Source organism: Nomascus leucogenys, chromosome 20 (genome assembly GCF_006542625.1).
Source record: "Nomascus leucogenys isolate Asia chromosome 20, Asia_NLE_v1, whole genome shotgun sequence".
Taxonomy (NCBI): Eukaryota; Metazoa; Chordata; class Mammalia; order Primates; family Hylobatidae; genus Nomascus; species Nomascus leucogenys.
In genome coordinates this window covers 25,770,560-26,058,917 of record NC_044400.1, presented here as the reverse complement: position 1 = coordinate 26,058,917, position 288,358 = coordinate 25,770,560, and the positions used below count along the sequence as shown (strand labels likewise).

The window sequence follows — 288,358 nt, the reverse complement described above, 5'->3', positions numbered from 1 at the left end:
ACAGTTTTAAAGGTATAGCAGTCACCAAGAAAGGAATTAAAACTGAAATTACTGCTGACGGTCATAACTGGGGGTGAGGGGAACAGGTGAGCTAAATCCTTGTCTGTTATGTCAAATCCTTACTGGAAAGGTCTGAGGTTGAAAAGAAATAATGGCATAAGATGATTATTTAGAAATACAGGAGTACCCAATGAATGAGCTTAGAGTAGGAAGGGTTAGATGTGAGCTCTGAAGCTGGAGCAGGGAAGAGTGAAACTGAAGACCTTCTATCACAACAACTTCCAGGCCACTGGACTTTAAAGCGCATGCAGTTAGAATTTTGATAAAATAATTTTAGGCCAGGCGTGGTGGCTCATGCCTGTAATCCCCGCACTTTGGGAGGCCAAGGTAGGCGGATCACCTGAGGTCAGGAGTTCGAGACCAGCCTGACCAACATGGTGAAACCTTGCCTCTACTAAAAATACAAAATTAGCCAGGTGTGGTGGCACATGCCTGTAATTCCGGCTACTTGGGAGGCTGTGGCAGGAGAAATCGCTTGAACCCGGGAGGCAGAGGTTGCAGTGAGCCGAGATCACGCCATTGCACTCCAGCCTGGGCAACAAGAGCGAAACTCCATCTCAAACAAACATAAAATAATAATTTTGGCCAGGCGCGGTGGCTCATGCCTATAATCCCAGCACTTTTGGAGGCCAAGGCAGGCGGATCATGAGGTCAGGATATCGAGACCATCTTGGCTAACACAGTGAAACCCCGTCTCTACTTAAAAAAAAATACAGAAACAAAATTAGCCAGGTGTGGTGGTAGGCACCTGTACTCCCAGCTACTTGGGAGGCTGAGGCAGGAGAATGGCATGAACCCAGGAGGCGGAGCTTACAGTGAGCCGAGATCATGCCACTGCACTCCAGCCTGGGCAACAGAGTGAGACTCCATCTCAAAAAATAGTAATAATAATAAACTTTTAAAATGAAATATCAAGGTCAAGTTTACTGCTATAACATTAACATATTAGTACTTTTCAAACACTGTTAAGCTTCTATGGTGCTTTATTAGAAAGTAGCTCATAGACCAACAGAGGTGAGTTTTGTATTTCAGTTGTCATTTAAATTATATGCCACAATTGACCTAATCTAAAAGACACATTTTCTCCTACATTTTTATGTCATTGGAATCAAGATGAATTCATTTCATTGGTAGGGTTCCTAGTGGTACATAAATTGTTTATATTATCTTGTAATCAGGGTGCCTTAGATTTAATAGGGCACTTGTAAAAAATTATGTCAACATACTTTTCCCCACATTACTTGATGAAATGAGATTGTTACATCTATTTCTAATACTCTGCTCCGGCTCCCTTGTACTCCAGCCATATCCTGGTTGTTGGTTTCTTCCTGAACACTCCAGGACCCTGGGACTAGCTGTCTCCTAGTCTGGAAAGCTCCTGCACCCAGCTCACCCATTCCTCACAGCGCTGGCTGCTTCTGGTCACCAAGTCTCAGTTTACCCATCACTCTCTCGGAGAAGCCTGTTGGCCACCCAGTCTAAATTAGCTCTATGCCTTAGAGACATTTTCTGTCATATTACCCAATTTTCATCAAAGCAGTTACACTGATGTTTTCATTTCTCTTTCTTTACTAAAACTTAAGCTCCAGGAGAGTGGAGATCTTGCCTGTCTTGTTCAACACCACATCCCCAGCACCTCGAACAGAGCTCGACACCAAGTAGGTGCTCAAATAGTTCTAAAATAAATACTTTTTAAAATAGCTCTAAGCTATGGACATAATATCTAAACATTTAGTGAGTGTGTTTCAAATTTATAAGCAGCATGGCTTCATTATTTTTCAATAGCTAAGAATCTCATATGTATAAGTTATTTTGTTAGAAGATCCATTTCTAATGGCTATCCAATTAAATTTTAGAAATATACTAATAGAATATATCAAGTATAATTTCTATAGCATGAAACAAGTCTTTTTTTTTTTTTTTTGAGACAGAGTCTTATTGCCCAGGCTGGAGTGCAATGGCGTGACCTCGGCTCACTGCAACCTCCGTCTCTGGGGTTGAAGTGATTCTCCTGCCTCAGCCTCCCAAGTAGGTGGGATTACAGGCAATTGCCACCATGCCCGGCTAATTTTTGTATATTTTTAGTAGAGATGGGGTTTCCCTCAGGCTGGTCACGAACTCCTGCCCTCAGGTGATCTGCCCACCTCAGCCTCTCAAAGTGCTGGGATTACAGGCGTGAGCCACTGTGATCGGCTCAAACTTACCCACTCTTGACTAGAACTGATATCAAATGGATGGCAAACTAGGATGAAAACAAAAAGCTTGTTTCAAAAATTCAAGAGTGTCATTACCCTCAACTTTTTAAATTTTAAGAAGAGATAGAGGAAAGATGAAGTTTAAATGACTGTTGATACTTACCATTTTATTTCCCTCAAGTCAAGTATTAATTGAAATAGTTTGTCAGATATTGAAGAACGCCTGACAAGAATAATGAATAACTGGCCATTCCTTCAGTACTTGCATTTCACATGTATGACAAAAGGATAAAATAAAAAGGCTGAAATCCCGAGAAAGTCTATTTGTCTGCTTTTTTATTCAAAAAAAAGCCCATGATTCTTTGGGAGGGGATACAGGATTGTTTTCCAGTCAGATCATAATTTCTACAATCTCTGTGATAATCATAAATTCAAAAAGTTCCCGCTCTCCGCACCCCGATTCACTTTTGGCACCTATATATGAAATGTCACTTCTGAAAAATAGGAAAAAATGTGAATACTGGGATTTTACCACAGTGCTCCTTTCCTGATGAAAATCTTTCAGTTTGCTCAGTTTAGAATACTGATGCAAGAAAGTTTAAAAATATCTCATCAATGAAAATCTTTTTCTATCTGGCTATCTTAGAAAATAATTATATTAGAAACAGCAGCCAATTCTCAGAGGCAAAGGGGCAATGGCTTATCTCTCTCCACTTCTAATTTTAAATTTAGAATTACAGAGCAATTCTATGAGAGGTAGCAGAAGGTCTGGCACAGGCTCTGGCTTCATGATTTCAGAATACAACTTTAATTCATCACGTCTTTGGGAAGAGTGTGTGTGACACTTAGCAAGAGGCTCACTAGACCTCCGTGTGCAGTGATGCTGATCAGAGAGACACATGCATTCACCACTAGTGGATAGGAAGGGCCCTAACCAGAGGACGGGCATTTAGGAGAGGACTCAGCCAAAGAACTTAAAAATATGTACATGAGTGGAAACATGTGTCATTTATAATGCACACCATTCCTGAGTCTTCACTTGGTCTGCCAAAGAAAAGTTCCTACATAAAAATCAGGATGCTTAAAGGAGAAAAATAACCAACACAGATTATAATAGGCCAATATTTAAATAAGAGGAAAACAACTCACAACTTTCACTTTTCATATGCGAGGAGGATTCAGAAGCTTGGTATTGACCTATTTGGCGCAATTCAAATTCATTTTTTTAGCTGTTTCAGATCCACAGGGTATTGCCAAGAAACTTACCCAAAAAATCGGTGGATTTTTCAGTGTTTTTAGAGCTGAAGGGATTTTTCTCAGTACTATTATTAAACTGATAAAAGTGGGAGGGCATCTTACTCCACTCCCTCCTCCAAAACCCACTACAACATTTGTAGTTCAAAACAAAGGATGGTAATGTTGTAAAACTAGGAACAAAATAAGATGCTATGACAATTCTTTCTCTTTGTAATTAACAGCTGTTTCCTATCTGTGGCATTTTATACATAGCTAAGCTTTTGGGAGGGAAGAAGGGGAGAAGAAAGAAACTCCACAACCTCCTGACAAAGCAGCCCTTCCACTTGCATGGGGTTATTTCTTCTGCAGCCACTGAGTCACAAATATTTTTCCCCATTTAAAGAAGTTTGAGTGAATGAAGTTGGGGAGAGCGGGAAGCACAAGCAAGAAGTCAACCATAGCCTTCTCTTTACCAACGCGGCCCTGTGTCCTTAGGAGCAGCTGGCTTCATCCGTCACCTTGACACTCATAGTAAGCAACATCTTTCTTTAAAACTTTTCTTGTTCTTGCTGCTTTTCTTGCCATTCTTGTCTTTGTTTTCTGACATCTTCTTTGTTCTGATTTCTCTCATTAGGTCAAAGAACACCTGGGGGTGAGGAGGAACGAGTAAAAAGAATAGTGAAGAAAGAGCCATTTAATGATTTTTTTCTTTTGTTAACCTGACACTGTGAACACAGCATTTAAGGATTCAATGAAATAATTTGACTAAGCAGGATATGTAGTTATATTTTAAAGCATAAAGTCAAACTGATTTTTATAAACCATATGTCAACAGAAACAATAGCTCTGGGGCAAATAAGAAAAATTAACCTTAAGAAATTCTAATTATACAAAGCAAACATCTCTCATACAACTGCTCATATCACACAACTGCTCAAGCCAAGGACAGAATCATCGTACTGTCACTGCCATGCAACGGCAGCTTTTTTTTTTTTTTTTTTTAATTCAGACAGGGTCTCCCCATGTTGCCCAGGCCGGTCTTGAACTCCTGAGCTCAAGCAATCGGCCCACCTCAGCCTTCCAAGTGCTGGGATTACAGGCATCAGCCACTGCACCTGGCCTAACAGCTGCTTTCAAAATGATAAAATCTTACAATAAGTGTGATGAACGGTAAGACGTATTTTTGCATATAACATATCTATACATTTATAAAATTTACAAATATTGAGAGTAATAACAGCAAGCAGACTTTCTAGCATTTCCAACCACCAGGGAAGGGAAGAATGCCATAATGAGTCCCTGCTCCCAGGTGCTCTTGACACCCCTGCATCTGATTTAATCCTTACAAGGACCCCACAGAGGTTGGAACATCATTATGCACGACAGCTTTCCCAGCTAACTCCACAACAGCCGCCCTCGGGAGGCAGTAGGATGGGAGGAGGAGGGCGTAAAGCATCAACAACTAAAGCTCCTGCACTAGGGGACTGAGAAGACGGAGGATGAGAGATGTCCTTCTGGCCACTCTATCCCTCCCCACGCACACTCCCCCACCCTCAATCTCAGGAACAACCACTCCTCCGACCCTCGTGATGTCAGCTGAGAGGAACTTTATCAAGAACTGATGAGACTTGTCCTTTGAAGGTCAGTGTGTTATTTAGATATGGATTATCCTTTTGTCATTGTAGTTTGGGTTTTGCCCTCTGCTACCAGCAATCATGCCAGAGGACTGATTATACCCAAGCAGACAAAATATGAATCCCTACGAAGAGACATTTGAGATTTCTCATAGAGAGTGACGGAGACTGCAAGTGTGGGACTGACCACAGCCCTTCAGACATTCACACAAAACCACAAGCTCCTTCATGGTCACACCTTCGTCTTGGTGGAAAGCAAGATCAAGCCTCTGGAGTGTGGGGCTCCACATGCATTTACCACTAGCTCCAGGCACAGAAAGGCACCCCCAACCCCAGCCCCCAGCTAGATCAGGCCAACCCAAACACCCCTTCTTGCCAGCCTCCCAGGAAAGCACTGCCCGAGACAGCAACAGTGAACAGCTTCAAACGCTACAGGTTTGTCTTTTTGTCCTAACAGCAAAAGACAAGAGGAGGGGAATGGAGTGCGTCCAACTTAAAATGATGACAAAGTTGTTCATGGGCTGATCTTATCACACCTTTCATATAAATTCTTTACAAGTGAATACAATGCTGCCAGTCATAAGTCTCTGCTGATTCCTGTTTGGCAGGTCAAGCTGGTCCAGCAGATGAGGGGAGATGAAAACACAGACCCCCCACACGGCAACCCATCCAGGAAATACACATCCACAGTTCCAAGCTGACAGAGTCTCCCTGATTTTTTTAAAATGAGCCATATTTCTGGATTTCCTGTGTGGTTTCCAGAGCTGGAAAATAATTTAATAAAAATATTTTAAGTAGCACAATAATATAAGAGTGTAAGAGTTGAGAGATGACAATATAAAGAAAAGCTGATGACGGAACACGTGCTTCCCATTGCAGATTACAACTAAACGGACTTAGGTTGTAGAATATATGTATTCTATATGTATATCTATCCTACATGTGTATGTCTCCTAAGATACATGTTTTTATGTATGATACATACAAATAGATGTATCTTGCCAAAGTGCGCCTAAAGCAAACCCCTTCTAATACCAACATTCTAAATACCAATGTTCTTCTAGCATCATTTCAAGTGAAAATAAAGCTTGGATAAAAATCTCTCCCTTGTCAGGTAATGAAGCAAAGGGGAATGTTTCTGCACAAGAAAGAGAAACAGATTCAGATGCTGATGCCGCAGAACAAAAGGCAGATGTGCCCACTGTGTGGCAGCCAAAGTGCTATGTGCTTAGATTCTACAAGCACATGGATATGCAGTGAGAGCTAGCGAACGAGGTCAAGGCAGAAGGAAAGCCTCATCTTTAAGGTACAGCGTTAAGATTTTAGCTGTGTGGCAACCACCTTGAACCTTAATTTTAAAAAGAAAAAGGCCTAACAATAGCAATCCCTGATAGGTGGATTTTCAAATTGTCAGCATTCATCATTGTCAACTCAAGGTCACCCTTTTATTAGCTTCAGAGATTTGAATGAGAAAGTATGCTGGGATAGGATAAGAGATAAAAAAAAAAAAAAAGAGATCCCAGAGAGCTGATTTCTGAGAGCAAATACTATTTAGAGACCACACTACAAAGACGGAACACCATGGCTCTGTCAGTGAACAGTAAGGTGAAAAGAACAAATCTGACCAATAACTCAATGAGCAAAATCAAGAAGCTCCACGTATCTTTCAAGGGCACCTCCAGCGGAACCTCCTAGAAGCAGCCAGGCCCACCCACCCTGCTCCTGAAGAGCAAGGCTGTGGAAGGTGACAGCACACACAGAAGTTAATGACGTCCATCCCTCCAGCCCAGCCTTCACAAACCAATGGCCTCATCCCACCATTCTTCCCAGGACCACACCAACAGGAAGCATAGTCGGCTGGGTGTGGTGGCTCACACCTGTAATCCCAGCACTTTGAGAGGCTGAGGGAGGCAGATCACTTGAGCCCAGGAATTTGAGACCACCCTGGGCAACCCATCTCCACAAAAAACAGCCAGTGTGGTGGTGCACACCTGTAGTCTCAGCTACTTGGGAGGCTGAGGTAGGAGGACTGCTTGAGCCCAGGAGGCAGAGGTTGCAGTGAACTGAGATCACACCACTCCAGCCTGGTGTCACAGTGAGACTTTGTCTCAAAAAAGAAAAACCCAAAAGAACACATTAAGCATACTCTAATGAAGCCTCATGACAAAGTGAAAGGTTCTGTGAGTTGTCTGAAATACAGGGTGACATCCTCTCAATGTTTCTCATTATAATCATGATAATGGCTTAGACATTCATAGGAATCAGAATCTTCACGTAGTTTTCATGAATGGTTCCCTAAAACCCAGCAGATAAGATGGCTCCATTCTGCTGTTTCTCAGGTCTGTTTCTGAGAAACACACAGAGTGCACGCCTACCTTGTCCACGTTGGCCCGCGTCTTCGCCGACGTCTCCACGTACTGCACGCCCCACTCTTCGGCTTTACTCCTGGCCTCCTCCACAGGCACCTGCCTCCGCTCCTCTAAGTCAGACTTGTTTCCCACGACGAGCAATGGAATTTTATCTTCTTCAGCCTTCACACGGAGAATCTGTTCCCTAAGGTGTTACACCAAAAATACAGCAGCTAAAAAAACTAAAGAACGAACCCCAGTTTTGTGAACCCATCTAAAATAAAAGGCTTTCCTAAGGCAGAAGGAAAAAAAATCACTAGATTTAGGGCATGTTCTGAGAAAGCACTCCCTAGAGGCAGTCATGAGCGAGACAAGTATTTTCCAAGTCTGCTTCTCAGTTTGCCCGCATCAGAATCCCCTGGGATGCTCATCACAAATGCAGATTTCTGGGCTCAGTCTTACAGAAGTAGGTGTCTGGATAGGAGCCCAGGATTTTGCATCACAACAGGGCCCCCAACTTACGCACAAAAAAAAGAAGAAAAATGGTCAATCTCTGCAATAAAAACAAGTTAAGGGAACTATCTCCACAAAATGCTTAATTCCCCTGAAAATATTTCTTTGTGACATAAAAGCTATGAAATCCAGTGTTTTCTATACGGAAGGCAGCAGCCTATTAGTGGATCACAAAACCAATCTAGTGGGTCACAACCAGCAGTTTCCCCCCCTCAATGAAATAGATTATAGAATAGAACTGAACAGATCAGAAATATCCAAGGGAATCTCGAGTAGGAAAGGTGAATATTGTTTTGTTTTGAAACTTTGGCTTTGATTAGATCTGCATGTGCACACGACAAGTATGTCATCCCACCCCCAGTTTCTATGCAGACACAGTAATGTTACAAGCCACAGAACTGAGACAGATACGTTAGGCAGTAATCACATTCCAATACGTATCATTTTTCTACTACAAAGTGAAAAAAATGAAAGGAAATACTACAAGCCCTACGGAAAAGTACTTCCAAAGTGTCTTCTATAAAAATACCATTACTCATAGCACATTAAATTTTACATCTACTGAAAATTATCAGCTATCTGAAAGTACTAATCAAAACCAAATATTTAAAAAAATTAAATACCCCATTTCCATTATTTTGGTCCAATGAGAGTATTTCTACTTTTATATTCCAATACATTCTAAAAAGAGTCCCCTTCAAAAATGTAGTAGAGATCTGCATTGATTTTTATATGGTATAGGGTAACATTTCACAATAATAAAAATATTTTCTAGGCCAGGCATGATGGCTCACATCTGTAATGCCAGCACTTTGGGAGCCTGAGGAGGGAGGATCACTTGAGCCCAGGAGTTCAAGACCAGCCTGGGCAACATAGGGAGACCTTGTATCTACAAAAAAAAAAAAAACAAAAAAAAACTAAAATTTCCATGTAGTCAATTTAAGTGCCAGATATCAAATATTTTAAGACAAACTAAAAAAGATGAAAAGATGCTTGAAACTGACTTTGTGTAGCCTTGTTATACCCTACATTTGAACTGGGGTCAAAGAACATGACACATTTAAAGTCACGTGATCATGTGATCAATATAAACTATGAACAATAAAAACTGATAGCTTTCTGGCTCATTAGTCTTGCAGGGGCACATAAAATTACCTCATTGATAAACGTATTGATCCAAAAATGGGAGTACCAAGTTCTGGTCTCTTATGACAAGCCTATTTATCTTAGTTCATAAAATATTTTCCAGGAAAAGTTTCAAGGAAGACAGCATATTCACAAGTTATTTTATATTGGGGCCTTTCTATTTGGAAGATAATACAGAAATGCTGTTTTAAAACTGCTAACAGGCATGAAGTAAAGTGATTGAGTTTAGCCACAGGGCTCAGATAATCAACCTGCATTCTTCTGTTACTAACAACGTGAGAAACCTAAGCAGAGGTCAAGTAAGAAGAACTTCCCCTTCTTTCTGGTTTTAGGTATTCATCTGTCCTTTTTCTTCTAAGGATCTCTGTTTCCACCTAACAACCAAAACCCTTTTCCACGATGAGGGAAGCCCTGCTCCAACTCTGTGAGAACGCCCGAGTGCTATCTGTGCATGTGTGGTGACTGAGGAGAGGACAAGGGGCACTTGAAATACCTGTATTTCTCCATATCCTCTGCAGAGGACTCTCCTGCCCACTTCCCTTCTAAGTAAGTCACAGAACAACAGGAAATCAAAAGGCTCGGGACAGGGAAGAAAAGAAGAGAGTGTGTGCATCTGTCCTGTTTTACCTTCTATGAGGCATTAAAATCAGGACTACGCAGATGCAAACAATTATAAATACATGGGCTACATTCAAACACAGCAGCCCTTAGGAAGGTCTAAAATGTCTAAAAATTAATACAACTTCTCATAATGAGTCATAGTCATTTAACTGGTCACTGCACCACACGCACTCTGCTTCCAGAAAAGTAGGTCTTCTTCGACTCTGAAGCCTGGAGCTATGAAGCATCACTGAGGCACCTCCCTATTATCTTTCACTCGCCCTGCTGGGTGACCTGCGCTCACCCGAGGCCTCCCTGGCTCAGTGATGCTTCCATCCAAGTCCTGGAAGGATAGTTAGCTTTCTCCTTTTCACCTCTGGTTGACCACCTTACTGTCAGACCAGAACTTGCTAAAGAATGAAAAAAACTGATTGGATTTTTAGGTTTTTTCTCTTCAGTTCCCTACTAAACTCTAGATCTGCTTCTTAAAAAGTCATCTAAATAGATATGTTTATAAGAAGAACAGATTTTTTAAAACACAATTATGTAGGAGAAATGGGAAGGGCATGGGGTAAAGAGACATTTATAGAGCATAAGAATTATGCCCAAAAGGCTATTTCTTTATAACAAAATGAACTTAAGGTATTTTTCACTGCTATATTTTCTTTTTCTTTCTTCTCTAACACCTTCGTGGAGAATAGCTGCCATATTTTAAAATAAGTAGCAATGGATATTCTACTCACTATGGAAGCACCATGTGTCTACACTGTGACAGGGGACAATGGAGGGTAGCCAGGTTCTTGCCCACATGAAATTCACAGTCTAATGCATCCTTTCATTTCATTTCTCAACTCACAAGTGCATTTCCAGAGAAAGAAACAAAATCCCGACACTAAGTAAACTTGCCCATGGTCAGTGAGCGGCAAGGCAGGGATTCAAACCAGGTCTCCCGACTCTAAAGCTGCGTTCTCGCCCCTCCACTGTGCTAAAAGTCCTTAAGTAGCAGCAAATGGTCATTTTGACTCACATCTTTCACTCTCCAGTCATTGTTTCATAACCTTCAAAACAGACTAAACCTGCTACTATTTTTAGTAAAATTATTTAAAGGATAGATGGTTAATTTATCAATGAAAATCTCTGAGTATTTATAGGAACAAAATTATATGTTCTTGAGTATATGGAATAGCTTCATTGTTTTCAGGGACAATAAGACTCTTAAAATTATTTTATTCAGAAATCACAGATCAGGAAAGCCCAAAGAGATTATAATCATCATGGTCTATAATGTGCCAAGATTCAGAAAGCCCCAGAAGATTCTTTAGACAGAATTATTCTTGAGAACAAGCTCAGCCCTCTCCTAGTATGCTCAGTCCCGAATTCCTTATAAGCCTAAGACATATGAGAAAAGGCAAAAAGCTTCCTGGGGGCTTCTGCTATTTCATTTCAGACATACCTGAATTCGGCAGTTGCTGTAAAGGATTCATGTTCTGTGATTGAGAACACAAGAAGAAACCCTTCCCCACTCCGAAAGTAGTTATCTCGAATGGCTGCGTAGTCCTCTTGCCCAGCGGTGTCCAGAATATCTATTTGAACTTCTTCCCCATCAAGAACCACTTTCTTTCTATAACTGTCAGCTTTGGTAGGTTCATAGTCTTCTACAAACTGAGGAAATAAACATTATCTGTAATTAACAAGGGTCTTAAGGGGAATAAAATCTGCCAAAAAACAAAATTCCACATATGGGCACGTCACACTATGAACAGGACACTATAGAAGTAACATTTTACATAACATTTCTGTTCTTTATAGCTTCATTTTGCCATTTTTTGTTTTTAAACAATAGGGGCAGATATCCCAGTTTACAGATGAGGAAACCAGGCACAGAGCAGAACACTTGGCAATATTATTGTCAGTATAAAATTATAATGCAAACACCTGCAAGGGTGAGAAACTGGAGTTCTTTTTTTTTATTATTATACTTCAAGTTTTAGGGTACATGCACACAATGTGCAGGTTTGTTACATATGTATACATGTGCCATGTTGGTGTGCTGCACCCATTAACTCGTCATTGAACATTAGGTATATCAAGAAACTGGAGTTCTTGTTCATAACAGAAGTATAAAACTCATCTGAAAAGTAATTTGGCAAGATGTATGATATGGTCTGGTTCTGTATCCCCACCCAAATCTCATCGTGTAGGTTGTAATCTGAATTATAATCCCAATGTGTTGGGGGAGTGACCTTATGGGAGACAATGAGATCAAGGGGGCGGTACCCCTATGCTGTTCTTGTGATAGTGAGTTCGTTCTCACAGGACCTGATGGTTTCATACGGGGCTTTTCCCCACTTCGCTCTGCGCTTCTTCCTGGCGCCTTGTGAAGAAGGACATGTTTGCTCCTCCTTCTGCCATGATTGTAAGTTTCCTGAGGCCTCCCCAGCCCTGTGGAAGAAAAGAGGCTATAAACCTCTTTTCTTTATAAACTACCCAGTCTTGGGTACTTCTTCACAGCAGCAAGAGAACGAACTAACACAGTGTACCAAGAGGCTTTCAGTGGTGTGGGTTTTTGAGAAAGGAATGAAGTACCAACGCACGCTGCAACATGGAAGAACTTTCAAAACATGATGCTGAGTGAAAGAAGTTAGACATAAAGGCCACATATTGTATGATTCCATCTATATGAAATGTCCAGAATAGGCAAATCCATAGAAACAGAAAGCAGTTGCCAGAGGCCAGGAGTGGGACGGGGAAGCAGTAATGGGGAATGACTACTAATATGTAGGTTGGGTTTTTTTGGAGTGATGAAAGTGATCTAAAATTAGATAATGGTGATGGTTGCACATCTGTATGAATATACAAAAAAAACTATTAAATTGTACACTTTAGGCCAGGGTGGGCAGATCACCTGAGGTCAGGAGTTCGAGACCAGCCTGGCTAACATGGTGAAACCTCATCTCTATTAAAAATACAAAAGATTAGCCAGGTATGGTGGCGCACGCCTGTAATTCCAGCTACTCAGGAGGCTGAGGCAGGAGAATCACTTGAACCTGGGAAGCGGAGGTTGCAGTGAACCAAGATTGTGCCATTGCACTCCAGCCCAGGCAACAAGAGAAAAACTACATCTCAAAAAAATAAAATTGTACACTTTAAAAAGAGCGAATTTCATATGTGCATTACATCTTAATAAGGCTGTGATTTAAAAATTTTTTAACTTAAAAATGGAATTGAAAATGTCCAAGTGAATTAAAGGTTATTTGAGGCAGACTGTTAAAAAGAGCCTTGTATTGTCAGTTAACAGCTACCCAAAAATAAAAATATTGAGACATGTTTAGTATTAGGTTCTCTTCAATGTGTACTAATAAATTATCTGGAAATAGAGATGTGAAAACTTGCCTGTGCTTTCAAGTGTACTTCTTTTAACTCCTTTCCAAAAAGAAAAATGCATGCCAAAAAAATCCAAAACACAACTGCCCCCTGAAAATCTCTGAATTCTACCATAAATTATCTCAACTGTATATTTCTGAGCTTCCAAGGATAAAGCCAGCCAGAGTTCCACTGGCTCCTTTGACACAGAAGTCAGAATGTCCTGCTGTACCTACATACCTCTGTACTCAATGAAAAGTATGCTGATTACCCCAACATTCCACTACAACCCTGATGTTTACATTGCTCTGCTGGAAACGGAAAATCACAAAGTCTTTGTATCCATTAGCATGATCCGTAGGTATCCCCTACTGGCTTGCAGAGCTCTGTATGGCTCATTTCAGAAGCCCAAGACACAAGAGTCTAAGACAAACTTCACGCAGACCCCTTCTTTCTAAGCTGACATTCCTCTAAGCTGACTTTGCCAGAGACTGAAAGTCTGAAACGGTTGCTGCCAAAGCCTCTCTATCCCCAAACTCACTCTCCCAAAAAAGGCAAAAACGAGTGTGTTAGGCCGAGCATAAAGAGCTTACGATCAAAGTCAGAACTTAGACAAGAATAAAGACTCTGGGACTACGGCTCCTTCCATAATCTAATCTTCATGAAAATTCCATCATATAAGCTAAAAAATTTTAAATAAGGGTTAAGCATGCACTATGAACAAAGAGTCTGAATGGTGCAGGAGACTTTAGACCAGGGGCATCCAATCTTTCGGTTTCCCAGGGCCAAACTGGAAGAAGAATTGCCTTGGGCCACACATAAAGTACGCTAACACTAACAATAGCTGATAAGCTAAAAAAAAAAAATTGCAAAAAGAATCTCCGAATGTTTTAAGAAAGTTTACAAATTTGTGTTGGGCCGCACTCAAAGTCATCCTGAGCCACAGGTTGGACAAGCTTGATTTAGACAGCTGGCCTCCCGGAACATAGAGCTCGATTTCCTTTACGGTGAAATCAGGCTTGACTAGATGATCTCTCAGGCAGGAGTTGCCACGCCTGGCCATGCGGCAGAACCTCCAGGAGAGTACCATTGAAAAAGTCCCAGTTCTCCAACTCCGCCAATATTATTCAGGAGGTTTTTCTCTTGGTTTTTTTTTTAAGTCTCCAGGAAATTCTATAATCAGGTAGGTTTGACAATTACTGCTAAGGTCTCTTGGAGCTACAAAAATTATGATTCTAGAACCATTCTGTCCAATATAGTAGCCACCAGCCACATTTCAAATGCACAATAGCCACATGTATTGGACAGTATAGATACAGAACATTTTCATCACAAGGAAGTTTCTATTAGCACCGTTTTAGAAAATCAATTAGAACTCCTCCCCCAAACATACATCACTTCATTTTTTTCCTTCCTTGCCCCAATTTTATTTTACAATTTCTTCAGTAACTGCCACTTTCCAGTTCTCAAATATGTTAGCCCATGAGAAAAACAGACTAAGGCCAGGCACAGCTTTCCCTGGTCTCTGTGAAGAGAGCAGAAAGAAGAGAAAAAACTCTCGAATCTTCTGCATGCATCTGCCCCCTCCTCTAACCCCCCCTCCCCCGCCAACACACACACCCCCAGAAACCTCCAGACCAGGCTCTCCTAGTCTCCTCAGCAGTGCTAGCTCTGTATCTTTTTTTTTTTTTTTTTTTTTGAGATGGAGTTTTGCTCTTGTTCCCCAGGCTGGAGTGCAATGGTGCGATCTCGGCTCACTGCAACCTCCATCTCCCAGGTTCAAGCGATTCTCCTGCCTCAGCCTCCCAAGTAGCTGGGATTACAGGCATGCGCCACCACACCCAGCTAATTTTGTATTTTTAGTAGAGATGGGTTTTCTCCATGTTGGTCAGGCTGTTCTCAAACTCCTGACCTCAGGTGATCTGCCCGCCTCGGCCTCCCAAAGTGCTGGGATTACAGGCATGAGCCACCGCGCCCGACCCCAGCTCTGTATCTGAACTTTGCTCTTGGAACTGGCAACCCAGGGCCTCTCAATCACTAACACTGCAGGGGAATCTTCTCTCCTCGGATCTGCCATGGCTCTGCCTCTAATGCAGGTTTCTCAATAGTGGCATTGTGGATATTCTGTGCTGGTTAATTCTTTGTTGGGGGCTGTCCTGTGTGATGTAGGATGTTGAGCGCAACCTTGGCCTCCACGCACTAGATGCTGGCAGCATCTTCCCCCAAGCTGTGACGGCCAAAAATGTCTCCGGGTACTTATGAATATTCCCTGGGGAAGCAAAATCCCCCTTCTCGCCTCTGTTAACAACTACTTCTCTAATCCTATCTCCCTAATCCTAATTCCCCTACTCACCCCCTCTTCCCCAACCTCTGTTTTAGTGGGGAAAAAAAGCTTTAGTAAGCAAATTAGAAGTTTTTGAGCAAAAACAAACAAAAGACCTCCAAAGCAGATGCAGATCTCCCAACCTGCTTCTCTTATGCAAAAATGTTTTGGGGAAATTCAGCAGATTACATTAGATTTATCAGAATAAGATAAAGAAAAGCAGCTATCAAACACAAAAGTGTCTTATTATAAGACATGGGGAGCATGACCCAGGAGGATATCCAGGTTTGGGTTTGAAGCTTATTCATTATGGGGGCCCTTCCTTAAGATACAAAATTACACACATAATACTGGACATTAAAGTAAATGTTGACATAGAATGAGAAATCGTAATCCATTATAAAGTTTTAAAGATGAGTACTCCAGCGATCTCACCCCCCAGTGACTCTCAATGAGGCGAAGGGAATACCCTCATGATTCCATTTCATTTTATAAGACCGTCTTGGCTGGCTGGAGACTGGAGACTGTCCTGCTGGCCTTGGAGAAGCAAGCCACCATGGTATGAGCTGCCTGTGGAAAGGGCATGTGGCAGGGGCCTGCAGGCGACTTGTAGAATCTGAGCACCTGTGTCCTACACCCACAAGGAACTAAATTCTACCAACAATTAGGGAGCCTGGAAGAGGACCCCCAAGCCTCAGAAGAGGTCAGAGCCCCAGCTGACACCTTGACTGGAGCCTTGTGGAATTCTGAGCAGAGGACCCAGCTGAGGCTCCAATTCTGGACCCATGGAAACTATGGAATGATAAATGTATGTTGTTTTAACCTGCTAACTTTGTGATTATTATACAGTAATAAAAAACTAATACAAATAGCACTGACATCACAAAATCCAGCAAAATAACAATATTTTTATTAATTAATCAAACTGCCTGACATACCTCTAGAATACCTTCTACTTTTTTGTTTGCTGTATACTCTTTTTCTTGTCATATGCCAATGATTTTGAAATATTCCTATAGAAAATAAAAAATAACTTAGTCTTTCCTTTAGCATGGCTAATGAAAATGTCTTTTGTACTGACAGTTTAGAAGAGGTTCTTTCAACTTCACAACTATATGACTTTTTTTTTTTTTTTACTTTAAGTTCTGGGATACATGTGCAGAACATGCAGGTTACGTAGGCATACATGTGCCATGGTGGTTTGCTGCACCTATCGACCCATCATCTAGGTTTTAAGCCCTGCATGCATTAGGTATTTGTCCTAATGCTCTCCCTCCCCTTGCCCTCCGCCCCCCAAAAGGCCCTGGTGTGTGATGTTCCCCTCCCTGTGTCCATGTGTTCTCACTGTTCAACTCCCACTTATAAGTGAGAACATGTGGTATTTGGTTTTCTGTTCCTGTGTTTGCTGAGAGTGATGGTTTCCAGCTTCAGCCATGTCCCTGCAAAAGACACGAACTCATTCTTTTTCATGGCCGCATAGTATTCCATGGTGTGTATGTGCCATATTTTCTTTATCCAGTCTATCTTTGATGGGCATTTGGGTTGGTTCCATGTCTTTGCTATTGTAAACAGTGCTGCAATAAACATAAATGTGCATGTGACTACATGGCATTTCTAGTAATGAAAGTTTTGGGATTATTGCCAAATTTAGGAAACCTCTATTGAGCTTCACTGTACGAGTTGTAAGATCTGAAAGACTTTTCTGGCCCAGTTTCTAGCTTCTAGCTCTCACACAGTTGTGTGAGGTGCCACAGCACAGGTTCACATCGGCATCCACCTCTGGCCCTGCACCTCACATCACGATGCTCTCGCGTCAGCACAGTCGGCGGTTGGAGTACTCCTACAACCACGGATAATCGCAACATGCTGTGTGACTCCAAACCACACCAACACATACCACTATTCCCACCTAACCCAGCCCAACACAACTTCCCTCAGCTAGAGGCCGAAAATGCCCATGGCCACTCCAGCTGCACCCAGCATAAGAGGAAGCAGGACAATGGGAAAGTCTAGTGAAAACAGATAGTGATTTTAACTGACGTAGTTGCGATAGCTTTCTTTCGCAAATCTCATAAAGCCATGTGGCCGCAATGCAAGTGAGAGGCCCTGAGGTTTAAGCTCTGCTCCGAACACTCTCCTTGCCTGTACTACAGTCGTCCCTCGGTATCCTTAGAGAAATGGCTCCAGGACCCCCACCAGATATCGAAATCTGCAGATGCTCAAGTCCCTTACTTAAAATGGCACAGCATTTACATATAACATCCTCCCATACACTTTAAATCATCTCAAGATTACTTATAATACATAATACAATGTAAAGGCTAAGCAAATAGTTGTTACACTGCATGTTTTAATTTGTATTGTTTTTATCATTGCATTATTTTTCATTTTTTTTCCCAAATATTTTCATTCCGCAATGTTTCATTCTACATTGCTTGAATCTGCAGATGTAGAGCCCACAGTAGGCCGAATATCCTAAGCAAACCACTCAAGCAAGGACTTTTGTGGCTCCGGGGATCAAGGCTGTGTTGTCACACTGAACTCAACGCCAGTGATGTTATCCACATTAAGTAGGTGACGTACATTTTGGGCAAGGATAGTGCAAGCTTTACCTTGCCACACGGGAGAGCTGGATCTGATGTCTATCACTTGGGAAAGGATTAAGTTGTATGACACCTCAGCTCCCCTTTCACTCTCTCCCATGCTGACAATCGCAAGGCTAAATGCTTGTGTTGTTTGGAAAACCTGTACAAAGGCTCCTCTCTCCTCCCCTGGGCTTTTGTCAGAAAGAAAGCTCTCAGTGTAACAATGGAAACGATGCAAGCAGAGATCTCTCACATCCCTGCCGGAGTTGAAATTATTTACCTAGAATCAGCAATCCAGATCTTATTCTGATTAGACCTTCCTAGGAAGCTATTCAGAAGCCACCTCAACACAGACTTGCTCCGTGAACCCCTGTGCACGGGAGGAGTGGCACAGAAACAGCGGGAGCAGGGACACTGCTACGGCCAATGCCATCGGAAGGTGGTCTGTGCCTAGCAGGGCTTACCTCGTCATACATGAACTGAAGCGTCAGGGCTGACTTGCCAACGCCTCCGCTGCCAACCATGATCACCTTGTGGAGGGCCAAGGAGCTCTGGCCCTTACTCTTGTTGGCAGCCATCTCGCTGGTCTTCTGAGGCTGTGACACACAGACAGATGACCCAGTGAAGAGCTGCTGATGACAAAGACAAAGACTTAGAGGCGATCTGCTTTCAACCTAGCTAAAACCAAATGTCATTCACATCCTCCATTAAAGCCTAACTAACCCAGACATTCCAACAGGAAAGTAATCCTTCCAGGCTCAGGGCAGAGATGCGAGCCCTCCAACAACTCTGGAAGTCACTTACCCCAGCAGAGCTGGGGCAAAGCCAAGGCTAGAGGGGAGAAACGGGAGCACACACCCCACACCCGCCTGACTGAGCAGGGTGGAGAGGACACCTACTCACCAAAAACCATCAGACCCTCAGCAGGGCCTCACTGAGGCAGAGACCAAACCGCTCTTAGCTCTAGTTTCCTACCTCTCTGCTCGGTTCTCAGCTGCCGCGGAGAACAGCTCGGGACCTCAATCCCCAGCTCTTTAGCTTCATTCCTCGCTTTGCCCTCGTACCCTCTACCCAACACGCACACACTCACAACACGCTCACACACCCTCTCACATTCACACTCACACACACTCACACCCTCACATTCACACTCACACGGTCACTAACACTCGCACATGCCCACAATCACACACGCTCATGCGCACACATACGCTCACATTCACACACGCTCACGCTCTCACATTCACATTCACACATGCTCACTCACGCTCGCACACTCATTCACTCATGCTCTCATTCACACATTCACTCACATTCACACACGCTCACACTCGCTCACACTCACGCACATTAACACATGCACATACACGCTCACACACGTTTTCACACACTGTCACTCATTCTCACGCTCACACGTTCTCACATCCACACATGCTCTCATGTTCTCACATTCACATTCACACACTTGCTCTCACACACACTCTCACACTATCACACGCTCGCACACATGCTGTCATACATGCTCACATTCACACACAAGCTCTCACACTATCACACACGTACTATCACACACATATACACACACTTTCACGCTCATAACATTCACAATGCTCTCACAACAAACTTGTGCTCTCATATGTATGCTCACAAGCTCACACGCTCTCACACACACTCTCCATACACTATCACACTCACGCATCCTCTCACAGGTGCACTCACGCTCACACAACACACACACACTACACACTCACATACGCTCTAACACACATACATGTTCACATGCTCATACCACCCATACATACATGTTCGTGGTCACACCACACTCTCACATGCTCTAACACGTTCACATGCTCATACCACTCACATGCTCTAACATGCACATACGTGTTCACATGCTATAACACATACATGTTCACGTGCTCATACCACACATGCTCTCATGCTCTAACACATACATGTTCACACAACACACACGCTCTCATGCACGCTCCCATGCACTCTCATGCTCTCATACACATTCTCACACACACACATGCTCTCACACTCTTACACAGCCTCACACAACCCTCTGGTTGATTAAAGAAGTGAGTTCAAGAACAAATACCCCTTCATGACACTTGAGAGTTAAAAGGAGAAATCTCAAAATCAGTTTGCCCTCATCAGAAGGAAGATAAAATTGAGTAGAGCAACTCCAGTATTGTGGGACGACAAAGCATCCCAAGTAAGTATATTTAACAGGGACCTGGAATCTACTGTAACCCAAGTGCCAATCTTTATTTTAACCAATTTGTATGGAAAAATCTATTTCACTACACCAAAACACAAGAACAAAGGGCAGGGCTTGGGAATCTGGCAGGCCTGAGTTTGGTTCCACCATTTGTGAGCTGTGTGACCCTAGAACTAGTTCAATTTCTCCAAGCCAGTTTTCTTATGTGCATAAAACCAACCACCACCTACCTTGCAGGAATGTTCTGAGGACTAAATGGGACATACATGGAAAAGACCAAGGCACAGACCCAGCACACAATAGGAATGAACCAATGTTGTTTTCCATCCCATCTAATTGTAAGAGTGATACAGGAGGTAGAAAGAGACCATTTAGGCAGATAGTGAGGGCAAAGAGTCCTCGGCAGAACTTCCTCCTTTTTTTTTTTTTTGAGACAGAGTCTTATTCTGTCACCCAGGCTGGAGTGCAATGGAACGATCCTGGCTCACTGCAACCTCTGCCTCCCGGATTCAAGTGATTCTCCTGCCTCAGCCTCCTGAGTAGCTGGGATTACAGGCACGCACCACCCTGCCTGGTTAATTTTTGTATTTTTAGTAGAGATGGGGTTTCACCATGTTGGCCAGGCTGGTCTCAAACTCCTGACCCCAAGTGATCCACCCCCTGCTCAGCCTCCCAAAATGCTGGGACTACAGGTGTGAGCCACTGCACCTGGCCAGAACTTCCCTTCTAACAAAAAGCAGCCCAAGAAATCACTTCTTTTCTAAAAAAGAGTAGCCTGGAAGATTAGGCTACGAACATAGATAAGAAAGCTGGAAGCTTGCACAGCTGCATGCCAGCAGCTGCACCAATAGAAGGGCTACCTGGGGCCAGGCATGTCCACCATGGGGGTTCCACCTCCCCCATTTTTAGCACATGCTCAATAGGAAAGAAGCAACATGGAGTAGCTCAGGCTGAGGACTTGCCTGCATAATAAAAGACTGTGGTTGGTGCTGCCAGAGATTCATGCCTTAAGCAGATGGCACACTTGGTCCTAACCGGTTTTCCACACCCTATGTAGATCAGATACTGCCTCCCCACTAGCACATCTGTAAAAACCCCTGCATTTCACTGCAGGATGGCAACCCTTTTTCTGGGACCCCTCTCTAGCAGAGAACCGTTCTCTCTCTTCTATTCAATTTCTGCTCTAAATCTCATCCTTGGTGTGTCTGCATCCCTGACTTCCTTGGCCATGAGACCAAGAACTCTGGGTGTCACCCCAGACAACAAGGCCGCTTTAAGAGGGTGTTCATTCTAACTACAACATGGTGGACTCCTATTTCCATTACTGCTGACAAGATAGCCTGAAAATATCCCCACTAGAAAAATAAACACACACAACACACACACACACACATCATTGGGTGAAATAAAACAACATCATTTTAAATCAGTGGTTCCCATTCTTAGCTACACAACAGAATCACGTAGGGAGCTTCAGAAACATCCTTACGCCTGCATCCCACCCTAGATTCTAAAAGAATTGGTCTGAGATGAAACCTGGGCACGGGAAAGTCTAAAAGATTCCCAGGTGATCCTCATGAGCAGCCAAGGCTTAGAATTGCTCTTAAATGCACAGCTGAGCTCAAAAGAAAGTAAGGATCCCCAAATAGGAGAGAATCAGAGCAGTAAGAACGGCACTTCCTGCAGTTCTGGATGGTTGCTGTTCTTGGTAATTTAGGATTTAACATACGTGTGTGTGTGCACATGCACACACACATATTCACATGGCTGAGAGACCAGACACACACACAAGGTAGGAGTTAGAATTGAGACACCTTTTCAATTGAGAACTGAGAAGTCAAGACCCTTGAAGGAGCACACCATCTGTGCGCCAACAGAGGAAAATGACAAGGATGCTTGTCTGCCTGGGCTCTGGCTGTAGGGAATTCCCCCCTGAAAACCTATACCCACAACACTCCTCCAAAGCCAATAAAGTAACAGGAACAGTGGTCCCAGGCTGCTCATAGTGCTGGAGCCCCAGGCAATGCTAAACGAAACCTCTCTGGGGGAACAAGAGGCAATGAAGAGTGTTTGGGAGTCTCACAGCTAAAGCCTACAATTCCAACTCACAAAACACAAGCAAAACGCAATTCATGAGAGTCAACAGCAGTAACAAGCAGGACTCTTCAGGCAAGTATTATAAAAGGTATTAGTTGATCAATTTTAACAAAGACAAAAGCAAAATGTGAAAAAAATGACATCATTGAAAAACCAGATGGAGTTGAAAAAGAACCATTCTGAATGCTTAAAATACTTTTTAAGTATTTTAAATGAAAAGTAACAATGCTCATAGCAAATTTACAGAATACACATAAAAAGCACCTATGATCCTACCACCCAGAGATACTCACTATTAACTGTGTATACGAGAATTGTATCTATACCTTCCTATATTTAAAACCTGTTTGAGGCCATATTTATGTAGCGTTGCAAGTTACTTTTCATGTATTAGATTTCTCTGTCTTCTGAAACAGCACAGACTGAACATAATCAAGCTTTCTCTTGACGACCTCAGGGCACTCATCAGTTAGTGAAAGGCCTTGGCTGCCAGGGGTCCAGATCACATTTGCTCTTCTCCCCCCTACTCTTGACCGCCTGCCTACACCAGGCGTTCTTTCCACTCCCCCTTTGCGAATTACGTGCTTTTTTAAAAAAATAAGTGAGCTAAGCAATTAACTAGATAAGTAAGCACATCTGAAATGTGGCTAAAATAGAATAAATGGGATAAGAGGCAGACCTCCCCAAAAGGCTTGAGTTTAGGAAAGTGAAACTACTTCTGGCCTCATTTCTGGTCCACACTGTTTCCTACAGAGCTGAGGTTTGTGAATGAGGTTGGAACCTCCAGACCATCAACCTGTCACACAATTTCTCTGAAGCAATCCTGGTTCTATGAATTATTATGGCTGTCTGAAAAGGATATTTTTCCAGGCTGGGGGCGATCCTTTCAAACACGTGTAGTTATCTAATTCTGAACTGCTATTTTCAAAAACAAAGTCAATTTTTCTAGAAGAAATAATAAATGAATTGAAAACTATTCAACACACCCAGATACTTCCCAAAATATCTGTGCTTAAAGTTCAAAAGCTGAAATAACCGTGGTGGATATTTCCAGCCTATATCACTGCTTCAGTCAGCTTGGCATGATTAAGGGAAAGAACAGGGAAGGTAGAGGTGCTGACCACTTGCCCCTCGCTGAACCAATCCTGGAAACAGCAACCTCCAGACTTTGGGTGAAACTGCCTTTGCAAAGATTCTGACAGTGAGAGAAGCTCAAAATGCTGACTCCATCTTGCCTCTGGTCTCACAGGTTGGCGTCTTCTCTTATTCCTGGGCACAGGCCACACCAACCCTGAGAGGAATTTCTAGTTTAACAAGGATAATAATAGTCCCTCCCTAAAATTGATCCTTTCCTTGTTCAGGGACTGAAACTGCCTTTATAAAACTAGTAAAAGGCCATGAGATTAGGATTATGGGAGGGGCCTGAGTTCTGCTAAAATATAGGCCTCCTTTCTATAATCCCTTACTGCTCAGGAGTCATGTGGTCAGAGGTCACAAGATTTGGACTACCCCAGTTGCTCCTATAGATAACATCAGTATTGTAGAACCTAAGATTGGTCTTTTGAGATGTTTTTCAGACTGACCCCACCTGGACTTATGACTCAACCAGTCCTGTGGTTCCTCGCCACCATCCAGAAGTGGACTCAGTGCACAAGCACCATTTTCCACACCCCTATAATTGCATCCCCAACCAACCAGCAGCACCCCTTCCCTAACCCCCTGCTTACCAAAACATCCTTGAAAAACTCTAAACTCTGAGTCTTTAGGGAGACTGATTTGACTGACAATTCCAGTTCTCCCATACAGCCAGCCTCGAGTCCACTGAACTCTCTTTACTGCAATACCATGGTCTCAGTGAATTGGTTTTGTCTGTGCAGTGGACAGGAAGACCCAGTGGGCGATGACACAGGGTATTAGAGATAAGAAACTTCTAACTGTTTAAGCCACAGAGAGTCCACTGTTGTGTTTGCTTTTTCTTGTACCAAAAACATTCCAGAACATAGTCTTTGCCCTCAAAAAACTCGAAGACTAGTGGTTCAGACAGATTAGTAAGTAAATGATTACAGTACAAGATAATAAATTCTATGGCAGAAGTATGCAAGTGGTGCCCTGGGAACATGGAAAGACATATCTATATCAGGCTGGAAGGTCAGGGGAAATTTCCTGGAGGGACATCGTATGAACTAAGATCTGAAGGAACTGACTAGATAAAGACAGGAGGAGAAGAAGCAGGAAGGAAAAAAAAAAATCGGTTAAGTTTAGGAAGCTCACATTAATGATTTAATAGCTATAATGGGAATGCCTAGCCAATAAATGTGTTCTTAAAAAAATACAGGTATCTTCCCCAACATTTTATCCCAAAAAGTTTCAAACACTAAGAAAAGTTGAAAGAATTGTCCTGTGAATCCATACACTCACCACCTGGACTTTACAATCAACATTTTGCTCCATTTGCTTTATCACAAATCCATTCATCTGTTGTCCCTCTCTCTACCCATCAATGCATCTCATTTTCTGATGTATTTCAGTGTAAATTGCAGGTATCCGTATACTTTGTCCCTAACATGAAGCACAGACATTCATTTTCCCCAAAGCAATTAGACTTCCCCCACTGAATTCACTAACAATTTCAGAACTACATCTGTGGGGCGGGGACCACTTGCAAACCATAAGGTCATAAGGGTAGGGCCCTGATCCTATTCGATGGGTACACTTACAAGAGGAGGAAGAGATACCTGGGCTCTTTCCACCATGTGAGGACACACTGAGAAGGCAGCTCAGGTATCTCTTCCTCTTCTTATAAGGCAGGAAGACAGCCCTCACCAGAACCCAACCATGCTGGTGCCCTGTCTCAGACTTCCAGCCTCAGAACTGTGGAAAAATAAATTCCTGTTGTTTAAGCCACCCAGTCTATGGTATTTTGTTATGGCAGCCTGAGTTAAGACGGCACCCTTCAACATGTTTCTATCTACTCGCCCAAAAGCTCTGTTGTCTGACTCAAGTTTGTTCAAAAAACATTTGGGCTCTACTTTGTGCCAAGTTTTGGGTTTCTCCCCTTAGAAAATTCAGTCTTCCCAATGAAAGACTTCTATAAATAAAGCATTTTAATGTAATTTCTCACATGCAATGATAAAGATGGTACAAGATATAATGGAAAGCATAATGAACTCCAGGAAAAGGGAATCAGGAAGGCTCCAAAGGTTAATTTAACAGTCCATTCAGCAGATGGGAGTGAGAACATATTCCAGCTTAACACACAGCACGTGCAAAGCAACAAAGGCATGAAACATCACAGTGGGTTCAGTAGTCACATAATATTGAAGCAAAAGGTATGGGATGGGGAAGTGCCTGGGTAATGAGTCTCCAAAGATAGCTCTGTCTGTCTACAAATGGGCCTAAAGTGCCATCTTAAGAAACTTTGATTCTAGAGAAAACAGGGAGTCATTGCTAGGCGGGTCCTCCAGCCCATCTTAGCTTGTAAGGCACTGAATCAACAAGGATATGGAATAACAAGACACTCCAAACTAAGGATGCCCACTTAGATGACTTGTCGGGAAAGCAGGGCAAGAGCACTGGGAAATGGTTTTTCTATGTAATGTTATATGAAACACTAATATTAGATAGGGCTCTCTACCACTTAGCAAAAAACCAAATACTAGAACATATATTCACTTGAGAAGCAAAATGTATTTTGAAAGCAAATCACAGTATATAAAACCATACATGTTAGGAGGAAGAGGTGGTTTCTACTAGCCTTAGTCCCATAGGCTAACATAGTCAGTCTTCTGTTAAGCTTGAGCAAAGAGGAAATGCGTTGGTAAGTCGTGTCCAAATGCCACCTTGCAGTATCATACGGTTGTCATGAAGATCACAAATGAGAATCTGAAAACCTAGGGGAAACCTAATCTCTCAGTCCCCCTCCTAAAATTCTGTGTCCTGAGTATTATGGCAACAGAAGCACACAGCAAACAGTCAAACATTACACACCTGCAAATAACTGCATTCAGCACTCCTCCAGACAGTATGAACTGAAGGTCACCTAGTACGCCATAATCATAATATTTGAGTCTGGCAATCCTAAAGCTGGGACAATGTAGGGACAAAAACAAGAACAGTATTGAAAACAGACCCCTGAAAAATTAGGAATCCAGAAATCCATAACTATAATAAATATTAAATAAACAAGGGAGAAGGGAGGGCTCTGCTTCAGGAGAACACCAAGGGAAGACTGGTCAAGAGGGAGGGCACACCTGAGTCAGAAAATTCACATTTTCCTACAATCACAGAAACGACTTTTCCTTTGTTTTAATCCTTACAACAAAAACCCGATTTTAACCAGTTATTTTCCATTGTTCAGTCACCCTGTTCCAGCCTTACAAAGAAAGTAACTTTGAAACGACCTATTTTGGGTTCTATGTTTCTGCATTTTTCAGCCCTTTTCTTTCCACAAAGCCAGCCTCCTCTCCTCAGCTCACTCGAACACAATCTTATGGAATCACGTGCTGCCCAATACCAGAACTGCAAATAAAGCCAGCTAAGATTTTTTTTTTTTTTTTTTTTTTTTTGAGACGAAGTCTCGCTCTGTCACCCAGGCTGGAGTGCAGTGGCGCGATCTCGGCTCACTGCAAGCTCCGCCTCCCGGGTTCACGCCATTCTCCTGCCTCAGCCTCTCCGAGTAGCTGGGACTACAGGCGCCCGCCACCACGCCCAGCTAATTTTTTGTATTTTTAGTAGAGACGGGGTTTCACCGTGGTCTCGATCTCCTGACTTCGTGATCCGCCCGCCTCGGCCTCCCAAAGTGCTGGGATTACAAGCGTGAGCCACCGCACCTGGCCTCAGCTAAGATCTTTAAACTACATTTGTGATAATTTTGTCTTTTGACTTTACAAAAGCTCATACTCAACAGCAGAGTTAAAATTCAACTTCCTGTTATTTTTTTCAAACAAGCGTTCCCAACAGGAAGCAGTAATGGAAAAATGCAGGGAATCAAAATATAGTAAGAAATGTTTAATTCAACAGCTAAAAAACAGGAAAAGAATTTGAAAAGCAAGGGAGAATTATAAGAAGAACTGAAAGACAAACAGATTAGGAGAAAATATTTGCAACACAAAACAAAGTAATATCCCTAATATATAAAAAGCCCTTGCAAAGCAGTAAGTCAAACAATCTAATTTTTTAAATGGGCAAAAAATGAAGAAGTACTTCACAGAAAAGTGGGCACAGATAACAAACATATGAAGCTAAACCCAATTTCTCTAGTAGTCAAGGAAATGTAAATAAAACATTAGATTGGTTCATCAAGAGTTTGGGGAAATGAATACTACTACTAATAATATTAACTGCCACAACCTTTTGGGAAAAAATAAGCAACTAGTAAAAGAATTATTTGAATGTAAAACTCTTCTAGGAATTTATTCGACAAAAGTATAAGGATATAATCACAAGAATGATTTTTTGTCACTACAAAGAATGCTATAATAATCTTCAAAATTTCCATCAATGGGGAATTCTTGCATAAATTGTGATAGTGAGAGATGAAGCCAGCTAGACTTCCTGGGTCGAGTGGAGACTTGGAGAACTTTTCTGTCTTACAAGAGGATTGTAAAATGCACCAATCAGCACTCTGTAGCTAGGATTGTAAAACGCACCAATCAGTGCTCTGTGGCTAGCTACAGGTTTGTAAAATGCGCCAATCAGCACACTGTAAAATGGACCAATCAGCGCTCTCTAAAATGGACCAATCAGCAGGACATGAGTGTGGCCAAATAAGGGAATAAAAGCTGGCCACCCCAGCCAGCAGCGGTAACCTGCTCAGGTCCCCTTCCACACTGTGGAAGCTTTGTTCTCTCGCTCTTCACAATAAATCTTGCTGCTGTTCACTCTTTGGGTCTGTGCCAACTTTGAGAGCTGTAACACTCACTGCGAAGGTCCACGGCTTCATTCTTGAAGTCAGCAAGACCACAAACCAACAGAAGGAACAAACTCCAGATACATCTTGGGAACAAACTCCAGACACACCAGCTTTAAGAGCTGTAACACTCACCACAAAGGTCCGAAGCTTCATTCTTGAAGTCAGTGAGACCATGAACCCATGGAAGGAACAACCCAAATGAGAACCAAATTTTAGATTATCCAGCTATTAAAAAGAATGGGGAAGTGCTATATGTACTGACTGGGAACAATGTCCAGATGTATCCATTTAGGAGGAGGTACAAAATGGCAATGATCCAAATTCTATCAGAAATGTGCAGAAAACATATAATACAATGTCATTTGTTTAAAAAAATTGTTTGTTTACATATAAACAAAGAATTATTACAGGATACACAGTTAATACTGTTAACAATGAAGTTGGACTTTCCTTTTCTTTCCTTTCCTTCCTATTCTAAAGCTTTTTGATAAACTTTCACTCCTGCTCTGAAACTTGCCTTGGTCTCTTCTTCTGCTTTAAAAAAAAAAATTAAAAAACACATACTCCTTATTTTGCCTAATTTGAACAAAGTACATTGAGGAAATCTGAACACTGATTGGATTTTAATTATTTATTTTAGGACAGGTTCTTGCTCTGTCACCCAGGCTGCAGTTCAGTGGTGCGATCATGGCTCACTACAGTCTTGACCTCTTGGGCTCAAGCAACACCCCCCACACACACTCCCATCCTGGGCCCTCTGCCCCCAACTCCAGAGTAGCTGGGATTACAGGCGTAAGCCATGGCATCTGGTCGGATTAGCCATTCATTGACTGATGGTGACAAGGTAGTGCATTATGTACTATTCCCTGTACTTGCGTATATGTTTGAAAAATTCCACTAAAAAGAAACATAAGGTAAATTAACTTATACCACAAAGGGGGATTTACTAGCAGACTACTAGTGTATGTCACTGACTCAAAACGAAAAACTATGCTACAGGAAGGAGGCCAAGGATAGGGCTGGGACTCAGGAGCAACTGGACACAGGGCCCTGAGAGCTGCCAGACCATCCCTGTGATTCTCGCCATGTGCTGGCTGTGTCTCTCTTCCTTGCTGTGGATCAGCTTTCACCACTTGGCAAAAGCAGAGATGCCAATTTGTAAAATTTGGTGGCCTGCAGACATGCTTTGTTTGCTCATATAGTGCTTTTAAAAATTCATTTAGGCCAGGCACGGTGGCTGATGCCTGTAATCCCAGCACTTTGGGAGGCTAAGGCGGGTGGATCACGAGGTCAGGAGAGCAAGACCATCCTGGCCCACATGGTGAAACCCCGTCTCTACTAAAAATACAAAAATTAGCTGGGCATGGTGGCTTGTGCCTGTAATCCCAGCTACTCGGGAGGCTGAGGCAGGAGAATCGCTTGAACCCAGGAGGTGGAAGTTGCAGTGACCCCAGATCGTGCCGCTGCACTCCAACCTGGCAAACTGAGCGAGACTCCATCTGGAAAAAAAAAAAAAAAATTCATTTAGTTACTTACCTTTTTTAAAGAACGATTTCACATAAAAGTCCAAATTTTTGGCATCTCTTAAAAAAATCAAGAAGTCTAACATTCCTAAGTCCCACTCAGCTGGTGCTGTGGAGCAGCTGCTGCTTTTGGAAGGGACATACACTATCTGAAAGCCAGTGTAAGCCTGCTACACTCTTACTTCCACCTGCCTCACTCGTTTGCCTGGCTCCCTGACCCTGCTTCAGACATGATGGACCCAGCCCTCTGGATTTCATACCCAGACCCTGGCCTGAGTCAAGTGACCTCCTTGGTCAAGTTCCCCTTCCCCTGTGTAGCTGCTATTCTAATTAGCACCAGGGAATGGAAAATGTTTATATGCTCAAACACGTTATGACTCACTTTCCATGTCTATAAAAATCAGAAAGTTGAATTAAGTGACCTAAATTATCTTTTAATTTTTGACTGTTTTTTTCTGAAATTAGATATGCAAAACAACTCTAATTAGCCCTTCTGTATGCCTAAGGAAATTTGTTTGAGGTATTTCTAGTCCCTAATGGTTACCTCTTTACCTGTCCCTTCCCACACCCCCCCTCCAAAAAAAGAAAAACTAAATTAACAAACACAAATGAAATTAACTAAAACAAAAACTAGAAGGCTTTGGAGTCCCTTCTTGTAAGCAGGAGGCTGCTTCTGGTCTGTACCTCTGTGCACATGCTATTCCTTCTGCCAGGACTGCCCTTCCTCCTGATGGAGGAGGATCGCCTATAATTTAAGACTCAGCTGCAATATTTCCTCTTCACCTTCCTAGATATCCCCCGGCCAGCTCATCCTCCCAGTCTCAGGGGGCCCCCATGCCTGTCAATACTGTCTACCATTTCACTTAGGGAAAGTGGTGATTTCCCCCAAGATGAGGTCTGTTTCTCCCACCACACTTCAAGCCCATTCATCTTTGTGTGCCCAGCGTGCCTGGTACTTAGGGGATGCTCAACATTTCGTAGATAAAACACCAGAGCTGGTGTTCTCCACCCGGGTTGTGAGGCCTCAAAAGGATAAACGGTAACTGGTAAGCTTTTTATTTATTTATTTTCTTTTTTGAGACAAGGTCTCATTCTGTCACCCAGACTGGAGTACAGTGGCGTGATCATGACTCACTACAGCCTCAACCTTTGGGACTCGAGCAACCTTCCCACCTCAGCTTCCCAAGTAACTGGGACTACAGGCACACACCACCACACCCAGTTAATTTAAAAAAATTTTTGGCAGGGCACAGTGGCTCACGCCTGTAATCCCAGCACTTTGGGAGGCCGAGGTGGGCGGATCACGAGGTCAAGAGATTGAGACCATCCTGGCCAGCCAATATGGTAAAACTCCGTCTCTACTAAAAATATAAAAATTAGCTGGGCATAGTGGCACACACCTGTAGTCCCAGCTACTTGGGAGGCTGAGGCAGGATAATCGCTTGAACCCGGGAGGTGGAGGTTGCAGTGAGCCGAGATCGCGCCACTGCACTCCAGCCCAGGCGACAGTGCAAGACTCCATCTCAAAAAATAAAATAAAATAAAAATTTCGTAGAGACTACGTTGTCCAGGCTTGTCTCAAACTCCTAGCCTCAAGTGACTCTCCTGCCTCAGCCTCCCAAAGTGTTGGGATTACGGGCATGAGCCACTGTGCAGATTAGTAAGCTCTGAAACATTAATTCATTTTTCTGATAACTTTCCTGAACTACAAAGCAACAATAAATGGTGGGAGTAATTTGGAAGCTTATTTTAATATAATTATTTCTGAAATAAAGTCCCCCTCCACCCACCCATGGAATCTGGGTTTCTGCTAGCCTTAGAGACGGTTACCAATTTACACAGATTCACTCTGAAGTTCCTGCTACCTGAAGAGGCAGCCATGGAGACATTAGAGCTACTGGACTCCTAAAAGCTGAAGGCAAATTTGGAATTAGCATACATGTCCCTATCCTGAATTACTTATTCAAATAAAATCCTATTTAGAGACTTAAACAGATTCTACTACTACTTCTACTTCTATAGCATCTCTAGTATATTGCATATTCTCAGACAGAGTCTGCATGATTTGTCCAGGGTCACTTAACTAGTGGATGGCAGGGCTGGGACTGGAGCCCTAGCAGTCCACACTCTGAGCCACTACATGGTCTGTGCTCTATGAGTGGATTAGAGTGGGGTGGGGAAGAGCTTCAAGTATGATGTGAAATGTTGAAACTTATTTCAAGGACACAGATCTATGGGTCAGAAAGCTCACTAAAGAGGGAGAAAAATGCATAGGCAGGCAACACAGAGCACAAGCTCTAAAACAAAGACCTGAGAGAAAATATACAACAAAAATAGTTGTTATACAGTCATGCACCAAATAAAGACGTTTCAGTCAATGACAGACCACATAATACAACGGTGGTCCCATAAGGTTATAGTACTGTACTGTTACTGGGCCTTTCCACGTTTAGATATGTTTACACAAATACTTCCCCATTGTGTTACAACTGCCCACGGTATTCGGTACAGTAACATGACGTGCAGATTTGCAGCCCATGAGCAAACGGCTGTACCATACGGGCTAGGTGAGTAGTAAGCTACACCATCTAGGCTTGTGTAAGTATACCCTGACGTTTGCAAAACAATGACATTGCTTAACAGCATTTCTCAGAACGTATGTGTCATTAAGTGATGCATGGCTGTATATACAAAAGAACTGAAAGCAAGGACTTGAACAGATATTTATACACCCATGTTCACATCAGCATTATTCACAATAACCAAGAGGTGGAAACAACCCAAATGTCCATCAGTAGATAAACAGATAAATCAGATGTGGTGTAAATGTAGAATATTCAGCCTTAAAAAGGAAGGAAACTGACACATGCTACAACATGGATCACCCTTGAAGATGTTATACTAAGTGAAATAAGCAAGACACAAAAGGACAAATACTATGATTCCACTGATATGAGGTACCCAAAACAATCACATTGGGAGACAGAAAGCAGGATAGAATGGTGGCTGCCAGGGGGTGGGGGAAGAGGGGAGTGGGGAGTCAGTGTTTAATGGGTGCAGAGGTTCAGTTTGGGATGAAGAAGTTCTGGAGATGGATGGTGGTAATGGCTGCACAACAAAGTAAACATGCTTAATGTCACTGACCTGTACCCCCAAAATAGGTAAAATGTTGAATTTTATCTTATGTACATTTTACCAGAATTTTTAAAAAGTAGTTATATACCAACCACAGTGTGGGACAGGAAAACAAACGCTTGACTTGAATTTTGCCATTAAGAAGCTAATGGCTTTAGTTAACATTTCTCGTCCTCAGTCTGATCTACAAAATATGGGACAAGGCCAGAAGCAGTGGCTCAAGCCTGTGATCCCAGCACTTTGGGGGGCGGAGGTGGATGGATCACTTGAGGTCAGGAGTTCGAGACCAGCCTGGCCAACATGGTGAAACCCCGTCTCTACTAAAAACTCAAAAATTAGCTGGGTGTGATGGTGGGTGCATGTAATCCAAGCCATTTGAGAGGCTGAGGCAGGGAGAATTGCTTGAACCCAGAAGGCGGAGCTTGTAGTGAGCCAAGATCACGCCACTGCACTCCAGCCTGAGCAACAGAGTGAGACTCCATCTCAAACAAATAAATAAATAAATAGGCTAGCCGCAGTGGCTCACGCCTGTAATCCCAGCACTTTGGGAGGCTGAGGCAGGTGGATCACCTGAGGTCAGGAGTTCGAGCCCAACCTGGCCAACATGGTAAAACCCCATCTCTACTAAAAATACAAAAATTAGCCGGGCGTGGTGGCGTGCACCTGTAATCCCAGCTCCTAGGGAGGCTTAGGCAGGGAGAATCACTAGAACCCAGGAGGCAGAGGTTGCAGCGAACCTGAGATCGCACCATTGCACTCCAGCCTGGGTGACACAGCAAGACTCTGTGTCAAAAAAATAAATAAATAATAAAATAAAATAAAATATAGGACAGGCCAGGTGCAGTGGCTCATGCCTATAATCCCAGCACTTTAGGAGGCTGAGGCGGGCGGACTGCTTGAGCTCAGGAGTTTGAGACCATCCTGGGCAACATGGTGAAACCCCATCTCTACCAAAAATACAAAAAATTAGCTGGGTTTGGAGGCTGAGGTGGGAGGACTGCTTGAGCCTGGGAGGCAGAGGCTGCAGTGAGCCAAGATCACGCCACTGCACTCCAGCCTGGGTGACAGAGCGAGACTCCGTCTCAAAAATAAAATGAAATATAGGAGGGCTATATCCTTAGGACTGTTATGAAGATTAAACAAAGGAATACCTATTAAAAGAAGTTCTCAGTAAGCACTTAGCTGCTTTTTAAATAGCATTCTAGCCTGGGCACAGTGGCTTATGCCTGTAATCCCAACATTTCGGGAGGCCAAAGAAGCAGAACGCTTGAGCCCAGGAGTTTAACACCAGCCTGGGCCACGTGGCGAAACCCATCTCTACAAAAATTAGCTGGGTGTAGTGGCGTGTGTCTGTAGTCCCAGCTACTCAGGAGGCTGAGGTGGGAGGATCACTGAGCCCAGGGAGGTCAAGGCTCCAGTGAGCTGTGATCTCACCACTGCACTCCAGCCTGGGCAACAGTGAGAACTTACCTCAAAATAAATAAATAAATATCACTCTAATATTCTAGAAAGTCTTGAGAAAGAAACGCGCCTCAGAGACAAATACATGCTAAGGCAGAGACAAGCTGCCAGTCCATAAGAAACAGATAAGGCGAGAGACTTTTTGCTCAGACGCAGTCCCCCTTGTCCTGAGGAATGAAGGGGCCTGGCTTCGAGTCCTCCTTCAGGCACTGACTCACTAGAGGATTAGGCAAGTCACTCCCGCTCACTGACAATATCTGCTCTGCCTACGTCTCAGGGCAGTGGCGAGGGACACATGGAAAACGTGTACCAAAGGCATACTCCACCCGGAAACAAGCACAGGCATATTCTCATCAACAGAAGCCCTTCACACCCTTCTTTCTTCATCACCCAAAACACAAGGTAATTTGCCTTAGAGGCATAACCAATGGGCATTTCAGGATGTCCCTGTCCTAAATCTCCCCAGCAACTCCCGAAACGGCTCTAACAGAAACAGTCTTGCCTTCTCTTCCCTGCTATGTCAGTGTGTGAAGCCTAAGAGGATCACACAAGGAAGCTGCCACCTCCCCAGCCACGTTTGGGAACTATGGTGCTAGAACAGGACCACCCTCCTCTTAAGGGGAGCACACTGCTGAACATCTGTCCTGAACAGTCACCACCAGAAGTGCAGGCGTCCCCACTCTTCCCTATGACTAGGGCTCTCAACCCAACAGAACTGCATCCATCTCCTGAAATGGCTAACCCACCTGGTCCCTGCAACCTCAGGCACCCCAGCAAACCCTTCGAGAGCCTCCACCTCTTCTAAGAATGTTCCTCTACCTTCTAGCTCTGAGACCTGGGTGTGCCCTGGGGACACCACATCAAGCAGATGCTATTTCTCCTCCCATGCCATGTGCTTCAGGGCCAGACAGACCAGATATGTGTCCTTCCTCCCTCCCCAATGTCACCTGCACTTCAGTACCTCTGTTAGCCCCCTCCGTCTTACAAAAGCCCCCACACCTTTGAGGCCTGGGCTTTCCAGACATAATAGCCGGTCCCTCACCTTGTTACTATCAGCTACGGACCTCCTGGTCACTTCCCTCATTTATTGAGGACATCTGCTTCTGGTCTGGAGACTTCCATTCTACCCAACTCCTGTCGCCCTCCCCAGTGACATCTGTGCATATGGATGTCCCAGCTAAGCTTGGCCCCTCTCAAGTCCTTGATCCTCTCTTCTCCGAAAACCCTTTCCTTCCTTCTATCTAACATTATCATGGTCATAACCTGAACTTCACCGTCACCAGAAACAGTTATCTCCTCTAACCCTCTAGCCTCAGCCTCCATCCTTCTTGCTCACTTGTTCAAATACCACCCCCACACACAATTCTCTGCCCTCTTGACACCTGCAAGCACTGGCCTCCAGCACACTCTCTCTGCATAACAAGACCCTCTGGGCTGCACTGCCTCCCTTCACCAGCTTAGATCCCAAAGCCTGACATGAGAAAAGCCCTCTTGCAGATACCTCATCTCCCTGCTCCCTTCCCCTCCATCTCACTCGCTGTTTTCAGCACCTGCACCCGGCATGCAAATGCTATTGTCGAGGGAAAGAAACTCAAGAAAGCAGCCTCCCAGCACTCCACTCTCAATGCACTTATGATCACAAACCACGAATGGGCATTCCCCCACACTTCCTAGTAATCTCGCTGTGACTCTCCCCTGTGCCCCTCCTCTGCTCACTCTTGACAGATAACCTAACCTCATTTGTCCCACAGAACACCAAGCCATTAAGCCCAAACTCCCTCAGAGCTCCTTCACCAAATCTACAAACCTTCCATGCCCTTCTTCTCCTTGTCTCCAGCCTCATGGAGTGCACATTCCTGCTCTTAGCAAAGACCAAGCCCTCCACCACCACCACGCCCAAGAACTTAATTCCTACCACTACGCTTTTTCCTGCAGCATCAATCAGTCTTTACTTTGCTACAGGATCATCCCCAACAGCGTGTAGACACGTTCTACTGAATCTTCACCCTAAAGATTCGCACATGCGTGCGCGCCTTTGACCCCCATATATCCTTCTAGCTAATGACACAATTCCTCTATAGGAATTACCTATGCTAATGCTTCTCAAACTTTAACACATAGTTTACCTGGGAATCGTGTGAAAACGCATATTCTGATTCAGTAGGTCTGGAGTGGAGCCCAAGATTCGGCACCACTAACCTAGTCTCTAATCATGCTCCTGACCCACAGACCCCACACTGGGTAGCAAAAGCCTTTGTTTCCTTCCTTCACTATTTACGGAAACCATTCCAATCCAACTTCCTCCCAACATAAGCTCACAGAAATTTGTGAGATCAAGATCACCCACAAACTCCACGTAGCTAGCTCCAATAAAAACTCTTCTTTCTTCCTTCCCATGCCCTCCTCCTCTTTAAAATGAGCAGGTAGAAAGAGTGATAAAACACTGCCTGGAAAGGGAAGGCCCGCAGCAGGCCAGTATAGGGCCCCTCCCAGCATCCCCCCCGCCCCAGGCCATCTCTCCTGGCTTCCACAGCCCACATTCTCCTACAGGCTGAGCGCTTCCCGGGTGGCTCTCTGGGCCCTTTCTCGGCGCCACTTGCCAGGCATTCCTCCTCCCCCTCTAGATGTCAGCACTTCTCAGAGCTCAGTCTTGCTCCCTCCTCATCTGCACTCTCTTCCCAGGTGACAGCACACAGCCCAGTGGCTGTACAGACAACTTATGAACCTGAGGAAGCAGCCCTGACCGCTCTCCTGGCCCCAGGCTCACAGCCTTGCTGCCGCCCCTGCCCACTGGGCTGCCACAAGATTCTCAACTTATTCCCAAAATAGAACTCTTGATGCTTCCCCCTTAAAATCTGCTCCTTCACTATCCCCCATTTATTAGCTACTGAAGTCACTACTAGTATCCATATCATTACCAAAGCCAGGGACTTGGAAGTCATTTTTGACTCCCACTGTCTCTCCCCAGCTCCATTCATGACCATTTCTAGCAATTCCATTTCCAACATACATTTCAAATCCAGGCACTTCTTCCATCTTCTCTGCCACCATTCATTCAACAGCCCCAGCTTCCTAAGTGATCCCTCACTGCCACTCCAGCCCCTCTTCAATCTGTTCTCCACACAGCCCTTCCAATGGGGCTTCTAACACGGCACATGAAACTGTGCTTAACGCTCCTTAAAGGCTAACCACGAGCAGCAGCTAAACCCTCCACTGGCCATGGCCTCCGTGGCCTTTTCCTTGCCTTCTTCCAGCCCTGTGAATGTGCCAAGCGCTTTCCTACTTAGGACTCCTCCACACCCCCCGACCCCCACGCATGCGTGCCTGCACACACACACACACACACACACACTACATTCAGGAAGGCCTGAAGCAAGAGGAAGCAAAGTCCAGTCAAGAAACTCGAGAAAGACCTTCACAGCTATCTGCAGCAGAGAGAAAGAGGCGGAGCCCAAGTACAAGATGCCACTGAGGAGGTAAGGAAGGGCGGGATCATTGAAGACCCCAGTGTAAGCCAAGTTGAGGGATTTGGGACATTTGACTGAAAGCACTGGAAAGCCATTGAAGTGCTTCAAGTAAATGGGTAACATAATTAGGCTTGAATGTTGAAAAGGTAATTCTGGCTACAGAGTAGAAAAACAGAGGGGTCAAGACCAGATGTGGGTATGCACCAGGCCACACCTGCAACACGATGGGGACTAAGGAGACAACAATGCACATGAGGAAAGTGACTAAATTTTAGACCTACTTAGGATGTTAAAAAATGGCAGTGTTTACTACGTGAACAGATATAATTTGAGATTTTTAAAAGGCCTGCCATGTAAGTATTACTAGAGGTATCACATTGGCTAAAATTCATTCCTAACAATAGGATCAGCTATCAGCAGTAAAGGACTGGCCACCAATCCTTCCTGTGGGAGGAAGGAGGGGGATTACAAGGAAAGTAGAATGAAAGAAAAGAAAGATACTAGCTCATAAATTAGGGCAGAGGATGGGCAAGGGGCCAAAAATAGGAAGCAGAGGAAGTGCAAATAGTGCTGACTTTTCAACTCTGCCTAACAGTGACTCTAACAACCTTCAACTGGATTGGGAAGAACAAAAGCTATTCTCAGAAAAGCCTGTCTTCTGAGGTTGCAATTTAACACGATTAATGAAATATTTTGTTATAAATATGCACTACTCAAAGGATATTCGTTATAAAAAAAAATTAGGATCATAGAATTTTTAGAGATGGAAGGGACTTAGAGGTCATTTAGCCAGGCTCAGGCTCAGGATTCAGAAACTCTTCTCTCCACCAATAGGCACTTCAGGAAGATTTCATCTGGAGCTAAAAGAATAGCGCCCTTCTATCCAGGTGAATAATTAAAATGTATGAGGGTCTCAAAAGTGAACTGAAGAATTGCTAGGCAAACAAGCAGTATCCAAAGCTTTAAAATAATGGGGAGGAGTAAGAGGGTTTAGGTTCCCCAAAATTTTTCAGCTACGTTGCCAATGAGTTTTATTTTTAAGAACACACAGATAATGAATGACTAATTTTAAGCCATTCATCAAAGGAGATCACTTTGGCAATATTTTTTTTATCAACTTGTTTTGGGGTTAAAGAAAAAAATTCAGATGTTCCTTTTGGTTTAGGGACCAGCAAGATCTGAATTTCTAATTTCCAAAGCTACTGCATACTTGGCTAATTCCAGCATCTAACAAAGAACCAGAAGAAAGAACATAAAAGTTTCACATATAGTATTAAAGCTTCTACAATAGTAAAGACCTCAGCTGTGTTTCCATCTCCTACAGTATACTTCAGTAAACATCTGAAAGAAAGATTTTCTCAATGATGTCTGGACTAAACCTTAAAAAAGTTGAGGTGGCTAGCCTCCAAGAATACTGATGTGTCCTGACCTCCCCTCTTGTAGTCCTTTCCCATATTGTACCAGGCCTGGTCTGAATGCTGGTAGAAAGGATGGTATGCCATCTCCAAGATTAGACACTGGATTAGTCTGTTCTCATGCTGCTGTGAAGAAATATCCGAGACTGGGTAATTTATAAGGGAAAAGGGTTTAATTGACTCACAGTTCCGCAGGGCTGGGGAGGCCTCAGGAAACTTACAATCATGGCAGAAGGCACCACTTCACGGGGCAGCAGGAGAGAGAATGGGTGCCAGCAGGGGAAATGCCAGACGCTTGTAAAACCATCAGATCATGTGAGAACTCACTATCAGGAGAACAGTATGGGGGAAACTGCCCCCATGATTCAATTACCTCCCACCGAGTCCCTCCCACAATGTGTGGGGATTATGGGGATTACAATTCAAGGTGAGATTTGGGTGGGGACACAGCCAAACCATATCAGACACCAATATACTGCTGCTTCCATCTTGATCATTATCATATTCATTCTCTCCCTCTCTCCCCACCCCCCTCAGATCACTTGCTCTGGGGAGAAAAGCCATGTTGTGAAAAGCCCTGTGGAGAGGCCCACATGGTGTAGAACTGAGGCCTCCAGCCAACAGCCATGTGAGTGTGCCATTTTGGAAACAGATCCTCTGGTCCCAGTCGAGCTTCAGATGACTGCAACCTCAGGAGAGACCATGTGCCAGAAGCACCCAGCCAAGCTGTCCCCAGATTCCAGAACTTCAGAAACTGTGTGAGATCATAAATGTCTGTTGTTTTAAGCTGCTAAGTTTGGGGAAATTTGTTATGCAGCAACAGAAAACTCATTCAAAAGGTGGGCAAACTTTACAGGCAGCCAGGCACGCAGGACCAAACTACTATATTTCCTTCAACTCATGCCGTATACTCAGTAAAATCACATAGCTTGGAACAATGCTATATATAAAATGCCCACAAAGCACTGACCAAAGCAACAATGAAAACAATGTATTGGCAATTATCAATTAATGGCACCTTTTTCTGCATTTAGATTTCAACTAAAAAACAACTAGCCACCACCACCACCACCAACAACAACAAAAACAAAAACAGCCAAGAGAACACTAAGGAAAACTATAAGCAGCTACTTTTTTTAAAGTGACAAACTTGAAATTGAGACCTGGTTAGAATTTTGCAATTGCTGTAGTAAGCACGTATACCTTCCCTCTTTGACACTCATTTCCACATCCTTTTCATGTTTCTTTCCACTGTCACCTATCCAAGGCTCATTAACCCTCTTGCCTACTGGCCCCTCTGCTTTTTGGAATATCTAAGAATATGTGTACACATACAACAATATTTATATTCCTAGGTACCAAAAGAACTGAGGAGCTAAAGGAGACAGCCCATGGTCAAATCTCCAAGGCCACATATTTAACTGGTATGGCGTGAATCAGTGATCTGTGCCAAGCAGACAGCTGATGCTCAGTAACTGTTAGTTTCTCTCCTTCTCCTTAACTACTCCGTCATGTGATGAAGGAAGAGTTCCTTTTCCTCTGTGCTCGGCTCTCTTTGCGATTAACATTCAGAACAACATGCATTCATTTAAAAAAAAAACAAAACGAAAAAAAAACCAAGCGTCTTGCATGTCTAGAGCAGGGGCTGTTTAGCAGTAACTGGAGCCAAGGAAAAGTGGGACTCCTGTATACCATCTGGAGACAAGTTACACTGGAAAACTACAGAGTTCACCTAGATCTCTTCGCACTCTAGTCTTACATTGTCTCCAAATTTAGCTTTCAAGAAAGGTCTCTAATGATGTTTCTAACTTCCATAAATTACATGAGGGGGGTAAGAATTTAGCAACTAAATGCAAAGAGGCATAATAGGATTACGTGATTTGGAACAAAGGATTATCCCTGCCAGACGGGGTGGCTCACACCTGTGATCCCCAGCACTTTGGGAGGCCAAGGTGGGACGATGGCTTGAGCCCAGGAGTTCGAGGCCAGCCTAGTCAACATGGTGAAACCCCATCTCGACAAAAAATACAAAAATTAGCTTGGCATGGTGGCGCAAGCCTGTAGTCCCAGCTACTCGGGAGGCTGAGGTGGGAGAATCACCTGAGCCTGGGAGGTCGGGGCTGCAGTGAGCGGTGATCACACCACTCCACTCCAGCCTGTGAAATAGCGCAAGACCCTGCCCCAAAAACAAACAAAAAAAGGATCACCTCAATTCTCAGGCTTAAAATTTTTCATGGAATCTCAAGCCATCTTCAGTCAAGGCAAGAATTTAGAACTTTTCTACTCTCCTACCAAAATCTCTTTATATGCCGTGAAAGACTCTAAATCCTGTTTCTCTATCCTTATGGTCTAGGTCCCAAGTTCCCAAAAGATATCTAATAACTTACACTATTTTCCACACACAATCCTGGGAAAATGTTCTACTCCTCGGGCAGGGGAAATCTGGCTGAGATCTCCGATAAGAGTGCTGTTTCCAATGGGAAGCAATGTGAATGGGCAAGGAAGGAAAGCCCCAGATGTGGTCAGAATAAAGCAGACCGGCTGACAACTAAAGCCACGTACAAAGGATATGTCTCCCTGGCCTTCTTCTCCCCCGCTCCTGTTTCGTTTAATCCTAACAATTGGGATAACGATCATCACCCTGCTACAGTTGTTGACTCTGGAGCTCGGAGGGGGAAAGACCGTGCTCCACATCATAACACCGGTGAACTCTCAGAACCCGCATCAAACCTAGGTCTTCAAACTCACCCCTCCTGTTTTTCCCAATATGCAGTGCTACCTTTCATGGTTGCCCCATTTCTGGGAACTTCGATACTGTGCTTCTATTGCTCCAGGTTTAAGGAGCATTCTGAGCCTTGACCGGTTCTGAGCTTTGACATCCAACAATCTTATGGCTCTGCTTGGAACATCAGTCATTGACACCTCTAAAAGATTCAATATCCCCTCTGATACTCCATGCCCACCATCCATCCCCAAAACTTCATAAGAAATGAGGTTAGGAAACCAGGACACAGCAGAAAGTGCACTGTTCTACAAGGGCTGAAGACCAGCCACAGGGTAACCCAGATGAGCAATCAGCCAAGTCTCTTCCACGGCCAATTCACTCAGTCCGCCAGGCACAAGCACTTCTCTCCCGAACACTCAGCTGATAAGAACACCAAAGTGCCAACGCTTCTCGTTGGAAATGAGCAGAGAGAGGACACTGCTCACACAAGCAGTGTGGACGCAGCAAGCTCCGCGCCCCGCAACCCTGCACCGAGCACGGTTAACCTCACACCCCCACAGGCGGCGAGAACCGGGGCGGCGATGCCCAGTCCAGGCGCTTCCCCTTAGAAGCCCCTTCACCGCTGGCCCCTATCAGAAAGGAAAGAGGAGGAGGCTGGGGGAGAAACAACTTTATGCTCATCTGCAAGACATGACCAAAACAAAACCAAAAAACCCTTTAGGAACACCGCCCAGTTCACGGCGCGCCCAAGTTCCGAGGGCAGTAAGTTTTTGCAACACTTTCCAGCCCTGACCCTGCCCAAGCCGCGGCCGGAGGACTGAGGAAGTGGACGGTCCTGGGCTGGAGGCCCGCGGCAGGAAGTGGAAGCAGAGCCATCTGCGGGACAGGGAAGGAACCGCGGCGACAAGGAAGAGGCGGAGGCCGCCCCCACTTCCTCAGCCCCAGGCAGCCCAGGAGGCCGAGACTCCCCCAGGGAGTCCCCCGGAGCGGAGCGGGGCCGCTGCCGGGGCGTCGCCCTCCGTCGGCCTCGCGACGCGACGTGTCCTGCCGCCGCCCGGCCACAGCCCGGCACCGAGGGAGCAAGCGGCTGCGGGCGCGCGGCGTACCCCACTCCCCAGCCCGCGCCCCACCCCGTCGGGGGCCCGCGGGCGCCGCGCCCTTACCAGGGACCAGTCCCGCCGCCTCCGCCGTCCGCGCCCGGCCCGCCGCTCTTAAACGCGCCCCGCCCCCTCCCGGGGCCGGACCCCAGCCGTCCTCTGGCGATTTGTCATTGAGCAGCCGGGCTCGCTTTCCCACCCCCCGAGCGCGCCCCCGGCGTCGCCTAGGCAACCCCTCCTCTCGAGAGCGCGCCCTAGCTTCCGTTCTTGCCCTCTCCTCGGAAGCCACGCCCGTCGAGGGGCTGTCAGCCAATCCGAGGCGGATTTTCCAAGCAGAGGGCGGCCGGGGAGGAGGTTTCACCAATGAGAAGCTCCCCCAGGCAGGGGGGGGCGGGCCCGGCGCGCCTGCCCCGCCCCCCACTGTTTCCTTCTTTGCCCCCCGAACACGCAGCTGGTGACCCTGCGGCAGTGGAGGAGCTGCTCGCCGGTACTGAGGGCGGGTGCGGGCGCGCAAGGTGGGGCGCCAGCTGTGGGATTCAGGCCAGGGCCAGGACGAAGTAATGGAAAGCAAAAGCGAAGGACAGACCTGATCATACAGAAACAGAAGAAAATTACGAGGTGGCGAAGAGTGCTTGAGCGCGGCGATGGGGACGCCGCCAGGGGGTCCTGGGGCGGGACCCCACCTGCCGCCACCACTCGCTTCGCTGATGACATCCCATTAGCAGTAATGGAGTTAATGAGTGCATCGCGGTGACTGGACACAGGCCGCCTACAAGGGCCAGAATCCCACCCCAGCCATAGCCTCGAGGCAGGAAGTGCAGTGGGCAAGCTCCCGGCCAACAGGTTTTCTCCTGCCAAAGCCCAGGAACGTGTGATTTTGTATCTAATACAGCTTCATCTCGGTGGATTTTTCCCCCCTAACCACCTCCGCCTCCACAGGTTTTGTGACCGTGCTGACCCCTACGCAGACCTCATGAGAGTCACAAGGCATCGCAACAGTTTAAATGTCCGCCTCTCTTTATCTTTAAGGAAGGGAACTACCTCTTATGCAATGTGATATCCATGGCTGCTAGCACAGTCTAATTAATTCATTGTTGATCATTATAAGTTAGGATGCATGTGTACTATATTGGAGGCTTTGGGCCATGATTAGATTGCTATGTATCTACCAGATCCAGTCCCTCCATCAGCATCTATATCAAAAAGCACAGAAGCTTTACCTTAGTCTTAAGTGACCAACTTAACAAAAAAGGTGCAATCAGAAGAATATCCTAGTGTTAGCCTACTGTTTTAAGTATTCTGTTTTTACCATTCTCATTCACATTTAAAACTTTTATTGAGTGCTAATTGTATGACAGACACTTTGCTAGGTACAGTAAGGAGATGCGGTAGGAGGCTTCTCAAAGAGGAAGCTCCCTAGTATTTATAACCTAGAAGAGGAATCAGACCCAAACCTTTTCTTACCGAGTAACAATTAAGTGCACAGGTTTGGAGTCTCGAAGCATAGGATTAAAGGAGGGCTCTACCTTATGACTAGCAGTTACTTCATTAGGAAACTACTTCTGTGGGCTTTAGTTTCGCCAGCTGCCCAACAGCAGCACCTCCATGCTATAGGTATGAAGATGTACATGAAAGTCGACGTAGAGCTCTCAGTACAGTGCTAGGAACTTGTTGAGTGCCTCAGGAATGTGAGCCTACATAGTGATTGCCACCAGAGGCCACGATGTACAGTCAAGTGCGTGATCACCAACCTGGCACAGCCTTATCTCCCAAAGCCCATCTGTATCAAGTGTGACCGCGTGCATCCTGGTGGAAAGGGCCTGCTTTGGTGGTACGCTTTGTCAAATGCAAGTATAGAGAAGAGAGCAGCTGCAGCAGCCTACCCAAGTGAAAAGGGTATGGTAGTTGAAGGAACAGGATCAGAAATCAGGCCACAGGCCAGGATTCTCCTGTTCCCACCTGCCCCCCATCCCCTAGGACCCACAGCAGATGCAGGAGGTTTCCCCACCTTTTCTGGGGTGCTGAAGTGCCATTCCTTTGCACTGGTAACAGGATGCAAAGGAATGCTTTCTGAGAAATGCTGCATTCATTCTCTGCCTGCCTAGAACTCGGAGGGGTCCTACTGGGACTCCTCCAGCAGGATCATCTGTTCAGATCCTGGACATGCCAGACCCTGAGCTGTGTAGTATATTCAGAGAGGAGTGGCAGGACCCTTTTGGCGGGGCTGTCTCACACAGGACACCAATAGGGGAAACGTGTCCCAACAGGAGAAGGGCACCAAGAGACCACCAGCCTCGGCTGCCTCTAAGGTGGCTCATTCCAGGTCTTAGGGGACTTCTTGTCTGCTGAGTTTCCCTACCAGAACTCTGACTCCCGGCAGAGCCAGGGGCTTGAGCAGCAGGAATACAAGATCCCCAGCAGGACTCCTTAAGGATGCTATAAACGACTGCAGCCATGGAAAGAGCATTCTAGACACTCCATCCTTCTAAAGTATTTATTGATTACTGTGGGAGTCTTTAGTGCTGTCTGACAAATATTTCTACTCCTCTCTTCTGAGCACTGGGGACTTCCTAGCCCTGTAGTTGGGTGGAGCCATGTGACTAGCTCTAACCGATCACTTGTGAGCAGAAATGACACATAATCATTTCTAGGCTGGAAAAATTAATTGCCAATATAAGACCCTCCAGAGCTCTCTTGTCCTTGGTATGGCTACTGAGAATGTTAGGAAATGTGACTGCTCCATCAGCCAGGGTTTCTACAATGAGCACAGGCCCCCTACCAACCTGTGATGGACATTTAGAATGACTGAGAAATAAGCCCTTATGGTTTGAGGACACTACGATGTGGGAGTTGTTTGTTACTGCACATAGCTTAGCCTGCTCCGACTGATGCAAGGTGAACAACTCACACAAAAGGACAGAGAAGAGGCCAGTAAACAGACAAGCATCCCGATAATTACAAATTATGTCATTACAAATTATTTTAGACTGGGTGGTCAAAAAAATTCTGTCTTGGGAAGTGACATTTAAGCTAGGACCTCAAGGATGAGAAAAATCAATCTTAGCAAAAGTTGGGGGTGGGAGGAAGGACAGGAGAGTATTTCAGGCAGAGGCATAAGCCTATGCAAAGTCCTGAGGCAGAAGAAAGCTTGGTAGTGCTGAGAATGGCCAGGAGGCCTGGAATGGTGAGCAGGGGAAAGTGAGTCACATAGGGCTGGAAGGGGAGGCAAGAGCCAGGTGATGCAGGGGCTTCTCGGTTATACGGAAGAGTTTGAAATTTACTCCTAGTGTGGTAGAAACTGCTGAAGAGGTTTGATACGGTTTGGATATCAACCCCTCCAAATCTCATGTTGAAATGTAATCCCCACTGTTGGATGGCTGTTTTGATTGTGGAGACAGATCCCTCATGAATGGCTTAGTGCTGGCCCCTTGGCAATGAGTGAGTTCTTGCTCTGCGTTCACACGAGGTCTGGTTGTTTAAGAGTGCATGGCATCTCCCGCCTATTCTTATCCCTGCTCTCAGTATGTGATGCACCTGCTCCCACTATGCCTTCTGCCATGACTGGAAGCTTCCTAAAGCCTCCCCAGGAGCAGATGCCAGTGCTATGCCTCCTGTACAGCCTGTAGAAACATGAGCTAATTAATAATTAAGCCTCTTTTCTTTATCAATTACCCAGTCTCAGGTATTTCTTTATAGCAACACAAAATGGACTAACACGGATGGGCGCGGTGGCTCATGCCTGTAATCCCAGCACTTTGGGAGGCCAAGGTGGGTGGATCATGAGGTCAGGAGTTCGAGACCAGCCTGGCCAACATGGTGAAACCCCATCTCTACTAAAAATACAAAAAAATTAGCCAGGCGTGGCGGCAGATGCCTGTAATCCCAGCTACTCGGGAGGCTGAGACAGAGAATTGCTTGAACCCAGGAGGCAGAAGTTGCAGTGAGCCAAGATCATGCCACTGCACTCCACCCTGGGCAACAGAGCAAGACTCCGTCTAAAAAAAAAAAAAAATACTAACATAAGGTTCAAACCAGGAGGCTGACATGCTTTGATTTTGGTTTTAAAAAGATTACTCTGGGTCAGGCGTGGTAACTCATGCCTATAATCCCAGCACTTTGAGAGGCCAAGGAGGGTGAATCTCCTGAGGTCAGGAGTTCAAGAACAGCCTGGGCAACATGGAGAGACCCCACTTCTGTAAAAAATAAAAAAATTAGCCAGACAGTGGTGCACACCTGTGGTGCCAGCTACCAGGGAGGCTGAGGTAGGAGGTTGAGTGAGTCCAGGAGGCAGAGGCTGAGCCCAGGAGGCAGAGGTTGCAATGAGCTGAGATCGTGCCACTGCACCCTAGCCTGACGACACAGCAAGAAGCTGACAGAAAAAAGAAAAAAAAATACTCTGACTGTGGTGGGGAGATTGGGCTGTGAGGGGTGGATGTGGAACCCAGGTTAGGATGCTGTTCCAAGGGTCTACGCACAGTGGGGTCCAGAGGGCTAGAGAGGGTAATCAGCTCTCAGATCAGAGATTTGGAGAGATTGCAGGAGGAAGGGAGCAAGAGAGCTGAAGAGAGCTGAAGACCAAACAGAACAGTCTTCCTGCCATACCCCAGAGGAACCAGAGGCAAGATTTGAGGTTTAGATCCCTAGAGGTGCTTTGACACCAGGGACATGGGTACTCAAAAGCCAGGAAGGAAATGGGGGAGGGTATGGATTTCCCAGAACATCAGCCAGCGGTGGAGACTTGCTTCCATGAGCTGGCAGGAGTGTATACATAGACGGTATTATTAGAAAGAGGCCCAGCAAGCTTCTGTGGGCATCCCTGTGGGCATTTGATCTTTGGTGACCGCATCAATTAGAAAAGAAAAAAGGCTGCCAATCTACAGATGGGGGAACAGCCATTCTCACCTGCTGATGATTCTGGATAGACGCTATTCCAAGCAGCCATAGCAAGAGGGGCTTGCCCTCGGCCCTTCTCTCAGCTTTCCCCTCTACGTTTCGCCACCCCTCAGTGCCCAGATGTTCTCGCCTCACTTCCTGCTGTCTGGTCCTGTTCTCAGGCACGGGTTGCGCAGGCTCATTCACATGCAGGAATAAATGGCTAGTTACAGCTCCATTCCCCCTCCATCCTGGGCACTTGATGAAAACCTGAAGTTCTAGGCTGTGGGAGGTCTTTAGAGGAGGACCTAAGATCTTTAATTCACATCACTAGGATGGAGGGATCTACCCTTCACCCAAAAAAAGCTCAGACTCCTGAGTTCTCACTCAAAGCACCAGGTAAGGGCAATGCGTCACGGGAACCCTCATGGAAAGCCTGAGCAGTAGCCCTGAGCCTTCCTTTCCTTGCAGCCTTTTGCTGGCACCTACCAAAAAAGCTCTTGCCCTTTACTGATTCCCAAACATATTCAAACACTTGACTCTGTTTCTCAGTTTAGTCATTGCCACTATAACAGACTTACGAGGGACTTTAAAAACCACTTTTCCCTAAGTGTGGTATTGAGGGCTTCTCTTTCCCCATCACCATTTCTCAAGGTGGTCCCTACAGCCCAGCCAGCCAGCAGGCACTCACCAGATGTTCCTGGGAATTGCTCTCAGAAAGTCAGAGGCCCAAGTCATTCGCTAAAGGAGAAGCTTTCATCCTGCAACAGGAACAAAGCTACTTGGGAAACACATTAGGAAAAAAACTCATGCATTTCAATTTCAATTTTAAATTATTTAATTAGCTGGACTTATCTTTCTGCTGTCATAGTTTACAAAGAGTTGTCTCCCAGAAGTGAAGTCAAGTCTGTCTTGTAACTGAGACATACGCCTTCCTCACTATTGCTCATCCCCACTGCATGTCCTCTCGTGTCCTCCCCCTTCCCTCTTCCCGCAGACGCATGCTCTGCGCTTCCCACAACCTGCACAGGAACAACCGCTGCAGATCTGGTACCGACCTCCAGGTAACCAGATAAAAGCCACCATGGGGTGACAGCTGCGAAGTACTCCATTGCGAGATAAAATGAGATTCAAGTGTCTAGATTCCGCGCTGAGCTCTTTCCAAAGTGAAATATGATTTGCAGCCTACCAGGAAGCCAACCTCATCCAAGAGCATGCCAGGACCCTGCTCGGCCCCTCCCTCCCTCCCCAGCTAAGCTCTCCTCTTGACAGCACCACAAGAGCTTCCCTGGATGCTGCCTCGACACCGACACCGGACGCAGCGGGGACTGCACTCAGCCACAGGCTCTCCCTCACACTCCCCGTGACCTCTGCTGCCCTTTAAACGTCAGAGCACCTGAGGGTCCAGTCACAGACACCTGCCCTTCCCTGGGAACCACAGCCACACCTGCAGCCCACCTATCCTACATGCTGACTGCACCCAGGCGGATCCAGGTCCTCGGCCCAGGAGTGCTCCTGATCTGCAGATGCACATGACGCTAGCAGCCAGCCAGCTCTGGATGGCTGGACAGACAGACAAAGAGGACACAAAGACCTGAGTTAGGAAGGGGGAGGAGGAAGAAAAGAATGTTGGTGGTGGGCTTGGCACTGTTAGACATTCGGCTGTGCTCTCCTGGCCCCTCACAGCAATCCTCACTTCATAGAGGAGACCCCAGGTCTCAGAGAGTCAACAGGTCAGAGGCCTCAGGGCCCTTTAGTCACTGCTTACTGCTGGAGCTGATTCTAGGACGGGGGCGGTGGGGGGGTGCACTTAGATGCCCCTCTGTCTCCCAAGCCCATCCCCCTTCCTCCTGTAGCCCTCAGGAGGGGCAGTGCAATGGGCCACCCAAGGACTGGGACTGGCCCCTCAGCAAAGCCCCATGCAGCCTCTGTCACTCTGTCCCACCCACAAATGCCAAACCCCGCCCTGGTGAATTTTTATGAGCAGCATTTTTAAATTGTGGATTTTTTTTATAGACAGCCCCATTCCTTCCCTGCATCTGCTCGAGAGCAGGGCAAGGCCAAAGGGTCAGAGGCTCGAGGAATGCGGGGTGGTGTGGGGGGATAAAAGGACATACCTGAGAAGGCCCCAGACCCTAGCTCCACCGGGAGGTAAGACCACCAAATCATTAAAATGCACATCTCTGGGGTGGGGATCAAAGGGTGATTCCCTATTTTCTATCGGTTCTAATTTTTTACAATGGCTAAGGAGAACTCTGGCAGACAGGAACAAAAATAAACAGCAATGACATTGGGGTGGGCTCCACGGTGGGAAGGCAGCATCTCTGGCAGGTCCCCACCAAGGCCTGGTCCCCACTGGGAAAGCTCCAGATGCAGGGGCTCACGGCTCCCTCCCCTCCACGCCCTGCCCCGGGGGAGGGGCCTCCTTGCACAACCCGTGCAGGCGGTAAATCCAGCCTTGGCACTTGGGCCATAAATCACAGAAAGCTCTCCAGGCAGCTGTGCACACCCCGGAGCAAGGCCTCCTGGTTCCTGCAGGGCGCCAGGAAGGCCGACTAGCAGGAGGTCCGATTCCTGCTGGCTGCTGCTGGGGCCCACTGCTCCCTGCCTTGACCCCAGACAGGTAGGAGATAGAGGCCCAGGGCTCAGCAGGCCCTGAGGGACTTGTTTAGGGCAGGTGTGGCCATGGGGACCCTCTCAAGTGACACTGCAGAGCACTCCTCCCCTCCCCTCAGCAGTTCAGGATCTCACAGCCTGAGAGGGAGCCGTGATGTCCTCTTTACAGGTGAGGCCTATCAAGTTGAGAGTTCAATGTCTTTCCAAAATCACACAGCTGGTGGGAGGCAGACCAAGCCTGAAAGCAAGCATGCCTGACAACCATACCCGTGCTCCCTGCCCCAGTCCACCACCTTCCCACCCGTGCTGCAAAGCTGTGTGACTTCTAACAGGTCACCTCCACTCTCTGGACCTTTGTGTTCTCATCTATAAAGTGACAGTCAGTCAACGAGCCCATGCTGAGCCTCTGCTATCTGCAGGAGCTGTGCCAGGCACCAGCAGCCAGAAAAGTGTGCCTCGAAGGTCCCACGGCTCTCCCTCTTCCTGAGTGGGCGCTCGGCACCAGGGCACACGAAAAAGACAGAGACCACGGGGGGAGGCATCTCACACACCTCGGGCAGAACCAGCTCAGCTCCCTGACTGTTGGGACTCCTGGCCTCCCAGTGCTCTGCTCCCACCGAATCACAGCCTGAAGCCACCTCTGGGAACTTTCCTAGAGGAGTGGCTGGTGTCCAAAAGTTGCCTCTGGACAATCTGGCCCCAGGTCACCTGATGCCTGAGCATGGGAAATTGGGTCCTCTGGCTAAGCAGAGGTCATATCTATGAATTCTTTTCAACCCTCCTAGCAGCTGGGGTGTTATACATCAAAGTGGCTGCCACAGCATCTGGCCGACAGTCGGTCTTAACAAATATCTGTCCATGGATGGATGGACAGATAAATGGATGGATGGGTGGGTGGATGGATGGATGGATGGATGGGTGGATGGATGGATGGGTGGGTGGATGGATGAGGGAATGGCTAGAAGGGTGATTAGGAGACTCAAGGATGAAGGGATGCTATTCAGGAACTGGGGTGCCCTGGTGAGGTTGGCCTGAGGTGGTAGACATAGGGAAGGGTGCTTGCAGCCAGAGGGCTATCTGGAGGCCTTGGTGACACAGGCAGGAGATGGGGGAGGCCCACATAGAGCTCAGCTTACTGATCCCAGCTTACTGACAGTGCCAGTCTCCCACTGAGGCTCTGCGAGACACACAGCACACTGGCAGGAACAGAGGCTGTGAGCCATCATGGCAGGTAATGATGAACCCCTGCTACCTGCCTGGTCAGCTCCCACTGAGCAACGGCTCCCCCCAAGATCACCTCATGTGTCTCGGCAGAGCCAGGACAGGCTGGGCCTGGGCCTGGATGTCCAATGATATGGTTTGGCTCTGTGTCCCCACCCAAATCTCATGTGGAATTGTAATCTCCAATGTTTGGGTTGGGATCTGGTAGGAGGTGATTGAATCATGGGCACGGATTTCCCCCTTGCTGTTCTCATGATAGTGAGTGAGTTCTCACGAGATCTGGTTGTTTGCAAGTGTGTGGCTCTTCCCCCTTTTCTCTCTCTCTCCTGTTGCCATGTGAAGATGTGCCTGCTTCCCCTTCACCTCCTGCCATGATTGTAAGTTTCCCAAGGCCTCCCCAGCCATAGTTCCTGTGCAGCCTGTGGAACTGTGAGTCAATTACACCTCTTTTCGTCATAAATTACCCAGTCTCGGGTAGTTCTTTATAGCAGAGTGAGAACAGACTAATACAGTCAATGTCTGTGGCAGGCCCTGGAACACCCAGAGCATCATCCACTGCCCCTTCTCTAGCGGACACAGCCCTAAGACTAGAGTTGCCACATGAAATACCGATGCAATACAGGGGCCATACTTATATGAAGATTGAGGCATTTTTATATCTGAAATTCAAATTTAACTGGGCATGTTGTATTTTTATTTGCAAAATCTGACAACCCTACCCAAGCCCAGGAATCTCCAGGTGGGCAAATCTCAGGGGCCCACACCCACCAACAGCGTCAAATCCCCCAGCTGCTGAGAGGGGAGGCCAGAGTGGCAGGCCCAAGAAACAGCAGCTCTCAGGCAGAGAGACTCCCTCCCCAGGTGCGAAAAGATCCCCCAGTGAGGACAGCTGGGGACTCCAATGAGACAGTGTGTGGCATCTCTCCTGCACCAGGAGGATGGAGGGAGGTGCTCCCCAGGTCCTGCTCCTCCCCATGGCTCCAGTGGCATGTGCCCTTCTCCTGAGGAATCCCACACAGCCTGTTCCCACCCAGCAGAGTCCTGGTAAGGGCTGGGGTGAGAGTGGTGGCCCAGCCATAGCCTCTGGACTTCTCCCACTTCCTCCTCTAAGAAGCCTTCTTGATGACTCAGGCCTCCCTGATCTGTCCACACATTTTTACAACCAATTACATGGCCCTCGTCCTCTTCTCTTGTTTTGAGTGCATGAGAGCCCCCAGCTGAAATCAGAAGCCCTGGCAGACGGAGTGCCAATGCTACAGCCCAGCACAATGCACCGAATCAGCGCTCACCTGAGACATAAAGACCAGTGAAAGCCTTGGGCGAGAAAAGGCATACCTCTGAGCCTCAGTTTCTGCATCTGAACGAAGGGAGCTCTCTCTCACAGAGGTTGATGGGAAAATTACACAATACAATGCCAAGGGCACCATGCCAATTTGGCCCCTGGAAGCCAGTTAGTCCACGTCCATTTTGTTGTTTTTTTTATTTACTTTTTAAAAAAGCAGAGATGGAGGTCTTGCTGTGTTGCCCATGCTAGTCTTGAACTCATGGCCTCAAGTGATCCTCTCATCTCAGCCTCCCAAAGTGCTGGGATTACGGGCATGAGCCACTACACCAGGCCACTTTATTTTTTGTTTTGTTTTAATTTTAAAATTATTATTATTATTATTATTTGAGACAGAGTCTTGCTCTGTTGCCCAGGCTGGAGCGCAGTGGTGCGATCTCGGCTCACTGCAAGCTCCACCTCCCGGGTTCACGCCATTCTCCCAACTCAGCCTCCCAAGTCGCTGGGACAACAGGTGCCCACCACCACGCCCAGCTAATTTGGTTTTTGTATTTTTAGTAGAGACGGGGTTTCACTATGTCAACCAGGATGGTCTCGATCTCCTGACCTCGTGATCCACCCGCCTCAGCCTCCCAAAGTGCTGGGATTAAAGGCGTGAGCCACTGTGCCTGGTCTAAAATTATTTTTAATTGTGGTAAAATATACATGACATAAAAGTCACCATCTTAGCTGTTAAGTGTATAGTTCAGTGGTATGAAGTAAATTCCCAGTGTCGTGCAGCCATCGTCACCATCCATCTCTAGAACTCTAAACTCTACACCCATTGAACACTCACTCCCCTTCCCTCCTGTGCCCCCAGCCCCTGGCAACCACCAATCTACTTTCTGTCTCTGTGAATTTGACAACTCCAGGTACCAGGTTTCAGTGGAATCATACAGTATTTGTCTTTTCATGACTGGCTTATTCCATTTAGAATAATGTCCTCAAGGTTCACCTGTGTCATGGCCTGTCCTTCCTTCCTTGTTGAAGCTGAGGGATCATTCCATCGCGTGTGCCACACTCTGTTTATCCACTCACCTGCCCATGGACACTGGGGTTGCTTCCACCTCTGGCCTATCGTGAGAATGTTGCTGTGAATGTGGGTGTGCAAATATCTCTGAGACCCTGCTTTCAATTCTGTTGGGTATACACTCAGAAGTGGAACTGCCAGAACTTATGTTAATTCTGCTTCATTTTTTGAGGAATCATCATACTGTTTTCCATAGCAACTGCACCATTACACATTCCCACCCGCAGTGCACAAAGGTTCCAATTTCTCCATGTCCTCCAACACTTGTTCTTCTCTGGTTTTTTTGTTTGTTTGTTTTTGTTTTGAGATGGAGTTTCGCTCTTGTTGCCCAGGCCAGAGTACAATGGCATGATCTCAGCTCACTGCAACCTCCACTTCCTGGGTTTAAGCGATTCTCCTGCCTCAGCCTGCCAAGTAGCTGGGATTACAGGTGCACACCACCACGCCCAGCTAATTTTTATATTTTTAGTAGCGGCGGGGTTTTGCCATGTTGGCCAGGCCGGTCTCGAACTCCTGACCTCAGGTGATCTGCCCACCTTGGCCTCCCAAAGTGCTGGGATTATAGGCATGAGCCACCATGCCTGGCCCTCTCTGCTTTTAATAGCAGCCATCCTGAGGGTGTGAGGAAGCTGTTTCCTTCCTCTTTAGACCCACACACCTTCAAGCCCCGCTCATAGCAGGCACTCCATGGATCTTCACCCTGTGAACTAGATTCTCTCCTGAGCTTTCTCCCCTCTGGCTCTTAGGAGACAAACAGGCTGTTTCTCTCCCTGCAGGGGACCTTGGGCCTTGTGGCTCTTGGGGATTATTTACAGCCAGGGCCACCTCTGTTCTCCCCTTGGGCAGGCTCGAGGATGAGCCCTTCTGGGAGAGTGGGAGGCAGGGGCCCAGACACATGGTGCATGATTCTCGCCACCGGGCAGTCTCAGCCTTGTGGCTTTCTGCTGGTGCATCCAAGTTAACCAGCCCGTCAGCTCCCACAGGACTAAGAACAACCACCCACCCCGTGACAGTGGATCTGGAGTCCTTGTGACTGCTGCCTCCCTTCCAGCTGTGGGCATCAACTTTCTCCTGTTCCCAGTTCCTAGCAATAGGCTTCCTGTCCCCCCAAACCCAGCTCTCTCTGTCCACCCAAATGCTGAGTGTGTGGCAGCCTGAAATCCCACCAGATGCCGTCTCCCCAAGTCCCCACACACTCACCCAGGTGCCCAGAAGCCAACCTCACACTGACTCGGCAGCACATGCAGGAGAAGGCATGACAGGAAAGACACCCAGGAGGTCATGGAAACAGTAAGCTCTGATGGAGGGAAGGCCTGGAATGATCTAGAATAAAATTGGGGATAGCGGGCCTGTGTAGGCCTGCCATTCTTCCCATCCAGGGGGAAGCTTTAACATGACTTTGGCACCACACAGACCTGGGTTCAAATAGCAGCTCCTGCCAGGTGCGGTGGCTCACAACTGTGATCCCAGCACTTTGGGAGGCCAAGGCAGGCGGATCCTTGAGCCCAGGAGTTCGAGACCAGCCTGAGCAACATGATGAAACCCTGTCTCTACAAAATACAAAATAAAAAAAAAAAAATAGCCAGATGTGGTGGCATGCACCTGTAGTCCCAGCTACTCAGGAGACTGAGGTGGGAGGACCACTTGAATCTGGGAGGTGGAGGTTGCAGTGAACCAAGATCACGCCACTGCACTCCAGCCTGGGTGACAGAGGGAGACCCTGTCTCAAAAAAAAAAAACAAAGTAGCAGCTCCATGAGTACATGCTGTGTGACCCCAGGCAAGTCTGTTTACCTCTCTGAGCTTCCTTTGGCAAATGAGGATAACAAAAGGCAAGTCACAAGGTCACTGTGGGGCTTCGAAGTGCAATCCACACCGAAGGCAGGCACCCACCTGACTGCCGCTGCTTCATGCAGAGACCTCCTCCTGCCACCCCCTCTCCCGCTGCTGAAATCCCACACAGAGACCCGGAGTTGGAGGAAAAAAACATGAGATGAAAGGATAATGGCCTTCCTTTTTCCAACAGGAGGTGGCTTGTCTTAAGGGAAAAAACAGCCCCCTCTGCAGCACCACCCGGCTTGTCTTAAGGGAGAAAACAGCCCCCTCTGCAGCACCACCTCCACTCCATCCTCTCTTTGTGTTTGGGCTTCTGGGGAAACAACAGGTCCCACGGTGGTTTCCTTCCAGGATCCCCCCTCCCTCCAGAAATTCCCCAATGGCTGCCAAGCTCAGTGGTAAGAAAAATGAGCAATTTCCAGACAGAGGCCAGCACATTTCAGAGGCATGGAGTGGAGGCCACGCCCCTCCTGACTGCCCCATCCCCCGCGAACAGTCGTGGGTCACCTGGGCCCACACTCCCAGTCGCACTTACCTCTCGGAATGCACGGAGGAGGACAGAGTGAGACTCTGGCAGAGGGCCTCGCTGAGGGGAGGGCGGAGAGGGTCATCTCCCCCAACCTTGTCGCTCTGCCCCTGCCCCACATCCTGGGCAATTATACTACTGCGGTGGGGGAGGGGCATCCAAGGCGGAGGCAGGTAGGTTCTGTGCACCCGCGATACACCTAGGACTTGGAGACAGCGACCCTGGCGTTCAATAAGCATCCATTTAACGGTTCCCCAGGCATGGTGCTGGGGATCAGGGCACAACAGGGACCAACACAGACCCTCACGGGGCTCCAGGAGGAGGGGGGGCATCCAGAGGAACAGGTGGAGCATGTGGCTGCCTTTGCCACCCTTCTTCTCCTTGCCCTCCTCCCCAGCACCGCATGGCTGGTGTTCAAATCCCCTGTGTGCTCTGCTTACTTGAAACCAACTCAGCTGAGGGGCTGTGCAGAGGCTGAACAGAGGAGCGAAGTCCCTGAGGGACAAACCGCCCCCAGGAAAGGCAAGCCAGCTGTCAGGGTGGGGAGCTTGGTTACCACGTAGGTGCAAGGAAATGGGGACTGAGCAGGGCCTTGGGAGTGGTCGGCCCTCAGGAAGGGCCATCATCCTCCCTGCCTAGGCAAGTTGAACGGCAGCCCCAAACAGCAAACTCGCATTTTCCACCTTTTATTCCAGGAAGGGCGCTGTGAGGCTGTAGCGGGGAGCGGGCAGGGGACCTTGGACCAGGATCTCTGACTAAGCCTGAGTCAGGGCTGCCTTCCACTGGTCCCCACCCACCCTTGCAGGCCACTGAGCCGCCTCTCCTGGCCCAGCCTCTCCCACTTGTTGCCCCCACCCTCAACTCCTTCAGTGACTTCCTCACCTCTTCATAAAGTCCAGGCTCTCGTCTTCTCTCCCGCTGCCCCCGACAGTGCCCCGCACCCAGCCCCTCCCACCACCCGTCTCCCATCCTCCCAGCCTGTCCTCCTCCTGCCTCACTGCCTCACTGTACTCCTGCTCCTCAGGTGCTCCCAATGGCCTCTAACTGTCCTTCAAACCCAGCCCAGTAGCAGGTCCTCTCAAAGGCTTCCTGCCATCCCTTCCCTTCCCTGGGTAGGTATGGAACCCCTCGCCCAGGCGCCTCCTCCACCCCAGCCCTGCTCCCTCCCAAGAGGCCAGGGGCTGCATCTCACATCTGTATTTTTGTGCCTGGTGTAAAGCAGGAAAGGAATGAGGATTTCACTGAGCACCTACTGCGTGCTGGCCACTGTTATGAAGGTCATCACAGGGAATGTTCACAACAAACCATGACATGGTATTGTCTCATTTTTACAGGTAAGGAAACTGAAGTCTCAGGGGAAGAGATGATTTCAAAGAACTTCAGAGCTAAGAGTCTTCTTCGACTAAAGTAGGCCCCCATGTTTCCTGGGACAGGTGGAGCTTGAGTGGGCTTAAAAAACAAAGAGGATTCTGACAAACACAAAAGAGGGAGAGAAAGAGAGAGAACTAGAGCATTCCAGGCAGCGGGGGACCGAGATAAAGGAAGGCCAGGAGGCAGGAAAGACCAGGAGGTGACTGGAAAGACTAGATGGTTTAGTAGAGAATCCGAGATATGCTTACACAAATTACTGGGCACGGTGACTCACACCTGCAATCCCAGCACTTTGGGAGGCCAAGGTGGGAGGACTGCTTGAGCCCAGGAGTTTGAGACCAGTTTGGAAAACATAAGGAGACCCCATCTGTATTTAAAAAAAGGAAAGGAAAGGGAGGGGAGGGGAGGGGAGGGGCAGGGCAGCAGAAAGCCTGGAATGGCAGGAGGAACAGCAAGCCTGCCACAGACATGGGGCATTTCTGAGCAGGCTAGGCAGTGTTCCAGCAGGGGAAAGCCCTTGTGGACAACTTCCCTGTCAAAACCCTTCCCAGGAACTTGAAGGGCCAGCGCTAGACACCCTGTGACCTGAGGCTCCAGAGATGGCTCTGCAAAGCAAACCCACCATGACCGCTGGTCAATGACTCACTTCTCCTCCCAGGCGCCCTCCCAGGGCTAAGCGCTCCCTCACTCAGCCTCCCTCAGCCCTTGCTCCGGTCTCTCTGCAGCTGGGGTCAGTGTTCCCAGTGAAGTCAGTGTGTGGAGCACACATGCCTCGTACCCACGTTCATGCCCATGTGTGCGTGTGCACACACATGTGGGGCCTGTGTATCTTTCTCTGAGACTCACTCAAGATCTGCATGCACCTCGGGCCCCCTCCCAGACTGCTGCAGCCAGATGCACCTGGAGATCCACCTGTCAGCCCAGGGAGACATGCCCCTGCTGAACTCAGAGAATGATCCAGAAGGATTCGGGAAATGAGGACCATTCATGAACCCAGTGACTGATGAAGAGCACCTTCCTCACATCCGCTGCCAAACTAACCCGAAAAGAAGAGACAGAGGAAGACCCCAGATGATTACAATTTGGGGACACCTCCAACTCATGCTCACTGCACTTGGTCCAAAATGATCAGAGGGGAGATTTGGCTCATGCTCTGGCCTCACTGGCTCCCATCACCATTGCCTCTGCCCCTCAAGCCTCTGCTCTGACCCTTGCTAACACTTCAGGCCCCTCACCCTTAGAACTGACTGCCAAAGGGCTAGTTGCTTAGTCTTCAAGTAAAGGGGGTCTGGAGGACTATGGAGGAGGCAGAGTGCCTAGAGAGCCCCTTGACTCAAGACACCCCCACTGCACTTGGGAGGAAAGGCAGGGCTGGGGGATGGAGGCACTGCGGGGGCCTTTCCTATTTGGCAGCAGCTGCAGCCATGTACGCCGTAGCCACAGCACGCAGCACACATCTTCTGTCTCACGGTGATTGAAGACTTTGCCAAACCACTGGTCAGACAGATTTCACCCCAAGCCCCACATTAATTGATTTTTGGATTCTGCAACCCAAGCTCAAGCTCCGAGCTCACTGCTGAGCTCAAACCCCTGGGTGTCCCACAGGGGCTTAGATGTGGAGGCCATGACGCTGAAGCCAAAGTTGTCAAACACCTGGGCTGCACCTGCCTGTGCAACGAGCCTGGGAAAGCAGCTCTGGGGATTGCACCCTCGGTGCCAGGACTGGGGAGCCTCTGAGCTCAGGGAGGCCTTCGGGGACAGGCGCTCGGCCAGCTGCCTGGGTAGGCCACTAATGAGCAGATGTGTTCCAGGCTGTCTGCCTAAGGGGCAGCTGCACCTGGGCTGGAGAGCCGAGACTCTCTGGGGTTCTGCAGCCTCTGTCCTCCTCAGCCTGGCCCGACAGCCCCTCCTTCTGATAGAGGAGGGCACAGCTGCCTGCCGCCCCTCCTTCCCCATCTCTGCCTCTCTAATCTTCCTTGAGGAAGATTCCATCAGAGGCTTTAGTTACATATTCCTACATCATGCCTAGAACATAGTAGGTACTCAATAAATCCAACTTTTCCTGAGTGAGGAAAAGCTGGACTCAGGATCAGGCTGCCGGTGAAGCCTGGCCTGTAGCTTGCCAGCTGTCCCAGCCTCAGGGTCCTCACACCCAGACGTGTGCGCAGTAACAGAGCACTTCTTGGTTCACAGTGTATGCCAGTTAAGTGATCCGTATTATTATTTTATCTTAAGAGAGGAATCCAGCTGTGTCCAAATGACGGGTTGGGACAAAATAAAAGCTAGAATCCAGTCTTGCAGGTGGGCACATGGCACCTGGGTCTCCACCCTGACCCGTGCTGCCCACCCTCTCACATGCTATCTAGAGATGGCACTCCTTGTGGAACGCTGCAGGAGGTGATCCACTGGCATGAAGTGGGTGGGCTCTTAGCACAGACCCAAACAGTAAGTGACTTTTCACACTCCCATCGCATCTCCAAAGCTACATGCAAAACACTGATCTTGACAGGGGTTAGAACACAACTTCCGGAAGGCCTCTTTCTTTTTTTTTTTTTTTTTTTTATTTTTTCTCCCTTCTTTTTTTTTTATTATTATACTTTAAGTTCTGGGATACATGTGCAGAACATGCAGGTTTGTTACATAGGTATACAAGAGCCATGGTGGTTTGCTGCACCCATCAACCCGTCATCTACATTACTTATTTCTCCTAATGCTATCCCCCCCAACCCCCAACCCCCTGCCAGGCCCCAGTGTGTGATGTTCCCCTCCCTGTGTTCATGTGCTCTCACTGTTCAACTCCCACTTATGAGGGAGAACAAGCAGTGTTTGGTTTTCTGTTCCTGTGTTAGTTTGCTGAGAATGATGGTTTCCAGATTCATCCATGTCCCTGCAAAGGACATGAAGTCATCCTTTTTGATGGCTGCATAGTATTGCATGGTGTATTTGTGCCACGTTTTCTTTATCCAGTCTATCACTGATGGGCACTTGGGTTGGTTCCAAGTCTTTGCTATTGTGAACCGTACTGCAATAAACATACGTGTGCATGTGTCTTTATAGTAGAATAATTTATAATCCTTTTGGTATATACCCAGTAATGGGATGGCTGGGTCAAATGGTATTTCTTGTTCTAGATCCTTGAGGAATCGCCACACTGTCTTCCACAATGGTTGAACTAATTTACACTCCCACCAACAGTGTAAAAGCTTTCCTATTTTTCCACATCCTCTCCAGCATCTGTTGTTTCCTGACTTTTTAATGATCACCATTCTAACTAGCATGAGATGGTATCTCATTGTGGTTTTGATTCGCATTTCTCTAATGACCATTTCTCTAATGATGAGCTTTTTTTTTATATGTTTGTTGGCTGCATAAATGTCTTCTTTTGAGAAGTGTCCATTCATATCCTTTGCCTATTTTTTGAGTGGGGTTGCTTTTTTCTTATAAACTTGTTAAAGTTCCTTATAGATTCTGGATATTAGCCCTTCATCAGATGGATAGATTGCAAAAATTTTCTCCCATTCTGTAGGTTGCCTGTTCACTCTGATGATAGTTTCTTTCGCTGTGCAGAAGCTCTTTAATTAGATCCATTTGTCAATTTTGGCTTTTGTGGCCATTGCTTTTGGTGTTTTGGTCATGAAGTCTTTGCCCATGCCTATGTCCTGAATGGTATTATTGCCTAGGGCCTCTTTCTAATCCAAGAAAGAAAGGGGGCAGATAAGATGCCGAAGCATTGCCAGGGTTCACAGGGAGTCTGCAGAACCAGTGGGTAAAGATCAAAGACAGCCTGACTGCTGTAACAGCACCCCTCTCTAAACAGGAGGGCACCCCAGCCCAGGCATCAGCAATCCTGCACACGGCCAGTCCCAGAGCAGCCCGCCTCCACCACAGCGCAGGGATGGGACAGAATGAATGTCCACCCACGTCAGTGCTCTATCAAACGTCTGCTTAGAAGTTCTTTTTAGGCCGGGTGCAGTGGCTCACGCCTGTAATCCCAGCACTTTGGGAGGCCGAGGGGGGCGGATCACCAGGTCAGGAGATTGAGACCATTCTGGCTAACACAGTGAAACCCTGTCTCTACTAAAAATACAAAAACAAAATTAGCTGGGCAAGGTGGTGGACACCTGTAGTCCCAGCTACTCGGGAGGCTGAGGCAGGAGAATGGCGTGAGCCCAGGAGGCGGAGCTTGCAGTGAGCCGAGATTGAGCCACTGCACTCCAGCCTGGGCGACAGAGCGAGACTCCATCTCGAAAAAAAAAAAAAAAATGAGTTCTTTTTAAATAATTATTTTCTAAATATCCTGGTCTGTTCAAGCTGCCATAACAAAGTATCACACACTGGTAGCTTAAACAGCAAACATTTATTTATTAACAGTTCTGGAGGCTGGAAGTCCTCTTAAGATAAAATAATAATATGGATCACTTAACTGGCATACACTGTGAACCGGGCACTGTTGCAGGCAAGAAGTGCTCTGTTACTGCGCACACGTCTGGGTGTGAGGACCCTGAGGCTGGGACAGCTGGCAAGCTACAGGCCAGGCTTCACCGGCAGCCTGATCCTGAGTCCAGCTTTTCCTCACCACTAACTCAGGAAAAGTTGGATTTATTGAGTACCTACTATGTTCTCGGCATGGTGTAGGAATATGTAACTAAAGCCTCTGATGGAATCTTCCTCAAGGAAGATTAGAGAGGCAGAGATGGGGAAGGAGGGGCGGCAGGCAGCTGTGCCCTCCTCTAACAGGACGAAGTGCCTGGGCCAGGCACTTGACCCTTCTGAGCCTCAGTCTCCCCTGTCACGGGAGCAAATCTCTCCCCCAGTCCCCACGGGGACATCATGCTAAACAGATGGTAGCGCTTCTCACTATCTTCATTGCCATTGTTATTCTATTTAACACTGAAAACAATTTTTTGAAGCCCCTTTCAGATCAAAAAGAGAAAATTGGGCCCTCTATTTACTTCTAAATGTGTTCCTGTTTTTTTGTTAATTAAAAAAAAAAAAAACCTCCAACACCTCCATCCCGACCATATTGTTCCTGAAGTTCCCTTTTGCTGATGTATCTGTTGCTGTGGCACCAATAGTCGTAAACCACTTCCACTCTTACTGAGGTTTTTTTTGTTTTGTTTTGTTTTTTTAGATGGCGTCTCGCTCTTGTTGCTCATGCTGGAGTACAATGGCGCGATCTTGGCTCACTGCAACCTCTGCCTCCCAGGTTCAGCCTCCCGAGTAGCTGGCATTACAGGCATGCACCACCATGCCCGACTAATTTTTGTATTTTTAGTAGATACGGGGTTTCACCATGTTGGCCAGGCTGGTCTTAAACTCCTGACCTCAGGTGATCCGCCCACCTCGGCCTCCCACAGTGCTGGGATTACAGGCATGAGCCACTGTGCCAGGCTCTTACTGAGGTTTTTAAAGCACCCACTTAGAAACCATCAGGGAGAACCCCTTTCTTCAACCCCCCTGCTCTGTAAGAGCACTCAGAGTTCAAGAGATGACCTGTCTTCACGGGGGAAATCTAGTAACGCTGGATCTGCAATAGGAATTCACTATGTGAACAGCAATTCACCACCCTAAATATCCCCCAGATAAAGCTGGGAAAGTTATGGCTGTTTGGGGCAATCTGGAAAGAACCTCAGTGACGGTAAATAATTTTCGTGTTTTTACGAGAGAAAAATCTAAGACCAGCAGGAACTCCGAGGAGTTTCATTTTCTTTCTCAGGTGGAAAGCAGCCACATGAGAAGGGATTGCTCGTCAAGGTTTCAATCCTGTCACGGATCTCCAGCCTCGGAGGCATATTTTCAGTTTCGATTCAGCTGATAGATGGGGAGAAAGCACCCCAGTTCTTAGAAGTTAGCTGTTTCCCCTCCTCGCAGACAACCTCCAGAGCAGGGCAGCAGGCAGCTGCTAGAGATTTATTTCTCCACTTAGTTGTCTCCGCTTGCGGCTTCCTCCCGTGAGTGAGGACCAAGAGAACCCCCGTCTCCGATGAAAGTGGAGGATGAACACTGAACCAAACCCACACTGCTGAGCACATTTGATGGGGCCAGAAACAGACTGCAAAGGCTGAGAAAGCTTTTCAGGGGCCCTCTGGCTGTGTGGGTGCGAAGACCTGGCTGTACTTGGAATCACCTGGAAAGACTTAAAAAAATGGTTTCTGAACCTCACCCCCAAGGATTCTGACTTGGTGAGTCTGAATCACCAAGATTCTCGGGGTGAGGCCCCAGAATCTGCCTGTGTGTAGCCAGCAATGCTGCACTTGGACCTGCATCTGGGGACCTCTGGGGACCTCTGGGCCACCCTGGCCCCCTTAATTTATAAAGCAGAACCAGCCCCAGGGTGGAGAATAAATGAGGTGCCTGTCACCTGGTTACACAATTTAAGGTGTCCTTAGTTATGCCCAGCTGACTCGAGCACACATCTCCCTGGGCACTCTCCTCTACAGCAACACAGAGTGGGGCGTGGGAGAGGAGTACGTGCCCATGCGGGCATCTACTGAAAATGCCAGGTCTGTATCTCTATTATCTCACCTCTATCCTGTGAAGTAGATAATATCCCCATTGTACAGATGAGAAAACCTAGACTCAGAGAGGCTGAGCCATTTGGTCAAGGATACACAGCTGCTGAAATGACGAGGCCAAGTTTGAACCCAGGTGGTCCCTTCTTTGGCCCATGCTTAACTACACCGGGGCACCCTCTCGGCAGTGGTCTCCTCGGGGTTCTGTTGCAGCTGAGAGCACAAGCTTCTCCCCTGATCGCTGCCCTATAGCTTATTTCCAGTGTTTTTTTTTTTTTTCTGGTTTTTAGTTGACTTTTCATCATATTCGGCCCAGTGACCTCTGGTCCTCTCTTTGGCTCTTTCAGGGTTATTCGGTGTTTCGTGTTTGTGCACCTTAACTGCGTGGAAAAGTGCCCGGTCCTTGGGAACAAGGGCCACAAGGCATTGCTTCCTTCCCCAGGGCCTGGCACCTACCGGGCACTAGCAGGCAGTCTGGCCATAGCAGCTGAGTGATGAGTGAACTGCTTGGAGGCTAAGCATGTTGCCCAGACTCTTTTAGGTCTATCCCTGCTAAAGGCATCTGTGAAAACACACAAAGCAATACCCTGAGGCAGCAACAGCTCCAGTCTGGGAGTCTGAGGAGCAGAAAGAAGCTGAGGCGGCCACAGGAGCCCAGCGGGCAGTAAGGCGAGGCCACAGAGATGGGCCACGGCCGGTCAGCCAGGGCCCTGAAGGGCACGGTAAAGCGTATGGATTTTGTGCTGAGAAATGAGAAGTCAGCTTTGACAGGGGAGGGCCATGCTCCTGTGGCCCCTGAGTCACCAGGCTGTGCTGCCTCCTGTACTGCTAGATGCCCCTTCAAGTCAGGAGCCCCACATTGTTCACGGGGTAACTCCCAGGCCTGGCTCTCAGTGGCGTGCAGAGGCGTTTATTTTATTTTTTTGCTGCTTTGCACCAGGCAATGGAAGAATGAAAGGCAACCCAGAGTGAAATTAGGATTACAATTTTACAAACATCTGTTTCTGACGCAGGAAGCACATCATTTGTCCACATCACACTCTCTTGGAATTTATGACAAAGCCAGGTGAGAGCCGAGCTGGGAATGACCTTTGTCCAAGAAAAAAATGTTTTGCTGAGTAAATTAAGAGTGCAAATGAGACTGGGGAAAAAACTTAAATTGTACATGAAAACTTTTGAAAATATTTTAGTAATGTCAACTTAAGTACTAATTGATACCTGGATTGCCTAATTCCATAATTCAGGAAGCTTCCCACTCACCTCCACAAAACACTAGTTTGAATTAATTATATTTAATTATATGTGAATGCCTCAAATTAAATGATCCCAATGCTTACTGTGTTGTTCATAACATTTGAAGGCTGCGATCTGACCCGGAAAACCCCAACCTCTGCATGTGCACACTCACAAGCACATCAAAACTAGCCCTATTTTTAGTTGACTTTTAATATTACACAGCCCTATACTTGAGTCTACCTTTGATTTCAGCCTCTTTAATTCTTCAACCCTGTGGAGTTTTCTAAATAAGCTCTGCCAGCTGCTATCAATACAGGCAGATTCACACCCCAACTTGGGGTGGCACTGACTCCATTTCCTCAAAGATAACACAGAAAACAGAGTAAAAGGCCAGGCACAGTGGCTCACGCCTGGAATCCCAGCACTTTGGGAGGCCAAGGCCAACAGATCACCTGAGGTCAGGAGTTTGAGACCAACCTGGCTAAGATGGTGAAACCCCATCTCTACTAAAAATACAAAAATTAGCTAGGCATAGTGGTGCACCTGTACCACCCAGCTACTCAGGAGGCTGAGGCAGGAGAGTTGCTTGAACTCAGGAAGTGGAGGTTGCAGTGAGCCGAGATCAGGCCACTGCACTCCAGCCTGGGTGACAGAGGGACTCCATCTCAAAAAAAAAAAAAAAAGGAAAAAAAACATACACTAGGCTTTATGTGTCAAGGGTCTTTAGAATAAAGTTGTCCCCCCTTATCCATAGGGGATATGTTCCAAGACCCCCAGTAGATGCCTAAAGCCCCAGATAGTACCAAACCCCTATATACATTATGTATTTCCCTGTGCAAACACACCGACGATAGAGTTTAATTTGTAAATTAGGCACAGTACTCTTGTGCTTTGGAGCTATTATTAAGTCAAACAAGAGTGACCTGAACAGAAGGACAGTGATCTGGTGGCAGCTGATGTGATCGCCCAGGGAGCACGCCCGGTGTGAAGATGCTGGACAAAGAGAGGGGTCGCGTCCCAGGCTAGACAGAGCAAGATTTTGTCACGCTACTCAGAACAGAATGCCATTTAAAATTTAGGAGTTGTTTCTGGAATTTTCCATTTAATATTTTCAAACCTCGGTATACTGAAGGTAAATGAAAACTTGGAAAGATAAACCTCAGATAAGGGGAGACGACTGTATTCATTCCTTCACCATGGCGCGTCTATGTCTGAGAATCTACCCTTAAAAACAATCTGGATGCAAAGAAGCCGTGAGATAGAGCACAGTCCCTTCATGTCATAAAAGAACGAAACTAAAATATACAAGGCAATGGGTGAGTAAAGTATTGCACTACCCTTAATGTAATATTGTGGGGCCACTGAAAAGATGTTCACATGTTTATGGAAATCTGAGAAGTGTTTCTATCTATGGCATTTCATCACATTTAAGACACTGTTGATTAGAGAACACACCACCATTTCATGTACCTTTAAGGAAGAAAAAAAATACCCAGAATGGTTATCTAATAAGAGACGTTTAAGTAAAGCTGGGATCCTAAAGGGCTATTTCTTTGGTGTGAGGAGAATGATAAGCAGCCTCGTGAGGCAGAAAGAGCCAGTGTCCCAGCCATGGACCCGGATGCAGGGAGGGAACAAAACTGCCCCAGAGGACGTGCATAAGCCAGTATTCACGCTGGTTTGAGTCTGAATTTGCACAAACATATGGCCTGGAACACCTCAAGCAAATCCTGTAACTGAATTTAAGGTTATGTCAAATTGGCAGTGCCCCAGGTGACTGGCAGAAACGAATACAACCTCTAGAAAGAGATGAATGTTAACACCAGCTGACAGTGCCTGTAAAACATCGGCCGGGTGCCGTGGCTCACGTCTGTAATCCCAGCACTTTGGGAGGCCGAGGCGGGTGGATCACGAGGTCAGGAGATCGAGACCACGGTGAAACCCTGTCTCTACCAAAAATACAAAAAAAAAAATTAGCCGGGCGCAGTGGCGGGCGCCTGTAGTCCCAGCTACTCAGGAGGCTGAGGCAGGAGAATGGCGTGAACCCGGGAGGCGGAGCTTGCAGTGAGTCGAGATCGCGCCACTGCCCTCCAGCCTGGGCGACAGAGCGAGACTCCGTCTCAAAAAAAAAAAAAAAAAAAAAAATCAGCCACTGTATGGTGCAAGATCCAGAGACGTTAAAATGTGAAGTGAGTTTTAGAATTAACCCTAAGTAAAAAAGCAAAATCAAATGGGTATGTGGAGGATGACATCTCTTTGCCGAGTAGACCCACTGGAAGGAAAAACACAGTAAAATGTTCACAGTGATCTTCTGTAGGTGCTAAGACTACAGCATTTGCTTTCTTTAAACTAGTCTGCATTTTCCAGCTTTTTCTAAAGTGACCATATAAGAAAAGGAGAAATAAGGAGACGCAAGTGAGAGAATGACTTTGGGTGGGGTGGTCAGGGAGGTGACCCTGAAGGAGATGACACCTGAACTGAGAAGGGATCAGCACAGGAGAAGCCACCTGAAGCGTTCACTGCTATGTGTGTATCCAGGACAAGGGCCTGGGGCACAGGGAAGATGCTTGATATGTATGTGTTAAATTAATACATGGGTTAAGGAAGGAAAAAGCTGCTAAAACAGGAGCCTAAGTCTCAAGGGGTCCCAGCCAGAGGCTGGCTCTTCAGGGAGCCATTCTCACCAGACAGAGCTGATAAACAGGGCAGGGACGCCCGCCTGGCCAACATCAGGGCCCTGTGGAAAGTCTGCAGCTGCAGAGTTAGCAGAGAACCACAGCTGTGGGTCTTGGGACTGTTTCCCCATCTGTCAAATGAGGTTAGTGCTTTGCCACCTCTGTCTCTGAAGTGAGCTCCAGATGATATCGTGCTTTGAACTATTAAGCCACGTGCGAGCATGAGGGGCTGTCACGCTCCAGGAGGTTCTCATGTGAGCCCAGCAGCACCTCCTTGTAACACGGAACTGTCAGCACCTCCCTGTAACACTGGGACCTGTGAGCTTCAGACAAGCTGCTTTGTCTCAGGAAGGTTCCCGTGCTCTGCTGCTCAGCCCACAGGAGATGTCACATCAGCTCCCGCCTTTCTGCCCGCAGGCACTTTCCAGATTCACTTACCGGTACGAGCCTGTGCTGGAAACTGCTAACACAGAGATAAGAGATGGGTCCCTGTCCTTGAGAAAGTCACAGGGAGTCCAGAGAGTCAGGTGAGCAAACAGGACGATACCCTGTGGGAGCCGAGGGAGGGGACACACAATCTGCTGCTGAGAGGCAGTTAACAGCCACCACTGGGGGGAAATAATGGAGCCATTGTAGGTTTCCTACATTGTTTCCTTTCGCCATCACAGTTTTGGGAGGTTCTCTCCATTTCACAGATCAGGGCTGGAAACTAAGTCATCTGTCAAGGTCACAGAGCCTGGACTCGCACCTGGGCCGGGGTGACTCAAGTCCATGCCCGCAGGCACACTACCACACTGGTGTGTGTGTGCTGGCAGTAGGGGAGGCAGGGAGATGGGAGGAGGCTATTGTAGAGGTGACAGCATGCTCTTCATTTAGAGACTGGCGCCAAGGGGTAATGGTGAGCAATGAGGTTGGCACAAGGGCCAGGTGGGCTGTGGCTTCCTTGTGAAGAAGCTGATGTGAGTAAATTCACAAATCCGGCCAAAATGGAAAATTTCCCTGGGCTTTCTGTGCAGGTCATCCCCCTGTCCCAAGCCAGCCCCTCAGAGGACATTCAGCAACGGCATTCCATGTCCTGCAGCCAGAGGGCTACAGGGGAAACCTAACTCCCACCAGCTTCCAGCTGCTGTGACTGGGACCATGCCCAGGTGTCACTGTCACCCTGGTCTGTTGTGGAGGGTGCCAGGCAAGGGTTCACTCTCCCTGGAGACCCAGCTCAGCTCCTGCTGAGCGGTGGCCGTTGTGGGTCAGAAAGAGCCGAGCTGGGCCTGACCGCTGGTACTGAGCAGAATTCTAAGGAATTTGCAGATGGAATTGTGGTTACTAACAGGCTGACCTTAAAATAGAGAGGTGATCCTGGGTTAGCTGAGTAACCCAAAGTAATCACAGGAGCTCTTAAAACAAGGAAGGCAGAAGACAGACTCCAGACATAAGGACTCAGCCCACCATGGGTGGCTTTGAAGGAGGCCACAAGTCAGGAAACACAGGGGGCTGAGAATGAACCCCGAGGGCCATGGCTGGCAAGGCAACAGGAACCTCAGTCCCACAGCTCAATGGAACTGCATCCTGCCAACACAGAACTCGAATGCAGGTTCACCGCTGGAGTGCCCACACCCAGATCTTGGCCTTGTGACTCAAGCGGAGCACTGGCTGGGCATATGATGCTGACTTCTGACTCTCAGTTCATGGCGGACAGTAACTGGCTGCTGCTTTAAACGGATACACCTGTGGCAATTGGTTACCGAGGAAGAAAGATCACCTGGGCTGGAGAGTGGAGGGAACAGGGCCTAGGATGCTGGTGGTGAAAGGACACGGGTCCCACTGTCAGTGCCATGCTGGCCACAGGAGCATCTCCTCTGGGACAGGAGCATCGCAGTCATGAGTAGTATTGAATGCATTCCTTCACTCATTCAGCCAATGTCTCTCAAATATTTGCTACGATATAAGTGCTAGCTGGGTGTCTGGAGCTCAAATCTCATGAAAGGACAGAAGGCCAAACAGACAACACCCAGTGAAATGAGTCCCAGGATAGGAACAAGGCCCCTGCCCCACCCCACCTCTGGCACCCAGATGCTGTGGGAGGTGACAGAAGGGTCACTGGTCCACCAGGGGTCGAGATTTCTCAGGGCTTGAAGCCCTGTCCTGGGTCTTGGTGCCCAGGAAGGAGAGAGAGGCCATGTCGGGGTGGGCCACACTCAGGGGGAAGCAGCAGACTGGCTGGGCTGGTGCATGGACCATAAGGGCCCTGGCCACCAGGTGTGCCGGGATCAGCTCAGGAGGGCCTCACAGTTCAGACAGGAAAGTTGGGACCGAGGATGCCAAGCAGGGGAGAGAGGCTGGGGTGAGGACACATCCCAGGACTTCCCCATCCGTTAGGACAGTGACCTTCAAACCATGTCAGCCCCTGCCCTCTGGGGCCATGTGCCCCTGCACACCCTGACTGGGGGATAGCAGCCCATGTCGGTGGCCTGGAGCACCGCATCCACACACACCATCTGTAAGTGAATGAATTCACACTTTGGTTTGTGCACCAGCCTTGGGGACTGCTGTGCCACCAGCACCTGGCACATAGCAAACAATCCATGTTAGCTTTACAGGTAAATAAAAGACAAAGGCAGGTGTCTGAGAGACTGGCCGCATCAGGGAAAACAGTGAAAGAGGGGTGTCTGATGCCCAGGACAGGATGGGGGAGGGGTCAAGGCCTGCAGGCCAAAGGAAGCCAGCTGGGGACAGATGGCAGACAGCATCCCTCACCCTGTGGCACAAGCCTGGAAGCTGGGTCTGCCCTCCCTCAGGAGCTGAGCAGCAGAGCCACTGTTGCACTGTGACAGGCCACCTGGATACCCACTTCTTGGATGGACAGGGTGCACTTGTTCTGAATGAGGAGCTCAAGGTGGGAAAATATGCTCTGAGCTCTGTCTTTGCTACAAAGATGGCAGCAGAGGCCCTGAGTTCATCTGACTACATAGGTGATTGGGAAGGACTTCTGTTCTCGCAGGGTCCAGAGGACCTGACTCTGCCACCAGCTCCCGGAGGGTGGGGGCGCTCCTGGCAGCACCTCCCCTCCACGGGCTCTGCTTTCCTAGTGGGGTCATATCAATTACTTGCACGTCTCTAAATGCAAAGTGCAAAGTTCCATGTATTGATTCATCTAATCCTCAAAACAATCCTGTGTGCTTTTCCAAGCCCATTTCACAGATAAAGAGGTTGGATTGGTGAGGGGGTTCTCCACTTTTACAAATTTTTAGTTGACAAATCCTTCTTGGGAGAAAAGCGTACAAAAAAGACCAATGTGTAAAACAGACAGATTGGAGCAACTCTGTTTAGGGGAGGAGTGGAGGGAGATAAGGCTCTCCAGAAACAAGAGGCCCTGAAGACACACCTATGAAGTCAGCCTTCAGGGCTGAGCCTGAGGACTGGTGAAGCTCACTCAGCTGGACTCCGTTCCCCAGGGCCACAGATTGCCTGTGGCTGAAGTGAAGTTGTGGAGAGCGCCTCGGGGGCTGGGACTGTCCGCCCCACACCCTGGACACCCTGCTCATGCCCGCCTGGGGCAGGGTTGTGAGGATGCAGGAGGGCCACTCCGCGGAGGCCCTGACAGGTGATGTGTTCCTCTGATGGCCTGTTCCACTTCAGAGCCCAGGACCTGCGTGACAACATCCCACACCCACTTCGGGAAACAGGACTAGGAGAGACTGGTGAGGGCAGGAAGGAGGGCAGCCAGGACTCTGCTGAGCAGTGGGACAGCGGGGAAGACAGGTAGAAATCCTCCAGGGTCTGCCCAGCTGGCCAGAGGGCGAAAGGGGTGCTCCAAATCACAGACTCGCTGCAGCCTTGCTCTTAGACACCACCCAGGTCTGTCCCCCAACTTCATAGACCAGGAAACTGAGGCCCAGAGAGAAAGAGGTGAATTTGCCTAGGTTTCTCAGCTGATGGGTGGCACGGCCTGGACAAGAACCCAAATTTCTTGACCTCTGGTCCAGTACCCTTTTCCAAAGGAAAAGGAAAACATTGATTTGCGAGAATAACACAGAGACAGGGCCAAATAAGTCAAAATGAGGACTAGACAGTTGAAGGTAGGAGCCCTGTATCTGCGACGCGATTCTCCGTTAACCTGCCGGGTGACCTGGGGCAGGAAGGAACCCTCAACCCCGGTCTGGATCCAGTTTCCTCCCCTGCTCCGTGGGACGCTGTCTAGGGGCCGAGTGGGGTCTAACACCCTCACCAGCACCTTCCACTCTGGAGTGAGAGGGACAGGTACAAGAGCGCCGCTGCCGCCTGGGATCTCTGCACAGCCACTTCGCAGGCAGCCTGAGACACGTCCGTTGCTCCGCCAGGCGGAGTTCTGCCCGGCGAGTCTTTATCCCGGGCAAGGCCCCCCCCACCTCGTGCACTGAGTCTACGCGTGGGCCTTTTCCTTTGAGCCAGGGATACACCCGCCGTCGCCCCTGCGTCGGCCCCCACAGGTCTGGGCTGAGGCACACCGCCTTGCATCCATTCAGTTACTGGCACCTGCTCCCTCGCTCGTAAACTCCCGCACTAGCCCGGCCACCCGCCTCTACTCGCGCACGCGGCGTGCTGGAACCTCACCGCGGGCGCCCTAGCCCCGGGCGGGTTCCCGGGGAGCCGCGTGCTGGAAGCTCACCGCGGGCGCCCTAGCCCCGGGCGGGTTCCCGGAGAGCCGCGGCGAGCGCGTGGAGGCGAGAATCCCGGCAGAGAGGGGTAGGGTGCCAACGCCCAGGCCCCGCCCTCTCCGCCCAGCCCCGCCCCCGCAGGGCCCGCCCCGGCCGGCAGGGAGGATGTGAGCTCACTCCCGCCTCCATGTTCTCGGAGTCGCCTGGCAGCGTCCGCCCAAGGTCGCGGGCCGCTTGGGGAGTCAGCACCGCGCCAGGCCCCTCCGGGCCCCACACGCATTAGGTGCCTTGTTGATGGGTATGGAATGAAGGCGGGCGGCGGCGGGACCGAGGCAGCGCCCACTTTGTAGCCGCTGCGCCGCCCGTGCCCGCGCACGCCACGCCCTAGCGCGCTTCCGGCCGGGCCACGTGACCGCGCGTGCACGTGTTCCGGCCACTCCGCGTCGCCGCTCCGAGCCTCCTCCTGGTCGTCCCGGCATTCGTCCACCCGGAGCCGGCTTGGGCCGGGCCCGGGAGGCGGCAGCCGGGGGAGCCGCGGAGACGCAAGCGCCGAGCGTCGCGGTGTAGCAGGCCCGGGCAGGCAAGCGGCGGCCTCCGCCATGAACCCCAGGGGCCTGTTCCAGGACTTCAACCCTAGTAAGTTTCTCATCTATACCTGCCTGCTGCTCTTCTCGGTGCTGCTGCCCCTCCGCCTGGACGGCATCATCCAATGGAGCTACTGGGCCGTCTTTGCCCCTATATGGCTGTGGAAGCTTCTAGTCGTCGCAGGCGCCTCCGTGGGCGCGGGCGTTTGGGCCCGCAACCCTCGCTACCGCACCGAGGGAGAGGCCTGTGTGGAGTTCAAAGCCATGCTGATCGCTGTGGGCATCCACCTGCTGCTGCTCATGTTCGAAGTCCTGGTCTGCGACAGGGTGGAGAGGGGCACCCACTTCTGGCTGCTGGTCTTCATGCCTCTCTTCTTCGTGTCCCCCGTGTCCGTGGCTGCCTGCGTCTGGGGCTTTCGACACGATAGGTCGCTGGAGCTGGAGATCCTGTGCTCGGTCAACATCCTGCAGTTCATCTTCATCGCCCTAAAGCTGGACAGGATTATTCACTGGCCGTGGCTGGTGGTGTTTGTGCCCCTGTGGATCCTCATGTCGTTCCTTTGCCTGGTCGTCCTCTATTACATCGTCTGGTCCCTCCTGTTCCTGCGGTCCCTGGATGTGGTTGCCGAGCAGCGAAGAACACACGTGACCATGGCTATCAGTTGGATAACGATTGTCGTGCCTCTGCTCACTTTTGAGGTCCTGCTGGTTCACAGATTGGATGGCCACAATACATTCTCCTACGTCTCCGTATTTGTCCCCCTTTGGCTTTCCTTACTAACTTTAATGGCCACAACATTTAGGCGAAAGGGGGGCAATCATTGGTGGTTTGGCATTCGCAGAGACTTCTGTCAGTTTCTGCTTGAAATTTTCCCATTTTTAAGAGAATATGGGAACATTTCATATGATCTCCATCACGAAGATAGTGAAGATACTGAAGAAACATCAGTTCCAGAAGCTCCGAAAATTGCTCCAATATTTGGAAAGAAGGCCAGAGTAGTTATAACCCAGAGCCCTGGGAAATACGTTCCCCCGCCTCCCAAGTTAAATATTGATATGCCAGATTAAACTCCTAGAGAGGACCCAGGCACACACAGACTACACCTTGCCTTTGCCTCTTGTTCATTCATCCCAAACCTGGAAATGGAAACAGGCTTCAAACACTGTTGTCTCACGCCCTGTTTGAGATCACCGCCTCATCAGTATGCATCATAGATGGAGGTGGTTTCAGTATGTGGGTGTGTGTGGTGTGTACCTGGGTAAGAGACTTGCTTTCCAGGTTCGCACTTTCAGGTGTAGCTGGGAGCAGTAAGCTGAATTGTTTTAGTAGGTCCTCAAAAGTAATAACTACACAGCTGTTTGTTTAAATGCTACTGTACCTATCAAAAGTATTGTTTAAGAAGTATTTTTATACACTGCTAATCTAAAATTGTATTTCAGATTGTGCCTGTCATAACAATAGCAAATGTAAAGAGTTCTCTTTCCCACCACTTGTTTATAAACCTCATAGTTGATATTTTTAGTGTTCCTACTGTTAAAATACTTTCTCCTTGGGCTTTGCTGATACTGGTCTTTAATATTCTGATAGGTGAATTTTTCTAATGGAATGAACCCATGCATATATAGTATTTATATGAATATTTTAGCAGTGTAATATGTTGAATTCTAGTTTTCTGCATTACCGTGTATTATGTTAAAGTAATTTTTTAAAGCTTACGTGTGAAGATATGTGTCTATTGCAGATGTCCTTGAAAACTGCATAAAACAGTTGTGCCTCGTGTGGATCTTACCAGAGTACTAAGCATGAATATAGGGATTGCAAATCCCGTGGGTCTTAATATTTAGGTGTTAGTAACCAAGGTCTCTGGTAGTACCCGTTAGTAGAGGAAGAGGCCACTGCCCTTGGGAACTTGTGACACGCTCCAGTGTGGTACCAGGCCATAAAGTGACACTGTTATTTAGCTCCTTGAATTTTTCCACACAGGTAGTAACTGTGTGGAAATAAGCAACAAGTGGTTTGTCCATTTCTAAGAATCTTAAACTGTTGGTTGGCTGTAGTGTGAAGCATTACTTGTCATTGGAAAGATGGAGAGAGTGGCCTTAACCGGAAGTGGTCAGCAGAAGCAGGTGTCATTTTAAGGGCCAAACTTTCATCTGTCAGCAATAGGGAAACAACAGTTCAAATTCTCTTTGTAGATAAGTACAGTGTTTCTTTTTTCTTTTCTTTTTTTTGAGACAGAGTTTCACTCTTGTTGCCCAGGCTGGAGTGCAATGGCACAATCTCGATCTCAGCTCACCGCAGCCTCCGCCTCCTGGGTTCAGGCGATTCTCCTGCCTCAGCCTCCCGAGTTGCTGGGATTACAGGCATGCGCCACCAGGCCTGGCTAATTTCGTATTTTTAATAGAGACAGGGTTTCTCCATGTTGGTCAGGCTGGTCTCGAACTCCTGACTTGAGGTGATCTGCCCGCCTCGGCGTCCCAAAGTGCTGGGATTGCAGGTGGGAGCCACTGCTCCTGGCAAGTACAGTGTTTCTTTAGGTGCTGGTGTTACACCAGGGAATCAGGGCAGAAGCCAGATCCTGCAAGAGTAATGTTCGTCTGAGAACAAATAAATACTTTTGAAAGGAGGTCAAAACAAAAAGGAGTGTTGGTGTTATTACTGCAGAGAAGACTGGATGGAGTCCACTTTTCTTATTAGTAACTTACTAAAAGTGATCTCAACTGGGCTCCACACTCTTTACCTTGCCATGAGGCAAACTTGTTGGGTTTGGAGAAAAAAACATAACCCTAAATTCACTATTTTTGCCCTATATAAAACATTAAAATAACATGCTCTGTACACATGCTCTCAACAAAAGCCAGCGCTAGGAATCTGAGTGCCAGAATGCCTGAGGGAGCTACAGCTGGGCTTAGTTGGCTGGGACTGAGCTCGCTGTCTGAGAGCGAGCTTGCTCTGTCTCTCTCACACTGGCAGTTTACACCAGCCGGCAGCCCTGAGCAGCAGTGGATGTAACTTTTTATAAATAAGGATTCGTTGATTCATTCATATTCTCAATATTTCTTGAAGACCTACCCCGAGCCAAGCATGGTGCCAGGCAGTGGGGATGCAGTGGGGAGCAAATGGCCCTGCCCATGCAAAGTGTCCTGTACAGTGAGAAGTGTGAGCCGCACCCACAGAGGGAAAGAGCCCAGTACAGCTTTTGCAAAATGCAGGGAAGGATGCTGCTAGCCTCAGGGTGACCTAGAACTTTAAGCCCATCTTTGTTTTCAGGAGCCCAGTGCCTCCCCTCCACCCCTAAAGAATATCTCAAAGACGTGGATTTTCATTTCAGTAAGATTTAGGGGTGCATGGGCAGGCAGTGCTGGAGGAATTGGGAGGCAGGTTTGGAGGCTGCAGTGGGACCACTGGCCCCTCCTGGCTACAGTTTCAGGCCAGGAGCTTGTTGGCACCTGGTGCAAACTCCCCAACCTGAGGGGTCCCCCACAACCCCCCAGCCCATCTTAACCTCCTCTTCCCCCAAGCTATCTGGTGTTGGAAAGCCAGCGTCTAGTGTGGAAACAAGCTTTCTCACCAGGTAGGCCATCCTCTGTCAGGACCATTAGGTAAAAACAGAAGAGACAGTTTGTAGGAAGTCGTTTGGTCTGTGAGGCTGCGAGCACTTCAGCAGTGCCTGGGATTTACCTAACTGCCATGAAACACTGATTATCCAGCGTTCAGCATGTGTCAAATTCTGTAACTATTTCTCCTGTGATGTTATCAGTCAGCTTTTGCTGCAAAACAGCGTCAGAAATCTCGGTGGTCTACAACTAGATTCCCATGCTTGGGTAGTCTACAAGTTGGCTTCTAGGTTATGCTCCAGGCTGGGGATCTGATCAGGTCTGCTCCACAACATGTCCCGTATTCTGGGTCCCTGGCTGAAGTAGCAGCTTACCTTGGGCCGTGTTCTTTCTCATGGCGGAAGCAGAAGAGGCCAAGCCCTACCTTGCAAGCACAAATACAGCCCCTGCTCACTTCCTGTTGGCCACAACACAGGGCCATGCCTGACCTCTGTGGGGTGAGGCAGTGCATGGCCAAGGAACAAGCACAGTCCACACAGGGGGCTGTCGCTCTGTGACCTCAGTGTTACAAAATGGTTAAGGAATCGCAAAATGTGTGGCAGATCATCCATGGTTTGTTTCCCCTGTGCTTTACAAATATCCTGAAATTTTTAAAAGCTGTTTCCATTAGAAGGGATCTGTTGGGGATTTGAGGTGAGATGAGAAAGACCCTGCATTCCAGCCCCTCAGTTAGCAGTGGTGAGGCCGGAGTGCTCCACACAGGACAGTTTTAGGAAAGTGCAGGAATCCAAAGCTTCCCCGGAGGGCTATGCAAGGCGCTTTGGAAAGGCCAAGCCTGGGTGCAGGGAGCCCAGCCATGTAGGTGGAAGAAGCAGACGGTGAGGGAGTTCATCCCGCCCGGCCCTGCCAGGGTCCTGACTCAGTCAAGGAAGCTGTTGGGATACAGGTCACTCAGCTGGGCAGGAAAGATGGGATGAAGCCCAGCAAGTTCACAGGGAACCGGGAAGTTGCGTGGCTGGAAACCCAGGCAGGGCTGCACCACAGGGACCATTTGCTGGAGATGCAGCAGTTGCCACGGCCACCACCGACAGCATGACACCCACAAAAAGGGAGCCTCCAGCCTCACCCCTGCTGCTGTGAGTACTTCGTCAGCTGTCTTCCATGAGCTCAAGATTAAGTACCAGGATGGAGGATATGGTCGGGCAAACCTCAGGTATGTGTTCCTTCTGTAGCTCCCAGAACGTGCGAGGAGAGAGCATCTGGCTCCTTTGTCTCAAGGAGGAGGAGGAGGAGGCAGGACTCTGCCAGAACTCACTCGATAAAAGATTTTCCCAAAAGGAAGGGTGTTCAAATGCCAAAGATGACAAAAGTCCACTACACCACTTTCCTTGGCTATTTGATTCACCCCCATCTTCCCATGCGCACACCTCAGAAATCAGGCTACCACCTGACATAACACAACCATGCCTCACAACAAGACAGTGGTTTATCCCTTCCCTAGGAGAACAGAGAGGCAATGCCAAGCTGCTTCATCAGCTGTTAATACTTCTTCCAGCCCTCAACCCAGGATATGTGCAGGTGTCTCTCCCTCTGGTTTGGTCATGGCTTTCTCTGTTCTAGAATGTATGGGTTAAAGTCGGCTGCCACACCATGCCCTCAGAAGTGTGGTCCAAGGACCCTTGAGGGTCCTCAAGATCCTTCCTTTCCCAACCCCATGTGTTTTTCTTCAGTCAGGATACCATACTGCAACAGACCGAAGGCGGAAGCAGCTATGAGGATGCAGTAGCCTTCTGTTAAGCCAGGCTTTAAGGATCTGCAAAAATGCAAAACAATGCCACTCCTACTGATGAAATATATTTTTTGTTTTGGAAAACATAGGTTTAAAAAATTTTTTAAGTTAACATGTAATGGATGTATAGTCTTAAAGTGGATGAATAAATGTTTTTCAGAGTTACTGGCTTTAATTTCTAAGATGCTAAATGTTGATATAACTCATAAACAAAAGCTCATTGAGGTCCTCAATCATTTCAAGAGTGTGAGGGGGTCTTGTGACCAAAGCATTTGAGAACTGCTGTCCTATATTATCATGGGGGAAAGAGAAAATAAAGAAAATGAAAGTTTAATAAATTAAAATCTGTGCTTTAACCTTGAGCCTAACCGCTGAATAGGCTTGAGTGGGGGGTTGAACAATGAATTGTGGCTGAATAAAAACATAGCATATTGGAGAAGTTAAATATCTGTAATGGGTACTTCAGTTTAAGATTATTTGTTATGAGCTTGAGCTTATTGCTAGTAAGAGGCTTAAGGTGGTTACACCTAGGGCTGTGAGCTTTAGGTGAAGTGGTATAGTTGTTTGGGGGGGATTAAGCAGCAATAATACTGTTGGTCATGAGGAATCCAGCAAAGATACTGCCGATTGTTAGGTGCTTAACTGAGTTAATTAGGAAGGGATTGTTTTCGTTAATAATAGAGTGATGAAGCGAGGTTGTCCTATTAGAATGAAGAAAATAATACGGGTACTATAGACAGCTGTTAAAGAGGTGGCAATAAGAGTACTAGAAAGGGCTCAGGTGTTGGTGTATGGTGTTTTTGCGGTTTCGATAATAAGGTGTTTAGAGTAAAACCTGTGAGGAAAGGCATATCTGTAGGTGCAAGGCTGCCAATAATAAGGCAAGAGGAAGTGAAAGGTAAAGTCTTGAATAGTCCTCCTGCTTTTCGGATATCTTGTTCATCATTGAGGTTATGGATAATGGACCCTGAACATATAAATAACATAGCTTTTAAAAAGGCGTGTATGCAGACGTGAAGGAATGCTAGGTGCGGCTGATTAATACCAATTGTGACTATCATAAGGCCCAGCTGGCTTGAGGTGGAGACTGCACCTGTGCAGGTGCTGGGCGGGGCCAGCAGTGGGCGTGGTCATTCCGCGCCCGGGATTGGTGGAGGCTCCGGGGCTGACGAGGCGCGGCCGGAGCCCTCCCCAGTTTCCTGCTCTCCCGAACCGGGCGGCTAGCCCAGGACGCGGAGCCCGGCGGTCGCGGGGGAGAAGGTAGCTGTCGGGCATTCCCCTGGCGCTGAAGGGCAGATTGCTGTAAGTAGGGTGGTAATAGCCCCTAGACATAATGTAAAGGTTTGGATTAATAGGTTATTTTCTATTAAAGAGTAGAAACGGATGAGTAGGAAAACTGCTACAACTACAGTGCTGGAGGGGAGTAAGGCTGAGACTAGAGTTGGGCCTTCTATGGCGAATGGGAGTCAGGGATGGAGGCTGAATTTAGCTGACTTTCCTGCTGCTGCTAAGTAATTAATGGAAGGGGGTCGGGGATAGGGTTTAGAATAAACGCTTGTTGAAAGTCTCATGTGTTGGAGGATAAGAGAAATCATGCTATAGCTAAAATAAAGCCAATATCGCTGATGCGGTTGTACAGAACTGCTTGGAGGCCTGCTTTTGTTAGCATCTGCTCGGCTGTATCATCAGCCAATTAGAAAGATGATTCCTACGCCTTCTCATACGATAAAGAGTTGAAAGGGCCGGGCGTGGTGGCTCACGCCTGTAATCCCAGCACTTTGGGAGGCCAAGGCGGGCGGATCACGAGGTCAGGAGATCGAGACCATCCTGGCTAACACGGTGAAACCCCGTCTGTACTGAAAATACAAAAAAATTAGCTGGGCGTGGTGGCGGGCACCTGTAGTCCCAGCTACTCGGGAGGCTGAGGCAGGAAAATGGCATGAATCTGGGAGGCGGAGCTTGCAGTGAGCTGAGATCGCGCCACTGCACTCCAGCCTGGGTAACAGAGCGAGACTCCTTCTCCAAAAAAAAAGTTGAAAGAGGTTGTTGGTGGTGACCAGAATTAATATTGTGATGAGGAAAATAAGTAAATATTTGAAAAATTGGTTGTTAGGGTCTGAGTTTACGTATCATATTGAGAATTCTACAACAGATCAGGTAACAAATAGTGCTACTGGGATAAATATTGTGGAAAAGTAGTTTGAAGCTTAGTGAGAGTTTAAGAGTTTGGATTGTCATTCAATGTCAGTTTGAGATAATGACTTCTTGGTCTGTACATATAAACATTGTTGGGATGAAGCTAATGGTGAAGGCGCATACGATAGATATTTTTACGTAGTTTGGGTATGAACTTTTTTTGCAGGGATTGACTAAGGTGATAATAATTGGTAGGATTAAGGGGATTAGGGCTATTATAGTAGTGGAAAAATACATATTTATTACTTTTATTTGGAGTTGCACCAATGTTTTTGGTTCCTAAGACCAATAGATAACTCTAATTCTTTAAAAGTTGAGAAATCCATGTTGTTAGGCATGGGGGCACAAGTTAGCTGTCCTGACGTACTTTCTTGGTAGATAAGTTGCAGGCTTCTATTATTAGATCCACAATCTAATGTTTTGGTTATAATATAGCTACAGCATGTAAACCCCGTAATAATTTTAGGGTTTAAGGGTAATAGAAGGATAGGTGCGACATGTATAAATATTAATGTATTTTCTCGTGTAAAGGAAGGTTTAATACTGTCAATGTAATATGTGAGTATCCCTCGTTGTATCATGATTAATACATATAGGGAGTAGAGGGCTGTAATTAGTATGTTAAGTCCTGTAAGCATAATAGTGATATTTGATCAGGAAAATGAAGCTATGGTCACAAAGAGTTCTCCTACTAGATAAATGGTAGGGGGTAAGGCAAGGTTAGTGAGATTTGCTAGAGGTCATCAAGAGTCTATTAGTGGAAGCAGTATTTGAAGGCCTCGTGTAAATAATATGGTTCGGGTATGGATTTGCTCATAGTTCAAATTTGCTAGGCAGAATAATAAGGATGAAGTGAGTCCACGGGCAATTATAAGGGTGGCTGCACCTGTAAAGCTTCAAGGGTTTTTGGATGAGGATAGCTATGGTAACAAGTGCTATGTGGCTTATGCAGGAGTAGGCAATAAGTGATTTTAGATTGGTTTGTCATAGACAAATAGAGCTTGTCGTAACTATTCCTCATAGGGATAGTATGAGGAACGGGTAGGCTATATATTCTGTTAGGGGGCTGAGGATAAGGGTAAGCCATGTTACACCACAGCCGCCTAGATTTAGGAGAACTGCTGCAAGTACTATTGAGCCGTCAATAGGGGCTTCTGCGTGGGCTTTAGGGAGTCACAGGTGAAGTCCGTATAGAGGTATTTTCACTATAAAAGCCATAATACATGCTAGTCATATAAGATTATTGGATCAGGAAGCTAATAGTTCTTGGGTGGTAAATATCATTACTAGCATATTTAGTGAACCTGAGGCATTTTGAATGTAGACAAGTGTAACAAGTAGAGGGAGGGATCCTACTAGTGTATAAATAGGAAATATGAGCTGGCATTGAGGCGCTCTGGTTGCTTACCTCAGCGGGTGATGATAATCAGGGTAGGAATTAGTGTAGCTTCAAAGAGGATATAAAATATAATTAGTTCTGTGGCTGTGAATGCTATAATTAAAATCTGCAGGGAAACCAATATAGAAATATAGAGCTTTTTTCCATGGGGATGATTCATTGGGCAGGTGATATTGGCTTGCTGGAGTTTGTAGTCAGGCTGTTAAGATTAGAAGGGGGGATGTCAGCGGGTCAGAAAAGATTAATGAGAAGTTGGGTGAGTTATCATTGAATTGGTTAAAAAATAACAGGGTAATGAGGCTGATGAGTAGACTGTGGGTAGTCATGTGGATTCAGATTATGGAATTTTTAGAGAATCATGTTATTGGTAACAGTATAATTGTTGGAATAATCATTTTTAGTGTTGAAGTAAGTGTAGGTTTTTTATGTAATCTAGACCATATGTGTTAGAGATTGAAACTGGTAAGGCAAGACCTGCGGCTTCACAGGCAGCAAATACTAGGAGGATGATGGGTGTTATGGATGCTACAGCAAAATGTATATTTGAAGTTGTAAGAGTAATTATGATAAATATTGATAGTATGATGCCTTCTAGGCATAATAGGGATGATATCAGGTGGGATCGATAGACTAATACTCCCAGTAGTGCTATGGTATATGCCAATATAATATTGATATAAATAGAAGGCCTTTGGTAAATATGGCCTATCATAATCTAATGCATCAAAATCATTTATTTTGACTTAAACTACTTACCAATTCAACTCAGTCTAATCCTTTTTGGGTTCATTCACAAGTTAAGCCTAGGATTAAAATGATAACTAGTATAAGGGCTGTGCTGATTGTTAGTGTCAGGTTGTTTGTTTGATGGGCTCATGGTAGGGGCAGTAGTACAGCGATTTCTAAGTCAAAGAGGAGAAATGTGATGGCTACTAGGAAAAATTTTATGGAAAAGGGGAAGCGGGTGGAAGTTATTGGGTCAAATCCGCATTCACAGAGGCTATATTTTTCTATATAAATGTTAAGTTGTGGGAGCCAAAATGTAATTATTAGTAGTAATAGGGCCAGTAAGGTGTTGGTTACTAGGGCTAGTGTCAGGTTAATTACTCTCTTTCGGATACTATGGAAACTAATTTTGGAAGTCAATGGTACTATTTATACTAAATGAGTAGGATCCTCATCAGTAGAAAGAGACATATAAGAATAGTCATACTACATCTATGAAGTGTCAATATCAGGCGGCGGCTTCAAAGCCAAAGTGGTGGTTGGATGTAAAGTGGAATTTTAATTGGCGGAGGAGGCAGATAGTGAGAAATGCTGATCTGATAATAACATGAAGTCTGTGAAAACCTGTGACTATAAAGAATGTTGGGCCAGGCGCGGTGGCTCACGCCTGTAACCCCAGCACTTTGGGAGGTCGAGGCGGGTGGATCATGAGGTCAGGAGATGGAGACCATCCTGGCTAACACAGTGAAACCCCGTCTCTACTAAAAATACAAAAAAAATTAGCAAGGCGTGGTGGCGGGCACCTGTAGTCCCAGCTACTCGGGAGGCTGAGGCAGGAGAATGGTGTGAACCCGGGAGGCGGAGCTTGCAGTGAGCTGAGATCGCACCGCTGCACTCCAGCCTGGGCGACACAGCGAGACTCCCTCTCAAAAAAAAAAATAAAAAAGAATGTTGAGCTGTAGATTCCATAAGAGATAGTAAAAGGGGTCTCAAAATATTCTGACATTTGTAGGAGGGTGAAGTAAATATGTAAGGTGACTGTGATGGAGAATGCTTGAATTATTTGCTTTCAATTACCCTCTATTAGGCTGTGGTGGGCCCAAGTAATTGAAACTCCTCATGCAAGTAATACAGATGTATTTAGGAGGGGTACTTCTAAGGAGTTGAGGGGAAAAATGCCTGTTGGAGGTCAATGTCCCCCTAATTCTGGAGTCGGGGCCAGACTAGAGTGGTAGAATGCCCAGAAGAAACCAGCAAAGAAGAATATTTCTGAGATAATAAATAGAATTATTCCCTATTGGAGGCCTTTTTGGACAATTGTTGTATGGTGGCCTTGAAATGTACTTTCTCGGATAATGTCTCGTCATCATTGGTGTATAGTTAGTGTGTTGGTTAGTAGGCTTAGGGTTAAAAGAGTGATAGAATTAAAGTGAAATCACATGGCCAGGCCAGATGTTATTAGGAGAGCTGAGAGAGCTCCTGTCAGTGGTCAGGCGCTGGGTTTGACTATATGGTAGGCATGTGTTTGGTGGGTCATTATGTGTTGTCATATAAAGGCTTACTAGTAGTGTCAAGACATAAGCCTGAATAAGGGCTATGGCGAATTCGAGAATGGTTAGTAGTATTAGAATAATGAAAGCACTTGAAGCTATGGGAAGACTAATAGTTGATAGTACCAGTGTGGGTCCTCTGATTAAATGTATTAGCAGGTGGCCGGCTGTAATGTTGGCTGTTAATCGCACAGCTGATGCTATCGGTGAATGAATAGGCTACTGGTTTCAATGAGTACTAGTATAGGGATAAGTGGCATAGGTGTGCCTTGTGGTAAAAAGTGAGCTAAGGAGATTTTTGTTTTAACGTGGAAGCCTGTAATTACTGCGCCTGCTCACAGGGGATTGCTATCGGTAGTTGGTATAAATGAATGGGGTAGAAGGCGGAGGAGGTTGGTTGAGGCAATGAAGATAATTAGGGATATATCAGTGTAAGGGATCAAGTTCATCCTTTAATGTTATGGGTAATTATTATTTGTTTTAGTGCAAGTTGAATTATCATTGTTGAATGGAAATTAATCGATTACTAATTAGATGACTAGAAATTGGAAATAGCATGGCAGGAAATAGAATGATTAATATTACTGTGGATAGACCTAGAATTGTTGGGGTAGTAAAAGGTGAATAGATTTTTGTTCATTTTAATTCTCAGGGGGTCTTATGCTTTTGTGTTTTGACTATTTTTGGTGCAGGGGTAATATGATAAATGAAATTTGATAATTTTAACTGAATAATGGAGAATAAATTTGTGACAGGATAATAATGGAACATGTGGAAGTGTCTAGTTGAGGCATTCACTGCAGAGAGGTATAGATCCCTTCAGTCTTTAAATTAAAAGGTTAATTATTCAGGACAAAGCAGGGAAGGAAAAACACAGGTGACTGTCCTTATTTCTGCAACATAGCACAGGACAGCCTCTCTCCACTCCTGATCCTTGTCCTCTGCAGCACCTCAGTTAGTCAGGTCACTGAACACAGCAGGGTAACTCACACCTTCATTCGGGGGCCTGAGCCCTTTGCTGGTCCTGTTGGCATCTTCCATTTAATCTCAGCACGAGACATGGACGTGCTCAGAGGAGCCTGGGGGATCCCCTGGAAGCTGGCCATAAGCCTCTGTCTTTGTTTTGCAGCGGCAATGCTATTTCCCCATGATGGTCTGTCAAAGGGGGAGGTGGGGGTTTTCCCGTGGGCTGGGGTAGTTGATCCTAACTATCACGTGGAAACAGGGGGACAGTCACACCCAAAGCTCACCGGCCACCTTCTCTGTTCTCAGGATGTCCTGTTTGTTAAACAGTGTCACTGCAGGGAAGGGAGAGTGGAAGTGGGTTTTGAAACCTTCCTCCACCGCAGCAGCTCTCTCGCTCCCTCCCAGTCCCTCTGCCTGTACCCCTGCCCCGCCCCTGGCTCTGGAGCCCCGGTACCCTGCGGCGTAGCCGTGCTGGGCCCTCGAAGCTGGGCCATGTGCTTTCAGCAGAGCATCAGCAACACTCTGGGGCAGGATCTTGGACCACATGTTCCATCATGTCTCTTGTTCCCTCCCAGCCCTGTCATAGGCCTGCCCTCTTGGACGTGTAGCTGCCTTCCTTCTTCTCTCCACACCAAGGGCCCCTACACTGGCCCCCTCTTGGCCTGAGCAGCAGAGCTGAAATATGACTGGCCACTCATGCATGGCAGAAGTCCCATCCCTCATGGCCATGCTGGCATTTTGACCTGGCCCTTTCAGGCTTTAACCCAGTGCCGGGAATAGAGTGGGAAGTTCAGACTCATTCACCAGCCTGAGACCCTCCCAGGCCAGCCCCCTACACACTCCATAACCAGTAACCAATGAGAACAGGCCAGGGTTCCAGGCCAGTGTGACACATGCAGCCAGGGCTGCCCCTCAGCACCCAAACCCCCACCACCCAGCTGCCCACCACTCCTGCCACCCTACCTCCCACTCTGCAGCCTGTTCAGTGACAGGGCTCCCTGGTTGGGGCCCTTGCTGTCTTGAACATCACGTAAGGCTCCTTGCTATACTCAAGGTCTGCCCTGCCCTCCTCTGGGTTCCAGCTGGGCTCAGCCTCACATCCAGGCCTTGTTCCCTGCCCACTTCTTATCCCCTTGGATGGGACACCTGAACCTGGTCTTCCAGCTGACCCTGAGAACCAGACTGGACTGTGCTCTAGCCCAGGGTGCATGCTATGACCCACAGGGGCTCTGAAAGTGTTAACCACACTCTCAACATCTGAGGGATCAGCTGGGGCCACCTAGACCCAAGCCTCAGCCTCGGGAGGCCAGACGGGGCCCGGGTGTCTGGTCTAGCTTAGTCCATGATGGCTACCATCCTCCCAACAGGTGTCAGGCAGAAGCCATTAGTGGGAAGGAGGGCCTTGCCTGGGAGGTCCCTGGAGAACTGTTTGAGGGCCTTTGGCAGATGAGAGGGGGACATTTCATGCAGGCCACCCAGGGGTCCATGGCTGGTCCGTCCAGAAAGGAAAAAGGTGCAGGTGCGGCCCTCAGGAGGGCAGCCAGGCCTGTGAGCCTCCAGTGATACAAGTACAGTGACACGGGAGGGACCACCTGGAACCAAGCAGGACCTGTGGACAGCTGCCCCAGGGAGGAGGAAGAGGTAGTGCTTGAGTGTGAGGTGAGCCTGGTGCAGAAACGGGGTGTCACAGCATGGGCAGGCCCAGGACAGTGGAGGTGGACGATGAACGCATCAGTCGGGGTGCCTCTGGGGATCACTGACAGTGACTTAATAAGGAACGTTACAAGAAATCCAGAGGCAGAGTGGCCAGTGAGCAGGGTCCCTTGTTCAACAGTTCACCAGGGGTCTCAGTGCTGTCTCCCACCTCTCCGTTGTGTCACCCTCATTCTCAGCTGTTGGTGATAGCTGCCCAAGTCACGTGACAGAGCTGCAGGTGTTCCCTACAGATGAGGGAATGGCCAGTAGAAGGGAACAGTAGTTTACGCAAGCATCTCCTTTAATCAGGAAGGAAAACCCTCCCCAGAACTCTTCCTTTATTCCCCTAGGTTGAGGTCAGGGCACAGACGGACCCTGGCAAAGGGCGGTGCAGCTGCCACAAGGGTGCAGGGGTGCAGCTGCCACAAGGGTGCAGGGGTGCAGCTGCCACAAGGGTGCAGGGGTGCCATCGTTCCCACCTGATGGTGTGGAAGATGAGCTCCAAGCTGAGGGCTTCCACGCATAGCGGGGGAAGAGTGGGGACTGCCAAAAAAAAAAAAAAAAGAACCTAAATGCCCAGGAATTGGGGGTTAGTTAAATACATCATACACAGATATGCTGGAATTTTTTGTTTGTTTTTGAGTCAGGGTCTTGCTCTGTCACCCAGGCTGGAGTGCAGTGGCACAGTTACAGCTTACTGCAGCCTGGAACCTCCTGGGCTCATGATCCTCCCACCTCAGCCTTCCAAGTAGCTGGGTCTACAGGCACGTGCCATCACGCCTGACTAATTTTTGTCTTTCTGGTAGAGACGAGGTCTCTGTGTTGTCCAGGCTGGTCTTGAACTCCCGGGCTCAAGTGATCCTCCCACCTCAGCCTGCTGAGTAGCTGGGACTATACCACTATACCCAGTTAAATTTTTATTTTTCATTTTTTGTAGAGACAAGATCTTGCTTTGTTGCACTGGCTGGTCTCAAACTCCCGGGCTCAAGCGGTCCTTCCGCCTTGGCTTCCCAAAGCACTGGGATTACATGTGTGAGCCATTGTGCCCTGTCTAGGCAGTCTTTTAAAAAGATGTTTTACACAGAACTTGGTAAATTTTTTGAATATTGAGTAAATTCTCTGCATACTGAGTCCAAGAAAATTCAATATTATGCTAAGTGGAGCTGGGGGTGGCAAGACGGGGGCTAAGGAGGGAAATGCGGGCTAAAACACTTTGTTAAGGTGTGTGGGAAAAAGAAGTCCAGAAAAAAGTAAGCCAAAGTGACACCAGTGCTTTAGTTTTCTACTTTTCTGTATTTAACCGTTTTTCTACAATGAGCATGTCTAACTTTTATATTCAGGAAGGTAGTTTCTAGAACGACTGCTCCAGGGCCAGTGAGTACACAGAGGAAGAAGGTCTGAGCCATGTGTGTGGCGGATCTAATAAGATGGAGGGGGCAGGTTAGGAAGAATGAGGAATTTAGCACAAGCTGAGACTGAGATGTGACCCAAGTGCTGAGGCGGGGGATAATTCAGGAGCACTTCTTGGTGGGGAGGCAAAGGGGCCTCCAGAGGGGACCACCTCCAGGAGGGCAGAGGGCAGCAGCAGCTCCGCCCCAGGCCCCCGGGCCCTTGGTCCTTGCCTCAGGCTTCCCCTTCCGCTAACAGCAGGGCCTTCCTCTCCCCCTGCACTGCGTCTAACACAGCCAGCCTGCCTGGTGACAGCCTGCATTCATTTTTTTTTATTCTTTTGTATTAATTTTTAGTAGAGATGGGATCTTCCTATGTTGCCCAGGCTGGTCTTGAACTCCCAGGCTCAAGTGATCCTCCCACCTCAGCCTCCCAAAGTGCTGGGATTGCAGGCATGCGCCACTACGCCTGGTCACAGCCCACATTCAATAGCTGAAAGGGGGTCTCCCCATAGGCCCCATTACTTCCTGTGTGGTGTCACCTGGAACCTGAGCCCACCCTGAGCAGCCTCAGATTCTTACAAGCCCTGTGGGCATTGGTCCCCTGCCCCAACAAAGACTGCTCCCAGGTCCAGCCATGGGGCTTGTTTCGGCTCTGGAGGAAGTGGCTGCCATGGTTGTCAGCACTTTCAGAGTGAGAGAATCCAGGGCATAGGGTTCTCTGCTGCAGACTGGTTGCTCCCCTCCATTCACTCTGGCACTTTGAAATCGCACCAATGTGGCTATCTGAATACAGTGGGACCATCCTAGAGCCAGAGCCAGAACACACCTTGACAGCAAAAGTCCCGGGAAAAAGAGCTCTCTGCTCAGGGGCTGAGACCTGGGTTTAAATACCCACAGGGGAGCTATGTGACCCAGGACAGGCCACTGACCCCTCCCAGGGTCATCTTTGGGGGGTGAGCTTTGTGAAATCACCAGCGTGGTCACCATTGTGAGCAATGACGGCCTGAGACACACAGGAGCCAGGCTGAACTCTGGTGTTCCTGAGTGGGGCTGGAGTACCCTAAGGGTTTCCCACCAAGCACCCCCAGCCAGCCTTACAGGCATCCCCTGCAGCTGTGCCGGCCCTCGGCCCGCAGCCACTCTGGTGGTCCGTGATGCCGTGGGTCAGAGCATCCCTGCACTTGCTCACGGGCACCCCCAAGTGGCTTGCCCTGGGTGGGCCACAAACATCACAGGTTTTCTTGTGCTTTCCTCCCGCAGCCTGAGTGTCAGCTGGGCCCTGCCTGTGCCTGGTAGGTGATCAACAAATGATTCCTAAGCAAGGGAAGCAAGCACTGGGTGTGGGTCCCCAGGTGACTCACTGACAGACATACCCCCAACCCCTGGCTGCTAGGACAAGCAACAGAGGCACAAGCCAAAGGCAGTTCACCCAGGGATACAGTGCGTTGGTCCCTGTGGCGGCCACAGCAATACCATAAACTGGGTGACTCAACACAGGTTTGTTCTCCCACAGTTCTGGAGGGTAAAAGTCCAAAATCAAGGTGTCAGCAAGGCCCTGCTTCCTTGTCAGGCTCTGGACGAGGATCCTTTCCCCCTCTCTCCTCATTCCTGGTGGCTTCTGGCAATCCTTGTCATTCTTTTCTTGTGGCTGCAACACTCCAATCTCTGCCTCTGTCCTCACATGGCCTTCTCACCCTGTATGTCTGCATCTGTGTCCAAATCTTCCTCTTATAAAGACACCAGTCTCTAAATTAGGGCCCAAACGAATCCAGTATGACCTCATTTTACCTTGATTATATCAGTAAAGACCCCATTTCCAAACAAGGTCACAAATGTAAGTATCAGGGGTTAGGACTTGGATACATCTTTTGTGGGGATGGCAGGGGACACGATTCAACCCCAACAATAAGAGTCACAGGGCAGCTGTCCCTAGAACCTGCCCACCTTCAGCCCTACCTTAGCCCAGGATGAGTGGGCCTAAATCCAAAGCAGGAGGATTCCTGCCAGCCTGGGGAGACTTTCTCAGTCACTGGAACAGCCACTGCCCTCCATGGCCTTCTGGGAGCCTCCCTGCTGCCTGTCAGGACTTCTCTCCCAGACTTCGGGGCAGGGTGACCAGGGTCCTTCTGCTGCCAAGAATCCCTCACGGCAGTGTGGGGTCACAGAGTGCTGAGCAGGAGGCTCGCCTGACAGAGGAATGCACAGCAGACCCAGAAACCCCCCGACTGGTCCCTTCCCCGAGAGTCAGTGACTGATGGCTGCGTGTCCACAGAAGCTCTGGAAAAGCACCATTGCACACATCCCCAGCACCACTCGGTGCCAGCGGCAGTGGGAGCTTCTGTTGGCAGAGGGAGGAGACGCCCTCTGAACTCTTCCTCTGTGGGGTTCTCAGCAGCCTCTCCCCTTTGTGAATGCTGGCAGCTTCCAGAATCTGGCCATGCCTTCAAGGACCAAGCTAAACTTGCAGTCCTCACCCTAGTCCATCTCTCTGTTTGGGGTTCTATGAAGGTCTGTAGCTGATGGTAAAATTCCTGCTCTTCCTTCAAGTCTTGTTACAGTGCCACCTCCTTCAGGAGGCTTTCCTTGACACCTCCGATCTCATGGGGGTGGATGGGTGGGGGGGTCTCTGGCTTCCATCTTATAGCCCTTACCCTGCGGCCTCAGCACGAAATGTTTCTACGTCTGATTCCGTCACAGGACTGTGACCTCCTTGAGGGTTGGGCTGCGCTGGTTTTCCCTGGGTCCCTGATAGGCCTGGCATATTGTAAATGTAAGAAAAAAATGGATGGGTGAATGAGTGTGTCTGCCCATCCTGCCGAGCCAGCTTCTGGATTGTCCAAAGGGGATAAGGGGTGAGACTCTGGAGCACAGAGAAGGGAAGTTGGTGGCCAGCTGGGGCGTGGGTGCAGTGAGAAGCATCCGGAAGCCCCTTGGCAGAGAAGCTGGGCTGAGCAGCCACAGCAGGGCAGCCGCTGGGAGTGGCATTGGAAGGGCAAAGTTTCCAAGGCCACAGAGACAGACAAAGGCCAGCCAGAGCCACTGTGCTTGCTGGACCATGGACATATACGTGCTGGGCACAACCAGGGGACCTCATCCCATGGCTGGGCTCAGAGGGTACAGAGCTGTAGCCAGCATGGCTCTGGACCCTGGGGCTCACTGCTTCTACCCCCAAGAGGCCAGCCAGAAACAGAAAGCTCTGTTCCACACCCACAGCAGACAAAGCCCAGTGCCCTCTTGGCATTGCCCAGACCTTCCCTCTCCCTGGACAGTGCAGTCTCTGCCAGAGGGACACACACCCTTTCAGCCAGAGGGAGCTGTGGCTGGGGCCATGAGCTGAGCTGGCCCTCTGACCAGCAGGAGCCTGGCCTGGACAGCACAACCCAGTCCTCCAGAACGCACCATCCACCTGTCAGCCATGGCTGAGAGTTCCTGGGCTCTGCAGCCCGGGGTGGCCTGAGGCTCCTTAGCTCCCCCAGCGGCGGGTCCTGGCTGCCCTCAAGTCCTGGGGCTACCTCTTTGCCTTCCACCCTCTCTAGAGCGGACACAAACTGTCACCCTTGCAGGCCGAGCGCCTTCGTTTCCCAGTGGCCCTCTCATCCCAGAAGTACCAGGAGGCTGGAATCATGGAACCTTGGCTCAGTGCAGTGGTGTGGGGACCTGGACCGACTGCAGCAGCCCCTCCTCACCCCAGTGCTACCCCAGGGGGACCTACTATACCCTCTTTGGGCTCACAGGCTGTCCTGACGTGTTTTTATGTGGCAGGTTGGGCTCAGGTCAAAGGCACAAGCAAAGCATGGGAAAGCGATGGCTGGGACCTGGAAAGGGAGGGAAAGGCTGTGTGTTCCCCACCGCACAAGCCCAGGCAGGAAGTCCTGCTGCCGCCTGTGACTTGGAGGGGCTGGACTGACTTCCTGGTCACTGAGGCAAGTTCAGGACAGAGGCCCTTGGCTAACCTCAGTCTTTCCCACTTCAGCCAGGGGAGGCGGGTCAGGGCCTGCAGTGGAGGGCTGAGCAGCGGCACTCCTGGGCGGCTTCCTGCAGCCTAGAGAAACAAGATGCCCCAGAGCCACTCAGCCCTGTCCAGGTGCCTGGGTCCCAGTAATGATCCATGACGCGCACGCTAGGGAGGTACATAATTGCACTTCACCCGCGGGGTGCCCTATAGGTCCTCTTTCTGGAACACTCTTCAGTCTTTACCATAATCACTTGTGCAATTTCTGACTTCCCCCAAAGTCACTCTGGGAATGCGGGACTGCTTGCTGCTTTGGAAAGACTAAACATTGGGTGAAAGTTCGTTTTCACGAGTTCAGAAAGGACTTGAAGTTTCCGCCAGAATTGTTTCTGCCCCTCCCCTTCTAACTGTGCTTTTCTGACTGCAGTATGGATTTCTTGGTTTGGAGATTTTTTTTCACATGGTCTTGAAGCAATCCATTATTTTATCTTCTTCAGTTAATTTAATATTCCTTGGGTTTCTTTTTTTCCCCTAAGAGTTTTCAAATAAGTATGTAACTCAGCCACATCAATACTTTTTTTTTTTTTTTTTTTTTTTTTTTTTTTTTTTTGAGATGGAGTCTCTCTCTGTCGCCCAGACTGGAGTGCAGTGGCGTGATCTTGGCTCACTGCAAGCTCCACCTCCCGGGTTCACGCCATTCTCCTGCCTCAGTCTCCCGAGTAGCTTCGATACATCCAAACCCAAGCTCCTACCTCCCAGCCATTCTTTCTGGGGCCTAAGCCTGCTCATTCTTCCTCTCCATTCTTTAGCCTTGCCGGAGGGCAGTGCCAGGCTTCCCTGAAGACAGGACTTGGCCTCCAAAGCATCTTCTAATGTTGTCTACACTTGATTTTTTTTTTTTTTTTGAGACAGAGTCTTACTCTGTTGCCCAGGCTAGAGTGCAGTAGTGTGATCTTGGCTCATGGCAACCTCTGCCTCCTGGGTTCAAGCAATTCTCCTGCCTCAGCCTTCCAAGTAGCTGGGACTACAGGGATGCACCACCATGCCCAGCTAATTTTTGTATTTTTAGTGGAGATGGGGTTTCACCCTGTTGGCCAGGCTGGTCTTGAACTCCTGACCTCAGGTGGTCTGCCTGCCTCGGCCTTTCAAAGTGCACCTGCTCGTTCTTGTGATGGATTTTGAAGGTTGCTTTGGTTGCAGCTACTTGAAATAGGAGGTTTTCATTCATCTTGATCTGGTGAGGTCAGACATCAAACCAATTTGTCTAAATATTTGGATTTCTCATCTTTCATTTTTTTTTTCAAAATTCTCTATTTTAAGTTTAAGTAAAGAGTTGGACTTTTTGAGTTCTTTATTTTTATTTATTTATTTTTTTGGTTCAGAGTTTCGCTCTGTCACCAGGCGTGATCTCAGCTCACTGCAACCTCTGCCTCCTGAGTTCAAGCGATTCTCCTGCCTCAGCCTCTCCTCAACAGGAGAGACCATGTCTCAGCCTCCCGTGTAGCTGAGAGTACTGGAACATGCCACCACGCCTGGCTAGTTATATTTTTAGTAGAGACAGGGTTTCACCATGTTGGCCAGGATGGTCTCGATCTCTTGACCTCGTGATCTGCCCACTTTGGCCTCCCAAAGTGCTGGGATTATAGGCGTGAGCCACCGCGCCTGGCCGAGTTCTTTATTAATTGCCTCCAACACTTCCTTTTTTTTTTTAAATAAGAAAATCATCTTATGAAACTATAAAGCCCATATAGGACTGACTTCGTAGCAGTCCACTGGTCCAGTAGCATTTTTTGTTTTTGTTTTTTACAGGATCTTGCTCTGTCGCTCAGGCTGGCGGGCAGCAATGCGATCATGGCTCACTGCAGCCTCAACCTCCTAGGCTCAAGCAATTCCCCTACCTCAGTATCCCAAGTAGCTAGGACCACAGGCGCATGCCACCATGCCCAGCTAATGCTTTTGATTTTTAGTAGACACAGGTATCACCATGTTTCCTAGGCTGTCCAGTAGCTCCATGACATCCTCAGGTACCCACATCTGTCTGTCTGTGGCCCCCTGTTGGCTTAATCCTCAGTCTGTTCACAAGATGGCTGCAGCAGTTCCAGAGGCCAGGTCCAGAGAAACAGGAGAGACCATGGCTCATCCATCAGCTCTCACTAGGAATGAGGAAACGTTCCCCAGAAGCCCTTAGCTGGTTTCTCCCATCTCACTGGCCTCAACTGGGTCACATACCATTATGTGTGCATGTGTGTGTGTGTGTTTTTTTTTTTTTTTTTTTTTGAGATGGAGTCTTGCTTTGTCACCCAGGCTGGAGTGCAATGGCATGATCTTGGCTCATTGCAACCTCTACCTCTGGGGTTCAAGCAATTCTCCTGCCTCAGCCTCCCGTGTAGCTGGGATTACAGGTGCGCACCACCACACCCAGCTAATTTTTTGTATTTTTTAGTAGAAATGGGGTTTCACCCTGTTGGCCAGGCTGGTCTTGAACTCCTGACCTCAGGTGATCCACCCGCCTCGGCCTCCCAAAGTGCTGGGATTACAGGCATGAGCCACCGTGCCTGGCCGAGTAGTTTTATATATACACACTCATGTATATATGTATACGTGTATGTGTGTGTGTGTATATATATATAAAATTACAAAATTTGCCATTTTAAGCATTTTAAGTGTACAATTCTGTGGCATTGATTATATTCACATTGTTGTGCGACTATCAACACTATCCACTTCTAAAACCCTTTCATCATCCCACACAGAAACTGGGTTCCCATCAAACAATAACTTCCCATTCCCTTCCTTCCCCAACCCCTGGTAACCTCTATTCTACTTTCCATCTCTATGAATTTCACTATTCTAGATATTTCAGACACGTGGAATAATACATTATTTGTCATTTTGCATAAGGTTTATTTCATTTAGCATAATGTCCTCAAGATTCACACACACAAATATACATGTGGTATATCCATTGTATATTTATCCATCCATCCATTAATGGACATTTGGGTTGTTCTTACCTTTTGGTTATTGTGAATAATGCTGCAATGAACATTGACATACAAGTATCTGAGTTCTTGTTTTAAATTCTAGTGAACATATGCTTTCGGGGAGGATTGCTGAATCATATGGAAATTCTATGTTTAGCTTTTTAGGGAACTGCCAAACTGTTTCCCACACTGGCTGCACCTGCACCATTTTACATTACTACCAGCAATGTATGAGGTTTCCCATTTCTCCATGTCTTCATCAACATTTTCCTTTTTTAAAATGTATAGCGGCCAGGCGTGGTGGCTCACGCCTGTAATCCCCAGCATTTTGGGAGGCCGAGGTGGGCGGATCATGAGGTCAGGAGATTGAGACCATGTGGGCCAACATGGTAAAACCCCATCTCTACTAAAATACAAAAAATTAGCCAGGCATGGTGGCACGTGCCTGTAAATCCCAGCTACTTGGGAGGCTGAGGCAGGAGAATCGCTTGAACCCGGGAGAGAGAGGTTGCAGTGAGCTGAGATCACGTCACTGCACTCCAGCCTGGCGACAGAGCAAGATTCCATCTCAAAAATAAAATAAAATAAAATGCATAGCTATCCTAGTAGATGATGCAGTTGTATTACTGTGGTTTTGTTGTTTTTGTTTTTGTTTTTGTTTTGAGACGGAGTCTCACTCTGTCACCCAGGCTGGAATGCAGTGGCGCAATCTCAGCTCACTGCAAGCTCCGCCTCCTGGGTTCACGCCATTCTCCTGCCTCAGCCTCCCGAGTAGCTGGGACTACAGGTGCCTGCCGCCATGCCCGGCTAATTTTTTTTTTTGTTTGTATTTTTAGTAGAGACAGGGTTTCACCGTGGTCTCGATCTCCTGACCTCGTGATCCGCCTGCCTCGGCCTCCCATAGTGCTGGGATTACAGGTGTGAGCCACGGCGCCTGGCCATTACTGTGGTTTTGATTTGCATTATCCTAATGATTAAGGATGTTGACATCTTTTATGTGCTTATTGGCCATTTGCATATCTTCTTTAGAGAAATGTCTATTCAAGACCTTTGCCTGTGTTTTAACTGGATTGTTTATCTTTTGTTGTTGAGTGTTCTTTATGTATTTTGGAGATTCATCTCTTATCAGTTATATATTTTGCATATTTTATCCCATTTGTACTTTGTCTTTTAACTTTCTTGGTAATGTCCGTTCATGTACAAAAGTTTTTAATTTTGATAAAGCCCAGTTTTTCTTTGTTGGTGTTGCTCATGCTTTTGGTGTCATGTGTAGGAACCCATTCCCAACTTCAAGGACCTGATTTATCCCTACTCTTTCTTCCAGGTGTTTTAAGCTTAGTTCTTATATTTAGATGTTGGCCCATTGATCAACAATTTTATGAACATTTTATTTACATGATTTTATGAACCATGTAGGGGAGAGGCCAACCTCATTCTTTTGCAAGTGGAAAGAAATCCAGTTGTCACAGTACCACTTGTTGAAGAGATAGTTCTTTCACCATTTGGCACTCATGTCAAAAATCAGTCATAGACATATGAGCTTATTTCTGGACTCTTAGTTCCATTGGACCATATATCTATCCTTATGCCAAACTTGTTTTGATTATTGTAGATTTGTAGTAAGTTCTGACATTGGGAAGTGTGAGTCCTGTGACTTTGTGCTTCCTTTACAGATTGTTTTGGCTACTTTGAGGTGTGTGTGTGTCTGTGTGTGTGTGTGTGTGTGTGTGTGTGTGTGTGTTTAGTGCCTTGCAGAGATTTTTTTTTAAATGAATTTGAGAATGAGTTTTTCAAATACCAACCGCTGTTGGTATTTGAGTAGGATTGCATTGACTCTGTAGATAGCATTGGGTAGTACTGACAACAATATCAAATCTTCCTATGACCATGTGATGTCTTTCCATTTAATTAGGTCTTTAATTTCTTTTAGCCATTTTTAAAAGTTTTCACTGTGTAAGTTTTCATCTTCTTGGTTAAAGCCATCTTTTGGGTAAAATTTATTTCTAGGTATTTTATTCTTTTAGATGGTATTATTAAGTAAAATTATTTTCTAAATTTCATTTTCAGATTGTTCCTTGCAGATAGAACCACAACTGATTTTTGTGTGTTGATCTTGTACCCATTAACTTTGATGAATTCACATATTAGCTCTAGTGGCCTTCTTATAGATTCTTTGGGATTTTCTATATATGGGATCCGTCGTCTGCGAATCGAGTTTTACTTCTTCCTCTCCAATTTGGATGCCCTTCATTTCTTTTTCTTGTCTAATTGCTCTGGCAAGAACTTCCACTACATTGTGGAACAGCAGTGGTAAAGTGGGCATCTTTGTTCTGACCCTGATCTTAGGGGAAAATCTTTTAGTCTTTCACCATTGAGTATGATGCTAGCTCTGGGTATTTCATATATGGCTTTTACCATGTTAAAGAAGTTTCCATATACTTCTAGTTTTCTGAGTGGTTTTTTTTTTGTTTGGTTGGTTGGTTGATTGGTTTTTGAGACAGTGTCTCACTCTATTGCCCAGATTGGAGTGCAGTGTCGTGATCTTGGATCACTGCAACCTCCCCCTCCCGAGTTCCAGGGATTTTCATGCCTCAGCCTCCCAAGAAGCTGGGATTACAGGCATACACCAGCATGCCTGGCTAATTTTTGTATTTTTAGTAGAGACGGGGTTTCAGGCTGGTCTCGAACTCCTGACCTCAAGTGATCCGCCCGCCTTGGCCTCCCAAAGTGCTGGGATTACAGGCGTGAGCCACCATGCCTGTCCTTCCGAGTGTTTTTTTAATCATGAAACGGCATTAGTTTTTGTCAAAGGCCATTTCTGTGTCAATTGAGATGATTCTGTGGTTTTTTTTTCATTCTACTAATGTGATGTATTACTTTAAGTTTCTGATGTTGAACCACCCTTGCATTCTTGGGATAAATTCCACTTAGTCATTGTGTGTGATCATTCTAATTGCTGTTGGATTCAGTTTGCAAATATTTCTTTTTTCTTTTTTTTTTTTTTTTTTTTGAGACAGAGTCTCACTCTGTCACTCAGGCTGGAGTGCAATGGCATGATCTCGGCTCACTGCAACCTCCACCTCCTGGGTTTAAGTGATTCTCCTGCCTCAGCCTCCTGAGTAGTGGGACTACAGGTGCGTGCCACCATGCCCGGCTAATTTTTGTATTTTTAGTAGAGACGGGATTTCACCATGTTAGCCAGAATGGTCTCAATCTCTTGACCTCGTGATCCACCCGCCTTGGCCTCCCAAAGTGCTGGGATTACAGGCGTGAGCCACCGTACCCAGCCTCAGTTTGCTAATATTCCTATGAGGATTTTTGCATCTATATTCTTAAGGGATATTGGTCTGTAATTTTCTTATGATTTTCTTTATCTGATTCTGGTATCAGGGCAATGTTGACCTCATAGAATGAGTTAGGAAGTATTCCCTCCTCTTCTATTTTTTGGAAGACTTTAGAAGGACTGGTGTTAATTCTTCTTTAAATGTTTGATAGAATTCACCAGTGACACCATCTGATCCTAGACTTTTCTTTGTTCTTTTCTTTATTGTTTCAATCACTTATTAGTTGTAGATCTAGTCAGATTATCCATTATTTTCTTTATGATTCACTTTCGAGGAGTTGTGTGTTTCTAGGATTTTGTCCATTTCATCTAGGTTATCCAGTTTGTTGGCATACAATTGTTCATAGCATTCTCTTATAATCCTTTGTTTAATTAGGTTGGTAGTAATAGAACTGTTACTGTTCCCATTTTCATTTCTGATTTCAGTTACTTGTGTCTTCTCTCATTTTTACTAAGTCTAACTAAAGGTTTACCAATTTTGTTGATCTATTCAAAGAACCAATCTTTGGTTTTGTTGATTCCCTCTATTGTTTTCTATTCTTTTATTTATCTCTACTCTAATTCTCATTATTTCCTCCCTCCTGGTAGCTTTAAGAATAGTTTTCTCTTCTTTTCCTACTGCTTCAATCAATGGAGTTAGGTTATTGATTTGAGATCTTTCTTCTTTTTAAATGTAGCCATTTACAGCTATACCTTTCCCTCGTGATTTCTTCTTTGACGACTGGTTGATTTTAAAGTGTTTTAATTTCCACATATTTTTACATTTTCCAATTTTTCTTCTGTTACTGATTTTAGCTTCATTGTGGTCAGAGAAGATACTATTTCAGTATTTAAAATGAATTTTAAGAGACAGGGTCTTGCTCCATCACCCAGGCTGGAGTGCAGTGGCACAATCATAGTTCACTGCAGCCTCAAACTCTTGGGCTCAAGCAATCTTCCCACCTCAGTCTCCCAAGTACCTGGGACTACAGGCATGAATGCCTGGCTCGATTTAAATACTTTTAAATTTACTGAGATCTGTTTTTTTGCCTGTCTTAGTCAGTTTGAATTGCTATAACAAAGGACCATAGACTGGGTGGCTTTTACGCAACAGAAATTTATTTCTCACAGTTTGGAGGCTAGAAACCTGAACTCTGGGTACCAGCAAGGTTGGATTCTGGTCATCTAAGTTGCAAACTGACTGCCAACTTCTCATTGTGTCCTCACATGATGGAAAGAGGGCTAGCTAGCTCTCTAGCTCTCTGGTCTCTTCTTATAAGGACACTTAATCCTATTTATGAGGGCTCTACCCTCATGACCTAATTACCTCCCAAAGGCCTCACCTCCAAATATCATCACACTGGGATTAAGCTTTCAACTTATCAATTTGGGGGGAACATTCAGTCAACTGCATGGCCTAATATATGGTTTACCTTGGAGAATATTCCATGTGCACTTAAGAATGTGCATTCTGCTGCTATTGAATGGAATGCTCTGTATATGTCTGTTAGGTCCTATTGGTCTATTTTGTTGTTCACATCCTCTATTTCCTTATTGCTGTTCTGTCTAGTCTAGATATTCTATTATTGAAAATAGAGTTTTGGTTTTTGTTTTTTTTTTTTTGAGACAGAGTCTTTCTCTGTTGCCCAGGCTGGAGTGCAATGGCGCGATCTTGGCCCACTGTAACCTCTGCCTCCCGGGTTCAAGCAATTCTCCTGCCTCAGCCTCCTGAGTAGCTGGGATTACAGGCATGCACCACCACGCCTGGCTAATTTTTTGTATTTTTAGTAGAGATGGGGTTTCACCATGTTGGCCAGGCTGGTTGCAAACTCCTGACCTCAGGTGATCCACCCGCCTTGGCCTCTCAAAATGCTGGGATTACAGGCATGAGCCACCACGCCCAGCCGAAAGTAGAGTTTTCTTATTGCTATTCTGTCCAGTTATTCTACCTATTACTGAAAACAGAGTATTGAAGTCTCCAATTATTATTGTAGAATTTTTTACTCCCGATTATTCTGTCAGTGTTGCTTCATATATTTGGGTGACCTCTTGTTTGGGGCATATATGTTTATAATTGTTACACTAATACATTCTTGATGAATTGACCATTTTATTAATATATAATGTCTTTGTCTCTTGTAACAATTTGCATTTAAAGTCCATTTTTTTCTGGTATTAGTATAGCCACCCCTGCTCTCTTTTGGTCACTATTTGCATGAAATATATTTTCCCATCATTTCAATTTCAATCTATTTGTGTTTTTGAATCTAAAGTGACTCTTTTGCAGACATCATTTTTTTTTTATCCATTCTGCCAATCTTCTTTTTGACTGGAAAGTTTAAGCTATTTAAAGTAATTATAGATAAGGAAGAACTCAATTCTGCCATTTTGCTATTTGGTTTTGTTATATCATATCTTTTTTTTGTCCTTCATTTTCTCCATTACTGCCTTCTTTTATGTTGACTGTTTGTAGTGAACCATGTGATTCCCTTCTTATTTCCTTTTTTGTATAATTTTTAGATATTTTCTTTGTGATTAGCATGGGTATTACATTTGGCATGCTCAATTTATAAGTCTATTTTAAATTAATACCAACTTAACTTTAATAGCATATAAAAACTTGGCTCCTAGAGAGCTCCATTCTGCTCTCCCTCATCATGCTGTTGTTGTCATCACAATTAACATGTTTATATATTGTGTGCTTAGTATTGATTTATAATTATTTTTATACATTTAAATTCTACAGGAAATAAAAAGTGGAATTACAAACCAATGTTATAATAATACCTACTTTTATATTTGCCCGTATATTTACCTTTACTGGAGATCTTTACTTCTTCATATGACTTTAAGCAACTGTCTGGCATCTTTCCTTCCTGTCCCCCGCTTTATTAAGGTATAATTAACAAATACAAATTTTGTATATTCACAGTGCACAATGTGATGTTTTAATATAGCATCTTTTCCTTTTAACCTGAAGGACTCCTTTTAGCATTTCTTGTAGGGCAAGGCTAGTGGTAACAAACTCCCTCTAATTTTGTCTGGAAATATCAACTTCTTCCTCATTTTTGAAGGACAGCTTTGATGGATATAGAATTCTTGGATGACAGTTGTTTTTTTTTTTCTTTCAGCCCTTCAAATGTCGTACTGCTATCTCTGGCCTCCATAGTTTCTGATGAGAAATTGGCCATAAATCTTATTCACATGTGCATAATGAGTCACTTCTCTCTTGCTGCATTAAAGACTCTCCATTTGTCTTTGCTTTTGGCAATTTGATTACAATGTCTCTGATGTGGTCTTGAGTTTATCCTACTCAGAGTTTGTTAAGCTTCTTGGGTTTGTAGGTTTATGTCTTTCATCAGATTTGGGGCATTATGGGCATTATTTCCTCAAATATTATTTGACTCTTTCTCTCTCTCCTCTTTCTGGAATTCCTATTTGTTTTTTTCTTTTTTTCAAAAAGACTAGTCAAATACAGTAGTGAGAAGGGAAGAAAAAGTAGAACAAGGATTTCAATCTGTGACTGACTGTGAACAATCATTTGAGATGAATCACTACCTTCAGGCCAGCCAGGAACTCCTATTTGTATATTGGTCTGCTTGATGGAGTCCCATAGGTCCCTTAGGATTTGTTCACTTTTCTTCATTCTTTTTTCTTGCTGTTCCTCAGATGCGATAATTTCAATTGTCCTATCTTCAAGTTCATGGATTCTTTCTTTCATCTGTTCAAATCTGCTATTAAACCCCTCTAGTGAATTTTCATTCAATTATTGTACTTTTTCAGCTCCAGCATTTGTTCGGTTCCCTTTTATTATTTCCACCTCTTTACTGATATTACTTTGTATACATAGTTGTTCTGTTTTCCTTTAGTGTTTTGTCCATGTCTTTAGCTCTTTGAGCATATTTAAGAAAGTCTAGAATTTCTGATGTCTAGCCTTCCTCAGGGATGATTTCTGTTGTATATTTACTGCCTCTGAATGTGCCATATTTTCCTCTTTGTATGCCTTGTGATTTTTTTCTTGAAAACTGGACATCAAAATATTATAATGTATTAACTCTGGATATCAAATTCTCCCCTTTGCTCAGGTTTTTCTGTTTTTGTTTTTTTTAATTGGTGAAGGACATAATAGTCCATTTGTTTAGTGACTTGCTCAAAATATTATTGGAAAGACTGTAATAATTCTTGTTGGGTGTGGTCACTTATGTTCAGCTAGTGTTTTGACAGATTTCTTTGAATGCCAGAAGCTAAAACAAACAGACAAAAGTAAAAGTCTCTCTCCCAGGCCTTGCAAATTCAGTGTCCTAGGACCCTCCTTTAACGTTTAGGCATTTTCTTTGCAGTATGGCTTGCACTATGTCTAGGAATAAGCCCCAGGTGAAAATTTAGGTCTTTTCTGAGCATGGATCTTGCCCTGGGCACATGTGTGGCTTTCTAAATTCCCCAGTATAAACGGCTGCTTTGAATGTCCTAATTTCCCAAAAATTTTTTCCCCAGTTTTGACACAGGCAGTCTATTATATGTTTCAACTATTATCTTTGGCTCCAGGTGTCTGAGGATTGCTAGTTCTGCTTGAAGAATTTCTTGAGTGGTGCTCACTGCTCTTCTGGCCTGAATTCCAAGTTAGGTAAAACAGAAACGAGCACCTTACATCAGTCTGTCAGGTACTTTGTGTCTTTCAAGAAATATGTTATTTATTCTAAGTTGCCAAATGCATTGGCATAAAAGGTTCATAGTACTCCCTAATTATCCTTATAAGGTCTGTTGATTCTGTAATTCTATCATCTCTCATATTCCTCATGTTAGTAATTTTTGACTTCTGCTTTTTTTTTTTCCTGATTTAACTCATGAGAGGCTTATGAATTTTATTGGTCTCAAAGAACCATCTTTGGCTACTTCTGTTTCCTCTATAAATTTTCTGTTTTCTTTTTCATTGATTTCTACTCTTTAGTGTGTCTTTATTTCTGCTTATTTTGGATTTGATTACTTTCACATTTTTCTGTTTTTGTAAGGTAAGTGTTGAGGTCACTGATTTGAGACCTTTCCTAATATAAGTGTTTAGTGCCGTAAGTTTTCTTCTGTGTACTACTTTAGCTGCTACCTGCAAATTTTGAGATTTTTGTGTTCTTATATTCATTCATTTCAAAATACTTTTAATTTTCCTTTTAATTTCTTCTTTGACTAGTAGAAGTGGGTTATTTCATTTCCAAATACAAGAGGATGATCCTGATACCTTTCTGTCACTGATTTCTAGTTTAATTCCATTATTGTCAGATAATATACTTTGCATGATATGAATCTTTTAGAAGTTATTGAGACTTGTTTTATGGCCCAGAACACAATCTATCTTGGTAAATCTTCAATGTGCACTAGAAAATGATGTGCATTATAATGCTAGTAGGTGAAGTGTTTTATAAATGTTAGTTAGCTCAGGATGATTGACAGTATTGTCCAAGTTGTCATATCCTTACAGATTTTCTGTTTATTGAGAGGGGTGTTGAAGACATTTCCAGCTATAATCAAGAATCTGTACATTTTTCTTTACAATTCTATCAGCTTTTGCTTCATGTATTCTGAAGCTCTTTTGTTTAGTGCATACCCATTTGGGGTTATGTCTTCTTGGTGAATTTACTCTTTCATCATTATGTAATGTCTACCTTTCTTCCTGGTAATTTTCCTTGCTCTCACTTCAGTGTTTTTGTATTATTGAGGTAAAATTCACAAAACATAAATTATTTAAAAGTGTACAATTCAGTGGCATTTAGTGCATTCACAGTATTGTGCAACCATCACCTCTATCAAGTTCCAACACATTTTCATCATCTCCAAAGGGGACTCATTAAGTACTTGTTCCAAATTCCCCACGCTTCAGCTTCTGGCAACCAGTAATATGCTTTTCTTTCTCTATGGATTTGCCTACTTTTGATATGTCATATTATTGGAATCATACAATATGTGACCTCTTGTGCCTGGCTTGTTTCACATAGCATAATGTTTTCAGGGCTTATCCATGTTGTACCATTTATCAGTACTTCATTCCTTTCTGTGGCTGAATAATAGTCCATTGCAGATACATCAGATTTTGCTTATCCATTTATCCAATGATGGACATGTGGGCTATTCTGACCTTTAAACTATTGTTAATACGGCTGCTATGAACTCAGGTTTATTTTTGGTGCTTGCCTATCTCAGATTGTTTCTATTTTATGGACTTCAGTATCCTCATCTGCTTCAAAGTCTGTCCTCTATGATACTTTATCATGACTGCCCTCCCTTCACAAGGCACCAGGCTTCAATATGGCCTGATCATCGCCCCCCACAACCCGAAATCCCTACATAACCTGTGTCTACATGCAGGCCAGGGAAGGGCTTCCTCCTCCAGTGGAGTGGAACCTTGGTGTGTCACACTAAGGCCATGTCATCCAGGAAATAACTGATGAAAGAGGAGCCTTATTAAGCCAAGTAAATCTTTAGCTTTATGGCCTTTTAAGCAATGTGACAACAGAGTGAAAATTCCACACACTTCTGTGAGCAGCTGTTTTGACCCTTTTGGACTCAAATTCCATAAAATCTGTTTTTCAAAGCTGTTTCCATTTTTCCAATTCCAATCTTCACTTCAGGCTCTCTCAAACCCCCACCAAATGGCAGTGGACTCCTCATACAGCCTGGTGCCATTGCTCTTGATTTGCCCCCAAGGTACCCAGTTTTACCCAACATTGTTTTTGTGCTATCAGTGCAAATGTCAACAAAATGAAGGAAAAATATATTTCATTATTCCAATAAGTTTGACTTCCCAGACCCCCAGTTTCCCTGGACTAAACTCTGGAAACTAGACTGAAGCATCTCAAAGCCAGTGACAGGATTGTTCTCTCAAAATCTTAGCATGTCTTGGAAGCCTCTTCCATCTTGTGCTCCAGGCATCTCACTTATTTTACCCTAGACCTGGCCCTGCACAGGAGAGGAAGTCAGAGAATACTGTGAAGCCATGTGCACATACTCGTATGCTGAGCTGCAAAGCAGGTTATCTGAGTGGGTTCAGTGGAGGCAGGACTTTCTATAGTGTCCCAGAAATGGACCTGGTGGAGAGGGCTGGTGTGAATGCAGGCAGTTTTCAGTTGATGGGAAGTGTCAAGGCAGAGGTCAAAGAGCTCAGGACAAGAGCTGTAGACCATATTTGAGAAAAAGACAATTGAAGAGTTCCAAGGCTAGCCCAAATCAACCAAGCCTGCCCAGGAAGCTATGCCCATGCTTCTGGTCTTGCCTGAGATAGATCATGGCAGACCCAGGTTCATATACTGAATGTGATAAGCACCATCCATGTTGCCTCAGACAAGCAGCTTACCAACTGTCCCCACCTCCCCAGGTTTAGGTTGCTCATCTATGTCTTTGTGATAACCACCTTCGTGGAGTGGCTGTGGCCACTGAAAGAGCTAACCTACATATCATAGCAGGCACAGTGCTGACACTCCAGCTACAGGAGGGGCTAGCACGGTGCTTCTGCAGGAGAGCTCAGAAGCAGGAAGGAAGAACAGTTTTCATGGGCCTGGGGCAGTGCATGGGTTGGCCAGGGTTTCCCAGAGTGTGGCAAGCCAACCCCTGGGGATGTTTGAGATGGTTTTATGTGATATACAGATGACACATTTTTCATTTTAATAATAGTTTTTAAATGCATATTAGAAAAAATACAAATAGCCTATTAAAAACTGCAATTTACATTTTAGGATGAGGCTATGTGAAAGCAAGTTGATAAAATATAAAAAATATGGGCCAGGCGCAGTGGCTCACGCCTATAATCCCAGCACTCTGGGAGGCCGAGATGGGCGGATCACGAGGTCAGAAGATCGAGACCATCCTGGCTAACATGGTAAAACCCCGTCTCCACTAAAAATACAAAAAAAATTTAGCTGGGCATGGTGGCAGGCGCCTGTAATCCCAGCTACGTGGGAGGCTGAGGCAGGAGAATGGCGTGAACCCGGGAGGCAGAGCTTGCAGTGAGCCGAGATCATGCCACTGCACTGCAGCCTGGGCGACAGAGTGAGACTCCATCTCAAAAAAAAAAGCAAAAATATAAAAATATGAACATTAAGTAACTAACACACATGTGGCAAAGATTGTGACAGTGGTGAATAGAGTGACAAATGGTCCTGGGTATGCCCTGGACATTCCTGTTTTTTTGTGTGTGTTGAAAGTCCCATGTCCCAAGAACCCTCTCAGCCCAGGGGAAACCAGGATGATTGGTCACTTATGTGTGAATGCCTGATGTTTGAGAAATGCTGAACTCAGGCATTAGAGTCAAACAGACCTGTTCAAATCCTGGTCCAACATCTACTAGCAGCAAGACTTGCGGGCTCCTTATAAGCACCTAAAATGTTTTGATAAAGAATACCAAATGGGGAAACCTAAATTAAGTTTCCAGCAGGAAACAAAGGAACATAGTGAGTGCTTAATCAATTCAGCATTCATTTGACAAATATGTGAGCACCAACTGCATGGCAGACAGTGTGCTGGGTGCCCAGATGCTGCAGTGGATGAGCTTATATGACTGAGGAAGACAGTTAAACAAGTAACAATTGCAAAGGGGGACAGGCTGATACTGGGGTTCTCAGAGGGACGTCTGGAGAAGTGACATGTGACCTGACCCCAAAACAAGGACCCTCGAGGTAACACCTTGGAGAACCAAGTTCTTGGCAGAATAAGGAAAGGCCCAGTCACGAGGGAAAGCTGTAGAACATGCCGTGGGAGCCATAGAGAATCTGGATTCTGTTTTCAAGGCAATGGGAAGCCACTGAGGGAGTTCAGAGGAGGATCATGACCTATTTCTGGCTATAGACTGGAAAATTGATTGGACTGGCCGAATGCAGGGAGACAAATGGGAAGGTAACTGCAGTAGCTCAGGTCAGATGCTGACTTACTCAAGGGATGTAGCTGCAGAGATAAGGAGGTATTTCAGAGACAGACTCAGTGGGATTTGAAGACTGATCAGACAGGGGAGGAGAAACACAAATCAAAGTCAGTTCAGATAGTTCAATGAGATCAGGCCACTGAGAAGTAGCAATTTTGGCAGGTGGAGGGGAGGGGGGCTTTGGCAGAAGACTTTTAAGTTTGGCTTAAGATATACTGAGTCTAAGGTGCTTTTGTGAAATCCAAGTGGAACTAGGAATGGGAATCCAGGCAGAGATCTGGGTAACAGGGATTTAGGAGGCACCAGCACATGGATGGATTTGAAGCTTCAGGAGCATGGGAATCATAATAGGTGGGACCGAGAATGAGGGTCCCTAGCTTTGAAGGAACACGCAGAAGAGGGAAGTCGGACAAAGGAGACCAAGTAGTGATGAGACTGGCAGAATAACCAGGAAAAGGTGGTGTTAAACCACATGTAGGATGCTGTATTACTTTACCAAATAGTCAGTGCCCTGCCCACCTTTTGAACTCAGACACACCCGAGTGACTTGTTCTGGCCAGTAAAATGCAAGCAACTGTGATGTGTGTCACTTGTAGGCAAAAATGTGACAAGCCCAAGTGTGGTTCCTTGTCTCTAAGATCATAAATACACATCAAGTCTCTTGGCGTGGGTCTCTACATGGCTTTGAGCAGAAAGCCCTCTTGTCACTTGCAATGGAAATGTGGCATGAGAAAGGAACTTCGTGGTAAGCAGAGCTGGCTCTGTGGATGTCTGTCACGGAGAAGAGTCCTGGGTTTGGTTTAATGCTCTGCTGTCACCATCTTGAAATCCTCAGGAATTTTTTAATAGGGCTCTGCATTTTCATTTTGCAGTAGGCCCTGCAAATGACGGTGTTGGCCCTTGTAGGCCACTGAGATTTTCTAGGTCATGACTACTGTGTAATCTACCCTCTCCTAACCAATAAACCAAGAAAAGAGGGGTAGTTGAAAAGAGGACATCGAATGCTGTCATGAGGTCAGGCCAAGAAGGCCTGATTACTGTGGCTGTACTCAGGACAGAGGGTAACCCATTCAGGAGGTGTGGCTGTGAAGGAGAGAACACGGAGGACACCAGAGGGAGCTGTGAGAGAGAACTTTCTACTGCCTGTCTTAAAGGGGGAAATAATTGGAAAGGTTTCAATTTTATAGCGAAACGGTGTTTAGAGAAACATAGCATAAAGATACAGGAGATAGGAAAAAGATCCACAGAGTAAGTCCCCTTAGAAGGGAGATGTCAGGGATCCGGGGCACAAGCTGTGGAATGAGCACCTCCGTTTGACCAGGGAGGGAGGAGGAAACGTGGGTGCAGACACAGGAAGGGCTGCTGAGAGTGCTCCCGCCTGATGCTTTCTGCTTTGATCTGCAAGGTAGACATGAGGTCATTTGCTTAGAGTGTGAGGGGCCCCTGAGGAGGGACAGAGTGGAGACTATGAGACAGCTGCCATGGAGCCCTGGAGTACAAACAGACCAGGCAACTGAGTCCTGGAGGTGAGGTGGACCCAAGAAGTTGTGACCAGGAATCTGCTCTGTGGGTGCTTTCCCTCCTGCAGCTGAGACCAGGCCCTCAGAAATGGTGGCTGGATCTCTCCAGTGATGGTAATTCACCAGATGGGTGGGAAGAACGCAAAGAAATTAAGATTGGCTAAGAACAGACCACCACTACCATAAATAATGGCAAGAGCTCACACTCGAAACATTTGTCAGCACTTTTACTTATAAGCACTCTGCAGTATTAACTCATTTAACTTCCCACACTGTGAGGAAGTATTAGAATCATCCCCATTTTACAAGGATAAGGCAGAGGGATTGGTGGATGGAGTTCCAACAGGGTGTAGTATGTTGTAATTCAGTACTAATTCATATAAAACGGCTGGCCTAAAAGTGTTGTGTGCTTTAATCTTTTAGGCAGAGAACTTTGTATGTTTTGAAGGCTTCACTGAACATGCATTTCTTGAGCGTCTGTTACTCACCAAAGCTGAGGAGTTGCCAGCTGCCCCAGAGGGCTGCCTGTTTCTCTGCCCATTCCATCCCAATAGCTCCTTGGCCTGACATTCCCACTGTTAGTCCACTGAGCAGGGCTTCCAACCTGAGAATCCCTGGGGGATCAATGAGTACATGAATTTTTTTTTTTTTTTTTTTGAGACAGGGTCTCACTCCATTGCCCAGGCTTCCCTGCAGTGGATTACAGCTCACTGCAGCCTCGACCTCCTGGACTCAAGCGATCCTCCCAGCCTCCTGAGTAGCTGGGACTATAGGTGCTCACCAGCATGCCTGGCTAATTTTTGTATTTTTTTGTAGAGACAGGGTTTCACCATGTTGCCCAGGCTGGTCTCAAACTCCTGGGCTCAAAAAATCCACCCACCTTGGCTTCTCCAAAGTGCTGGGATTACAGGTGTGAGCCACCATGCATGGCCGAGCACATGAAATTGCATGCAAAGCTGCCATGCTTCCACATTTGCAAGAGTTCCTAACCTGGAACAAGATTAACAATCAGCAGCAAACCAAGTGAGAGTTTCCAGGGAGACGGTGCAGCTTTCCCGTGAATACCTATGAATTCACCACCTAGATGGTACTCAGAGCTCTTGAGGGGACAGCACAAGGTAAATGGAAAGATCATTCCAAGGTAAAGGGTATCGGCTACAACCCAGGCAAGAGGAAAGGCTACTTCAGGCCCTCGGGAACCCTGAAGGATGGCAGAAGCCCCCTCCAGATCCATGTTATGGTTTTCTTCTCCTTTGGGAAGGCACTGCTTGGAGCCATGAGGGTTTGAATAGATTAACTTCCCCTGTGGAAATTCTGGATGCAGGTTGGAAGGGCCTTGGGGACATGGCAGATTCAGACTACTCTTTACTGCAAGTCTAGTCTAGGGAGCCAAGACAAGCAGTGCTGAGGGAAAATGTCCTGGACGCTGACTTGAATTTCCATCCCCTAGACGTGTGACCTAGGGCAAGTTCCTGTCCCTCTCTTGACCCGTTTCCTTATCTACACACTGAGGGGCTGGGACTGGTAATCTTGAAAATCAGTTCCTGCCCTAACATCATGATTTGCTAGCTTGAGAGCATGTGCTGACTGTTTTCCTTGCCTGGTGCACTTCAAGTGTGAAGGATACGCCAGCCTGGGCCGCAGAGGGTTCCCTGCTGTGGGCGAGGGGCTGCTCTGCCACCCCGCTGGTCTCTCCTCAGGACGAGCCTGGGAATCTAAGCACAGTGGGCTGAACATCTGCTGGGACAAGGATGGGGCCAGAGACAGATCACTCTGACTCACTACCCTGCCACCAAACTAATGGTGAGTTCTTTTTCTTGGGCCTGACAATAACCTTAGTGACCTGAGATCTGCACCCTCTTAGCCCCTCCAGGCCTTTCTTGGTGCTGGCCACAAAAGCCCATTCTGGGTGACACGATGGGTTTATTTTGTGGTGGTTTTGGTAGCCCAGTATCCATTCCCCTTCCTTCTGGGGAACCACAGCCTGGCCAGGGTGCCCTCTAAGGCAGCGCCTGTGGAGACACCATCCACACTCCCTCCACCTCCACTGCTGCCCATCCTCCATCTTCCTGTCAGTCCTTATCTTTCCAGTGAGTTGTTTTTGCTACTTATTGGTGGCTTTCATTACTTATTGCCAAAAAATTCCTTTTAGAAGAGCTCCTGGTACAGGTGATTGAATCTGGGTTCCAGCCCCTCTCCATACATCTCCAAAGAGCAGAGAAAAGCTCCTTAGTTTCCAGGGCCCAACTGGGCCTCTCTCCCAGGCAGAAAACAGAGGGGAGAGGGAAAGAGAAGACTTCCAACTTTTCTCAGCTTTGCCAACACCCATATGGTGCAGTATGACTCTGCCCAGCAGAAGTCCTGAAACCAACCCAGGTGACACTGTTCCTCACTGGATGGTACAGTGCAAACCTAGAGAAGGCTGGGGACTGGTGGGCGCCAAGGGAAGAAGTCAACACCTGCATACTCTACTACATGCTGTGACACATACTTCATGTCCATTTCAGACAAAAAACCTGAGGTATTAAGCAATAGAGCCCAGATCCGATGCCCAAAGCTGTGGTGATACTGCACCGTGCTGCTCCTTGGAATGACCACTGTGCCTTCCAGGATATGCTGGGGATGACCAATGAGGCTTTCAACCTTTGAAAATGCCGCTACTCCCAAATGTACACCACAAACACGGAAATCAACCTAAAAACGGTGCGGCTGCTTCTGCTCACTCCCTCAGGTTCGTACCAACAGTGGATGTGGTCTAACAACTCTGCTGAGGTCAGCATGTAGGAATCACAGTTCCAAGAAACAGAAACAGTGCACAAAAACATGAATGTCTCACGAAGTTTTATTTGAATAGAGTTACATCTAGGGTTCTCATTTCAGTGTACAAACAACTCAGTGCAGTGTTTCTAATACAAGTCATATAAAACTGGAACACACTAAATGAATAGTGCACTTGATAGAAAAATAAATTACACTTTAAATGCTACTGCAGTTTTACACATATAAAAGGTAAACACAAAATAGTTAGTGAGACCCTAATAACCACTTATATCCAGATAAGGAGATAAAAGGGGCAAAGGGATCTGTGCTATAAAAAAAAAAATCTCCCTGAAGAGGAGAAATCCTGACAAGTAACTGAATGATCATCTCAAGCAATGTGGTGACATAGGGACTTAACAGATCCTATCTCTTAGAACTGGGAAGGAATCATAGCTCTACCAATGTGTTAACACAACCGAGTTCAGCTCAGGGCAAATTTCTATAATTCAAACAAATGTCCTCATCCTAATGCCTAATATGTAGGAAAAGTTTCCAACTTTCTTCTGACCACTGAAGAGGTACAGTGTTTAAATTTTTGAGAGGATAAAAAGGACAAATAATCTAGAAATGTGCATTCTTCAGTCTGCAGAAGACCTCAGGTTTCCAAGCAACTACATGGCCAAGGGCATGAATAATTAAAAATCAGTGGGAACTCACAAAGACTCTCAGAGCTGAGACACCCACAACAGCACCTCGTTCAGCTGCTGCATGTGTGAATGAGGATGCAATGTCCAGCAGTGTTGGCTGCCTCCAAGTGACAGGTAACACTGCAGAACCTATCTGAGTACCTGCCAGCCTCCCGTGTCACACAGCCACTCTGCTGCTCTACAAAGTTTCACATCAGAGGTCAGCGGCTTTGTAAAGGAGACTCCGCAGGAACACAGCTGTGCTGGGGCTGCTGCTGCTGCTGTACTGCGCCGCGCCAGCAGAGCTGAATGGGACAGTATTTACCATCTCTGGTCCTTTACAGAACAAGACTGCTGACTCCTCTCAATGACAAGACAAAAACTCTGCTTCTCAAGACTCTTACTTAGAAAAATAGCAGATTTTTCTCTCTGTGACTGATAAATAATTCTGCTAGCAAGACTTCTGAAGGAAATCTTCATTTTGGGGCTTAGCTAAGAGAAGACGTGCAAGTTTTAACCAGAAGTGAGAAGCATAAGATAACAAGTAGTCCAGATCCAAGAACCCAAGAACAGCTCAGGGCTTTCATCCTTAAACCTCCATAGGATATCTGTGATTGTACAAAGGCAAAGGCTAGAGACGAATGTCAGGAGACTATAAGAAATATTTTTAAAAGTTTTTTCTTGAAACAATGTATAAATGTTAAGGAAGTAAGCACACAAGCAACGGAATCATTCCTCTGTTCAGCATGTCTCCTGAAGAGTAGGAATGAAATGACCATGACCTCCTCTGTGTCAAAGGATGATGCTACTGACATGTCACAAACTGGTCTTACTGATTAATTTACAAGTTCTCAGGCAAAGTCTAGAGCAGATAATTGAAACCTTCACATCTTATTTTAAACCACCCTGTCAACTCCCACTTCCCCTATCAGGGCTATGAAATGGACTGAGTTGAGGTTCCTCTCCTGTCTGCCCGCAGGGAGGCAGCACTATCTGCTCCCCGCCACCCCACCACGCTCCGAGGCGTGCACAGCAAACCCTCAACAGTGCTGAGGCTGTCCCTTCTCCAACCTCAGCCCAGTCTCACCAGCCTGCTTCTCACCCACTATCATCTCCAACCTCTCTCTTTGCCAGCATCCTTGATGAGTTCACATATGCTTCTCTCTTCTCAAGAGACAGACATCTCCCCTTCCCTACCCGCCACATTCGTAGACCTCCTCAGCCCTGCCTCTCCCCACTACATTGTTCTCAGGGGAGCAGAACAGGAAGGGCTGTTACAGCAGCTCTGGGCATGGTAGCAGCAGCAGCTATGACAGGAAACCAATCCCCGACAGGCATCTAATCTGTCGGGGCCAATTCGGCATTCAAGTATTAACTTCCGTGTTTGCCACTTCATGTCAGGGCATGAGACAAAATTTCCTCTCAGCTTGAAATTCAAGTGAATTTTAACAAAGTCCCTATCAATATTCTAACTGTCAAGAATACGGGTATCCAAAGACATCACAGACTGTGTCCAACTACCTAATTCCTAATTTTAGGAAGTTTCAAATAAGGATGTTGCCACCTCCTGAACTGGATGGGAAATTTAGGTCTTCCAAGCCATAATGCCTCAGCTGCTCTGTGGTTAGCAGCACAACGGTAACCCTGTAGGAGATCTACGGTTGCCAAGACACTGAAAATTTGATGCTCATTCCGTCACGTCCTGGGTCAAGCCCCTGGTTCTAGGTGTCACTTTCAGCTTTGGGAAAATATGTCCTATAATTAAGAACTGGCAAGAGCCCCACCAGTGAAACTCAGAAGATGTTTTTAGCATAATGGCTAAGGGGAGGCAGCCAGCAAGAAGTGTTGACTTTCCTTCTGCAAAAATGTTTTGTGCAAAAGTGGGTTCCAATCACTACAGCTCCCTGGGAAACAGTGCAAGATTAAAATTCCTGAGCTTTCCAGCCAGACACTAGTGTGTGTTTGCCTGGACACATGATTATGTTACAAGGAGCCCAGGGAAGTCCAATCCATGAAGTTTTAAAGATCTAAGACTGGATGTTCTTTTACGCTAAGCAGTACAAATTAGTGCTTAATTATATACATATTGCAGGACAGAAAACTAGAAAGCAAATTCCAGGAGGTATAGCTTAAGATCAGTTCTCCGTAACAAGGGATTAACAACTTTACCAATATGGTTTCCACGTCATCCTCCTTCCCCATGGCAACTGAGGTTGACCTTGTACATTCGAAAATTATAAAGCTAAACAGTGTTATTTCTGGGTATTAGAATTACAGATGGACATTGCTATACTTTCTCTGTGATGAGTATATATTATTTTAACATCCAGAACTTCTTTGTACAGGCCCAAAGGGATGGGGAAGTTTTAGAGATCTCTTTTAAACTAACACGGAATTCCTAGTGCAATGCAAGTTCTTTAAGTATATGCCATGTATAGCTTCATATATGGTAGGTATTTAAGAAACAACGTCCCTTCACCCCTGTTCCTATTCCCTATTTTGGTCCTGGTGTATTTGTTTTGTTTCATTTTTTTTTTTTTCCAATTTGAAGGCTCTAAATTTATTCAGCTCATACTGAAAGGAAATGAAGTCGATGTCCAAATAGGAACCAATGTGGAGTACTGATGTGCTGTGCCTTCATTACCTGAGACTACAGCGGCCTGCATTCCCCACCGGGCTGGGAGGAGTGCAGATGCCTGAGGTAAATGCCCCAGGGTCTCTTCAACAGTAACCCACCCCACTGATAAGTTACAGGATACATGTGTGGTGCCTGTGAGTGCTTCCTGTGGAAAGGCAAGCTGAAAAGAATATGACAGGATTTTATTTGATTTCTCTGTAGTTCTCAGGGTTTATCTTGAGGTAAACTTGAAATATCAAGATAGCCAGTACAGTAAGATATCAAAAGAATGGGAGACATTTAAAAACTCTCTATATTCTAAACTTCTCTTTAGTATTGTAATAATTGTAAAAAAAAAAAAAAAAAAAAAAAAAGGTTGGCCCTAAGTCTGCCTTTATAGTGTCCACATTAATTTCCTAAATTCTTGATTTCTAGGTAAGTCAGGGAAAAGTGCAGTTTCTCTAACAGGCAGCCAGATCAAGGATGCTCACCCTTATACTAGATGGAAATAGCTTTCAAAAGGCAGAGGCAGGCTTGTTACGAAGTTGTTATGAACAAATACAATCGCTAGGTGGAGCCAAGAGTTTGAAGGAAACCCCAGAAAAAGAAATTCCCTTGTTTTGGGAATTTGTAACATTTATAAAAGTATAGAAAGTTCAAGACCAAACACTCTCGTTTGGGCAGCTATGCAGCGTGATTAAACACTTCCAGTTGGACGGAAAATACAGCTGTCTTTTTTACGGAGTTGAAGTCAAATCTACGTGGAGTTTTTTTTACCTACAAATAATGGACAAACTCCTGAATCCAACATATTCTAGCTGAAATGGATCCCAGGACGGAATGCTGGAGAGAACTGCATATTCCAGTTACAGGCCCTTAGAGCTCAGTGGTCAGTAAACACTTCTGCTTCAGGACAGCTTCTTCTGCCAAAGTGGGACCAGAGCTGAAAGGAAGAGACAATGGGTTACTCAGGGAACCCTGGGGTTTGGGGGAGGACATTCATGTCTCCATTAGTGCCACACAGCATTTTGAGGGTATAGCAGATTACAGACCTAAGTCAATATGTAGTAACACCCAACCTGGCAATGAGATATTCCATAGAAGGGAAATTTCTGGATAAACACTGCTTATTTCATTTTGAAATAAAATATAAAGATAGCACAATTTTCCCTACTTAACAAATATGCCAAACACACATTTAACCATTTCTTAATGAGTCAGGGTTAGTATGAGTATCAAGAACAGTGCTGTGCTGAGCACAAGGGCAACACTCTCAGGCTGTTCTCTGCTGCTGCTGCTCCTTTTTTTTTTTCCTGTGAGACGGGGTCTTGCTCTGTTGCCCAGGCTGGAGTGCAGTGGCATAATCACAGCTCACTGCAGCCTCAACATCCCAGGCTCAAATGATCCTTCCACCTCAGCCTCCCAAAAGTAGAAGTAGCTGGGACTACAGGCCTGTGCCAGCACGCCTGGCTAATTTTTGTATTTTTTTGTAGAGATGGGGTTTCACCATGTTGCCCAGGCTGGTCTCAAACTCCTGGGCTCAAGCCATCTGCCCTCCTCGGCCTCCCAAAGTGCTGCGATTACAGGCGTGAGCCTCTGCACCCAGCCCTGTGTTTCTTTACATATTCCTAGATGGCTGTCTCTGTGTTCCTACCAGTTAATCTATTTTGTTAGAGCTGTGTGAAAAATAAAAAGACATGGGCTCTGCATGAGGGGTCATGAGTTTCTGCTGTCAGTGAACTGCATGAGTTTTGATACAAGGAAGTAACGACATCTAATTTGGTTTCATAAAAAGTTAAAACATGCTGGGTAAGGTGGCTCATGCCTGCAATCCCAGCACTTAGGGAGGTGGGAGAATCGACTGAGACCAGGAGTTCGGGACCAGTCTGGGCAACAAAGTGGTATGACATATTTACAAAAAAAAAAAAAAATTAGCCACATGAGGGTGGTAATATGCCTGTAGACCAGCTACTCAGGAAGCTGAGGCAGGAGGGTTGTTTTAGCCCAGGAACTGGAGGTTGCAGTCAGCTATGATCATGACACTGCGTTCCAACCCAGGTAATGGAGAGAGATACTGTCTCTAAAAAAAATGTTTAAAGACATAAAACGATATCAAAGTACATAATACAAAGGACATAATTTAAAATGTCGAAAGTGGTAACAAGATTTGTAAATGAAACAGCAGTCACCTGTACCACTCTCTATTCCTACTTCGAGGGACAAACACTTTCAACTGGTTCTTTTCCTGGTATTTTCCTTCACTTTTCTGTGTCCCTGGTTTTCAAAGTGGGGTCTCTAGAATTTGGGAGAAATGCAAACTCTTAGACCCCACCCCAGATATACTGAATCAGACTATGAGGGTGGGGCCCAGCAGCCAATGTTTAAACAAACCTGCCTCCAGAGATTCTGCCTCACAACCCCCCAAAGTTCAGACTGTTCTGGGTGAGGTGTTTATACAGTGACTTCCTCCTATGGACTATGAAGGCTTACCTTTCTTCCACCCTCTCCCCAGCCCCACAATCCTGCCTTCTTATCTTTTCAGCACAGCTATATGACCAATTTTGATGATGTTAAAATTCAGTGTTTGTTGTAATTATGTAAATATTTTCAAAACTATCAGTATATTTCATGTTTTATATAACTTTTATTTTCCCTGGACTGAATAACTGCCTCATTTTTTGGTTGTTGTGATGGCTTAGTGGGGTTTTTTTGTTGTTGTTTTTTAGAAACGAGGTCTCAGTATGTTGCCCAAGCTGGTCTTGAACTCCTGGTCTTAAGCGATTTCCTTGCCTCAGCTCCTGAGTACTTCTCAGTTTTCTATACAAATCTCTCATCTATCCCTAACCTCTCAGGTAAACCATGGATCTCTTCTCAGTACAGTCAGACACATAATATAATTTTTTAAAAACTAGAGGGTGGGGAGCCTGTTTGTGTTTTTCTTGGCAAAATCCTTTCTGCAACTCTATATCCTCCTTTTTGAATCTGGACAGGATCCCTTCTAGACCCACTGGGCAGCTACCACCTTGGAACTTCACTTCACCTTTCTCTGGGTAAATCCCTGTACCTCTCTACTGCCTCCTGGGTCCCATGACTTCTTTTTTGGATAAAAAAGAGGAACATATCTCCCACTTTAGATGGAACACATCTTCCAGTAGCTTCCTGAGGAAGGCTACATACAAAGTATATATTTTAGGGAAACTGTATGTCTAAAAATGTATTCTAATCTCACACTTCACTGATAGTTTGGGAAAACTCTGAGTGAGAAACTATTGCCCTCCAGAATTCAGAAAGCACACTGCTCCATTATCTCCAGCTGTCAGTAAAGTCTGCTGCCATTCTGATTACCAATCCTTTGTACGTACTCTGTTTTTCCCCTTTGCTGGAGACTTACATCCTCTCTTAACTTTGACCTCCTAAAGAGTCATGATGCTCCTTGGTGTAGTCTATTTTCATTCTCTGTGTTGGGTACTCAATAGACCCCTTTAATCTAGAAACTCAAGTCCTCTGTTCTGAGAACCCTTGATTCCTTTCTTTGACAATTTCCTCCTTCCAGTGACTGTTCTTTCTAGATCTCCTATGATTCATATATAGGACTTCCTAGGCCAATCCTCCAATTTTCTTTTCTCTCCCAGTTTTTATCTTTCTATTCTACACATTTTGGGAGATTGTCTCAATTTTATCTTTTACATACTTTTTGGATTTCATTTTTAATATAGTTAATAATTACTAAAAATGCTTCCTTGTTTTCTTTTTTTCCTTAAGTTTCCTGTTATTGTTGCATGTTTATGATACTATCATTTTGTGACCTTTTCTTTTGTTATTTACATTGCCTTTTTTTCCTAGTTCTATTTGTCAAAATTTGCATTGCCTTTTTTTCCTAGTTCTATTTGTCAAAATTTACATTGCCTTTATTTCCTTCTTTTTCAGTTTACCTGTTCTGGTCTTTCCTCAGATACCTGACAATCGTTAGTTCTCTCTGGCGTGTGTCTGGGGCCTGTGTATATTTGGGCAAAACGCATCAACGAATGGGTTCCCTGGTGATGATTTGGCAGATTCCTGGCAATTTCATCAGAGGATCTACAAACGTATGTGCAGGCCTTTTTCTCTTTGGTTGGTTTCTCCAGAGAATAAGCCTCTTACTTTTTTAACTCAGACATTTATACTTAGCTAACAGCATTCAGGAAACTGAGAAAAGAAGGAACATTGGAAATTTCACCCTTCAGTGTGTGGACTTTGAGTTAGTCTTCCTGTGTTCGGTCTAGAGCCTTACTCCAAATGGAAATTCCCAGATCCAGAGCATCTCTGGCCTGGCTCCTCCCGAGGGAAAACTTCAGAATTATGCTAAAATGAGCAAGGGTGGTGGGATGGCAGATGGGTGACATGGGCATAAATACTTTCAACCAATCCCCATATTCTCAGCCCCACCTTGTACCCCATCTTCACAAGTATCTGGTACCTACAATTTCATTGCCTTTTCAGGGTTCTGCAGTGTGAACTGGCTTGCTTTTTATTTTCTGTTTCTACTCCCTCCCCTATTCAGGCTTAGATTTTAGTTTACTCCACTCTGCTAAACTGGTTACCACTTATCATTTAGCTGCTGCTTCTCAAAACTTGTTGAGGTCTCTTAGTTGCTGATGTCTCCTATCCTGTTCTTTGTCCTCATGATTTGATGCCTTTGAAATACAGTATCACACAGAGAACACGGCAAAGTAAATCTAATCTGTGGAGATGGGACCCAGTCATCATTTTAAAAAATTACTATAACATCCATATATTAAAGCACATAAGGCATGAGTTTACAGCCTGAACAACTTTTTGCAAATTGAATACACCTCTGTAATCAGCATGTAGAATATGAAATGGAACACTACTAGCACTCCCAAAGCTGTTTTTGGGCTCTCTTCTATTCACTAGCACATCACGGGTAACCATTATAGAGTTGTGCTTCTGTTTGAATTTGATTTTGTTTATCCTTATTACAGTGGAGAAACTCCAAGATGAACCCCAAAGATCTCCATCTCCAGCTGTTCACACTCCTATGTAATCTCTAGCCCTTGGGTGTGGAAAGGACTTGTGACTTGCTTTAACCAACAACAGAATATAGCAAAGGTAAAAGGATGTCATTTCTGTGATTAGACTATGCAAGATTGTGACTTCTGTCTTGCTAGTAGACTCTACTGCTTTCTCAGTTTGCATGCTGGAATAAAGTAAGCAACTACTTTGGAGAGGCCCACATGGTAAGGACTGAGGGCAGCTTCTTGCCAATCACCAGCTAGGAACTGAGTTCCTCAGTCTAACAGGTCTTCAGATCCTGAATCCTGCCGAGAGCCCTGGCTGGTGCCTCTTCTTCCATTGAGCCTTCAGATGAAAACCTGGCCTTCGCCAATATTTGACTGTAGCCTGTAAGAGACCCTGAAGCAGAGAACCCAGATCAGCTACATCCAGATTCCTGAGGCACAGAAAATGAGATTATAAGTGTGTATTGTCTGAAGCTGCTAAGTTTTGTGGTAAGTTGTTTCACAGAAGTAGAGACTTAATACAATTATGTTTATGTGATTCATCTATACTGCTATATTTTAGTTGTAGTTATTAATTTTCACTGCTCTTTTCTAATATTTATCTAGTCAACCGCTAATGTGCAGTTGAAAGGTTTTCAGTCTGGACTATTATGAATATAGGTGCTATAAAAATTGTTGTACATGTCTTTTGATGGACATATATTCATATTTCCATTGGGTATGTACATAAAAATAGAATCACTGAATCACTGGATATGTTCAGCTTTAGCAGATATTGCCAAACCTATTTCCAATGTGATCACTCCAATTTACAGAGTTTCAGTTGCCCCATATCTTCATCAACACTTGGTATTATGTCTTTCATTTTAGCCATTCTGGTGATAATGTAGCACTGTGACATGGTAGTTTGAATTTACATTCCCCAAGGACTAATCAAGTTGCACACTGTCTAGAATGCTTACTGGCCATTTGGATATTGGTTTGTGAACTGCCTATTCAAGCTTTTTGCCCATTTTTCTATTACGCTGTCTTTAACTTACTTATTTGGAGGAGCTCTTTATACATTCTAGATATGAGTGGGTCCTTTGCCATACAAAGTTAAGACTAAGGTTGGGGAGGAAGGAGAAGGGAAGGGGTGAGAGAGGGAGAGAGAGACAGAAGGAGGGATGGAGAACAAATGTTCTCTCCTATTCTGTTGGCTTCCCCTTCCATAATATCTTGAAATTACATCTTTTGATGAACAAAATTTCTTGCTATAATTCAAGTGATTTTCTTCCTGTAAGACGAAAGCTCCTTGTGAGCTGTTTAAAAGATCTTTGCCTATTCTAAGGTCACAAGTAAGTTCACTCATATTTTCTTCTGTAAGTTTATTATCTGATGTTTCATATTTAGATCTGCAATCCATCCAGAATGGATTTTTGCAAATGGTATGGAGTTGGGTCAAGATTATTTTTTTTTCCCCACAGGGACAACTAATAATCTGTCCGGCTGATTTACTAAAAGAGCATTCTTTCCTTACAGCATTGCACCATCACTTTTTTCATAAACCAGAAAACTGTATTACATATGAGTTTGTTTCCAGACTCTATTCTGTTCCACTGGTTTATTTGTAATTTTTATCTCTTTAAGCCCTTTATTACTCCTTTCCATGAGTTCTAGGAAGAAAGAGATAAGCTCTGCTTTCATCTGTAATTTTTAATTTGAAAGTCCTTAAGAGCTCACATTTTATTGTGTAAATTCAATTACAAAGCATTACCATCGGGTTCTCTGTATGCAGCTCTATTTTTACAGTGATCATTATTAGGCATACAAATGCTTAGAAAAATAATCCGTTACATTTGTATAAAGTGCTCTTTTACTAGATGTAAGCTTCCCAAATGCAGGTCTCTCATCTGTCTTGTTCACTGTTATCTTTAATGTCAGATATCAATCAATGCCTGGTACATCACAGACATTCAATAAGTGTTTGCTGAGTGAGTAATATGCTACTTTAAACACTGTGGAGACGAGAACAATTTTGAAATTAAACTGAATTTCTTTCAAGTTAATGATCTCTAATAATTCACCCCACCTTTCTCTAATTAGGAAAGCATGTATTTCAACCGACCCACATTTTCAAGGAGGATATGTGAAATGTGGGATATATTCAGAAAAAAGGTCTGAGGTAGGAGTGAAGACAATTCTAAATTTTTTCTGAAACAGGTGCAGTTATGGCTCTAGCAATCAAAAGTTGAAGAACCAGATGCTGAACAAAAAGCTCTAGTTTTTGAGTCTAGTTTCTGTCTGTAGCAAGCAATGCATTGAAATGAGCTCACAACATATATCGGTAAAGCCATCTCGGGGCTCTCACCCCAGGAGTACCCTAACTTACTCATTTATACTGCACCTCTTCACCTGTGTTGACGGGCACCATCATTCATCACTATTACTAGTAGGCATAATCATAATAGTAAAGCGTCAAAGGAAACAATACAAATTGATTTTAAAACAAATATTAAAATTTAAAGATAAGCCTGTTAATATCTTTAGCAAAGACTTGATAAAGAAACGCTAATACAATCTACTTCATAATTTTGTAGAAAATTGCTACTGACAAGAAAAAGCCACTACACTAAATAACAAACAGAAAAAAGATTTGTCCAATTTCAATATAGTTCAGTTAGGGAAGAATTGACATTGCTGCTTTAGAGATAATAAGTTTTATTATTTTTTTCCTCCTAACAGATGCCTAAGAACTGCAATTGAGAAATAATTTTCTCACCTGGTCACGGCATCTACCAAGAATGGCGCTGGGGGAGAGATCAGTGAGATTCCATCTTTATTACCATGTCCCTCTTTCCCTGCCAAAAGCATTTCACATCCTGCAAGTCCATTAGACATGGCACCACTCTGCTGTGGGAGATATACACACATCTAAATACAGAGGTAACAATACCTGCCCGGTCAGCACTTCAGCTCCAAATCAAGCTTCACTAATGACTATGAGTAACGAAGATGGTTTTGATAATTATGACTGTTTTGTTTTGTTAACTATTCTTCATCTGAGACTTTTAGTTTTGTTTCTGCCAGCATCCTGACAAACATTTACAACCAGAAAGGGTAGGCCACTAGCTTGAAGCCATTAAGTTCAGTTAACAAGGCTTTGATAACAACCTTCATGTTTTTAAGGAAAAACAAAGAACCTAGTAATCCCTTAGGCCGTACCCTGAGAGGGTAAAGAAGAAAAATCACAGATAACATAAACTTACCGGAACAATCCACCGGGGTGTGATCGTGGATGTGGAAGACACCTAAAATAATTTTATGTATGTATTTACTTTTTGGAAAGACTGACTTACTTTCATACTTATAATACTTACATCTATTATGAAATCCATTCTAGGAGGGCAATTCTTAATTCTTAATGGTGTTCCTTGAGCTGACATGGACTTCTAAATTCAAGACCCTTTTCTATTATACAACACAGATGCTATCCCTCACCACTTAAGAAAGTGTCATAATTTTGGGAATCTCTTATCTAAAAATTTACCATTCAAGAATCTATTACTACTTTTCAGTTCACTTAATGGGACTGCCCCTACCCCACACCCAGTATTCAGTTTAACATTTTATTTTCTGAAATTTCAGTTAATTACAAATAATGATAGCCTTCTTGGTAGCAGCCTGAACAATGGATTGTGACTAATCCAAATAAACAGCAACAAGAAAGTACACAGAAAAATCTGTTTAGATACAGATCATTCTCTAATTATCATGTATGCATGAAGAAAGCAGCAATAAAAACACCCATATTGCTCCTGGTTCACAGGGCCTTTGACATATTAACTTTCTATTATAGACCATCTATGTGTAGAATTATAAACTAAGGAAACCTACCCATTTTATTAGTAATTTAGACTAGTCCTTGCACTGGTAGCCTTATATACTCATAAGAAAAACCTAATGTAAGTCCAGGTATTAATAAATTAGATAACCATCAAAAGAATAAAAACGCAGGCTGGGCACAGTGGCACACACCTGTAATCCCAGAATTTTGAGAGGGCAACATGGGCAGATCACGAGGTCAAGAGATCAAGACCATCCTGGCCAACATGGTGAAACCCTGCCTCTATTAAAAATACAAAAATTAGCTGGGCATGGTGGCATGCGCTTGTACTCCCAGCTACTCGGGAGGCCAAGGCAGAAGAATCGCTCAGAGGCAGAGGTTGCAATGAGCTGAGATCGCGCTACTGCACTCCAGCCTGGAGAAAAAGCAAGACTCCATCTCAAAAAAAAAAAAAAAAAACCCACAAAATATGACTTTCCTACCAATACTTTTTAGATGCATGTTAACAGTAGGAAATAAGAGAGAAAAAAATATCACAAATAGTAAACAAAAAATAGTTTGACAGACTTTGTTCCAGACTTGCAGTTAATTCTTATCCTTGATAGTCTTTGTTTGTTTATTAATCTAAGCTGGTCATTCCCAACAGGTGGTTCTCAGACCACATCTGCACCACCTGGGAACATGTTAGAAACACAACTTTTCAGACTCCACTCAAGATATACCAAAATTAGAAACTTGGAGGTGGGGCCCAGCAATCTTGTGTGTTAACATCCCCTCCAAGTGATTCTGATATACACAAAAATTTGAGAATTAATGATCTAAGCAAACATTCAGTACCACAGAAAGTATCATCTGTATTTCCAAGCCTTCAGGATGGCATCTAGCCCCTACAGCAATTCTCCTCATATCACTCATAAGGTACAAAGTTAGTCATTTCTTTTTTTTTTTTTTTTTAGAGACAGAGTCTCACTGTGTCGCCCAGGCTGGAGTACAATGGCACTATCTCCGATCACTGCAAGCTCCGTCTCCCAAGTTCCAGCAATTCTCTTGCCTCAGCCTCCCGAGTAGCTGGCGCTACAGGTGTGCACCACCACCCCTGACTAATTTTTGTATTTTCAGTAGATACAGGGTTTCACCATGTTGGCCAGGCTGGTCTTGAACTCCTGACCTCAAGTGATCTGCCCTCCTCAGCCTCCCAAAGTGCTGGGATTACAGGCGTGAGCCACCACATCCAGCAAAGTTAGTCATTTCTATCTCTCTCCTCCCTGGAGGGAAGGAACTGTTTCAGTTGGCCCTCCATATCCATGAGTCCTGCATCTGTGGATTCAACCAACTGTGAATCAAAAATATTTGGAGGGGAAAAAAAGGATGGTTGTGTCTGTACTGAACATGTGCAGACTTTTTTTCTTGTCATTATTTCCTAAACAATACAATATAACAACGGTTTACCAGCATTTACACTGCATTAGATATTAGAGGTAAGCTAGAGATTATTTAAAATATACTAGAGGCTATGGGTAGGTTATATGCAAACACTACACCATTTTATATGAGATTTAAGCATGCGTGGATTTTGGTATCCAAGGGGAGTCCTGGAACCAATCCCCCACAGATACTGAGGGACAACTATACTTCATACAGTATCTTCCATACTATAGTAATGATTGATATGTTCAATGCCATTATTATGCTCTCTTTCTATAAAACTTTTTTTAAAATTACATATATCTTTGTCTTTTTTTTTTTTTTTGAGTCAGAGTCTGGCTCTGTCCCCCAGGCTGGAGTGCAGTGGCACCATCTTGGCTCACTGCAAGCTCCGCCTCCTGGGTTCACGCCATTCTCCTGCCTCAGCCTCCCGAGTAGCTGGGTCTACAGGCGCCCGCCACCACACCCTGCTAATTTTTTTGTATTTTTAGTAGAGACAGGGTTTCACTATGTTGGCCAGGATGGTCTCGAACTCCTGACCTCGTGATCTGCCCACCTCGGCCTCCCAAAGTGCTAGGATTACAGGCTTGAGCCACCGCGCCCGGCCTCCTTATTGTCTTAAGAAGCTGTTTTATCCCCATGTTTTCTCTCGTTATTTAATATGATGTTGAATTATAAAAGGCTTACAGACACATGTGATTTCTATACAGTGATACACAAATTCAAAGTGGTAAAAGTTTAGGACAGAGAGGCAATGCTAAGTGGTTATTAAAACATAAACTCATCAAATGAAAAGTTTAACTATGAATTATTAAAAAGGGAAAAACTGGAATCTAGCAGGAACATTTTTCAAAACATTTCTTTCCATCATACTATTTTAAAGCATATTTACCTGAGGTGCAACTGTGTGATCAATTAGATTCTCAGTTAGAGATGCAAGCAAGGCATCCAATTCATCTGTAGCTTCCTATGGAAGACAGGAATCTAGAGTTGTTAAATGACCCCTTTATCATCAGATGTTAAGTTTTTTCCATATCCTCCCAATTTATAATTCTGACACAGGCCTGATTAGTGTTAATCCTTTAAACACACAGGGACACTCATAAATCATGGTTGTTAATGGTTCCACTTCTGCATGGAGGGAAACCTATACTACAATCAGGATGTGAAAAAGCTAAAGTGCTGTGTAAATTTTCAAATAGCTATTCTCCCTTGGTAAGACAAAACTTGGGTAGGGTTATGACTATTCTGGCTCTTAACTTTTTAATTACAAAAAAATATTTTTGGCTGGATGCAGTGGCTCACACCTGTAATCCTAGCGCTCTGAGAGGCCAAGGCGGGAGGATCATTTGAGCCCAGGAGTTCAAGACCAGCCTGGGCAACATAGTGAGACCTCATCTTTACAAAAAACTGAGCTAAACTAGCTGGGCACAGTAGCACTCAGCTGTAGTCCCAGCTACTCAGGAGGCTGAGGTGGGAGGATCACTTGAGCCCAGGAGGCAGAGGCTGCAGTGAGCCAAGATTACACCACTGCACTCTAGCCTGGGTGACAGAGTGAGATTCTGCCTCAAAACGAATTTTAAAAAAGTAAATACAGCCAGGCGCAGTGGCTCACGCCTGTAATACCAGTACTTTGGGGGGCTGAGGCGGGCAGATCACGAGGTCAGGAGATCGAGACCATCCTGGCTAACACAGTGAAACTCCGTCTCTACTAAAAATACAAAAAATTAGCCGGGTGTGGTGGCAGGTGCCTGTAGTCCCAGCTACTCAGGAGGCTGAGGCAGGAGAATGGCGTGAACCCAGGAGGCGGAGCTTGCAGTGAGCCGAGATCGTGCCGCTGCACTCCAGCCTGGGCGACAGAGCCAGACTCCATCTCAAAAAAAAAAAAAAAAAAAAGTAAATACAATAAAATAAAATAAAAATTTTTTGAGACAAGATATTGCCCTGTCCAGGCTGAAGTGCAGTGGCACAAGCATAACTCACTGCAGCCCCAAAATCCTGGGCCCAAGCAATCCTCCCACCTCAGCCTCCCAAGTAGCTACGACTCCGGTGTGTACCACCATGCCCAGCCAATTTTTTTTTTTTTTACAGAGACAGGGTCTCACTTATGTTGCCCAGGCTGGTCTTGAACTCCTGAGTTCAAGTGATCCTCCTACCCTGGCCTCCCAAAGCCCTGGGATTACAGGTGTGAGCCACTGTGCCCAGCCTTTTAACTTTTAGACTAGATGAGAATGGTACTACTCTATATGGTAATATCACACTTTGAACTTAAAAAAAACAAAAACAAAAAACCAGTAACAGGTTCAGCACAGGAGATAGTGGATAAAGGAGATGCCTAAATTCCAAATGCTCCTTTATCTAGACTTATGGGTGCTTCTGTTTGTAAAAATAATACAATATGAACTCTCTCCCTATAAATGTTAATTAATACTTTTTGTTTAACCAGTATTTGAAGTACCTTATAAAGGACACAATTCTCTACTGTGAGGGAGGGGGTCTGGGAGGATTTTAAAACAACAAAAGATAAAATGCCAATCTGGCAATAAACAATAGGAAACTAGGGCATAGCACACAACAAAAAAGGGCCCTTCATACATTTCTTTCTTTTTTTGGGGGGGGGGGGGTCGGGGGGACATAGTCTTGCTCTGTCACCCAGGCTGGAGTGTAATGGTACAATCATAGCTCACTGCAGCCTGAATTTCCTGGGCTTACACGATCCTCCCACATCAGCTGCTCAAGAAGATAGGACTGCAGGCATGCAAAACTATGCCTGGCCAATTTTTAAAAAATTTTTGTACAGACGGGGTCTCCCTATGTTGCCCAGTCTCGTCTCAAACTCTTGGCCTCAAACCATCTTACCGCCTTGGCCCAAAGTGCTGGGCTTAGGCTTATAGGCATGAGCCACCACACTCAGCCACCCATTTACACATTTCCATTTCTGCCTATATGCCTTCAAGTCTTGGACAATCTCCTATTCATATTTCAACACGCAACTTAAATCATAAAAACATGAAAAATTGTTCTCTCCTCTCGCATCTTCCCACCCTGCTGCCTGGACTAAGTGCACCATAACAGCTTGTGCAAGTCTACCACAACGTGTTACGATTCTCTCTATGCAGTGAAGCTGAGACCACGTTTCATTCATTCATTTTTGAATCTTTAATGCTTAACAAGTTGCCTGGTACATACTATATATGCAATAAATCTTTGAACTAAATGTCCTTCTCTGCTTCAAAAACATCTCAGGTTCTGCTTAATGATTTCCAATGATTAGTCAATGTATCTTTTCAGATTTTAATCAGCAGAAAGAAATGCCTGATTGAAGATATTTTAGGTTGGGTTTTTTCTTTAACTCTAAAAATCTGAAAGATACTTATATACCTAAATACCAACTATACACTTTCACTGAGTAGTGAGAATATAAGTGATCTTTAATTTTTCCTTTTTGTGAAGTATCTGACAAATTACAATAGATGTACATTATGCAATAAGAGACAAATGATAAGTGTTCATGCGAAGACGATTTTTAATTTAACTTGCAGATTAAAACATTCATTGGCAATAAACTGGGTTTCCATGATTTCTGAATTGTTAAGGGTTTAGCAAGTGGATACAGAAAAGGCAGAAGTTGGGATGAGCTGGTTATGCTGCATTGTAATTACTGATAGGTCCCTGTTACTTCAAAAAGTTTGTTTCAATCAACAAATATTTAGTACCTATTATGTACCAGGTACTATTTGAGACACTTAGGCTGCCTATGATCCCAGCACTTTGGGAGGCCAAGGTAGTAGAATTGCTTGAGGGCAGGAGTTTGAGACCAGCCTGAGGGATACAGCAATGAACAAAACAGGTCAAGGCTCTCACACAGCTTACATTCCCTAGAGCAGCAGTCCCCAACCTTTTTGGCACCAAGGACCAGTTTTGTGGAAGAAAATTTTTCCAAGAACCAGGTTTGGGGGTGGGGTATAGTTTCGAGATGAAACTGTTCCACCTCAAATCATCAGGTATTAGATCCTTATAAGGAGTGAGCAACCTAGATCCCTCGTGTGCACAGTTCACAGTAGTGTTTGCACTCCTATGAGAATCTAACACCATAGCTGATCTGAGAGGAGGTGGAACTCAGGCGACAATGGTTGCCTGCAGCTTATGTCCTGCTGTGTGGCCCAGTTCCTAACAGGCCATGGACCAGTACCAGTCCGAAGCACAGGGACTAGGGACCCCTGCCCTAGAGTAAATGAAACTACGAATTCAACAAGATCCCTTAATTCTTTCATCTAAGAAGCACTTAGTCACTATTTGCATGCAACACTGTATCTTAAAAGGAAATATGAGTGGAAGCATAGCCAACATTCAAAACCACCACCAAAATATGAACAAAGTACACACGAACTGGAGAAGAAACCCTAAGATCCTCTTGTGAGTGGTGTGGCAACAGGATTCTCCCTAGAGAACTGTGGCTCAATGCTTTTTTTTTTTTTTTTTTTTTTTTAATGAGACAGAGTCTTGCTCTGTCACCCAGACTGGAGTGCAGTGGCGCGATCTCCGCTCACTGCAAGCTCCGCCTCCCGGGTTCACGCCATTCTCCTGCCTCAGCCTCGCCGAGTAGCTGGGACTACAGGCGCCCGCCACCACGCCCGGCTAATTTTTTGTATTTTTTTTTGGTAGAGACGGGGTTTCACCGTGGTTTCGATCTCCTGACCTCGTGATCCGCCCGCCTCGGCCTCCCAAAGTGCTGGGATTACAAGCGTGAGCCACCGCGCCCGGCCGGCTCAATGCTTTTATCACATCTTTTTTTTTTTTTGAAACAGTCTCACTTTGTTACTCAGGCTGGAGTGTAGCATGATCTCAGTTCACTGCAATCTCCACCTCCCAGGCTCAAGCGATACTTCTGTCTCAGCCTCCTGAGAAGCTGGGACCATAGGTACATGCCACCATGCCCAGCTAATTTTTTGGATTTTTGGTAGAGACAGGTTTTGCCATGTTGCCCAGGCTGGTCTTGAACTCCCGAGCTCAAGTGGTCCACATGCCTCAGCCTCCCAAAGTGCTGGAATTATAGGTGTGAGCCCCTGTGCTCAGCTGCTCTTCTCACATCTTAAGTCCCAGTGTCACTCAGGAATCACTAGATGCCCTTGGTTATACTGCAAGATTCAATTCAAAACTGTCTTTGGCAAAAATTTTAAGAATTAAAAGTATTCTTACCTTTAGAACAGAACCACTGTCGGCAGGTGTGATAAGCGTCAGAGTCTCAAGAGACTCTTTGGGGAGGGGCACATTATTCTCATTTAACACAGCACTAGGAAGAAAAAGATAAATTCACATCATGTAGGACTTGTACAGATACAGGCAGGATTTTCAAAGAAAGAGCTTAGGAAAGAAGTGCAACAAATTCATGTAGGGGAAGGTATATGAAAAAATGCTCAACATCACTAATCATCAGGGAAATGAAAATCCAAACTATGACTCACTCCAGTTAAAATGGTTTTATAATAAAAAAGATAGGCAATAACAGATGCTGGTGAGGACCCACAGGATAACCCTCTTACGCTGCTGGTGGGAATGCAAATTAGTACAGCAACTTTAAAGAACAGTATGGAGGTTCCTCAAAAACTAAAAAGAGAATGACCATATGGTCCAGCAATTCCAATACTGGGTAAACATCCAAAAGACAGAAAATCAATATATCAAAAACACATCTGCACTCCCATTCTCATTGCGGCTCTACTCACTACAGTCAAAATATGGAACTGACCTAGGTACCCACCAAGTGCTTAACGTATTGTCACATGTACCCTGAAACAAAGTACATCTATAGTGCATCAATATTTTAAAAAGTCAAAGGAAACCAAGAAAACAACGTGCCAACAAATATAGAATATTCACAAAAATTATAAAAAGGAATTAACTTTGAAGCTGAAAATATAATTTTTTTTTTAACTTCAGAGGTACATGTGCAGGTTTGTTATATAGGTAAACGTATCATGGGAGTTTGTTGTACAGATTATTTTGTCAGCCAGGTATTAAGCCTAGTACCCATTAGTTAATTTTCGTGATTCTCTCCCTCCTCCTGTGCTCTACCTTTTGACAGGCTCCACTGTCTGTTTTTCACCTCTATGTGTCCATGTGTTCTCATCATTTAGCTCCCACTTTACGCAGTATTTGGTTTTCTGTTCCTGTGTTTGCTAAGGATAATGGCCTCCAGCTCCACCCATGTTTCTGCAAAGGACACAATTTCATTCTATTTCATTCTTTTTTATGGCTGCATAGTATTTCAAGGTGTTGTACATACCACATTTTAAAAATCCAGTCTGCCACTGATGGGCATTTAGGTTGATTCCATGTCTTTGCTACTGTGAATAGTACTGGAATGAACATATGTGTGCATGTGTCCTTATGATAAAATGATTCATATTCCTTTGGGTATATACCCAGTAATGGGACTGCTGGGTTGAATGGTATTTGTTTTAGGTCTTTGAGAAATCACCACACTGTTTTCCACAATGGCTGAACAAATTTACACTCTTACCAACAGTGTATAAGAGTTCCTTTTCTCTGCAACCTAGCCTGTTATTGTTTGATTTTCTTTTTAATAATAGCCATTCTGACTGGTTGAGATGGTTATCTCACTGTGGTTTTGATTTGGATTTCTCTAATGATCAATGAGGTTGAACTTTTTTCTATATGCTTGTTGGCCACATATACGTCTTCTTTTGAAAGATGTCTGTTCAAGTCCTTTGCCCACTTTTTGGTGGGGTTGGATTTTTTTTCTTGTAAATTTGCTTAAGTTCCTTACAGATGCTGGATATTAGACCTTTGTCAGATGCATAGTTTGCAAAAATTTTCTCCCATTCTGTAGGCTGTTTGTTTACTTGGCTGAGTTTCTTTTGCTATAGAAGCTCTTTAACTAGATCTCATTTATCAATTTTTGCTTTTGTTGCAATTGCTTTTAGCATCTTCTTCATGAGATCTTTGCCTGTTCCTATGTCCAGAATGGTATCGCCTAGATTGTCTTCCAAGGTTTTTACAGTTTTGGGTTTTACATTTAAGTCTTTAATCTGTCTTGAGTTGATTTTTGCACATAGTATAAGGAAGTGGTTCCATTTCAATCTTCTGCATATAGCTAGCCAGTTATGCCAGCACCATTTATTGAATACGGAAGCCTTTCTCCATTGCTTGTTTCTGATAGCTTTGTCGAAGATCAGATAATTGTAGGTGTGTGGCACTATTTCTGGGCTCTCTATTCTGTTCCATTGGTCTATGTGTCTGTTTTTATATCAGCAACATGCTGTTTTGGTTACTGTAGCCCTGGAGTACAGTTTGAAGTCAGATAGCATAATGCCTCCAGCTACCTCTTTTTTCTTAGGATTGCCTTGGCTATTTGGGCTTTTTTGGTTCCATATGAATTTTACAATAGTTTCTTCTAGTTCTGTGAAGAATGTTATCAGTAGTTTAACAGAAATAGCACTGAATCTAGAAATTGCTTTGGGCAATATGGCCATTTTAATGATATTCTTTTTTTTTTTTTTGAGACAGAGTCTCCCTAGGTCACCCAGGCTGGGGTGCAGTGGCGCGATCTTGGCTCGCTGCAAGCTCCACCTCCCAGGTTCACTCCATTCTCCTGCCTCAGCCTCCCGAGTAGCTGGGATTACAGGCACCTGCCACCAAGCCCGGCTATTTTCTTTTTTGTTTTTTTTTTTTTTTTAGTAGAGACGGGGTTTCACCGTGTTAGCCAGGATGATCTCAATCTCCTGACCTTGTGATCCACCCGCCTCGGCCTCCCAAAGTGCTGGGATTACAGGAGTGAGCCACCGCGCCCAGCCAATATTGATTCTATCCATGGACATGGAATGTTTTTCCATTAGTCTGTGTCATCTCTGATTTCTTTAAGCAGTGTTTTGTAGTTCTCCTTGTAGAGATCCTTCACTTCCCTGGAAACCAAGAAAATCCTAGGTATTTTATTCTTTTTATGGCAATTGTGAATAGGACTGTGTTCCTGATTTGGCTCTCGGCTTGACTATTGTTGGTGTATAGGAATGCTAGTGATTTTTGTACATTGATTTTGTATCCTTAGACTTTGCTGAAGTTGTTTATCAGCTTAAGGAGCTTTTAGGCTGAGACTATGCGGTTTTCTAGATATAGAATCATGTCGTCTGCACACAGGGATAATTTGACTCCCTCTCTTCCTATTTGGATGCCCCTTATTTCTTTCTCTAGCCTGATTGCTCTGGCTAGGCCTTCCAATACTATGTTGAATAGGAGTGGTGAGAGAGGGTATCCTTGTCTTGTGCCAGTTCTCAAGGGGAATGCTTCCAGCTTTTGCCCATTCAGTATGATGTTGGCTGTGGGTTTGTCAGAGATGGCTTTTGTTATTTTGAGTTATGTTCCTTGAATACTTATTTTATTGAGAGTTTTTAACCTGAAGCAGTGTTGAATTTTGTCAAAAGCCTTTTCTGCATCTACTGAGATAATCATGTGGTTTTTGTCTTTATTTCTGTTTATGTGATGAATCACAGTTATTGATTTGCATATGCTGAACCAACCTTGCATCCCAGGGATATAGCTACTTGATTATGGTGGCTTGATCTGCTGCTGGATTCAGTTTGCCAGTATTTTGTTGAGGATTTTTCCATCGATGTTCAACAAGAATATTGGCCTGAAGTTTTCTTTTTTTGTTGTGTCATTGCCAGGTGTTCGTATCAGGATAATGCTGGCTTCATAGAATGAGTTATGGAGAAGCTCCTCCTCCTCAATTTTTTGAAATAGTTTCAGCAGTAACAGTACCAGCTCTTCTTTGCACATTGGGTAGAATTCAACTGTGAATCCATCTAATCCTGGGCTTTTTTTGTTTGGTGGGCTGTTTACTATTGATTCACTTTTGGAGTTATTGGTCTGTTCAGGTTTCACTTTCTTCCTGGCTGCCTTGGGTGAGTGTGTGTGTCCAGGAATTTATTAATTTCTTCTTGATTTTCTAGTTTATGTGCATAGAGGTGTTTGTAATATTCTCTGTTATGTGTATTTCTGTGGGGTCAGTGGTAATATCCCCTTTGTTGTTTCTGATTGTGTTTATTTAGATCCTCTCTCTTTTCTTCTTTATTAGTCTACCTAGCAGTCTATTATTTTTTCAAAAAAAAAAACAACTCCTGGATTCGTTGATCTTTCATGGTTTTTTGGATTTTTTTTTTTTTTTTTTGAGACAGAGTCTCACTCTGTTTCCCAGGTTGGAGTGCAGTGGTGCAATCTTGGCTCACTACAACCTACGCCTCCCAGGTTCAAGCTATTCTTGTGCCTCAGCATCTGAAGTACCTGGGATAACAGGCGTGCGCCACACTGCCCAGCTAATTTTTGTATTTTTAGTAGAGATGGAGTTTCGCCATGTTGGTCAGGCTGGTCTTGAACACCTGGTCTCAAGTGATCCGTCTGCCTTCACCTTCCAAACTGCGGGATTACAGGTGTGAGTCACCATGCCCAGCCTCATTTATCTTTTGAATGTTTTTTTGTGTCTTGATCTCCTTCAGTTCAGCTCTAATTTGGTTTTTTTTTTTTTTTTCTTTTCTTCTGTTAGTTTTGGGGTTGGTTTTCTCTTGGTTCTCCAGTTCTTTTAGTTGTGATATTAGGTGGTTAAATTGAGATCTTTCTAACTTTTCGATGTGGGCATTTAGTGTTATAAATTTCCCTCTTAACACTTCCTTAGCTGTGTCCCAGGGATTCTGGTATGTCATATCTTTGTTCTCACTAGCTACAAGTAACTTCTTGACTTCTGCCTTATTTTTATTATATACCCAAAAGCCATTCAGGAGCAGGTTATTTTACTTCCATGTAACTGTATGGTTTTGAGAGAATTTCTTAGTCTTGATTTCTAATTTGATTGTGCTGTAGTCTGAGAGAGTGGCTGTTCTGATTTCAGTTCTTCTACATTTGCTGAGGAATACTGTATGTTCGATTATGTAATCAACTTAAGAGTATGTGCCATGTGGTGATGAGAGGAATGTATATTGTTGTTTTTGGGTGGAGAGTTCTGTAGATGTCTATTAGGTCCATTTGACCCATTGCTGAATTCAGGCCCTGAATACCTTTGTTGATTTTCTGCCTTGATGATGTGTCTAATCCTGTCAGTGGGCTGTTGACATCTCCCACTATTACGGTGTGGGAGTATAAGTCTATTTGAAGGTCTCTAAGAAGTTGTTTTACGAATCTGGGTGCTCCTGTATTGGGTGTATATATATTTAGGATAGTTCTTCTTGTTGAACTGAACCCTTTACCATTATGTAATACAGGTCTGTGTGCTTGCTCTGTGCACCACAGGCAGGGGTGGTTGCTCAGGATGGGGGAGAATCTGCTGTTCTCCATGCCTAGTTTCACTCCTGCCACAGTGCTGGCTGGCCCTGTGCTTGCCAAGGTTGTGAGTGCAGTGACAGTTGGTGGGACACGGGAGGGACCTGCCCTCCTGCTGCAGCAGTGGCAGGGCAGGGTGCATGGACATAGGTGCACTGGTGGGGCAAGGAAACAAAGCCAGCCCATGCACACACATGCTAGCAAAGCGATGTGGGGCACTGCTGTAGCCCCAGGGGGAAGCTGAAGTGTGGGGGAGGGAGTACGCAGGCTGGTGCATGGCCATGGGGGCCGCCCTACAGAAACTCTCTGCAAGTCCGGCACAGTCTGCCAGTGCAAAAGCCAGGATGCTGGCTCCCAGGGCACCAGAGGCTTCCCTGCAAGCAGGTATGGCCAGGCTGGGGTCCTGGGGGAGGCCAGCAGACCAAGCGGTGCTCAGTTCAGAGCAGCCCTGCCTGATGGGCAAGATTGCCCTGCAGAGTTCAGGTCTGACAGTTCTCCTCAGGCTAAAGTTTCCTATGGGAGCAACTTGACCCTAGGGGGATGGCTGTCCTTGGCCATACTCCGTGATAGATGCTCCTGAACCAAACCCTCTGGGCTCCACATCAGCTGGCTTGCTGTCCCACCGCTTCTCTAAGCAGCTCTCCCAGCAACTCAAATGTCCGTGGTGGTCATGGGGCCGCTTCCTGCCAGGATTCCAGAGGCCCAGGGTGAGAGCGGGTTGCTCCTTGCCAGTTCAATTCACTCATCCCCTTGTAGTCACTGGGGGCTGGGAGCAAGCCCCAGTGTGCGGAAGCCCCATGGGAGGTGCCCAGCTTCTGTGTCTCCATTTTTTTTTTTTTAAATAAAAAAATCACTAGAGGATTTCAATACCAGATTCAAGCAGGCAGAATAGTCAGTCAACTGAGATTATTCAGTATCAGGAGATGAAAGAAAAAATAATGAAAAAAATGAACAGAGCTTGAGAAACTTGTGGGACATAATCAAGCATATCAATATATGTATTAAGGGAGTTCTATAAGGAGAAGAGAACGGGATAGAAAGATTATTTGAATAAATAATACTTGAAAATTCAACACGTTTGATAAAAGACACGAATCTACACATCTAAGAAGCTCAATGAACTCCATAAGATAAACTCAAGAGATCCCCACCAGACCTATTAATTAAACGTCAAAAGACAAAAACAAAGGGATTCTCAAAAGTTGCAAGAGAGAAATGACTCATCATGTACAAGGATCCTCATAAGAGTAATAGCCAACTTCTCATTAGAAACCATGCAGACCAGAAGGCAATGGGATGACATATTTAAAAGCGCCGAAAGAAAGTACCGTCAACTAAGAATTCTATATTCAACAAAATTAACCTTAAATAATGAAGGCGAAATTAAGACATTCTCAGATAAACAAAAGCCAAGAAAGTTTCTTACACGTAGGTACTCCTTACATAAAATGCTAAAGGGAATCTTCAAGCTGAAAGAAAAGAATACTACCCAGTAACTCAAAACCATATAAAGAAAAATAGAGAAAATTACTGGTAAAGGTAATTATACAGGTAAGCATAAAAGTAAGTATTTTACAATTTGGGTGTAACTTCTCTTTTATTCCATTATTATTTAAAAGATAAATACATAAAACAACAATTAAAAATTAATTTTAATAGGCCCACAATGTGTAAATATGTAATTTTTTTTTTTTTTTTTTTTTTTTGAGACGGAGTCTTGCTCTGTCAGCCAGGCTGGAGTGCAGTGGCACAATCCTGGCTCACTGCAAGCTCTGCCTCCCAGGTTCACGCCATTCTCCTGCCTCAGCCTCCCGAGTAGCTGGGACTACAGGCACCCACCACCATGCCCGGCTAATTTTTTGTATTTTTAGTAGAGACGGGGTTTCACCATGTTAGCCAGGATGGTTTTGATCTCCTGACCTTGTGATCCGCCCACCTCAGCCTCCCAAAGTGCTGGGATTACAGGCATGAACCACCACACCTGGCCTGTAAATAGGTAATTTGTGACAATAACAATATAAAGGGGCAGAAACACACACACACAGGAGAGCAAAGGTTTTGTAGAGTATTGAAGCTATATATAGTATTAATTCAAACTAGGCTGTATAAGATGCTAATTTGATTCCAAAATAACCACTAAGGGATACATTTTTAAATATAAGGAAGGAGGGGCTGGGCACAGTGGCTCATGCCTGTAATCCCAGCACTTTGGGAGGCTAAGGCGGGCAGATTACCTGAGGTCGGGAGTTCGAGACCAGCCTGACCAACATGGAGAAACCCCGTCTCTACTAAAAATACAAAAAAAAAAAAAAAAAAAAAATTAGCTGGGCATAGGTGGTGCATGCCTGTGATCTCAGCTACTCGGGAGGCTGAGGCAGAAGAATCGCTTGAACCTGGGAAGTGGAGGTTGCGGTGAGCCAAGATCGCACCATTGCACTCCAGCCTGGGCAACAAGAGCAAAACTTGGTCTCAAAAAAATAAATAAATATAGGGAAGGAAATGCAAAGGAAATCAAGGAGTATGCCACGAAAAAAACATTAAACACAAGAGAAGGCAGTAATGGAGAAACTGAGGAACAAAATTGACAAAAGACATATAGAAAACAAATCGTACAATGGAAGAAGTCCTTTATCGGTAATCACTTTAGATGTAAGTGGATTAAAGTATAATTACGATGGTAGAGAGTGGCAGAAAGAATTTTTAAAAATGATACATCTATATGTTATCTACAAGCCTCACTATGATCCAAAGATGTGAATAGATTGAAACTGAAAAGACAGAAAAAGATATTCAATGCAAATAGTAACCAAAAGACAGCTGTGGTTGCTATACTAATATCAGACAAATAGACTTCACATCAAACGATAAAGGACAAAAGACAAAGAGAAACATTATACATTGATAAAAGATTCAATCCATCAAGAAGATATAACAATTACAAACATATACACAACTATCAACAGAGACCCAAATATATTAAGTAAAATATGTAAAGAACTGAGGGGAAAAAATAGACAATTCTGTAATAGTAATTTGATACTTAAATATTCTACTTCCGTTCATTATTATGGGTAGAACAACCAGAGAAAAGATCAATAAGGAAATAGAATTAAACAATAATATAAACCAATGAGCCCTAATGAACATATATAGAACACTCCACCCAATAACAGCAGAATGTACATGTACATTCTTCTCAAGAACATACGAAACATTCTCTACCAGACTGCATGTGTTAGGCCAGAAAACAAATCTCAATACATTTAAAGAGACTAAAGTCATACCACATATCTTCTCTTACCATAATGAATGAAATTATAAATAATTGGAAAACTGGAAAATTCATAAATACAGAAATTAAATAAAACACTCTCAAAAAACAATAAAGGAAGAAATCACAAGGAAAATTAGAAAATAATTTGAGATGAATGAAAAAAAAACAAAATATTTGAAATGCAGCAAAAGCAATGCTCAGAATAAAATTTATAGCTGTAAATCCCAACATTTAAAAATAAGATCTTAAAATCAATAACCTAACTTTACACCTTAAGGAACTAGAAAAACAAAGAAGAAAAACTCAAATCCAAAAGTGAGTTCACTGAAAGATCAACAAGATTGACAAATATTTAGCTAGACTTATGAGGAAGAAAAGATTCAACTAATATCAGAAATTAAAAAGTGTGGAACCTCTCAGCAAAAAACAAATAAAAAGGATTTGAAGAAAATACTATGAGCAATTTATTCCAGTAAATTAAATCACCCAGATGAAATGCAAACATTCCTGAAAACAAATTACCAAAACTGACTTAAGACAAAATGTAAAATCTGAATAGGCTTACAAAAAGTGAAGAGATTGAATCAGTCATCAAAAACTTTCCAACAAAGAAAAGCCCAGGACCATAGCTTCACTGGTGAATTCTACCAAACATTTAAAGAATTAACAATAATCCTTCTCAATCTCTTCCCAAATACAGCAGAAGAAGGAACACTTCCTAAATCATTCTATGAGGCCAACATTATTGCCCTGTCACCAAAGTCAAAGACATTGTAAGAAAATTACAAACCAGGGCCAGGCACGGTGGCTCACGCTTGTAATCCCAGCACTTTGGGAGGCCGAGGCGGGCGGATCACGAGGTCAGGAGATCGAGACCACGGTGAAACCCCGTCTCTACTAAAAATACAAAAAAATTAGCTGGGCGTGGTGGCAGGCACCTGTAGTCCCAGCTACTCGGAGAGGCTGAGGCAGGAGAATGGCATGAACCCGGGAGGTGGAGCTTGCAGTGAGCCGAGATTGCGCCACTGCACTCCAGCCTGGGCGACAGAGCAAGACTCCATCTCAAAAAAAAAAAAAAAAGAAAATTACAAACCAGCCAGGCATGGTGGCTCACAGCTATAATCCCCAGCAATTTGGGAGGCTGAGGTAGAAGGACTGCTTGAGGCCAGGAGTTGAAGAAACCTACAGACCAATATCCCTTATCAATATATATGAGCTAAAACAATGCTATCAAACTGCATCGAGAAGAATATTAAAAAGCTTATATAACATGACCAAGTAGGATTTGTTCTAGAAGTGCAAGAGTGGTTCAACATCAGAAAACCACACCATATTAACAGAAAGAAGGAAAAAATCTCAATTGATGAGCATCTCAATTGATGCAGAAAAAGCATATAACAAAAATGCAACACTTTTTCATGATAAAAACAAACAGAATAGAAGGGAATTTCCACAGTATGGTAAAGGGTATATATGAAAAATATACACACAACACTCAATGGTGAAAGACTGAAAACTTTCCCTTTATCCCTTTCAGAAATAAAATAAGAATGCTAGTTTTTATCTCTTCTGTTCAACACTGTACTTGAAGTTCTAGCCAAAGCAATCAGGTAAGAAAAAGAAATAAAAACTTCCCCACTGGAAATAAGGAAATAAAACTATCACTATTCACAGATGCCATAATCATTTATATAGAAAATCTTATAGAATGCAGAAAAAACTGGCTGGGTGTGGTGGCTCATGCTTGTAATCTCAGCACTTTGGGAGGCCGCGGTGGGCAGATCACCTGAGGTCAGGAGTTCAAGACTAGCCTGGCCAACATGGTAAAACCCCATCTCTACTAAAAATACAAAAATTAGCTGGGCATGGTGGCGGGTGCCTGTAATCCCAGCTACCCAGGAGGGTGAGGCAGGAGAATCGCTTGAACTCAGGAGGCAGAGGTTGCAGTGAACCGATATCACGCCATTGCACTCCAGCCTGGGTGATAAGAGCAAGACTCTGTCCAAAAAAAAAAAAGGGTCAGACGCAGTGGCTCATGCCTGGAATCCCAGCACTTTGGGAGGCTGAGGTGGGTGGATCATGAGGTTAGGAGATCGAGACCATTCTGGCTAACACAGTGAAACCCTGTCTCTACTCAAAATACAAAAAATCAGCCAGGCGCCTGCAGTCTCAGCTACTCGGGAGGCTGAGGCAGGAGAATGGCGTGAACCTGGGAGGCGGAGCTTGCAGTGAGCCGAGATCACGCCACTGCACTCTAGCCTGGGTGACAGAGCAAGACTCTATCTCAAAAAAAAATAAAATAAAATAATGCAGAAAAAACCTATTAAACTCAGCACAGTTGTAGAATACAAGATAAATACACAAAAATCAGTTGTATTTCTATACACTAGCAGTGAACAGTTTGAAAACAAAATTAACAACTACATTACAACAGCATAAAGATATAAATACCTAGGAAACAATTTAACCAAGGAGGCAAAAGACTTGTACACTGAAAACTACAGAACACGACTGAAACTAAAGAACACCTAAATAAATGGAAAGACATCCTACATCTTGTATTTGAAGACGTAATACTGTTAAGATTATAGTACTAACCAAAGCAATCTACAGGTTCAATGCAATCTCTATTAAAATCCCAGCAGCCTGTTTTGCATAAAGGGAAAAGCTGATTCTAAAATTTATACAAAATGGCAAGAGATCCTTAGTTTTCAAAAGAATCTTGGAAAAAAAAAAACAAAGTTGGAAGACTCACACATCCTAATTCAAAACTTACTACAAAGCTACAGTAATCAAAACAGTGTGGTACTGGCATAAGGACAGACATACAGATCAATGGAATAGAACTGAGAGTCCAGGACCAGAAGGAAATGGCCAATTGATTTCGATAGGACTGCCAAGATCTAGGACAGAGACACCTGTTTATCCACAACCAAAAGAATGAAGTTGGACCCCTACCCCACACCATGTACCTTTTTTTTTCTTTCTTTTTTTTTTGAGACAGGGTCTCACTCTTGTCACCCAGGCTGGAATACAGTGGTGTGAACGTGACTCACTGTATCCTTAACCTCCTGGCTCAAGCAGTCCTCCCAAGTATCTAGAACTACAGGTATGCACCACCATGCTTGGCTATTTTTTTTTTAATTGTAGAGACGGGGTCTTGCTATGTTGACCAGGCTGGTCTCGAACTCCTGGGCTCAAGCAATACTCCCACCTCAGCCTGGATTACAGGCATAAGCCACCATGCCCAGCTGAAAATATTTACTGAAAATAGACAGAAGATCTAAATATAAGTTTCCTATACTGGAAGTTCTAGCTAAAGCTATGCAACTGTTAATCACTATGATCTTGAATTTGGCGATGGTTTCTTATATAAAACACCAAATGCACAGGCAACCTAAGAAAAGTAGATAAATTAGACTTCATCAAAACAAAGAATTTTTATGCATCAAAAGGCATCACTAAGAAAGTGAAAAGACAATTCACAGAATGGGAAAAAAAATTTTCAAATCATATATCTTGTAAGAGTCTGGTATTAAGGATTGATATTTGGTCAAAGACTCCTATGATTCAACAATAAAATAAACCCGATTTAAAAATGGGTAATCTGTCATGGGATTAGAAAAAAAAATAGAAAGAAAAATAAATGGGGTGGGCAGGCACAGTAGGTCACACCTATAATCCCAGCACTTTGCAGGGCCAAGGTAAGAGGACTGCCTGAGGCTAGGAGCTTGAGACCAGTCTGGGCAACTTAGTGAGACCCTGTCTCTAAAAAAAAAAAAAAACTTAAAAAATTAGCTGGGCAGGGTGGTGTGTGCCTGTAATCCTAACTACTGAGAGGGCTGAGGCAGGAGGATCACTTAAGCCCAGGAGTTCAAGGTTACAGTGAGCTATGATCATGCCACTGCATTCCAGCCTGGGTGATTGAGCAATAATGTCTCTAAAAAATAAGAAAACAAAATAAAAAATGAGCAAAGGACTTGAACAGACATTTATCCAAAGAAGTTACACGAATGGCCAACAAACACATGAAAAGATCCCCAACATTCTTAATCATTAGGGAAATGCAAATCAAAAGTACACTGAGGCTGGGTGCAGTGGCTCCCACCTGTAATTTCAGCACTTTGGAAGGCTGGGATGGATCACTTGAGCTTAGGAGTTCGAAGACCAGCCTGGGCAACACAGTGACACCTTGTCTCTCCTAAAAATAAAAAACTTGGCCGAGCATGGTGGCATGTGCCTGTAGTCCCTGCTACTAAGGAAGCTGAGGTGGGAGGATCGTTTGAGCCTAAGTTTGAGGCTGCAATGGGTTGTGCTCGTGCCACTGCACTCCAACCTGGGTGACAGAGCAAGATCCTGTCTCAAAAACAAACAAACAAAAAAGTACGGTGAAATACCACAAGAGTGTAAAGAAATAACCCTCACTCATTACTGGGAGGAATAGAAAATGGTGCAGTGTTTGTAGAAAACAGTTTGGCAGTTCCTTAAAAGGTTAAAAATAGAATTACCATATGACTCAGGAATTCTACTCTAGATGTATAACTGAAAAACAGGTGTTCAAACAAAAAATTGTACATGACTATTCATAGCTGCAATATTCCTAACACTCAAAAGGTGGAAACAATCTAAATGTCTATCAACAGATGAATAAACAAAATGTAGTATATCCATACAATGAAATATTATACAGCCATAAAAGGAAATAAAGTCCTGACACATAATAGTACAGTATGGATGACCCTGGAAACATTATGCTAAGTGAAAGAAGCCAGACACAAAAGACCTCATATTACAGAGTATTATTTATATGAAATGTCCAGATAGGTAAATCTATAGAGACAGAAAGTAGAAGAGTGCTTCCTCAGGGTTAGGGGAAAGGCAGTGCAGGGTAGATGGGGTTACAGTTAAAGAGCAGGGGATTTCTTTTTGAGGTGACGAAAATATTCTGAAATTTGTTACTGATGGTGGTTCCATGTACTAAATACAGGATGTACTAAATGTACGAACATGTACTAAAAACTACTGAACTGCACACTTGAAATGGATGAATTGTGTGGTATCTGAATCAAATTTATCAATGAAGCTGTTACTACAAAAATAAGTGATCTGAATAGACATTTTCTCCAAAGAAGACATACACGAAAGGATGTTCAACATCATTAGTCCTTAGGTAAATGCAAATCAAACCACAATGAGACGAGACACGCTTTATACTCACTAGGATGAGTATAATAAACAAGGAGAATAATAAGCACTGTCAATGACATGGAGAAATTGGAATCTTCATACATTGCTGGTAAGAATGAAAAACGTTACAGCCATTTTGGAAGACATTTGGCAGTTCTTAAGAAAGTTAAATATAGAGTTACCATATGACTGAGGAGAAATGGTGTTACTCCTAGGTATATACTAAGGAAGACTGAAAGTATATTTACAAAAAAAATTTTGTATACAAATATCCATTTCTAACTTTGTTCATAATAGCTAAAGAGTGGAAACAACTCAAATGTCCATCGACTGATATATGGATAAATAAATGTGGTATATCCATACAATGAAATATTTAGCCATAAGGAGGGACATAAGGAGGGACAAAGTACCAATATATGCTACAATATGGGCAAACTTGGAAAGTATTATGTTGAACGTAAGAAGCCAGACACAAAAGGACACATATAATTCCACTGACACAAACTGTCCAGAGTAGGTAAATCCACAGAGACAAAGTAGATTAGTGTTTGCCAGGTGCTGGGGAAGCAGCAGAATGTGGAGTGACTGCTAATGGGTAAAGTGTTTCCAGACCTTAGGTAAGGCAGAAACCTTCATACTCACTATAATATTCATCCTAGTGAGTATGAAGACCTTAGGTAAAGTAGAATGAGGATGAGTATATATGAGAACTAGGATGAGTATTATAGTGAGTATGAAGGTTTCTACCTTACCTAAGGTCTGGAAAGGGTAAGGAGTAAGGGTAAGGAGTTTCTAGACCTATGGTGTTCCTAGAACATTCTCAAACAATGTTCTAGAATTATTATAGTGGTAATGGTTGCACAATTTTGTAAAATTACTGAATTGTGTGTTTTTAAAGAGTGAATTTTGTGGTATGTGAATTATGTCAATAAAAAAAGAAAACTGATCTAAATCTATTATGGTAAAATGTTAAGATGTGACAAAGCTTGATATCTGGTATACAGGTATTTATTATATACTTCTCCATAGTGTCTCCATGCCTAAAATACCGCATATTTAAAAAGGAGGTCCAGTAAAACAAAACAGTGTTGTATAGCATGGGGAAAATAGATTAACAGAGAAGGAAAAGATCTAGAAATAGACCCATGTTTATACAAGAACCTAGTATATTTCAAAGGATGCATTTGAAATCCTAGGAGAAAAACAGATTATTCAAAATATGAACAGCCATTTAGAAAAATAAATCTGGAAGTATGTTCTAGGCTCTTTCCAGCTTCAAGAGTTCAATGAAACTTCTGATGAACATGGGGCAGTCCTGTCCCCATTACCCTTCTCCTGGCAAACAAAAAATTTATTCTGAAAGACTTCAATAATAACAATAGTACTAGAAATGTTAGTACTAACAGTGGTTATTAGAATTTTCTTTTCTTTTTTTTTTTTTGACAGAGTTTTGCTCTGTTGCCCACACTGGAGTGCAGTGGCACAATCTCGGCTCACTGCAAACTCTGCCTCCTGGGTTCAAGCAATTCTCCTGTCTTGGCCTCCCCAGTAGCTGGGATTACAGGCGTGCGACACCATGCCCAGCTAATTTTTGTATTTTTAGTAGAGACAGGTTTCACCATGTTGGCCAGGCTGGTCTTGAACTCCTGACCTCACGTGATCCAAAGTGCTGGGATTACGGGCGTAAGCCACCGCGGCCTGGCCCCTTTAAAACAAACAAACAAACAAAAAAAACAGGGTCTCACTCTGTCACTCAGAATGAAGCACAGTGGTGCGATCATAGCTCACTGCAGCCTCAAACTCCTGGGCTCACGAGATTGTCCCTCTTCAGTCTTTTGAGGAGCTAAGCCTACAGCGTGGATCACCATGCTCGGCTAATTTTTTATTTTTAATTGTAGAGACAGGGTCTCACTATGTTGCCCAGGCTAGTCTCAAACTGCTGGCCTCAAGTGATCCTCCTGCCTTGACCTCTGAAAGTGCTGGGATTACAGGTCTGAGACACTGCCTGGCAATTAGAATTAGTTACAAGGTCAAGTTGTAATTCTAGCTTTACCCTGATCACCAGTTAGTACTTTCGTTGAGTACTAACTATTATATAAAGTGCTATACACTATGCATGCTATGTGCGGTGCTATGTTGATTATGGTATCTGGAACTGAATATGATTAATCATACAACCCTTGACTGAGTAAGTTTTGAATAGTAAAAAAAGAAACACATTTATTTGCTCAACATTTTTTAACACTAAGTACAGAACATCAGATTCACAGTGGTGAAGAAAGTCAATGGCCATAAAGCATGGAATAAAAGCCTAACTAACAAGACAAGTAAGTGCCAAAATACTCATTAAAGGGAAGAAGGGCAGAAGAGACTTGGAAGGAGTAGCAAAGAAAGTTAACTCAAGTTACTATAAGAACCCATGACAAGTAAGTTGATAAGAACAAAGCCATTGTGATAACAGGATGACATGAAAGTTTACTGTAAGAGAATAATACACACTCCTTACCAGGTGACTGAAAAGATTACACATATCTTTAAGATGGTTTCTGCTCTGTTGGTTTGAATCAGTTGAAGATAAATGGGAATGTTGGCAGACTAATTAGAAACATCTTCAAATAATATAAAACTAGGTACTAAGTGGTCTGTAATGGATACAATAGAGTGAACTCAAGCTATCTTTCAGACAGACATCCTGAAACCATGTGGTGATAGACTGAGAAGAAAAACAGACAAAAAAGGTAGTAGATAAGAACATCAATTTAATTCAGTCTACCCAGAACTGTACCTGTTTGTGGCAGCATCCTGAACATTGGCATTTTTATGACTTAATAAGCTATCTTCTTTTGTAACCTAAGAAAATGAAATATTAAAAAAAGTAAATCTTTATTGAGAATACTAAAGTAACAAGAAATTTACATTTCTTTCTGGTAAAAATAGAAATATCAGTTTGCTTCAATTAAAATAAGAGGTAATCATACCTTATCTATGGAAATATCAGCAGTGTACCTAGTACAATCCTACCCCATACTTAAATTAATAATCAAAGATTCATTTTTTTATTTGGTATACAAATTCACATGATCTTACTAGATGGTTCTCAGTAACGCACCCATTTTTTATTTTTTTTGAGATTGAGTCTCACTCTGTCCCCCAGGCTAGAGTGCAGTGGTACAATCTCAGCTCACTGCAACCTCTGCCTCCCAGGTTCAAGTGATTCTCCTGCCTCAGCCTCCCGAGTAGCTGGGATTACAGGTGTGTGCCACCACACCTGGCTAATTTTTGTATTTTTAGTAGAGACATGGTTTCACCATGTTGGTCAGTCTGGTCTTGAACTCTCCTAATGTCAAGTGATCCACCTGCCTCGGCCTCCTAAGGTGGTGGGATTACAGGCATGAGGCACCACACCTGGCATCAATAATGCACCAACTTTTTTAAAAAAGTACGGTTCAATAAATTTTTTTTTAAAGGCATACAAGTGTTTAGCCAACATCATGTAACATTTCCACTATCTCCCCCACTCCCTGCCTCGATATTCCCTTGAGGCTTCCCACATAATCCCATGAAAAAACCCTTATTTGAGGTAAATGATGATCTATACTTTCCACAATTTCATATAATTGGAATCACAGTACCTATCCTTTCCATCTGCTTCTTTAGAGCAGCATGGAGACGTCTTTGACATTCACTCACGTTGTTGTATAAATCACTAATTCATTCCTTTTTATTGAGACATTTCATTGTATAGATACATCACAATCATCTGTTTTTAGCTATTTCATATAAAGAAGAAAAGAAAGAAAGAAGAAAGAACATTCATGTACTAACATCTGTGTTAACCTGAGTTTTGATTTCTCTTGGGCAAATATCTAAGAATATAATTGCTGGGTTAGATGATATGTGTATGTTTGATGCATTGCCAAACTCTTTTAAAGTGTTTATACCATTTTATGTTCTTACCAGCAATGTATGTTGCACCGCAGGAGCTCCATCATCACCAGCACAGGGATGGTCAGTGTTTAATTTTAGCTATTTCAGTGGGCGTGCCTTTCATCATTAATTATGATGTTGTAGATTTGTTCATAAATGCTCTTTATCAAGCTGAAGGAGTTTCATTCTATTGCTAGCTTGCTGAGAGTTTTTATCATGAACAGGTGTTGAGTTTTGTGAAATGCCTTTTCTACATGAATTGAGACAATTTTATGTATTTTTTAATATGGTGAACTATCTTGGGTTTTGAATGATAAACCAACATTTTCCCCAAGATAAACCCTACTTGGTCATGATGTATGATCCTACTTATAAAGTGTTTAATATATTTTGTTAAGAACTTTTAAGTTAATGTTCAAGAGGAGTAGTGGTCTGTAGTTTCTTCTAATTTTTTTTCTGGTTTTGGTATTGGGGTGACACTAGTCTCATAAGATGAACTGGGAAGTGTTCCCTCCTCTTCTATCTTTTTGAAAAACTTTGTAGAACTGCTAATATTTCTTCCATAAATGTTTAGTAGATTTCACAGTGAAGGTATGTGATCCCGGATTTCTCTTCATGAGAAGGTCTTTTCACTGTAAAATCAAATCCCTTTTCTTTAGGGCTACTCATGTTATTTCTCTATTCTTCAAGTCAAGAAAGATCCAAAATGATAACTGAAATGTAAGGTAATGATTTCTTAGTCCATTCAGGCTGTTCTAACAACATAATCTGAGTGGCCTATAAATAACCAATATTTATTCCTTGCAGTTCTGGGGGCTGAGAAACCAAAGATTATGGCACTGGCAGAATTAGTGTTTAGTGAGGGCCCATTCCTCATAGATGGCACCTTCTCACTGCATCCTGACATGGCTGAAGGGTTAAATAAGTTCCCTCCTACTCTTGGGGGCTCTGCCAAAGGCCCCATCTGTTAATACCATGGCTTTGGGGATTAGGTTTCAACATAAAAATTTTGCGGGGGGATGCAACCATTCAGACCATAGCAAATAATAACTATTACTACTACTGCTACTATAACTATTGAGGGTCAACACTTTCTAAATGCTCATTATGTGCCAGGCACTATTCCATGTCCTTTAATTACCTTATTTCACCTTTACAGCCCACCTTAAGGTAGGTACTACCATTATCCTATTTTATACATAATTAAACTGTGACTCAGAGAAATTAACTTGCCCAAGTCACAAAGCTAGTAGGTGGTAGAACAGAAATGAGATTCTAGAGTCAATACTATCATATTTTATATTTATTTTATATGTAAATATGCTATAAAACATGTTTATATTCTGGGGAGAAAATGGATAAAGAACACGAACAATATTCCTAAAGTCCACTCAGGTCTCTTCAGGGCTTGTACCTGGGGACAGGATGGGTAAAGTGCATCTTCTCAATAACAGGTGAATTTGAAATCCTAGTTGACAACTGACTTAGTGAGGCAGGCTTCTGTCCTGGTTTTAGGACAGAATGTAACTTGGAAAGTCATGGAGAGCCAAGGAAAAGCTGATTTTGAGAGCAAGGCTGCCGCATCCCTCATGGAAGCTAGTCCCTACCTACTCCATCCTTCACCATGTCACAGCCAACTCTTCACCTTGTACCTCACTCTTTTTGCTAATTACATAAACATATTGCCAAATTGAGGGTAGATGGGTTGTGGGGAATAGTGGATGGATAAAGACAGACCTAGAATTATACATTTAATACTGAAATAAGGCTTTAAAAATCACAAGGCTTTCTGGCTGTCAAAATGGCAAACATTGAAGGCTCACTTCTATACAAATTTGGCCTTTTTAGCCTTCGTATCCCCCTGGGCATCTTTACTCTTATTTTTTAACTCCCTGACTGCATCCTTAATCTAGCTTGATTAGAATTTAGAGTTGGGGAAGGCAACTCTCTACATCCCATGCTCTTTTCACTTCACCAGGGCTATCTATCAAAGGCAGCTTACCTTATGCACTGCTTCTACTTGAGCCTTCAAAATGTTACTCTTGAAGTCAGGAGGAACTCTCATGGCATTCAATCCTGGGCTCTCAATGACATTATTAAGGCATTTCTCAGTCAACTTCACCACTTCCTCCTAGATATTTTAAAAATATACGTAATCAACTCTGATGCACTATAGTTATATGGAAATAGGAAACAGACTGATGAAAGTTCATCTTCAGACAATCAGGAAATCATGTGTCTTAAGCAGCCATATCTTATTTCAAGCATAAGCAACTCTTACAATCATCTATCTGTGAAGAGCTCCGGATTTAAAGGGAACAGCTTCTGTAGGGCCTAACCTGAAATTGTAGCAAACTATAACCCAAAGGGCAAATCTAGCCAACCACCTGTCATATAAACACAGTTTACTGGAATTCAGCCATATTCATTCCTCCGTGCTGCTTTCATGCTACAATTGGCAGAGCTAAGTAGCTGTGAAAGAGACTACGAGGTTCTCGAAGACTAAAATATTTACTATCCGGTCCTTTACTGAAATAATCTGCCATCCTCTGGTCAAGAGAATAGTCTTCATGGCCTACTTTTCATCTTTTAGCCCAAAAATACTAGTTGCTAAAGGTCACATATGCCTTAATTGTACCCACTGTCCTCACTGAGTGCAGTTGAGATTCTGTTCCTTTATGCTTTTAAAACAAAGTACTGCTCATCAAAGAACAAGAAAAACTGATTCCTGAAATAAAATTTGAAGATAAAGAACATTCTGGATTGCCTTAGGTAATTAAGGGGAAGGAAGTAACTGAAAAATATGTAGATCTTGATATGGCATAAATCCTAATGGATTTCAGACATAGGCCAAGAGAAGACCGAAGTCTGGAAGGGGATAATGAAGGAGACAAATAATATAAATGTATTTATTACCACTGAACGATACACTTAAAAAATGGTCAAGATGGTAAATTATATACGTATATTTTACCTTTTTTTTAAAAAAAAACAAAGCACAGAGACTAAGTTGCAGAGAGGAGGAGGGATGAAGAAAGAGAAGAATCTTGACAACTCCTAGAATCACAGCATCTCAAAGTTGGAAGTTACAATAGTCCATCCAACCACCAAAATACTTCAGGAGGTGGGTAATTTTTAGTCTTAGCCTGAGAAATGTCACACACTGGAGAACTTCCCACTTCCTTGGTCAGATGACTGTTAGGAAACACTTTCCTGTGTTAAGGTCAAATCTGCATACCTCTAACATATTCACTGACCTTAACTCTTCTCTGAGGCCATTAAAAAGCAAGTCACATTAATTCCTCTTTCAAATAATAGCTCTTCATATATCTAAAGATGGTTAACATGCTCCCTCCTGAGATTTCTACGTGGCGATCATCTAGCTAATAATCCCAAGTTGTAACTTAGTTTCAAGACCCTTCACCATACAGATCCTTCTCTTCTCAAACTGTCACTTTTCTATATCATTTTTAGAGTGCTATCCAGAAATGAAAAAAATAGTTGAGCCTCCCCTTTTGAACCCTTCGAATTAAGACAACTTAGCTCTTTTGCAGCTGATTCGTACTTCATTTACATATTCTTACTTTTTAAATACATGCTGCTGTAATATTCTAGTCCCCTACCCTACCCTGTACTTATGATGATTTGTCAAAGTCTATGTTCTTAAACCCAGTCTGTCATTCCAATCTATCCAAGCCTTCATGGATCCTGATTTTGTCTTTCAAAAACTGTACTTCCCAGCTGTTATCATCTGAAAATTCAATTAGCATAATAGACCTGGGAAAGAAAGTGGTCACTGGAGATGGCCATTTGCAATATTAACTTCTGTGGGATTTAGACAGGGCTAAAGTTTCCTGAGGGCCAAGAACTTGTCATTCGTCTGTGAATTCCACACAGTATTTATTATTTTATCTTACAAAAAGTAGGCAATAAACACATTTTTAGAACTGAACCAACAGTACATAAGGCATGTCAGGTGACTGTATAAATCCTGCATAATGCAGGCCAGATGTGATCCCTCTACAATGGGCTCTTACAACACTGTCAACTCTGCTGTCAGTAGTGCTAGTCTGAGCCTTAAGATTAGGTTGCTGGATAAGACATTCTCAGTTCTTCAGGCAAGTCATCCAACAAATCATGCTTTACTTTAGAATGATGTATTTTATTTTCAGTAGGTTTTCTTACTAAAATTACTTTAGTCAGGCCGACATTAAGATTAATTTGCATTCCTTAAGCAAACAACAACTGTTGGTAGTAGAGGTAGAGAAATCAGCCTTCATTAAAAATGCACCACATTAATAAAACATGAATCAACAATACAGGTTATGCATCCCTTTTCTAAAGTGCTTCGGACTAAAAGTATTTCAGATTTTGTATTTTTTCAGATTTTGGGATATATGCTTTATACTTACTGGTTGAGCATTCCTAATACGAAAATCCAAAATAAAAAATGCTCCAATGAGCATGTCCTTTAAGCATCACATCAGTGCTCAAAAAGTATTGGATTCTGGATCATTTTGAATTTTAAATTTTCAGATCGGGGGGCTCAACCTCTACTCAAGTTGACTAGAGTTAAGGCAAGGTAGTCAAATGTCCTTTATTAGTAGTACAATACTGAATTCTTCCTTCTATTCTTTAAAAACAACTTTTTTATTTTTATGGGTACATAGTACTTGTATATATTTATGGGGTACACGAGATATGTAGATACAGGCATACAATGTGTAATAATCATATCAGGGTAAATGGAGTATCCATCACCTGAAACATTTATCATTTCTTTGTGTACAAACATTCCAATTATACTTTGCTATTTTTAAATATACTGTAAGTTATTGACTGTAGTCACCCTGTTATGCTATCAAATGCTATATCTTATCCATTCTATCACTCTAACTATACTTTTGTACCCATTAACCATACCCACTTTTCCCCACACCCTCCATACTACCCTTCCCATCTGGTAACCATCTATCTCCACAAGTTTAATTCTTCGTTTTTTGGCTCCCACAAATAAGTGAGAACATACGAAGTTTGTCTTTCTGTGCCTGGCTTCTCTTAACATAGTGTCCTCCAGTTCCATCCATGTTGTTGCAAATGATAGGATCTCATTCTTTTTATAGCCGAATAGTACTTCGTTGTGTATATATACCAGATTTTCTTTATCTATTCATCTGTTGATAGATATTTAGGTTGATTCCAAATCTTGGTTATTGTTAACAGTGCTGCAATAAACATAGGAGTGCAGATATCTCTTCGATATACTGATTTCCTTTCTTTTGGGCATATGTCTAGCAGTGGGATTGCTGGATCATATGATAGTTCCATTTTTGGGTTCTCTCCACATCCTCGTCAGTGTTCATTATTGCCTGTCTTTTGGATAAAAGCCATTATAACTGGGGTGAGATGATATCTCACTGTAGTTTTGATTAGCATTTCTCTGATCAGTGATGTTGAGCACCTTTTCATAAACTTGTTTGCCATTTGTATGTCTTCTTTTGAGAAATGTCTATTCAGATTTTTTGCCCATTTTAAAATCAGATTATTAGATTTTTTTCCTATTGAGTTGTCTGAGCTCTTTATATATTCTGATTATTAGTCCATTGTCAGATGGGTAATTTGCAGATATTTTCTACCACTTTGTGGGTCATCTCTTCACTTTGTTGACTGTTTCCTTTGCTGTGCAGGAACTTTTTAACTCGATGTGATCTCATTTGTCTATTTTTGCTTTGGTTGCCTGTGCTTTTGGGATATTATTCGAGAAATCTTTGCATAGACCAATGTTTTGGAGAGTTTCTCCAATATTTTCTTTTAGTGGTTTCACAGTTTGAGGTCTTAGATTTAAGTCTTAAATCCATTTTCATTTGATTTTTGTATATGGCAAGAGACAGAAGTCAAGTTTCATTCTTCTGCATATGGAAATCCAGTTTTCCTAGCACCATTTATTGAAGAGACTGTCCTTTCTCCAGTGTATGTTCTTGGCACCTTTGTCAAAAGTAAGTTCACTGCAGACGTATGGATTTATTTCTGGCTTCTCTATTCTCTTACATTGGTCTGTCTGTTTTTATGCTGATACCATGAGTTTTGGTTACTATAGCTCTGTAGTATAATTTGAAGTCAGGTACTATGAGTTCTCCAGTTTTGTTCTTTTTTCTCAGGATAGTTTGGCTATTCTGAGTCTTTTGTGGTTCCATATAAATTTCAGATTTTTCTATTTCTGTGAAGAATATCATTGGTATTTTGATACGGGTTAAATTGAATTGGCAAACTGCTTTGGGAAGTATGGACATTGTATCAATACTGACTCTTCTAATCCATGAACATGGAATATCTTTCAAATTTTGTGTCCTCTTCGATATCTCATACCATTATTTTGTAGTTTTCATTGTAGAAATCTTTCACTTACTTTGATTATTTTTATTCTTAGGTATTTCATTTTATTTGTGGCTATTGTAAATGGGATTATTTTCCTGATTTTTTCTTCAGTTTGTTCGCTGTTGGCATACAGAAATGCTACCGATTTTTGTATGTTGATCTGTATCCTGCAACTTTACTGAATTTATCAGTTCTAATAGTTTTTCTTTTTCTTTAGGTTTTTCCAAATATAAAATAGTATCATCTGATGATAACTTGAATTCTTCCTTTCCAATTTAGATGCCCTTTACTTCATTCTCTTGTCTGATTGCTCTAGCTAGGTCTTCCAGTACTACACTGAGTAACAGCTGAATAAAGTGGGCATCCTTGCCTTTTTCCAGATCTTAAAGGAGGCTTTCAGGTATGACACTAGCTGTGGGTCTGTTGTAACATGGCTTTTAGTGTGTTGAGGTATGTTCCATCTATACCCAGTTTTTTTTGGAGTTTTCTTTTTAATCACAAAGGGATATTGAACTTTATCAAATGCTTTTTCAGCATCAATTGAAATGATCATATGGTTTTTGTCCTTCATTCTGCTGATATAAGGTATCACCTTGATTGATTTACATATGCTAACCCATCCTTATTACATCCTAGGATAAATCCCACTTGGACATGATGACTTATCTTTTTGATACGTTGTTGAATTCAGTTTGCTAGTATTTTATTGAAGATTTTTGCATCAATATTCATCAGAGATACTGGTCTGTAGTTTTCCTTTTTTAAGGTATCTTTGTCTGGTTTTGTTATCAGGGTAATACTGATCTCATAAAATGAATTTGGAAATATTCTTTCCTCCTCTATTTTTTGGAATAGTTTGAGTAGGACAGGTATTAGTTCTTCTTTAAATATTTGGTAAAATTCAGCAGTGAAGCCATCAGGTCCTGGGCTTTTCTTTGCTGGGAGACTTTTTACTACAGCTTCGATCTTGTTACTTGTTATTGGTCTATTCAGGTTTTGGATTTCTTCTTGGTTCAGTCCTGGTAGGCTGCATGTGTCTAGGAATTCATCCATTTCTTCAATGTTTTCCAATTTATTGGCATATAATTGCTCATACTAATCCCTAATGATCCTTTGATTTTTTCAGTATCAGTTATAAGTCTCCTTTTTCATCTACAATTTTATTTATTTGAGTCTTCTTTTTTTTCTTAATCTGGCCAAAGGTTTGTCCATTTTGTTTATGTTTTCACAAAACAACTTTTTGTTTCATTGATCTTTTGTATTTTTTTGTTTCAATTTCATTTATTTCTGCTCTGATCTTTATTATTTAATTTCTTCTACTAATTTACTAATTTGGGGTTTAGTTTGCTCTTGCTTCTCTAGTTCCTTAAGATGCACCATTAGGCTGTTTTTTTTTTTTTTTTGACACGGAGTCTCGCTCTGTCGCCCAGGCTGGAGTGCAGTGGCACAATCTCGGCTCACTGCAAGCTCCGCCTCCCGGGTTCACGCCATTCTCCTGCCTCAGCCTCTCCGAGTAGCTGGGACTATAGGCGCCCGCCACTACGCCCGGCTAATTTTTTGTATTTTTTAGTAGAGACGGGGTTTCACCGTGGTCTCGATATCCTGACCTCGTGATCCGCCCGCCTCGGCCTCCCAAAGTGCTGGGATTACAAGCGTGAGCCACCACGCCCGGCCTAGGCTGTTTATCTGAAGTTGTTCTACTTTTGTGATGTAGGCGCTTATTGCTATAAACTTTCCTCAGTACTGCTTTTGCTGTATCCATAGATTTTAGTATGTTTTGTTTCCATTTTCATTTGTTTCAAGAAATTAAAAAATTTCCTTACTTCTTCATTGACCCACTGGTCATTTGGAAGCATATTGTTTGATTTCCATGTGTTTGTATAGTTTCCAAAGTTTCTCGTTATTGATTTCTAGTTTTATTCCCTGTGGTCAGAGAAGATACTGGAAATGATTTGTTTTTTTGAATGTTCAGACTTCTTTTGTGACCTAACATATGGTCTATCCTTGAGAATAATCTGTGTGCTGAGGACAAGAAGGTATGTTCTGCTGCCACTAGATAAAATGTTCTATTAGGTCCATTGGTCTACACTGATTAAATCCAATTTTTTGAGTTAATTTTTCTGGATTATCTATCCTCTGCTGAATGTGGGGTGAATTCTCCAGCTACAATTGTACTGAGGTGTATCTCTGTGTAGCTCTGATAATATTTGTTCTACATATCTGAGTGCTCCAGTTTTAGGTGCATATATTATTTATAATGTTATATCCTCTTGCTCAATTGACCATTTATCAATATATAATGACCTTCTTTGTCTCTCTTTTTATGGTTTTTGTCTCAAAATCAATTTTATCTAATATAAATAACCTGCTCTTTTTTGGTTTCCATTTGCATGGAATATCTTTTTCCATCCCTTTATTTTCAGTCTTTATGGGTCTTTACAGGTAAAATGTGCATCTTGTAGGCAGTTGGTCACTGGGGACTTTTTTTTTAATCCATTTAGCCACTCTGTTTTGATTGGAGAGTTTAGTTCATTTACATTCAATATTATTGTTGATAAGTAAGGATTTACTATTGCCATTTTGATCTGTTTTCTGGTTGTTTTGTGGTCTTCTCTTCCTTCTTGCCTGCCTCCCTTTTTGTGAAGGGTGCTTTTCTCTGATGGTATGTTTAAATTTCTTGCTTTTTATTTCTTTGTGTATCTGTTGTAGGATTTTCTATTTGAGGTTACCATGAGGTTTGCAAATACCATCTTGTAACATGTTATTTTAAACTGATGACAACACTGATAGCAAAAAAAAAAAAAAAATTAACAAGCAAAGAGAAAACTAGTAAAAACTCTATAGTTTAACTTCAAACCGCCACCCCGACCCCTGGCTTTTTAACTTCTTGTTGTTTCTATTTATGGCTTATTATATGATGTCTAGAAAAGTTGTTGTAGTTACATTTTTGATAGTCTTTTAGCCTTCCTACTCAAGATATGAGTAGTTTATACACAACAATTTCAGTGTTATAATATTCCGTGTTTGTTACGGTACATACCATTACCAGTGAGTTGTGTACCGTCAGATGATTATTTTATTGCTCATTAACATCTTTTCCATTGCGATTGAAGAACTCCCTTCAGCATTTCTTATAAGACAGGTCTGGTGAAATCCCTTAGCTTTTGTTTGTCTGGGAAAGTATTTCTCCTTCATGTTTGAAGGATATCTTCAAACATGGATATACTATTTTAGGATAAAAATTTTTACTTCACTTTAAATATGTCATGCCACTCTCTCCTGGCCTGTAAGGTTTCTGCTGAAAAGTCTGCTTCCAGACGTACTGAAGCACCCTTGTATGTTGTTTCTTTTCTCTTGCTGCTTTTAGGATTCTTTAACATTGACATTTCCCTTGTATGTTATTTGTTTCTTTTATCTTGCTGTTTTTAGGATTCTTTAACATTGACATTTGGGAGTTTGATTATTCAATATCTTGAGGTAGTCCTGTTTGGGTTAAGCCTGCTTGGTGTTCTATATCTTTCTTGTACTTGAATATTGATATCTTTCTCTAGGTTTGTGATGTTCTCTGTTATTATCCCTTTGAATAAACTTTCTACCACATCTCTTTACCTCCTCTTTAAGGCCAATAACTCTTCAATTTGTCCATTTGAAGCTATACTCTAGATCTTCTAGGAGTGCTTCATTTTTTTTCTTGTCTCCTCTGACTGTATTTTCAAACAGCCTGTCTTCAACCTCACCAATTCTTTCTTCTGCTTGATCAATTCTGTGGTTGAGAGACTCTGATGCATTCTTCATTATGTCAATTGAATTTTTCAACTCTAGGATTCCTGCTGATTTTTTAAAATTATTTCAATCTCTTTGTTAAATTTATCTGATAGAACTCTGAATTCCTTTTCTGTGAAATTTTGAATTTCACTGAGTTTCCTCAAAACAGCTATTTGAATTATCTGCCTGAAAGGTCACATATCTCTCTGTCAATCTGGGATTGGTCACTGGTGCCTTATTTAGTTTGTTTGGCGAGGTCATGTTTTCGTGGATGATCCTGGATGCTTGTTGATGTCTGGGCATTAAAGAGTTGGGTATTTATTGTAATCTCTGCAGTCTGGGCTGGTTTGTACCCGTCTGTCTTGAGAAGGCGTTATAGTTATTCAAAGGGAACTGAATGTTGTGATGTAAGTTTTTGGTCACTCCAGCCATATCTGCATTAGGCGGAACCCCATGCCCAGTAAGGCTGTGACTCTTGCAGGCTTGTTAAGATACAGCCTTGGTGGTCTTGGGTAAGATCCAGGAGAATTCCCTGGATTACCTGGCAGAGTCTCTTGTTCTCTTCCCTCACTTTCTCTCATACAGTCTCTCTCTTCTTGGTGTGCTGCATGCAGTTGTGGGAGGAATGACACAAGCACCCCTGTGGCTCCCCACTGACACTGTGCTGAGGCAGTACAGTACTGGGTCTCACCCGAGATATGTGGTGACTATTGTTTGGCCAACACTGACGTTTATTCAAGGCCCAAAGGTTCTTCCATCAGCAAGTGGTGAATCCAGCCAGACTTGTGCCTTTCTCTGTGGGACTGCAGGTTCTCTTCTGGCTCAGGGTTGGTTCAGAAATGCCGTCTAAGGAGCTAGGGCCTGGAGTTGGGAACTGTAGGAATCTACTCAGTACTTTATTTTACCATGACTGAGCTGTTACCCAAGTTGCAAGACAAAGTTCTTTTTATTCTTCCCTCTCCTTTCCTCAAGCAGAAGGTGTCTCTCCCCATGGCCACCACAGCTGAAAATGCCCTGGGTCACACCTGAAGCCAGCATGGTACCAGGTCTTGCCCAAGGCCTAAGGCAAGTACTGCCTGGAAACCGCTGACCCAAGGGTTCTTTCGTCAGCAGGTGATAGATCCTGCCAGGACTGGATCCCTTCCCTCAAGACAGCAGGTTCCCTTCCGGCCCATGGTATATCTAGAAATGTCATTGGGAGGTGGAGCCTGAAATGGAGGCTTTAGGACTCTGCTTGCTGCTTTTACTGTGGCTACACTGGTATCCAAGCTACAAGACAAAGTCTTCTTTACTCTTCCCTCACCTTTCCTCAAGTGGAAGAAGTCTCTCCCAGAGCTGTCAGCTGCACTGCCTGGGACTGGGAGAGGGTGATGCAAGCACTCCTTTGACTCCTCCAGCTAGTATCTCTCTAGGTCATGTGTACCCCAGGTCCACTGGCTCTGAGCCCAGCACAGTACCAGGATGTGCCCAGGAATTGTAGCCCTTGTGGCCTAGACTATCTTTCAAATTTATTTAGGACCTTACAGCACTTTAGCCCACAGTGGTGGGCTAGCTGCAACTCAGGTTCCAATTCCTGGGATGGATGATTCTTCTCTGGCTAGGGTTGTTCTAAACGCAGCCTCTGTTGGCACCAGCGAAATTGTGCCCTGCGTTGCTTTCCATTCTGACAGACCAACACTGAGTTTCAATACAAAGTGCCATAGTCACTGTGCTCTCCCTCCCCCAAGCACAGATTCTCAGTGCCACCCTCCTCCATAGGGGAGGGGTGGCATCAGCCATTCAAGACTGTCTTTCTTACCCTCTCAGTGCCTGTTTCCTTGGTATAATGTTAAAACCAGGTACTATGATGGTTCACCTGATTTCTGGTTCTTATGAAGGTGCTTTCTTGTATGGAAAGCTATTTAATTTGGTGTTCCTGCAAGGGGGATGATCACTGGAGGGTTATATTTGGCCATCTTGCTCCATCCCCTCCTTCCTTCTATTCTTGTCTGGCATAGAGTAAACCCTCACTAAATATTGTTATTCTTCCTAGCTGTATGATCCCCCAAATGTTCCTTGATGGCACACTGTCCTTCACCTAAAGTGCTCCTTTACTCTCCTATCCTGAACCCACACTCCTCCTCATCTTTTCAAGGCTTCAAAACTAATGCAGTAGACTCTCTGCCTCAGAGGATCGGTTATAGCATAGCAAGATATGCAGGACATTTTACAAAAGAAACAAGTAGCTGTTCAATAGATTTCCATAACTCTGAGCACAGCCAACAATCCCCACCCCCCACTCCTCCCTACCCCCAAGTTTTACCAGGCTTCATTCTTTAGGGTAATTCCAGTCCTCCACTGAATTTCCATTAGTTATTAATCATCTAAAGCTTTTATCTAAAGTTTTCAATTTATCCTTCTGTCTCTGGCCCTGCATTCCCCTACTTTACAGAGATATATTTAAAAACTGACACCATGAAAGCAAACAGACAAGTGGGATAGAATACTGAAAAGTCAAGAAAATGGAAAGCCTTTCTGAAATTGAATCACCTTCTAACAACTATTTCTAAGAAAAAATATATTAGAAAGAAAGGTGGAAAAAAAAGGCTTGGATCCAGAAAGACAGTTTTAATAATGACAATGCAAGACAGAAGAAAATCACTTTCTACTCTATACTGGTCTCTAAAGAAATTCCAGTTACTTATCCAAGAATGGAAGAACACTGTGAGTCAGCCGTTCTCCTTTCCTCTTTAAAACAAAAACAAAATTCATCTTGGTCATGTTATCAGTTGTCTACATGTAGAGAAAAAAAAAAGGCCATTTCCAGATCATTACCTAAAATCAACTCTTCCATTTAGTGGGGCCATCTGGTAGCTCATATGATTAATTATAAAATTTCCATCTCATTCAATTTATTTTAGCTCTTTCTATAAGTTACTTAACATAGAAATAAGAAAATCATAGTCAAACTATAAATTGAAGCTTGATTGGTGTAAGTGGTATGTATCCCCCACTCCACAACAAAAAAATTCTAAGGGGACAGGGGAGAGAAAGAAATGATAGATGAAGTTAAAGCATCTGAAATTCTATTCTCTTTCTTGTTTATACCACAGAGCAGCTCTCTTTAAAACAAATCCTTCTGTAATTTCAAAAGGCTTCAGCAAGTCTTTCAACTAGACTGGGTGAATCAAAATAAAAGGTTTAACACTCACCTTGACTGTGTGTGTGTGTTTTTTTTTTAAATCATGAAATCACCTTACAATTCACGTGGCTGTGCAAGTTTCACCCTTCCCACCTAAACATCTACATATTTCATCCTTTAAAATGAGAAAACAGGTTTCTAAGAACTCAGCACAGACAGATTTCCCAGCTAAAGAAAAAAGAAAGTACTGTCTTTGGAAAGAAAATATTTCTGGGAGCTCTGGAGATGTGTATCAGGTATCCACAGGGGAAATCTGAATACCTGGCTGTTTATGTTAACATCGATGTTGGATCGAGGGGACAGCAAAGGACTGTTCTCCATCTCAAGCTGTTTGAGCTTCTCTGAGGTGTCTTTTAACGCTGAAAAGAAAAAAAAAAAAGGCAAAATAACCCCTCAGTCTGCCAGGCTGTCACAGCTAGCTGTGTGACAGTATGGTTTTGTTTTGTCTTCTCAACATCAGTTATCATCAACTAAAAGTAATAATCCACATAAACACAAAATAAATATATTTTCTTTCCATAACCAGCTATCTGTCCATTAATTTGAATAAGAGTTAATCCTAAGCAGAAACACCACCCTATATCTGCAGCACTCCTAAAAAGCAAGTAGATGTGAAATCTCCATAGCATGTGTGGTTAAGGAGGTTTACCTAGCCAAGAGACTCAAAAGGCACAGAACACTTGTGACATGATCCTTTTCTTTCATAACCACAATCCAGGCTCATGTCTAACCTCAACACTTTGCCATCTTTGTTCTTGGCCCTGACTACTGCCTAAAACTAAATTTATGTGGAACAAACTGATGAAGAACATCTATTTATTCATTCACTGATTCAACATATTATATATTGGTACCATCAGGTGTGACGCAAGACAAGCATTTTGTCTTCATAATGTTCTTCCTAGTGGCAAAATACATTACAAAGTCCTCTAACCACTGAAAAGATAATACATTAAACACAATTCATCTTTAAATGAAGACTTTTAAAATTAACTGTCCTGAAATAATCTTATTTTGCAGAGATTAATTTGATGTGCGCATAAAATTTTACACTGTGACTTGACAAAAAATGTTGAATGCCTAATAATTTCTATATAATCAGAAAGATGAAAAGAGGAGAAAACTTTGAAATCATATCCTCTGGGTCAAAGGGATCTTCTAAAAGTGGCCATCAATTAACTGAGTAGAGACCCTGGCTACACATTAAGAATCAGCTGGAGAGCTTTCAAGAAACACTCATTCCCAGGGCTCACCCAAGAATAATTATAACAAAATCTTTTGAGGTAGGATTCTGGCACTGGTAGTTTTTAAAACTCTCCAGGTGATTTTAAGTACAACCAAAGCTGAGAACCGTAATTCAACACTGGTCTTCCCAAAATCTTCCCTATCCGTTTACTTAATTGCCACCTCCTGGTTTTCGTATGCTTCAAATTACTCCATCCTGAATACTCTTTTTGTTGTTGTTAAAACCTTTTTCTGCTACATTTTTTTGTCCAAGGAACATCCTGCCATGCAGCACAAGCTATTTTAGTTACCATTTGTAACTATTTACCTATGTGAATCAGGATTTTGACATTACAACCAAAATAAAATACACAACTGGATATCAAGATTGATGACCTTAAACTCTTAACATAAAAATGTTCTAATTATTCTCACTGATTGATTTTGAGCAAATGTTGTAAGTCTGAATGGAGTAGGTCATATGAATTAAACTCCCACACTATGCAAGAATTTCCTCTGCCACAACCTCGACAAAACATTCAAGCTCCGCTTTAATACTTTCTGGAATGAGGTGCTCACTAACTCTTAGGAACCCTTTTTTTTTTTTTGAGATGGAGTCTCACTCTTTGCCCAGGCTGGAGTGCAGTGGTGCGATCTCGACTCACTGCAACCTCTGCCTCTCAGGTTCAAGTGATTCTCCTGCCTCAGCCTCCTAAGTAGCTGGGATTACAGGCGCCTGCCACCATGGATGGCTAATTTTTGCATTTTTAGTAGAGACCAGCTTTTGCCATGTTGGCCAGGCTGGTCTCGAACTCCTGACCTCAGGTGATCCACCTGCCTTGGCCTCCCGAAGTGCTGGGATTACAGGCATGAGCCACTGTGCTTGGCTAGGAACCTATTTCTATTATACAGCATAAACAGTTAAAAAACTTCCCCTTACTGATGTACAATCTATTTCCCCATACTTGCAAATTGCTCATCCAAGGTTCACCAATAAAGTGCCATAAAACTGATTCTTTGATATATCAGATTTCCAAATATTTGGAGTTATATTTCATTTGATCTTTTTTAAGCACCCCTAGTTCATTTTACCATGTAAATCCTAACCTAATATATTTTGCAAAAAGTATGTACTCAAGTGATACTAATACAACACTATTACAGCACTGAAAAAATTAAACTTTGTGAATTTGTATAATGGATATCAAATGGAATGTAAATAAAATCAATACTGCCATCCCTATAAAGGAGACTATTTTTATTTTTAACCCTGGAAATACTCTGCATTAAGATAGTCGTGGTTCTGGCTGAATCTAAATCCTGATGGCTTTGCTATGGTCTCAATTCTTTCTAGAAACAAAAAGCAAATTCCTTTTTTTAATTTTAATTTAACTTAATTTTTTCTTTCTTTTTTTTGAGACAGTCTTGCTCTGTGGCCCAGACTGGAGCTCAGAGGCACAATCTCAGCTCACTGCAACCTCTGCCTCCCAGGTTCAAGTGATTCTCATGTCTCAGTCTCCCAAGTAGCTGGGATTGCAGACATGTGCCACCACATCCAGCCTAATTTTAATTTTAGATTCAGGGAGTACATGTGCAGGTGTGTTATAAGGGTATGTTATATGGTGCCATGGTTTGGGCTTCTACTGATCTCATCTCCCAGAAAGTGAACACAGCACCCAATAGGAAGTTTTTCAGCCCTTTCCTACTCCATCCCTCCTTTAGGAATCCCCACTGTCTACTGTTCCCATCTTTATGTCCCTGTGTAGCTCCCACATATAAGTGAGAACAAGAGCAAGCACTGCTAACAAGAAGTGGAGTCCAGGGCAAGGCTGTCAAAACTGGACTATTCGAAATAAATTACTACAGAGAAAGTACATGAGAAATAGTAATGGGGGATATTTTCTTAATCTAATAATAGACTACTACCTTAAAAAATCAAATTACTTTGAAATTACCAATGTAATAAGTTAAATTCTTATTTCTCTGACCTGAGACTAACAAGCACAATTTAAACATGTTAGATGTCAAAAAAAAAAAAAAAAAAAAACCATGATGTACCAGAACATTTGTTTGTAGTGATTTCTTAGGAAATAAATTTTTAGCACCACTTATCAGTAATACTTCAACATGTTCTATTAATCAGAAGTACTGTGTGACTTTTCACTAACATTTATTTCTATATTACTAAATACTGTTGTTGTATTCTACAGTCTCAGAGACAAGAGCATACTTAGGGCATTTTTCTGAGTTGTTTAATGATGGTGGTTAGCCTCCAGTAGAAATCAAATTGTCAAGAGCCAAATAAATACAAGCTGCTTTAAAATGAACATGCATTACAGTGAGATTCAACAGGAAACTGCTGTTTATAAACAAGTTATGCTTTCATATCAAACTAAACTCACAAATACATAAACATTTTCAACGAGAGATTTACTGTCTCCTTTTAACCTTCAAAAATGTGTGTGTGTGTGTGTGTGTGTGTGTGTGTGTGCTTTAAAGCACCATTCTTTCTATGTTATTTCTTTTTGTGGGCCTAGGCAGTAATAATCCTCATTAATAACAAACAAATACTTTCTAAGCGCTAATGGGATGCTCAAATATTCATTCAATCCTAAGCCCTAGAAAATGTTTCCACTCTAGAAAAAAAGCAAAAAGCATGTTTGAAGACCAAGACTCTTAAATGTTTAATGTCTTATAAATGACACACACGTTTAATGACCTCAATTATGTTATCTTAAATATTTCAGTGTTCCCTTAAGTCAAAAAGGCAAGAGGGCATAACTCTTCTGAATTAAATTTAAAAGTTGAACTAGTATAAAAAATATTATTGGAGAAGCTGATTTAAATATCTTATTTCAAAGGAAGATAAAAAGATATCACTGATGTATAATGGAACATTTACTTACTCTCATATTCAACTTCAGGTTCCCCTAATCCAGGAAGCCTGGTGGCTACATTAATGTCATTCAGTGCTTGGGATGTTTCCATAGTGTCAGATGCCCCAATTACATCACCAATCGTTGTTTCCAGTAAGTCTGGGCTATTCAGCAAATCAATATTCAGAGGAATGCTGCAGTGGAAATAGAAAATTTACTTAGACCAAGAAATTTAACATGAAAAAATTAAAACACTACTCACCCTCTGTATCTGCAATTTCCACCACATCTGTGAATTCAAGCAACCATGAATCAAAAATAAAACAAAAATAAAAATTAAAAAAAACATAAAAAAATACAGTTTAACAACTATTTACATAGCATTTATATTGTATTTATATTGTATTAGGTTTTCTACGTAATCTACAGATGATTTAAAGTATATGGGAAGATGCATGTAGGTTACATGCAAACACGACACCATTTCATATAAGGCACTTGGGCATCTGCGGATTTTGGTATCTCAGGGAGGTCCTGGAATCTATCCTCCATGGATACTGAGGAACTATACTAACAAGGTCTTTGTTGGAAAAAGATTCATGGAAAAGTTTTTATCTCAAATGGTTTTATTCACTTCTCACAACCCTTTGAGTAGACTTCTCCTCCCAGCCAAAATGGAGTGAAAGGGACTGGTTTGCCCTCCCACCTGAAAACCTAAGGGAGAAAAATAACCTTAATAAGTAAGGTTAAATAAATAACCTAAATAAGTTCCACAAAGTTGCAGAATACAAGATCAATATAAGAAAAATCAATTGTCTATCTATACATGAACAATGAGTAACAGGAAACTGAAGTTATGTAGACAATTTCATTCACAGTAACATCAAAAGGGAAACTTAGGAATAAATTTAATAAAGGATATGTAGGACTTGTACACTGAAAATCATTTATAAAGGAGATCTAAATAAACAGATTTTTAATGTTCACATACTGGAGCACTTAATATTCAAGATGGCTTCTCCCCAACTGATGTGTAAATTCAATGTATTCACTATCAAAATCCCAGCAGGATTTTTTTTTTGTAGAATTGACCAGCCAATCCTAAGATTTATGAAAGGCAAAGCAGCTAGAATAGCCAAAACAATTTCAAAAACGAATTTACACTATTGAATTTGAAAACTTACTAGAAAGCTACAGTAATCAAGACAAGCTGATACTGGCACAAAGACAGGCATGTAAATCAACAACAGAATTGAGAGTCTATATTATGGAATATAAGCAACTTTTGACAATATAAGGCTTTTTGACAAGATAAATCAGGAGAAAAGACAGACTTTTTAACAAATGGTACTAGGACAACCAGATATCCACACGCAAAAATATTAATTTAGACCCTACCTCACACTATACACAAAAATTGAATCAAAATGGATAAATGACCTAAGTGTTAAGAGTAAAAACTGTAAAGCTTTAGAACAAATATAGAAGAAAAAAATCTTTGTGACTTTGGGTGGGTAAAGTATTCTTAGATATGACACCAAAAGTATCCATAAAAGAAAAACTGAAGATGAACTTCATCACAACTAAAAATGTTTCAGTGTCAAAGAACCATTATGAAAATGAAATGCGACAAAATGGGGGGAAATTTTTGCAAATCATGTATCTGATAAGGGGTTAGTTATCCAAAGCATACAAGGAACTCTCTGTATATAGATAAGTTAATATAGTATATATATATATATAACTTACTATATTAAGTGATAGTTAAGTTAGGATGAGGTGATACTACAGTATGGTAGGCAGCTAATCAGCTATGACTGATATTCTTATAAAATGGGGAAATCTGGACACAGATACACATAGCGAGAATGCTATGTGGAGACAAAGGCAGATATCAGGGTGATGCATCTACAAACCAAGAAACACCAAAGACTGCCAGAAAACCACCAGAAGCTAGGACAGAGGCACAGAATAGAGTCTTTCTCAGAGTCCTCAAAGGAAGCAACCCTGCCAACACCTTGCTCTTCGACTTCTAACATCTTACTGAGACAAAGTTCAGTTTGTGGTACCTTGTAACAGTAGTCCTAGCAAACCAATACATCTCATATTCTAAAGACCTGCACAGGACTAAAAGAGAGCCTTAGAGCACCACATTAGGCCATAAAAGAAAAGACAAAAAAAGTCCCAAAAGGCATTCTGTGAGGGAATTCAAAGGACTAAAAAGAACTGTGACTTTTCTCCTTCCTTCCCCAGGAGAATGGGGCATTGTAAAATCACATCAGGTAAATGGAGGATCTAAAAGAACCTGTGAAAGTGGAGAAAGGCATCTTATTCTGTGGTGGGGGATTACTGAGCCGCAAACTACCAGGCGTATGTCAGGTGCGGGTGGCACAGGGAGTGTTCTTAGGAAAATTCAGCATATGAATCTGCACATTCGGGAGCATATGTAAATATATTTCCCATGAGTTAAGTGCCTCCCTTAGCAATGAGAGGTCCAAACTCAGTAAGTTGACTGGAGCCAACTTTACCAATGGAGGGAAAAGGCCTGCAGTTGGACAAGCTGCGTTTCCACTGTTTGGCAGGGCAAGAATGCATAGACTCCCCAGAGGACGAGTTTGGAACAACCTGCACAACAAAATGCATAATTACAGAAATAGATAACAACACACTGAAAAAATCCATGAGTCTATGCTGACAACAAATTATTTCTTTTGAAGGTGGGAGAAAAAAGGAAAGTTGTTCTTTACAGAAGAAAACCAACTTCTCTCTATAGAAGAAATGACAGAATTAGAACATCACCATATTACAAATATCAAGTTAATAACGGATACGGGCAAAAATTATCAATGAATGCTAAAACTACAGGGTAAAAGACTGTTAGGGAATAAGAAATCCATTTGATCTTAAAATGACACTCCACAGATTATACAGGAAAAAGTACTTTTACAAAGAACTCTGGTGATATCACCTTAACAAAACATTAGTAAAAATGTTTAACCTCAATCTCATCATGAAAAAACAATCACACAAATCTAAGTTGAGAGGCATTCTACAAAAGAACTGGTGTAGACTCCTTTAAAAAAAAAAACTGTTCATGATCAAAGAAACATGAAAAATGAACTGAAATCTTTATTATATGCTGGATCAGGAGGAAAAACAGCTATAAAAGGTATTGAAACATTTGGGAAAATCTTAATAGGTACTGTATATTAGGTAACAGTATCATACCAATGTTAAATTTTCAGAGTATAACATAAAAAACTTCTCTTTGATTTTTGGAGATTCATGCAAAAGTACATAGGAATGAAGTAATGTCATGTCTGCATTAGGATTCTCATTAGCCAGCCAAGAAAATGAAATAAATGCGAGCAAATATGGTAACATATTAACTTGGTGAATCTAGTGGAAGGGCATATGGTTATTCACCCACCATTCATTCAACTTTTCTGTAGGTCTGAAGTTTTCCAAAATAAAAAGTTGAGAGGAATAAAAGAATGCATGTACTTTCCCTGGGCCAAGTGTTAAGTCCAACTTTAAGCCCAATCAATGAAACTCCAAAATGTACCAAGGTCAGATCATCTAAATAGTAAAAGGGTACTTGTGGGAAGGAGCTGAGCCAGAAATGAGGGGAGTGAAGAACGGTTTCAGAAGAGGTGAAATATGAAGTATAGTCCCTGTGTTGGGGAAGTGACTGGTTCTATGATGGCCTCTGAGAAAACACTCTAATGAGAAGCACGAAAGAGCAAGCATTTGCACATATGCCATCGCTGGATTACCAAAGAACCAACCAAGTAAGTCTTCGCCCCCTTTCCTCTTCTTTCTTCTTCATCCCTCAATGTGAGCACCACAAGAATAAGGGGAGAAAGTAAAGACTAAAAGAACAAACAGGCCAGGCACAGTGGCTCATGCCTGTAATCCACTTTGGGAGGCTGAGGTGGGAGGATTGCTGGAGTCCAGCAGTTTGAGACCAGCCTGGGCAACACGGCAAACCCCATCTCTACTGAAAACAAAAAAATTAGTGGGGCATGGTGGTGCACGCCTGTAGTCCCAGCTACTCAGGAGGCTGAGATGGGAGAATCACCTGAGCTCGGGAGGTGGAGGCTGCAGTCAGCCGAGATTGTGCCACTACACTCTAGCCTGGGCAACAGGAGTGAGACCCTGTATCAAAACGAAAAAAAAAAAGAAAAAAAAAAGGGACAAACACTCCCCATCCCCATTCACCACTGCACCACTGTACATTTTGAGAATGGGGAAAGGGGAAATTGTTAAATTAGAAGTGGACTTTTTGTAATTTAAAGTATGTTTCAATGATTACAAGTAAGATGGTTCTTATATCTATAAATGATGAGCTAGAAATGGGGAAAAGTTGACTTTATATGGATCAATACAGTAACTAAGAGACAAGTCAAGTGGGATATTCAGCCCTTTCTAAAAACAAGTGATGAACTGCTAGTAATGAAGTGTGGCTCAAGCGAGGGGGCATGTGAAGGGCTGAGAGTGAAAACAGGCACCAGGGTCAAAAATCCAACATTGGGGAAAATGAAAACCAAAACACCTCATGTGAGGAGGCAGTGAACAACAGTCAGATGCACTACTTGAAACCAGGGGACCAGGTTTTCTAGACAGGAACAGAGGCTGAAAAAGTTCTATTTACAAGTTTAGAGTTTTAAGGTTTCAAATGAAAAAAAAAAAAAACTTAGTCTGCAATGAAGGGAAGAATTAGAAATATCTGTGCAACCAACAATCAGACCACCATATCCTGGGCTCAAGGACTGAAGGTAATTTCTCTGAAAAGACCCTACTATAAAACCTTCAGAGCTGAGGATTTCAAAAAGTGAGGCTGAGGAAATTTCAAAACCAACTTACAGGGCAGAAAAAGCATGGCAAGAAGGAAAGAAAACAAACAAATTTGTTTAACATAAGACAATTTGAACTCACAAACAAAAAATTACAAAGCACATGTATCTGATGCTAAGACAGACAACCAACAAACCCAAGAAACAGGAGCATTTACAGCTAAGGAAGTAGAAAGATATAACACAGTCTAAAAAGGAATTTAAAGTAAGTATATTAAACGTGCTGAGAGATATACAGGAGGGATAGAATAAAACAGGAAAGGAGGCTATGAAACAACAGCAGATTCTGAGAGGTGTCATCAAATTAAACACTGAAAAAAAAGAAACACAGCAAGCTAGACCAAACATAACTGAATTAAAAGATATTAATAAAAATTAGCGAAATCACTAAGAAGGTAACAGAGATAAAGACATAGCAAACATGGGCTGGATACGGTGGCTCACGCCTGTAATCCCAGCAATCTGGGAGGCTGAGGCAGGTGGATCACTTGAGGTCAGGAGTTTGAGACCAGCCTGGCCAAAATGGTGAAACCCCGTCTCCACTAAAAATACAAAAATTAGCTGGGTGTGGTGGTGCACGCCTGTAATCCCAGCTACCCGAGAGGCTGAGGCAGGAAAACTGCTTGAACCTGGGAGGCAGAGGTTGCAGTGAGCCAGGATCATGCCACTGCACTCCTGCCTGGGTGACAGAGCAAGATTTCGTCTCAAAACAACAAAAACAAAACAAACAAACAAGACATAGCAAACACGAAAGATAAGAAATACAGAAATTGACATGAATTGAAAGCTGCAACATACATTTAATAGAAATTCTAAAAAGAAAAACGGAAATGAAAGAGAAGCAATATTAGAGGGGATAATGATTATCCATTATAATCATTATAATGATTATAATTACCAAAAGAGAAGACATTCATGAGGGATTAAACATTGAATAACGAACACACAAGTTTGACTTCTTTCTCATAAAACTACTCTAGTGTGACAGTATACGGACAAAAAAGAGCAGAAGAGATTTTTAAAAATCTTCTGAAGGCAGTGAAACACATTAACAACTGGCCATTATTTAGAAGGACTGAATTAATCTATATCTAATCAAACGTAGAGAAAGCTTAGAAAAAAGACAAATCTCTGTACAGAACAAGAAAAGTTGCAAATACTTTCCTCCCAATCCATGGGTTGTCTTTTCACTTTCTTGATGGTAGCCTCTGAAATATAACAGTCTTAATATTTGATGAACTCTAAACTTAATCAATTTTTCTTTTGCCACATATGTTTTTAGTGACCTATCTAAAAGAACATTACTCTAAAACTTTCATCACTATTAAATTTATGTCTGACTGCTTCTTTAAGTGGAACCCTGATCCATTCCTCCTCACTGGGCGGGGCCTCCCTGTGGCGGGGGCTTCAGCCACTCCAGCCAGGTTTATATGGACAGAGCTCTAATATCTCCCTGGGACGGAGCTCCCAGGGAGAGGGGCAACCACCAACTCTGTGGTTTGATTGACTCAGCTGTTCCAGCCTGCCAGCTTTGGAGAGTCCAAATGGTCCAGATGAGGAAGGGTCCCCAGTGCAGCACAGCTGCTTTGCTAGATTGTGGCCAGACTGCTTTTTTTTTTCCACTCATTATCCAATTTTATCCAAAATAGAGATTAGGGTAATGTGACATAACAGCATTAAGCACTAAGCCATTTGACAGGGATTGCTTTCAAAAGTGAAAACCAGTGTACAATTATATACCTTCTCCACTAATCTTTGTTACCAACAGCCACTTAATTTAATCCTAAAGACTGAGTACAATATTCTTTCTACAATACCTTGAACACTCCAATTTACTGTATATTTTCTAAACGTACCTCTCTCTCTTCTGAAAAAGAGAACATTTCATCAGAAAACAAGTGGGGTCTTGTGCCTATCTGATGGTCTCACACCTTCACAACAGCTCCAAATCCTTGGACTGGACAGGGACAGACCAACCCCGGGGTTCTCTGCCAACAGAAGTTCCGGAAAGGCTCTGCACTCAAAACAAATCCCTACACCACCCCAAGGGAGGGGGATTGTTCCAGGCTGGGGGAGAAGCTAAAAGAAACTGAACTCTTCATCAGAAGTGTCCAGAGTGGCTTTGGCTCTCCATAAAAGGCAAGGCCTGCAGACCCTTCAGCTCTTCTTTCTGGTGGCTCCATCTACAGGCTGCAGCTGGGCTGAATAAACAGCAGCTCTGAGAGCCCGCAGGGCCTCACACCATTCAGCTTCCATCTGAGCCCTGTCGTCTCCAAACAAGGAGTGCATCAGCTGCCTCTTCCGGGGCAGTGGCGTTCTTTTGCTGCACAGGGTTTGGATTGCTCCAATAGCCTGCTCTATCTTGGGCGGGTTTCTCTGAGGCCTTCTCGCCTCCATTTGCCACAGAGGCCCTGTTCCGCGTTTTCTTCTTATTTTGTTTTCTCCACGCTGCGCTGGCTTCATCGCCTAACAGGTGTGCTATGGAGTCAGCATTATTGCATGTGGGTTGCCCTGGGCAGAGACAGACAGTGGAAGGATTCCGGGCACTGGAAACCGGGCCGGGAAGCTGGTATCTGCGGGACGTGAAGGGAGTACCTGGGCCTGGGGCTGCCGCTGCCTCCCCGGCAAGATGTCCTAGGGCTGCCATGGGCCACACAGACTGCTTCTTTAAGCAAGACCCTGATCCATTCCTCCTCCCTGGGCAGGACCTCCCTACAGGGGCTTCAGCCACTCCAGCCAGGGTTATACAGACAGCTCTGATCTCTCCCTAAGATGGAGCTCCTGGAGGAGCCATCTCTGTGGTTCAGTCAACTCAGCCATTCCAGCCTGCCAGCTTTGGAGAGTCTAAATGGTTCAGAGGAGGAAGGGTCCTCTGCAATGCAGCACACCTGCTCTACCAAAAAAGCAGCCAGACTGCTTCCTTAAGCATGTCCCAGAACCCATTCCTCCTGACTGGGTGAGACCTCCCAACAGGAGTCTTCAGACACCTCCTACAGGAGCATTTGGGCCAATAACAGGTCAGTGCCCCCTGGGACAGAGCTTCCAGAGGAAGAAGAAGGCTGCCATCTTTGCTGTTTCATAGCCTTCACTGGTGATATTTCCAGGTATGAGAAAAACCAAGGCAACTAGAGTCTGCAGCAGACCCCCTGTAGCAGCCCTATGGAAGAGTGGCCTGACTGTTGAAAGAAAAACAAACAGAAAACAACATCAACCAAAAAGACCCCACAAAAATTCCATTCAAAGGTCAGCAATCTCAAAGACTGAAAGTAGACAAACTCCCAGAGGTGAGAAAGAATAAATGCAAAAATGCTGAAAACTCAAAAAGCCAGAGTGCCTCTTCCCCTCCAAATGACCACATCACCTCTCCTGCAAGGGCACAGAACTGGGCAAAGGCTGAGGTGGCTGAATTGACAGAGTAGGCTTCAGAAGGTCAGTAATAATGAACTTTGGTGAGCTAAAGGGGCATGTTCTAATCCAATGCAAAAAAGCTAAGAATCATGATAAAATGGTATAGGAGCTGATTGCCAGAACAGTCAATTTAGAAAGGAACATAACTGACCTGATGGAGCTGAAAAACACAATATGAGAACTTCACAATGCAGTCACAAGTATCAACAGCAGAACAGACCAAGCAGAGGAAATAATCTCAGAACATGAAGACTATCTTTCTGAAATAAGAGAGGTAGACAAGAATAGAGGGGGAAAAAATGAAAAGGAATGAACAAAACCTCAAAGAAATATGGGATTATGTACAGAGACCAAACCTATGACGGATTGAGGTACCTGAAAAGAGACAGGGAGAACAGAACCAAGTTAGAAAACAAACATCAGGATATATCCAGGAGAACTTCTCCAACCTAGCAAGACAGGCCAAAACCAAATTCAGGAAATGCAGAGAACCCCAGTAAGATACTCCACAAAGATCAACCCAAAGACACATAATCATCAGATTCTCCAAGGTTGAAATGAAAGAAAAAACGTTAGGGGTAGCCAGAGAGAAACACCAGGCCATCCACAAAGGGAAGCCCATCAGTCTAACAGCAGACCTCTCACCAGAAACCCTAAAAACCAGAAGAGATTGGGGGCCAATATTCAACATCCTTAAAAAAAAGAATCTCCAATCCAGAATTTCATACCCAACCAAACTAAGCTTCTTAAGTGAAGAAGAAATAAGATCCTTTTCAGACAAGCAAATGCTGAGGGAATTCTTGCAGGCCTGCCCTGCAAGAGGTTCTGAAGGAAGCACTAAATATGGAAAGGAAAAACAATTACCAGTCACTACAAAAACACACTGAAGTACACAGGCCAATGACACTATGAGGCAACCACATAAACAAGTCTGCAAAATAACCACCTAGCATCTAGTTATTTTGATGACAGGATCCTTTGATGACAGGATCAAATTCACACACAACAATACTCACTTTAAATGTAAATGGGCTAAATACCCCAATTAAAAGACACAGAATGTCAAGCTAGATAAAAAGCCAAGACCCATTGGTATGCTGTCTTCAAGAGACCCATTTCACATGCAAAGATACACACAGGCTCATAATAAAAAGATGGAAGAAAATTTACCAAGCAAATGGAAAATAGGAAAAAGCAGGGGCTGCAATCCTACTTCCTGACAAAAAAGACTTTAAACCAACAAAGATCAAAAAAGGCAAAGAAGGGCATTACATAATAGTAAAAGGTTTAATGCATCAAAAAGAACTATCCTAAATATATAGGCACCCAATACAGGAACACCCAGATTCATAAAGCAAGTTCTTAGAGACTTAGAAAGAGATTCAAGACTCCCACACAATAATAGTAGGAGACTTTAACACCCACTGATAATATTAGACAGATCACTGAGAGAGAAAATTAACAAAGATATTCAGGATCTGAACTCAGCTTTGGATTAAGCAGACCTGATAGATGAATACATAATTCTCCACTCAAAAGCAACAGAATATACACTTTTCTCATTGTCACATGGCACCTACTCTAAAATGGATCACATAATCAGAAGTAAAACACTTCTCAGCAAATGCAAAAGAGCTGAAATCATAAGTCTCTCAGACCACAGCACAATCAAACTACAACTCAAAATTAAGACATTCACTCAAAACCACACAACTACATGGAAATGGAACAATCTGCTCCTAAATGACTCATGGGTAAATAAAATTAAGGCAGAAAATAAGAAGTTTTTGAAACTAATGAGAACAAAGAGGCAACGTACCAGAATCTCTGGAACACAGCTAAAGCAGTGTTAAGGGGGAAATTTATAGCACTAAATACCCACATAAAAAAGCTAGAAAGATCTTATTAACAATTTAACATCACAATTAAAAGAACTAGAAAACCAAGAGCAAACAAACCCCAAAGCTAGCAGAAGACAAGAAATAACCAAGAACAGAACTGAATTGAAGGAGACAGAGACACACACAAAAAATTATTCAAAAAATCAATGAATCTAGGAGGTGTTTTTTTGAAAAAATTAACAAAATAGACAGACTGTTAGCTAGACTAATGAAGAAAAGAGAGAAGAATCAAATAAACACAAACAGAAATGATGAGGGAGATATCACGACTGACCCCACAGAAATATAAACAACCATCGGAGAATACTATAAACACCTCTATGCAAATAAAGTAGAAAATCTAGAAGAAATGGATAAATTCCTGGATATATACATCCTCCAAAGACTGAACCAGGAGGAAATTGAATTCCTGAATAGACCAATAACAAGTTCTGAAAATGAGGCAGTAATAAACAGTCTGCTAACAACAACAACAAAAAAAGCCCAGGACCAGACACATTCACAGCAGAGTTCTACCAGAGGTACAAAGAAGAGCTGGTACCATTTCTACTGAAACTGTTCCAAAATATTGAAAAGGAGGAACTCCTCCGTAACTCATTCTATGAGGCAAGCATCATCTTGATACCAAAACCTGGCAGAGATACAGCAAAAAAACTTCAGGCCAATATCCTTGATGAGCACTGATGCCAAAAAACCTCAATAAAATACTGGCAAACTGAATCTAGGAGCACATCAAAAAGTTTATCCACCACGATCAAGTTGCCTTCATCCCCAGGATGCAAGGTTGGTTCAAAATACACAAATCAATAAATGTGATTCATCACATAAACAAAACTAGAGGCAAAAACCACAAGATTATCTCAATAGATGCAGAAAAGGCCTTCAATAAACTTCAACATCCCTTCATGTTAAAAACTCTCAATAAACTAGGTATTGAAGGAACATACCTCAAAATAATAAGAGCCATATATGACAAACTCACAGCCAGTATCATACTGAATGGACAAAAGCTGGAACCATTCCCTTTAAAAACCAGCAAAAGATAAGGATGCCCTCTCTCACCACTCCTATTCAACATAGTATTGGAAGTTCTGGCCAGAGAAATCATGCAAGAGAAAGAAATAAAGGGTATTCAAATAGGGAGAGGGGAAGTCAAATCATCTTTGTTTGCAGATGACGTGATCCTGTATCTAAAAACCCCATCGTCTCAGCCCAAAAGCTTCTTAAGCTGATAAGAAACTTCAGCAAAGTCTCGGGATATAAAATCAATGTGCAAAAATCACAAGCATCACTATACACCAACAACAGGTAAGCAGAGAGCCAAATCATAATTTAACACCTATTTACAGTTGCTACAAAAAGAATGAAACACCTAGAAATACAGCTAACAAGGGATGTGAAGGACCTCTGCAAGGACAACTACAAACTACTGCTCAAAGAATTCAGAGAGGACACAAACAAATGGAGTAACATTCCATGCTCATGAACGGGAAGAATCAGTATCAATAAAATGGCCACATTGCCCAAAGTAATTGATAGGTTCAATGCTATTCTTATTAAAATACCACTGACATTTTTCACAGAATTAGAAAAAAGAATGCTTTAAAATTAGTATGGAACCAAAAAAGAGCCCAAATAGCCAAGATAATCCCAAGCAAAAAGAACAAAGTTGGAGGCATCATGCTACTTGACTTCAAACTATACTACAATATAGGCTACAGTATACTACAGTATAAGCTACAAGAACCAAAACAGCATGGTACTGGTACTAGAACAGACACATTAAGACCAGTGGAAGAGAATAGAGGAATCAGGAATAAGACAGCACACCTATAACCATATGATCTTTGACAAACCTGACAAAAACAAGAAATGGAGAAAGGACAGAACTCTCCACCCCAAAAATCAACAGAACATACATTCTTCTCAGCACTACATCACACTTACTCTAAAATTGACCACATAATTGGAATTAAAGGATTCCTCAGTAAATGTAAAAGAACAGAAATCACAACAAACTGTCTCTCAGACCACAGTGCAATCAAATTAGAACTCAGGATTAAGAAACTCACTCAAAACCACTCAACTACATGGAAACTGAACAACCTGCTCCTGAATAAATACTGGGTAAACAACAAAATGAAGGCAGAAATAAAGATGTTCTTTGAAACCGATGAGAACAAAGACACAACATACCACAATCTCTGGGACACATTTAAAGCAGTGTGTAGAGGGAAATTTACAGCACTAAATGCCCACAAGAGAAGGCAGGAAAGACCTAAAATTGAAACCCTAACATCACAATTAAAATAACTAGAGAAGCAAGAGCAAACAAATTCAAAAGCTAGCAGAAGGCAAGAAATAACCGAGATCAGAGCAGAACTGAAAGAGATAGAGACACAAAAAACCCTTAAAAAATTAATGAATCCAGAAGCTGTTTTTTTGAAAGGATCAACAAAATTGATAGACTGCTAGCAAGACTAATAAAGAAGAAAAGAGAGAAGAATCAAACAGGTGCAATAAAAAATGATAACGGGGATATCACCACTGATCCCACAGAAATACAAACTACCATCAGAGAATACTATAAACACCTCTACACAAATAAACTAGAAAAATCTAGAAGAAATGGATAAATTCCTGGACACATACACCCTCCCAAGACTATACCAGGAAGAAGTTGAATCTCTCAATAGACCAATTAACAGGCTCTGAAATTGATGCAGAAAAGGCCTTTGACAAAATTCAACACCCCTTCGTGCTAAAAACTTTTAATAAATTAGGTATTGATGGAACGTATCTCAAAATAATAAGAGCTATTTATGACAAACCCATAGCTAATATCATACTGAATGGGCAAAAACTGGAAGCATTCCCTTTGAAAACTGGCACAAGACATGGATGCCCTCTCTCACCACTCCTATTCAACATAGTGCTGGAAGTTCTGGCCAGGGCAAGCACGCAGGAGAAATAAATAAAGGGTATTCAATTAGGAAAAGAGGAAGTCAAATTGTCCCTGTTTGCACATGACATGATTGTATAGTTAGGAAACCCCATTGTCTCAGCCCAAAATCACCTTAAGCTGATAAGCAACTTCAGCAAAGTCTCAGGATACAAAATCAATGTGCAAAAATCACAAGCATTCCTATACACCAATAACAGACAGAGAGCCAAATCATGAGTGAACTCCAATTCACAAATGCTACAAAGAAAATAAAATACCTGGGAATCCAACTTACAAGGGATGTGAAGGACCTCTTCAAGAACTACAAACCACTGCTCAGAAATAAAAGAAGCCACAAACAAATGGAAGAACATTCCATGCTCATGGATAGGAAGAATCAATATTGTGAAAATGGCCACACTGCCCAAGGTAATTTATAGATTCAATGCCATCCCCATCAAGCTACCAATGACTTTCTTCACAGAATTGGAAAAAACTACTTTAAAGTTCATATGGAACCAAAAAAGAGCCCACATTGCCAAGACAATCCTAAGCCAAAAGAACAAAGCTGGAGGTATCACACTACCTGACTTCAAACTATACTACAAGGCTACAGTAACCAAAACAGCATGGTACTGGCACCAAAACAGAGATACAGACCAATGCAACAGAACAGAGGTCTCAGAAATACCACCACACATCTACAACCATCTGATCTTTGACAAACCTGACAAAAACAAGAAATGAGGAAAGGATTCCCTATTTAATAAATGGTGCTGGGAAAACTGGCTAGCCATATGTAGAAAGCTGAAACTGGATCCCTTCATTACACCTTATACAAAAATTAATTCAAGATGGATTAAAGACTTAAATGTTAGACCTAAAACCATAAAAACCTTAGAAGAAAACCTAGGCAATACCATTCAGGATATAGGCATGGGCAAGGACTTCATGACTAAAACACCAAAAGCAATGGCAATAAAAGCCAAAATAGACAAATGTGACCTACTCAAATAAAAGAGCTTCTGCATGGCAAAAGAAACTACCATCAGAGTGAACAGGCAACTTACAGAATGGGAGAAAATTTTTGCAATCTACCCATCTGACAAAGTGCTAATATCCAGAATCTATAAAGAACTCAAACAAATTCACAAAAAAAAAAAAAAAAAAAAAAAAACCCCATCAAAAAGTGGGCAAAGGATATGAACAGACACTTCTCAAAAGAAGACATTTATGTAGCCAACAGATACATGAAAAAATGCTCATCATCTCTGGCCATCAGAGATGGCCAAGCAAAGACTTGGAACCAACCCAAATGTCCATCAATGATAGACTGGATTAAGAAAAGGTGGCACATATATACCATGGAACACTATGCAGCCATAAAAAATGATTAGTTCATGTCCTTTGCAAGGACATGGATGAAGCTGGAAACCATCATTCTCAGCAAACTATCACAAGGACAGAAAACCAAACACTGCATGTACTTACTCACAGGTGGGAATTGAACAATGAAAACACTTGGACATAAGGCAGGGAACATCACAAACTGGGGCCTGTCAGGAGGGGGACTGGGGGAGGGACAGCATTAGGAGAAATATCTAATGTAAATGATGAGTTGATGGGTACAGCAAACCAACATGGCACATGTATACCTACGTATCAAACCTGCAAGTTGTGCACATGTACCCTAGAACTTAAAGTATAATAAAAAATATATAAATTTTGGAGGGAAAGGTGCAGCACAAACTTTCAGACCATAGCAGAGGGCCTTCAATGGCTTTTACCATTTCAATTGGACAGATGTTTTACATGGAGTTTTTTAGATGGAGTTTTGCTCTTATTGCCCAGGCTGGAGTGCAGTGGCATGATCTTGGCTCACTGTGGCCTCTGCCTCCCGGGTTTGGGCAATTCTCCTGCCTCATCCTCCTGAATGGCTGGGATTGCAGGTGCTGGCCACCACTCCCAGCTAATTTTTTGTATTTTTAGTGGAGACGGGGTTTTGCCATGTTGGCTGGGCTGGTCTCGAGCTCCTGACTTCAGGTGAGCTGCCCACCTCGGCCTCCCAGGGTGCTGGGATTACAGGTGTGAGCCACTGCACCTGGCCTAAAATAATTTTAATTGAAGGAGCAATTAGAAGAAAAAGCTGTAACAGTTTCTTTCCCATCTCACTTGCAGTTTTTCAAAACTTAAAATTCTCAATCCCCTCATTATTTTAATCTTTAACCCCAAACAATACTATATGAAGACCTTTTTGGGTTTTTTTGAGCTTCCAGGTGTCACAGCCTAGATGGTCACCTTCTTTCTTTCTTTATACTAATTTTATTAATAAGAGGTTTTTTTTTTTAAAGAGCACCTGTTTACATGTCTATGTTCACATCAATTGTGATTAGAATTAAATAATCCTAGGGTGTATGTTCCATTTTAGCAAACTTTTGGTAACTGCTTCTACTTGCCCACAGCTCTTTTTTTTCTTTTCTTTTTTTTTTTTTGAGATTGAGTGTCGCTCTGTCACCCAGGCTGGAGTGCAGTGGCGCAATCTGAGCTCACTGCAACCTCCGCCTCCTGAGTTCAAGTGATTCTCCTGTCACAGCCTCCCATGTAGCCGGGACTACAGGCACGTGCCACCATGCCTGGCTAGTTTTATTTATATTTTCAGTAGAGATGGGGTTTCACCATGTTGGCCAGGCTGGTCTCGAACTGCTGACCTCAGGTGATCTACCTGCCTCAGCCTCCCAAAGTGCTGGGATTACAGGTGTGAGCCATTGGGCCCAGCACCCTGTCACATATTTTTATCATACCTATCTCAGACAATTGAAGTTTTTCTTTTCCTCAAAAATCCAAGATGAGAAGTTATAATAAATACAGTGGAGCATATTTATTTGTATTCTAAACTGGTCAAATAGTCACTGTAGATGGAATCTTAGAGGAAAAAATTATGAAAGATTTTAAAATTAAAAAATGCTTACTCATCTAGCGTACTCTATTGAGTTTTCTTAGCTTTTTATTGTCTTTGAGCTTAATATTATTATGTAAATTATACTGAGCTGAAAATCATGCAAGTGCTTTTGCCCACAGAAATGCAAATTAATTGTCTCAAATAGACATGTATTTGATTACGCTATTGTGGATGTTGACTTGCTTTCATCTCTTTGTAAATTCATTGCAGGTTTTTCTGATCGCCTATATTTACGTATGTTTTTAAATTCTCCTTTGGATGGGTTACACCATCTTGCTGATTCTCTCTTTAATTAACTAAATAAATCTTTGGCATGTGTTTAAAAAAAAGAAAGAAATGGAGAAAGCACTCCATATTTCATAAATAGTGCTGGGATAACTAGCTAGCTATAGGCAGAAAATCGAAACTGGACCCCTTTCCTTATACCATATACAAAAATTAACTCAAGATGGATTAAAGACTCAAATGTAAAACTCAAAACTATAAAAACCCTAGAAGAAAATCTAGGCAATACCATTCAGGACAGAGGCATGGGCAAAGATTTCATGATGAAAATGCCAAAAGCAACTGCAACAAAAGCAAAAACTGACAAATGGGATCTAATTAAAGGAAAGGGCTTCTGTATAGCAAAAACAAACAAACAAAAAAACAAAAACAAACAAACTCCGCAGAATGAACAGCCAACTTACAGAATGGGAGAAGATGTTTGCAATCTATCCATCTGACAAAGGTAACATCCAGAGGCTACAAGGAACTTAAACAAATTTATAAGGAAAAAAACACATTAAAAAGTGGGCAACGGACATGAACAGACACTTTTCAAAAGACATACATGCGGCCAACAAACATAAAAAAAAACTTAACATCACTGATCATTAGAGAATGCAAATCAAAACCACAATGAGATACCATCTCACACCAGGGAGAAAGGCTATTATTAAAAAGTCAAAAAACAACAGATGCTGGTGAGGTTGTGGAGAAAAAGGAATGTTTCACACTGTTGGTAGGAATGTAAATTAGTTCAACCACTGTGGAAGACAGTGTGGCAATTCCTCAAAGACCTAGAGGCGGAAATATACCCAAAATAATATCTTTCCATGGTAGAAATACATGCATGCATATGACCATCACAGCACTATGCACTTAAGAAGTGGAATCAATCTAAATGCCCATAAATGACAGACTGGATAAAGAAAATGTTGCACATTTACACCATGGACTACTATGCAGTCATAAAAAGGAATGAGATCATGTCCTTTGCAGGGACATTGATAGAACTGGAAGCCATTAAACTAACGTAGGAACAGAAAACCAAACATGTTCTCACTTGTAAGTGGGAGCTGAATGATGCAAACACACGGACACAAGAGAGGGGGAGCAACACACACTGGGGCCTGTCAGGGGTGTGGGGGAGGGAAAGCATCAGGAAGAATAGCTTAATGGATGCTGGGCTTAATACCCAGGTGATGGGATGATCTGTGCAGCAAAACACCATGGCACACATTTACCTACATAAACAAACCTGCACATCCTGCACATGTACCCCTGAGCTTAAAATAAAAGTTAAAGAAAAAATAAATAAATAAATTTAGGTCTCAGACGGGGGTACAATTTTATTCTTTTCTATGTGGACATACAGTTGCCTCAGCACCATGATGAATTTTTTGAAAAGTGGGGTTGACATAATTGGAAAGCCATCTGGAAAATAACAAAATTAGATTTCATTACTCCTATCTTAAACCAAGTTTCAAAATGGATCTGAGATTCAAATGTAAGAAAATTAACCCATACAGTGCTGGAGGCAAGGATAGCTGAATTCCTCTAAAATGTAGTAGTGAGGAAAACTCTATTAAATTCCAGAAACTATTAAAGAAAAAAATGGATCAATCTGCTTATATAAAAACTTTTAAAACTTTTGCATAGCAAAAATACTAAAAGCAAAATAAAAAGTGAAAAACTGAAAATATATTTTTGCAGCTTAAATACATAGAGTTAATATCCCAATTATCCATAAAAAAGCTTCTTAAAAGTAGAGAAGAAAAAGGCCAACAGCCTTGTTTAAAAATGGGGAGGGGGCAGGGGGACTATAGATAAGAACAAGCAATTTACGGAAAAAATGCAAATAGCTCTTAAACATACAAATATGCTACTGAGAGGGATTTAAATGAAAACTACACGGAACATATTCATCATGAATCTTGATTATGGTGCTGGTTTCATGGGTGTGCGTCCAAACTCAAAACACTTTAAAGATGCACTTTATTCCATCAAGTGTACCTCGATAAAGCTCTAAGGAAAAAAAAAACACACTTAGATACCATATATTGTTTTTCAGATTGGCAAAAATCCCAGTCTTTCTTGATCCTTTGTTGGTGAAGCCATGAGAGGTATGAGCACTCTCATACTCTGCTGGTCGAATGTAGAATCCTCAATGAAGGAGAGTCAGGCAGTATCTAGAAAAATTAAAATTCATCTACGACCAAATAAATACCATAATCACACTGAGGGGGAAAGGGAACTAATCCAAGTAAATTTTAAGTGCAATACTTCAACTATATACTCTCAGTCTAAAAAGGAGAACCATGAAGAAATACTAAATGTCACTTAGATTTGTTGTTGACAGTGTCATGGGTATAGCAATTCTGAAACTGTTTAGCACATATTACAACCAAATAGAAGCCAGGTTTCTCACAGGGAAGAAGGGAGATAGGAATAAGGAATTGGGGAAGACAATGAACCCTGGCAACTCACTTGGGAGTTAGAGTGTTGGCATGAATTTGGATTAAGAGACCAGAAGAACTTCTAAAGAGGCGGTAATTTCTATTTATTAACCTGAAGAAGGATACTCAACTGGAACTGTATGTTTTATAGACTTTTCTCTATATGTTTATTTCACAATAAATTTTTAAAATTAACGGCAAATGAATAATATTTTCAAGGGTAACATCCAAGATGTTTTTATTATTTTCTAGTAGAAGCTTTAAAGGGAAAAATCCTTTTGGATTTTTATATTATGCAAATTCCCAGTTGGTACTGTTTTCACAAACACACTATCTATTTTGACATTCATTCTTTTTTTCAGTAGTAGCATAAAGACTTACTACATTTAGGTCAGATGTAGTGGCTCATGCCTACAATCCCAACACTCTGGGAGGCTGAGGTGGGAGGATCACTTGAGCTCAGGAGTTCAAGACTAGCCTGAGCAACATAGGAGACTGTTATCTCTACAAAAAATAAAAAAATAAAAAAAATTAGCCAGGTGTGGTAGCATGTGCCCATAGTCCTAGCTACTTGGGAGGCTGAAGTGAGATTACTTGAGCCTAGGAGATTGAGGCTGCAGTGAGCCATGATCAAACCACTGCAGTCCAGCCTGGAAGAGAGAGCAAGACCCTATCTCAAAAAACAAAACAAAACACCATCCATCATTACTTTTAAGAAAATTGTCCTTCTTTTGGCAAGAAACATTATTTTCAAGTTTCCAGTATAAGGCTTTTCCTAATCTTCCTAAATGAGGGTAAGAACCAGAATGGTGCAGAAGACTCAATTACCTCCTTCAGTCATATAGGAAAAGGAAAGCACACTGCAGAATCATTGTGAAAGCTGGATGAAATGATGAGAATACTGGAAAAATGTTTCTTCTAAATTTTAAATCTATGATGATGGGCATACAATGCACATATTTTGTATGAGAAAAACAGCACAAAGTGGGAGACAAAGCTCTATAGAAGCAAAGTTTACATGTACTACTGACATTAAATTGGTATTAATCCAAACTAGATTGTTTTAAATTAAAATGTTAATAGTAGGCTGGGCACTATGGCTCATACCTGTAATCCCAGCACTTTGGGAGGCTGAGGCGGGCAGGTCACTTGAGGCCAGAAGTTCAAGACCAGCAATGACCAACATGGCAAAACCCTGTCTCTACTAAAAATACAAAAAATTAGCTGAGTGTGGTGGTGCATTCCTATAATCCCAGCTACTTAGAAGGATGAGGTATGAGAATCGCCTGAACCTGGGAGGCAGAGGTTGCAATGAGTTGAGATCGTGCCACTGTACTCCAGCCTGGGTGACAATGCAAGACTCTTGTCTCGAAAAATAACATACCATAATATAACATAACATAACACAACACATCACATAACATCAAATCACAACATAACATAAAATGTTAATTGTAATCCCCAGGGTAACCACTAAGAAAACAATGTTTTAAAATAGTTAGAGAGGGCCAGGCGCGGTGGCTCATGTCTGTAATTCCAGCATTTTGGGAAGCCAAGGCGGGCGGATCATGAGGTCAGGAGTTCGAGACCAGCCTGACCAACGTGGTGAAACCCCGTCTCTACTGAAAATTTAAAAAAAAAAATTAGCCAGGCATGGTGGCAGGCACCTGAAATCCCAGCTACTCAGGAGCCTAAGGCAGGAGAATCACTTGAACCCGGGAGGTGGAGGTTGCAATGAGCCGAGATCGTGCCACTGCACTCCAGGCTGGGTGACAGAGTGAGACTCCGTCTCAAAAAACTAATAAATAAAATAGTAAGAGAAAGAAAAAAAGAACTGAAATGGTACACCAGAACATATCTACTTAACACAAAAGGCAGTAATGGAAGAAGTGAGAAACAAAAAAAGACATGACATACAGAAACAAATGAAATGACGTAAGGCCTTCCTTATCAGTAAGTACACTGAATGTAAATGTTAAACTGTCCAATTAAAAGACAGAGATTGGCAAATGAATTAAAAAACATGATCCAACTGTATGCTGTCTACAAGGGATACACTTTAGACTCTAACACACAGAAAGACTGAAATAAAAAGGAAAAAATATGCCAGCCAAACACTAACGAAAAAAGGGATGAAGTGGCTATACTAACATCAAGCAAAAGAAACTATAAGATAAAAATTGTTGCTAAAGACAAAGAAGGACATTTTATAATGACAAAAGGAAAATCATCAAGAAAATATTACAATTATAAACATACATGTAACTGAAACCAGAGTCCCCAAATACATAAAGCTAAATCAGAAGTTTTGAGATAGACAACAATAGTTCTTTCACTTTACGAGCAGAAAAGCTAGATAAGTTTATCTTCTTATCAATAAATAAATAGAAGATGAAAAGTATTATAAACCAAAGACTGAGCAGGCATATACAGAATGCTCCACCAACAGAATATACATTCATCTCAAGTACAAATGGAACATTCTCCAAAACAGACCATACTGCACAGAATAAAAAATTTTTCAAAAGTATGTATCTGCTAATGGACTTATATCTTAAATATATAAAGAACTCTCACAATTCAATAATAAAAGGACAAATAACCAAATTTTTTAAATGGGCAAACAATGAAATACAGGCGCTCTTCAACTGATGATGGGGTTACATCCTGATAATGTAAATTGAAAATGCACTTAATACAGCAAACCTACAGAACATTATAGCTTACCCGAGCCTACATTAACTGTGCTCAGAACACTTACATTAGCCTGCAGTTTGACAAAATCATCTAACACAAAGCCTATTTTTAAACAAAGTGTTCAGTATCTTATGTACCACATATTACAGCCCAGGAAAAGATCAAAATTCAAATTTCAACATTATGTCAAAATTACAACAGTTTCACACCATCATAAGTTGAAAACTCTTAAGTCAAGCCATTAAGTTGGAAACTGTCTGTAGATACTTCTCTAAAGAAGATAAGCAAAAAGTCAATAAGCAGATCAAAATATACCAACATCATCCAGCTCCACAATACACTACTTCACAACTAGGATGCCTGTAATAAAAAAGACAGGTAACAGTAAGTGTTGGCAAAGACGTGGAAAAACTGGAACCCACATGGTGTGGCCACTCTGAAAAACAATTTGGCAGTTCCTCAACATGTTAAAAATAGAGTTACTATATGACCCAATAATTTCACTCCTACGGATATAACCATGACAATTGAGAACACATGTTCATACAAAAACCTACACTTGAATGTTCATAGCATTATTCACAAAAAGCAGAAATTCAAATATCTATCAACTGACAATGGATAAATAAAACATTGGGCATCATACAAAGGAATATTATTAAGCCATTAAAAGGAATCAAGTACTGATACATGCTAAAACGGATGACCTTGAAAACACCACACTAAGTGAAAGTCAGACACAAAAGAACACCCATTGTATGATTCTACTTTTAGGAAATTTCCAGAATGGGCAAATCTATAGAAATACAAAGTAAATTAGTGTTTGCCAGGGGCTAGTAGGAAGGAATAATTGATAGTAACTGCTAATAGGAAAGAGGTTTCTTTTGGGGATAAAAATGTTACAGAATTAAATAGTGGTGATGGTTGTACACCTTTGTGAATAAACTAAACCCACTGAATTATACACTTAAATTTTTTTGAATGTAGTTACACATAATATTTTTAACCTGTGGCTTTGGTAATGTCTTAGTTCATATCCATCTCTAAAGAATGTATAAAGAAATATGTAAAGACATTCTTTCTTCTACCTATTTCCTTACTTTTCATGGACACTTACCTGTGTAAAATGAAGCAGTTTTTCTTGTCTCCTTCCATACTTTGGAGTAATTTATTGTTAAAGTTGTGAATGATAGCTAAGAAAAGCAATGTCACCCTCACCCCCATTCTCTGAAAGCCTATTTATCTAGTTAGGTTCGTGTGTGTGTGTGTGTGTGTGTGTGTGTGCGCGCGCGTGCGCACTTACTAATATATACATGATTTGGTTGCTTTTACAAAAATGGGAACAAACCTCAGACACTTAACAACTTAAGTTTTAAAATGAACAATGTGTCACTGATGTCCTCTAGTAACAGTACATGAAAACTGACCTGATTCTTTAACAATTATGTAGAATGGAGGCAGCATATTTTTATAATACAATCTGGTCTTCCCCCAATTGGAATTCATTCTTCACACTGCCTCCTAAAATAGAATTATTATTACACTCCTTTTTACTCTCTACAATCTGGACCCCAACAACCTTTACAGAGTTATGGAGGCAGTACAGTAGCCAAGGCTGGGTTCTAGGACTAAGCTGTCTGAGTTTGAAGCCCAGCCTCATTGTTCTGTGCCTTCATTTCTTCACTAGCCTGAATACCTTATAGATCCTCATAAGGATTAAATGAGGATGCTTTGCTAGAGTGAATACTTACTGCTGTACCTCCAGAACAATGTCTGGCACAGAAGCACTCAAGTATTAGCTATTATTATCACTATGCCTTCCCATAAATTCTGTACTCTTTACTCAAACCTGATTCATCATTCTTGGACTACACCTTGCACTTAGCTACTTTAGAATTTTCTTTTCCTATAGGTCCCTGGGCCCATAATGATTTATCCATTCAAAGCTCCTCATTCTGTTTCACTGGAAACCTGATGCAAATGCCAAGAAGGCTTCTTAACTTCAACCACTTCTACTCTTCTTGCTTGCTGGATTTAGCCCTTTATCAGTTATTTGTAAAACTGTTTATCTCCACAATTTGAGTATAAATTTCTTGAAGCCAAGAACAGTATTTTGACTATTTCTGCATCACCAGGTGTGCCAAGACATGCTTGGTATTCATTCATTCAATCAAATAATATATATGGAATGTCTGAGGATACAGAAGGAAACAAAATAAATGCTCTCCCTTAATGGAGTGTAAATTCTGTTGAAAAACACAGATACCTCTGACTTACCCAATAGGGTTATGTCCTGAGAAACCCATCATAAGTCAAAAATGCACTCAATACTCTGACAGACCCATCATAAAGCTGAAAAATCCTAAGAATCATCATAAGGGACTGTCTGTATAGAGAGGACAAACAAACACATACTAAGATGAAGGGAGTGAGAAAAAATAAAGCAGGGTAAGGCAGACAGGAAATAAAAAGACTGGGCAGGGGGCGGAGAACATGATTATTTCGGAGTGGTCAGGAAAGGCTTCTCCAGTAAGAAACCTGATAGTGCCGGAATGAACCGTAAGAGATTGAAGGGAGGAATACTCAGGAAGCAGTAAAAGTACAAAGATCCTGAGAGAACATGCTTGGTATGTTTGAGCAGTATAAGAAGATGAGTCTTTGGATGTAAGCAAGGTCAGGATTGACAGAAGATAAAGGGAGGAAAAAGCATGTTTCTATCAATGTGAGGATCTGAGGTTTTACTCTGAGACAAGGACACAGGCAGGTGTAAGCAGAGAAATGACATGATCTGCTGTTATCACTACAGCTGCTGAAAGGAGTACCAGACAGCAGAGGAGAAAGGCAATGGCTAGGAGGCCAGGTAAGAGGGCAGGGCTGATAACAAATGGAAACAGGATGGGAGCAGTAAAGATGGTAACAAGCAGTAGAACTCGATACATTTTGAAGATAGAACTGACAGAATTTACTGATTCTGAAAGACATCTGGAGTATGAGACAAAGAGGAGTCAAGATGACTATAAGGTGCTCTGGTCTAAGTCAGTGCTTCTCAAACTTCAGTATGCATCAGAATCTCCAGCACGGCATGTGAAACAGATTGCTGGACCTCACTTCCAGTGTTTCTGATTCAGTAGGTCTAGAGTAGAGCCCAAGACATGCTTAGCAACACGAAAAAGAGAACTGCCACTTACGAAGCTACAAAAACCACAAAGATGGGAAAAACTGCAGGGGTCAGGAGATAGATGTTGTCCAATTTTGAACATATTAAATTCGGGATGCCAATATCACCTCTACAGTATTTTCTCCCAAATCTGTGGCCTCAAACTAATTATGCGAAAATACCACACAAACCCAAATCAAGGAACATTCTACAAGGCATCTGGCCAACCATGAAAACATGGAATGGCTGTCACAGGCTGAAGGGGACTAAATGTAACATGGGATCTCGGGTCAGATCCTGGAAAATTTGTGGAAAGACTAGTGACACCTGAGTAAGGTCCAGTTTAGTTTGTGGTATTGTACCAATGTCAATTTCTTAGGTTTTGTTTGTTTCTTCTTAGGTTTTGACAATGTTTCGTCAAAACCAAGAAACAAAATCTAAGAAATTAACATTGGTACAAGTTATGGAATGTATGTGGAATGTTAACAACAGGGGGCCAGGAGCAGTGGCTCACACCTGTAATCCCAGCACTTTGGGAGGCCAAGGCGGGCGGATCAGGATCACCTGACGTCAGGAGTTCGAGATCAGCCTGGCCAACATGGTGAAACCCCGTTTCTACTAAAAAATACAAAAATTAGCTGGGCATGGTGGCGCACTCCTGTAGTCCAGCTACTCGGGAAGCTGAGGCTGGAGAATTGCTGAAACCCAGTAAGCAGAGATTGCGTCATTGCACTCCAGCCTCGGCAACAGAGCGAGACTTGGTCTCAAAAAAAAAAAAAAAAAAATTAGGGGAAGGTAGGGCAGGAGGGTGTGGGAATTTCTGTACTATCCCTGAAACTGTTCTGTAAGCCGAACATTACCTCAAAATAAAGAATTTTAAAAATGAGATGGCTATATTAGATGCCTAAGTAGAGATGTCAGATAGGCAGTTGGATATGTGTGTGGAAATTTAAAAGTCCAAGTTGATGATACAAACTGAGAAACTGCCAGTGTGTACAGATAGCATTTAAAACCATAATGCTGGATGATACTACAAAGGGAATGAATTGTTACAGAAAAGCTCCTTAAACAGAGTTTAGGGGCTGGAGAGATAAGTAGGCATTAGCAAAGGGGATTAAAAACAATGGCTTGTTAGAAGACAGTGGCGTGTTAGAAGGGAGGTTAGAAGACAATAAAAAATAGTGATATCTCTAAGCTAGGTGATGACAATTTCGTGAAGAAGTGAGCGACTGTTCTGAATGCTAATTAAGCTGACTAAAAGACGGACTGTGGGATTAGAAATATGGAGGTCATTTGTGATCTAATAAAGATATTTTGGTGGAGTAGTAGCATAACACTATTAGCTCAAGGCAGAGCCTTTATATGGATTAAAACAATGCTCCTCTTAAAAGACACTTCCATCTTTGCAAAACTGTCAAATACACTCATCTTTTTGGAACAAGACACTTAGTGCCATCTGCTGGAAAATCACTGTCACAAATTATGTGAACATCATTCTCCTAAATGTGGCACTCTTGTACAGTATGCAATCTGCACAATCATACCCAGTCCTCTGTGTCAGGGACAATGTTTGATTAGAATGGGTTCAAGAGATTAAGAGAAAGAAGAGATAGCAAGTATAGACAATTCTTACAAAGCAAACAGTTTTGCTACCAGTGAAACAAGAAAATGGAGGAAAAGCCAAAAGAGGTAGATTCAAGGGATAGTTCTTTTTTAAATGATGTGAGCTATCTTAGGAAGTTTTTGTTCTGATAAGAATACTTCAGTAGAAAGGGAAAACTGATACAGTAGAACAAAAGGGAGGATTGCTCAAATGATGGTCTTGAGTAACTTGAGGTGAGGATCTAAATGACTAGTGAGGACCTGGGCCTTAGAATATGGATGGTTCACCTAGAGTAACAGCAGGGAAAGCAAGGAACAAATTCCCAAAAGCAGGTAAGTTCACTGATAAAATGGTGGGAGTATAGAGAAGACCTCTTCTGATTGCTTATGTTTTTAATAAAGTAGGAAGCAAGGTCATTAGCTGAGAACAAAAAGTAGGAAGGGAGGAAGTGGTTTGAAAGAGGAGAAAGTCAGCCCAGCATTGTAGGAGAACAAATAGATTAAGGAAATGTAATATGGTACCAGGGAGCATTGAAGGCTCACTTGGGCTTAGTGGTCAAAATTTAAAGACCATTCAAAAATTTTGTGTGTATTTCACATTCACCATCTATATGCAGAGTATACAGAGTTGGATTTAACCAGATGCGTACAACAGGAAGAGGGTCAAGAAATTCAAGGGTATGTGGAAAGGCATAATTATAAGTGGCTGTGTATAAAGAAGACCCAATGAGGTACTCTGGTAGGTGTTCAACAAATGAGATGAATCAAAAAAAGAGATATCAATACAAGACTCCTGAAATCTTTCACTGCAACAAATGCCCCAGGCCTCCTTACCAAATGTGGATGACTCCGACTGATATTCAATGCCTTTACTACTCAAATATTTTAATGTTATTACTCCAACATGATTGTGAAATTTCAAAGTGATAACCTAGATATTCCAGAGAACCCAATCTTCCCAGGTCTTTCTAATTATCCAAGAGTTTTGCTGATGATATCCCCAAAAAGATTTAATGCAAGTTATTAAACACAGATCTTATCTCCAAACTTCTACAGAGTTTATAATTAAGTAATTCCTGAAGCTATTGGCAGGGCTACAAATACAGTTTTGTAATAAGAAACTCTTCTCTGTTAATGGGTATAAATTCCAATGGTATTTTGCATCCTCTAATGTTTTCCACAATTTATCTGAATACTCCTCTAACTAGTTCCATAAGGTAAATCAAGCTAGCAATCATTTTCCTATTATCATAACCTCTTATTTTTCATTTTTAACTCTACCCCTAACAATTTAAAATATCTTGCATTTATTATCAATGATTAGTCATATCTGTAGATGTGAGATTTATTAAGGAATCTGCAATTTCTTACAAATCTTAATCATACACTGGATCTCAATTCTTTATTAAAAGTAGTTAAAAACAAAACAAATGAAACTTCCTTCAACAACAAAAAATGAGCTACAGCTGTCGAACCTGTTTTTATGAGGAGGTACATTATTACACCATTAAGGAAGTCTTCAGTCACAATCCTTGGAAAACGTTGTTCTCTGAATCAGATATCTCTTTTCCATGCCAATATAAACACAATGCTGGCCAGCTGTCAGGAACAAAATGTAAAATGTTCACTCAAGCACCACCACCTAGAACTGAGGCCACAGCTTGTAACACAGAAGCTTAGGTAATTATCTAATAATAATAAAATTGTGAGAACAATTCCTTCAGGAAGAACAGTAACAATTGTTTTTCTACTTCAGTATAAAAACAATAAAAAAGCCAAAGTTATTTTCCTTTCACTAATTTCTTTTAAAATTTTCTGTTCTCTTCACTCATTCTTTAACAAAGACACTATGTATTTCCCTTCTCACCAGCTCAAAGTGCTCAAAGCAACTAAAGTGTATTACTACGTTAGCAATTGTCGAGAATTGATGAAAGAAATGAAGCTCCTTGACATATTTTACACTGAAAGTGACATGCTTCACGTCCTAATTTCTACACCACCAAGGTTAACGTTAATGGAACAAGATTCCATTCTCACAATGTTTTCATGTGACTAAAGTAAAAAATTTTATGAACAAAGGATGAGAAATTTTTATGTTCTGCAAAAGGGAGGTAGAGGAAGACTACCGTATCTAAATCCACATGATTCATAATATCTAGAAAGGATCTGACAAATCACATTTTATACATGGGAGTAGGGGAAGAGGCCGGCATGGAGAAGGAAGGAGAGAAAGTTGTTTCCCCACCACAGAAGTATCTCCAAATCCTAGCCCTTATGTAAAAGCATCTCACATACAAGCATTCACAACAATCCTGGAAAGCAAGATGTAACTGATGATGTGGTATAACACATATTAAAATTCAGGAAGGAAGAATGTGGTGGGAAAGAGATAAAATGTTATTGAGACAAGATTATGTTGTTTTAGCAAATCCATAAGTCCTAATACCAACCATAAAAAATAGTAACTGTAATATTTTCAAACCAATATTCAAAGACTAACACTAAAATAACAGCCTCTCAAAGCAATGAACTATGGTTTCGAAATGAAGAGTGTGCCCTGACCAAAGACAGTACCATGGCTCAAACAACTATATCTCCCACCACTGGGGCACGATGCACTAATAGGGGACAACCACCTTCACACTTGTTCAGTTTACACTGGTGAATAAAAAGATCCAACCTGGCGATGTACCTTTTGAACAGTGAACAACAACAAAAAGAAATTTTTAAAAACAGATCCAACCAAGTGTTATAAATAACATTTTTTTGGCCAACACTTTAAATAAACTCCCCTCCAAAAAAACAAAGATGATTTGAATTATACTGGTATTACACTATTAGTGTTTGTATACTAGGTGCTTTTCAAAACAGACATATTATACACATAGTAGGACAAATAAAATTTATTTTTCTCTGTAAATTCATTTAAAAGTATATTATCTATGATTATCCTATCAAGGTCAGAAACGTTAGGTCTTACTCCAAGATAGGTAAACGCCTTTGAAATGCAACAGAAAGAGACAATGATCTTATGAGCTCATTTATGTTCATGCATGAAAGTGTGAAGGTCACTAGCTTTGCTGTGTTTCTACAAGTTTCCTTGACTGTAAAAACAGTCAAACTATAACCAACCTGATTCAAGATGTTAAATTAATTATGTTAAATAAAATTAGCTGAAGCACTGTAAATTAAATGACATAATACTTAAGTTCTGTGCTGATGACACCCTTTGATCAAAAGGATGGTGACCCAGTAAGGTGCTTCTGGAGGTTATTACTTCTCTAATTCCGAATTTATCATCACTGACTCTTCAGGCATAATAAAATGTAGAGTGTAAATAGGTTGGTGACAATTTATTTAATTTAGGTTGAGCTACTTATAAATACCTGATAGCTCTGGAAACAACATATATATCCATCTTGCAAATATCAGTAAAAAGAACAAGTATTTGCAATATTTGATATGAAATTCTGAAGCATATGGGAACTTCTATAAAATAGACAAGTTTAATTTTACTACCATCCAGCCTTAGCCCTTTACTTTCCTCACCCCTATCGCTGCCTCCATCCCTAACACCCCTCCAATCCAGTTTCTCTCATCAGGAATTCGCAAATCAATTCTTTACAAGGTTTTCAACAAAAGAAAAACCATGATCTGAATCTTCCCTTAAATGTAACAGTACTGATTAACTCAAATTATAAATATAGAAATGGCCACTTTCAATTATGAACTGAAGATCTTACTCTTCAATTACAATCTGCTAAGATATATATGGGGCATTATATGAGCATCTGTCCTGCAGATTAAGAATAATTTTAAAGTGAGTGAAGTCAAACCTTAGAACTTCATTGTGCCTCTTTGGTTTTTACTATAGTAACAGTACTTTCTTTAATGATATACATACCCATGAAATCTTTTCTTGAATGGCACAACCCAGAGCTTCTGTGCTTAAAATGTTATAATCCAAATTCCTCTCTTTTAAGAAAAAAAATCAGCAATGACAATACTTAGCAATTATCATCTGAGCTATGTAAAGCATAAAACAACTATAAGGGCCATATATTAGTGGCCATTTTTAAGCTTGCTAAACTATGATGGGCTTATAGAGGTGGGAGCTGGGCTCTTTAAGATAACAGATCTATTTATATTTAGAAGATGTGCTAAATACTTTGAGTGGCCATCTCTTACACATAATTATACTGAACTCAGATTGAAACCTGCCTACAAATTTCATTCTTTAAATATTAGTCAGTTCTGCTTATTTAGGTCTTCTATGGACAAACTGCAACCAACCATTCAGCATTAAACCAATAGTCCAGTATTAAGCCCTCTGAAACCTTAATCTTTGTCTGGCAGGAAGGATTTGAGATATAAAACCAACCTCTATGTAAGCAGGATGCATTAAATGAGTTAAGCTGTTTATAATGAAGCTTCATTATCTTGAAGCATTATAAACTCTTCGAAATATAAAAATCTATAAATTTCTATGTACATAGTTTAAAAGTTTGAAAATTTTTCTAAAATATAAAAGAAAACTAAAAAAAAAACAGAATAAATGATTCCCTTAACATGTTTTCCTATCAGAAATGGACTTTTTTCCAGCTAATTCACTTCTATTAATTAAACCAAGGAGCTTGAAATTCTAAAGTTCAGAAAGGATCAAAAATAGTAATACAATCTAAAAATCATATGGTTTTGGCTTCAGAATTTTATTTTAAAGGTTATACAGGATCAGATTATGAGACTCTTGCAAACCTGCGTAATCTGTCAGGTGTATGAGATGAAAGAGAAAAGCCAGTAAAATGAAAAGACAAAGTAAATACGTTTTTCATTTTATATAACCATTCAGTAGTAATGTAACCATTCAGTTAACCACTGGTTAACTGTTATGTTAACTGAATGTTAATCAGTTAACCATTCAAAAGTAACCATTCAGATTTCTCTATATATGAGCCACATTATTAATGTGATCTCTAAATCTTTGGTAAGTTAAAATATTTGTGTTTATTAAAAAGTAAAAGTGTTTGTAATTAAAAATTACATTAATTAAAATCTTAGGCACTTAAATTAAGGCATGTGTCACTTTAGACATATTAAAATAGTGTATAAGAACAAGTTTTTAATAAATATCTCAAAAGGCTGATATATTATGCCTGGACATGCTTCCAGTGTGTTTTTAGTGTGTCTGATTCTTTTAACCTCGATCTCTTTGGATGGCATGTGGTGGGGGAATAATGGGCACCTTGTCCACAAACACAAACCTTCTCCTGAGATATAGTCTGGTGATGTGTGAACAACTAAGATCTGAAAACTCTTCCAAAATCACAATGGTATACACACTCTTTTCAACACAAAACATTTGTCATTATCATTGATGGTATATGGCTTCTTCGATTCCTTGTCCTTTTCATGGAAGAATTCAATTACAAACAGCACTAAACAACTAGTGACTCACTGTAAATTCTCCCAAATACTCCTAATGTGATCAATACTTTATAAACACCAGATAATGTATACCATCAACTTGCATGACAAAGAGTCCCAATGCCTAAGAGGCTCAACACTCATATCTCAGTCATGGCTGTATGGCCAGGAAAATGAACATCATGACGGATTCCTGCATTCTTCACATTGTGCTCATGAACAAAGTCAGTGTAGTTTCTATGTGCGGTCTGGGGTGGGGGCAAGGCCCTTGTGTTCCACTGGTTTCCACCACGTTGACAGCAGTCACTGGCAGCAGAGAGCCTGGATGGTTGGGGAGCGGGAGGGGAGCACAGTTAGTCAATAGGAATAGGAGAAAATGGATGTGTAAGAGATAGTAAAGGTGAAAGGTAATGTGACTAGCATGCACCGCTGCTATGAGTAGTTACCAACATCTACTCCATGCAATGATAACATTCAAGAATAACAAAGTGGGGGAAATCCACAAAGTTACATGTAATGAAAAATACCAATATGGAAATACATGTAAGTAACCTGAGTCCGTTAAGTGAATTAAAGAAGAAATTTCTCAGAAAGCAAGACACTGTATCTGTCCCTGATGTTGTTACTAATATTAAAAGCAGAAATGTTATTAGGGGTTCTAATCAGAAGAAAAAAATATTCATAATCTACTTACTTCAAATATTTGAAAAAAGAACTCTACATAAGGACAAAAGCATACATGGAAAAGGAAAACTGTGAAAATTCTTCCTTAAATTATGGGATTTCACAGAACTGAAATCCAAGAAACAAAATTCAGAAAGAGCACTAAAAATAAAAAATCTACCTTCAGAGGCCATGTAATTTTACATCAATGTTCCCAATTAGCAATAGAGAATCATTGCTCCTTATATAATCAAAGTTCACAAGACCTCAAAATGAAATTCAACAGGTACAGATAATGTGATGAGATGATACACCCTCTCCAAGAAGTAGTTTAGTAAGCGTATTAGGCACCTTTTATTACAGTGCTATAGAAAAGGCCTACAGAATTCTAAGAGTGAAACATGCATACATGCAGTTCTTGGTTAGAACTGATAAGAGTCCTCCAGTAGAAAGAAAGAAAATCAAAGTCTTGTGACATGGCAGAAAGGGCAGCACATATTTAAAATAACTACAAAGGAAAATACCACCCCAAATATAAAATATGTGCAAAAATACATTTTTAATAAGTGTTATCTTTCTAACTCAACCAAAACATTAATCTTCACCTTTATCCCTTAGGGAAACTGAAAATAAATTAACTAAAATAATTTTTCAAAACAAAATTGGAAGGCTTTTTTATAACAAAATCATCTTTGTTTTAACTGAAATACAATTTGTTCATCAGACCTGGCTCACAAAAATCACAACCCTCAAGTTATGGTCCTAAAAATTTAGAAAACTAAATTAGGTTTATGTTCTCCCCTACCAATGCAAGATTTTCTAAACACTATTCAGTTTTGTTTCTGTTGTTGCTTACAAATGATTTATGGGTTTACAATACATGAATTGTTCCTCAAAACGTGAAATTTTAAATACTTGATTATTCTAAGCCACTGATATGCCAAATCATTTGCTCTAATAATGGTGTCATTTAAAAGATATCAGCAAAAAAATGCTGAAGACTTGAACAGGGAGTAGGTTTAGATTAAATTGGTTGAAAGTTATCTGCCAGAAATAGAATGGTCCATTATTCTGCCCAATTGTTCAAACATAGGAAGCATTTCCAAATTTTAACCATTTATCACTTTCTAAAGGAGGACTGCTTTATATTCTTTTGAAAGCATTAACAAGAATCAAAGCATGCAGAAAAAAGAATGAAATGCAGAACACATTTGAAATTAAGGCGGGAGAGTCCATTATCTCCAAAACATGCCAGCTCTATATTCAGTTCCATGCCCTTGTTGACCTACACTGAGGCTTATTATGTTATAAAGAGCACGACTTTACTCTATTTCGGCAAAGGAGGTCTCAGCACAACCACGTAAAGAAAGGAGAACACACAGCTCCAAATTTTTCATTTTCCTTAAAATTTAATAAATTCAATGCTCTTTCTAAAGGATGCATCAAAGAAACCAAGTAGTACCTAACAAATAAAATCAAACAGATTTAAATATGTACCTATTAATATGGAAAAACTCAAAGATTCAGTGTCGTAATATAGTATGTCAACTAATCAGACTCTCACTCCATATTAACGTAAAAGGCAAACACATAAAAGACACTTCTTTTACAGCTGAAGTCTCAGTACTATTTTTCCTTGCAAACAGAACTTGGTGGTAACATCAATGAGATAAAACATAACTGCTTACAGGAGCTGTGTTTTCCATAAGAAATTGAAGAAACTTTCTAAAAATGACTATTAAAAATAAATTTGACATTTATAAGCCTCGCTCTTTAAACTTTTAAGTGCGTACCCAGATGCACACAAATATACACAAAGTATCACCACCATACACCCATGTAGAAAGAAAATAAAAAGGAGAAAATGGGGCTGGGGGAGAAGGGAACTCAATCTTATAAACTAATCGCAAGTTATTTGGAACTGAAGTAAAAATATGCCCAAATATCAAGAGCAAGCACCTTGCAGTTAGTTAAGCCAAAATAACAGTGAAAAATAATTACATAGCAAAGACTGAAAATAATCACCAACCACTGTTGACCCACCACCATGAAGGAAGAACTGGCTGCACAGAAAGCTGACCAAAACCTTGAGATCACCACAGAAATGCATTAGATTTCAGGTACTAAACAAACTAAGAGCAAGAGAAAAAGAGAAAAATCCTATGAATTATCAAATTTCACAAACAGACAAATAACTTGAACAGGTGATACACCCAACATGACCACTGAATCAAATAATCCCCAAGGAGCCCCCACCAAGCCACATATATTTATTTTGGAAAGGATAAACTCAAGTGATTAACTCTAATAAGACACAAAGTATCCATATTTGTATATTTACTATTAATCTAAAAAAAGAACCTGGAAGTCTAAATAATTAAAGTGTCTTTTTCCTGTCATCAGATTCTCTCTCAGTCTCCTTAGGGTATCTCATGCTTTATCAGATTTTAATCATGTTTTGCTTCTGACTTTACCCTTCGTCTTTAATGAGAAAAACACATTCAAAGTAGCATCATGTTGTGTGGAATAACATGTAGTGGATATACTTTCCTTATGGACCTGGGAAAATATTCTACTGTCTTTTTCAGCAGAGAATCATCCACCACTACCACATCAAGCTAATAAGAGCAGATTTATTTTAAATGTATTAATGTTTTGTTTCAAATAAATAATAAGTAAGGACAGCTGTCTGATGGTCTTCATTTAGACAACTGCACTCCCTTTATCACCAACATCCTTGTTTTCCCCATCTCAATATGATTATTTAATAATATGCTTTCCAGCTCACAAATATGAATAATTTGCTTTCAATCATATTTAAAGTACTTTAAGATTATGGCTTGGAATTCCAAATACAATTAACTAGGCAATATTTTATTTTAGTTTAAGGAATTAACAAACCATTTCCTGTCATGCTGGTCTGTTCCAGGATTCTGTGGAAGATTCTGTATCTCCACTGGCACAGGTGCAGAGGAAATGGAAGGACTCACAAGCAGAGCAGATCTCATCCCCCAAGCCTTTGGACAAAAATTATAAAAATTATCTATTTTGCCTAGATAACAGATCTCTTCACCAACAAATACTAAAATGGAGTACTATTTACAAAGCCAACAATTAAAATGTATACAAATGCTTGAATTTTATACCCACCTTAGAGATAGTTAATGAATGAAATATTAGTAGTCAGTTAAATTACGTTCTTGGATTCACAGAGACATAAAATGTTTTATAGAGCACCTGTTTCCTTTAAAAAATCTTAGAGAATAAAATAACAGGAAGTTATTACTGAATCACTTAAGGGAAAAGGAAAAGAAAATACACATAATTTGTGCAGGGTTACATACACCACTATGAAAATCCAATCAATACTACTACTGTTACCATAATTAACGGGTGATCCAGTGTTTTAGAAGCTTAGTATTGTCTTACCTGTTGGGAGCCATTACTTTGGGTGGAAACATTATTGTGAACACTGTAATGGGAAAAAAAAATCAATTAAAAACCCTATAAGAAATTTCAGGACTTCATTTTGTAAGATTACACATACACTAATAAAATATTTATTTTAAAGATATTAACGTTTTGTTTCAAATAAAGAATAAAACTACTGCTAGTACCTAAAACTAAGAATGTCAGATACCCAAAAACATTTGTTCTTATGGGCAAATACTTGCTTTTCTATAGTTGTTCATTTGATGTTTCCATATACCTATATTTTAATCATGCTTTAGAGGTATACTTCACAACTAATGTTTATTCATTGGACAACAGCTGTCAAGGATGGCCTAACAAAGACAGCAACACAATCCCACATAAACTTATCTGTCACTTCTTTTGTATATTCCTACCCTCAAGATTTTCCAGTGTCGGCAACAACTCAGCATTTTATAACTCAAAAGGCCTTAGTATAAAAAGGTTTAGAAAGTTTGAAACTTCTGCGTGTACACCTTCCTCTCCAAATGACTTATAAATACGTTCTAAAATTTTCGGTTTAGGTCAGGCACGGTGGCTCATGCCTGTAATCCCAGCATTTTGGGAGGCTGAGGTGGGTGGATCATGAGGTCAGGAGATCAAGACCATCCTGGCTAACATGGTGAAACCCTGTCTCTACTAAAAATACAAAAAATTAGCTGGGCATGGTGGCAGGCACCTGTAGTCCCAGCTACTCAGGAGGCTGAGGCAGGAGAATGGCGTGAACCCAGGAGGTGGAGCTTGCAGTGAGCCAAGATCGCGCCACTGCACTCCAGCCAGGGCGACAGAGCAAGACTCCATCTCAAAAAAAAAAAAAAAAATTTTTTTCAGTTTAGTTTGTACCCATCCCCACCCTGCCATCCCCACAAAAAGCACTTGAAAAAACCCTCAACCTATAATACAAAAAAATAAATAGAAACTACAGAACAGCAGAAAAAAAAATTCAATAAAATAAAAACTCAAATATGAACTATAACTCACAACAAAATGAGAAAAAAAGTTTCCTAATGCCAGACATTCTAAAACAAGGATAAATGGTATCCGTGAAGTAAGAAATTCAACTAATGTAAAAAATAATTCAAAGATACAAAAAAACTCCTTGAAAGTGAGAAAATAATTTATAGATTTAATGACAGTACTGTTTCAGGAAAATGAGACAGAAAATGAAATGCAATCATTCCCTTATTGTTCAGCCACTAATCTTCAAGGATAAGGAAGAATACTTCGGGTACCCCGAGTAGATTTAAAAGCAAATCACTACCAATTATCAGGTTGGCAAAGACCTCCTACAGCAGTAATCAAGAATATTATTTTATAACCAGCCAACATGTCATTCTACTAAGAGGAAACAGGCAAAGCTCTCAAATACAACCTCTGAATAGAGGATCCAGAAGCCTTTCTAACAAGGTGAGAGCAAAAAACCACTACCTGATAATGAAAGCCAACCAGTTAAGAACCTAAGAATGAAGAGAGGCCCTGCTAAAAAGCTGGGGAATGAAGAGTGAACATATTTTATATTCTATTTTTTTAAGAACTACAGATCAATTACAAGTTGAGTCACCATAACTTGCACTGTCACTGTCTGGGTTCAAAGCCAAGCTGTGTCACTAGGTCTATTCTGCACACCTTGGGTTACTCATTTGCATGAGACTGTTAGAACGACTAAATGAGTTAATATTAGCGACATACAAATAATAGTGATTACAACAACAACAAAATACATTTCAAAGAAATACTATTGGCGAGGCATGGTGGCTCATGCCTGAAATCCCAGCACTCTCAGGGGCCGAGGCAGGAGGACTGCCTGAGCCTAGGACTTTGAGACCAGCCTGGGCAACAGAGCCAGACCTCCAGCTCTACAAAAAATTTAAAAATAGCTATGTGTGAGGGTGTGTGCCTGTAGTAGTCTCAGATACTTTGGAGGCTGAGGTAGGAGGACTGCTTGATCCCAGGAGGTTGAGGTTACAGTGAGCCATGATCATGCCACTGCATTGCAGCCTGGGTGACAGGGAAAGACCCTGTCTCAAAAAAAAAAAAAAAAAAAAAAAAAAAAAAACAACACAAAAAAATCCCACCCCACCCCTCCAACACACACACACACACACACACACACACACACACACACACACACACACCAATTTAGTGCAGATCCACTGCCATGGCAATTTTACAAATTACACCCATCAGGCACAATTTCTTTTTACTAACCATGTTGCTCTTCCTAGAACACCCATGATCCTAAGTCTTAATGAAATCTCACCCAGCCTGCTTGGTATAGAAGTTAGACCTGCTAGTCCATGGTCCCTTGGTTATTCTCTGAAGCTTTTCATTTAACTAGAAATAACTTTAGTAGGTGATCAATAAGAATAACATGAGAACAAAATACTTATAAGTGATGTTAATTGAATCATAGCTTCCTGTTTTAAATTGTTTGAAATACAGAAAGCATTATTTTCTGATAATTATATACATTCTTTCACTTCCATGAATATGAAGGAATTACTGAATTATTTCTCATTACTAACCTAGTTCAAGCTTCCCTTTTTAAAGGACTACATACAATAACTGACCCTTTTTGCTTTTACATAGTATACCTTCTACTCATTTGATTTCCAATACCATTTTTTCTTTTCCTCTTTCCTGTCTTCAAGACTGCATATTAAGCCTGTATAAGAAGTACTAGCAATTGAAATGTCAACTATCCTTTAAAAATCACCTCTTAAAATACTTTATAGCATTCATGACTCACAAGAATAGTTAAGAGCCAAAACAGTACAAGAAAAATGACTGACATTAGCCAATTAAAAAATCTGTTATTCAAATGGGCATTTTACAAAACTGCAGAATACAAGGTAGAGAAGCTTTTCAGGTCAAATAGTTGTGTCTTTTCAAACAGTACTGTTTTCCATGGTTCAATGGAGCAAAACTGTTCATACAAACAGAACTGGAAGGGCAAGAGTGAAAGGGCATACAACATGCCAGTCGGAGCTCAGGTTTTCTCAAGCACTGCGATGGGTGGTGCTCAATAACCTTCAGGAGAGTTAGGTCCCCCTCTACATCTCATTTCTAAAAGCTTAGTCTAAAAAAAAAATCATTCCTTAAATATACCATTTCTGCTATGTTTTCCAGAGCCAAAAGCATCACTAATGAAGAGGCACTAACATTTAGCCATTAAAGTTAATCATAATTCCAAAACAGGCACCATATATATTCATATTTTACCAGAAATGTGTTTCAGAACATCTTAAAGAACAACCTCCTATTTTGCAAATAAAAGCCTTAATTTTTCAACTACGTACCACTGCTGAATACTTTGTTTACATTCCTGCTAACTTTAGCAGGTACTCACTTTTTACTTTAAGCTCTAATATTCCATATCCCAGCCTCCTTTTCAAGAAAGCAAGACATAATCCATTAAATAAACAAAATAGCTCCAAAGGTACAGAAAAATCTCAAACATTACTCCATTTTTCTTTTTTTTATTTGAGATGGAGTCTCGCTCTGTCACCCAGGCTAGAGTGCAGTGGTGTAATCTCAGCTCAGTGCAACCTCCAACTCCAGGGTTAAAGCAATTCTCCTGTCTCAGCCTCCAGAGTAGCTGGGATTACAGGCGCGTGCCACCACACCCAGCTAATTTTTGTATTTTTAGTAGAGATGGGGTCTTGCCATGTTGGCCTGACTGGTCTCAAACTCCTGACCTCAGGTGATCTGCCTGCCTTGGCCTCCCAAAGTGTTAGGATTACAGGCATGAGCCACTGCTCCCAGCCATTACTCTACTTTTCTGAAAAGCACAGCTTATAAATAAATCCAAGAAAAATAAAAGTATACAGCACAGAAAAGGCACAAAATGTTGTTTTTTTACCTAATAAAAATTTCATGGAGAGAATTTCACAGAAATTTCACTTCCTCCCTGTTATATTTATTTATTTATTTTCAACAGCCTATTGACAGCTAAAGAAACTTGAGGGGAGTCCTTGTTCAAAAAGCGGAGTGCTATTATAGTCAATCACTAATCATGGACTGGCTTTAACAGCTTTCAAAGTGAAAAAAAAATGGACATTTCAAGGTGAGGCTGATGATACTCAATACCCAAAAATAACCAACTTCTTTCGAAAAAGGTCTAGTGAGACACCTGCCATGTAAGAGTACAGACAAATTCAAAAATAAACTAGATTTGTGGGTATGGTCTGAATCTTATCTTTAACAGGCATTCTAGGAGACTCTAATACATACCAATTATTAAGCATTATATGAGACCATAGATATAGCCTCATTGTAATAAGTAATATTAAAATTAATGGAGCCAGCTGGGCATGGTGGCTCACACCTGTAATCCTAGCACTTTGGGAGGCCGAGGCAGGTGGATCACTTGAGGTCAGGAGTTCGAAACCAGCCTGGCCAACATGGTGAAACCTTGTCTCTACTAAAAATCCAAAAAATTAGGTGGGCATGGTGGTGCGTGCCTGTAATCCCAGCTACTTGGGAGGCTGAGGCAGGAGAATCACTTGAACCTTGGAGGCAGAGGTTGCAGTGAGCCAAGATCATGCCACTGCACTCCAACCTGAACGACAGAGCAAGACTCCATCTCAAAAAAAATTAATTAATTAAATTTAATTAATGGAGCTACCAGAAGCAAGACCTTCAGAATGGTAATTTGAAAACAAAAGCAGATACTCTCTCCAGTGAAACAAACATTTAAGTGGTTTAAAAAAAAAATCAGTAAGCTTGAGGACAGGTCAAGTGAGACTATGTAGTCTAAAAAAAAAAATCGTATAAAGAGAAGCGAACAGACTCAGAGACGTGTAGGACGCCATCAAGCGTAACAACTTACATGTTAATGAGAATTCCAGAAGGAGAAGAGAAAGACAGCATAAAGAATATCTAGAGAAATAATGGGTAAAAACTTCCAGACTTGATGAAAAGGTTGTATCATGGAAAAGCAACCATATGAAAACTGGACTGGCAATATTTACATCAAATAAAATCAACTTTAAAACAAAAGTTACTAGAGATAAAAAGGAACAGTCCATCAGGATAATATAAAAATTATCAACACATACATACCTACTCCAAATCCACAACATACATGAAACAAAAACAGAAAGAACTAAAGGGAGAAATAGACAATAGTTGTAGACTACAATACTCTACTGTCAATATAACTGATTAAAACTAGGCAAAAGATGAACAGTGCAACAGAAGATCTGAACACAATAAACTAACAGACATCTATAAAACACTCCACTCAGAAACAGCAAAATATATACTCTTTTTAACTACACATAAACTATTTTCATGGGTGACTCATATGGAGGGGCCATAAAACAAGTCTCAGTAAGTTTAAAGGGATTGAAATCATACAAAGTATGTCCTCCACCCATTATGGAATAAAATTAGAAAAAAATAAAATTTTGACATTCACAAATACATGGAAATTTAGCAACACACTCCTAAGTAATCAAACAAGTCAAAGAAGAAATCACAAGTTAGAAAATAATTTGAGGTAACCAAAAAACAAGAACACAACATAGCAAAACCTATTGAATTAAAGCAGTGCTTGAAAGGAAATTTAGTATCTTTAAATGTTAAAAAATAAAGATCTCAGATAACCTAATCTTCCACCTTAAATACTAGAAAAACAGCAAACTAAACCTAAAGCAAGTAGAAGGAAAAAATAACATAGAGCAAAAATTAATGAAACAGAAAAACAGAAAAATCAATGAAACCAAAAGCTTTTCTATTTGAAAACGTCAACAAAATTGACAAATCTTTTGCTAGACTAGTCAAGAAAAAAAAAAAAACTCAAAATACTAAAAATCAGAAAGGAATGAGGAGATATTACTATGGAACTTTTAGAAATACAAAGGAAAAGGGAATACAAACTGTATCCCCACAAACTAGATACCATAGATAAAAGAGACAAAACTCTAGAAAGACACAAACTCCCAAACTGAATCAAGAAGAAAAAGAAAATCCAGGAGGGCCTGGCGCTGTGGCTCATGCTTGTAATCCCAGCAAGATGGGGGGCAGAGGCAGGAGGATTGCTTGAGCCCAGGAGTTTGAGACCAGCCTGGGCAATACAAGGAGGCCCCATCTCTACAAAAAATTTAAAAATTAGCCAGACATGATGGCAAGTGCCTGTAGTCCCAGCTACTTGGGAGGCAGAGGTGGTATGATCACTTGAGCCTAGGAGGGTGAGGCTGCAGTGAGCCAAGCCATGCTCAAGCTGCTGTAATGCAGCCTGGGTGAAAGAGCTAGGTCCTGCATGCCCCCGACCCCCGCCCCAAGAAAAAAAAAAAAGAGAAGAAAAGAAAATCTGAATAGATCTCTCATAAGAATTTTTAAGCTTCACATAAAGAGAAAGATGGCTTTAATGGTGAATTCTACCATACATTTAAATAGTTAATACCAATTATTTACAAATTCTTCCCAAGAAATAGATGAGGAGGGAACATATACAAACTTATTTTGTAAAGCCAGTATTACCCACCCTACATAAAAAACCAGACAATGACATTATAAGAAAACTACAGGCCAATATTTCTGATGAATAGACACACATAAATCCAAAAACATACTAGGCTAATGAAATCCAGCAACATAAAACATGAAGAAGGACTATACACCACAACCAAGTGGGATTTATCCCAGGAAGAAAACTGTTTATTTGCAAATCAACCTTTCTCCTTTGTGCTCCTTATGTATAAGGATCATAATTTATCTTTAGATCCTCAGCCACTTGCCAATAACAAATGTATGTCATTCTCTTTATGAATGGTTCATCTGCTCCAACCCCATTCTTTACTTCCTTAAACTGCTTTAATTTTTCATCATGTCAATTTTATCTGGCATTAATGTTCATTTATTCCCTGATATATCCCTGGTGCCTTAGGGACAACTTGACATTTTGACAACCTGACATTTTGATAGGTCTTAAATATTTGTTTAATGATAGCAACTACATAAATCCCAAACATTCTATATCAATTCCTAAGTTGCAAAACGTTACTTACCTAAGTTCTTCATGTTTTGTAGCACAGGCTAACAGAAGAAAAAAGATAACACCACATTAGTTTCATCTTACATGATAAACTGCTGCACTATTCAAAGCAAAACTTTAATTGCTTTACAAGCCATGTTTCACAACCATAAATTTATTTCTTTGAGAAAGGGTCTTTCATGTTTTTGTAGAGATAGGGGTGGGTCTCACTACTGTTGCCCAGGCAGGTCTCAAACTCCTAAGAGTTGAGCTTTTGGGCTCAAGCAATCCTCTCACGTTGGCCTCCCGAAGTGCTGGGATTAAAGGTGTGAGCCACCACATTTGGCCCCAACCATAAATCTAAAAACCTTCAATTCACCGAAGTGTTTTGGGATTCACATCATAGAGTCAACAATGGCAATTATTTTCATTTTTCAAATAAAGCAATACAATGCATATATATCTCCTCCTTTTAAACAGAACCAATCTGTAAGCCTCCACAGTGACCTGACTGATTATGAATTATCATCAGTGGAAACCAAGAGAAAACTTAGGGTTTTAAAATCATCACAATTCATTTATAGCTGTATATTTCATTTATAGCCACACCAAAACTTATGAGTATAAATCATTTTTATAAAAAAGTCAATACTGCCAAACATCAGATCATTACAGTTGTTTTTGGACAACTGGTGATGACTCTGACAGTGGAAATACTTAAAATTCAATTTGCATTTTAATGCAAATTCAGTTTAAAACCAAACACAAGGTTTAATTTATTTGTCAAAGTAAACAGTGCTTTTTCTTATATAATTGATCTTAATCAGCAGTAACAATTATGAATTAGGAAATGTCTATGTATAACAATGATGAATATATTTTAAAATAGTATTTAATAGAATCCTTAATATTATAATACAAAATAAATTTTACTTAAAAAAAATTCATCACAAGACAATGTTTTGGCCAGGCACGACTGTAATCCTTTTAGGATTCGGGAGGCCGAGGTGGGCGGATCACTTGAGGTCAGGAGTTCAAGACCAGCTCAGGCAACACGGCAAAACCCCATCTCTACTAAAAATACAAAAATAAGCCAGGAGTGGTGGCGCATGCCTATAATCCCAGCTACTCAGGTGGCTGAGGCATGAGAATCACTTGAATCTGGGAGGTGGAGGGTGCAGTGAACTGAGATCATGCCACTGCACTCCAACCTGAGCAACAGAGTGAGACTATCTCAAAATAAACAAATAAATAAAAATGTTTTTTAAAATTCCTAAGGAGATTAAGGGATGTTTTGGAATGAGATCTGTAAGTCAAAAAGGGAGAGAATATGTTGCTCTACAGAAACAGTTTTGTATACAAAAACTGAACATAACCTCAGACTATCATTTGAATTGGGATTAACATAAAGTTGAATCTCTGCTAACAATACAGGCAATTTTTGTCTGTGTATCCCATGAAATTGATTCTGCCAGAAAAGTACTTTAGTTGACTGGAACAGACCTGAGGAGGAGATTCAGGTAACTTCCTCTTATGGAAACAACACCAGCACATAATTAATTGTCATGGAAAAATAATCCTTTGAAAGAGGGTTACACTTCACCTTTCATTTGTAGAGTTCGTCTAGAATATCGTTTGCTGGGCCTTCTTTCAAAGGATGTTGATCTTCTTGCTTTATTGGTTTTTGTGGTCTGATACTCTGTTTTCCCACTAAATGAGGCATAACAGAAGTAAGGGAAATTTTAGGTCTACAGTAATAAAACACACACAAATAAGACAGTCTACATTCAGGTTCTCCTTAAAAGAATCATCCTAAACTTCATCGCACAGGAACAACTACTAATAGTCTTGATCTCTCTCTTTACCATATCATTCTTTCACTCTTTAGGCTTTTGTGAAATATGCAACAGATTATGTTGGTTTTATTTTTCTCGTATGCATGCATATCACCTAAGTACACATTAAATAAGTTTGGAATATCTGTCCTTTTATGGAAACTCCCTCCCTTTCCCATCTACATTCCTCAGTGCAAAGTGTGTAAATAAAAGAATATTTTCAGTTACTTTTTCTAATTGTGATATTCACTTTTCAGTATAATTTTCCAGAAATGGTTTTTAAGACTATTGTCTTATTCTCCTTGATTTCCATTTAAATTCTGTTCAGAAAATGCCTCCTTACTTTAAGTAGAATACAATACTACTTCTATTAACTCCACACAATCAACTGGCCACATTATTGGTACAATCCATTCCTCCTTTAACTGATTTCCATGGCATGCAGAAAACTCACAACCAATAATCCACTCTCCAGTAAACCAAAACATTTCTAACTCATGACAACAAACAAGGAGTCATGAGAATAATGACCTTCAGGTTTACAAAGAACCACAAATGTTATCCAGACTAATTTCCCATTCAGTGCAAGAAACCCTTTTCTATATGGTATCCAGTGGTGGGTGGAGAGTCCATAAAACTCTTGTTAAATAGATAAACTGGGAGTGGGTTAATATATAAAGTAAATATCCAGAGGGGCATAAAAGCCATTATACAATTACTGTTTTCCCATCTATTCAAGAAATTATAACCAATAACAGTAACACTTTTTCTATTTTATTTTGGCCAATGGAAGACTCTGGCAAACCACCTTATTCCTCTCTACCTTAGTTACCATATCTGTAAAAAACAGAAGGTTGGCCTAAATTTTTTGGCCTGTATGCAATGAAAGACAGATAAAACAGCTATTAAAATTAACCTATATCTAAATCGTGATCCTAGTCGAATAAATCCTGATCGATGAGAACTCTTTTGGACGGGGCCTCGAAGGCGGAAGAAAGCATGATGCTCCACAGCACATTTCCATAAATGTTTGCATGCTTTTGGGTGATCCAGTCTAAAGACAAATGTATGTTCCTGTTCTTTGCCCTGAAAAAGAAAAGTATATATAAAAGGATGATTACTAGTTCAAACAGTCCTATCTCCTATTTCTGAGATACAAACACATCCATGAATAAAGGATCTAGTGTGCTCCCTGAAATTCAGACACTCTTTATAGTATCAACATAATAAGGGCAGAGTTGAAATCAAGTTGCTCATTTTATCAGCCAATACAAAATTATTCCTAGGAGTTATTCCCCTTTACTTACATGATCTCATTTGTGAGAGAGACATAAAATGAGATTTCATCTGCCAATATTTGGGATGACTGTATAATTATAATTTGAGGAATCATATCAGATCTGGCAGTATGTATCAACAGCCCTAAAAATGCTCACATTTTTGTCCTAGTAACCACACTCCCATGAGTCTAATTATAATAGTTAACATTCATATAGAAATTTTTCTAAGGATTTCACATAAATTATCTCAATGAGTAGATACTATCATTAGCCCCATTTCATAGATAAGGAAACTGAGGCTCAAAGAAATTAAGCCCAAAATCACAAAGCTATTAAGAAAGAAAACCAGAAATGAACCTAACCATTACTCTTGCTCCAGAATCTACACACACCTCTAACAACTAAGTTTATACTGCCTCTCTGGGGAAAATTATTTCCTAAACATCAAAAGTTATATATGAAGATGTATTTTTCCTCAGTCTCATTTATAATAGTAAAACTTGGTACAAACCCTAAACGTCCAAAAAAAGAGAAATGGTCAAGTAAATAGTGGCATATGTAAAAAATTATACAGAGGGATAAATGAATAAATGATGAATGAATGAATGTGCTATTGTTTATTCATATTACACAATAGCATATATATATGTTAGATCTACATAGGTACACGTTTAGATAAAAGAGGCAAGCTGCAAATATATATAATTATGCAAGTTTTTAAAACAATTCTAATATGTGTTAATATTTGGAAAAAGTTACAAAATATATATGAGAATAATACCCTCCAAAATTGGTGACCAGGTACCAGAAGAAAGGGGGTAGGTAATAAGGGGGTTAGACTTTAGTTGGTATTATTTATTCATGCACATAATTGTGTTTATCTTTCTCTAAAAGAGATCTGAAGCAAAATGTAAAAAATGTTAAATCTAGATCATGAATAAGATGGTTATCTATTTTATAATTTTTGGTACTTTTCAGGTTATTTAAAGACACTATTAAGACAGTAAAGAGGCCGGGCGCAGTGGCTCACGCTTGTAATCCCAGCACTTTGGGAGGCCGAGGTGGGTGGATCACGAGGTCAGGAGATCGAGACCACGGTGAAACCCCGTCTCTACTAAAAATACAAAAAAATTAGCCGGGCGTGGTGGCGGGCGCCTGTAGTCCCAGCTACTCGGAGAGGCTGAGGCAGGAGAATGGCGGGAACCCGGGAGGCGGAGCTTGCAGTGAGCCAAGATTGCGCCACTGCACTCCAGCCTGGGCGACAGAGCGAGACTCCGTCTCAAAAAAAAAAAAAAAAAAAAGACAGTAAAGATGGATATGCTAATTACCCTGATTTTATAATTACACATTGTATACACGTATCAAAATATCACTCTGTATGCAATAAATATGTACAATTATTACATGTCATCTAAAAACAAAAGTGGAAAAAGGGCAAAACAAGGAGTAGATGATACTTGCAACACTAATATCTAACAAAGAATTAATATCCAGAACATACAAAGAATTTTTTCAATGAATCAAAGGCACATGACCTAATAGAAAAATGAGCAAAAGATTTGAGTAGGCATTTCATAAAGAAGATATCCACATATCCAATAACTACATAAATAACTACTAAACCAGAGTCGTCATTAGGGGAACACAAACTAAAACCACATTCTACTCCACGAGAATGGCTACAATGAAAAAGACAGAATTCCAAACATTAGCAAAAAAAGAAAAAAACACCAATAACATTGCTGGTGGGAGTATAAACTCATATTAAATATTTTGGAAAGAGGTTTGGTGGTACGTACAAAAGCTAAATATACATACACCTTAGTGTTCAGAGCAGCACTCTTTTTTATTTTTTAACTTTCATTTTGGGTTTGGGGTACAAGAGGTTTGTTACATAGGTAAACATGTGTCATGGTGGTTTATTGCACATGTTATTTCATCACCCAGGGATTAAGTCCAGTTATCTTTCAGTTAGTTATCTTTTCTACTCTTCCTCCTACCCTCCCCACTCAAGTAGATCCCAGTGTCTGTTGTTGCTTTCTTTGTGTTCATAAGTTCTTATCATTTAGCTCCCACTTGTAAGTGAGAATATGTAGTATTTGGTTTTCTGTTCTTGCATTACTTTGCTAAGGATAATATCCTCCAGCTCCATCCATGGTCCTGCAAAAAAGATCTCATTCTTTTTTATGGCTGCATAGTATCCCATTGTGTGTTTAAAACGGGAAAAGTATAGCAGTCAAATTACTGAGCAGAGGAAAATGAAAGAACTGGATTCAAAAAAAATCTTTTCATCATTATAAAAATGTTTAAACATACAGAAAAACTGAATACCCATATACATAGTGTCTAGATTCAACAACTGTTAACAATTTGCTCAAATTGCTTTTATCTATATCTGTATGCATATGTTAAAATTTATTAATTTGCATAAAGTAAAATTCTTCTTGCCTTTTCTAAAGTATCATATAAATGGAGTCGTTCAATACATAATTTTTTAAATCTGGCTTCTTGCATTAAGAACAATGCATGTGAGTTGCATCCATGCATGTATCAATTAAGAACCACACTGTAACTGATACAAAGGTAATCTTTAATTCAAAAGGCTTTATTATTATTAGGTAGATCTTTTTGATCAGTTAATAAAGAGATAAAGTTGGTCTGCCACAGTGCCTTACTCCTGTAAACTCAACATGTTGAGAAGCCAAGATGGGAGGATTACTTAAGGCCAGGAGTTTGAGAGCAACCTTGGCAACATACTGAGATCCCCTGTCTCTACAAATAAATGAAAAAATTAGCCAGGCATGGTGGCATGTGCCTGCAGTCCCAGCTACTCAGGAGGCTGAGTGAGCAGGACGATCACTTGAGCCCGGTTACAGTGAGCTATGATAGTGCCACTGCACTCCAGCCTGGGTGACTGGCTGGGTCACTTAAATGTAATTTTTTATACACCTCAGATATATTATCAATGAAGAAACAAGAAGACATTTTTATATTATTTTTCATTCTGCGGGCAGAAAACCATATTTTTAGGATGGTATGACCCAAGTAAGGAAATTATTTAAAGCATTAATTATACTGTTTGCATTCTGTGGCTCTTTAAAACAATGAGGTACAGTCCCTCTTTTAGAGAAATAAGTTACCACATAATACAGTCACTGTTAAACAAGTAATACAATATAATTTCATTCCTACCTGATCATCATCTTCTACAACCACCAAGGTTAATTTATTCTTCTTAAAATCCAATCTGGTTATCTTCGGCCTATAATATAATAAGAGAATAAAAGCCAAATTACAAACAAATGTTCTCTAAATATGAAAAAAATTGTTTTTATTTCAAATACATTTAACCATCTAACTCCTGAATTTAAAATTGACAGAAGGGTAAATATAACTTGCAATGCCCATTAAAAGACAGGAAACAGAAAAACACAGTACATGTTTCAAAAGCAACATCTCTGACAAAATTGAGGCTGCACAGATCAGATATTTAAAATGTTAAGGAAAAAGAAATCTATGTATTTGATAGGTCTCGATTATGGTGTAAGATTTTTTAGGTCTAGGGAAAATTGTTCCAGTGTTAGAGCAGCAGCACAGGAACTAGACATAGGAATGACCACAAAGCTTAAAAAAAAAAAGCCATAAAGAAAAACACTAATGATGGTTTTCAACTCTTTTCGTTTGTTTGAGACAAGTTCTCCCTCCTTTGCACAGGGTGGAGTGCAGTAGTGTGTTCATAGCTCACTGCAGCCATGAACTTCCAGGCTCCAGTAGTCCTCCTGCCTCAGCCTTACTCCCACACCACACCAGGCTAATTTTTGTATTCTTTGTAGAGACAGCATCTCGCTACGTTGCCCAGGCTGGTCTCAAATTCCTGGGCTCAAGTGATCCTCATACCCTGGTCTCCCAAAGTGTTGGAATTACAGATGTGAGCCACTGCAACCGGACTCAACTGATTTCAACAGGAATTTTGGTTTGAGGAAATACATCTTAATTTTTTTAACCTCGCTTTATGGCCCGCTTTCCAACTGTATCTCCCTACTTGTAAATTCCAAACCACCTACCACACATTTGAACTCTGTATTTCCATAAATTGTGAATGTCAAAACAATGTGACACTCCGATTGACTAATCTTTAAATATAACATATAAAATAGATGTAAAACATAACTTTACAAGAGCTTTACTAAAACAATAATGAATAAATAATAGCAGGAAAAGGAAAGGAAACAGAATCTCGCTCTGTCACAAAGGCTGGAGTGCAGTGGCGTGATCTCGGCTCACTACAACCTCCACCTCCCAGGTTCAAGCAATTCTCCTGCCTCAGCCTCCAGAGTAGCTGGGATTACAGGTGCGTGCCACCATGCTATGCCCGGCTAATCTTTGTATTTTTAGTAGAGACAGGTTTTCACCATGTTGGCCAGGCTGGTCTTGAACTCCTGACCTCAGGTGAGCCCTCACCTTGGTGGGGATTACAGGAGTGAGCCACCTGGCCTGCCCTAAGTATTCTTCTAAGTGCTTCACAAGTATTAATTAACTCTCAAGACAACTTTATAAAAAGGTAGAAAAGGAGCTTTCTTTATCTCTCTGCCTAAAGCATTCTTAGGCCTGGAAGCAGTTTCCATTTGCCCATAGGACAAGCTGGAGGTATGAGGGGATTTAACACCCAAGAAATTGGAAGATAATTGCCCGAGGTTCTTCACGCATCAAGGGACAACTGTAAAGGTGTTCAACTCAAGTCTCTCAGAGTCCCTAGCAAGAACACCCAGATGCAAAACTAAATGAAATACTACCTTCGAGAGCAGTGGTTCTCCCAGCACGGAGTTTGAGATCTGAGAATGGACAGACTGCCTCCTCAAGTGGGTCCCTGACCCCCGAGTAGCCTAACTGGGAGGCACCTCCAGTAGGGTCCGGATGACATTTCACATGGCCGGGTACCCCTCTGAGATGAGGCTTCAAGAGGAACAATCAGGCAGCAACATTTGCTGTTCAGCAATATTCGCTGTTCTGCAGCCTCCGCTGGTGATACCCAGGCAAACAGGGTCTGGAGTGGACCTCCAGCAAACTCCAACAGACATGCAGCTGCTGGAAGGAAAACTAACAAAGAGAAAGGACACCCACACCAAAACCCCACCTGTACGTCACCATCATCAAAGACCAAAGGTAGATAAAACCACAAAGATGGGGAAAAAACAGAGCAGAAAAGCTGAAAATTCTACAAATCAGAGCACCTCTCCCCCTCCAAAGGACAAGCTCCTCACCAGCAATGGATCAAAGCTGGATGGAGAATCACTTTGACGAGCTGAGAGAAGAAGGCTTCAGATGACCAAACTTCTCCGAGCTAAAGAAGAAGTTCGAATCCATCGCAAAGAAGCTAAAAACCTTGAAAAAAGATTAGACGAATGGCTAACTAGAATAACCAGTGTAGAGAAGTCCTTAAATGATCTGATGGAGATGAAAACCATGGCACGAGAACTACGTGATGCACGCACAAGCTTCAGTAGCCGATTCAATCAACTGGAAGAAAGGATATCAGTGACTGAAGATCAAATGAATGAAATGAAGCGAGAAGAGAAGTTTAGAGAAAAAAAGAGTAAAAAGAAATGAACAAAGCCTCCAAGAAATATGGGACTATGTGAAGAGACCAAATCTACATCTGATTGGTGTGTACCTGAAAGTGAAGGGGAGAATGGAACCAAGTTGGAAAACACTCTGCAGGATATTATCCAGGAGAACTTCCCCAACCTAGCGAGGCAGGCCAACATTCAAATTCAGGAAATACAGAGAATGCCACAAAGATACTCCTCAAGAAGAGCAACTCCAAGACACATAATTGTCAGATTCACCAAAGTTGAAATGAAGGAAAAAATGTTAAGGGCAGCCAGAGAGAAAGGTCAGGTTACCCACAAAGGGAAGCCCATCAGACTAACAGCGGATCTCTCAGCAGAAACTCTACAAGCCAGAAGAGAGTGGCGGCCAATAGTCAACATTCTTAGAGAAAAGAATTTTCAACCCAGAATTTCATATCCAACCAAACTAAGCTTCATAAGTGAAGGAGAAATAAAATCCTTTACAGACAAGCAAATGCTGAGAGATTTTGTCACCACTAGGCATGCTTTACAAGAGCTCCTGAAGGAAGCACTAAACATGGAAAGGAACAACCGGTACCAGCCACTGCAAAAACATGCCAAATTGTAAAGACCATCGAGGCTAGGAAGAAACTGCATCAACTAATGAGCAAAATAACCAGCTAACATCACAATGACAGGATCAAACTCACACATAACAATATTAACCTTAAATGTAAATTGGCTAAATGCTCCAGTTAAAAGACACGGACTGGCAAATTGGATAAAGAGTCAAGACCCATCAGTGTGCTGTATTCAGGAGACCCATCACACGTGCAGAGACACACATAGACTAAAAATAAAGGGATGGAGGAAGATCTACCAAGCAAATGGAAAACAAAAAAAGGCAGGGTTTGCAATCCTAGTCTCTGATAAAACACACTTGAAACCAACAAAGATCAAAAGAGACAAAGAAGGCCATTACATAATGGTAAAGAGATCAATTGAACAAGAAGAGCTAACTATACTAAATATATATGCACCCAATACAGGAGCACCCAGATTCATAAAGCAAGTCCTGAGAGACCTACAAAGAGACTTAGACTCCCACACAATAATAATGGGAGACTTTAACACCCCAACGTCAACACTAGACAGATTAACGAGACAGAAAGTTAACAAGGATATCCAGGAATTGAACTCAGCTCTGCATCAAGTGGAACTAATAGACATCTACAGAACTCTCCACCCCAAATCAACAGAACATACATTCTTCTCAGCACCACATCACACTTATTCCAAAATTGACCACATAGTTAGAAGTAAAACAATCCTCAGCAAATGTAAAAGAACAGAAATTGTAACAAACTGTCTCTCAGACCACAGTGCAATCAAATGGAACTCAGGATTAAGAAACTCACTCAAAACCACTCAACTACATGGAAAATGAACAACCTGCTCCTGAATGACTACTGGGTACATAATGAAATGAAGGCAGAAATAAAGATGTTCTTTGAAACCAATGAGAACAAAGACACAACATTCCACAATCTCTGGGACACATTTAAAGCAGTGTGTAGAGGGAGATTTATAGCACTAAATGCCAACGAGAGAAAGTAGAAAAGATCTAAAATTGACACCCTAACATCACAATTAAAAGAACTAGAGAAGCAAGAGGAAACACACTGAAAAGCTAGCAGAAGGCAAGAAATAACTAAGATCAGAGCAGAACTGAAGGAGACAGACACACAAAAAACCCTTCAAATAATCAATGAATCCAGGAGCTGGTTGTTTTTTGAAAAGATCAACAAAATTGATAGACCACTAGCAAGACTAATAAAGAAGACAAGAGAGAAGAATCAAATAGATGCAACAAAAAATGATAAAGGGGATATCACCACTGATCCCAAAGAAATACAAACTACCATCAGAGAATACTATAAACACCTCTATGCAAATAAACAAAAAATCTAGAAGAAATGGATAAACTCCTGGACACATACACCGTCCGAAGACTAAACCAGGAAGAAGCTGAATCCCTGAATAGACCAATAACAGGCTCTAAAACTGAGGCAATAATTAATAGCCTACCAACCAAAAAAAGTCCAGGACCAGACGGATTCATAGCCAAATTCTACCAGAGGTACAAGGAGGAGCTGGTACCATTCCTTCTGAAACTATTCTAATCGATGGAATGAGGGAATCCTCCCTAACTCATTTTATGAGGCCAGCATCATCCTGATACCAAAGCCTGGCAGAGACACAACAAAAAAAGAGAATTTTAGACCAATATCCCTGATGAACATCGATGCAAAAATCCTCAATAAAATACTTGCAAACCAAATCCAGGAGCACATCAAAAAGCTTATCCCCCAAGATCAAGTGGGCTTCATCCCTGGGATACAAGGCTGGTTCAACATATGCCAATCAATAAACATAATCCATCATATAAACAGAACCAATGACAAAAACCACATGATTATCTCAATAGATGCAGACAAGGCCTTTGATAAAATTCAACAGCCCTTCATGCTAAAAACTCCCAATAATTTAGGTATTGATGGGACATATCTCAAAATATTAAGAGCTATTTATGACAAACCCACAGCCAATATCATACTGAATGGGCAAAAACTGGAAGCATTCCCTTTGAAAACTGGCACAAGACATGGATGCCCTCTCTCACCACTCTTATTCAACATAGTGTTGGAAGTTCTGGCCAGGGCAATCAGGCAGGAGAAGGAAATAAAGGGTATTCAATTAGGAAAAGAGGAAGTCAAATTGTCCCTGTTTGCACATGACATGATTGTATATTCAGAAAACCCCATCATCTCAGCCCAAAATCTCCTTAAGCTGATAAGCAACCTCAGCAAAGTCTCAGGATACAAAATCAATGTGCAAAAATCACAAGCATTCTTATACACCAATCACAGACAAACAGAGAGGCAAATCATGAGAGAACTCCCATTCACAATTGCTTCAAAGAGAATAAAATACCTAGGAATCCAACTTACAAGGGATGTGAAGGACCTCTTCAAGGAGAACTAAAACCACTGCTCAACAAAATAAAAGAGGACACAAACAAATGGAGGAACATTCCATGCTCATGGATAGGAAGAATCAGTACCGTGAAAATGGCCATACTGCCCAAGGTAATTTATAGTTTCAATGCCATCCCCATCAAGCTACCAATGACTTTCTTCACAGAATTGGAAAAAACTACTTTAAAGTTCATATGGAACCAAAAAAGAGCCCATATAGCCAAGACAATCCTAAGCCAAAAGAACAAAGCTGGAGGCATCACACTACCTGACTTCAAACTATACTACAAGGCTACAGTAACCAAAACAGCATGGTAATGGTATCAAAACAGAGATATAGACCAATGGAACAGAACAGAGCCTTCAGAAATAATACCACGTATCTACAACCATCTGATCTTTGACAAACCTGACGAAAACAAGAAATGGGGAAAGGATTCCCTATTTAATAAATGGTGCTGGGAAAACTGGCTAGCCCTATGTAGAAAGCTGAAACTGGATCCCTTCCTTACACCTTATACAAAAATTAATTCAAGATGGATTAAAGATTTACATGTTAGACCTAAAACCATAAAAACCCTAGAAGAAAACCTAGGCTATACCATTCAGGACATAGGCATGGGCAAAGACTTCATGTCTAAAACACCAAAAGCAATGGAAACAAAAGCCAAAATTGACAAATGGGACCTAATTAAACTAAAGAGCTTCTGCACAGCAAAAGAAACTACCGTCAGAGTGAACAGGCAACCTACAGAATGGGAGAAAATTTTTGCAATCTACTCATCTGACAAAGGGCTAATATCCAGAATCTACAAAGAACTCAAACAAATTTACAAGAAAAAAAAACAAACAACCCCATCAAAAAGTGGGCGTAGGATATGAACAGACACTTCTCAAAAGAAGACATTTATGCAGCCAACAGACACATGAAAAAATGCTGATCATCACTGGCCATCAGAGAAATGCAAATCAAAACCATAATGAGATACATCTCACACCAGTTAGAATGGCCATCATTAAAAAGTCAGGAAACAACAGGTGCTGGAGAGGATGTGGAGAAATAGGAACACTTTTACACTGTTGGTGGGACTGTAAACTAGTGCAATCATTATGGAAGACAGTGTGGCGATTCCTCAAGGATCTAGAACTAGAAATACCATTTGACCCAGCCAACCCATTACTGGGTATATACCCAAAGGATTATAAATCATGCTGCTATAAAGACACATGCACACATATGTTTACTGCGGCACTATTCACAATAGCAAAGACTTGGAACCAACCCAAATGTCCATCAATGACAGACTGGATTAAGAAAATGTGGCACATATACACCATGGAATACTATGCAGCCATAAAAAAGGATGAGTTCATATCCTTTGTAGGGACATGGATGATGCTGGAAACCATCATTCTCAGTGAACTATCACAAGGATAGAAAACCAAACACCACATGTTCTCATTCATAGGTGGGAACTGAACAATGAGAACACTTGGACACAGGAAGCAGAACATCACACACTGGGGCCTGTCGTGGGGTGGGGGCAGGGGGGGAGGGACAGCATTAGGAGATATACCTAATGTAAATGACGAGTTAATGGGTGCAGCACACCAACTTGGCACATGTATACATATGTAACAAACCTGCATGCTTTGCACATGTACCCTAGAACTTAAAGAATAAAAAAAAAAAAACACTACCTTCAATTTTTTGAGGGAAATAATTTTCAACCTACAATTCTATCCTTGGCCTAGTTACCAAGAAAGAATAAAAGACAAAAAGATCATTTTAAGGCATTTAAGCATTCAAACAAATTACTTTTCTTAGGCAGTTACTTTCTTTACTTAGGCAGTTGGCGGGGGCAGGGAGGACAAAGAAAAAGGAAACCATGGGAGGACCATTCAGGACTCTAGCTGAGAACACGGGAAAGGGAAGTCTCAAGATAAAAGCTGGAAAGTAACCTGTGCAACAAACAGTTCCACAGGGAACAGAAGAACTATTTAATGTAACCCTTGATAACTTAAAAAAGCTTGAGGAGAAGAAAAGGCAGGTAATTTAAAGGGATGTGTGGGGTATGTAAGATGGGGAAGCCAAGAACGCTAGAACAAAAACAAAAAGCTAAAAAGAAAGGAAATGTGATACCAGTTGTGAGTTCCAGGACTTCAGAGCTGATCAAGAAAATGTACTGCATAACAGGCTTTATTGAGCAGTGTTTGGAAAGGGTTGCCTGATAAGGGTGGTCCTTCATAGCAGGTGACCTTCCAGAGACAGCAGCTGCAAGGCTACCACCAGATGGGGAGGAGGGCAAGGAAACTCTCAGTAAAGAGGGGAATCTGAGAGGGGGCTTAAGAGCCTAGGGGACGGCATTCAGCAGTTAAGTGTGAGGGATCTGAGTCAGAGAACTCAGAAAGGCAGCAGTGGTTTTGGGGTCCTTTAATCTACAGAGCTTGCCTTATCTATGGCCAGTAGATGTTAGGGTACAGTTTCATGGGATATATAAAGCAGAAATGGCTAAAACTATACATAGCAGGCTATGTTTAAAGTAACTGGATGTGTCAGAATTTGAGTTTGATGCCAGAGGTCTTTGTGCTAACAGTCCCTGTCTAGTGTACAAAAGTAAACACCTAAGCTCTGTACTACTCTGATAGAGACATCTTATTGTAAACACTACCCTGATTGTCAGCTTTTAGAATACCAGACAAAATCTGATGGACTCAGTTATGGCCAAGAAATCCAAGTAAAATCTATCCTTGATGTAAAAGTAAAACATAAATGTAATTTAAAAGTATGAACAATAAAAGCTGGAACAGTATAAGGAGCACAGTTTAGAGAAGGGATAAAAATATTAGTATCTTCCTCTTACACAATAGGGAGTAAAGGGATTGTGGAATAATAAATATTAAAAGCAATGACATGACTACATGGAGGGAGGAAGTGCCCATGTGAACATCTGATACACATAAAAATATAAATATTTATATCAAGATATAGATTGTGCTATACTTTGAAACTAATGGGAAATACCGCTAGAAGAGTTTTAATAATTACCTCTGGAGAGTAGGAATAATGATGCGTAATAGTGTGACAAGAGACAGTTGCTTTCATTGACAAGTTTTTCAAAACTATTTGATTTCCAAACTTGTTTATGTGTTAACTTTATTTACTCATCAAAAACCAAAACAACAGTAAGTATCTTTGACAATAACTCTTGCTTACCAAAAAAATAAGCCAATTTTGGTATCTCCTTCAAAAACAAGGACTCCTGTTGGTGTTAGTCCCAAACTATAGTCATTCCCATCTCTAGCCTAATTTAAGGGGAGAAAAATGTGTTAGCTTTTATTTGTACAAAACAGGTTTCACATTGACACAACTTTTAAATTTTATTTTTGTATTGAATTGTATTAATTATATACAGGCTAATATATGAGATGTTTTCAACAATTAGAGTATCCATAATAACATTCTCAGAAAAATTTATGCATATATTTTTATTTCTAGTCATTGAAACACTAGAGTTTTAAAGTGTATCTTCATTGAAAGTGGGTAGTTACACTCCCACTACAAAGAAAGCTGTTTCCACATTCTTCCCACATTGTACTTACCACTTAAATCATGTATTTTGGAAAAGACTGCTGATATGGTTTGGCTCTGTGTCTATACCCAAATCTTGTGTCAAATTGTAATCCCCAGTATTGGAGGAGGGGCCTGGTGGGAGGTGACTGAATCATGGAGACGGTCTTCCCCCTTGCTATTCTCATGATAGTGAATGAGTTCTCAAGAGATCTGGTTGTCTGAAAGTATGCAGCACCTCCCTCTTTGCTCTCTCTCCCTCCTGCCAGCCATGTAAAGATGTGCCTGTTTGCCCTTCACGTTGCCCCATGATTATAAGTTTCCCGAGGCCTCCTGAGAGGCAAAAGCCTGTACAGCCTGCAAAACCATGAGCCAATTGAACCTCTTTATAAATTTATGTCTTTATAGCAGTGCGGGAATGAACTAATACAACCGCCTTTCTGGAAAAATGTTACTAGTTAAACTAGAAATAACTTAAATCACTACAAAGCTGTTCTTAAGTTTATCAAAGTCTTTAAGCTATAAATCTTCAACTTTGCCTCCTGAATTATTTTAACAGAGCCTACTCAGTGTAAGTCACATAATAGGAAGTAAAAAGGATAACAAATGGCTCGAAAGCTTAAAACAATTTTTTATAGCAAAAAAAAAAAAACCAAACACCGCATGTTCTCACTCATAGGTGGGAATTGAACAATGAGAACACATGGACACAGGAAGGGGAACATCACACTCCGGGGACTGCTGTGGGATGGGGGGAGGGGGGAGGGATAGCACTGGGAGATATACCTAATGCTAAACAACGAGTTAATGGGTGCAGCACACCAACATGGCACATGGATACGTACGTAACAAACCTGCACGTTGTCCACATGTACCCTAAAACTTAAAGTATAATAATAATAAAAATAAATAAAATAAAAAAATAAAATATGAGGGGAAAAACCCACATATATTGTATACAGAAAGAAAAAAAAAATAACAGCTTAAAAGGACCAAGTACCTTGTTAGGGATGTTGGTTGCTTCTCTTCTTTCTTATAATGAACCTTTCTGTGAGATTCTAGTCATTCGGTATTTAATCTCAAACTTTTTAACCATACATCCAAAGTACCCAGTGCTAGCTTATGCAAACTCCATGCCCTCCCTCTTACTGAAAAATTCCACAGTCACTGTGAACCTCCAAAGAATAAATTTTTAAAAAAGCATCACAACACAATGCTTACCTTGACCACATGCATATCAACCCCATACATTTCTAGCCATTTGGCTTTATTCAGATAATTGGTTTCAGCCTGTGCTGGTGTTTGACCTCTGAAATTTAAAACAATGATTTTTAAAGTAACAATAAATATAAAATAAATTCTATACAAAGGATAGAAACAGAAGAAAATGAATATGAAATAACTGTTGTGGTGATTTTAAAGAAAGTATGGTCAAATGCCAGATACCTGTATTCCTTCCATTTCTCAAAAATAGCCAGTTCCATCTCTTCAGTCTGAATAGGCACGAATCTGAACTCAGAGACAAGTTCAGGACTATGCTCAGCAAGATCATAGTCACCAAGTTCAGCTATAAACATAAGTTTCAAAAGTTATATGTATTTCCTGCTAAATCCTCCAAAAACCATTTCATTAATGAAAACTGCTAAGATTAAAAAGATTCTTTCTTAGGAATTTCTTACAAAAATTCGTAATATTCAGACAAGTCTCCAAAAGTAAATATAGCATATTAGTCATACACATATATCTCATATTTATTGTTGGTAGTATATTTTTAATTACATATCTTTCTCTTAATGTATTCACACTTCAGTGCTTAACCTTTGAAAACTGCTTTCTAGACTTCCATAAAGAAATACCTCTGACCTTATAGTGAATAAATGAAAAAATTTAGCAATCGTTAAAAGACAATTAACTGGCATCTATTAAGAATATTACTAAGGCTGGGTGTGGTGGTTCATGCTTATAGTCACAGTACTTTCGGGGGCTGAGGTGGAAGATCGTTTCAGGACAGCCTAGGCAACATAGCAAAACCTCGTCTCTAAAAAAAAAAAAAAAGTACAAAAATTAGCCAGGCATGATGGCCTGTAGACCCAGCTACTCAGGTGGGAAGATCGTTTGAGCCCAGTAGTTCAAGGCTTCAGAGAGCTACAATCATGCAACTGCCCTCTAGCCTGGGGACAAGAGTGAGACCCTGTCTCAAAAAAAAACAAAACAAAAGAATATACTGATATACACTGAATATGACCCCATATACCAATCTAAATATAGTCCCTGTCTTCCAAAATTTTAAAATTATTAATCCTAAAGAAATAACTGAAAGGAACTAAAAAAAAATCGGGGGGAGGAAGCAGCAGGGAAAAATCTGAACAATGCACAGTATATACTCAAATGTGGTTATTTCTGAACAAAATGTGGGTTTGGAGCAAAAGGACTGCTAAGCTATATGGCTTCGGCAACAATTTACTCTTATATAACTGCATTTCTTGTAAGGAAAAAGTTAGCCGAAGTCCCAATCTTAACATTTACAGACTTATCAGGTAGACTATGACATTTTAACACTTTAGGTGGAAAGGGAGCAATTACATGAAAGGGAAGAAAAAAAGATAATGTTCTAAAACAAGTGAAAGTCAGAGTTCGACACTGATACAAGTTTATACAAAAACAGTGTTGTTTCTTTTGTTGCACATAATTAGAATCTTCTTTAACTAAAAACACACAAAAAAAGGATTATACTTGAGTCTTAACAGTCAACATAAGAATTGCTTACCTTGCAGATTATAAGCTGCCAATTGCACTGCTGTATCAAAGGGACAGTCTAATCTGAGACCAAAACACAAGTTTGTTAGACAAGTTGATTTTATAACCTTCATTTTAAGACAAATGAAAATAATACATGTTTTATGTTGACCATTTCTTTTTCGCAACTATAAACTTACTTTGAAAATAATTTTTCAACCACTCATGAAAATGTACATTTATCCTTAAATAACTAATACTCACTTTCCACTGAGAATATCTTGTTTTAACTGAAGAACAAATAAATACCTAAGAAAAATAAAAGGCACAAATTTAACCCAACAGCACAATCTACTGTGAAAAAAAATCTTATACTTCTAATTTGAGAAGTATTATTTCATTAAAAATTATTTGTATTAATGTATAAAAGATGTACATAGTTTGGGGATACATGAAATAATTGAATACATTCATATAATTTGTAAGGATCAGGTCAGTATATGTGGGGTATCCATCACCTTAAATATTTTTCTTTTCTTTATGCTAGAAATATTTGAATTATTTTCTTCTAGCTATTCTGAAATGTAAAATACGTAATTGTAAACTATAATCACCCTACTGATCTAACACTAGATCTTAGAAGTATTCTTAATTATAGTCCCGGCGCAGTGGCTCACACCTATAATCCCAGCACTTTGGGAGCGCGAGGCAGGTGGATCACTTGAGGCCAGGAGTTCAAGACCAGCCTGGCCAACATGGTGAAACCCCGTCTCTATTAAAATACACAAATTGGCTGGGGGTAGGAGCACATGCCGGTAATCCCAGCTATTTGGGAGGCTGAGGCATGAGAACTGCTTGAACCTGGGGGAACAGAGGTTGCAGTGAACTGAGAACATGCCACTGCACTCCAGCCTAGATGACAGAGCGAGACATCTACTTCTTATGTGAAGGGATACAGGCATGGATATAACTGCAGATGATAGCTACAATCTCATTGTCAAGGTGTTCTAGAGGAAACTCTTCTAAAGGAACTCAAAAGCTCAACTTTTTCATTTAATAAATAGTATGTGTATATGGAGCAATGAATTTATAATAGCGACCATGAATAAATACAAAGGAGCAAGGATAAAATTAAAATAAGTATATACAACATAAGGTTTATTCAAAACTATTCAAACCAATCAGAATCTGATGTTTTTCATTAATTAATGGCATTTCAATGAGTAAAGAAAGTTGGGCACCAATTTGAATAAACTCCCTGTGGCCAAAGATAGATTATTCTCAACAATAATAAATATAATATTGCAATGTATTGAAACATGTCAATCCTGTTAACATTCCTGAGTTGAAAGTGATACTTAAAAAAAAGAACTCACTAGTCACCTTTGGAGGATGCTAAGGAACCAACTCTTTATTTTGAAAATGATAAAGGAAAAGAACCATACACTTAAAAAACACGTCCCAGAATAAAATTCTATTATTTGAGGTCTTGTTATCAGGGGACAGGAATCCATTTTACTAGCTGGCTATAAATTGGAAACAATATAAAGACAGTCTTTCAAAACTATCAAAATACCCCTGGCACAATTCTAGATAGTGTTCTTACCGGGTTAGCTCCTCGCGAAGGTTATTTGGTTCTGAAGAATAAAACTTAACTCGAAGATGCAGACAATAGGGTGAACCAACTGTCATTAAAAAAAAAAAAAAAAAAAGGTTTTAATAAAATAAACTACTTAAATAATACTTTTCAGCCAGAAAATTGGTCAAAAATCTACTGAAGTGAGACAAAAGATCAGGTTTTTATAGCATTATTGCAGGTTAGATCATAGGCTTCAATTAGATTGTTTTTTTAATGTACCAAGCCATCATATTACTATTGTCTCTCATCCCAAGAATAGACAGCTCTAGATTAATTCTAACAGTTCAGAGCCAAACGCATCAAATAAAAGTCTTGACTGTGCAATGTAACAGCCCTGAAAACCTGCTACACTGAAGAATGCCTATTTTTTTTTTTTTTTTAGACGGAGTCTTGCTCTGTCGCCCAGGCTGGAGTGCAGTGGCGCGATCTCGGCTCACTGCAAGCTCCGCCTCCCGGGTTCACGCCATTCTCCTGCCTCAGCCTCTCTGAGTAGCTGGGACTACAGGAGCCCGCCACCATGCCCGGCTATTTTTTTTTTTTGTATTTTTAGTAGAGATGGGGTTTCACCGTAGTCTCGATCTCCTGACCTCGTGATCCGCCCGCCTCAGCCTCCCAAAGTGCTGGGATTACAGGCTTAAGCCACCGTGGGATTACAGGCTTGAGCCACCGTTTGTTATTGGCTGCTCATGGTGAATCTTCCCACACAAATACACTTCAGCAAGTTCACTAACTTCTATAATTTCAGTGGTCTCATTATTTTGAGACAAGAGTTGAGGTGCCCTAGTAAGTCTGATAAAAAGTCAAGTTGGATAATGAATAAACAATGGTATTCTCTCTCTGAATGACACTAACATTTCATGTGAATTGTTTCATTTTTCTTAATTTTAAAATATTATCACAAAGTCTCAAAATACTTTCAATATTAGGGCAGATGCCAAACAGGAAAATTCCAACACAAATAATTAGCAAATAACCGTTAAGTATTTCGGGGAAAGTCAATCCCATTTGCAAGCTGCAAGGTTTTCTCCTGGAAAGTTAAGCCCCAATGCAGTTTAATCTAGATTAGTATCAAGCCTATATGACTTGGGGAGTAGCTCAGTGTATCAGAATAAAATGATTTCTAGAAAATGGAAATGCTAAAAAACTCATCTGAAACATGATTTCTTACGTCCTATTAGAAATCAGAATTTCTAATATATTCTATTTCCTTTACCCCCACAAATAATTTTTTCTGCACTTACTTTTTACTTGCTTTTTGATGCTTTTTGTACCATCCAACCAATGCTGAAAAACAAAAACAAAAATTTAGTTAAGCAGATGACAGAACTTTAAAATTTGAATTACTAAAAGTTACTTTTCATTGTGCCCACACTGATAACCGCAAGGAAATACTTCATAAGAGAAAAACCAAAGTGAATGAGAAAAGAGGTGAGAAGGAAGAGTATCTAGCCAATATCCATAGCAAGCTTATGACACACGTGAACAAAAACGACCTAAGACCTGACAGATGACTTTTTTTTTTTTTTTTTTAATACTTTAAGTTCTGGGATACATGTGCAGAACGTGCAGGTTCATTACATAAGTATACACATGCCATGGTGGTTTGCTGTACCCATCAACATATCATCTACATTAGATATTTCTCCTAATGGTATCCCTCCCCTAGTCCTCACCCTTCCAAAAGGCGCCAGTATGTGATGTTCCCCTCCTTGTGTCAATGTTATCATTGTTCGACTCCCACTTATGAGTGAGAACATGCGGTGTTTGGTTTTCTGTTACTGTGTTAGTTTGCTGAAAATGATGGTTTCCAGCTTCATCTATGTCCCTGCAAAGGACATGAACTCATCCTTTTTTATGGCCACATAGTATTCCATGGTGTATATGTGCCACATTTTCCTTATCCAGTCTATCATTGATGGGCATTTGGGTTGGTTCCCAGTCTTTGCTATTGTGAACAGTGCTGCAATAAACATACGTGTGCATGTGTCTTTATAGTAGAATGATTTATAATCCTTCAGGTATATATGCAGTAATAGGATTGCTGGGTCAAATGATATTTCTGGTTCTAGATCTTTGAGGAATCACCACACTGTCTTCCACAATGGTTGAACTAATTTACACTCCCACCAAAAAAAGCATTCCTATTTCTCCACATCCTCTCCAGCACCTGTTGTTTCCTGACTTTTTAATGATGGCCATTCTAACTGGTGTGAGATGGTATCTCGTGGTTTTGATTTGCATTTCTCTAATAATCAGTGATGATGAGCTTTTTTTCATGTGTTTGCTGGCCACATAAATGTCTTCTTTTGAGAAGTGTCTGTTCATATCCTTCACCCACTTTTTGATGGCGTTGTTTTTTTCTGGAAAATTTGTTTAAGTTTCTTATACATTCTGGGTATTAGCCCTTTGCCAGATGGATAGATTGCAAAAATTTTCTGTATATTGTACATTCTGTACATTGCCTGTTCACTCTGATGATAGTTTCTTTTACTGTGCAGAAGCTCTTTAGTTTAATTAGATCCCATTTGTCAATTCTGGCTTTTGTGGCCATTGCTTTTGGTGTTTTAGTTTGAAGTTTTTGCCCATGCCTATGTCCTGCATGGTATTGCCTAAGTTTTCTTCTAGGGTTTTTATGGTTTTAGGTTTTACGTTTAAGTCTTTAATCCATCTTGAGTTAATTTCTGTATAAGGTGTAAGGAAGGGTCCAGGTTCAGTTTTCTGCATATGGCTAGCCAGTTTTCCCAACACCATTTATTAAATAGGGAATCCTTTCCCTATTGCTTGTTTTTGTCAGGTTTGTCAAAGATAAGATGGTTGTGGATGTGTGTTGTTAATTCTGAGGCCTCTGTTCTGTTCCATAGGTCTGTATATCTATTTTGGTAGCAGCACCATGTTGTTTTGGTTACTACAGCCTTGTAGTATAGTTTGAAGTCAGGTAGCGTGACGCCTCCAGCTTTGTTCTTTTTGCTTAGGAATGTCTTGTCTATGTGGGCTCTTTTTTGGTTCCATATGAAATTTAAATTAGTTTTATTTCTAATTCTGTGAAGAAAGTCAATGGTAGGTTGATGGGGATACCACTGAATCTATAAATTACTTTGAGCAGTATGGCCATTTTCATGATATTGATTCTTCCTATCCATGAGCATGGAATGTTTTTCCATTTGTTTGTGTCCTCTCTTATTTCTTTGAGCTGTGGTTTGTAGTTCTCCTTCAAGAGGTCCTCCACATCCCTTGTGAGTTGTATTCCCAGGTATTTTATTCTCTTTGTAGCAACTGTGAATGGGAGTTCACTCATGATTTGGCTATTATTGGTGTATAGGAATGCTTGTGATTTTTGCACATTGATTTTGTATCCTGAGACTTTGCTGAAGTTACTTAGCAGCTTAAGGAGATTTGGGGCTGAGATGATGGGGTTTTCTAAATATACAATCATATCATCTGCAAACAGAGGCAATTTGACTTCCTCTCTTCCCATCTGAATACGCTTTATTTCTTTCTCTTGCCTGATTGCCCTGGCCAGAACTCTCAATATTGTGTTGAATAGGAGTGGTGAGAGAGGGCATCCTTGTTTTGTGCCAGTTTTCAAAGGGAACGCTTCCAGCTTTTGCCCGTTCAGTATGATATTGGCTGTGGGTTTGTCATAAATAGCTCTTATTATTTTGAGATACTTTCTATCAATACCTAGTTTATTGAGAGTTTTTAGCATGAAGGGCTGTTGAATTTTATCAAAGGCCTTTTCTGCATCTATTGAGATAGTCATGTGGTTTTTGTCTTTGGTTCTGTTTATGTGATGGATTACGTTTATTGATTTGCGTATGTTGAACCAGCCTTGCAACCCAGGGATGAAGCTGACTTGATCATGGTGGATGAGCTTTCTGATGTGCTGCTGGATTGGGTTTGCCGGTATTTTATTAAGGATTTTCGCACTGATGCTCATCAGGGACGGTGGCCTGAAATTTTCTTTTGTTGTTGTGTCTCTGCCAGGTTTTGGTATCAGGATGATGCTGGCCTCATAAAATGAGTTAGGGAGGAGTCCCTCTTTTCCTATTGTTTGTAATAGTTTCAGAAGGAATGGTACCAGCTCCTCTTTGTACCTCTGGTAGAATTTGGCTGTGAATCCGTCTGGTCCTGGGCTTTTTTTCATTGGTAGGCTATTAATTACTGCCTCAATTTCAGAATTTGTTGTTGGTCTATTCAACGATTTGACTTCTTCCTGGTTTAGTCTTGGGAGGGTATATGTAGCCAGGAATTTATCCATTTCTTCTAAATTTTCTAGTTTATTTGTGTAGAGGTGTTTACAATATTTTCTGATGGTAGTTTGTATTTCTGTGGGGTCAGTGGTGATATCCATTTTATCATTTTTTATTGTGTCTATTTGATTCTTCTCTCTTTCTTTCTTTATTAGTCTGGCTAGTGGTCTATGTATTTTGTTAAAATAGAGCTTCCTTCAGGAGCTCTTTACAAAAAATCAGCTCCTGGATTCATTGATTTTTTGAAGGGTTTTTCGTGTTTCTATCTCCTTCAGTTCTGCTCTGTTCTTAGTTATTTCTTGTCTTCGGCTAGCTTTTGAATTTGATTGCTCTTGCTTCTCTAGTTCTTTTAATCGTGATGTTAGGGTGTCGATTTTAGATCTTTCCTGCTTTCTCCTGTGGGCATTTAGTGCTATAAATTTCCCTCTAAACACTGCTTTAGCTGTGTCCCAGAGATTCTGGTATATTGTCTTTGATCTCATTGGTTTCAAAGAACTTATTTATTTCTGCCTTAATTTCATTATTTACCCCGTAGTCATTCAAGACCAGGTTGTTCAGTTCCCATGTAGTTGTGCAGTTCTGAGTGAGTTTTTTAATCCTGAGTTCTAATTTGATTGCACTGTGGTCTGAGAGACTGTTTGTTATGATTTCTGTTCTTTTGCATTTGCTGAGGAGTGTTTTACTTCCAATTATGTGGTCAATTTTAAAGTGCGATGTAGTGATGAGGAGAATGTATATTCTGTTGATCTGGGGTGGAGAGTTCTGTAGATGTCTATTAGGTCTGCTTGGTCCAGAGCTGAGTTCAAGTCCTAAATATCCTTGCTAATTTTCTGTCTCATTGATCTTTCTAATATTGACAGTGGGGTGTTAAAGTATCCCACTATTAATGTGTGGGAGTCTAAGTCTCTTTGTAGGTCTTTAAGAACTTGCTTTATGAATCTGGGTGCTCCTACTTTGGGTGCATATATATTTAGGTTAGCTCTTCTTGTTGCGTTGATCCCTTTACCATGCCCTTCTTTGTCTTTTTTTATCTTTGTTGGTTTAAAGTCTGTTTTATCAGAGCCTAGGATTGCCACCCCTGCATTTTTTTTTTTTGAGACAGAGCTTCACTCTTGTTGCCCAGGCTGGAGTGCAATGGCATGATCTCAGCTCACCTCAATCTCTGTCTCCTGGGTTCAAGAGATTTTCTTGCCTCATCCTCCCAAGTAGCTGGGATTACAGGCATGCGCAACCTCACCCGGCTAATTTTTGAATTTTTAGTAGAGACGGGGTTACTCCATGTTGGTCAGGCTGGTCTCGAACTCCCAACCTCTGGTGAACCACCCACCTTGGCCTCCCAATGTGCTGGGATTACAAGTGTGAGCCACTGTGCCTGGCCAACCCCTGCTTTGTTTTTAACTTTCTAATTGCTTGGTAAATTATTCCTCCATCCCTTTATTTTGAGCCTGAGTGTGTCTTGTCCATGAGATGGGTCTCCTAAATACAGCACACCAAGGGGTCTTGACTTTTTATCCAACTTGCCAGTCTGTGTCTTTTAATTGGGACATTTAGCCCGTTTACATTTAAGGTTAATATTATATGTGTGAATTTGATCCTGTCATTATGATATGGGCTCCACCCAGTCCGAACTTCCTGGCGGCTTTGTTTATACTGTGAGGGGAAAACCGCCTGCTCAAGCCTCAGTAACGGCAGACGCCCCTCCCCTCACCAAGCTTGGGCGTCCCAGGTCGGCTTCAGACTGCTGTGCTGGCAGCAAGAATTTCAAGCCAGTGGATCTTAGCTTGCTGGGCTCCATGGGAGTGAGATCCACTGAGCTAGACCACTTGGCTCCCTGGCTTCCTGCAGCCAGCTCATTGTCTGCCCAAACGGCCACCCAGTTTTGTGCATGAAACCCAAGGCCCTTGTGGCATAGGCACCTGAGGGAATCTCCTGGTCTGCAGGTGGCTAAGACCATGGGAAAAGCGTAGTATCTGGGCCGGAATGTGCCGTTCCTCACAGCACAGTCCCTCATGGCTTCTCTTGGCTAGGGGAGAGAGTTCCCCGACCCCTTGCGCTTCCCGGATGAGGTGATGCCCCACTCTGCTTCGGCTGGCCTTCCATGAGCTGCACCCACCGTCTAACCAGCCCCAATGAGATGAGCTGGGTACCTCAATTGGAAATGCAGAAATCACCTGCCTTCTATGTTGATCTCACTGGGAGCTGCAGACCGGAGCTGTTCCTATTCGACCATCTTGCCAGCCATCATGTGACTTCTTAAAACACTTCCTCTGCTCCCTCAGTAACAAGGCTGACATTCTAAGTTTTACCCTTATTTCCCTCACTATTCCCAAATAAATGACTCTTGCAAAACTGTTAAAATTAGAGAAAAAGTATCCCCATATTCTGGTGCCTGATTCATTATTATAATAAAATGTAAAATTTATTAGCAGATTATAACCAAAAATTAGGTGAAACAATGTCCCCCAAATTTTACAAAACAGATGCTCTTCAGAGGTAGTACTGTTTAAAAGAACCTTCAGAGTAAAATTAGATCTTTCTCATAATCAAGGTTCTATCTATTAAATAAAGAAGTCTTTGTTCCACAAATAAAAAATGTTAACATTGTGACTATGAGACTTCGAAATGTCCATGACACAAATAGACCTAAAAACCTATTCCAGATATTTCCACTGATAAACCATTCCCAGCTCACTTCTCATTATTAATTCCTTTATGCCACCAAGTCCTAACAGTGACAGGACACACACATCCAACTAAGATATAGTACGTGACTGTGTTCTCTCTGGCATGCTTTCAATTCCAAGCACTCTAAAGGAAAGCTAACTAGTTCACAGAGCCAAGGAATCCAATTTCAGAAACGCAGATAGGCAGAGTGGGTAAACAAAGCTGCATTGTAACTGTTTACTTTTCTTGCCAATTATTTGCCTAGCTGCTTCTCTCCATTCTCCAAGATCCAAAAGTGCAATTCACTGAACTATCAGTGTGGCAGCAAAATACCTTTCCATGTTTAAATAAAATGTTCAGCAAATATTTTTTAAATGCTATGCAATATTTTCTTGAGATTTCAAGTGCGTGGGCTACTGTGCCAACTCTTATCTTTTAATAAATTCAGTTGGACATCTACTTTTAAGCCTATTTCAATCTAGCAATCTTTAATCTTTCAATGTTGTTTGGCAAGATGGCCAAATAGGAACAGCTCCAGTCTGCATCCTTCCATTAACAGAACACCAGGCCTGCCAGTAGGCAAAAAACAATTCAATTTTCTTTCAGTAGAAAATACTTCAACCTACAGCAGTAAACAGTTCATCCATCACTGTCCAGCCCAGAAATCCAATATCCAAATATTCCAGACTTAACTGACACAAATACCTACTACAGCCTGATGCAAATCATATACTGAGTAAGAGAAAAAACTAGTTTTCATGCCCCAGATTTTCTCCCCAAAACCAAGGAACTGGAAGTTGTCCTATCTTCCATGGCTGGTCACCTGGGCACTATTTCATGTAGCCTCTCATCCACCATAGTGAGTGCAAATGAGCACCACCCTTCCAAGGACGCAATTTGACTAGACAGCAGATAATGTCTCAAAAATATGTGTCTTCAACCCAGCAATTCTATACCTAGAAACCATTATGGATGTGTGTAGATTTACCTACAAGAAATTACATCACAGACAATTAGGACAACCTATGTATCTAACAAGAGTAAACTGGTTAAAGTATTTTAATATAATAGAGCACCATATATCCACGAAAAATAATGAAGGCAAATACTTAAGAATTTGAAAAATTACTTATATTGTTAAATTTTAAAAGGCAGGTTATATTATAAATTGTTTTGTCAAGATATACAATTTTATATTAAATACATATTTTCATTCACAGAGATAATCTGTAATAATAATGTAACAGAGATGTTATCTCTCGGCTGGTTGAAATTGCTAGTGATTTTTTTTCTTCCTTGCGCTTTCCTATATAATCCACTTACTCAACGACGAACACATATTACTTAAGGCAATAATAACGGACCCCTTTATTTTAATGTTTTATATAGGTAATATATTCAAATGGTTTAATTTTTTGGTAAATTTTTGGATGACCAAAAACTATATGGTCATCAGTTCCCCCCAGTCTCTGCCCCCTATTACCCACCCCCTATAACACAGGCACTCCTTCTCCCCAAGATGTTACTAGTTTCTCTTGATTCCTTCCAGAGTTTCCTCAAACAGGGAAGAAGAAAATTTTTCAAGTGTGTGAGTATGTGCACACATGTGTGTTGGCAGAGTGAAGAACATTATCAGTGGACTGAAAATTAATAGGCTAAATATAAATTTTGACAGAATAAGTTTTCAGGGATTTAAAAAGAAAACAATTTTTTAAAAAATAGAATACTATTTCAAGAACAATCTCAGCTGGGTAAGGTGGCTCACACCTGTAACCCCAGCACTTTGGGAGGCCAAAGCAGGCAATCACCTGAGGTCGGGAGTTTGAGACCAGCCTGGCCAACATGGTGAAACCCCGTCTCTACTAAAAATACAAAAATTAGCTGGGCGTGGTGGCAGGTGCCTGTAATCCCAGCTACTTGGGAGGCTGAGGCATGAGAATCACTTGAACCCAGGAGGCGGAGGTTGCAGTGAGCCAAGATTGCGCCACTGCACTCCAGTCTGGGTGACAAGAGTGAGAGAGATTCCATCTCAAAAAAAAAAAAAGAGAACAATCTAAAGTCTTTCTTAGACAGTTATAACTTAAATTTCTCCCTGTTTAAAACTATTTAGGACTAGTCTCACAAATATATCTTTCTAGTCTAATTTGTCACAGTAGCTCCTGCTTATAATCACAGCTACTCAGGAGGCTAAGGCAGAGGCATCGTTTGAGGCCAGGAGTTTGAGACCAACCTGGGCAACACAGTAAGACCGGTCTCTAAAAAAAAATTTTCTTTTAATTAGCTGAGCATGGTGGCATGTGCCTACAGTCCCCCAGTTATTTGGGAGGCTGAGGCGAAAGAGCTGCTTGAGTCCAGGAGTTTGAGGCTTCAAGGGAACTATGATACTGCACTCCAGCCTGGGCAACAGAACAAGACGCCATCTCTAAAACGTAAGTAGGTAAATAAACATAAAATCACCCTAGTGAGAAAAAGGATCATAGTTTTCTTTCAGGCCGGCATTTTCATCTCTTTTCTACTTATATATAATAGTTTCTAATACCTGCACTCCCTTAAGATGACCCAAAACTCAGATAAAGCATCAAACACATTTTAAAGTGAGATTTAGGAGCTGTGGGAGTTCTGGGTGATGTTCTTCTGGGAAAGGTCTGAGTTCATGTTTGCATATTCTCAAGTCTGTTTTCTTTCATCTCCTCCACATTCCAAGACCGAGGTCTGGAAAATTCAGGCCTCAGAGACAGGCACTGATATGATAGTGTTTTCCTTCAATCAGGGTCTTCAGGAGTTGAGTTTATATTACACTAGAAGATAAAAGTGAAAGCACACAGATACAGATTACTAGTAAGATTCTCTTTCCTCACTGTACCTTAAAAAGGAGACAACTTCCCTTCTATTTCCTACTTTTAAAGTTTAATCGACAAAGATATATCAAAGGATGTAGAAAGCCACATTTCTTTCCATCCTATTGAACTAGGCATGGGAGAACAATAATCGACTTGTATCTTAAAATATAAATAATATGTAACCAAAAACATAACAGCCATAAGTAAACCAAACAAAGAATCACCTAAGGAGTGTCCATAAAACACTAACATACACATACCCTCATCCCAGACCCTATGGTCAAATATGGTCTGTAAACAGCTCTTCAAATGAATGACTCCTGCCTTCTAACCACTTAACCTACATGCCTCTAATAAAGAAATGCACCACCACTACTCTGGCTCAAAGACCAAAGAGCTTATAGTAGAGAAATGTTAACCATCTTTCAAACCAATTGCCTCTGCGAAAAGTATTTCTGTGACTAGAGGTTTATGCTCTGAATTAAAGAATTATTTTAAAACAAATTTTTACATTTTGAATAATCTTAAAAGTTAAAAACCTATACTAAGGAAAGAGAGGATGAATACATAGCATTACTGTGTTCTAATTGGATCTAGATTCCACTATAAACTTCCTGAGTGACTACTTTTTTTGAGTTAACAGTCTGTATTATAAGACATTCCAAATGAAGACTTAAATCACCATTAAAATATATCTTCCACTGTGCCTTTCTGCATATTATTAGTATGCTCTAAGGATTTTTCTTTTTTTTTTTTTGAGACGGAGTTTCACTCTTGTCATCCAGGCTGGAGTACAGTGGCGCGATCTGGGCTCACTGCTACCTCCGCCTCCTGGGTTCAAGCAATTCTCCTGCCTCAGACTCCTGAGTAGCTGGGATTACAGGTGCCCGCCACCACGCCCGGCTAATTTTTATTATTTTTAATAGAGACAGGGTTTTGCCATGTAGGCTGGACTTGAACTCCTGACCTCAGGCGTTCCGCCCATCTCAGCCTCACAAAGTATTGGGATTACAGGCATGAGCCACTGCGCCCAGCCAGTGGCTGGGATTTTTTTTTTAACCTTTATTTTAGATTCAGGGGTACATGTGCAGGTTTGCTATACAGGTAAATTGCATGTCATGGGGGTTTGGTATACGGGTTATTTTGCCACCCAGGTAATAAGCATAATACACTCTATAAGGGCAATATGGTAGTTTTTCCACGAGTTACGTAGGTTATATATTCACTTTCCAGAGATAAAGTACATAATCTATTTTGGAAATACACTTTAAAAAGGGAGACAGCTTGCTACCAAAATTGCATAGGAGCTCACTAGGTTTTGACGGTCATTTTTACACTTAATTCACCTTTTTTTTTTTTTTTTTTTTTTTTTTTTGAGACCAAGTCTTACTCTGTTGCCCAGGCTGGAGTGCAATGGTGTGATCTTGACTCACTGCAACCTCTGCCTCCCTAGTTCAAGCAATTCTCAAGCCTCAGCCTCTCAAGTAGCTGGGACTACAGGCATAAGCCACCATGCCTGGCTAATTTTTTTTTTTATTTTTAGTAGAGACAGGTTTTCACCATGTTGGCCGGGCTAGTCTTGAACTCCTCACCTCATATGATCTGCCCACCTCAGCCTTCCAAAGTGCTAGGATTACAGCTGTGAGCCACCACACCCAGCCCACTTATTTTATTACTGTTCAACCATGTATCTATTTACAATATAGTCGAACTCACATTCTGACCACTTCAAAATACCCTCTATTTTAAAACAGCTAAACACATTTTTAGAACCCAGTAAAAGTTCATCAGAGCCTTATATGATCTTATTTCCCACACACCTCATCACTATTTTTAAACAGAATTCTCTGTGGTATTCAGTCCATATCTTAATCTTAAGAATCAAAATACATAAATTCAAATCCAGTCTCTAGAAATCACTAGACCTCACTTAAACCTTTTATTCTTCACAGGAGATTTTTCTGAGGATCAAATTAAAAAACTATGGCTTCAAACCCCATAATTATTGAACAAATAAAATGAATTATATCTACATTTCTTTAAATGAATTACTGAATATTCATAATACAGTATTTTATAATGTAGCAATAAACATTAACTGAAACAAAACACTATCTAGATAAAAGAAAACATACTGTTACTTTCATACACTGATAAGTTTAATTTGTAAATATAATCAAACAGCTTTAAAGTCTATCTCTTTGACCTGATGATTCCATTCCTTCTAATTTAATTTTTTAAAAATCCAGAATACTGACAAGGATTTACAAAGATGATCAACTTCAGAATATTATTAGCCATAAATTATAAACAATCATTATTGGGCAGCAGTAAGATCAGGAGTTTTCCTGAAAAATTCAACAAGGTCATCCTTCTCTAGACTTACTCCTTCAACTTTTTAGTTCTTCATTGTTCAGCAAATATGTGTGTTACAATATACACATATATACATTTAACATGTTATTTATTTCTATGTTTTTCACCTCCCGCTATCTTACTGAATCCTACTGTTCTCAGTTGAATCCCTGAATACAATGCAATCATTTGCCAGTGATAATTTTATTTCCTTCTAATCTTTATAATTTTCTCTTCCATAACTGCATTTGCTGGTACTTCTACTATGAAGTTAAGTAGCAATGGTAACAGTAGGCATCCTTGTCATCTTCTTCTCTTTATTAGAAATGCTTATATTATTAATCTAGTGATCTCAAAAAAATCAAAATTCAGTATAAAAAATAAAAAATGGAGAGCTGGTGAGCAACTACCAGCTCTATTCTCCACAGGTGCCACATGTTGGACCATCTGTCTACCCATGCTTACATCAAGAACCAAGGAAGTTTTGAAAAAAAAATTACAGAACAAGCTTTCCAACCAATTTAAGAAAAAGACAAAACATAATAGTGACATCTTAAAATTCTTTTAAGTATTTATGAGAAATGCTATCTATGTTTCCCTTTTCTAAAAGCATAATATACAGTATCATGTTATACAAGATACACCTGATGCATGATACCTACCATCTAAGTAACTTATTTTTCTTTAAAAACTTCACTGAATAGGCCGGGTGCGGTGGCTCATGCCTGTAATCCCAACACTTTGGGAGGTCGAGGAGGGCAGATCACCTGAGGTCAGGAATTCGAGACCAGCCCAGCCAACGTAGTGAAACCCTGTCTCTACTAAAAAAAAAAAAAAAAAATTTAGCCAGGCATGGTGGTGCATGCCTGTAGTCCCGGCTACTCGAGGGGTTGAGACAGGAGAATTGCTTGAACCCGGAAGGCAGAGGCTGTAGTGAGCTGAGATCACACCACTGCACTCCAGCCTGGGCAACAAAGTGAGACTCCTTCTCGAAGAAAAAAACAAAAAACAAAAAAAAACCACTTCCCTGAACCAGTTAAAATTCTAATTTCTAAATATAACCTTTTCAAACTTCACCAAGCACAGACATGTATGTTTGAGGATTAAATTTTGCTCCCAAAACATGGTTTGTTTGTTCCACGCTATGTTTATTTTTTAAGGTTTTATTATGAAATAGAGAGTCACACAAAGTTGGAATGACAGTAAGAAGAGGCCCAGTTCTGTGTACACTTCTGCCAATGCTTACATTTCAACATAACTACAGTACAATATTAGAATCAGTAAACTAACATTGGTACAAAGTGCATGTATAGTTCTGTGTCATTTTATCACATTTAGATTCCTATCCTAATACCACAATCAAGATAAAGAAATATTCCATTATCACGAAGAACTCTCTCATATTACTCATTTATAGTCACCACTCCTCCAACTCCAATATCCCTAACCCTTAGCAACCATTAATTTGATCTCAATCTCTATAATTGTGTCATTTCAAGAATGTTACATAAATAGAATCATATAATATATAACCTTTTGATACTGGCTTTATTTCCTATTTAGCATAATGCCCTCTGAAATCCATCCAAGTTGTTATATATCAATAGTCTTTTCTTTTTACTGCTGAGTAGTATTACATAGTATGATTGTGACACTGTTTAATCATTCACTTACTGTAGGACACTGTGGTTGTTTCAAGTTTTTTGCTACTACAAATAAAGATGCCATGAACAATCATGCTCAGGTTTTTGTGTGGAAATATGTCTTCATCTCTCTGGGATAAATGGTCAGGCATACAACTGATGAGTCCTATGGTTTAAGTATATGTTTAGTTTTAAAAGAAACTGCCAGATTATCTTCCAGAGTAGCAACATCACTTTACGATCCCAACACCAATGTATGAGAGATCCCGTTTCTGCACATTCATTTGGAGTTGTCACTATGTTTTACTTCAGCTGTTTTAATAGATGTGTAGTGAAAACATCTCACTGAGATCTTAATTGGCACTTCCCTGATGGCTAGTCTAACATCTTTTCATGAATTTGTCATCTGTATATCCTCTCAGGTGAAATGTCTCTTCATGTCTTTTGTTCATTTTTGAATTAGACTGTTTGCTTTCTAATTGTTGAGCTGAGGAGTTTGTTTTGTTTCGTTTTTGGTTGAGACACAGTTTCGCTCTGTCGCCCAGGTTTGAGGTGCACTGGCTGTCACAGCTCACAGCAGCCTCCACCTCCCAGGCTTAAGCGATCCTCCTGCCCAGCCTCCCAAGTAGCCACAGCACTAAACTAATTTTTTTTTTTTTTTTTTTTTTTTGTAGAGACAAGGTCTCACTATGTTGCCCAGGCTAGTCTCGAACTCCTGAGCTCAAGTGATCCTCTTGCCTTGGCCTCCCAAAGTGCTGGGATTACAGGCGTGAGCCACTGCGCCCAGCTAGGCATTGTGTATATATATGCTAGACACGACTTCCTGGTCAAATGTGTGATATACAAATACTTTCTCCCAGTCTGTAGCTTAGCTTCTCGTTCTATTAACAGGGTCTTTCCCAAAGCAAAAGTTTTTAATTTTTTATGAAGTCCATTTTATCTTTTTTTTTTAAAATCATCCTTTTGGTATCATGTTTACTAGTAACTCTTCTCTAAACTTTAGGTCCCACAGATTTTTCTCCTGTTTATTTGTCTCTAAGTTTTATAGTTTTACATTTTATATTTAGGCTCATTATCCATTTTGAGTTAATTTTTGTATAAGGTTTAAGTCAAGGGTTTTTTTGTCTTACAGATATCCAGCTGCTCAAGCACTTTTTTTTGTTTTGTTTTGTTTTCCTTCCTTCTTCCACAGGTTCTAATCCAGCACCATTATTAAGACTATTCGTCCACTGAATTACTTTGGCACCTTTGACAAAAATCAGAGGTCATATTTGTGTATGGCTATTTCTTTCCATTGATCTACACGTCTGTTGCTTTGCCAATACCACACAGTTTTGATTATGAAAGCTATATAGTAAGTCTTGAAATTGGGTAGCATGGTTCTTCCCATTTTATTCCCCTTTTTTAAAATTACTTTAGCCATTCTAGTAGTCCTCTGTCTTTCCATACAAATTTTAGAATAATCTTACTTATATCTACAAAAGATCTTACTGGAATTTTGAGAAAAACTGCATTAAACCTGTATATCAATTTGGGGAGAACTGGTATCTTTGTTGAGTCTTCCATTCAATGTAGAATGTCTTTCCATTTACTTTTATCTTCTTTGATTTCTCCATCAGCCACGCTATTTTTAAAAATACGTTTAACAACTTTTTAAAAATACACAATTTAACCTAGAAATCTGGATTTCAGCTTTTCTTGAAATAACTGAAGATCCAGCAATGCTGGTACAACAAACCTATTTAACAGCAAATGCCTGGAGCTAGGTGGTAGTTGCCGTATACTCTTTTGCAGGTAAAGGTAATATGCTTCCCACTTCATCACATCCCCTCTACCAATCCTCTTTGATCCTCTACAGTCTGCTGGATATCAGTTATGATTTATCATCACGCTATCTATATTTCTCTGTCTCTATCCCTACCAAAAATGAGAAAAAGGCTGGGCACACCTATAATCCCAACACCTTAGAGGGCAAAGGCAAGAGGATCACTTGAGGCCAGGAGTTCCAGAACAGCCTGGGCAGTCTCTACAAAATTATTATTTTTTAAATTAGCCAGGCATGGTGGTGCACACCTGTAGTCCTGCCTACTTGGGAGGCTGCGGTGGGCGGATCACTTGAGCCCAGGGGTTCAAGGCTACAGTGAGCTCTGATCATGCCACTGCACTCCAGCCTGGGCAGACACAGACAGCAAAACCCTGCTCCTTTTATTTAAAAATAAAATAAAGGAAAATACAAAACAAAACAAGTATGCAGCAAGATTTTTTTTTTAAATGAGAGAAACCATATTTCTTCTTGGAAGTAAATAACCATGCAAAATCTTTAATGTGCACACCAACTTGCTTCCCTTCTTTCGCTCTCCTGCCTGGTCCACGTAAACATTTGATTTTAAGACTGAAAACTGTTCCTTCAAAATGTATCAAACGTGTTCTCCAGGAAATCGGTACAGTTAATTCTCCAATTATTTTGCAAAGTCTTATTGTACTAACCTAAAACTACTCAATATCAAAATGAAAAATACTTCTACTGTGGAAAGTCCTGTATACAAGAAACTACCCAAAATTGTCACTTTTTCAACCACTAATATTGGCAATGCTCCTGTCATGGGTGGCTTTGCTACATGTACAATTTTTATGACAGCAAAAAAAAAAGTGTTTCCCCAAGCCTTCATCAAGAAAGAATATATTACCATAAAAATATTTGTTTAGTTATACAATGAGACTTAATAACAAAGTTGTACGAACAGCAAAAAAAAAAAAAAGATTATAAATGTTTGATGGCATAACTGTCTTAAAGATTTAAACAGAAAAACTCACAAATTTATACCATTATCCATCTTCCCTTAAGCTATAGGTTATTCCCTTGCTAAAGAAGGGTTACTAAATTGGAGAATTCATAGTTGGGCTTCGGGGAGATCTGAATTACTATGTATAGACAAAATGTTATGCGTATGTACATTTTTCTAGGGAAAGAGTCCATAGATTTCATAACTCTAAGTTTAAGATCATCACTGGACTATATAAAAGGATATTAAATTACATTTAGATTTTAAAATAGACGATGGGGAAGTATTCTGCAGTCCACTAAAACAAAGATGACTATATATTCTGGTTTACCAGAATAATACTGGCGGCTTGTGCCTACTATCCCAACCCCTCATTTATTAAGTACCCCTTTTACTCTCTAAAGTGGCCTACTTGAAAAACTGACAAAAAACAAACAGAAAACATGGCCAGACATGGTAGCTCACACTTGTAATCCCAGCACTTTGCAAGGCTGAAGAGGATCACTTGCATCCAGGAGATTGAGACCAGTCTGGGCAACATGGTGAGCCCCGATCTCTACAAAAAAATAAAGAATTAGCCAGGCATGGTGCGGGCCTATAGTCCCCGCTACTCAGGAGGCTGACATGGGAGGATCACTTGAGCCTGGGAGGTCGAGGCTGCAGTAAGCTGTGATGGCATCACTACACTCCAGCCTGGGTGACAAAGTGAGACCCTGTCTCAAAATGGAAAGAAAAGAAAATCTGAATACACCTGTAACAAGTAAAGGAATGAGTCAATAATCAAAAACTTCTCACAAAAGCCCAGAACCAGATGGTTTCAATGACGAATTCTACCAAATGTTGAAAGAATTAACATTAATCTTTCACAAGATTTTCCAAAAAAATACAAGGGGAGGGATGGTTTTCCCACCTCGTTCTACAAGACCAGCACTACCCTGACACCCAAACCAGAAAAAAAAAAGTCACAAGAAAACTACAGACTAATATCCTTTATGAATATAGTACCAAAATAATCACCAAATACTGGCAAACCAGTGGTCAGGTGTGGTGGCTCACGCCTGTAATCCCAACATTTTGGGAGGCTGAGGCAAAAGGATCGCTTGCATACAGGAGTTCAAGACCAGCCTGGACAACGTGGCGAAACCCCATCTCTACTAAAAATTCAAAAACTAGCCAAGCACAGTGGCACATGCCTGTCATCCCAGCTCCTCGGGAGGCTGAGGCAGGAGAATCGCTTGAACCAGGAGGCAGATGTTGCAGTAAGCCAAGATCACGCCACTGCACTCCAGCCTGGGCAACAGAGCGAGACTCCATCTCAAAAAAAACAAAACAAAACAAAACAAAAAAAAAGACTATAAACCATGACTAAGTGGGATTTATCCCAAAAATTCAAGGTTGGTTCAACATTAAAAAAAAAAAAAAAAAATAACATACCATATAAACACATTTTTTTTAAAACCTCACATCATCCTCTCAATAGATGCAGAAAAATCAATTGACAAAACTGAACGACCTTTCATTGTGAAAGCCTCAACGAACTAGGAATAGAAAAGACCTTCCCTCAACCTGATTAAGGGCATCTATAAAATTCCCACATCATACTTGATGGTAGAAGACTGAACATTTTCCCCACTAAGATCAGGAATACGTCAAGGGTGTCCACTCCCACTGCTTCTATTCAACATTTTATTGAAGGTTCTAACCAGGGCACTGAGGCAAGAAAAGGAAAGAAAAAAAGTCAAGACATCCAGATTCTAAAGGAAGACATAAAACCATCTTTTTGCAGATGACATGATCTTATACATAAAAACACTTTAATAAACAAGTTCAGCAGGACTACAGGATACAAAATAAATATACAAAAATCGGTTGCAGTTCTATACGCTAACAATGAACAATCCAAAAATGAAATTATGAAAACAATTCCATTTAAAATAGTATCAAAGGAATAAAATGCTTAGGAATAAATTTAACCAAGGAAGTGAGACTTCTATAAACTGAAACTATAAAACATTGTTTTAAAAAATTAAAAACCTAGGGAGGCTGAGGCAGGAGAATGGCGTGAACCCGGGAGGCAGAGGTTGCAGTGAGCCGAGATCACACCACTGCACTCCAGCCTGGGCGACAGAGCGAGACTCTATCTCAAAAAAAACTAATACATAGAAAGACATTCCATGTTCACGGATCAGAAGACTTTACATTGTTAAAACGGCAATATTCCCCAAATTGATATACAGATTCAATGCAATCCCTACGAAAATTCCAACTGCCTTTTTTGCATAAATGGATAAGCTGACCCTAAGATTTATATGGAAATGCAAGGGACTCAGAATAACCAAAAGAATACTGAAAAAAGAAGACAGCTGGAGAACTCACACTTCCCAATTTTAAGACTTACTACAAAGTTACCATAATCAAGACACTGTGGTACTGGCATAAGGATCAACATAAAGATCAATGGAACAGGCCAGGCACAGTGGCTCACGCCTATAATCCCAGCACTTTGGGAGGCTGAGGCAGGCAGATCGCCTGAGGTTGAGAGTTCGGGACCAGCCTGCCAACGTGAACAAACCCCATCTCTGCTAAAAAATTAGCTGGGCATGGTGGTGCATGCCTGTAGTCCTGACTGCTTGGGAGGCTAAGGCAGGAGAATCACTTGGACCCGGGAGGCAGAGGTGGTGGTGCGCCAAGTTCGCACAATTGCACTCCAGCCTGGGCAACAAAAGTGAAACTCTGTCTCAAAAAAAAAAAAAAAAAAAAAAATTATATATATATATATAAATGGAACAGAAGAGGGAATCCAGAAATAAACCCACATATCTATAGTCTATAGTAAATAGATTTCCAACAAGCATGCAACAAGACCCTTCAATGGGGAAAGAATAGTCATTTTAACAAGTGGTGTTAGGATCACTGGATATTCACATGCTAAAGAATGAAGGTGGACCCCAACTTCACAGCATATACAAAAATTAACTCTAAATCAATCAGATGCCTGTCGTCCCAGCTACTTTGGAGGCTGAGGCAGGAGAACTGCTCGAACCAGGAAGCAGACATTGCAGTGAGCTGAAATTGCACCACTGCACTCCAACCTGGCGACAGAGTGAGACCCTGCCTCAAAAAAAAAAAAAAAAAAAAAAAACCTTTTAGAAGAAAACATGTAAATCTGTATGACCTCAGAATAGGCAATCGTTTCATAGATATAACACAAACAGCATAAGCAACCAAAGTAGGTAAACTGGATTTCATCACAATGTAAAACTTTTGTCAAAGGACACTATCAAGAAAGTGAAAAGTAGGGGAAAAAAATTTGCAAATGTATCTGACAAGGGCTGAGCACCTGGAAAATATAAAGAACTCTTACAACTCAACAGCAAAAAGGCAAATAACACACTTTAAAAATCAGGCAAAGGATTTGAACAGACATTTCTCCAAAGAAGATATACAAATGGCAAATAAGCACATGAAAAGATGCTCAACATCATTAGTCATTAGGGAAATACAAATCAAAACCACAATGAGACACCATTTCATACCAACTAGAATGACTAAACCAAAAAGAAGGGGAAATTACAAGTTGGCAAGGATGTGGAGAAACAGGAATCCTCATACACTGCTAGTAGGGAGTGTGGAATGGTGCCGTCACTGGAAAAGTTTGGCACAAGCAATCCTCCCACCTGAGCCTCCCAAGTAGCTGGAACTACAGGCACACACCACCACACCTGGCTAATTTTTGTATGTTGTAGAGACAGGGTTTTGCCATGTTGCCCAGGCTGGTCTCGAACTCCTGGGCTCAAGCACTCCGCCCACTTCAGCCTCCCAAAGTACTGGGATTACAGACCACCATGCCCAGCCTTCAGAGCAGCATTATTCATAACAGCCAAATAGTAGAAATACTCCAAATGTCCATCAATGGATGAGTAAATAAAATGTGATATATCCATACTACACAATATTATTGAGCAATAAAAAGGAATCAACTACTAAGATATGCTACAACAAGGATGAACCGTGAAAACATTATGCTAAGTACATTTCCAGATTCCAAAGGCCACCTATTACACGATTCCATTCAAATGAAATTTTCAAAATAGGCAAATCCATAGACAGCATTTGCCAGATGCTGTGAGGAGGGGTAAATGGGGAATGACTGGTAATGTGTAAGAGGGTTTCTTTGGGGGTGATGAAAATGTTCTGGAATTAGTGATGATGGCTACACAACTCTAAATATACTGAAAACTCTGAACTGTACAATCTAAAATGGTGAACTTTATGGTATGTAAATTCCGTCTCCTGTTTTTTTAAGTGGCCTACTTTACAGAAAAAAATGATATCCGCTAACTAAAACCGACTCCTTCTTTTACTTAAGCATGCCTTTTCTCTTCTCTTTAAGCCTCCTACTCCAAACCAAACCTCTGAGGTAATAACTCTTCAATACAACTGTCAAAGGAGTGCTTTATGTTCCACTGTGTATTTGTAAGGTGACAAGTTTCACAATCCCTTCCTTTTTCCAAATAATTCAGTCCATCCAAGATCAAAGAAACAGCAAAAAATAAAAATAAAAAATAATAACTCAGTCCAGAAATAATTAGGTTGTCTGAGCAAGACCAGTATCTACACAGGGAGAGGCTAGAGACTGGTTCCATACATGCTGAGTGATCAATATAGTAAACCTACTGGTGATAATCATAGCCTGGTTTCTATAGAAGAGAACTACAGATATGGAAAGAGAAAAAAAACTTCAAGAAGCCCTGTAGTGTTAGACTGGAATTTCAATTATTTATGGGTGTTGAAGTTATGGTATTCATGGTATTCGAGAGAGAGAGACAGAGAGAGAGATATGGAGAAATAAACATAAACACATATTCCCTAAATCTGGCCACAAGACTCATTGGAGAATTGGCTAATTCCAGGGCTGGAGTAGGGCACTGCAAGATGAACATGGCATACCTTCATAAGCCAGAAAGTAAGGCAGAGCTCAAAGAATGAAGGGGCCATATCAAATGAACATAGAAGACATCTTGAAGCAGCTTCCATTGACCATACTTGCGAAAATTTGAGCAACAAATTAAATGATAGTAACAGATATAACCCATTGAATAAAACAGGAATCTATTAGTTCATAAATAAATAGAAAGTTTGATGAAGAAGAGTCTCAATGTAACTGCCTACAAAATAGTTAATGACAAAGGGAAAAAAGAGTAACTTCACAGTGGTGAGGCCTAGTAGAAACCACCTTAATCAAGGGATCAAATTTAGTATCACTAGTAATGAGACCAAATGAAAGTACATGACACCCAATAGTACAGAATGAAACACAGGATCACTTCGGTTATTTTTCTGCCAAAGGTGCCAAGATTACTCTACTTTATGAGGGAACATCAGACAAACCCAAATTGAGGGACAATATACAAAATAACTGTGCTGTATCTTCAAAAGCTTCAAAATCATGAAAGTCAACGCAAGACTGAGGAAACCACCGTATTCCAGGTTAAAGGCAACAAGGCAACTAAAGAAACATGAAAACTAAATGCAAAGCATGGCCAGGTGCGGTGGCTCACGCCTGTAGTCTCAGAACTTTCGGAGGCCGAGATGGGCAGATCACAAGGTCAGGACTTCAAGACCAGTCTGGCCAATGTGGTGAAACCCTGTCTCTACTAAAAGTACAAAAATTAGCCGGGCATGGTGGTGTGCACCTGTAGTCCCAACTACTCAGGAGGCTGAGGCAGAAGAATCACTTGAACCTGGGAGGTGGAGGTTACAGTGAACCAAGACCACACCACTGCACTCCATCCTGGGCAACAGAGCAAGACTCCATCTCAAAAAAAAAAAAAAAAAAAAAAAAAAATGCAGGAGGTTCCAAGATGGCCGAATAGGAACAGCTCCAGTCTACAGCTCCCAGCGTGAGCGACGGAGAAGACACGTGATTTCTGCATTTCCAACTGAGGTACCGGGTTCATCTCACTGGGGCTTGTTGAACAGTAGCTGCAGGACAGTGGCTGCAGCCCACCGAGCAAGAGCCGAAGCAGGGCAAGGCATCGCCTCACCCAGGTAGTGCAAGGGGTCAGGGAATTCCCTTTCCTAGCCTAGGGAAGCTGTGACAGACGGCACCCGGAAAATCGGGTCACTCCCACCCTAATACTGCGCTTTTCCAACGGTCTTAGCAAACAGCACACCAGGAGATTATATCTTGGCTCCTGGCTCGGAGGGTCCCACACCCACAGAGCCTCACTCACTGCTAGCACAGCAGTCTGAGATCGAACTGCAAGGTGGTAGACAGGCTGAGGGAGGGGCACCCGCCATTGGTGAGGCATGAGTAGGTAAACAAGGCAGCCAGGAAGCTCGAACTGGGTGGAGCCCACCTCAGCTCAAGGAGGCCTGCCAGCCTCTGTAGACTCCACCTCTAGGGGCAGGGCATAGCTGAACAAAAGACAGCAGAAACTGCAGACTTAAATGTCCCTGTCTGACAGCTTTGAAGAGGGTAGTGGTTCTCCCAGCATGGAGTTTGAGATCTGAGAACAGACAGACTGCCTCCTCAAGTGGGTCCCTGACCCCCGAGTAGCCTAACTGGGAGGCACCTCCCAGTAGGGGCCGAATGACACCTCACACGGCCAGGTGCCCTTCTGAGACGAAGCTTCCAGAGAAACGATCAGGCAGCAAGATTTGCTGTTCTGCAACATTTGCTGTTCTGCAGCCTCCGCTGATGATACCCAGGCAAACAGGGTCTGGAGAGAAACTCCAGCAAACTCCAACAGACCTGCAGCTGAGGGTCCTGACTAACAAACAGAAAGGACATCGATACCAAAACCCCATCTGTACGTCACCATCATCAAAGACCAAAGGTAGACAAAACCACAAAGATGGGGAAAAAAACAGAGCAGAAAAGCTGAAAATTTTACAAATCAGAGCACCTCTTCTCCTCCAAAGGAACGCAGCTCCTCACCAGCAATGGAACAAAGCTAGATGGAGAATCACTTTGACAAGTTGAGAAAAGAAGGCTTCAGACGATCAAACTTCTCTGAGCTAAAGAAGGAAGTTTGAACCCATCGCAAAGAAGCTAAAAACCTTGAAAAAAGATTAGATGAATGGCTAACTAGAATAACCAGTGTAGAGAAGTCCTTAAATGACCTGATGGAGCTGAAAACCATGGCACGAGAACTATGTGACGCGTGCACAAGCTTCAGTAGCCGATTCGATCAAGTGGAAGAAAGGGTATCAGTGGTTGAAGATCAAATGAATGAAATGAAGTGAGAAGTGAAGTTTAAAGAAAAAAGAGCAAAAAGAAATGAACAAAGCCTCCAAGAAATATGGGACTATGTGAGAAGACCAAATCTACGTCTGATTGGTGTACCTGAAAGGGAAGGGAAGAATGGAACCAAGTTGGAAAACAGTCCTCAGGATATCATCCAGGAGAACTTCCCCAACCTAGCAAGGCAGGCCAACATTCAAATTCAGGAAATACAGAGAACGCCACAAAGATACTCCTCAAGAAGAGCAACTCCAAGACACATAATTGTCAGATTCACCAAAGTTGAAATGAAGGAAAAAATGTTAAGGGCAGCCAGAGAGAAAGGTCAGGTTACCCACAAAGGGAAGCCCATCAGACTAACAGTGGATCTCTCAGCAGAAACTCTACAAGCCAGAAGAGAGTGGCGGCCAATATTCAACATTCTGAAAGAAAAGAATTTTCAACCCAGAATTTCATATCCAACCAAACTAAGCTTCATAGTGAAGGAGAAATAAAATCCTTCACAGACAAACAAATGCTGAGAGATTTTGTCACCACTAGGCATGCCTTACAAGAGCCCCTGAAGGAAGCACTAAACATGGAAAGGAACAACCGGTACCAGCCACTGCAAAAACATGCCAAATTGTAAAGACCATAGATGCTAGGAAGAAACTGCATCAACTAACGAGCAAAATAACCAGCTAACATCACAATGACAGGATCAAATTCACACATAACAATATTAACCTTAAATGTAAATCGGCTAAATGCTCCAATTAAAAGACACAGACTGGCAAATTGGATAAAGAGTCAAGACCCATCAGTGTGCTGTATTCAGGAGACCCATCTCATATGCAGAGACACACACGCTTAAAATAAAGGGATGGAGGAAGATCTACCAAGCAAATGGAAAACAAAAAAAGGCAGGGGTTGCAATCCTAGTCTCTGATAAAACACACGTGAAACCAACAAAGATCAAGAGATAAAGAAGGCCATTACATAATGGTAAAGAGATCAATTCAACAAGAAGAGCTAACTATCCTAAATATATATGCACCCAACACAGGAGCACCCAGATTCATAAAGCAAGTCCTGAGTGACCTACAAAGAGACTTAGACTCCCACACAATAATAATGGGAGACTTTAACACCCCACTGTCAACACTAGACAGATCAACGAGACAGAAAGTTAACTTTCTGGATATCCAGGAATTGAAATCAGCTCTGTACCATGCAGACCTAACAGACATCTACAGAACTCTCCACCCCAAATCAACAGAATATACATTCTTCTCAGCACCACATCACACTTATTCCAAAATTGACCACATAATTAGAAGTAAAGCACTCCTCAGCAAATGTAAAAGAACAGAAATTATAACAAACTGTCTCTCAGACCACAGTGCAATCAAACTAGAACTCACGATTAAGAAACTCACTCAAAACCACTCAACTACATGGAAAATGAACAACCTGCTCCTGAATGACTACTGGGTACATAACGAAACGAAGGCTGAAATAAAGATGTTCTTTGAAACCAATGAGAACAAAGACACAACATACCACAATCTCTGGGACACATTTAAAGCAGTGTGTAGAGGGAGATTTATAGCACTAAATGCCAACGAGAGAAAGCAGCAAAGATCTAAAATTGACACCATAACATCACAATTAAAAGAACTAGAGAAGCAAGAGCAAACACATTCAAAAGCTAGCAGAAGGCAAGAAATAACCAAGATCAGAGCAGAACTGAAGGAGATAGACACACAAAAAACCCTTCAAAAAAAATCAATCAATCCAGGAGCTGGTTTTTTGAAAAGATCAATAAAATTGATACACCACTAGCAAGACTAATAAAGAAGAGAGAAGAATCAAATAGACACAATAAAAAATGATAAAGGGGTTATCACCACTGATCCCACAGACTACCATCAGAGAATACTATAAACACCTCCATACAAATAAACTAGAAAATCTAGAAGAAATTGATAAATTCCTGGACATATACACCCTCCAAAGACTAAACCAGGAAGAAGTTGAATCCCTGAATAGACCAATAACAGGCTCTGAAATTGAGGCAATAATTAATAGCCTACCAACCAAAAAAAAAGCCCAGGACCAGACGGATTCACAGCCGAATTCTACCAGAGGTACAAAGAGGAGCTGGTACCATTCCTTCTGAAACTATTCCAATCGATAGAAAAAGAGGGAATTCTCCCTAACTCATTCTATGAGTCCAGCATCATCCTGATACCAAAGCCTGGCAGAGACACAACAAAAAAAAAGAGAATTTTAGACCAATATCCCTGATGAATATCGATGCAAAAATCCTCAATAAAATACTGGCAAACCAAATCAAACAACACATCAAAAAGCTTATTCACCGTGATCAAGTGGGCTTCATCCCTGGGATGCAAGGCTGGTTCAGCATACGCAAATCAGTAAACGTAATCCAGCATACAAACAGAACCAAAGACAAAAACCACATGATTATCTCAATAGATACAGAAAAGGCCTTTGATAAAATTCAACAGCCCTTCATGCTAAAAACTCTCAATAAACTAGGTATTTATGGAATGTATCTCAAAATAGTAAGAGCTGTTTATGACAAACCCACAGCCAATATCATACTGAATGGGTAAAAACTGGAAGCATTCCCTTTGAAAACTGGCACAAGACAGAGATGCCCTCTCTCACCACTCCTATTCAACATGGTGTTGGAAGTTCTGGCCAGGGCAATCAGGCAAGAGAAAGAAATAAAGGGTATTCAATTAGGAAAAGAGGAAGTCAAACTGCCCCTGTTTGCAGATGACATGATTGTATATTTAGAAAACCCCAGCGTCTCAGCCCAAAATCTCCTTAAGCTGAAAAGCAACTTCAGCAAAGTCTCAGGATACAAAATCAATATGCAAAAATCACAAGTATTCCTATACACCAATAACAGACAAACAGAGAGCAATTCACAATTGCTTCAAAGAGAATAAAATACCTAGGAATCCAACTTACAAGGGATGTAAAGGACCTCTTCAAGGAGAACTACAAACCACTGCTCAACAAAATAAAAGAGGACACAAACAAATGGAGGAACATTGCATGCTCATGGATAGGAAGAATCAGTATCGTGAAAATGGCCATACTGCCCAAGGTAATTTATAGATTCAATGCCATCCCCATCAAGCTACCAATGACTTTCTTCACAGAATTGGAAAAAACTACTTTAAAGTTCATATGGAACCAAAAAAGAGCCCACATTGCCAAGACAATCCTAAGCCAAAAGAACAAAGCTGGAGGCATCACACTACCTGACTTCAAACTATACTACAAGGCTACAGTAACCAAAACAGCATGGTACTGGTACCAAAACAGAGATATAGACCAATGGAACAGAACAGAGCCTTCAGAAATAAATCACACATCTACAACCATCTGATCTTTGACAAACCTGATAAAAACAAGGAATGGGGAAAGGATTGCCTCTTTAATAAATGGTGCTGGGAAAACTGGCTAGCCCTATGTAGAAAGCTGAAACTGGATCCCTTCCTTACACCTTATACAAAAATTAATTCAAGATGGATTAAAGACTTAAATGTTAGACCTAAAACCATAAAAACCTTTGAAGAAAACCTAGTCTATACCATTCAGGACATAGGCATGGGCAAGGACTTCATGTCTAAAACACCAAAAGCAATGGCAACAAAAGCCAAAATTGACAAATTTTGGGATCTAATTAAACTAAAGAGCTTCTGCACAGCAAAAGAAACTACCATCAGAGTGAACAGGCAACCTACAGAATGGGAGAAAATTTTTGCAATCTACGCATCTGACAAAGGGTAATATACAGAATCTACAAAGAACTTAAACAAATTTACAAGAAAAAAATCAAACAACCCCATCAAAAAGTGGGCGAAGGATATGAATAGACACTTCTCAAAAGAAGACATTTATGCAGCCAACAGACACATGAAAAAATGCTGATCATCACTGGCCATCAGAGAAATGCAAATCAAAACCACAATGAGAAACCATCTCGCACCAGTTAGAATGGCGATCATTAAAAAGTCAGGAAACAACAGGTGCTGGACAGGATGTGGAGAAACAGGAACACTTTTACACTGTTGGTGGGACTGTAAACTAGTTCAACCATTGTGGAAGACAGTGTGGCGATTCTTCAAGGATCTAGAACTAGAAATACCATTTGACCCAGCCATCCCATTACTGAGTATATACCCAAAGGATTATAAATCATGCTGCTATAAAGACACATGCACACATATATTTATTGTGGCACTATTCACAATAGCAAAGACTTGGAACCAATCCAAATGCCCATCAATGATAGACTGGATTAAGAAAATGTGGCACATATACACCAAGGAATACTATATAGCCATAGAAAAGGATGAGTTCATGTCCTTTGTAGGAACATGGATGAAGCTGGAAACCATCATTCTCAGCAAACTATCGCAAGGACAGAAAACCAAACAATGCATGTTCTCGCTCACAGGTGAGAACTGAACAATGAGAACACTTGGGAAGGCGAACATCACATACTGGGGCCTGTCGTGGGGTGGGGGACGGGGGAGGGATAGCATTAGGAGATATACCTAATGTAAATGACAAGTTAATGGATGCAGCATACCAACATGTCACATGTATACATATGTAACAAACCTGCACGTTGTGCACACGTATCCTAAAACTTAAAGTATAATAATAAAAATTTTAAAAAAAGAAAAAATATGCAAAGCATGATTCTGCAGGATCTTTTGGGTATAAGAGCATACTAAGAACATACTAGTATAAGAACATACTAGGAACAATTAGCATTATCTGAATACAGTCTAATGAGACTAGATGGTGGTACTATCATTGTGTTAATTTCCTGGTTTTGATGGCTGCATTGAGTTATGAAGTGTGTTTGCTTACAGGAAACACACACTAAAGAATTCAGGCATGATTGGACATCTTAACTATATAACTCTCTCTCACATGGTCCCAGAAAAATGGTTATTTATACCATCCTTGCAACTTTCTGTAAACATGAGATTGTTTCAACTATGAAATTAAATATTTGTACATGAACATAAAATAACCCAGTCTAATAAAAAGTAAACAATTTAAAAAACAGAGTTCAGATTATATGTCTATATAAGAAGAAAAGTGAACTTTAGCTTCATCAATTTACTAACTTTGATTATCTCCATGATGACTCCATAATTCTACAGTCACAGACGTTTTGGACTGATCTATAGTGACCAATAAACTAAAATTTGGCACATTAACTTTATATATATGGACATGCCATATGCTGAAGGTGAAATTATAGCATGTAATTCCTTGGTCGCTTTTTACGCTGCCCCTCATCCCACTTTGGTTTCATTTCATTCTGAGGTTGAATACGGCCACACAACAAGCTGATTGTTTGTTTTTGTCATGAGACTCATGGAATGAAGTGAGTAAGAACATGAAAAGTTGAGCTCATCTGGAGTTCATTTTTAGTATCTTTAATCTACTAACTCTTCTTCCAGCTCAACTCATAGTTTAGAGTGGTTAGTGAAGCAAAAATAAAATGAAGTAAGGATAAGCCTATAAGTTTAATTTTAATGCCTAGATTTCTGATTACTGGAAGGAATAAACCAGAACTAAAGCGTAGAGATTAAATATCCTAATCCTGGCTTTACCAAAAATTTATTATTATGACAAGAAAGGCACTTTATGTGTATCAAATGAGAGAAAAAATATCAATATGGAATTCAGTAATTGCTGATATTAGCAAAGAGCTAATAATACAACTTAGTAATGATTGCATGTTTCTTTCCACAATTACTTAAATATTAAGTACCTCAAACCTAACTTTGGCATACTTTTGCTTTCTTTTCCCTCACACTAGCTCAATAAACAGGAAGTCATAGATTGTCTATCCTTAATATCATCTGTTTATTCATCTGATTGTAAGGCTTTACTATTATTCTAGAAGTGAAAGCTGAATGATATTAAAATTAATAGGCAACCAAGATTTTATCAAACTAAACAGAAGTCCAGAATTAAATTCAACAAATGTTTTGTGTGCCTACCACCTGCTAGACAGAGGTATGTAAGACTAATTCCCTGCCATTAGTGAGTTTTGCCCATTAGTGAATTTAGTCTAATAAAAGAGAATTAAGAACATTAGAAAGAAAAATGAAAGAAACATCTCCTACACTAACATCACCAAGAGATCGGAAACACTGAAACTATGAAAAATAGTTTCACAATTTTTTCATGTATATGCATTGCCATATATCTTTTTTTTTTTTTTTTTTTTAAGAGACAGGGTCTTGCTCTGTTACCCAGACTAGAGTGCAGTGGCATGATCATAGCTCACTGCAACCTTGAACTCCTGGGCTCATGCGATCCTCCCACCTCCCAAGTAGCCAGGACTACAGGCATACACCACCATGCCTAGCTAATTTTTTTATTTTTGTAGAGACAGGGTCTTGCAATATTGCCCAGGCTGGTCTCAAACTCATGGCCTCAAGTGATCCTTCCTCCTCAGCCTCCCAAAGTGCTGGGATTATAGGCATGAGCCACTGCTCCTGGCCCAGATTTTTTTAAAAAATAGAAAAATTCAATTATACTGCTTTATAATCCTTTATGACTACTTCTACCACTCTATATCAATTAGCATATTAATACTTAAAAATCACCATTTTGTTTTGTTTTAGAAATAGGGTCTCACACTTTGTCACCCAGGTTAGGAGTGCAGTGATGCAATCACAGCTCACTGCAGCCTCCAACTCCAAGTTCCTGGGCTCAAGGGATCCTCTCGCCTCAGTCTCCCAGCTAGCTGGAACTACAGGCATGCACCGCCACGCCCAGCTATTTTTTTTTTTTTTAAATAAAAATCACCTTTTTGTTTTGGTTTTTTTGAGACAGGGTCTCGCTCTGTCACCCAAGCTGGAGTGTAGTGGTGCAATCTCAGCTCACTGCAACCTCTGCCTCCCGGGTTCAAGCGATTCTCCCACCTTAGCCTCCTGAGTAGCTGGGACTACAGGGGCACGCCACCATGCCCGGCTAATTTTTCTATTTTTAGTAGAGAGAGGGTTTTGCCATGTTGGACAGGCTGGTATCGAACTCCTGACCTCACGTAATCCTCCCGCTTCAGTCTCCCAAAGTGCTGGGATTACAGGCGTGAGCCACCACGCATGGCCAAAAACAGCTATTTTTAATGAGCTGCATAGTATTAATTGCAAGGATGCGACAAAATTTGCCTAACCAATACCCTGCTGCCAAATGCTCATGGTTACTTAATTTGGAGGCATGATGGGAAGGGCTGTCACAAAAAAATGACAGCTAAAATTATTAACAGCTGTAAACTTAGCCCAGATGCTTTATAAAGCCAGCTAGGAGTTCCCCTCCAAACACACACACACACACACACACACACACACTTCTAGAAAAAAAGGCTTAATGCCATGATATCCTTATCATCTGTAGTCTCTTCCTCTGCCTCCTACTGTCCAGGCCTTAATATTACTTTTATCCTAAAGTATTTGTAATAACTTTCCCTGACTTCAATCTCTGCCCATTCCAAATCCTACATATCTCTACATAAAACTTCCTGAAGGAAAATATAACCTTCCTGCTTAAAGACTACCTAATCCCAATTATTTGAGAGTAAATATTGCCAATTTATTATTTAATACCTTGGGCATTCAGTTTGAATGATATAACCACTAAACCACCTCCCAATGTTTTCATCTGCCACTTTCAAGCATCCTCCAGTAAAATCCTAATATAGTAATCAGTTATTTGAATAGCCTCCAACTTTCTACTCTATTATGTATATGCTGTTCTCTCGTCAGAAATGCATGTCAAAGTACCACTATTTATAGATATAGAATCACAGATCTGAAAGGGAACTTAGAGATATCCTAGTCTACTCACCTTAATTTGCAAATTTAAAACTACTATTGTTTACCCAAGAGCCCACGAAACTCCCATTCTAGCATTCTTTCCAGTACACAGTGTTTCTCAAATTCTTGTGTGCCCAACAATCAAGTCAATAGTTATTAAAAACAAAGATTCTGGAGCCCCATCCTGGAAACTTTTGTTCTTGTAATTCAGGTTAGGAAATTAGGACCAGAACTCACATTTTTTAAAACAAGTACTTCAGGTGATGCTAAAGCAAGGGGGTGGGGGGAGGGAGCAGTGTCAAAGCTTTGTATCACAATAACACATCAAGAATATGAAGCCCTATAGCAATTAGTATATCATCTGAAATTTCCTGTTTCTTCTCCTTATGCTAAAACTTCCAAAAAACAGTTACTCACTGCTACTTGTGCAGAATCCATAAATCTCAGACCAAAATAGTCGCTTTCAATAAGGTCCAGGTGGTACATAATCTGATCAAACAACTCTTGTCCTTTGGCTTTTTTCTGAAATGGCAAGAAAATAAGTAAATCAATAAATGGTTTATAAGATCAACAAGACTGAACAAAAGAAGGTTTTAGTTATACAAGATCTCTTGAAGAAAGGAGGACTTGCAATACCAAAAGTATTAGCATGTGGTAGCTAATGGATAAGACATTATAGTTTTCTAATAAATCACTTAAGGCCAAAAACAAATTTGTGATCTCTATGTTTTCCTGGAGAGTGTTACTTCCAATCAACCAACAAAAATTACCTATTTTGAGATACAAATATTTGTGTGTAAGGATAAATTCTTGTGTTGTCATCAATTTTTAGAGTCCCTACTTTAAAAGGGCCATAATGTCATCGGAAAAAGAAAACACAAAAAACTTAAGAGTACTTTAGTACAAAATATGTGAAACTACACTTGCAAACAGATTTTAGAGAAGAGACAGAAACTAGAATAATCAATGAAGGCTTGATGGAGAAGAATCAGTCAAACTGGAAGAGAATGTGAGATAAGAAATAATAAAACTGGGAGGTAGGAAGGAATACGAGATCATAAGAAAAGTACTATGATGATGCAGAAGACACCAAATAGTAGGGTAATAAATAGCAAAGAAACTTTGTATGGAAAAAGCAGTTCTCAAAATGTGGTCTCAAGATCACCGAGGGTTTCCAAGACTCTTTCAAAAGATTCATGAGGTCCTAGGTTTCTCATATACCTGAAACAAAACAACACATTGCAACACAGTAAACGTAGAAGCAGATAAGAGAATCCAAGTACCTTCTATTAAAGCAGACATTAAACAGATTTGCAAAAGCACTTAAAACGATGCCACTTTTCTAAGCTCTTTGTTGTTTTAGAAAATAGTTATTTTTATATGTTTTATATTATGTTAACATAAAAGGGGTATGTTGTTGCTATATTAATAGACAATCAATTATTTATTAATCAGTTAATCAATAAATATTTAAAATTTTTTCAGTTTTAATTTCTAATACTGTAACTATTGGTAGGTATAATCCACATAAGCAAAAGCATTGTTGGGATCCTCAATTTTCATAATTGCTCATCCATGCCTCTCCCATCTGTAGAATTCTAAATTGTGATTTATAGTATTTCCTATTAAAAAATGAACATATAGTTGGTTTATCGTATCAATCTCTGCCTTTTAACTGAACTGTTTATTATTTCAACTTGTCCTTTGCTTTTTTAGATAAGTAAATTTGTCATCTATTATTTCCTTTCATCAAGACAAGAACTTGACCATGCCTTCATGTCCTCTAATCTCCCCTCCACCCAATTCCCATCAAGTTTTATAGACATACTTCTATTTTTTCTTTTTTATTCTTAGCTAACTTTTTAAAGACAACAACTTCTACTTGGGTATTTCAAAAATGTACATGTCTTACACGTGTACACTGCATGTCTTGTAGCATCTGCTAGATTAGCAAATGCTCATTTGAGTTCTTTCTCCAAAAATGTTTCCCATGTGGCTTTTGTATGGCTTATCTTCTAAGGCCCTGGCCTTCTATATTTGAGAATATTTTAATCATGCCCTCACTCGAATGACAGTTGGATGGGTAGAAATGCCAAGGTTCACAGTTTCTTTCAATACTTTCTCCAATACTCAAAAAAAAAATTCCATTATCTTCTTGCAGTCAACACTGCTATTGGTAAGTGTGATGTCAATCTCAATTTTGTTTCTTCGTAATGTTACTTGTTCACTTTTAGACTCTTTAATTTCACCGTACTATGTACAAGTATGAGTTTTTCTTAATCATATTGTATTCTATATGGACCTCCTCAACCTGAGATCTTCGTATTTCTTTAATTCTAGACGTCAACCTCTACTGTTTTCTCAAATATTTCTCCTTTGTCATTTTAAGTTTCCTACTTCAGTGCTGCCATTTTTTAGCATAAATTACTTATCCATTTAAATATATATATATAAAAAACACAGACAAAAGTTCAGAAAGCTTTAGTAATATGACAAAATTACATTTAAAACAATGATAAGGCTAGAATTTGAATTTTGCTGTTTCTTCCAAGTTCAAATTCACTGCGGAATACGTACCTGATCTAGATTTCACCTGGAATGTCACCTGAGATCAGTAAGTCAGATACCCCACTTTTTAAACAACTTCTTCTAGCTTATTCACAAAATTACTTTCTTTTTTTTTTGAGACAGAGTTTCACTCTTGTTGACCAGGCTGGAGTGCAATGGCGTGATCTCGGCTCACTGCAACCTCTGCTTCCTGGGTTTAAGCAATTCTCCTGCCTCAGCCTCCTGAATAGCTGGGATTACAGGCATGTGCCACCACACCCGACTAATTTTGTATTTTTAGTAGAGATGGGATTTCTTCATGTTGGTCAGGCTGGTCTCAAACTCCCGACCTCAGGTGATCCGCCCAACTCGGCCTCCCAAAGTGCTGGGATTACAGGTGTGAGCCATCGCGCCTGGCCACAAAATTACTTTCAATGCCTAAGTTCTCCAACCACATTGGGAATTTCCAGTACATTCACCCAACTTCACAGACATCAGCCTCACTTCTTTTTTTAAAGTATAACAAAATTTGCCATTTTAACTATTTTTAAGTATAAAATTCAGTGCCATTGAAAATATTCACCATGTTGTACAACTGTCACCACTATCCATTTCCAGAACTTGTCACTATCCCAATCAGAAACATTATACCTATTAAAAAAAATCATCCCCCACTTACCCTCACCATTACCCCTAGTAACCTCTCTCCCATTAATACTTTGTCTCTAAGAATTTGCCTACCCCATGTATCTCACATAAGTAGAATCGTAACAATATTTGTCCTCTTGTTTCTGGCTTATTTCACTCATAGTATTTTCGAGGTTCATCCGTATTGCAAAATATATCAAAATTTCATTCCTTTTTAAAGCTGAAAAATATTCCATTGCATATAAATATCATTTTGTTTACTTCTTCAAGTGTTGATATACATTTGGGATTTTTCCACCTTTTCAGTTTGGAATAATGCTGCCATGAACACTGGTGTGTAAGTATCTGTTTGAGTCCCTGCTTTCAACTCTTCCTGGTATACACCTAGGAGTAAAAGTGCTGGGTCATATGCTAATTCTGTGTTTAACTATTTACTTTTTATTTTTTCTGAGATACAGTCTCACTCTGTCACCCAGGCTAGAGTGCAAAGGTGTGATCTAGGCTCACTGCAATCTCCACCCCCGGGGTTCAAGCGATTCTCATGCCTCAGCCTTCCAAGTAGCTGGGACTAAGGTGCACAACCATGCCAGGCTAATTTTTGTATTTTTAATAGAGATAGGGTTTTACCATGTTGGCCAGGCTGGTCTCGAACTCTTGGCCTCAAGCATCCCAAAATGCTGGGATTACAGGCGTGAGCCACTGCACCCAGCCATATGTTTAACTTTTGGAGAAACTGTCAAACTGTTTTCTACAGCAGCAACACTATTTTACATTCCCTCGAAAAGTGTATAACAATTCCAGTTTCTCCACATCCTTGCCGACATTTGTTACTTTCTCTTTTACTTTTTAAAAACAGCCACTTGATAGGTATGAATAAGTCTCTCTCACTGTTGCTCTGACTCAAATTTCTGTTCTGATTAGTGATGTTGAAATATTTTAATGTTTTTATTAGCCATTTATATATTTTCTTTGGATAAATGTATAAGTTCTATGGCTATTTTCAAATTGGCTTTTTGTTGTTGCTGAGTTGTAGGAGTTCTTTATATATTCTGGATATTAATCTCTTATCATATATCTGATTCGCAAATATTTTCTCACATTCTGTGGGTTGTCTTTTTACTCTCTTGGCAGTGTCCTTTTATACACAAAAGTTTTGATGAAGTCCAACTTATTTGTTGTGCTGCCTGTGCTTTTGTTACCATATCCTATAAAATCACTGCCATATCTAATGTCATGAAGATTTTTTCCCTGTTTTCTTCTAAGAGTTTTATAGTTTTAGCTCTCCATGTCTTTAAGCCATCTTTACATTAATTTTCGTATATGGTATAAGGAAAAGGTCTGGCTCCTTTCTTTTCCATATGGGTATCCAGTTTTCTCATCACCATTTGTTGAAAAGACTGTCTTTTCTCCACTGAGTGGTTTTGGCACCCTTGTCAAAAATCATTTTACCATATTTACAAGTGTTTGTTTCTAGTCTCTCTATTCTATTCCATTGGTCAATGTCTGTCTGTACTGCCAGTACCACACTGCTTTTTTTTTCTTTTGTAGAGATGGGGTCTTGCTATGTTGCCCAGCCTGGTCTTGAACTCCTGGTCTCAAGCAGTCCTCCTGCCTCAGCCACCCAAAGCACTGGAATTACAGGTGTGAGTCATCACACCCAGCCCCACACTGTTTTTGATTCTGTAGTTTCATAGTAACTTTTGAGATAAATCAGAACTGTTAGTCCTCTAATTTTCTTCTTCCTTTTCAAGATTGTTTTGGCTCTATTTGGGTTCCCTTCAGATTCCATATGGATTTTGGAATGGGTTTTTCTATTTCTGCAAATAACATCATTGGGATTTTGATAGGAATTGCATTTAATCTATGGATCACTCTGGGTAGTACTGTCTTCTTAACAAGATTAAGTCTCCAAATTCTTGAACGTGGGATATCTTCCTACTTATTTACATGTTCTTTCATTCCTCTCAGCAGTGTTTTATACTGCAAGTCCTTTGCCTCCTTGGTTAAATTTATTCCTAAGCATTTTATTCTCTTAGATGCTATTATAAATGAAATTGTTTTCTTAATTTTGTTTTCAGATCATTGCTAACTTATTAGCACCGAAAGGTTTTTTTTTTTTCCGCAAAATCTTTGGTTTTCCACATATAAGATTACGTCATCTTAAACAGAGATAATTTTATTTCTTCCCTTCCCATTTGGATGCATTTCTTTTTTCTGCTGAACTGCTCTGGACAGAAGTTCCAGTACTATGTTGAACAGAAGTGGCATCAGCAGATATCTTTATCTTGTTCCTGATCTTAGGGGAAAAAGGAACTCCTACTTTTAAATTTCACTTATTGTTTAATTTTTATTTGATGCTTCCTATTATATATCCTTTCTTTCCTCCTATGGAAAGAATTCCTAAATATGATCTTCCAGCTCACTAATTTCTCCTTCACCTTAACTGATCCTAATTTCATCCCATCAAATGTGTTCTATAGATTATACTTCTTATACCTAATATTTTCCTTTGGTCCTTTTAAGTAAGTTTTTGTTCTTGTTTCATGTTGTTAGTATCTTTTAGAAAATGTATTAGACTTTTCTTTTTATTCCATCTGCCTTTGCTTCTACTATATACATAAAGATATTAACAACATAAAACAAGAAAACACACACATACACACAGTTTGTTATCTTTTACTTGACTTTTGAGGTGCTTGTGCTCATTTGTCTCCTTATTTTGGACATATTCATTTGGAAACATGAGTTACTTTCTCTAGATTATGTGTAACAAGAGAAAGGCCTGACTCTAGTCTGTATCAGCAACATTTAGCACTGAGAAACCCCTGGGGGAATAGAAGAATTCTAGGGAGGAGAGCCCTAACAAGGAGAAAATCACAGTTAATCACTTTCCATTATACAAACAACTCCCTCAGGTTAATAATTCATTCTCTGTCCACATATAAAAAGGAAAGTAGCATTGGGAAGGAGGCATTTTTTAAAATATAATTCACTGCCCTCTAAGAGTTTGGTGGAGGAAGGGTAGGAAATTTAGGTAAGGGAATTTTAGGGATAAGGATTTTTAGAGGTGAGAAATTTTTTAGGCAGTGCTATTATTGAAGACACTTCCACCCACTGTCTGAGTTATTGCTATCACACCCCTTAAAAGAGATACTAATTATCAAGACAAACTTGGAGCAGGGGGATAAGACCTCCATCCAAACTGCCTTTTACCTCAATTATCCTTCCACAGCCACAGTAGCAGCCCCCTAAACCAGACTGCAGCAACCATTACCACACACACACTCCAGTACCAACACTCCTTACCTGGGGCTAATTTTTCTATCTTAAGTTTTATGATCATTCATGGGTTAATCTTAGGAGAGGACACTAGAAGCCCTTATTACTTCAATATCTTGTCCCAAACAGGGCAAGAATTCTCATTAAAAATTTATGATTGGGAATGATCTTAACTTCCTTCAGGGATGAATTTGTTTTAAAATTAAAGGTCTGTTTCACATACTATTCCTAATTTGATTTATTCAACAATTTTTTTTAAGAGATGGGAGTCTCACTATGTTGCCCAGGCTGGAATTCAGTGGCTATTCACAGGTGTGATCACAGTGCACTACAGCCTCAAACTCCTGGCCTTAAGCAATCCTCCCACCTCAGCCTCCTGAGTAGCTGGGACTACAGGCACTCTATCACTGAGGTTGGTTTATTGAACAAACATTAATAGAACACTTACTATGTGCCAGGCACTGTTCTAAGCAACTAAACAGGAAAACAAAACAGGTAAGCCCCTGCCTTCAAGCAGCTCATATTCAATTAAAGAAAAAAACAGCCAGGCATGGTGGCTCATGCCTACAATCCCAGCACTTTGGGAAGCCAAGGCAGGAGGATCACTTAAGGCCAGGCGTTCCAAGACTAGCCTGGATAACACAGCAAGACCCTATCTTTACAAAAATTTAAAAAAAAATTTGTTTTTAGAAGAAGCTTACATCCTAGCAAAGGAAGAAAATATTATGCTAGCTAGTGATAAAGGTTATACAGAACAAGGTAACTATGGGGAATGGTGTTTACATGGGGCCCATTTAATAAGGGAGATTTGAAAAGAGACTGAGTGACATAACTATGTAATTATCTAGAGAAAATGAATCCCAAGCAGAAATTACAACAAATGCAAAATTCCCAACTGTGTGTGTGTGTTTAAATAATAAAACAAACCAATTGAATATTTCAACATATTTGTTCTAGCAACACAATGGAAAAGGAGGAGAAAGTCATTATTGGAAATGAAAAAGAAAACTACTGGTTTTAAACAATGCTTATAATAACAACAACAAAGTACTGCTAACAGTTTGACTGACTAATTTGGAGACGGCGTCTCACTCTGTTACCCAGGTTACAGTGCAGTGGCATGCATGGCTCACCACAGCCCTGACCTCCAGGTCTTAAGGAATCCTTTCGGCTCAGCCTCCCAAGCTGCTGGGACTACAGGTGTGCACCATGATGCCTGGCTAATTTTTGTGTGTTTTTTTTTTTTTACAGGGTTTTGCCATGTTGCCCAGTCTGGTCTTGACTGCCTCAGCCTCCCAAAGTCTTGGGTTATAAGCGTGGTCACGCTAAGCCCAGCTAACAAATTTAATTATGCTAAAATTTGCTAATGGCAATCACTACACTACAAGTATTTTTATTCTACACTACAGAATATTTCTGCACTACAGCAGAAAGCCACAGAAGTCTTCTGCTGAATTCATTTATCTGGTACCAAACTTATATGTTTCCATTACCTTCATTCTAAGGCATATCTCTAGAATCAATTTCATATTCCATCAACATTCTATATTTGCTTCAAGACCAAAGGGAAGCATTGCTTTAAAAATAATTCTCCTCCTTATTCTGCCAAAGCATCATTTGCTAGACTCTTGAAATACAACAGTTGTGTTCTAAGGTGAGAATGAATGGGCTTCTGCCAGCTAGACAGCTGCCTCCTCAGAACAAAAACCTTTTCAAGGTTATACATTGACTCCTCCTTAATAGATGCTAGTTCTAAGACGACCAATAGTGAACACAAGACATTTATAGGTTCCTTAAGTAAACGATGAATGATTTTATTTCTTCAGACAGGACAACTCTGTTGTCCAGGCTGGAGTGCTGTGGTGGGATCTTGGCTCACTGCAGCCTCAACCTCCTGGGCTCAAGCAATCCTCCCACCTTGGCCTCCCCAGCAGCTGGGACCACAGGTGTGCACCATCACAGCTGGCTAGTATTTTATTTTTTCTGTAGAGACAGAGTTCTCATGATGTTACCCAGACTGGTCTCAAACTCCTGGGCTCAAGCAATCCTCCCACCTCAGCCTCCCAAAGTGCTGGGATTATAAGTGTGAGCCATCACACCTGGGCAACAATGCACAATCTATTTTAGGTTGGTACAAAAGTAATTGTGGTTTTTGCCATTAAAAACTATTGCAAAAACCATAATTACTTTTTTTTTTTTTGAGATGGAGTTTCGCTCTTGTCGCCTGGGCTGGAGTGCAGTGGTGTGGTCTCAGCTCACTGCAACCTCCACCTCCCCAGGTTCAAGCAATTATCTTGCCTCAGCCTCCCAAGTAGCGGGATTACAGGTGCCTGCTACTACACCCGGCTAATTTTGTATTTTTAATAGAGACGGGGTTTCACCATGTTGGCTAGGCTCATCTCGAGCTCCTGACCTCAGGTGATCTGCCCACCTTGGCCTCCCAAAGTGCTGGGATTACAGGCATGAGCCACCATGCCTGGCCCATAATTACTTCTGCACCAACCTAATAACAAAATTCTGATATCCCAAAAAAGAATTTCTCAGAACATCTTACTTTTAGAGATAGCATGTAATTCTTTAAAAAGTTCATTGAGTCTAGCCTTCCTGAGAAAAAACTATACCATTTCATGAAAATTAGTCACAGATAAGAAGTAAATGCAGTAACTGTAGTATGTTGGTTTCAGGAAGATTTATCCAGAAATAAAATGTTATCATTGATGAGCTGGAAAGCATGGTCATGATAATATTATTCTGGGTGAGTGAATACCTGACTCAATCATAATTTGAGAAATAATTATCAACCTGCTAGTATCAACCTTAGAAATGGTGTTCTAAGTCAATTAGTTCTGTCCCATTCTATATTTTCAGAGTTTTTAATTTCATTACGCACTTAACAGTACATATAGGAAAATTTTCATTACAGGAAAAATACATTTTTGACATAATATTCAATTCCTAGACAGACACCTATTATGTGTTAGACGCTAGTTATACAGATGAATATGCTTATATTTGCCCTCAAGCAATCACAAGGTTCTTAACTAAGAATAAAATTATAAACAACTACTTAAACACAATAAATGTGAATGTTACTCTTATAGTATAACAAAATGCTAAAGAAATGAGGGTGAGTTCTTCGTTCTGCCTCAAGTATTAAAGGCTTCAGAAGATTCTATATTCAAAACTGGGCCTGGAAATGTGAATAGAATTCTGTTAACCTAGATAAAAACTAAAGATCTGAAATCTTGACAGTCTAATGAAGGGTTTAGGAAAGAAAAGACTGGAGGCAAGAGTCAGAAGACAAAGTGACAGAAGCTGCCAATGTACTGTGATCTGCCTAAAACTGCCACACAGAATGTCACTCTGTTCTTTAAAATCCTTTCATCATTCCTCATCATCTATAGATTAATGTGCAACTCCAGGGCACAAAATAGTCCTTCCTAGCTGTTCCTTGCTTATTATTACATATCACAGCCTATTTCCTCTATCATTTCAGCTTTTTTGTTTGTTTGTTTTTGAGACGAACTTTCACCCTTGTTGCCCAGGCTGTGGTGCAGTAGCATGATCTTGGCTCACTGTAACCTCTGTCTTCCGGTTTCAAGCGATTCTCCTGCCTCAGCCTCCTGAGCAGCTGGGATTACAGGCGCCCACCAGGCTGGGCTAATTTTTGTATTTTTAGTAGAAATGGAGTTTCACCATGTTGGCCAGGCTGGTCTGGAACGCCTGACCTCATGATACGCCCACCTCAGCCTCCCAAAGTGCTGGGATTACAGGCGTGAGCCACCGCACCCAGCCCATTTCAGGTTTTTTTTTTTTTCTGAGACGGAGTCTCGTTCTATCGCCCAGGCTGGAGTGCAGTGGCTCAATCTTGGCTCACTGCAAGCTCCGCCTCCCGGGTTCACATCATTCTCCTGCCTCAGCCTCCCAAGTAGCTGGGACTACAGGCACCCACCACCACGCCCAGCTAATTTTTTTGTGTTTTTAGTAGAGACGGGGTTTCACCGTGTTAGCCAGGATGGTCTCGATCTCCTGACCTCATGATCCGCCTGCCTCGGCCTCCCAAAGTGCTGGGATTACAGGCATGAGCCACCGTGCCTGGCCCCATTTCAGCATTTTTATCTGCTTATAATCTCCCCAATAAGTCATGCCTCTGAACCCTTGCAAAATGCATTTCTTTCTGCTTAGAATGTCCTTTATGCCTCTAATGAACTTAAAAAAATTTTTTTTTGTAGAGATGAAGGTCTGGCTACATTGGCCAGGCTGGTCTCAAACTCTTGGCCTCAAGCAATCCTCCCACCCCAACCTCCCAAGGTGCTGGGATAACTGATGTGAGTTACCACACTGGGCCCTTCTAATGAACTCTTGATTCTGGTTTCTCAAGAACCAGTATATCAGTGTTGCCTTCCAATAATCCCACAGAGAATAAATCCTGCTTCCTCTGTACTATCTTGTACCTATAATTCCAATTAGTATAAAGCCAGCATAGACTTGTAGTGGGTCCATCAGGTTTAGGCAACAGTAAGAAGGTCCAGTATGGTCAGAGTGTGTAGAATATGGATGTGAGATCTTGATTACAGGGTCAATGTCTTGTTTATTTTCGTAAATTAAAAATAAAATGTTTTTCTCACCTTGTAGCTATTGAAAATGAACAAACTGGACACAGGAAAGTGAAAACAGACCCACAAAGTTCTGGCCCACTACAAATTCATTAGTCATCTGTATCTACACCAGTACCTGCTACTTATGTTCTTTATCCCCACCTAACAAATTTATTTCAGGTCACCACCTCTTTCAGATCCAGTCCTCACTTCACCTCCTCTTTGCAATGATTAAGTTCATCAAGGGGTTCACCCAATGGGTTCACCTTGCCCACTGCCTAGACAGAACCGATTTATCAAGACAGGGGAATTGCAACGGAGAAAGAATAATTCAAGCAGAGCTGGTTGTGCGGGAGACTGGAGTTTTATTATTACTCAAATCAGTGTGAGCATTAGGGGATCAGAGCTTTTACTGATAATTTGAGGCTGGGGCTGGGCGTGGTGGCTCATGCCTCTAATCCCGGCACTTTGGGAGGCCGAGGCGGGTGGATCACCTGAGACCAGCCTGACCAACAGAGTGAAACCCTGTCTCCACTAAAAATTAGCTGGGTGTGGTGGCACACACCTGTTTGAGACCAGCCTGACCAACACAGTGAAATCCTGTCTCTACTAAAAATTAGCTGGGTGTGGTGGCACACACCTGTAATCCCAGCTACTCAGGAGGCTGAGGCAGGGGAATCACTTGAACCTGGGAGGCGGAGGTTGCAGTGAGCCGAGATCACACCACTGCACTCCAGCCTGGGCAATGAGAGCGAAACTCCATCTCTAAATAAATTAATTAATTAATAAAATAAACATAATTTGAGGGCAGGCATGGTGGCTCACACCTGTAATCCCAGAACTCTGGGAGGCTGAGCAGGCAGATCACCTGAGGTCAAGAGTTCAAGACCAGCCTGGCCAATATGTTGAGACCTCATCTCTAGTAAAAACACAAAAATTAGCTGGGCATAGTGGCATGCACCTGTAATCCTAGCTACTCAGGAGGCTGAGGCAGGAGAATCACTTGAACCTGGGAGGCAGGAGTTGCGGTGAGCCAAGATTGCACCACTGCACTCCAGCCTGGGCAACAGAGCCAGACTCCGCCACAATAAAATAAAATAAAGATAATTTGGCAGATAGGGGCTTGGGCAGTGGGGAATGCTGACTGGTCAGGTTGAAGATGGAATCATAGGGGTCAAAGTGAGTTTTTCTTGCTGTCTTCTGTTCCTGGATGGGATGGCAGAACTGGTTGAGCCAGATTACCGATCTGGATGGTGTCAGCTGATCCATCCAGTGCAGGGTCTGCAAAATATCTCAAACACGGATCTTAGGTTTTATAATAGTGATGTTATCCTCAGGAGCAATTTGGGGAAGTTCAGACTCTTGGAGCCAGAGGCTGCATGACCCCTAAACTGTAATTTCTAATCTTGTAGCTAATTTGTTAGTCCTGCAAAGCCAGGCTGGTCCCCAGGCAAGAAGGGGGTCTTTTCGGGAAATGGTTATTATCAATTTTGTTTCACAGTCAAACCATGAACTGAATTCCTTTCCAAAGTTAGTTAGGCCTATGCCCAGGAATGAATAAGGACAGCTTAAATGTTAGAAGCAAGATGGAGTCAATTAGGTCTGATTTCTTTCACTGTCATCATTTCCTCAGTCATAATTTTGCCAAGGCAGTTTCAATCCCTCCCTTTGTGTTTCACAGCACCTTATTCTCAAGGTGTGGGCTACGAAGACTGGAAAAAGCCATCAATAACTCTGGCTTCTTCCTGCTGATGGGGCGTCGTGGGAATAGGAGCTGACCCTAAGGTGAGAGGAGTGGAACCCCTTTGCAGCTGAGTGTGTGCATGCAGGCAGGGCTGGGATTCCAAGGCTTGCATGACAAAAACGGTAGTATTTTTATCTATAGTTTTAGCACAGCATTTAAACGGACAGTGTACTATAAGGTAAATAATGAGTTTTAGGTTAAGGAGTACAATTTCCAGTTTTAAAAGTAAAGATCTGAAAGCATTAGTTTGGGGACTTACAAGTCCACAAAAAATTTAGGATTTAGTCTAAAGTGAAGAAAAATAAAAACTCAAAAACAACAACAGGTGTATTATAGGCGGTTTCGGTATTATCTTTTCATCAGCTTTCCGTCTTTCTCAGCAGAAGGTATTTCTCCTAGAATGTTCTTCCTCCCATCTCTACCTATGTATATAAAACCAATTATCTATAATCCCAGCACTTTGGGAGGTTGAGGCAGGTGAATCACTTCAGGTCAGGAGCTTGAAACCAGCCTGACCAATATACGAAATACAAAATTTGTATTTTGTATTTGTAGTGTATATTGTATATACACTACTAAAAATCTCTACTAAAAATACAAAAATTAGCTGGGCATAGTGGTGGGCACCTGTAATCTCAGCTACTTGAGAGGCTGAGGCAGAAGAATTGCTTGAACTGGGGAGGCAGATGTTGCAGTGAGCCAAGATCATGTCACTGCACTCCAACCTGAGCAACAGAGTGAGACTCCATCTCAAAAACAACAACAAAAAACGCAATTACTGAGGAACATTTTTCCTACTCATTTAAAGAAACTCAGATCTGCCCTAACCAGCCATTCTCCAGCTGCCGTGCTATCTCCTTCCTTCCATCTATTGCCAAATCTCATAGCAATCTTGCATTTTCCCTTCACGCACTTCCACAAACTAATCAATATTAAGCACCTATGTGCAAGGGACTATAAGAGGTCCAAAAAATATGACTGTCTCCAATAATTTCGTTAGCCCTCTAAAATCTGGCTTTCAAACCCACCATCCCACCAAAACTCTTTGCTTCACTTCCATCCTTTTTCTCTCTTCATGACAGCAGATTATCTTCTCATGATCTTTGACATAACTGATATATCCCCCTCTCATCAGAGTTAGAACTGTATTTTACTCATGTTTATTCCCTCCCCATGCTATATCCAAGTACTAAGCACTAGTCTTCACTCCCCTCCCACCAACCATATCCATGTACTAAGCAGGCACTCTTTCCTATGCAGCCTCACTGTCATTGTAAGTCTGCAGCCTCATGATCTTGTATCTACATTACTGTAGCAGTCTCCAGGCATGATTTTTTCTTCTGTAACAAATCAAGCATATCACCTCTAAATTAAACCTATATATCTTTCTTTTGTTGTTTTTTTCTCTGTTGCCCACACAGGAGTGCAGTGGCATGATCATAGTCCACTGCAGCCTCTATCTCCTGGGCTCAAGCAATCCTCTCACCTCCAGCCTTCTGAATAGTTGGGGCCACAAGTGTCCACCATGACACCTGGCTAATTTCTTTTATTTTCTGTTGAAACGGGGTATCCCTGTGTTGCCCAGACTAGTTAAACTCCTGGACTCAAGCTATCCTCCCACCCTGGCCTCTCAAAGTGCCGGGATTACAGGCAAGAACTACTATACCCAGTCATGTTTCTTACTACTAAAAAATCTTAAGTGGAATAAAATACAAATACACAAAAATCAATGCATTCTTTTTTTAAAAAAGTAACTTCCGGCCGGGCGCAGTGGCTCACGTCTGTAATCCCAGCACTTTGGGAGGCCAAGGCGGGTGGATCACCTGAGGGCAGGAGTTCAAGACCAGCCTGGCCAATATGGTGAAACCCTTTCTCTACTAAAAATAACAAAAATTAGCTGGGCGTGGTGGTGGGCGCCTGTAATTCCAGTGACTCGGGAGACTGAGGCAGTAGGATCACTTGAACCCAGGAGGTGGAGGTTGCAGTGAGCCAAGATCGCGCCACTGCACTCCAGCCTAACAACAGCGAAACTCCATCTCCAAAAAAAAAAAAAAAAAAAATTTAAAGAAATTTTAAAAAAAGCTTCATTGAGCTATAAGTCACATACCTTTACCCATTCAAAATAAACAGTTCGTTAGATTTTAGTATATTCACAGATATATACAACCATCACAAAAATCAATTTTAGAACATTTTCATCACCTCAAAAAGAAACCCTAAGCCAGGCACAGTGGCATGTGCCTGTAGTCCCAGCTACTTGGGAGGCTGAGGTGAGTGGTGCATCACTTGAGCCTAAGAGTTCAAATCCAGCCTGGGCAACGTAGCAAGACACCATCCCTAAAAAAAAGAAAGTCCATATATTATAGCTGTCAACCCCTACCACCCTGTCAGTTCCCACTCACTCAGGCTGCCCTAAGCAAGCACAATCTATTTTCTTTCCCTTACAGATTTCCCTATTCTGGAATTTCACATGAATGGAATCACATGGTCTTTTGCGACTACCTTCTTTTAACAGAATAATGTTCTCAAAATTCATCTATGTTTTAGCAGTACACTTCATTTCCTTTATGGCTAAATAACATCCCTTTATATGGATATTACAGATTTTATTTATCCATTTACCTATTGATGAGCATCCAGGTTGTTTCTACTTTTTAACTATTATGAATAATGCTGATATGAACATCCGTTACAAGCTTTTGTGCAACATGTTTTCCATTCTCTTGGAGATATACCTAGAAATGTAACTGTTGGGTCAGGTGGTACTATTTGAATAACTGCCACACTATTATCCAAAGCAGCTGCGCCATTTTACATTCCTACCAGCAGGGTCTGAGAGTTCTGATTTGTCCATATGCTTACCAACGCTTAATATTATCCGACTTTATTTCAGCCTTCTTAGTTGGTGTAAAGCTGTATCTCACTGTGGTTTTATTTTGCATTTCTGTGATGACTTACGATGTCGAGCTTCTTTTCATGTGCTTGCTGGTCATTTATATAACCTATTTGGAGAAATGTCTATAGAGATCCTTTGCCCATTTCTAAATTGGGTGTTCTTTATATATCCTAGATACAAGTTCCTTATCAGATATATAATTTGCAAATACTTTCTCTTATTCTGTGTGACAGTCTTGTAACTTATTTGATGGTCTCCTTTGAAGGCTAAATGAAAAATTTTTCATTTTCATGAAGTCCAATTTATTTACTTTTTCTTTAGTTGATCATGCTTTTTATGTCCTATGTAGGAATGTGGTGCCAGGCCAGGTGCGGTGGCTCACACCTGTAATCCCAACAATTTGGGAGGCCAAGGCAGGTGGATCACTTGAGGTCAGGAGTTCAAGACTAGCCTGGCAAACATGATGAAATCCCGTCTCTACTAAAAATACAAAAAATTAGCCAGGTGTGTGGCAGGTGCCTGTAATCCCAGCTACTCAGGAGGCTGAGGCAGGAGACTTGCTTGAACCCAGGAGGCAGAGATTGCAGTAAGCTGAGATCGCGCCATTGCACTCCAGCCTGAACAATAGAGTGAGACTCCATATCAAAAAAAAAAAAAAAGAAAGAAAGTGGTGACAAATCCAAGATCTAAAGATTTACTCCTAAATGTTTGAGGTGATGGATATCTCATGTACCATGATTTGACCATTTACACATTATATACATGTATCAAAATAGCACTATGTACCCCCAAAATATGTATGACTATGATATATCAATAAGAAATTCCAAAAATTATGCCTATTTTTTTTCTAAGGATTTATAGTTTTAGCTTATACTTTTAGGTCTTTATTCTGAGTTAATTTTTGTATACAGTGTGAGAGCCCAATTTCATTCTTTTGCATATGGCAATCCCACTTCCCCAAGTACCATTTGTTAAAAAGACTATTCTTTTTAACATCTTGGCATCTTTGTCAAAAACCATCTGACCCATGACCGCATGGGTTTATTTCTGGGTTCTCTCTTCTGTTCCACAGACCTCCACAGGTGCTGGAGAGGATGTGGAGAAATACGAATGCTTTTACACTGTTGGTGGGAGTGTAAATTAGTTCAACCATTGTGGAAGACAGTGTGGCGATTCCTCAATGATCTAGAACCAGAAATATCATCTGACTCAGCAATTCCATTACTGGGTATATACCCAAAGGATTATAAATCATTCTACTGTAAAGACACATGCACATGTATGTTTACTGCAGCACTATTCACAATAGCAAAGACTTGGAACCAACCCAAATGCCCATCAATGATAGACTGGATAAAGAATATGTGGCACATATACCCCATGGAATACTATGCAGCCATAAAAAGGATGAGTTCACGTCCTTTGCAGGGACACAGATGAAGCTGGAAACCATCATTCTCAGCAAACTAACACAGGAATAGAAAACCAAACGCCACATGTTCTCACTCATAAGTGGGAGTTGAACAATGGGAACACATAGACACAGGGAGGAGAACATCACACACCAGGGCCTGTCAGGGGGTGGGGGATTAGGGGAGGGATAGTATTAGGAGAAATACCTAATGTAGATGACGGGTTGATGTGTACAGCAAACCATGATGGCATGTGTATACCTATGTAACAAACCTGCACGTTCTGCACATGTATCCCAGAACTTAAAAGTATAATTTAAAAAAAGGAAAAAAAAATTGTTATCTATTGGTTAATTGACCAAACATTTCCTAATTTAAAACTTAGAAGGATTTTACATTACAAGCTATTTACCAATACTAAGCTCTTAAACGAGTTTACTGTCGTATTTTCAAGAAAAAACTTAAAAATTAGATAGAAATTTCTACCTGATACCTTTGTCATTCACTGAAAGACCTTCTCACTCTATTTAACTTTTTTTCTTTGAAGGAAGAAGATGGCTGGCTATAATCACTAGTGACCCTTATCCTAATGGGAAATGAGTATGTGCTTCATTCAATTTCTAAGATCAATTCTAAATCTTCTCCCAGAATCACAGTATACTGGTTGAGAAAATAAATCTGAAAAGGGGAAATCATTTTTTCTTTTTTAGAAATTATTATTCTTCTGGCCTATTTTTTCCTTTAGTGACAATTTAGTAAAACAGGCCAATGACCACTTTATATCCATGCATGTACCTAGAGTTAGGTTAATAAGTACAATTTCACCTACAGAATTGGAAAGACAGTTGTTCCTTTTTATTGAGACGGAGTCTCGCACTGTCACCCGGGCTGGAGTGCAGTGGTGTGAATTCAGCTCACTGCAACCTCTGCCTCCTGGGTTCAAGCGATTCTCCTGCCTCAGCCTCCCAAGTAGCTGGGATTACAGGCGTACACCACCACGCCCAGCTATTTTGTATTTTTAGTAGAGATAGGGTTTCACTATGTTGGCCAGACTGGTCTCAAACTCCTGACCTTGTGATCCACCTGCCTCAGCCTCCCAAAGTGCTGGGATTACCGGCGGCGTGAGCCACTACGCCCTGCCCAATTGTTCCTTTTTTTTTTTTGAGACGGAGTCTTGCTCTGTCACCCAGGCTGGAGTGCAGTGGCGCGATCTCAGCTCATTGCAACCTCCACCTCCCGGGTTCAAGTGATTCTCCTGCCTCAGCCTCCTGAGTAGCTGGGACTACAGGCGCATGCCACCACGCCCGGTTAATTTTTGTATTTTTAGGAGAGATGGGGTTTCACCATGTTGGCCAGGCTGGTCTCGAGCTCCTGGCCTCAAGGGGCCTGTCTGCCTCAGCCTCCCAAAGTGCTGGGATTACAGGCATAAGCCACTGCACCTGGCCGACAATTGCTCTTGTTTCACAAAAAGTCCAAACTATAACTCCAGCTGTTTCACTGCAATTGTCCCCATGAGAGACTAGCTAGTTTACAAACTTCATCAAGCATACGAAGTTTAGGAAACCATCCCAGATCAGTAACTAGACATTTGTTCCACTACTTTAAAAGCTAGTGTTGTTTCTCCTCCATACTGCACTGCATTTTTAAAAAGCTTTTTTTTTTATAAATTCTACTCTCCTACTATCAGCTTATCAATCAACAACCCTGAGACTTCATACTTCAAACATTAGGTAATAAGAAATTTCTTTCCAGTCTCTTACACAGCAATCTCAGGCTTTTCACCACATATCCAATAATATTTTAATGAAATAGTAAACAAAACTCTTAAGATTCTTATCAAATAAGAAATGAGCACGAAAACTGTCCTCACAAAAACATCTCATGTTGGAATGTCTGATAAACCCTCAAGAAGCACTTACAGGAAGAAAATTTAGATGCTTTCAAGTTGTCCAGAATCAAAAACCCTAAAAATATACATTCTTATAGACAAAGATAACAAATACCCATAATGATGACTTCAAAACACTTCAAGAAATCCTGAGTCTTTGATTAATTTTATCATATTCTAATATTTTAAAATGTATAATGTACATATCTAATACATTCCAAATTATTAAGTTAATCAGAACATCCATTTAAACAAACTCTCCAATTCCTTATACTCTCACTGGGTGAGTTTAAGGTCTTCCCGAGCTTATTCAATTATGTATTACAGCAGCATGTAGGCTATCACTTTGCCCAAAGAGACTTTTTAAATTGAATTTTGGGTAGATGAGTGTGTACTAAAAAGTCTGTGGGGAGGAAAGACATTAAGGAACATCCTATGAAGCTCACATCAAATGACATAATTTACCGTTAAGTCTTTGAACGCAGAACAAAGACATGGGAAAGAGATTTGGTATCAGGAAGCAACTCAGAAAAATATTCAACTGACCAAAACCAAAAAGCCAACCTTTTCTTCCCCTCCTCTACCCAAAAAGGCCTGTAAAAAATAAGCTAACCCCTTTCAAACATGTCGGATTGTTTCACACTGAGTTATGATTATGCATTTCCGCAAAAAAAAAAAAAACTATCCAAAATGCAAATATAATTACAACAGCCTGTCTTGAGATAAAGACTACAGTGTATGAAAAGCCTACAATGCAAAATACTTTGGGAGCAAAGAGACAGGCAGTTAGAGCTGAGGGGTATGTAGAAAGTCCTTTTTCTCACTTCACCTCATTAATGTCTGCAAGTAAACCAAATTGTGGGAAAAGATTTATTTAGAAGAAAGTAAGAAGAGTTTTAAAAAATACCGAAGTGCATAGAAGCTAAAAGTCTTACAGTACACATTTAAGTGTTGTTATTCTCAAAGATGCACAATGTTTTAATAATGGTTCAACAAGGATTGTCGGAAATCCACTAGACTACATCATGTGCTGCCATCATAAAGAACACGTATAAACACACACGAAACGGACTCATGCCAGTAACTGCCCTATCATTTAAATGTTTCAGGTAATTGCCACTAATTCCAAAGAGAAATACCACCAATCCAAGTACTTTTGGTCTACAGTTATCTGATCCATGTACCTGAATGTTACAGTGCCTGATCTATACTAACCCATAATACCTTTACCTATTTCCATCCAGAAGTTATCAATACAAAGCTTTTAAACAAACAAACAAAGACAGTAATCGCAAACAATTTGGAGCTCAGCAAGACCTACTTACTGGCAAGTCCACACTAACATCAGTACCATCCAGAAGGGATACCCGACACGTGATGATGGACTTAGAATCTCCAGCTGCAGGAATATGTGTGGCAGCGCGTTGTGCTTCTCGGAGTCGTTCCTTCTCTGCATGTTTACGCATAGACCGACGCCCTAGTGTTCTACGGAAGAAACTCAGCATTTTTGTCACTATAAAAACAGAGAGAAAAAGATGGCATCAGGAAAAAAATGAGATTCTCCACAACTTGCAGTCAGTCAAATGGCATTGTTTAGTCAAGTCCTGTGGACATTAGTAGAAATGCTACTAAAAAGGACGCCTGGGCTGGGTGCAGTGACTCATGCCTGCAATCTCAACACTTTGGGAGGCTTAGGCAGGAGGACTGCTAGAGCCCAGGAGTTCAAGACCAGCCTGGGCAACATAGTGAGACCTAATCACTACTAAAAATAAAATTAGCCAGGTGTGGTGGTGCATGCCCGTGAGCCACTGCATTCCAGCTCGGGCAACAGAGCAAGACTGTCTCAAAAAATAAGTGAATAAAATAAAAAATAAAAAGGGCTCCTGGTCAAGTAAATTTGAAAAAAAAACTCATTAAAACTGGCTACTTTTTATAAATATTCAAGACATTATACATGATAAATATACACAATTTTTATTTGTCAATTAAAAAGTAAATTAATTAATTTAAACAGCTGGCTACTTTAATTCAAAGTTTTAAAAGACTTGTATGTATAAGACACAGCTACAGTTTGGAGCTTTCTAAATTTACTGGACCATTTTATCAGGAACTGATTTGGCAGAAGGCAAACATTCATGAAGTTCATCAGGTCTTCTAAATGGATAAATTATACGTACAACATCTTGTATATCCCAAGATGATGTCAGACACTAAGGTATCCTTTGATGATCATAAAAATTCTGAGAAGTGGCCGGGCGCAGTGGCTCACACCTGTAATTTCAGCACTTTGGGAGGCCAAGGCAGGTGGATCACAAGGTCAGGAGATTGAGACCATCCTGGCTAACATGGTGAAACCCCGTCTCTACTAAAAAAATACAAAAAAAAATTGGCCAGGTGCGGTGGCAGGTGCCTGCAGTCCCAGCTACTAGAGGAGGCTGAGGCAGGAGAATGGCATGAACCCGGGAGGCAGAGCTTGCAGTGAGAGTGGCAGAGCGAGACTCCGTCTCAAAAATAATCCTGAGAAGTTCCATTTCTTTTCTGAGCATTCATAATAAAAATATAAAAACAATCACCTATTTCAGCTAAAATACAAATATAATTCAAATTTCCTAAGTTTTGTCAAATATTCTATTACATACCGATTTTAAATAACTACTTAACATAAATCTTTTTAATGTCAAAGTACTTTAATGCTACTTTTTTCCTTAACTCTATAAAGAACATTAATGTTAATCAAAACAGTTAAAACAGGTTTTAAAACATAGCACACTAAATGGAAACACAAAAAGTCACTTTGCTATCCTAATGTGTTTCATTTGCACAACAAAGAGAGTTTAAGTACACATAAGCCAACAAATAAGCCAAAAAGACTATTAATTCCAAAGAAAACAAGAAGCTGTGCAGAAAAGGAAAAGTAAATCACAATACACTACACGACAGCTGCTAATGATTTAAATGTCAAATACTATATACTGATCAAACAATAACTACAACAGAGAGGAGGTATATAATAAGAGGTAGGGGATACAGATATGGAAAGAGCTAATTCCTCATCATGCGTAACAGCAAGCCAACAAGTCATTACTAAAATTAAAAAATCAAGAATTAGCAGTAAGAGCATTTGACTTAAAATGTGAAAATGACTGCCTCGGGAGAGGAAGCACAAGAATTCAGGAGAATGCTGTTTTTCAAGAGTAGCCTTCAGATTAAATGACTTTTTCAACTAGATTTATTTATAAACCTGATAAAATCCGATTTTTAAGATACTACCATATTAAAATGTCTATACACTGAAGATTAACCTACGCATTTTACACATGTATACTCTTGTGTAATTAGGTAAACTAATCCCAAGGAAATAACTAAAATTTTAGTTAGATAACTTTCCAGTGTCCCAAACACTCATATATAATACCTGGTCCCAGTCTCTTTCTCCAGATTTTTTTTTTCCAGATATTTCTCCCTTTGGAACTTGCTATCCAGTCTCATTTCAGCTGCCTAAGTCTGTACTTGTTATCCCAGATTTCTAAAATCCTGTGTCACAGAATCCCTACATATTCCTTTTAACTCCACCAATATCTCCCAAGAAACATTTTATGATATCCCACCACTGCACTCCAACCTGAGTGAGAGTGACTCTATATCACAAAAAGAAAAAAGAGCAAGATACGAAAAAGTCCTAAAAGATAATTTAAAAGATGTTCATAAAAACGAACACCTTTAACAGTATCCAAGAAAATCCAAATGAAAAAAAATAAGATATTGTCTGTCACTTAAAGACTCAAGATAGTGTTAAAAAGAATGTGAGAAAAAATAATCCTCATACATTGGCCTTTTTTGGAGGGAGACTTGACCATGCTATTAATATGTTTTTAATTTTTTTTTTTTTTTTTTTTTTTTTGAGACAGTCTCAATCTTGTCCCACAGGTTGCAGTGCAATGGCACGATCTCGGCTCACTGCAACCTCCGCCTGCCGGGTTCGAGCGATTCTCTTGCCTTGGCCCCCTGAGTAGCGGGGATTACAGGCACCAGCCACCACGCCCAGCTAATTCTTGTACTTTTAGTAGATACTGGGTTTCACCATGTTGGCCAGGCTGGTCTCAAACTTCTGACCTCAGGTGATCCGCCCGCCTTGGCCTCCCAAAGTGCTAGGATTACAGGTGTAGGCCACCTCACCAGGCCAATATTAAAAATTGTAACATGCATACTCCTTACTCAACAGTTCTATTTCCAGAAGGATAACCTAAAGAAAAAAAAATCACACACGTGCTTTAAGTTGTAGCAACAGGATTTTTCGGGGCATAACTGATTTAAGAAAATTTTAAATGTGTTCATCAATGTGCAAACAGTTAAACAAGTTATGGTACACACAATGGCATACAATACAGTTGTTTTATTTTTATGTATTTTTTTTTTTTTTTTTAGAGACGGTCTCACTCTAGCACCCAGGGCTCACTGCGGCCTTCATCTACCATGCTCAAGCGATTCTCCCACCTAGGGCTACAGGTACATGCCACCCCACCGGGCTAACGGTTTTTTAAATGATTTTTTGTAGAGACAGGGTCTTGCTACTTAGCCAGGTTTGTCTCAAACTCCTGGCCTCAGGGAATCGGATTCCTCCCACCTCAGCCTCCCAAAGTGCTGGGATTACACGCATAAGGCACCAAGCCCAGCCGTAATACAGTTGTTTTAAATAAATAGTTGACTTAGATATGACAAACTTTCTAAGTGAAAAATCAAATCACAGAACACTGAAGAGAGTTTTATCCTACACTGAGATGGGATACATGCACACACACAGAGACACTAAACAGACACACAGGTAAACTGTTGAGATTCTCTCTGAAGAGGGGCATGTCAGAGGTCACAACAAGAATATATGGCTGGGTACAGTGGCTCACGTCTGTAATCCCAGCACTTTGGGGGCTAAGGTGGGACTGCTGGAGGCCAGGATTTCAAGACCTGCCTGGGCAACATAGCAAGAGCCCACCTAATTTTTTTTTTTTGAGACGGAGTCTCGCTCTGTTGCCCAGGCTGGACTGCGGTGGCGCGATCTGGGCTCACTGCAAGCTCCGCCTCCCGGGTTTACGCCATTCTCCTGCCTCAGCCTCCCAAGTAGCTGGGACTACAGGTGCCCGCCACTACACCCGGCTAATTTTTTGTTATTTTTTTTAGTAGAGGCGGGTTTCACCAGGTTAGCCAGGATAGTCTCGATCTCCTGACCTCGTGATCCACCCGCTTCGGCCTCCCAAAGTGCTGGGATTACAGGCGTGAGCCACTGCGCCTGGCCTAATTTCTTTTAATGGAAAAAAAAATAATATGAATGGGTCATTAAAAGTTGTGGGTTTTTTTTTTTTTAATAATTGTGAAAAAAGTCTTCTCATACTCACTTTTCCCTTCCCACCTGCACTCTTCCAATTCCACTCTTCATGTTGAAGCCACTGGATTTTTGGCAACCACAAATCTGATCCCTGTTTTAAAATCTTTAATGGCCCTGGTCCTAGATGCAGCTCCTCCTACTTGCCTGACCCATCTGTCAGCCTACTCCCCACTGTTTGCTCTGCTCCTGTACTCTTTCTGCTCGGCCCATGAGTCTTGTTAATTCTGGACCATTTTTCATTAGCTGTTCCACCTTTCTGGAATGCTCTTTTTCCACTTCACCTCTCTTCCACCCGTTCCCACTTCATTGGACTAACTTCAAAATTATAGTTCAAATGTCTTATTCTCAGAAAAGCAATCTCAAACTTGTGAGTCTAAATTCGATGTCTCTTTTAGTACTCTTAGCCTTTTCGTTATAACAAAGAAATTGTCATTAAATATCTGTTAATTATTATTTTTTTACTAGCTACTTCTCCCACTCACACACAAGGACAAAGGCTTCGTCTGGCTTGTTCACTACTTTGGCCCAACAGCTGGCTTAAACCACATCTCGCCTGACACACTAGAATGACACAGTGGAATTTTTGGATGGTAGGTCTATGTGGCTTCCAAAAAACAGTAGTTTCTACTCTAGTTCCTAACTAGAAGGATTTCCTTTAGAATCATAAAATGCAAATTTAAGCAATCCTAAGTTATCAGAAGTTGGTAAAGAAAGTATCCAAAACCCAAAAGTTAGTCATGAAATATGTATATTCTTACATGACTGGTGGCCACAATATGGTAATTGCTTTTTCATAAAGCAATTTAACAACATACAGCAAATGCCATTAAGGTAACACTATATTTTGTCCCAGTAATCCCAATAAAGAAAATGCAAGCGAGTAATTCAACAGCAGTTACGCATATCGTTTTCGAATAAAGTTGGCCTATTTTCTAAAGCCTGCACACCATCTTTATACGCACAAATAATCCAACAAGGTTAACTAGAGCTCAGCAACGGGTTATGTTAGAAACTGAGTTAATGCAGTTGTGGGTTACATTAGAAATGTACACGGTTATGGGAATTTTCCCCGTAATTCTTCAAAAACTTTTATTATTAGTCTAAAATATTGCCAAACGTTTTAAGAGTTGGGTCTCGCTCTTAGGTAAAATTCGAGTAACCACAGAGACAATTAACATTTACACACCAAAGAACCCATCATTAGCACGACAACCGTCCCGGGTGGGGGCGGGGCGGGCCCTTCAGACCTCGTCTTTCCTGGGAACACACCTGCCTCTCCGTTCCCAAGAGACTCAAGTTTTTCTCAAATGCAAGTTAGCTCGAAAAGTCCACCAAGACCGTGACACAAATTCAGTTCGTTTTTCCCCGTCCCTTGAGACTTTTGTCTCTCCCGCTGGACGGCAGTCTCGCGGACCAGCGAGCGGTGCCCGCGGCCCGAGGAAAGCGTCCGCCAGGCAAACATTAACCCGGCTGCCCCGGGCCCTCCGCTCCGGCCCGTCGCGCGGTATCGACCGAAACTCGGCGGCCCTGCCTCATTGGCCGCCGCCGCCCCTCCCTCCGGCGGGATTAATGCCCTGCCGGCCCGACAAGCCAGGGGTCGGCCGCCCTAGGGTCTGGGTGCGGCCCCCGCCTGCCTCCCCGGGGACAAGGCCGCCACCGCAGGCGCGGGCGAGGAAGGGTCCACTCGGCTAGGAGGGCAGCGGGCTGTACCGCGGCGCCGCCGGGCCTCGCGCTTACCTGAGCTGGGTACGGCGCGGCCCCGGCGACCAGAGGGGAGAAAAGCCGAGCAAGGCTGAAGAAGGGGCGGCTCCTCGGGAGACGCCGAGAAATGGCGCCCACAACGAGCCCACCGGCTCTAATCCCCGGAGGACCCCGGCCTCCCGCCCGTCCGCCCCTTAAAGCTCCCTCCCAGCTCCGCCCCCAGGGCGGAGCGCTCCGCTCTTAAACGGGCGATGACACCGCCCCGGAAACTGGCCGGCAGGGCGACTGGAGAAAAACTGGCGAGGCCGGGCCCGGCTGGGCTGGAACTAGCGCCAGCAGCCGGGCGTCCGCGGCTGGTTTAATGGGGCGCTGCCGAAACCGAGCTCCCGCTGCGGCCCTCCGCCCACGGAGGAGGCGCACGCCCACAGACAGACCCCAGGTTAGTCCTATCACGAAGGAGGCTGGTGGAGCTGGCTGCTAGATTCATTCATCCATTCGTTCAAGAGATTAATTCCTTCGCAAATACTTACTGAGAGCCTCTCACGTATTTCCTCCCTTTTTTTCCTTTGTAGGGATTAAAATACATTTAAATCTCTGCTGTTAAAGTAACTTTCACTCTACTGGGGAGAGAAACAGTAAACAAATAGGTGTCAAAAGGTGATTAAGTGTAAATGAAGAAAAATAAAACTGGGAAAGAGAAAAAAAGATTACTGCTTAGCAGAGTGTGGTCAGGGGGGTACTTTAACAAGGTGACATTCAGTCCGTTCATTCTACAGGTAATTTGTTGAAGTGCCTGCTTACTATGAGTTCTGTGTTCTAGACACGAGATACGACAGACAACCCAGACAGACAAAAATCCTTCCTGGAGTTTACGTTATAGCAGGAATATAAACAAGACATAAAATAAACGAGATAAATTAGTGAAATTAAATACTGTTAGACATTGGTAAATGCTAAAGAGAAAAGTACAAGTAGGGAATAACGACAGGCAGTGAGGGTTTGCGATTTTACACAGACAGCAGGTCTCAATAAGAAGGTGGCATTTGGCTGGGCGCGGTGGCTCACGCCTGTAATCCCAACACTTTGGGAGGCCGAGGCGGGCAGATCACGAGGTCAGGAGATCGAGACCAGCCTGGCCAACATTGTGAAACCCCGTCTCTACTAAAAATACAAAAATTAACTGAGCGTGGTGGCGTCTGCCTGTAGTCCCAGCTACTCAGGAGGCTGAGGCAGGAGAATCGCTTGAACCCGGGAGGCGGATGTTGCAGTAAGCCCAGATCACGCCACTGCACTCCAGCCTGGCGACAGAGCCAGACTCAGTCTCAAAAAAAAAAAAGGGTAGCATTTGAGTGAAGACCTAGAGGAGGTGTGGGAGGAACCCTGTGGCCAGCTGGGCAGAACCGAAGGGAACAGCAAGGGCAAAAGGCCCTGCAAGGGGACAGGTCTGTCTGTTCAGGGAAGGCCAGTGTGGCTAGAATTGAGGAAGCAAGAGGAAGAGGAGGAGGAGGTGACAGTCAGAGAGGAAAGGGGTAAGATGGAGGGCCTTGTGGGCCCTGGCCAGAGCTCTAAGAGAGGTGGGGGAGCCACTGGAAGGTGTTACCTTGAGGACCCTCCGCTCGCTGAAACGAAAAAAGACAAATACTCACTGAGCTTCTTCTGGGGATTTGGCACTGCCCACTCCTCCACCACCCCAAAACGTAGTAGACAGGCTTGGCAGCTCATCTCTGCCCCATGTGGTGTTGGCTGGGCAGTTCAACAGGTGCTGGAGCTGCCAAGGTGGTTTCACTGGTCTGTGTGGCATCTCCGCTGGGGTGGCTGAAAAGAACAGCTGAGTTCTGCCTGGGCTACTCTCTTGCAGGCCCGTTGGTGTGGCCAAACAGTGAAAACAGAAGCTCCGAGGCCTATGAAGGGCCATGCCCAGCTGTCACAGAGCGTCCCTTCTGCTGCCTGTTAATGGTTTAAGCAAATCACAGAGCCCGACCAGTTTCAAGGAGATGAAAGAGACTCTACCTCTTTTCTTTCTTTAAATATTATTAAAATAGAGAAATTTTCCTTCTCCACCTTTTAAAAACATCTTTATTGAGATCTAATGCACCCACTTAAAGTGTACACTTCCGTGGCTTTGGGTATTTTCACAGAGTTGTAGAACCACAACCACAATCTAATTGTGGAATATTTTCATCACTCCTCATGAGAGGAGCAGCATGGGTGTTCAGGGATGGCAGGAATTGTTGGTGGTC

The 288,358-nt window shown here is 41.8% G+C and overlaps 3 protein-coding genes and 1 pseudogene across 5 annotated transcripts; 1 reads left to right on the top strand and 3 right to left on the bottom strand.

The window, feature by feature from the left end:
• Positions 1–2,574: 2,574 nt before the first annotated feature.
• RALB (RAS like proto-oncogene B) lies at positions 2,575–43,354 on the bottom strand. Of its 3 annotated transcripts, none has more exons than XM_003277171.3 (5): positions 43,128–43,354; positions 18,468–18,632; positions 11,186–11,394; positions 7,501–7,678; positions 2,575–4,137 (listed from the first exon to the last, which is right to left on the bottom strand). In XM_003277171.3, the coding sequence occupies exons 2-5, from the start codon at positions 18,579–18,581 to the stop codon at positions 4,018–4,020; spliced, it is 621 nt and encodes a 206-aa protein (XP_003277219.1). In that variant the 5' UTR covers positions 18,582–18,632; positions 43,128–43,354; the 3' UTR covers positions 2,575–4,017. The 3 variants fall into 3 exon arrangements, with proteins under 3 accessions (XP_003277219.1, XP_012353297.1, XP_030656986.1); XM_012497843.1 differs by having other exon boundaries at positions 18,468–18,635; positions 43,128–43,303; XM_030801126.1 differs by having other exon boundaries at positions 18,468–18,599; positions 43,128–43,293.
• A 29,717-nt stretch (positions 43,355–73,071) lies between these two features.
• TMEM185B (transmembrane protein 185B) lies at positions 73,072–75,210 on the top strand. Its single transcript, XM_004091619.3, has one exon. It carries the CDS (start codon positions 73,510–73,512, stop codon positions 74,560–74,562), a length of 1,053 nt encoding a protein of 350 aa, XP_004091667.1. The 5' UTR covers positions 73,072–73,509; the 3' UTR covers positions 74,563–75,210.
• A 37,055-nt stretch (positions 75,211–112,265) lies between these two features.
• Positions 112,266–286,337, bottom strand: EPB41L5 (erythrocyte membrane protein band 4.1 like 5). The gene is made up of 25 exons (XM_030800955.1): positions 286,155–286,337; positions 280,363–280,550; positions 260,440–260,544; positions 229,606–229,648; positions 228,332–228,410; positions 226,990–227,034; positions 226,757–226,809; positions 225,436–225,556; positions 225,211–225,298; positions 223,636–223,724; positions 215,003–215,072; positions 211,447–211,616; positions 210,299–210,405; positions 208,730–208,757; positions 201,675–201,717; positions 201,147–201,262; positions 165,945–166,108; positions 162,076–162,173; positions 150,496–150,624; positions 147,352–147,416; positions 130,973–131,066; positions 126,666–126,740; positions 123,771–123,812; positions 123,284–123,414; positions 112,266–116,447 (listed from the first exon to the last, which is right to left on the bottom strand). Exons 2-25 carry the CDS (start codon positions 280,540–280,542, stop codon positions 116,381–116,383), a joined length of 2,202 nt encoding a protein of 733 aa, XP_030656815.1. The 5' UTR covers positions 280,543–280,550; positions 286,155–286,337; the 3' UTR covers positions 112,266–116,380.
• On the bottom strand, positions 172,611–174,103 carry LOC115831753 (annotated as a pseudogene).
• Positions 286,338–288,358: the final 2,021 nt, after the last annotated feature.

Excerpts from the sequence above, each read along its gene's own strand:
- RALB (XM_003277171.3), bottom strand. The coding sequence starts at position 18,581 with ATGGCTGCCAACAAGAGTAAGGGCCAGAGCTCCTTGGCCCTCCACAAG. Across the intron at positions 11,395-18,467 it reads TTCAGTTCATGTATGACGAG|TTTGTAGAAGACTATGAACC; the intron begins GTAAGCCCTGCT and ends TTATTTCCTCAG. Across the intron at positions 4,138-7,500 it reads CGCGGGCCAACGTGGACAAG|GTGTTCTTTGACCTAATGAG; the intron begins GTAGGCGTGCAC and ends CCTCACCCCCAG.
- TMEM185B (XM_004091619.3), top strand. The coding sequence starts at position 73,510 with ATGAACCCCAGGGGCCTGTTCCAGGACTTCAACCCTAGTAAGTTTCTC.
- EPB41L5 (XM_030800955.1), bottom strand. The coding sequence starts at position 280,542 with ATGCTGAGTTTCTTCCGTAGAACACTAGGGCGTCGGTCTATGCGTAAA. Across the intron at positions 126,741-130,972 it reads ACAGTGGTTCTGTTCTAAAG|GAAGCTACAGATGAATTGGA; the intron begins GTAAGAATACTT and ends TGTCTTCCATAG. Across the intron at positions 116,448-123,283 it reads TTGGTAGATGCCGTGACCAG|CTCTGGTCCCACTTTGGCAG; the intron begins GTGAGAAAATTA and ends TCTTCCTTTCAG.